Raw genomic sequence first — 288,358 nt, 5'->3', positions numbered from 1 at the left:
TCTGAAGTTTGTGTCTCACACGGGAGGAAGCCACAATGGAGGCTGACGAAAAGCACCGGGAGGGACAATGAGGGGAAAAAGCCATTGATGGCAGAAAAAACCCCTGCTGATGGCAAACAGAAATCCTCTTGGAAAATGGGCTCCTTTTGAAGAATAGAATGTGGGCAATGAGTTCCAACGGCGCCCGGAACAGTGATGGCGGAAACAGTGAGTTCCAAAAAACAGCAACAATAGGCAGAGCAGACCAGAAGGAGCCAAAGGATACAATAAGAGGGAGGAGTAACCGTAAACACAAGAGAGAGAGAGAGCTGAAAGAGGAGCCGAATGGATGCAAGGAGCCGAACGGAGAAGGAAGAGAGAACACAGGGAAGCGGGAGAGGGTAAGCAAAGGAACAAAGGGCGCTCCACAAGAGGAACAGAGCGAAAATAACGGGAAAAGCACAGCATAACAGCAACGGTGGCAGCGAAGCAGAGTAGCTGACCGTAGTGGGGGGCATGGCTGATGTAGGCCTACGTACATCCAGAAGCGGGAAAAAAGACTAGACTGCTTGGATGTACGTAGAAGTGGACGTGAAAGGAGCTTCAGGGGGCACAGAAACAGACCCAGGGCCACATGCACCAAGATCGGATATGGCGCATGACAGTTTTGCAATGGGACTGGCATTTGCAATTAGTGATGCAATACTTAGGTTACACAGAGGGACGCTCAAAGGATGTTCATCCCTACATGTTTGGTCATGGTGGCCTATGGTTGCTGTGCATTCCACTTCCATAGTAGTAAGTTGTGTAGTCATGTCAGACTACATTCTGCTGACTGTGCCTGATGTTGGGTGCATATATCTCAATTCTAGAGCACCCATGTTCTGAGCGCATACACAAAATGCTCTTATTTTGTGAATGATACCTTTTTCAGGAATGTAAAAGATTGACATTCAATATTGTGTTAAGGTGGCCCCAAAATCCCAGATAGGCTCAGAGGAATCAGAGTCAATTCAAACCAGACTCAGTGACGAAGTAGACCAAGTGCACAGCAAAACCCACTTTATTGACATGGAATAAATGGGGGCAGCATTCAAGCACTGAAATCTTGTTGCTCTTGACATACTTATCAAAACAAATGGCTTAGTACCACAAACGCGTCATCAATGATGTCATAGCCTAATATCCATTTACAAAACCGATGGGAAAAGGGGATAGGTTATTGGGTGTGGCTACATGAAGATTCCATAAGTGTTAACAATTTTCATTGGGTTACACGTATCTGATAGCTCCACCCGGAAGTACCGCTACATTGATAAAGGTTAAACTACATCATCTTCATGGCAAGGAGTCAGTTGGCATACTACTTGATGGGTGGCATGTCTCTAAGGATTTTGATAGGTTGGCACATTGCTAACCAACCTTGGACACTTGACAGGTCGTCAGGATATGCGCCAGATATAGGGTAGGGGGAGAGAGGCCCATGGATCATTTTTCCCTCAATTAAAAGTTACCATCCCTCATTTTCAGGCCATGAGACTGGGCAATCCCTTTGTATTTGGCCCTGTGTGGCACCTCATGTCTATGTGCACGTTTAGGGAGTATGGCAGGTGTCCTATCTGTGTTTGCTTCTAATGAATGGCCAGTGCTCTCCAGTTGGGGATCACGTGCAGTGGGACCACGTTTGGAATATATTTACCTTCTATTTATTAAGATTTCAGCTAATATTAATGTGTGTGTTGTGTTTTCTATTGCTACTGGCGTCATACTTGAGTTGTTCTTCATGGAGTCTTTTGGTTTACTGTTTTGCTGAAGCTGGCTAACAAAGGGTGGTTTTGCTCTTTCAACACTTTAATTAATCTGCTTGCGTCTTGGGAATTGCAATCTTGTGCCTTTGTTCACCCAGTCTGATAATCCCTAATTTCAGTTTAACCTTTTTACTAGTTGCCAGCCACTATCTGAGCTCTGCACGGATATGTGTTTCTGTGGATTCAGCCTTTTGAGTTTTCCCAAAGCTTTTAGGAGTTTGCTCACTCAGAGACGTGCTGTGGCTTCCATTTTAATAAGATGGCTACCCAACTACACTCTTGCTTCTGTGATAACAAACTATATTTGCTTGTCGTTCACCTTATACACTGGTCATGTTAGTGTTCTTCATGTCTGGGGATGCTATGTTCATTTTCTTCATGTCTAAATGAATATATTACCCATTGTACATGTTCTTCATGTGGAGTGCATATTTGCTTCATGTCTCATGCATGTTTTTCTCTTGTTACAACGTTGGTTTGAATGCTCAGCTCACATTGTTCCCAAGACCTGCCGTACCTGTAGCGGATAAAGGCAGAATGGCTGTCTCAGTGAGTAACGACTCTCACCTTTGCAGGATTGATGTGGGGGAGGGGTAGAAGCCATGGATGACATATTCATCTGCCTCCTAAAACTTGCATTCTGGGTTTGTGATGAGAATGAATGCTTTGTTGATGTCAAGGGAGGATATAATTTCTGGTTTAGAAGGCAGATTCTGTTCCCCTGTTTTGCTGATTGATGGGAATGCCGGAAAAAGCAACATTCAATGTAATTCAGTAGTTGCTTTGTGGCTACTTTTCCAATGATATTACCGATCAAAGGAGTATTAGTGATAATACTGTAATTAGGAGGAATGTTTGGGCCATCAGTGACTGTCTTGAGTAAGGGAAAGATGTATGTTTTCTTTAGTAAGTGGGGAAACACCCCTCTAACAACTAAACTGTGGCTAAGGGCTCTTAGAGCAGGGGGTAACTTATTGTTACTGTCTTTAATATTTCTTTCTAGGTAGGGGAGAACCTGCTCAGAGGAGGCCCTAAATAAAAGTACATTTCATGAAATAATAGAACAGTGGATCTGAGGATCTTGAGAAGCAATATATGGGTTGATTTATGGCTTTGATCTTCTCCATGAAAAAGGAGGAATGATAAAAGGAAGAGCCTTACAGACTATGGAGGAGAAGTGGCATTTAGAAGAAGATCACAATTTAAATTAGGGCTAAACTGAAGATTTGCTGACTCAGCAATGCATTCATGAAGGAGTGACTTTGTCTTGTCTAGAATACCTGCATGATAATCCCTATGGAATTGGAAGCAAGCACTTTTATCTGGTAGGTTGCTGGTCATATGCGATTTCCCTTTCAGTGTTCTATTTTTCCTTTTGATGAACACAATTTCATCAATTAAACAGAGATCAGTTTTACCAGGAGGCTTGACTTATTTTTTATGCTAGGCGCAAGGGACTCAACGGTTCTGGACAGACCAGCTAATGGCAGAGAGATGCTAAAGTTCTTAAAGAAAGCAAGATAACAAGGGAGGTACTGGGAGACTCTCTGCCAGACATGAGTCCTGGTTACAAGAGCCTTACCCAGAGTCTTTAGCTCACTATCTTTCACAGAGAAGAAATATCCCAAACATATCAGCCTTTGTCCTGCCCTGGGGCAGTCCAGCACCGAAATGCTAGGCAATTCTCCTCTGAACAAGAGTACCAACAGCAACCCCAGACACGTGTTTCGGTCTGGTTGATCCTCATCAGTAGGGTGTAGCTGTGCCTCTCTAAGAATAGTGAGCAAGGGGTCCACGTCTGGATTCCCCTAGTAACTTAGGGTGAGACCCAAAGTTACTTGAAATATGCCGATATCAAGGGGGGTCCTGGGAGAAAGCAATACAGGAACCCTTGTCCTAGGCCTGACAAATAGACACCCCAATTCAAGAGGAGGGACATGGAGAAATGAAGGGAATTGTGCCAGTCATGACAGCAGGAGGTGTTGGTCAGACCAGAGGAGGGTGTTTTTCAAATAGAATGGTGAGGAGAGCAGAGGGTGTGGTCCCCAAGGTGGGTAATGTGTGATGAGCACATCTAGGTGAGTTGTTGTAGCCATGAAGTGGCCTACCCACCTGGGACTCTCTTTGACTACCTCCTTTGCAAGCAGCGTGCTCAGAGAACTTGAATATCCTCTGATGTTTTGCTTTCTTTATCATGCCAACTGCTCCCAGATTAATTTACCTAGATTATTTTGAATCGATGGAAGTTGTAACTTTCAGATCTTCAACGGATGGAATTTTCAAAAATGGTTGCTGTAAGGTTTTATAGTGCATATTTGAGAATTACTGTAATAGTCTATGGTCAAATATTTATGCTATAGCAATGGTATTTGGGTCACACACAATGGGGTTATTTGTTTTTGTTGCATGCAGTATTTCATGTTACCAACTGTATGGTGGTAATCCCATATCGGGGCACTAATTCTCAAATTACAATTTGAAATAACAGTAATTATCACATGAAGTATTATGTGTTGTATTAATGCCAAGCTCAAACTGATGTCCTAAGTGAACCTGCCTGCTTGCGACCATAAGAAGTGACTCCACCCTCTACAAATGGGGCTTGTAGGTGCCCAAGAAAGAACAGTTCTCTTGAATAAATAAGGTATCTTCCCTTAGCAAGTCCCTGACTCTCAACTGGGGATGGGGCTCACATGCACATCCCCTAAAAGAATTCACACTAGGATGCTCACAAGAGACATGGCATTTGAATGGCCTCCTATCTGCCCAGCCAGATCTACATTGTGGAACAACAGAAGATACAAATCAACTTCCTTTACATTGAATAATGCACCAGTTGCCCACAATGCAAACTCAGCAAGCAGTATGAAAGCTGTGCATAGGTGACCAATGATGGGGCATTTTTTCTCCTTCCGTTTCACAACTGCAATTTCCAGCACCTATGGGGCACCTCAACCTATATGGTACTTCTAGGGTGAATGTGTATGGGGCTACACTGGAGCCCTGAAAGGAACTAAACATTCTGCAATTAGTACCACTAGATGCATTGTGAGGCTGCAAGGAACATCCACCTCCTGATAGTACAATTGAGGTGGTGCTAAATGGGATATGGACCCCTCATTCTCTCGAGACATACAACTGGGCGGGTGTTTTAGGAGCTGTGGAACCCTCCCACTCTAAGAATATCTTAAATGCTTTAAACAGTTTAGAGAGTACCTCAGCTGTAACAGACCATCCCCCTATTGCACTTTATATTGCCATGTACCTCTCAGTCCTCCTGCCAATCAGTAGCCTTGTCATCACTCACATTAATCTTGCACCCCAATCCTACCAGGGACTCTACCTGGAATTACCCTCAGGTAGCCTCCATCGTTTGTGACTTGCATTAGGCAACTGTAAGCCAAACGATTTAGCACAGGTCTTTAATTGTATGTTTGCGTGGTCGATCCCTAGCAAGGGGAAGGGAGCCCAAAGAGCTTTCACAAATTAAATGTGCCTAGTCTTGGGGAATATATTCAGTTCCTCCCTTACTTGAAACCTAACCTGCTCTTGTTCAGATTCCAGTCACGTTCTACCACTTTGTCCTAACTGTCAGTCCCAACTGTGAAATGATGTCCTTGTAACCACATTATTGGTTATGTAATCCTGTCAATCAAAGTTGCAATGTAGTGTGCCCTCCCATTTACACTTCACTGTCCCCTAGAGTGAGAAATCTGTCACCATAGCCCAGACAGGCAGCCCAATGAACCACGGTTGATGTATCCTCAGCTTCGGGACATTAACCCATGTCACCCAGCCTACCGCTCACACTGGAACAATAGAAAGGATGCACACAGTACAGCATGAGACTGGAACTGAAATGACCGGGGTTAAGGTACATACATTGACTAGTTACAATTTACAGACCAATCCTTACAGGCTGTACCAGTGATATCTTTCTTTATGAATTATGACTTGTGAGGCAGCCTTTGGCAGAGACCAAACATGTGTTGCTATGCTGAGCCATATTCTGGCCAGTTTTAAGAATCTGGAACAATTTGGAAGGGAATAATTGTTTATACCATGGTGTGAGAATGGCATTTCTTTATTTCACGACATATCCGGGTTGCAAAACAAACGACAAGCAAATAACATTATTCTGATATCAGATATTTACAAATATTATTAGGGCACCTCACTCCGCCAAAAAACGAAACATAATAATTGGTTACTTGTTCACTTGTTTGAAGCCCGTTTGAATGATTGGAATACATCAGTGTCCTTTGCATTTGACATGTTTCTGGGGAAAAAATCTTATAATGTGAACTCCACTTTAAGGATTTTAGTGCAAGATGATTGGCCTCCACAAAGAAGATATGTTCATAAAAAATGTTTATTTCATGTCTTTCTTATGATATGAATAATTTTCAATTTTTGAAGCAATTATTTTAATAAACGTGTATCTGCTGTTGGTGTGCCATATGTGTGTTTCTTGTATGGTAACGTGCCTACCAGGTAAGCGAAGTGAACAGAGATGTGTTTGCAAGCTATGCTATGTGTCTATATGGGAATCTTGTGCGAAAGGAATTATGTGTTCAAATGTTCAGCCGAGAGTACCACCACTGATGGCTGAATGCCAGATTACCTGTGAATGGCTGAGGTGTTCAGATGTAATTTCCAAAATAAATCTTTAAATAAACTGAGTTTCATGGTATAAATATGTTAGTGTCACAAATTCATTGTCCCTTTGTTAGACTAACACATATTTTGGTTAGAGAAATGTCAGTTAGACATACGGGAAGTTCCAGGTTTGCATAAAGATGTGCTATAAACTGACATGTAATTCCATGTATATTTTGTCTATCATAACACATCTAGTGCATACATGTCAATTGCCAGTACATGTAATCCATCCAGACCTATCCAAGATGCAATGCTCTGCAGAGAAAGTGTTGGATTCACAGACAAGCCGTTTTGAGAAAGACTTGAGTAAAATGCCCCTCCTTAAGTCCCCTTTATGAACTTTATTAACACAGCTTTTAGTGACCCCCACCCTTACCCCTAGAGAGGTTTTTCTTAGTGGTTGTTAACCAACCTCCATGCTTCTGTGTTCCATTAGTCAATGTAGTAATGTCAGGTCTAATATATTTAGACTACCAAGCATTTTCCATGGAGATCTCTAAACAACGTGGCATTACAAAAATATGCAACAACATGAGTAGATATATATTTGTCACTTTTATTTAAACAATAAAGCCACCCTGTTTTTGATTTACAAAATATAGGCAATTTTATATTCACCTTCCCTTAACATTGAACCTATACCGATTTCTCAGGCTTAAATGTCACAGTTATTGTTTCTGTTGCATTTAAGCATTTAGGTACTACATTGGCTCAACTAGTTCTCTCTTAAGAGATAGCACAGTTGTTCAGAGCTTGCATATGTTAAGAAATTATCCAATTAATAATGAGCATTCATTATGGAAACTCTAAAGGTTACAAAGTATGGTAAGCATTTATTCATGAAGGCTACCCAAAGTAAAAGGCGTGTTTGCCAAAAAATAAATGTGTATATATCAGTGTAGCATTATCAGATTTGTACTTTATGCTACCCTACATTTTTGTAGCCTGGTCCATCTGTCTGCAGCATCTAGCATCAGAACCTCCATAACAAGTGTGCAGCCTCATTGCTTCATAGCTACATCTCTCTAAACCCTGATTATGGGGTTCCTTATATACTGTCTGATTAGCTGGCCTTAAACTCACATTAATGAAATGCTTGATGACTCAAAATGTGACAAATAATTGGATGACATATTATAATATTAAGAATATTAGACATAATGAATTTATTGAAGATGCATCATATTGGTACATCAATGAATTATTAATATGAATTGACCTGTACCGACATCTCTATCACAAATGCTACATAATATGTTTATTATAATTTGTATTGATACATGAATGATTGAATGATCATATACGTTAAAATGGATAAGATAATTGAAGCACACATTTGTTATCTAACTGATCACCAATGAGTGAATGTAAACATTTATGTATAATACGAATCTGACAGCTAGCAGATTTTTCAATTAATCACATAATGATGAATTATTAGTGATAACAAAGGTAACATATATCATGAGTAGACTTATTATGGGATATACACTAAGTGATCAGTATTGCTTTGCTAAATACTCAATCCGTTCCAAGATGGCACTCTTAAGTTTCCATGGGTTAACATTATGACAGGAGAGTAGTCCTACTACTCTGTTTACTATTACATTTGCCATGTTTCTGAAAAGGGAGATATATACACACTTGAAATGGTGCTGCTCAGTTTAGAATACTGGAAGCTGATGGTGCATCAAGATAATCTCGTTCCGTGGGCATTGAAGAAGGTAACCATTTTGTAAATAAGTTGATAATTACTAATTTGATAGTTACTAAATTTATAATGCGTATGTGTTTTTGCTTAAAACCATTATGGTATTGTAGGGAGTCGTAGGGACACTCTTGGATTTCATGTGAAGGGTTATCGCATGTTGGAAGGTGACAACAGTGAAGAATAACCACAATTTCTCTGAGTAGTGGATGAGGTATGATAATATTTGACATATATTACTAAGCTCTTACAAGCATTTGTTGGTATATGTTTTGATATAGTAGCTGACATTATCAAGACATCAGCTTAAAGGTGTTTCTTTGTAATTTTTGCAAACAGGTCAGTGTAATATGAGTTGTGATTTAGCTTTTTGATATTTGGGAAGTTATAAAGTGGACAGGCCCCGCCCAAGAATACAAATATTCAAAAAGAGTTTCACATTAGGAGAAATAGATTGTTGAAAAGGTCTATTTACATCATAGCTTCACATTGTGGGAATAATATAGTTAAAAGAAATCATGCTAATTGTGATTAATCTACGATTGTACATTTTGTAAACATAACAAATCATGTTAAATATATTTCGAATTATGTGAAATATATGTATCTATATATGATTGTTGGCTTAGCAACATTTGTTATGTAAGCTTTACAAATATTGATAGACTTTTTGCAAGTGTTTTGTTAATCTAAAGGAATATTATTTTAATGTCCGATATTCATGTAATCATAAAGGAAGAGTATTTGTACTCAATAGGAGTGCAATAAGAGTGTAGTAGGCTCACAACACATTTTTTGCTGTGATTATGTTATGCATTTTGATTATGGTTTTCTGCTAGGTTGTCGTATGTGGTGGAACCTTGAGTGCCTCTCTACGTTTATTGTTCTCAAACCCACAAAAGACAAGGAGTCAAGAGGCAATCTGGTGATATACAAGGCGCTTCTGTCCAGAACTTGTTATGTTACTTTGCATTCATATAGCGCCTTATGTACCATTGGTATGGTCTGAAGACGCTGGTAGGTTGAACGCCCTTGGGAACCGGAGTTCAAGTCAGTAGAGACAGTAGAGAGAGTCAAAGGTGCGTGTGAGCACCGGATATGTGTGCAGCTGGTGTGGCATTCGTGTAATAGATGCTTCTTGGCAGTGGGTGTGGTGGTTGAGAGATCAGGAGTATGTGTTAGTTCTGGCAGGATTTATCCAGACCGAATGTGGCTGTGTTAGGCCTGAGGAGAAATCCTGGCTGGGGGGGTGTAACCAGCAGTGTTTACATAGAGTGATGGGGAGTATGCGGCAGATGTTGGTATGAGAACAGTTATACCGAATGGTGTCATAGTATCTCTGTGTTCTAGTTGAATGGTGGTGTAAAGAAGAGTGTAAGCGTGGTGATGTGATATGATGGGTTTCATGCTCTTTCAAACGTTCCATGCACTCCAAACCATTCCATGTATGTCACGCAATTCTATGCGCTCCAATCCGTTCCATGCACTCCAGTCCGCTGTATACACTCCAGTCCGCCCCACGCACTCCGGTCCATTTCATGCATTCGAATCTGTTCTATTTACTCCGATCAGTTCCATGTATTCTAAGTTGTTTTATTCACTTTATCCACACATTTCACCCATACCACCCACGTACTTCGTCCATTCCATCCACATATTTCACACGTTCCATTCACATACGTCGCCCGTTCCATCTACATACGTCGCCCGTTCCATCCACATACGTCGCCCGTTCCATTCTCTACTCCTAGCTGCATCGGATCATAAAACGCACACATTTGTCAAAAAGGAAAGCAGTAGAAGAAAGTAAATTATAGGTGGCAGTCACTGCACAAAAGGCACCAAAGAGATTGCCGATCTTCCGTCCTTTCAACTTCATTCTGACCTCTCTCTAAATCAAGTTTGATTTCATCATCTTCACACTCAACTCCATTGTTGTCCACAACAAAACGAATCAATGCGTGCAATTTTCTAATTAGAAAAACTAAGAGGCACACCAAACACATACAAAGGAGGTACAGACAACTGCAATAGATGGCTCACATTTTGCAAAAAGGAAAGCAGATGGAAACAAAATGTTGGTATTTTATGGAAAGTGACTTCTTCAGAAACACACAAGATTTGACAAGACTGTGAGAACGACCAACAAGTTGCACCCCTACCTCTCCCCCAACTCAAACGCTTTCCCAAATAATTGACAACCAAACAAATCAGAAGCCATCTTGTTTTTTGTACTTGTCTAACCACGCAGTGTTGCTTCCCATTCATGGCAATATTTTAGGCCAAGACCCTATAACCCTTGGTCCTGGTGTAGGACAAGTGGTCTCAAACATAGAGATCATAATGCAGTATTGGTGTAATTCTTACTATTAGCAAACAAAACTTCAGCGTAGCATTTTTAGACCCATCGCAGGCACAAGACTCTCACGAGGCTGTGAACACAAAGACTCTCACGAGGCTGTGCCCTGAACACCCCAACTCAAAATACTATCCCCAAGCAATCAATCGACAATCAAAGAATGCAAGCATTATTTTTTGCTTACATAAAGAGAAAAGTGGTACGGTGTTTGTACTTATCCATCCAAACAAGAAGCATCACCATCCCTCCCCAGAAATATTTCAGGCCAAGAGCATGCAACCCAGGGGTCCAGGTGCACGAGAAGTATTTCAAGCAAAGATGATCATATTGCAGCAGTGATGCAATTCTTAATCTTGCCGAACATAAATTCAGGAATCCGTCTGCAGGTCCATCTCAGGTACCAGATACTCACGAGGCTGCAAACAAAAAAACCAACAAGCTGTGCCCCCACTTGACCCCCAACTCAAGTACTCTCACAAGGAATCAACAGCCAAAGAACTGTCCTTCACTTTTTTATATAACATTAAGGGCCTCATTACACGGTAGGCGGTAAACCATGGCGCTATTAGCGCCATGGTTCATGCCGGTAATTTACCGGTACCGCCTTGGAGGAAAGGGGAATTACCACCCTATTCCAAGGTTGGGAAGGCGGTAATTCCTCCTTCCTCCATTGCCTTTCCCCATTCCCATTTTTGCCCCATAGGGCATAATGGGAATGGGGAAGGCGCTAATTACGGTACCGCAAATTGTGGTACCGTAATTAGCTCCCTGGTCCCTTTGCGGGTTGGATTTTTAACGCCTGCAAAAAGCGGGCGTTAAATTCCCCAACCCGCAAAGGGACCTCGTAGTAAGGCGGTAAGGATTTACTGGTACTGGTAAAATACCGGTACCGGTAAACCCTTACCGCCTACCGTGTAATGAGGCCCTAAGAATTGTATTTTTTGTAAACTAGGATAACCAGCCAGCTAGTACTTATCTGACGACATAGCATTGCATCTTCCCTTTCCCTTTGCAGACATTTTTTTTACAAACCCTTTGGTACTTTTATTATCTATTCAGCAAGTTATGCAAACAAAAATGTGGGTCTCAAACAAGGAGGGTAACGCAACATGGGTGCAAGTCTTACTGTTGAGCAAAGCAATTTTCAGCATCTAGTTATAACTCCCATAGCTGACAACTGAAAATGTAGTCCTTTAAAGGCTCCTCCTTTTGGTAGATCTAGAAAGCATGCACAGTTCCACTTGTAAACAATACTTCCAGGTGTTCATTATATTCTGCAGTGCATTCTGCTGAGTCTCCTGGTTTTAAGCCAGTTGCCTCAATCCCTGTTTGTGTTGTCACAATATTGTATCTAACACAGTGATCACTCTGTCTCTAAATCATTTCCTGCCAATTGGGTGGAGCTGAAATATGTAAACATAGTTTTTTTCTTAATGGATTCAACTTTTCTTGATTTCTAATTCATATTACGTGTTTGCTGCATTTCTAGTTCATTTTTTTTTTTTAAATACTAAAACACCTCAGAAGCCATTTCCAAATAGTTGATATTATTCTGTCTTGACCAAGGGTGCCTTTGCACAGTTTCATAAAATAATTCACTCTTTACAAAACAAAATAATACATTTGCTCTTCATTGAATTGCTAATGGCTTAATGAACACTGAAGATGCTATGCACTTGACTTCTTATGCATGTGTTTAGGAAACAAAATATATCAGTTCTAAGTCTTCTTAAAAAATACATTGAAATACTAAGTACAATATAATATATAGCACATACCCCTTTTAGAGGTGCTGTTTTGGTATTTAGGTAACGTATATTCCATACATGTGCTTGTAGAAGGCACAACTCATTTAAACTTCAAATTTCACAATTTGAAGCAGTTAGTGGCGACTTGAATTCATGGCTATACATGGCTACTTTTCAAAATATTTTCCTGACACAAACATTAGTTACAAATACATTTTAGCTTAGAAATAATGTTTCTGTGCTGTGTCTCGATTGTTGCTCTTATTACAAGCAAATGGTACAGTTCTTGAAAACGTTCTACGGCCAAGGATGCACCATGCAGTTCTAGACAGTTCATGTGTACTCATGCTCACCCGCACCAGGTGTCTCAGGCAGTACACAAGGACAATATTCACTGACACTGTCAAATGTTGCTTGGGTATTTTGTCTTTCAATCTGGGGTGACCATTCAAAAAGCAGCTTTCAGCAGAAGGGCCTGCTGGAGCCTCATGCTCCTTTTTTCTGTTGAAGGTTTAAGAATCACACTGAGGCCTTCACAGAAATCTGTTGTCTAGATGATGTGGATGATTGTCAATTGATCACTTAAACACACTGGACATTGTTCCTAATGATGTAATGTTTCCATGTAACTTCAAATATAGTTTCAAGCACATTCTGCTTTGATGAAAAGTGGCTACGAGTTAAATTCCGTTTGGTTGGAAAAGTTTTGACTGAATGGATGTGGCTTGTCATGACCCAATATCTCTACAGAGGGGCGGTGGAATGACTGACTTCCAGCCATGCAGATATCTTCCTTTGCTCTGCTAGCAAACTGTTTTCTTTTGTGCAGCACTTCCGTCATTCAGTGAACGATCCGTGGTCAATGGCACACACTTCTGAAGTGTGGTCTGGAGGGGATATTTTGTCCCAGTGATTACAACAGGAGCAGATACATTGAAGTATCTTAAGATGCTGCCCATCTATCAACAGAATTGCTTCTTTGCTTTTAGCTTACACTATTTGCGAATTGCAGCAGCAAAGATTTCATTTTCTTCTACAACATTCATTCCTAATAGGGTATTTCAATATCTAGCAGTATCGAAACTGGTAACATTGGATGCGCTCTCATGAGCACTGCCCAGGCAGCTGTGATCATCTGAGAGCCATCTGAGATTACAACCATCATTAGTCCTTGCAGGAGACGCCGAATTAACCTTCCGGAGCACCGACTGTGTTGTGGTATTTGTAAAAGCTGTAGAAGATCTTCAGCTGTCAAGATCTTGTAATATTCCTTCAAGGCAGTATGACATAGATACAACCTAGCTTGTGAGCATATTACAGATGGGACTAGGTGATATAATGTGATGTCTGAGATATCCAAAATCCCAACAGACCCAGCCATTATGATGTAAGTGTTCTGGAAGGTAAGCAGGATATGTGGATCAGCCTTGGAAGTGATTGGAACCTTTCACCACAACAACTGCTGCAACTACATTATAGGGACACAATTAAGCATGGCCATATTGGATGTGGCGTGTGACCCCCAGTCCTCCGCCTGCACACCCACGCTCACACGCATGCATGCAGGGACACACACAGGACGCGTGTTGGTGGTACAGGGTCCCGGATGCAACTGCCGTCCGGGACCTCCTTTATTAACAACGCAAATGCGCGGCCCGGAACGAGGCTTGTGCATGCACACAATGCGTATGTACTAAGCAACATCCCTCCTTTTCCCCAAACGATGAACAAGCCCAACATTAACATGTAATACACACAACCTGGGAACACCGTAACAGTTCTCAACCTCCTAAGAGACCAGGTCCATGATGAAGTCCTGGAACCTCTGCGGGTGCTGTTGACCCTCACGGCTCGGGTACCTTCGGGACTCCTCTCGAGGTGGTCTTGGTGTCCCTGGGACGTCTGGAGGGTCTTTGTCCCTTGGTGGCGGTCCTGACCCCGGTCCCGGAGATGATGCCTCCGGCAGCACGGGAGGTGGTGAGGCCTCGAACCGCTTGAAGAACGAGACGTGATGGTTCCTCTTGCATTGGCCGCCCTGACCATGGGCTCCTTGATGTGGGTCACCCCTAGCAGCTGGGCCTCGTACAGGAGTGCCAGCTTCCCCTCTGGCCTTCTGTTCCGGACCAGCACAGTGTCCCCTACCACGATCGTCTTCTCCGGCAGGTTCCTGCGGGCACTTTCCCGCACGTTCTTGATCGCATGCTCTGCGCGTACACGGTTATTGTCAATCACCCCCAGGCAGCGCCCCTCCACTTCTGGCATCAATCCTCTGGGGCACCTCTTGAATAGGGCCTCGGCTGGCGCGGCCCCGGTGGACTGATAGGGGGTCGTGCGGTACTCTCGCAGGAATTCTGAGAGGTTTTGGCATAATTCCCCTCCCCATCCAATGAGATTCGGAAGACCTTATTGAGGGCCCGCATGAAGCGCTCAGACTCACCATTTGCCCAGGGCTACAGCGGGGTGACCTTCCGGTGTGTGATCCCTCTTTACTCACAGTATCTGGCGAATTGCTGCCCCTGGAATGGCGGACAATTGTCCAAACAAAGTTCAGTGAGGAACCCGTGGGTTGCAAACATCTTCTAGTGCCAGGATGGTGTGGTCACTGGCCGTTGACTCTACCAGCTCCACCTCAGGATACCGTGACCATTGGTCGACAACTGCGAGAAAGTACAGTCCTCTGCCTGTGGATCCGAAGTCGGCGTGCACCGCCCCCCATGGCTGTTCAGTTCTTTCCATCGCTCTGATTGGTGGTCCCCTTTCCACCGGACTGGCCGCTTGGCACGGTACGGATGAGTGCACAAACTCGTCCACCCTTTTCTCCAGGTCCGGGAACCAAACCTTCAGTCTTAGGGGTGCCTTCATTTTTGCGGTTCCCTGGTGTGCTTAGTGGGCCATCTGTAGCACTTTCTTCACCAAAGCTTGCGGGATGACGATCTGGCACCCTCTCAACAGAAGGCCATCCTCCGCAACCGAGAGCTTCCACAGTGCTTGGAGGTCTCTTTGGGCCCCTGTCTCTCTCCTGGCGTTGTTGATGAGCACCTCTCTCCACTCCCCTCTGTCCATGGCCTCCTTAATGATTAAGAACATCTCATCTTCATTCGAGGTGTCTGCAATCTCCTGGTGCACCAGGGCCACCAGCAGGGCCGCCTCCACAACGTTGTGCACCATCTCGATGCAGTCCACCACCTCGGCCGTGTCTTGGGGGCACCCGGCCCCTGGATGTCTGGACAGGTAGTCCGCGGGGTTATGGGTACCCGGGCGATACTGCAGCTTGACCCCATATTCTATCAGCAACAGCATCCACCTTTCGATGCATGGAGGTGGCTTAGAGGAGCGCCCGCCATGATCGGAATCAGCGGTTTGTGGTCAGTTATCACTACAACCGGTTAACCCTATTATGTAGATCCTGAAGTACTTGCAGCCCCACAGTATAGCTAGGGCCTCCCGCTCGATCTGGGAGTACCGTTTTTCTGTTTCTGTGAGTGCTTTGCTGGCATATGCGATTGGACGCATGAGCCCCTGAGAGTCTGCTTGTATGAGCACCGCACCCAACCCCACCGGGCTGGCATCCACAACTATCTCTGACTCCCTATCCGGGCTAAAGTACGCCATGGTTTCCTGGTCTGATAGAGCATTCTTGATCTCAGCAAACGCCTTTTGTTCCATAGACGTCCATGTCCATGCAACATCGTTCCTCGTCTGGGCCCATAAAGGCTCTGACAGTGACGCCAGGTCACGGATGAACCGTCCACAATAGTTCACCATGCCGAGGAAGCTTCTTATCTCTGCCGGTGACTCTGGCGGGGCCGCCCCATGAATGTCTCTCACCTAATCTGGGTCGGGCGATATGCCCCGGCATGGAATACAAACCCGAAAAACTCTATCCGGTCCTTGAGGAACTCACATTTCTTTTGGTACAAACTTTTAAGTCTCTCCAAGGCACGTTCCAGTCTCTTCAGGTGTTCAGACTCTGACTGTGCGAAGACCAGGATGTCATCCGACATGTTTATGACTCCTTTGAGTCCCGCCAGGGCCCCCCGGATGACGTTCTGGAAGACTTCTGCCACTGACGAGACACCAAAACTGACAGGGTAATTCATAGAATTTCGCAGAAAAGTGTCGCAAGCGGCTGGCGCAGAGTGTCCGCGTGCGATTGTCTGCGCCAGGCACGTGCGCTAAAACCGATTTCCGCGCACAGCGTATTCATGGATTTTAGGCTCCCAAACCAGCCGTGGCGCAGAGTATCGCAGCGACCCTGCAGCAGCGCCAGTAACGCCCCCAAGAACGCCCTCGCGCAAGGAAAAGCCATCAAAATCGCTAAATCATCGCAAAGGGCTGCGCTAACCCTGGACCAGTTTACAGGGCTGCCAAACAAGGAACGCAAAGCGGGTAACGTGCATATCAGGGGTACGCGTGAAGTTATACACGCGATTAGCCAGGCTGCCAGGGTACGTGTATTTCAGGGGTGCGCGGGAAGTTCAACACGCGATAGTCCAGGGAACGTGTATTACAGGGGTACGCGGGAAGTTCAACACGCGATTGTCCAGGGAACGTGTATTACAGGGGTACGCGGGAAGTTCAACACGCGATTGTCCAGGGAACGTGTATTACAGGGGTACGCGGGAAGTCTTACATGCGATTAGCCAGGGCACGTGTAATACAGGGGTACGTGGGAATTATCACACGCGATTTGGCTGGGTACGTGTATTACAGGGGTACACGGGAAGTTCTACACGCGAATCGGCTGGGTACATGTATTACAGGGGTGCGCGGGAATGATCACACGCGATTTGGCTTGGTACGTGTATTACAGGGGTGCGTGGTAATGATCAGACGCGATTTGGCTTGGTACGTGTATTACAGGGGTGCGTGGGAAGTTCTACATGCGATTGGCCAGGGTACGTGTATTACAGGGGTACGTGGGAATTATCACACGCGATTTGGCTGGGTACGTGTATTACAGGGGTACACGGGAAGTTCTACACGCGATTCAGCTGGGTACGTGTATTACAGGGGTGCGCGGGAATTCTCACATGCGATTTGGCCAGGTACGTGTATTACAGGGGTGTGCGGGAATTATCACACGCAATTAGGCTGGGTGGGTCCTCACAGGTGTTCCCTGTACACCCTCCACGGCCCCAGCAGGCAGCCCGCAAAACAGGGGACTACCCTGCACACCTGCTCATGTCCCCCTGCACCCCCAGCCCCCAGCAGTGCAGGGGCACCCTCCACCAGGCCCCCACTCATGTCTCCCACCACCCCCACCCCCCTGCCACCATGGGCAGCCCCCACCAGGCCCCCACTCATGTCTCCCACCACCCCCACCCCCCAGCAGTGCAGGGTCAACCTCCACCAGGCCCCCACTCATGTCCCCCTGCACCCCCACCCCCCAGCAGTGCAGGGTCACCCTCCACCAGGCCCCCACTCATGTCTCCCACCACCCCCACCCCCCAGCAGTGCAGGGGCACCCTCCACCAGGCCCCCACTCATGTCTCCCACCACCCCCACCCCCCAGCAGTGCAGGGTCACCCTCCACCAGGCCCCCACTCATGTCCCCCTGCACCCCCACCCCCCAGCAGTGCAGGGTCACCCTCCACCAGGCCCCCACTCATGTCTCCCACCACCCCCACCCCCCAGCAGTGCAGGGTCACCCTCCACCAGGCCCCCACTCATGTCCCCCTGCACCCCCACCCCCCAGCAGTGCAGGGTCACCCACCACCAGGCCCCCACTCATGTCTCCCACCACCCCCACCCCCCAGCAGTGCAGGGTCACCCTCCACCAGGCCCCCACTCATGTCTCCCACCACCCCCACCCCCCAGCAGTGCAGGGTCACTCTCCACCAGGCCCCCACTCATGTCCCCCTGCACCCCCACCCCCCAGCAGTGCAGGGTCACCCTCCACCAGGCCCCCACTCATGTCTCCCACCACCCCCACCCCCCAGCAGTGCAGGGTCACCCTCCACCAGGCCCCCACTCATGTCTCCCACCACCCCCACCCCCCAGCAGTACAGGGTCACCCTCCACCAGGCCCCCACTCATGTCTCCCACCACCCCCACCCCCCTGCCACCATGGGCAGCCCCCACCAGGCCCCCACTCATGTCTCCCACCACCCCCACCCCCAGCAGTGCAGGGTCACCCTCCACCAGGCCCCCACTCATGTCTCCCACCACCCCCACCCCCCAGCAGTGCAGGGTCAACCTCCACCAGGCCCCCACTCATGTCCCCCTGCACCCCCACCCCCCAGCAGTGCAGGGTCACCCTCCACCAGGCCCCCACTCATGTCTCCCACCACCCCCACCCCCCAGCAGTGCAGGGTCACCCTCCACCAGGCCCCCACTCATGTCCCCCTGCACCCCCACCCCCCAGCAGTGCAGGGTCACCCTCCACCAGGCCCCCACTCATGTCTCCCACCACCCCCACCCCCCTGCCACCATGTGCAGCCCCCACCAGGTCCTCACAATCCCCAATCATGTGCGTAATGGTCAGCCTCCACAGCCAAAAAGCCCTACCAAGTAACCCATTCACCCACATGGAAATGAAAACACATGTTACACCCCCAATGTTCATGAAGCAAATGAACCCATGTCCGTCACACACAGATTTTCAAATTGAATGGGAAAACACACAACATGACATGCATGAAACCAATGAGATGAAACCACACAGTGAACAATGGAAAAAAAATGTATTGGACAAAAATACGAATGGTAAAGAAAGAAAAATAACTACAATGTAAATGTGAAAAAATAAGCTGCATGTCCGCATAAAAACACAAAAGTAGAAAATCAAATCCATAAAATTTTGTCCAAAGTGAAATGTAAAAACTCTCCATGCAACAAAGAACTATGTACAAAAATAACAAGGGTCCATCATCACAACTGAACTAAGGAAACCTCCTAAAAAACCTACCTAAATATCAACTATATACAAAAAGTGGAGCAGTGTCCGTCGACTCCAAATCATAAGAAAAAACAAAGGAAACCTAAAACTAAAGAACTATATACAAAGGCGGCGGGCAAGTCCAGCGGCTCACTCCGTGGTGTTCCGGGCCAGGGCATCATCGAACTCCTGTTCGATGTCCCGGAGGCGGTCCAGTTCCATGGCCCCGAGGGTCCACAGGGACGACGCCGTGTCCTCCTCCAACCCCCTGCGGATTGCCTCGAGGCACTCGGCCCGCCTCAGGGCCCTCCGCATGGAGTTCTCCGCCCTGACCATTGTGAGCCGCGCCTCTTCCGCCCGCCGCCGCTCCGCACCTATGGCGTGGCCCAACCGCTGCCACACGGAAGACACTCTCTGTCCTGGGTCCTCCTGCCCTCCGGCCGATGCCTGCCCCTCCGATGTCGAAGGCCCCGAGCCTTCATGGCTCCCACCATGTTGCTGCTCTGCCTCTGCCCGTGCACTGCCTCCTGCTGCCTGCACATCCTCCGCCGGCTGGGGTGCAGTTGTTGATGTGGCCACCCCTGCTGGACGTCCGACTCCCGACTGTGGCAGGGATGCCTCCTCCACCAGCCTGGCCGCACTGTCAGAGGCAGCTCCACAGGGCACCCAGGTGACTGATGGGTGGGAAGATGGCACAGAGGACGACTGGCGCGTAGGGGGTCCAGTTGAGGAGGGGGTCGGAACAAGCCCCATCAGACGGAGGAATCCGGTCTGGGTGACCTGTCCCAGCAGGCTGACGTGGTCAACGAGCCATTCGAGATGACGTGCAGTCTCTCCATGAAAAGACTGCAGGTCACCTCGCATGGCCCGTTGACGCAACGCCACACCAGCCAGGACAGGCTCAACCCGGACCTGGATAGCCACGTCCGCAGGCAGAGGAAGGCCAGTTGACGTCAGCTCATCCCCTGCCTGGAAACGGGTCTGGACGTAGGCATCCCTGCTGGTGCAAGATGATGCAGGGACAGGATCGGGGACAGGATTGCACACAGGCACCTCCGCGGCGGCCTGTGCTGCCTCCTGTCCCTGGACTGCACCACTAGCACCAGTGGGATCCCACCTCCAGACCCTGTCTCTGGTGCTTGCACGGCCTCCTCCTCCACCAGACCCCCCACCAACCTGGATGACTCCGTGCCATCTTCCCCTGTTGGGCCCTGTGGGGTCCCAGCTGCCCCTTCTGCTGCCGAGGAGTCCAACTCCAACCTCCGCCTCTTGGACCTCCCCCCGGCAGCTGCGGCCTGGGACGCGGCACCGGACTCCTCACTCCCCGACGAGATGACAATACGGGAGGGGAGCCGGGCCTTGCGTCTCCGGCTGGCGGTCGGATCCCCGCCGCTGTGCTCCACAGCACCTTCTCCGCCCTCTTCATCAGTTGACGCTGCAGACAGGGAGAAACAAAACACAGGCATCAGGACACTGTACAATGGACACATACACACATGACAGTTGCACATGAGTGGCATTGGCAAACCTCAGACATGTCATCACAATCCCCAACACACATGTCATTGCAACTCGCACACATGAGCCATACCACAGCCATATCGCAACTGCCACCACCATCCACACACATACAACAGCATGAGCAGCCAAAGGTGACCCAGACATCACATGCAACACAGGAAGTGCACCACACATGTACACACACCACCACACTTGCATGCATGTGTACACCTCTGCCAAGTGTCGCACTGTTCAGACGGGCATCCATGTCACATCTGCCAATCAGGCTTACACATACCGCAGTCACATGCATCCATGTTGCATCACTGTTGCACCCTTGTCAAATACACACACATGCACATGTACCCAGTGCTCATACATGCAGCCCAATACAACATACATGCGTGACATCACGGACATGTCTACTTACATACACATACATACAAACATGTGTGCACGCACAACTGCATTTGCCATGCAAGCCTACACACACAAGCACCATCCATGTCTCACACATTACAGCCCTCGCATGTGTCAGCCCCACGGCCATGTACAACCCCACCCATACTCGACCCCATACAAACAGATGTGCAACCTGCACAATACCGAATAATCACCACACGCACTGCTCACAATCAGGATGCATGTACACTCACCGCTCGACTCCAGACGGGTCTGCTTCTCCAGGACCTGGACGTGGAGCGCTGGGGATATGCGTTCCAGGACCCCCATCTGTTCTTCCGACAAGTGGCCCCGGCGCCCCTTGGCATCCGCTGCCTTCAAGAGGCGCCGGGCCTTGTTCAGGGTCCTGGACCTGAAGTCCTCCCAGCGCTTCCTGACATGTTGTAAGTCCCGGACTGCCACCCCCTCCGCGTTGATGGCAGTCACGATGTCAGTCCAGATCCGAGTCCGTCCTTCCTTGTCGGCGCGGGAACCTCCGAAGAGGGCATCATACTGCCCCAGGACTTGCTCCACCAGGACACCAACTTCGGTGGCACTGAAGCTGGTGCCCCTCTGCCTCTCTGGCCGGGGGTTGTCAGTGGTCACAGATGGTGTTTGCCCCGACATGACAACCCCAGAGGCAGGAGTGGGTGGGCAACTGGGTCCTGGGGCTGGGCTGTGGAGCGATGGAATTCCAGTCGGGAGTCTTCGGTACCAGCAGGGGTGGTCACAGCAACAGCACCCCTGGCTGATGTGCAGGCAGCAAATGGCAGTGCACGTGGGCAGCAGGCAGTCAGGCAGCAGCAGATGGTAGGTGGGAGCGTGCTCGGGGCTCTGGGGGGCAGTAGTTCGGCCTTCTGGGCAGGAGCGTGGTCTTCCGTGTGCTTACGCGTGGCCAGCTTGGTACGGAGTGATTTGGCACGTGAAAATCCTGCACGTCAGCGTGAAAATCGAGGAAAGGCCCTTAGCGCGTAAGCGCGTCAGCACGCATACGCGATTCTATTGGACCAAAGGCCCTCAGCGCGTAAGCGCGTCTGTGACGTGACCCGCACGGGTGTTTCCCACACAGCACGTGATGACAGAGCACACGTGGAAAGACTGCACGTCAGAGTCTCATCGCGTGTGATTGGTGGAAATGGCCCTACACGCAGAAGTGACAAAGCGTGTAATTGGTGGAAATGGCCCTACACGCAGAAGTGACAAAGCGTGTAATTGGAGGAAATGTCCCTACACGCAGAAGTGACAAAGCGTGTAATTGGTGGAAATGGCCCTAGCGCGTACACGCCGCGTAAGTGACGCTGGACGTGTGGGCCTGTATAAAAGGTACGCGTAGAACACCACTTCCTTGTACGTGCTTTTCGTGGAGAGCGAGTGGGTGAATTCTGTACTTCTTGTCGTTTCACACGCGATTTACTTCACGGCGTTTCAAGTTCGTATTCCCTGTTACCTCTGACAGCTTTTTCTCTTCTTTCGCTTTTACTGGTTTACCTGGGCCTGTTCCCTCAAACAGTGTTCCCTTCTACTGTTGTCCTGTCTCCTCAGACAGCGTACAAATCTTCTTTTGGCGGGGGTGTTGCCAACCAAACGTGCTCCTTTTACACGCTCGTTTACCAGGCAGACAGTGAGTCACGCACGTATCTAACATCTGTGCTTGCCCCGTGTGTAGCCTACCCCTTCAGAGGTCATTCTAGGCTGCGTGTGACACGCATACATTCATTCTTGTGTTTCTGGGTGCCACAGCGTAGTGCAGGTTTTTCTTTCTGCACACGTGGTCTAGGAGGGGTTTGCGTGCACGTCATCTCCCTTTTTTGGGCCTCCTGTGCGTTGCGTGACCCGTCATCTTTCCCCAGGGGTTACATTCAGCCTTGCTAGAGCACTAGGGTACAATTACCATCTGGTACCCAACCCCTTTGACCCCCAATTGCCCAGGACAATAGTCTACATCCACTCCCATACGCACATTAACATCAGTGCCATGGCTGGGAGGCGAGGATTCCGTAAGGGTGGCAAAGGTGGAAGAGCCACAAGTGGTGGCCGTGGTGGATCCGGTAGGGGACGTGGTCGTAACTTGCAGGGTGAGCCTGTCCCCCCATGTGTGGAGGACCAGTCACGGGCACCCATAATCCCCCCCCTCCCCCCCTCCCATTGAGGCTGATGTGGCTGACACCATCCATGCTCAGCCCTTGTTGGACCAGCCCATTGTGGCACCAGACCTGGCTGACTCCATGGCTGACTTCCAGGTCAGCAGGGCTACGACACGTGCGCTGGTGCACGTTGATGCCATCATGCCACGTGGATCTGGGGCAGCAAGGTCATCTGCTGCACCAAGGAGGCAGGGCGGAGAGGCTGCAGGGGCAGCTGCGGCTCCATCCACCCCAGCCCTCACACACCCAGCCAGGACAGTGTCGGTCCTAGTCCATGCTGCTGACATTCCCCCTGACACCATCACACTAGAGCCAATGCCTGCACCAACTCCCATGCTGAGTGTGCAATCCCACACTCCTGATACAGAGTCCACCAGGGCTCCTGCCCCTAGTGTCCAGAGCGGCGCAGGACACTCAGGATCACCACCACCTTCCAAGCGGAAGAGGAAGAGTGCTCGTCCGGCACAGGCTGATGCCCCAGACACGGCTACACAGTCCGGCCCGTCCAGGAAGCCCAGCTTCACGGATGACGAACTGAATGCACTTGTCGAGTATGTGTCCGGACATGACAACGAGATGGTCATTGTTGCAGGATCCAAGACCACACCTGCACAACGCCAGGCACACTGGCAGACCGTTGCGGACATCGTAAGTGCCCTTGGAATTGTGAGGCGCACAGCCAATGATTGCTATAAGCGCTGGAATGACCTAAAGCGCAGGGCAAAGAGTAAGCTGGCCTCAAGTCATGCCGCAACTCTAGTGACTGGAGGTGGGTCTCCAGTAGTAGACATGGAACTCACTCCACATGAGTCAGTCACTGGGACCTACGTCACGGAGGAACAGATCCAAGGCGTGGGAGATCTGGCTGATTACGAGGCATTGTCCGGTGAGTGCACATGCATGTGTGTGTCATCCATGTGCATGGTGTGTGTGTGAGGGCTTCTGTTTTTGTGCCAGGTGAGAGTGTGTGCGCCTGAGTCGTATGGGTCAGCCATGTGCTTCATGCAATACTTCCTGCGCAGCTGCATTTGGCCATAGCAGCATCCCTTCTGCCAACAGTAGACATCTAGCCCAACTGCACGCCAGTTGCCCTTGAAGTGTCACCTTGCCACAACATATTTGCTTATTTTTCACTGTTCATTCAGTCAGTTTGTTTGCATTCCACCACTTTCACTAGGCATGTCGCTGTCCACTAGTCACATGTCTGACATGGGTATGGTAAAGTGGAGTGACTTTGTTACCTGGATATCATTTGTACACACATGTCCCTGTGCAATTGGACCATTTCAGACTGGCAGCTCCAGGTGAAAAATCTGACCTGTTAGAATTAGAAAAGCAATTACATGCGGGAACTGGACTGAATGAATAGGTGCTGCCCTCCTCTCCATCTTCACTCAATAGCAATGGTACATGCCATCTGTGTGATGGCATGTGTGTTTCACCTGGACAATCACAGGCCAATGTGTGATGCCACTGCCAGGCAGCATGCAGAAAATGTGTTCATCTTCCATCTTGGTGTCATCAGTGTGTGCCATTTGCCTGCACTTCATACGCAGTGAGGGTGCATGCATGGGAGGGTTTTAGTCATGTGGGACATGTGTCAATCAAGTACTGTTTCTCTTGCTTCTCAGCCCTCATTGTGTGCCATGGTGCTAATGCCTGTTTCCATTTCTTTGTTTTCATGTCTTTGCAGGGGAAGACGCACCTGATACTGCTGGGGTTGTGGAGATGGTGCAGACCCAGGAGGGGTCCGAGGGCCGACCAACCACCAGTGAGGGACGTGGTGTGGTGGTGGGGGAGAACCCACAAGTGCTGCAGGTCGTGCTCTCAAGGGGTGTCTCTGGCTGCACCTCCCCCGAGCTGTACTCAGGTGTTGATTCGGATGAGACCTACGTGCCGTCGCAGGTGAGTGTTCCAGGGAGGGATTCTGTTCTGTCTCACCCACCTGCACCAGGGTCAGAACCCTCCATGGGGATGTCAGTGTTGGCAGCTACGCCTTCGGTGGTTACGGATGCAGGGTCACACTCCGCGACATCTGATCCTGTTCCTGGGCCAGCAGATCAGAGGGGGAATGCAGTCCTGCAGCCTCAGGCAGTGCCGGCACAGCAAGGCGCAGTTCGCCTTGCCCCAGACAGGTGTGGTGCCCGCCGACGTGGTGGCCGTACGCCACCCGGCAATACCGCATGGGAGCAATCCATTTACGGTATGGCAACCCAACAGGCTGCATCATCCGAGATGATGGCTCAGGCCATGGATAGGGTGGCCACTTCCATTGTCCCCCCAGAAAGGCTGATGGAGCGACTAGAGCAGGCAACCGACTCCATCTGCCAGTCACACAGGGAGGACATGTTGGGGTCCAACAGGGACAGGCGGGCGGCACTGGCAACTCTGCAGGAGGCCATCTCCATTGAGTCCCAGGGCCACAGGGAAGCCCTGAGGCAGGAGCTCCTTCACCTCAGGACGACTCTTGTTGAGCTTGAGGCTTCAACACACCAAAGGACAGAACAGCAGCTGGAGCGTCTAACCCGTACGCTCTCAGTTGAGATGCAGGCAACGAGGGTGGAGGTCCGGGCATCCCGTGAGTTGTTGCATGGGGACCTCCGCACACTCATCCTCCAGAACCAGACCTACCACACCCGCATGCTTGCAGCCATGGAGGAGCAGACTAGGGCCTTGCGTGGGCTGCCTCCCATAGTGCAACCACCTCCGGATGCAGCTGCACAGGGTGATAATAGCGACAGCAGTGATACTCCCACAATAGGGTAGCCGTGTGGGCCATGAGCCCATAGAGGTGTTTTATCTTCCCAGGATCCACGCAGGTGGGTTCTGGTGTGCATCCTGTCCTCGGACCTCCTGGGTGGCCTCCCCAACCCCCCGGGCCCATCAATGGCCATTTTTGATTGTTTCTTATTTTTATTTTTATTTTGATTTCTTTTATTCCCAATTTTTTGGGGACGATCTGTTGGCTTCCGTGGTTCCTGTGGGCATACGCTGCATTGTGGCTGGGCACATGCAGGCTTGTAATGTATTTGGTTCAGATGCTTGGGTTTGAGTCACACACACCCCTCCTGCTTCCCGTTTCCATGGGCTTGCAAAGGGTGTGCCCAAGTGACAGTGAATTACACAGTGACGTTGGACTCCCATGAGCTGTGTGGCCAGTCTGTAGTCAATACTGTGTATACATTCCTAGTGCATATTGCTGTTGTGTTGTACACTGCATGTTGCATTGATGTGTAACTCTTCTTCTGTGTCTACCTCCCAATTTGCAGGTCCCTTCCTCATGTCCACACAAGGACCTCTAGTCTGGAGATGGGGTCCATGTTGGCAGCAGTGCACCTACAACTCTACATGGTGACAACACTGCACAGTTGGTAGTGGTGGGAGTGCAGGCATTTCCAGGTGGTGAGACTACTAATATGTAACATTTGTGATGTCATGTTAATGGTAGTACGTGCTCAAGTATGTTGTTGGTCCGGCATTGCTGTGAGCATTTCAGGTGTTGCAGGTTTCTAATAGGGACACTGTACATAGTGAGACTGATGTCATGTTGTGGGGATTACTTTGTTTACCTGCAATTAGCATGACATGGCACGGTGTGTCGTGTGGCGGTGCTGGGGTTGGGTTGGCTGACATGGCACTGTCCTCTTGTTGCATTTTGCAAGTGGGTATTCATTTTAGCTGCTTCAATGTGTAACTTCACAAAACTGCATTGGTGGTGTCTGTGTGGGTAGGGATGCACACATTGTGACACTTCCAGGTGAACAATCTCAGGCTGACATGGTATTCCCGATTCATTCTCCAGACATTCAGGATCAGTGTCAGGTTGAGTCATCATTGATTGTCAGATGGAATGTGCCAGGGCAGTGTGCACTCCACAGGGGTGTGATTTCTATGTGAAGTAATTAGCCACTAGCTGTGTACGGGCTGCCTCCCCCCGTGCCCTTTCCCCTCCCATGCGCAGCGGCTGTGCATGTGGTTGGGGATGTGGGGCCACCACCATGTCCACGGCCAGGCCCCGGCGTGTTGCAACGTTGTGCAGGACACATGCTGCCACTATGATCCTGCACACTACTGGGGGAGCGTATAACAGCTGCCCGCCAGAACGGTCAAGGGAGCGAAAGCGTGACTTTAGCACTCCGAATGTGCGCTCCACTATGCCCCTGGTTGTAATGTGGGCTGTGTTATATCTTACCTGGGGTGGCGTGGTGGGGTTCCGAATTGGCGTCATCATGTGTGGGCTGAGAGGGTAGGCACTGTCCCCTGTGGAGGTGGTGATTGGTATCATTGGTGGGGTTGTGACCTTGCTCAGTATCCAACATGCATGCATGTGCAGTGGCATACATACTCACCAAGCAGCCATGTATCGCCATGCCGCCCAGCTTCTAGGTCCCGGCTTAGGGTGGACATTCGATAAATGAAGCTGTCGTGGGTGGAGCCGGGATAGTTGGCATATACTGAGGTGATGATTCCCTTGGCATTACATGCTACCTGCACGTTGATGGAATGCCAGTGCTTGCGGTTCCTATAGATGTGCTCAGATGCCCTGGGGGGACGTAGAGCCACATGGGTGCAGTCGATGGCACCTAGCACTTTGGGGAATCGTGCCACAGCGTAAAAATCCAGGGCGGCAGCATGCCTTTCTGCAGGTGTTCTGGGCAGGTATATGTGCCTGCGGACTGATGGGCGTGCAGTGATGATGTTCAAGACCTGGTGTAGGCAGCGTGACTGGGTGGCCTGTGACACCCCACCCACTATGGCACTTGTCCGCTGAAATGATCCAGTGGCTAAGAAGTGCAGTACATTGAGGACCTTCTCCAGGGGGCTGAGTGCTTGGGAGCACAGGGTGGGTGATGTGAGGTCATCCTCCCACTCACTCACCAGGTCCAGTATTATGTGTGGTGGAAACCTGTACCTCCCATACACCTGGTCATCAGGCATCCCGAAAAGGCTGGTTCTGGGTGTGAATATTCTGGCCCTGACTATCCTCCTCCTCCTCCTTTGGTAGCCCACTGCCACTGCTGCTAGGAACGGTATGTTCATCCTGGCGTCTGAGCTTGTTATTGTTAAAGTCCGCAAATGTATGCTTTGCGCGTGTTCTAGGCGAGCGTGTGACCCGCGCACCCCTGGAATCCAGTTCCCAGTCCAATAGCGTGTGGAAATTCACACGCACCACGGGATACAGCGTGTGACCCGCGCACCCCTGGAATCCAGTTCCCAGTCCAATAGCGTGTGGAAATTCACACGCACCACGGGATACAGGTTCGCTGACGTACTTGCGTGTGTAAGTGCCCGCGCACCCATTAAATACACGTACATAGGCCAATCGCGTGTACGCGCACTTTTGTCCAATTACACGCGATGACACTCTGACGTGCAGTATTTCCACGTGTGCCCCGTCATCACGTGCTGAGTGGGGAACACCCGTGCGGGTCACGTCACAGACGCGCTTACGCGCTGAGGGACTCTGGTCCAATAGAATCGCGTATGCGTGCTGACGCGCTTACGCGCTAAGGGCCTTTCCTCGGATTTCACGCTGACGTGCAGGATTTTCACATGCCAAATCACTCCGTATCAAGCTGGCCACGCAAAAACACACGGAAGACCACGCTCCTGCCCAGAAGGCCGAGTTACTGCCCCCCAGTGCCCCGAGCAGCCTCCCACGTGCCATCTGCTGCTGCCTGCCTGCCTGCCTGCTGCCACCGTGCCCTGCCATTTGGTGCCTGCACATCAGCCATCTGCAGGGGTCCAGTTGCTGTGTCCACCCCTGCTGGAACTGAAGACTCCCGACTGGGATTACATCGCTCCACAGCCCAGCCCCAGGACCCAGTTGCCCACCCACACCTGCCTCTGGGGTTGCCATGTCGGGCACTTCCACATCTGGCACCAGTGGCAACCCCAGGCCAGAGGGGCAGAGGGGCACCAGCTTCACTGTCACCGAAGTTGGTGTCCTGGTGGAGCATGTCCTGGGGCAGTATGATGCCCTCTTTGGATCGTCCCGCGCCAGCAAGGAAGGACGGCAGAGGATCTGGGCCGACTGTGTGGTTGCCATCAACGCGGAGGGGGTGGCAACCCGCGACGTCCTGAAGATCAAGAAGCGCTGCGAGGACTTGAGGTCCAGGACCCTTGTGAAGGCCCGGCGCCTCGTGGAGGGGGGCCGGGGCCGCATGAGTTCCATCCAGATGAGGGTCCTGGAACGCGTACGCCCAGCGCTCCACGCCCAGATCCTTGAGAGGGAGGCCCGTCTGGAGTTGAGCGGTAAGTGTCCAAGCATTACTGTGTGAGACAGGGCATGTTGCGGTGTGCTGGTTCTATGATACTTGCCTGTATGTGTGCCATAGGCCATGTATGCATGTATGTGTGCAGGGACATCATGGTAATGCATGTGCGACCAGTGATGTGTGATCCACATGGTTGTTGCATGTGTTGAAATGCCGCATGGGGAGCCCTATGCAGATTTTGAACATGAGAGCATGCCAGTCTCTGTACCTGGACATGGGTGGGGGTGAGGGATGGGTGCTGATGCCAGGTACATATATGGTAGCCATGTCTGTGTGCCTGACCTGCGTGTCTGTGACTTGTGCATGCCATGGATGCATGACACATGTGTGTGACAATGCACAGATTCAGTGAAGCAGCCAAATTACCCTTGTATCCGCTGTGTTTGGTGTGTTTGGGGCCAGATGGATGTGACTGAGGTGAAGTGTGTGCATGTGATAGGCATGAGCCATGATGCATGTGAGTTACATATCATTGAATGTTTCAAGAGTCCATTGGACATGCATGGAAATGTCCATGGCATGCACCATGCCTGTTACTGTGTGTGTTTTGCCTGGACTGACCCATGTGTTGTGGAGGGACATGATGGAAGTGTACTTTGACAGTGGTGCTCATCTGCTATTGCTTCCTGTCTAGGGGACCATTGTACAGTGCCCTGATGCTTGTGTTCTTTGTCTCCCTCTACGCAGCGGCTAGTGAAGAAGAGGGCGGAGACGGCGCTGTGGAGCAAGGCGGCGGGGATGCCCCCACGGCTGCAGCGGAAGGGGTGGGTGAGCCCCCACAGGGGCCTGCTACGGTGGGAGACGGTGAGGAGCCATCCAGGTTGGTGGTTTGCACAGAGGAGGAGGAGGCCGCCACTGGGGCACACATGGGGCCTGGTGGGGGCATCCCTGCTGGTGCAAGTGGTGCAGTCCAGGGCCAGGGGCAGGAGGCAGCACAGGTCACCGTGGAGGGGCCTGTGCATGTCGCTGTCCCTGACCCTGTGAGTGCACCACCATGCACCAGCAGGGATGCCCCGTCCCAGGCCTGTCCGCAGGTAGAGGGGATGTCCATGTCACCTGACTCCCCTCCACCTGCGGACGTGGGAACCCCTGGCCGTGCGGAGAAGGTCCTGATTGGGGTCGCGATGCGCACGGCTGTGATTCGTGATGCCGTGCGTGCTTCCCGGGAGGAGCACGCACATCATCACGAAGTGCACCGTGCCGACGTGGCCCAATTGGGATCGGCCATGTTCGGGGGTTTCCTGCATGTGTTGGCCAATGTGGCGGCCCTCTCCTCCTCTGTGCAGGCTATCCACCAGTCGTTCCCCTTGCCGTCTTCCAGCCCAGATGCCACCAGGGCCCCCTGTGGACCTGCCCCGACCAATGCAGCCAGCTCGGTGGAGATCCCATCCCTGCCACAGTTGGGAGTCGGAGGTCCAGCAGGGGTGGACAACACAGCAACTGGACCCCAGCAGATGGAAGATGTGACAGCATCATCAGGCAGGGCACGTGCACGACGGCGTCGGTGGTTTCCATCAGCCTGGATGCCGTCGTGCTGGCAGAGGCAGTGGCGTCGGAGGCAGCAGCGGGCTCGACGTGGGAGGCATCATGGCTCGGGGCCATCAAGATCAGAGGGGCAGGCATCGGCCGGAGGGCAGGGCAACCCTGGGATGGTGGTGTCTTCCGTGTGGGAGCAGTTGGTCCAGCGGATAGGTGCGGAGCGGCAGCGGGCGGAAGAGGAGCGGCTCGCCATGGTCAGGGCGGAGTTCTCCATGCGTCGGGCGTTGAGGCGGGCTGAGTGCCTCGAGGAAGCTCGCAGGGAGTTTGAGTTGAACATGGGGTTATCCCTGCGAGACCTCGGGGCCAGGACAGAGTCCCGCCTCCAGGACATCGACATGGAGTTCGATGATGCCCTGGCCAGCAACATCAACAAGTGAGCCGCAGGACTTGCCCGCTGCCTTTGTATATAGTTATATAGTTAGTTAGTGTTAGGTTTCCTTTATTTGTTTTTATTATTTTGGACCGCTCGGACAATGGCCACTTTTTTGTATATATTTTTTTCATTAGGTAGTAGTAGGTTTCCTTTATGGTGTTGGGCTCATGGACCCTGGTACATTCCTGTATTTAGTTTGTTTTTTGAAGGAAAATTTTCTTTTTTTCATTATTGTGTTCACCATGTGGAAATGGTTTTTCATTCTTTTGCTTCTACTTGATATTGCTTTGGTCAACATTTGTTTTTTTATTCCTTTTTCGTTTTTTGATTTTTACTTTTGTTCTCCAACATGGACCATTTATTTTGTTATCCACATAGTTGTATGTTTGATTTGTTTACTCATTTTTAATCTTTAATACATTTTTTATTTTTACTTCCACTTGTCTTATTTTGTCTTTGGTTTCATACATGTCATGATATGGGTTTTGACATTCACTTGCAGCCATTGTGTATGTGTGTGTGACGGACATGTGTTCATTTACATACTTGCCATTGGGGTTGTGTCATGTAATTGCATTCACTATGTGGGTGGATGCAATCCTTGCCTGGGTGTTTGTGCTGGGTATGCTGCCCATTACTGCCATGATTGTGTATCGTCAGGACCTGGGGGCAGGGGGACATGGGTGGGGGCCTGGTGGAGGGTGACCCTGCACTGCTGGGGTGTGGGGGTGGTGGGAGACATGAGTGGGGGCCTGGTGGAGGGTGACCCTGCACTGCTGGGGGATGGGGGTGGTGGGAGACATGAGTGGGGGCCTGGTGGAGGGTGCCCCTGGTGGCTGGGGTGTGGGGGTGGTGGGAGACATGAGTGGGGACCTGGTGGAGGGTGCCCCTGGTGGCTGGGGGGTGGGGGTGGTGGGAGACATGAGTGGGGGCCTGGTGGAGGGTGACCCTGCACTGCTTGGGGGTGGGGGTGCAGGGGGACATGAGTGGGGGCCTGGTGGAGGGTGACCCTGCACTGCTGGGGGGTGGGGGTGGTGGGAGACATGAGTGGGGGCCTGGTGGAGGGTGCACCTGGTGGCTGGGGTGTGGGGGTGGTGGGAGACATGAGTGGGGGCCTGGTGGAGGGTGCTCCTGATGGCTGGGGGGTGGGGGTGGTGGGAGACATGAGTGGGGGCCTGGTGGAGGGTGACCCTGCACTGCTGGGGGGTGGGGGTGCAGGGGGACATGAGTGGGGGCCTGGTGGAGGGTGACCCTGCACTGCTGGGGGGTGGGGGTGGTGGGAGACATGAGTGGGGGCCTGGTGGAGGGTGCCCCTGCACTGCTGGGGGGTGGGGGTGGTGGGAGACATGAGTGGGGGCCTGGTGGAGGGTGACCCTGCACTGCTGGGGGGTGGGGGTGGTGGGAGACATGAGTGGGGGCCTGGTGGAGGGTGCCCCTGCACTGCTGGGGTGTGGGGGTGGTGGGAGACATGAGTGGGGGCCTGGTGGAGGGTGCCCCTGGTGGCTGGGGTGTGGGGGTGGTGGGAGACATGAGTGGGGGCCTGGTGGAGGGTGCCCCTGGTGGCTGGGGGGTGGGCGTGGTGGGTGACATGAGTGGGGGCCTGGTGGAGGGTGCCCCTGGTGGCTGGGGGGTGGGGGGAGTGGGTGACATGAGTGGGGGCCTGGTGGAGGGTGCCCCTGCACTGCTGGGGTGTGGGGGTGGTGGGAGACATGAGTTGGACATGTGTGGGGGCCTGCTGGCAGGTGCCCCACAGTGCTGGGGGGTGGGGGTGGTGGGTGACATGAGTGGGGGCCTGGTGGAGGCTGCCCCTGCACTGCTGGGGTGTGGGGGTGGTGGGAGACATGAGTTGGACATGAGTGGGGGCCTGCTGGCAGGTGCCCCACAGTGCTGGGGGGTGGGGGTGGTGGGTGACATGAGTGGGGGCCTGGTGGAGGCTGCCCCTGCACTGCTGGGGTGTGGGGGTGGTGGGAGACATGAGTTGGACATGGGTGGGGGCCTGCTGGCAGGTGCCCCACAGTGCTGGGGGGTGGGGGTGCAAGGGGACATGAGTTGGTGTTCATTAGTTCAAGGAGACATGTGCCTTTGCTGGGGGGCATGCCCATGTTGGGTGGGCTGCCTGCGGGACATGACCAGGGATGCAGGGTAGTCCCCTGTGGTGTGGGCTGCCTGCAGGGGCCGTGGAGGGTGTACAGGGTACACCTGGGAGGACCCACACTGTCAAATCACATGTGGAACTTCCCGCGCACCCCTGAAATACACGCGCCCAGGCTATTCGCGTGTGGAACTTCCCGCGCACCCCTGAAATACACGCACCCAGGCTATTCGCGTGTGGAACTCCCCGCGCACCCCTGAAATACACGCGCCCAGGCTATTCGCGTGTGGAACTTCCCGCGCACCCCTGAAATACACGCGCCCAGGCTATTCGCGTGTGGAACTTCCCGCGCACCCCTGAAATACACGCACCCAGGCTATTCGCGTGTGGAACTCCCCGCGCACCCCTGAAATACACGCGCACCCAGGCTATTCGCGTGTGGAACTTCCCGCGCACCCCTGAAATACACGCGCCCAGGCTATTCGCGTGTGGAACTTCCCGCGCACCCCTGAAATACACGCACCCAGGCTATTTGCGTGTGGAACTCCCCACGCACCCCTGAAATACACGCGCACCCAGGCTATTCGCGTGTGGAACTTCCCGCGCACCCCTGTAATACACGCGCCCAGGCTATTCGCGTGTGGAACTTCCCGCGCACCCCTCAAATACACGCGCCCAGGCTATTCGCGTGTGGAACTTCCCGCGCACCCCTCAAATACACGCGCCCAGGCTATTCGCGTGTGGAACTTCCCGCGCACCCCTGGAATACACGTAGCCCGCTCCCCCAGGCCCGATCGCGTGAGGAACTTCACGCGAACCCCTGTAATACACGTAGCCCGCTCCCCCAGGCCCGATCGCGTGTGAAACTTCACGCGAACCCCTGAAATACACGTAGCACGCTCCCCCAGGCCCGATCGCGTGAGGGACTTCACGCGAACCCCTGTAATACACGTAGCCCGCTCCCCCAGACCCGATCGCGTGTGAAACTTCACGCGAACCCCTGAAATACACGTAGCACGCTCCCCCAGGCCCGATCGCGTGAGAAACTTCACGCGAACCCCTGAAATACACGTAGCCCGCTCCCCCAGGCCCGATTGCGTGAATAACTTCACGCGAACCCCTGTGATGCACGTACCCTGCTGAAATCGCGTGTTAGACTTCCCGCGCACCCCGGTATACACGCACACGTATTTTTTGTCAGCGGGTGTCCGTGTTTGTGGGTACCCCTTTGCACGTCATTTTTCCTGGAGGGCCACAGTATGGGACATTCATCATGGCAGTATATAGGTGCTATTTGTTGGCGCACCTTTTGGCGCACATTTCTTACAGCCGCAGAGACGCTACCGCCTGCTTTCTTGTGGCGGTCGTGTTTGTGCCTGTGCGCTGGTTTGAGCGTGCGCTTTTTTGCCCTATTCTATTCCATGAATACGTGTTGTAGGCGAGCGTGTGGCCGTTCCGCGCACTTGTGCCCTGTACTTCCCCCGTGACGCCCATGTTTTGGCAAGTTGTTCCCCATTCCGAGTGTTACGCCCGTGTTCCGCCTACTTTTGTTGCGTGCGCCGCGCTATGTGCGAATTTCGCTCTGGCCTGTGCGATTTTCGCTGTGACCTGGCGCACGCTGTTAGATGGCCTGTGCGCCAACGTGCGCCGCGCACTTTTTTATCGCACATGCGCTGGTTTTCTCGCGCACGGCCTTCCATGAATCGACGTGCGCTGCTTTTCGTGCGATTTTCGCAATTGCACTGCGATTTTCGCTATTCCACTGCGATTCGCACGTTTTTGCCCACTTGCGCCGCGCTAATTATTCCATGAATCGGCCTGTGAGTCTTTTAAACTGATAGAGCCCTTGATGGGTCGTAAAGGTGGTAATGTACCACGACTCCAGGTGGAGTTCCAGCTGGTGGTTCCCTGACCTCAGATCAAGCTTGGAGAAGACTTTTGCCCCTTGCAACTCGCCCACTATATCATCCAGCGTGGGCGACAGGTGACACTCCCTCTTAATGGCGGCATTTGGCAGTCACATGTCCACGCAGATGTCGACGGCCCCTGGGTGCTTCGGCTTTGGTGCCACCACTATGGGTGAGACCCACGGGGTTGGGCCCTCCACCCTCTCGATAATATCCAAATCGATGAGCAATTGAAGCTCTTTCTCCACCTGCGCCCTTAGATGGAACAGGATTTTTCGATGCTTGAGGGCCATCGGCCTTACTGACCCGTCAATGTGGAGTCTGATGGGGTCACCCTTCAGCTTTCCTACCCCTTGAAAGATGCTTTCGAACCGTTGCAGCAGGCGATCAATGTCTGTGTGGTACACTCCCAGAGTGAAATGCACGATGTCGAGGGCTTCAGAAGTGGCATAACTCAATAGGGAGTGCAGGCTCACACTCATCACAAAGAACCTCGCCTTGATCTTGTTCAGCTCGTGTGACACCGGGGCTACAAAGACTCCCTGAATCGGCAGCGGTGTGTCCCCTCCGAAGGCTTTGGACTCCTCCAACTTGGGAGGACCCGGGAGAGCCTCATAGTGTTCAGCAGCCAGCACACAGACCGATGCCCTGTATCTATCAAGACTGGGGTGGGTACATCACCAATGTTCACCGTGCACGTCGGCTGCCTGCTCTGCCTTGACCCAGTAGCTATGCTCGAGATGAAAAAGATTTCCTCTTCTTCTTCCTCCTCGGCGATGTCCAGATCTTGCACGCCCTGCTCAATTGACAACACACCCCTCACTCAACAGACATTGCCCCCAACTGATCTCGCTGGCCCCCTCAACACAGCCACTGGGGTTGAGGCCCTGCACACTCTCGCATCATGTCCCGGTGTGCCACACCGTCAACAGACTCTCGTCTTTGCAGGGCACTCCCCTGCGTGTGGCAAGTCATATCCACAGTACGGACACGACTGGGTATTTCCGGGTGCAGAGGGACTGTCTACTCTCCTGGAGGTCCAGAGCGCCCTACCTTGGGCAGAGCACCCGATGGCAAAGGTGTCCTCACACTTCCCTGGGTGCATTGCTGCGTCCATTGTCGCACCTCTGGACTCCGCCAGTTCATATGCTCTCCCAGTGTCAAGAATTTGCAGCAGCGTCAGGCCTGGCTCCCTAAGCACCTGCCTCCTCAGCTTTCCAGAGCTGCACCCCTGAATCAGCTGGTTCCTCACCATCTCCTCCTCATTCACCCACCTGCAGGTGCTTGCAAGGTATCTCAGCTGTGCACAGAACTGGTCCAAAGACTCCTCCCCTTGCTGCTTCTCCGCACACATTACAAAACTGTTGATGTCGACATTCGCAATGGGGAGGAAGTGGTCTTGGAGGGCCTGTTTCAACACATCATAGGTGAGCACCTGAAGATTCAGCGAGTCATAAATCCTGTGGACCTCCGTGCCAGCTGAATATACCAGCGTGGCCACCTTTGCATCATCATCTGTCTCTCCTGAGGCCCTGAAGAACATTTCTAACTTTTTCACCCACAATAGCCACTTCAGCCCCAGCTTGGATGGTGGGCCTGTGGTGTCGAATTCAGGCATGGGTGCCAAGGTACTGTGCAACCTGCATGGAATTGGTGCTGGGGCTCCCTCTTCTGCCTCCTCCTCACCCATGGTGGTAACTGGGTTGAGGGTATCGCAGATGGGTCAGCCCTGGATTCCCTGCACTGACCTTCAGGAATCTAGGATGTTGTCCAGGCACCAAAGTCTTTGGATGGAAGCGTGGTGGGCCTGCAGCAGGTGTAGGAGGCATCTTCAGCCTTTATCTTCTTTTCTTTTTTGATGAGCCACGGCCCTTTATCACAAAAGGGCCATGGAGTGTCCAAAAATTGTCTGAGGATGATCCGGATAACAGCTGGCGCATGAGCACCCGTGTGGGCCGCAATCGCGGTGAACCGCGTGTATCCCAAGATGGCCGCTGGCCACGTGCATAGGTTCGCGACCACGTGGGGAAAGAAAGCACTTTCTCTGACTCGGCAGCAGCCGGAGCAATGTCGCCTTCCCCACCGTCGCAGTTCCTCGTCGCCAGTGTTGGAGGTGGCGTGTGACCCCCAGGCCCACCGCATGCACACCCACACTCACACGCATGCATGCAGGAACACACACGGGACGCGTGTTGCTGGTACGGGGACCCGGCTGCAACTGCCGTCCGGGACCTCCTTTATTAACAACGCGCATGTGCGGTCTGGAAGGAGGCCCGCGCATGCGCACAATGCGTATATACTACGCAACAGGCCAGATATAAGGACTTGATGTGGGATGGAACCAGGCTGATTACTGCTAATGATAGCTGCGTCCACTCTGTCACAGGACTGACATATGATGTGAACTTTGTTCTGCCAACACGGACAGAAAAGCGTAATGGCTACTGGCCCATGGAACTGAAAGTCCAAATACATCTCAGATATTAGGTACCATTTGACTGGTTGCCCCTAGTGTCATATCGTTATGATAATTTGTTCAAATTATTGCAACAAATACAGAAGGTAAAAAATGTAAAAATTTGAGAATGGAAGTACTGTCTTCAAAATAGTTCAACAAACTGTTGCTTCTTGCCCCACAAAGTTTATAAAATGTCATGTTGCTCAGATGTATAGACTATCTGATTCAGAAATGCGGGCTGAAATCATCACAGTTATACTTAGCTCCAAACCTGCCTTCTTCTTATGCTGTCTTTGTTAGAGCCTCAGTAGTTCTTTACAACTACATCCCAAAAATATGCTTACACTGTTGTTGTATTTCATAGAAATAACATTCATAGAAGAGAATGAGGGCAATGAAGAAACAAATGATGAAATTATGAAAATCATTTGCATCATGTGTCTTTGAAGCATAACTTGTGTAAATGGATAACTTAAAGTTTAAATTAAGTTTTCAACTAGCTTCATCTAGGGACATAAAATATAGGCTCAGTCGGTAGCCCAGAATATCGAGGGGCAGGACAATATTTGAAAGCAATGGATTGCGAATAAAGAGAAATAAAATACCCTAAAAATGTGCTTGCAAACAGAAAAAGAGGAAAACTGACAGTATTGTATGTTCTCCCATGAGCACTGGCCATGCAACTGTAATGAGCATAGCAGCACCACATTCAAGATTAGTGATATGATGTGGCCAAGCCAATTGAAGCCATGATTGGCTGGCAGACATTTTGGAAGAGCAGAAGGGTGTGTGGCAGTGATGTTAGTCTCTGCTAGGGACAGTGGCATGCCCAGTGATGTATGATTTGTCATAAATTAGGGCACGTCATGCTGAACTGCAAAACGGAATACAGGTCACATGGGTGCTGGTCACAATGTTGTGACGGTATCAGGTAATATTATCCCCACCAAAAATATTTCCGTATATATGGTCGTCGAGAAGGGCCATAGGCAATATTTTTTATGGGGATAATATTTGGATTTTTTGGGAGCAGGGGTTGCGGGGGTGTCCCTGCTCCCTTTAAAATAATATGCGGGTGGCGGGGTGTCCCCCGCAGGTTCCATGCCTTAATATCGCTGCAAAAATATGGCAATATTTTTGTATGGCGATATTTTTGCTGAGATATTAACAGATGGAACCATTGTGACTTGTTACGTATGATACAATGATCCACTGTGGGTGGAGATTGTGTCACTTGGGTAGGAAGAGTGGAATTGTAGAGGCATAGCATGTGTTGTTAAGCCATACTCCAAAGTCACATACTGTTCAGTTAGGGGGTGTATTGTTCAAAGGTCACAGAGTAAATGCATTTTAATGCATTATGACGAATTACTGTAATTGTGTAAAGCTCTATAAAAAAACCCAGTAAAATCTGTGCTTAAGGTCACACTTTTGGTATGGGAGGCATAGACAGGGTAGGGCCTCAGCGTGCAAGTCCCCCCCCCCAAATCTGTAAATGCCCACTATGCAGTGCTGTGTGGGTATTTACAGATGTAAATGTCACTGCATTGGCTTCAGGCCCCACTTTTTAGGAAATCCTGGCTACACCTCTGGATTTGAATTGTGATGAACTGACTTCTGCCCTGCAGGAGTACAAAGAGTGCTTAGAGGCTAAAACACCCCATCAGCCCTCACACTTTTACAAACCAAGAGCCAGCACAATCATAGAGGTAAAGTAGGCACAGTTAAGAGATATACCTCCTTCACCTTTCGTAGTAATGTGGGCTGAGGGAAGGCTTCACTTGTAAGAGGGGTGTGAATGTGATTCAGGATCAACCCAAACAGCGAAGTATAACAGTCAAAATTAAAGGAATGTCCAATCAAGGTTCTATACAAAATATATACTTAAATTAAACACACCATGTACAACATTAACTAACTAGAAAACACTGTAAAAACACACCCCTGTAGAAAGAACACACAATATACAAAAATAGAAAAGATGTTGCACTCTGGATAATGAGACAGGGGGAGAAAAGGCAATACAACACTACAATGTTCAAAGGATATGTTCTTGAAGTTGCAAAAGGGATTAAAATTAACTATCCAGTCTCTATGACCCAAAGAATGGTAAGGGGGCAGAAATCAGTCAAGAATGCCTTTGCAAAGGTCTTAATGGTTAGATGGCATCGAGCTAGTCTTCTCTGTGCCAATTGCGTGTTCTTTGCAGTTAAAAAATGTGGCAGGTGTGGTGGTCTAGTGGCAAGCTGGCATCCAGTCTGGTTGAAATGGAAGGTGGCTGTGGTCTATAATCACCTACTCATGCTGTGAGGATCAGGCGGTCACCAGATCAGTCAACAGTCGTAGTTTGACGGCAGTGAGCTGGTACCAGGATGGGCAGGCAAGTCGATACTATGTGGAGGCTCAAGGTCGCTGTTCAGGAGACACAAGGGTTTGTTTGATAGACTTACAGGGCACGTTGATGTCAAGGCTGGTGATTCAGACTGAGTCCCTAGCAATGCAAGACAGCAGTATTTTGTTGGTTTGACCAGAGGCAACACTATTGTTCAGATGTCGTGGTGCAGCTGCAAACAGAGTTGAAAGGGAGGCAGCAGTTCCAAGAAAAATGAATGCCAAGGGCAGTGATTAAGTTTCCTGCTAGTTGCCTGGGTGTCGAATGCACTCGAGTCATGGTTCGCAGTGGGGTCAATGTTGAGAACAGGAATCTCAGCTGCTCTGTCTTTGAGGTAATGTGAGTCCCATTCCAGGGTATCAAGGGCCAAGGTTAGTCCTTTTCTCTGGCTTCCAAACATGGGGGAGGCTGGCACACACCTTCAGGAGTCCTGCAACTTGGTGAGGTCCTAGGCAACAGGGTGGCTGGCAGAGATGTGTTCCTGGTCCAGCAGCAAGGATCGCCCACAATGGTCACTAGGGATGGTTAGGGGACAGAGCTCACCTCTGCCTTGGAACACTTGCTTTCTCCTCACAACTGTAGGGCTCTAGAGGGGACTGCTCTCCCAGGGGGCCCATTGAAATATTCTTTCAAGCTTGGAGTCCAAAGGATGATTCAAAGAAGTGGTGTGAGACCCCTTCTTTTAAAGGCAAACATCCACATGTGATTGGACTAAAGACAGCCTGCTTTAGAAGTCCAATCCCTGCTCTTGAAATGAGTAGACATTGCCCTTCTGACATCAGACCCTAAGTGTTTTGAGCTACAGGAAGTGGAGGGGACAAGAAAGTGATAGAGAGGTAGAGTGAAACAAGATGGCAGAAGTTTCCAAAATGTGTACAGATCTCCTGCTGCCTACACTAATCCCAGCCCCTTCCCCTCTCAATAGATGTAAAGGACCTTTAGAAAGGCAGAACCCAGGTGTGAGGCGAAGCCCTTGGTGAATGAGATTCCTGTTCCAAGGCCTGCTCCCTGTGGAGCGTCTGTATCTGGGGAAAGGGTGTTACCTGTCCATACAATGTAACAAAAAGAGGCAATCCCCAAAGGTCATAGGCCTGCCGGTGGGTGAGGGGAGCCTTGTCTAGAATTAATACACATAACCCTTCCACAGCTGAACTGGACCCACAGGGCTAACACATGTGCGATATAAATTGGATATGGCTATAATGATCATAAGTAGTGCCATGCATCATGTTTTAACCCAGGCATAGCTTTATTCCTAGAGTTTACTGTGCCACCATGATTTTCAATACCACAACAGAGGAAAGAGAAGAAAAAAAAGCAGAAAATATACTCAACACAAATTCAGGAACTAAGCAATTAAATCATCTAAAATGATTAAAGGCCTTCTTAGACCCAATTATCGCTAAAACACTGTCAGTCAAACACCGCATTGAAGGATTGCCATGGATACAATGAGCCTTCTCCGATGCCCTTAGTACTATAACTAATTGAGGAGTTTTGGAAATTATCCCTGGAACCCCCTGAACTAATTTGCCCCAAATTTCTCAACCTCAGCATGCGCTGCCTTCATCACCTCCTCCAATCTTTCAAAAAATTAGAATCAGGAATTTCAACAATGCCAATGTGAGAGAGAGATGGGGCGTTCTCATAAACTTGTGCCATTAGTCTTCAGTTATAATGCCTGTGTGGGTCCGAGCAAGAGGATGCTCCTGTTCAGCACTCTATGACAATACATCACTAGATGTTTCAGTGACTCTATTTCCTCCCCACACAGCCTGCAGACTCGCAGCTCCATCGGAATCCCCCACTTGGACCCCATTACTTCCATTGTTGGCATGCAGTTAAATCTAAACTTTAGATACCATTCTCTGAGCTTGGCTGAAAGAAATATTTTAACATACAATCTGACTTCCTTCATAGGTAGATACATTACTTCCTGCCCACTGAACCTTATTAATCAACCTACATCTTGCAGATCTGCTATGTTGTCCCATCTTTTGATCCTTCGTTTTAGTAGAACATCCAAACCCGGACCCCACAAGTCCAACTCTTCTATACATTTCTCACACTTTTTTTAAATTTGGAGAAGAAGAGATTCCTTCCCTTAACCGTGTGGAATTTAGGAAGTAGTCTACCTGCGGGTATTCTGCTCTTGCCATATTAGAAAAAACAAGGTGAAACTCTGCTTCATCGGTTGTGCCCAGCACAAGACCAGCCCCAGCTCCAGTCTGATCAGGCTCAGTGGTACCAAAGTTGGCAGCACCAACATTATCTTCATGATCCTCCCTTCCAAGGTATTGAAGCACTTTTTGCACCTGCTGTTTGTTAACTCGCAGCCACACAGAACCACTGCTGATATCTTGGCCCGATAAAATTCTATTAGGGGCAGGAGATGAAATTCACATAGAGTGCCTAGCTAAGAACAAAAAAGCCCCCAGGTTCTCTTCCTTCTTACGTTCCTCAATGATTCTTTTCCTTTTAAAACACATTAAAAAAAACAGATATTGTAAGCATTCAACCTTCTTAATCAATGAATCCTTGAGCATCCAGGTATAACTGGTCTGTTTCCTCCTCTTACTGTATGTCATAATGAAGTATTTGGCTGGATTCACTGTTGGATGATTCCTTTGCAGGTAGTTCCCCAGCCCAGCCCAGCAGCGCTGTGGACCTGCAGGAGTGTAATCCATCAGTACTACATCATCTGTGTAAGAAATGCATTCGACCTGTAAATTTCCCCACCCAGGAGCAAAGCCCCCCCAGGTCTTAGCTTTCTCCCACAGGTCGGTCACATACAGATTGAAAAGAGTAGGTGCAACCACACAACCTTGATGGGCACCCCTTAAAACCATAATATCTCTAGAGAGTTCTCCCTTGCGATTAACCCTGATTTTTGTCTTACTGTGAGAGTATAGCTTCTGGATCATAGCTAGCAGACCCGGGTCAATATCCCAATCAGAAAACTTCTTCCATAAACAAAGAAGATCAGCATTGTCAAAGGCTGCCGACAGGTCGATGGAAGCTATGTACAAATTTGTGTGCAAGATTCCTCCGACCTCTGAGAGATAGGCATGTAAAATCAGTCCACTCTGTAGGGTGCCCACTCCCCTCCTAAAACTTGTCTGTAATGGGTGGAGGCGATGAGTCGCCTCTGCTCAGGTTCTCAACTCTCTAAGAACCGTTGTTAAGAAAACCTTGGAAGTGGTGTTAATGAAATAGGTTGATAACTCCCGAGAGAGCCCCTGTTGCTCTTTTAAAGATGGGGATTAAGATAGACTGGTGCCATGGTCTATTTATGATCATTATAGTTTTAGTACAGGGGCGCATATAATAAATGCAGCTCCTCTGCTGCAGAGACTTGGCTGTCACTCCATGTGCCAAATGAACACCTGTGAACCTCCTCTGTGCCACTGCTAGAGAGGCACTGCAATCAGTATACTGATGCAGCAGGACACAGATGCACATTATGCTTTTGGCATAGAGCTTATTAAATGGGAATCTGATAAACAGATGACCCTTTCAGAGATGGAATTACCTGCATAATTGTATTATTTACAAAATATCCAGGGTGTTTACACCCTTGCCAGATGGCAATTCATTACAGGAATACTATGCCCGCTTCTGTAACTGTTTCTCTACAGCTGTACAGAAATAAATCCTGACTCTGTTACTGTTGTTGTGGTAATTGGATTGGATTTATTAGGTGGGTATCCATAGCAGGGACATATTGTCTTTGATGGGCATTTGGATTAACCCACAAAATGATGAATTCTTCACAGGCACTCTGGTACCCAGTCTGTGACAGTTCCCAGAACTAACTTTATTCATGACAAAGTAGAGATCTTGAGGATTGTTCTCATGCCAACTTGCCAAGTTAGAGTGCTTTCGAAGATGGGCTTGATCAGGTACCTTGCATTGTCTGCTTCTTCTTTCACTGCCTCTGTTATGCTGGTAATGGTGATCTTGAGGTTCTTCTGATGTGCCACCCTAAACTGTAACAACAAGAACTGATGATGTGTACTCTTGACCTTAGGCCACATGTGTCTTGTTTTCTTATTGTGGAGGGAAGGGACAGTCTAGTGACATACATCAGCAAATTGCCTCATTCTCTTTTTGAGTTGTTGCAATATTGTATCTAATATTATGATCACGGTTTTATAGCTCTTAATAATCTACTGCTAATTGTGTAGGGTTAATCTATAAATATGGGTTTGGTCTTACTTGGCTCACATTGTTTTGCATTCTAATTCATATTATGTGTTTGGCTCATGCACATTTCATTTCTGAAGATCCTTTCAGCTTAGAAGATGTGCTTCACCTGCTTCCACATTTCCTTGACAACAGCACATCTGTATTATTATATCTTTACATGGGCACCATTGCAATGGTTTCCTACACAAAATCTCTCTTATCTAAAAGTGATTAAAAAACAGTTGCAGTAGAACACTGAAGGCACTAGGTGCTATACCATTGATGTTTAATTAGCCCAACTTTGTGTGTGTTTTAGGCATGTGTTTTTTAAATTAAATCTATTAGCTATAAAACGTCTTCATAGCAACATTGAATTTAACAGTACTATATAAGACACAACACAGAAAATGACTGTATAAAATATCCACTTGACAATTAAAAAATGGCAGACAAATGTGTTGAGGGAGTCAAATAAACGATGATAGACTGAATGGGAGGTTTGTGTAATGCTTCATGCCTAGAGGATAATTCTGATTCCTCCTGATGCATGCACAATGTGGCTTCTAAAGTTGAAGACAGAAAATAAGAAATGGCTACATCGAATCCTATCTCTCTCACTCTCACCCGCTCCATCCTTCACCCTCTAATCTTCACTCTCTATACCTCCTCATTTGGATAACTAGGTTAGTCCCTTGGGTTCTCTTATAACCATCAAACATCAAAATGTTCCTCTCCTTCCCTTCTACCACTCCTGATTCCTCTGCATGCAACTCTGAAGTGTCTCAGTAATTTGCAAATGACTGGTTGGATGTCCCTTTATTGTCATATGCTTAATTCATTGGAGGCTGAAGCAGTGTACCTTGAGTAAAAATCTCCAGTATATCATCAGTAATAACCTCCAGTAACAATCTCTACATCATTCAGCACTTCATTATTGCTACCACAGCTGTAGCCAGTATTAACTGGCTCCATATCAGGAAAATGTGAATGCTCCGCATTTGCCAGTCCGCCAAAATACTAACTATAGTGCCTTGACTACAGTACTAGTTTCCTCTATAGTTCCACTCTTTACCCCCTCTTCCCACCCATCAGACAAAATAAACAACTTAATACATGCCCACTACCTATACTCTCCCCTGACCTTCTGCAACTACCCAACACTGGATCCATGCTGTTTGGCCCTCTATGAAAAATAAGTCACTTTTGAAATGTCTACAGCTTGTCTTCAAATCCATGTATGGGTTCCACCCAAGCCCCACCTGGCAGAAACAATCTCCCACTATTCTCATTATAGCAGATTTCACTCTTGGTATTGACATTTCCCATCCACCCCGTGTTTCCTCTCACTTCTACTCCTTCACACTCCTTGCCCCTCTCCATTAGAACGCACTACCTCCCCAGATCATAAACACCACTGCTACCATCCACTACTTTAAATCTACCCTTAATCTCAAGAGAGCACCTTCAATATTACAACCTATCACTACCCTCCTCTGACTACTCTGCCAAGGTGCCTTGAAACATTGTACATGTCTATATCCAGTCTCTCCTTGGATTACTTTCTGTCTTGTCCCATATCAGATTTATGTATCACGTATTCCTCATTAACCGGCCAATTGCTCAATTATTTTCCCCTGTTGTAAAACACCTGCTTTGCGATTGCCCTGAATGCTGTTCTTACAGATGTAAGTGTTTTTGGCTGAAACACCTATTCTCCATCGATAAACAAAATATTTACAATAAATGAATCCATATCAAGCATCTTCAGTTCATTAAAGCCACTAGCTACTCGTGAATTTAAAGCAAACCTCTCACCTCTCTACAGTATCAAAACAATTTATATTTGAAAAGAAAGATTTAGGATAAGATGTACTATATGTGACTATAAGATTTCATAGGAGGGATAGGCATGAACATTGTGAAAGTATCCATAAATTGGAAGTGCTATATATAAGTCATAGGGTACATGACCTAATCCCTAGCCCAACAACCCCAATGTGAACCAGGGATAGTTAGGCAATCCCTGTGCCTGGGCACTACACATGTCTTATCACCTGCATCTTAAGGGGGGCTGGTTTAGGTTACTGTGATGAAATGACTACTGCTTTGCAGGAGTATAAGGGTGAGTAGTGGCTAGACCGCATAATCAGCCCGCACAGTACTACACATCTCGAGTGATCCAAATAATAACGGTGAAACCGGCACAGTCGATAGTGAAAGGAAGCGCCCCCAATTTCAGCACGATCCTCCCCGCAATGAGAGACAATAAGGGACTCTCCCGTAGTGGGAATAAGACCAAGACAGAGTGCGGGTGAGCGTAAGTGGGAGTTTATCCAAAGAATAGGGCATGCAAAGAACTCTGCAACCTCCGAGAGCGCTCTGTCTGACAATAGCAAAGACAGGCGTATTTCTAATACAAAAAACGTCATCAGAACCTACACACTATAGGGGGCACAAGTTAATTGGGATTGGGTGGCGTCGACTAACTATAGGTGTTGCTGCAGCGTGGTTGGTCTTGGCGTGAGGACGTCACTGGTCAGCCTCGTGGGTTGGGTTGGGCCTGGCAGGCCAGCTTGAGGTCATCCGAGCGGTGTTGGTATGCTGGGGCAGCCTGTGACAAAGATGAATACCTTTCCTGACTCGTTTGCCCTAGGCCATGCACACTGCAGTTATTCAAGAAACGACATTTAAGTTCATCAATAAATCGCTCAGCAGTTTGTCTTATAAAATAAACGCAACACATGAGGAATGCACCTCGTGAGAGGTCCGGTGGTTGTCGGTTGGGGTGAGATTTACCTGTGTCCTATTGACCGGTATTTTAGGTCGAGGGGCTGGGCTCTGGGGCCCGAGCCGAATGATACATGTCTGTCTGCCGCGTTAGAAGTTATTATATAAATGGGTCTCTGTGTCTTGTCCCAGTGATGGGGGTCGTCTTTGCACGGGGTCATGATTCTTGGGGTGGTCTAGGGGGGGGTTGTGGAATTTACGAGAGGGTGCTGGTAGATCAGTGGATTTAAACGTGGGTTTATTACCGTGCTGTAAATAACACAGGTGGCGGGCTGTGGCCTTGGGTGCGGTACCGGGGCCTCTGACTCTCTGAAGCGGCTCCAGCTTGGTTGGGGGAGGTGAGGGAGCGCGGCACAGGCCTTAGCTTCTTTATCTGGCAGGCTTGGTAGGGTGGGAGGGAGAATGGCCTTGCATATATTCACAAAGGTTTTTTCCTCGTGCGTTGCTAACTTTTGAATGCAGAACTTTTATAATGTTCCGCCTCATTTTGATGTTATTTAAACACACATATATATTTCAATTTCGTTACACATTTCTTTAATACAGTCGGTCCGAGTACCTTTTCGTTACCTAACATTATATTTACTACATGGTGTGATTATTTTATGTACATTAGACGTTACACGAGGTAGTTCTAGGTTATGGCCTACAGAAATTGATGCTCGCTGCTTTAGGTGATTAGGAAAACATATATGAGTTCAGGTTTCTACATAAAATTGTAAGAACACTTATACAGATAAAGGCTATACATTTGGTCGACATCTTTCTCTGTGGTTATAGCAGCACTAGTCCAGACCTGGGGTGGTATCATGTAACGTTACATCTTTATGGTTTATTCACAGTTTACAGGATCTGTTTAAACAGAGGTAGTTCGTTGATACCAATACTTGAATTATTTTCTACTTTCTTCAGATAGTGATGCTTCAGCTTTTTTTCCCGTCACCCCGGCCTCGCGGACCAGGTCATGCGGGGTGCAATATTACATTGTGAACGATAAAATGTTACAGTGTTAGCATCTCGGGTTAGCTCATACCTGACTTTCTCATGGGAACGCGCTCGCAGCGGATCTACCAGGGCTACTGCGGCGGCGGAGATGCATGAAAGGCCCTCCAAAGGTGGGGGCCTCGTTACAGTGTGCTGAACTCACGCCATGTTTGCTAAACAAGATGGCTTCTAGGCCTAACTGAATTTTGGTATATGCAGGGAACGGATATGTGTGGGCAATGTCGTCGGCGGGTGACCCCTCCTCCACCTGGGCCCGGGTGGCATGAGGGGACGGCCACCGAGTCATGGTCCTCACCTGGGGAGAAGGCTGCAGGTGAGGAGGGCCTCGCGGCCAGTCCTCCCCTACATTTCCCCCCTTTCGTTACTAAAGTAACGAATTCTTTAGCTCTTCTAATCTTCTACATTCTTGCTCCTCTATCACTGCGTCATCCCATGCGGGTGTTCCTTTTCTAGGCATCCAGGCTCTGCATACCCCCCTCAAGCTCTCACCTCTCCTAGCATACTCATCTGGTGTACATGTTAAATATATACAGTCACCAGTTTCTTCCAAGTCTACCCAGACCTCCTCATACCATTCCAGTTCCACGTCTCGGGGTTCTTTGATAGTGGTGTGCCATAGTTTATCTACTATGTACTTATCACGGCACATAGACACTAACTGGTATCTGGGAGTGTTATCTGTTCCTGTCTGTACATGTACTTCTTGTGTCGCCTTAATCGTACCACCAGAGTTGCCCATTGTCACCATCATCATTGCACCGTTAGGGACTGCGTTAGCACAACATCGGAGGCCCACCTGGCACAGGCAGAACACCACGAGGAGGACCACCACAACTGGTATCAAGAACTTCATCGCCATTCCAAGCCATGAGGGAACCCAGGAGAAGATATTGTCGAACCATGAGCTATCTTTAGCCCCACCTTCCAGCTTCATCTTCTCTCCCAGGTTATGTACTGCTTCAATGACGTGGGACAGGGACCCATTTTCTGCGTCTTCAGAAGGTACGAACGTGCAGCACGCACTTCCTATTTTTCGGCAAACACCTCCATCGATCGCTGTTAGCAGGTCCAGAACATACCTGTTCTGCATGGTCATTAGTCGCAGAGCTCGTAGTTCCACCTTTATTATGTTGAACCCTTCTTCAGTGTCATTGGCCAGCTGAATCAGTTCCCACCGTGTGATCTGGAGCCATTTTGCATTTGCTCTTGCTTGGACACTTGAAACTAGTGAAGCAAAAAATGTTTCCACGGAGCTGAACAGGCGATACCTGTCTGGGATCTGTGCCAATAAATCGGATGATGCTTGTGATATGTAGTTTGATGCTCGCTTGTTCCGTGATAGCTCCTCTTCTTTCCCTCCGGAGGACAGGACATAGAGGTGCGCTTCTGCAGTGGGAGACGTCGCATCCTTGTTCACGTTTCCTTGCGTCCTTTTATTTTCGTCGACGTGACTTTCTGGAATCAGCATTAGGGCCGAATGCAAAGTGGCCATTGAGCAGCTGCCACTCCATGCCTGGGGAAGGTGCAAGTAAGCCTGATTCCCGCATACCCAGTATGTGTCCATTAGTGCTGCTGTTCCTTTTTTCATGTCTGGGATGGTGAGAGTTTTGTTACAGTTTTTATTCGTTCCCACTGCCACTTTTCCTTCTCCCTTGAAACATAGTTCGTTTTGTATTTCACTTTGTAGCTTGAAGGGTTTCTCCATCGCTGTTACCCATGTTAGTTTAGAGATGTGTTCTTTCCATATTGGTAAGCACGTTTTTTCCATCCACCGCAGCTTGTCTGGTTGGACACCTCTCAGTGCTTCCGCTTTGCACAGTACTTCTTCATCTTTCCATTTGTTTTCGGAAAACAGCGTCCCTTGTATTGCAAAGAAAGGTTCTTTAAAACAGACCACTCCAGACGCTTTTGAATAGCACGTTTTGTTGTCCTGTATCATTTTGAAAGAGACATCGTGTGCTTGGAAGGTGTTCTTTATTCTACACAGTGTGAGATGAAGGAGACATTGGGCATCCACAATGGGCAATTCTCTTGGCAACAACACTTTGGGTGTACCTGATGCATGGGGGATGAGCGAACAGACATAGCAGCTTTCATTGGTTGTCTGTTTAGCTGTTGTACTCATATCTGCATACCATTTATTTGCTTGGTGGGGGTGTTGTGGGTCTTCCATCTTGTCTAATCCTAACCCATAATACTCATCATACCCCCTCCTGCTTGTCTCTCTTCTTCGCCTACTTCTCTCCCCCCTCCTATACCTTTTAGTTTCGATAGGTGAAATAATAGGCCCCCCTCTCTCATTCCCACCCCCCTTTTCCAATTCCTCATATAGGAGCTTGTGTTCTGTCATCGTAATTACTTTTCCATTTTCCTCAATAAACAACAAATCGCTGTTTTGTATCGGGGCGGGAAGGGTAGTGGGGCTGTTATATATTTCAGGTAGGGGCATTGTGTCATTTTCCATATCTTTATATCTTGATTGTGACGGGGCAGCAGTGGGTGGTGCAGTGTAGTAACCCCATACAAGGCGTGATCCATCCCAGACCAAAAAATCACCTTCTTTAATATTCATACTTGTAATTGAATTCGTGCCAGGGGCAAGGGTGGTGTTACTCCCCCCTCCCCCCTCGTTCATCTCGGTAGAGATGAACGCTATGACCCAATATGTCACTAGGCAAAATATTGAGATGAAGAACACAATAACACACATTGATAAACCACATTCGTATGAATATGTCAATCTATCTACTAACATTTCTCTAAATCTAACAAATCTATTAGTTGCAGGCTGCCCATTTGATGCCATAGTAAATCCTGTTTGAAACATAAAAGTGCATTAAGTACAAGCATGTAAACATTTATAACGTTGTGACATTTTTTCGACAAAGTATGGGAGTGGGTGAGGGAGGGGGTGTGTCCACAGACAAGGTAACTTTACAATCATTACTATCCGTACATTATTTCATATATAAAGAAGAAAGTCGAGAGAAAAAAAAACTTCTCCAAAACCAAAAAAAACCCACAAAAACCTTCAAAAGTTGTAAAAAATTATATATATATATACACATATTTATTTCAGTACACTTGTCGTGCGCCAGTCGCGTTCAAGGTTCATCACTTAATGCACACAAAATTCCCATCATTCATTCTGCACAACTTCATTGTCCGCAGTTGCCTGTGCCTCGTCCTGTACCTCACCTTCCACGGCGCTATAGGCTCTGCGTACGTCTGTCAAATGTACCCAGTATCGTAGGCCCTTCACCTTTACTGCTGTGGGTGTGCAAAACACTACCTCATAAGGGCCATGGAAACGTGGTGCATTCCACCTTCGCACAAAACTTCTGACATATATGAGGTCACCAGGCATTAGTTGTAATGGTTTTTCAGGCAGTGTCTCTGTTTCTGTTGTGTTCCCCTCCTCTCTTGTAGAGGGGGGGGCTAGTTGCTTCGCAATTACGCGCGCTGCCCGTGTCAGTTTTTTCAAGTACTCTGTGAACTCCTCTCCCAATATCGCTGCACTTCTGTGTGCATCAGAACGTTCACGGAGAGGCGAATGCGCTGTGTGCATTCTCCTTCCCGTGACGATCTCATGCGGGGACAAATGGTGGTCTTTACTTGGCTGATTTCGTAACTCAAACAGGGCCAAAGGCAGGCAGTACATCCAGGTCTTTTTAAGGGAAAAACACAATTTTGACAATCTGCTTTTTAACAGACCGTTCATCTTTTCCACTACGCCGTTACTTTGAGGATGATAAATCGAACATAATTTGTGCTTTATTCCCAGTAGCGTAGTCACTTCCTTGAATAGTTCATTAACAAAATGCGTGCCGTTGTCTGAGCGAATAACTTCGCAAATCCCCCAGCGCGGGAACACTTCCCGCACTAGGAACTTCGCGGCGCCCTTCGCATCAGGGCGCGCACAGGGGCCTGCCTCCACCCACCTTGAAAATGGACATACAACCACAATCATGTAGCGAGCCCCGTTACATCTTTCTCCCATGTCTACATAATCAATGTGGAGCTCTCTGAATGGGCCATTTGGTTTTGGTATCGTTCCTCTCAGTGTGCGCAATGTCATACCTGAGTTGTAAATCTGACATGTCGTGCATTCTAAAGCCAGCCTTGTGATGTGTTCATGGAGGCAAGGTGCAAACCAATCTTCTTGTATGTCCGCCATTATGTGTTGCTTTGCGTTATGTGCGGGAAAGTGTAGTTGTTGAAATGCTATTTCTAACAATGTAACTGGCATTACCGCTTTTCCTGAACTTTTTTGTCGCCACAATAAATCAGTCGGTGATTTGCTGCATCCCCTCTTAGTCCACAGCAATTTTTCTTCTGCACTAGCTCCCTCTTGCAGCTCTATTATTTCCTGTGTGGGCATCATGTTGTATCCTCTAGGGTGCCACTATAGTAAGCCAGTGGTTTGTGCCCTAACGATGTCTTTTGTGTCAGTACTGCTGTCATCAGTGTTCCTTTGCAGTGTGAAAACAAGAAGAATTCGCGCCCATAATCTGGATTTGCCAGTACTGGAGCGCTTGATATCAGCTCTTTTAGTGAGTTAAATGCTGTGTTCATCTCTTCTGTCCATTCTATGTGTTTGTTTTCCTGCTGTGCCTCTTTTAGTGCCTGTAACAAGGGCCTTGTGTATGCTGCATAATCCAATATCCATGCTCGGCAATAGTTGCACATACCCAGAAATTTCTGCATCTCTTTTACTGTTTTGGGCTCCCCATCTGCTCTAATCGCCTGTGCCCTGTCTGGTATGATCCGCTTGCCATCCTTTGATATCAGCTGTCCCAAGTATAGGACCTCTGTCAGACAGTATTGTAACTTCCCCTTGTCCACCTTGTACCCTTTATTGGCCAATAATGTCAGGAGTGTTATTGAGTCCCTTCTACACTCTTCCTCAGTTTGTGCACAGATCAATAAATCATCAACGTACTGAATCACTGTGCTTTCTACAGACAAATTCCCCAGATCTTCATGTAGTACCCTGTTGAATATGCTTGGGCTCTCGCAATATCCTTGTGGTAGTCTGCAGTGTTCGAACCTCCTCCCCCCTAGTGTAAACGCTGTTAAGTACCTGCTCTCTTCTGCTAAGGGAATCGAGAAAAATGCATTTTTTAAGTCAATAACTGTGAAGTGGGATGCCGTTTTCGGAATGTTGCACAGTATTGTCGCCGGGTTCGGGACTAAAGGGAACTCCTTCTCAATCACATCATTGAGTGGGCGTAAATCTTGTATCATCCTCCATGAACCTCCCTTCGCCTTTTTAATAGGGTAAATGCATGTGTTGCATGGGGAGTTTGAGGGCACTATTATTCCTTGTGCTAGCAGTGCATCCAGTGTCTCTCTGATCCCTTCTTCTGCTTCGCGTGACAATGGATATTGTTTTACCCGGGGTAGAATTGCTCCCGGTTTCAGTTTTATTACCACAGGCTGAACCCCATGTAATAACCCCACATCATGGGGGCCATTTGTCCATATGTTAGTGGGTACTAACCTCATGTCGTCATCAAAAAATGCATGTGGCGCTCCTACTACTGCCATTAATTCAACTTGAGTTTTTCTGGCTGTAACTACAATGTCACACGGCATTGCTAGTTCCATCACTATTTCGCCATCTGTCTCAGTGTCAGAAAATAGCTCCTCGTCCGAGAGCTCCCTCAGTGGGATATTTGCATTTGTACACAGTACTGTCCGCCACTCACATCCTTCCATGTCAACGCCAATCACACATATTCTGTTTGCTGACACGTGTACTGCGTGTAAATCCAACGATAGCACTGACCCGGGAGCAGTGTTGGGGCTTGTTATGGGGCGGAAGAGGAATTCGGCTGGAATCCTCCAATCCATCCTTGTTAGTTCTGGTACTATGAGAGCCAATGTTCTCATGCCCTCAACAAACATCTCCTCGTTTCTTGGTAACCCTCTGATCTCTTGCATGATTGTGTGGCCGTGTATTACTGCTAATATGCGGAGGGGGCATATGCCTGGCGTCGAACATACGATACCGCTCCCTGTGAATGATATTGTCATATTTAGTTTGCTTAAGAGATCTCTCCCCAGCAAATTAATGGGAGAGTGTTCATAGTACAGTAAGGGTGCTTTCACTGTTTTACCCCCCACTGTCACATCCAATGCCTCTGTGTAAGGAACTTCAATTACAGCCCCAGAGAACCCCTGCGTCTCTAACGTTCTATTAGATAACGGGAACCGGCCCTCTCTAATGCATGATTTCTCCGCTCCCGAATCCACCATGAATATGAACTGCTTGTCTCCTATCTGCGCTCCTATCAATGGTTCCTCTGATGCATTGTGGGTCGTAGATAGTACTGGACACGCAAGTGCTCTCTGTGGGCTGTCCTATGCGGGGTGTCTCATTGCCCCCCCTTGATCAAAAATGTTCCCCGAAACTACTGACACCCCGCTGTAAGGTGCGGGAGCAGGCGCTCCGTTAGCTACTGTGGCGAAAGTGTTACCTGGCGTGTATTGCATATTGTCATTATTCTGTGGGTGGTTTTGTGTTCTGTACTGATGTCCGTGTAGTTGTGCATTACTTCTTTGTCCTACATTTTCTGGTTGTTGGTATTGTCCCATGGGGAGGCCGTAGGGGCTTCCTGGGTGGGGGTGACCGTACTGTTCTGTCTCCTGGAACCCGTTGTTTTGTCTGCTCCTGCACTCTCTTGAGTAGTGCCCCCATCTCCCACAATTCCAGCAGCTCCCCTGTGGACCTCTGGGACCCTGCCACCCATTTCCTCCCATTCCTCCATACCCTTGTCCTCCTCTTCGGCCCCTGTACCCACCTCTTCCCCCTCTTGGGGCCCACTCTTGCCACGTTGGACCTCCGTTCTGCTCCTGCTCAGTCCACTGTCGTTGTCCTTGTCCTGCCCAATTTGCTGCTATTCTTCCTTGTATTGCTATTTGCCCCTCCTCTCCTTCGTCTCCCTCCCTCATGAGTGGGAGCCCTGCTACCGCTGCTGCAACCTTCACCAGTTTTGATTGTACCAACTTCGCCTCGTCTGCCAACCTTTTCTGTGCTACTTCCCTCTCTCTCTCTTTGATCCTTTTGCAATGGTGCACTATTATACTTTGGATCTCTGGCCACCCCTTTGCCTCAACGCCCGCTATTTTATCGAGTGCCTTCTGCACCTCTTTTGGGAGCCCTCTCTTAATGATAAAATAAAATAGAGATGTGGATTGGTGCCAGGGCGTGCCCGTTTCCGCTCTCCACATCTCCTGCACCCGGAGAATGTAATCCATAGCATCCTCCCCGTCATTCATTGTACATTGCATTACTGACTGTAAATCAGGGGTATCTGGGAATGTCTCCCGCAGTGCGTCCCACACCCTTGCTCGTACTGTATTAAAGGAAGCCCCATCATGGCGATCACAGTCCAACGTCACTGCCGGGAAACCAGCCTTAGCCCATACTCTGTCCGCTTGATCTCCTACTGCGGTTACTAGTAGGCTTTTCACATCGCCTACTGCCAACGGTATGCCGGCGGTATGTTTCTCAAATGCATATATCCACTTGCTCGCCCCTCCTGACAGCTGGGGCAATAATTTCATTAAATTAGCCTTATCCATCTGAGCCCATGGTATATAGTTTGGTCTCCCCCCCCCTCTGTGTATCAATGGAAGTTGTAACTTCCCTTTTGCGGTTGCACCCTCCCTTTCCTTAGTCGCTGCTGACTCCAATGACGCCATCTTCCCCACCCTATTTCTTAGTCGTCCCATCCATTCGTCGTCTATAGTCCCTAGCGAACATGCACCGTCCACCTCCTCGCTTTCCCCTCCTACTGCCATACTCAACCTATCACTCTCATCCAACCCTCCTCTGACATCACATAACAAGTCCTCTCTGATCCCTCTCTCTCGTGATACATCACCAATGCTCCCTTCTACTGCTCCTATCTCTATTATTCGTGTCGGCTCTTCCTCAATTCTGAACAGTATTTCCCCCTTTTTCCATCCTTCCTCAATGTGTCTACTTTCGCTCGACGCTCTAGACGTGCGTCCTGATTGTATAGGGGCGCACGCCGTGCGCTCACATATGTCTTTTATTCTTGAGAGTTCATCCCTTGCCACAGTAAGCCTTGACTCTAAGTCACTTGTTAGCTTCTCTATATCCACCCTCTGTGTGCTTCCCTGGGCGCGCTCTCTGGTGCTTTCGTATGGCGGGGGGGCTGTTGGTCTTTGTGGTGTACCAGTCGTGGGGGGAGGCACATAAGTAGGGTCGCTATACCCTGCTGCGGGGGCTGGTTTAGGTAATATCGGGTACAAACTAATCACCTCCGCAGGTTGTTCTGTACGTGGCTGTTCCTTTTCCTCTCTTGGAATCATCAGTGGATTATCTGTGGTGGAAGGTAGATCAATATTTGGTGCCGGAGCTTTGGGTGGGGGTACTTCCTCAAACAATCTCCAGAGGTCTAATATCTCCTTCCTATTTTGCCATTGTTTCCCCTTATACTTGAGGCTAATGCATGCTCGTACCATATCAAGAACGCTTTTGTCAAAAGACCCTCCCTCGGGCCAAATCTGGGGCAGACCCTCCCCTTTCAATTCTGTTACCCATTGATCGTGATATTTATTTATTCGTTCAGCGTATCCCGGTAAGCTCTTACAAATGTGTGACAAGGGAGTTTCGGCCCCCATCCTCTAAATCACTAACACAGCCGTGTCCACCTTCTTTACTTTTAGTTAGGTGTAGATATGCGTATGTATACCTTTATGGCACAGACAAGAGCGGACGTCTCAAAAATTATCACCCAATTTTATTCACTGCGCAAATCCTTTCTCACTCACCATAGCTCATCTCCTTCCCATTCCCATACACTCTCATGTGATTCCGCGTGCAACTGATCAAGTACTAGTTATGGTCAACACTCTCTGGCGCCACCTCGCGGTCAACCGGTCGTCTCCAACACTCACACGGTGCGCGCACCCTTCACAATGCTTTTCCACTCACACCTTGTCTTTTTTCCTCCCTTTCCTCCCTGGCCAGCTGTCCCTGTTTTTCTGCTAAGGTTACTATGTTCACGTCTGTACGTGCCACTACCTAATCCCCACTCCTAAAAATGTGCTCCCTATTTTATAGTTCTTCTACAAGTATATTTACCTTATACCCTTTTCGCTTTCTCCCCCTGCCCCGTGGAATGGAAAAAAAGAAATAGAGAGAGTAGCAATCACTAAAAAATATTCCCGGTGTCTCCTTTTGCCAGACACCAATAACTTATTTCTTACTTCTTCATATATTCCCAGTACTAGTTTAGATAGCACTATGCGGCGCCGCCTTCCACCCCCTTTCGGAGCTAGGTTTCCGTCACTTCTACCACTTCACTTATTTCTTACTCCTAATGGCCATATGCAAAGAAAAGATAAAGAAAGTTTCAAGACCCGTCTTTAGTAGACCCCCGTTATTCTTCTCCTCTACCTGTCCCCGTTCTTCTGTTCACAATTTCCCCTCCCTTCCCCTTTACGATCGCTCGCACTCAGTACTCACGTGCCCGTCTTGAACCGATAGTCTCCGAAACTGGGTCCGTCCAGGCAGTGTCACCGGTAACTCAACGGTCAGCCCCTGGCTCCGGCGAGCGGCACTCAAAGGGGATTTTTTTCCAATCGGGATCCCGTACCCTTTCTCATTGAGTGCGCACTTCTTATTGTGCCGGTCGCCGTTGGCGGGCAGCCTCCCGGAGCCGGCTCACCGTGCGTATCCCTTCTCGACCGGAGATTCTCGTGCCACAAGGGGGTCGTTAAAAAGGAGTTAGGAAAAATAATTTGGAGATATCACGCTATCGGGGTCACCACTGAAAGGAAGCGCCCCCAATTTCAGCACGATCCTCCCCGCAATGAGAGACAATAAGGGACTCTCCCGTAGTGGGAATAAGACCAAGACAGAGTGCGGGTGAGCGTAAGTGGGAGTTTATCCAAAGAATAGGGCATGCAAAGAACTCTGCAACCTCCGAGAGCGCTCTGTCTGACAATAGCAAAGACAGGCGTATTTCTAATACAAAAAACGTCATCAGAACCTACACACTATAGGGGGCACAAGTTAATTGGGATTGGGTGGCGTCGACTAACTATAGGTGTTGCTGCAGCGTGGTTGGTCTTGGCGTGAGGACGTCACTGGTCAGCCTCGTGGGTTGGGTTGGGCCTGGCAGGCCAGCTTGAGGTCATCCGAGCGGTGTTGGTATGCTGGGGCAGCCTGTGACAAAGATGAATACCTTTCCTGACTCGTTTGCCCTAGGCCATGCACACTGCAGTTATTCAAGAAACGACATTTAAGTTCATCAATAAATCGCTCAGCAGTTTGTCTTATAAAATAAACGCAACACATGAGGAATGCACCTCGTGAGAGGTCCGGTGGTTGTCGGTTGGGGTGAGATTTACCTGTGTCCTATTGACCGGTATTTTAGGTCGAGGGGCTGGGCTCTGGGGCCTGAGCCGAATGATACATGTCTGTCTGCCGCGTTAGAAGTTATTATATAAATGGGTCTCTGTGTCTTGTCCCAGTGATGGGGGTCGTCTTTGCACGGGGTCATGATTCTTGGGGTGGTCTAGGGGGGGGTTGTGGAATTTACGAGAGGGTGCTGGTAGATCAGTGGATTTAAACGTGGGTTTATTACCGTGCTGTAAATAACACAGGTGGCGGGCTGTGGCCTTGGGTGCGGTACCGGGGCCTCTGACTCTCTGAAGCGGCTCCAGCTTGGTTGGGGGAGGTGAGGGAGCGCGGCACAGGCCTTAGCTTCTTTATCTGGCAGGCTTGGTAGGGTGGGAGGGAGAATGGCCTTGCATATATTCACAAAGGTTTTTTCCTCGTGCGTTGCTAACTTTTGAATGCAGAACTTTTATAATGTTCCGCCTCATTTTGATGTTATTTAAACACACATATATATTTCAATTTCGTTACACATTTCTTTAATACAGTCGGTCCGAGTACCTTTTCGTTACCTAACATTATATTTACTACATGGTGTGATTATTTTATGTACATTAGACGTTACACGAGGTAGTTCTAGGTTATGGCCTACAGAAATTGATGCTCGCTGCTTTAGGTGATTAGGAAAACATATATGAGTTCAGGTTTCTACATAAAATTGTAAGAACACTTATACAGATAAAGGCTATACATTTGGTCGACATCTTTCTCTGTGGTTATAGCAGCACTAGTCCAGACCTGGGGTGGTATCATGTAACGTTACATCTTTATGGTTTATTCACAGTTTACAGGATCTGTTTAAACAGAGGTAGTTCGTTGATACCAATACTTGAATTATTTTCTACTTTCTTCAGATAGTGATGCTTCAGCTTTTTTTCCCGTCACCCCGGCCTCGCGGACCAGGTCATGCGGGGTGCAATATTACATTGTGAACGATAAAATGTTACAGTGTTAGCATCTCGGGTTAGCTCATACCCGACTTTCTCATGGGAACGCGCTCGCAGCGGATCTACCAGGGCTACTGCGGCGGCGGAGATGCATGAAAGGCCCTCCAAAGGTGGGGGCCTCGTTACAGTGTGCTGAACTCACGCCATGTTTGCTAAACAAGATGGCTTCTAGGCCTAACTGAATTTTGGTATATGCAGGGAACGGATATGTGTGGGCAATGTCGTCAGCGGGTGACCCCTCCTCCACCTGGGCCCGGGTGGCATGAGGGGACGGCCACCGAGTCATGGTCCTCACCTGGGGAGAAGGCTGCAGGTGAGGAGGGCCTCGCGGCCAGTCCTCCCCTACAATAGATAAGCCTCCTTCACCTTTTGTGGTAATAAGGGCTGAGGGCAGGATGTACTCTTACAAAGAGTGTGAATGTATTGACAGTAGCAACCCAATCAGCAATATTCCAACAGTCCAAAATAAAGGAATGTCCAATAACGGTTCTATACTATATATACTTTAAATAAATATACCAATGTGCAATATATCTATACTTGAAAATCATGAACGAAAACCCACCCATGTGGAAAGAACGCATACCATGCAGAATGTAGATTTAACAAGCACTCTGGGCAATGAAGCAGGGATGCAACGCAGGAAATTGCAACATGGACACTTCAAAGGATATATCTAGTTAGAAAAAGGTGCAAATAGGTGGCTTAACCGTCTTTAGGATCGGAATAGCGGACATTGAGGCTGGGCCTCACATAATTACCTGAATCTGTTCTTGTGCAGTTAGATGGTGTCAAACCAGGCTTTGGGATGCTGGCTTTTGTTGATTGAACTAAATTTGGAAGAAGCGAGTCGTGCTGGGGAGTCGGTGCCCAGTTGATTCAGAGCACAGCTCCGCGCCATTTGAAGGCGGCGTTCGAGTGATACAGTTAAGTGAGCCCACGATGGTCAGTCTGCATGTCAAGCCAGTTTGATATGATGGTTACTGCTGGGTCGAGTCGACGAGAGACACAATACTTCCTTCAGATTCGAGTTGAGGTCCATAGTGGTTTGATGCTGTGACTTTGGTGGTTTAAACCTTTTGTTTTCAAAGAGACAGTGGTTCAAAGTCATTCACAGTTGTAAGCTGGTGTTTGAGATGAGCACATGTGGGATGTACTGACCCACTAGGCTCTGCCCTGCAAAATCACTGTGTGCTGGTGGCCCCAGAACCAGCAAAATGGCCGCAAAAAGCCCTATGCGCGCTAAACCTCTGAAAACTGCACAGTGAAACCGGAAAATATGGCTGCCAATCTACTTTGCCTTTGTCATCTGTGGAACAGGAGACCACACTGCTGAAACCTGGCATTGGGCTGTCCACAGATTGAAAATGGAAACTACATGAAAGGCAGTGCTTTATTGCAAGGAAACCCAGAAGTGCTCTGAAATACCTTTTTGCTTGGTTGCTGAAATTACAAAATAATGGTTCCAAACATCAGGAAATATCCAACATCCTTGCTGGGTGTTACCCGTCACCTTATTTAAGGAATCCACATGAGCACGCAATGTTAGGAAATGCAGAATCCATCATAAGAATATCCACATTAAAAAGTGTGCTTGTCTGTGAAAATCTGTCAAATATGGGCGCAGTACCACCGGCCGCCTGTATGACAGCTATCATTTAATTGTATTAGAAGCTTAAACTTGTGCAGTTAAAATCAAATGGTTGGAATTAAGTGACTCGCTATCAAAAGTAATATAGGTTGCAACTATTTCATCTCTATGTTTAAAAAGACTGGAATTAGAGTTCTATTTGCCTGTTTTGAAAATGTAAGTTTATTTTCATCAAAGAAAAGCTTAACATGGTGGATTTTTAAAGTCAGCCTGATGCAAGCCAAAGAACTACAAAGCAAATTCCACAGCTGGCCCCAACAAAAGGCACCTCCCTTCTGCTCTCTGGCCCAGGAACCCACATTCAGGTGTTAATGAAGAGGGGAGGGGATTTGGGCTGCTGCTCCGGGGAGAGACAAAGGACTTCCTTGATTGAAAAGATATGCAGATGCAAGTGCCAGAGGAAAGAGGCGGGGATTGATCTTGAGCCACCAGAAACTTTGGGGGCAGGAACAGACAGTTTTGTTTGTTCTCAAAGCACAGAAAAGTATATTTTCGAAAAGGACTGACAAAGGACTGTGCGAATTCGTAAACATTGTAAAATTACAGTATTGTTAATGTGAAATATTTGGTCACGTTTTAAAAGTACTCAGACCTCTGTGCTATGTTAGGGACATGACTGCAGAAATTGTGGTTTTGTAGCAATTGTATTGATGCAAGAAATTTGAAACTTCATATGATTATGCCCAGATATCATGTGCACATATGCGTAAAATTGTGGACAAGTCTGACATTGGGTACCAGACCAAAAGTGCAGAAAATTGCCAAATCTAGACCCAAGCTCTCACCGCCACAGGGTTTGGATGAATACTTGCTCCACAAAATATGTGATATAAATACGCTATTGCTATCATGTTTGTAAAGTTGTAAATATGTTTTATATGAAAAGTGGATTTCATGTGCAAAAACAGAGGGGAGGTTTTCCCTGGATCATAAAACACATCGGGCCTCATTACGACCCAGGCGCTAATGGGTTAACGGCGCCATAAAAGGCTGCGGCGCCGTTAACTTATTAGCGCCTAATTATGACGTCCCTTTGCGGGACCTGACCTTAACGGCTGGTTTTACCCGCCGTTAAAGTAGGGACCCGCAAAGGGAACTTGGTGCTAAGTACAGAGCCGCAATTTGCGTCACCGTACTTAGCGCCTTCCCCATTCCCATTGAGCCCTATGGGGCAAAAATGGGAATGGGGAAGGGCCATGGCGGCATGGGGAATTACCGCCCACCAACCGCGGAATGGGGTGTTAATTCTCCATTCTGCCATGGTGGACACCGGCATGGACCATGGTGCTAATAGCACCATGTTCCTCTGCCTGGGTCGTAATGAGGCCCATCGTCATGATGACACTCTCTTTTCTTCTCAAATCAAGTCAAGGGAGAGGAAAGACCCTAACCAATAGAATACCTAGGGGTGTGCCTAGTATAATTCAGCATACCCATCCCTTTAGGAAATGAATAAATAGAGACAGCTTAGCACCTAGAAACACACACATTAACCCACCAACCGATTGTTGCTGGCAGAGCACTTTGAAAGAGAAATCCATATTCCAGGCTCCAGACTCCAGAACTTTAGGCCCATTTCCAAAGCTGAACCATTCTCAGCTTTGCCTTTAAAAATCCAGAAACCAGATTTGACTCCAGCACCTCTAAGGGGAACAAAAGAACAGCCTGGCTGTGCTGTGCTGCTTTCTCGCTAAGAATTCTTGCCAAAGATCCAACCCAGTAGAACCGTGCTGTGACCAGATAGCTGCGAACCAGAACCCGTTAAATCCAGTCCAGTCCCACTGTGCGGTGTCCAAAGTGCCTTGCTGATTGTAGAACCAGAGCGCCTTGAGCCCAGTCTGGTGTGCTAGCAGAATTCCTGTCCAGAAAGTATCCCTGACCAGATCCCTGACGGGTCCATTCCAAAAATTGGTAGTGAGTATCCATAGCATAGGATTGTCACTAGCAGATGTATTGTCCATAAGTCATCCTATCCAAACCCATTCTATTACATCCAGAACTGTATTGCTAAAATTCTCTTGTCTTGCCTGAACTCTTTCTCTTACCCTATAGTCCTCTGTAATAGTAGTGTTAAAATCATCTTTGCGCTGATATTGTTACGCTCACCTGGTATCCACAGGGACGCCACCCAGCCGGGTTACTCGCTGGTATGCTTCTCAGCTTTGCCCTGATGTGGTCTGCGGGGAAGGTTCTGCCTTGTGGTAGAATGTGGTAGAATTAGACATGCTCTCCATCCTGCCTTCTTTGCAGGGGCGCACTGTCTTTCATGGGCGAGTGCGGTCCAGTTACTTCACTGACGCCGGCCCGTTTGATATTGTTCAGGTAGGTCTTATTGCTGTTCTTTAGTTTTGTTGCTATCCTGCATGCCTTTCTTTGTTTAAAATGTCTCTTTTTTCTCCCTTAGGTATGCGGAGCTTCAGCGCGGCGAACTGGCTTGGTTGAGCCCCGCTGGTAAATGATGGCGCATTAAGAGCGCTATGATGCGGTAAGTAAGCGCTATGCGCTGCGCTGCAAAGTCTTGACTTTGCTAACCTGTGTTTTCCTTCCTTGTAGGTCGCAGTGTTCTTCAGCGCGAGTGGAATGTCCGGAGTGGTGCCAGCCGAGAGGCCAGCCAGGTAAGCCTTTTGAGCAGTTCGTAATTTGCAAATGTCTCTACTGCTTTCTTTAATGTTGCCTCTATCTTCCTCTTTCAGGTCGTTCTGTGCGGGAGACATGCAGATTCGAGGAAGCTGTTCCCAGTATCTGCGAGTGTTTAAAGATGAAGACTGCAGGTAAGATGCTGCTGCTAATGATGTTCCTTGTGTCTCCTTGCAGGTTCTGCTTCTCCGAGGTTCGAGGGAATAGCTGGACACAGTGAGCGTCACGTTGCAAGCTGCAAGGTAACGCAAAGCGTGTTGTCTTGCTCGGGTGTGGTTTAAATAGCCCCAATAAAATAGTCCAGGTAAAGTAGTCCGTAGGCTACCACACCCAAAACACTAGACCACATAGCTTGGTTCTTAGGAACCAAGCTTTGTGGATGCCTCCATGTTGGCTGACAATACAATAAAGTAGTTCCCAAGCACATTGTTTTTCATGGTGTATGAGCCTGGTGCCATAGGCCCCAGGACTGGCCCCATGAGGACTTTTGAAGAGGATGCCAGGCTCTAGAGGCCCGAGTCCTGACTCCACCTGGCCAATGGGTTTGCCAGAGGGGTTTTTGGGCAAGGGTCGTGACAGATATATTTTCGGAAGAAAGGTGAGCGTCTCGGCAGGCCAAACCAACCAGTGATTTCCTGGGCTGGTGGCTGCGTTGTCGTGTAGTTTGCATCTTCATAATCTCCCCTAGTGTAAAGAAACCTTGTTTATTAATTTTAAAAAGCGCATTCTTGTTTTGCTATTTTGACTCTTTCTAAAAAAACGACCTCCACAAAAACCTTCATAACTTCTTCACCGTGTATGCTAGAAATGTAAGTGTCTAATTGAAGCTAACATCCTCAGCTTTCCAACGAACCCAAAACCGCATCCCAACTCCTTATAGTTATTTTGCAATCATGCTTACCACACGCAGAAACATTTGCCGCAAATTTTTCATTTGGCTCAAATCTATCACGTCTGAAATAGCTGTTCATTGCATCCGACATCAGAATTAAGTTTTCAAACTGCTATTTACTCAATAATCATTGCTAGTGTTTGTCTGGTATCATACAAAGCGGCTCCCACTAGTATTGAAACCATTCTAGTGAATTAAATCCATTTTCAGTGTTTTTACCATTCCATTCAAAGCCAAATTCATAACCACTTTTGACAAGTTTGCAATAATTCCTGTTTTTCTTTGTGTTTGCTGGGGGGAAATTGGGATTGATCCTATTTTGTTGAATTCTGTATTCCTGAAACCTGTTTTCTCCCCTTCCATCTCTTTATATTGCATATTGGGGGGATTGAGTAGTGTGCAGGGGGAAAGAGTGATCACATTGCCTTTTGATTGAACCCACACAAAAGTATTATTCTTTGCCGCATTATTTTTCCTATAATTACTCTGTGTGCTTAAAGAGATTTAGCGTGACATCACACCATTGGTGATCATTGTATAACCATTAAAGTAGTGTGTTATACATATTGTGAAATACATAAACTAAATATTTTTAACTTTGCAAAACAGCCTGCTTCCTGGTTCAGTGTGACCGGGGGGGAAGGGTTCAAAGAGATGGGCGTGATATAAGGGTACATCATTCAGAAATAAAAGAACTTATAGACATAAAAAATAATTAAGGGTTTCAGCTGTGCATCACACGCTAGGTATTGACTTAGGTGGAGTGCCGGGTTGAAATCACTTACACACATGACATGCTGTGTTGACACAATGCTGCAATGAGTTGGCTGGATGGGTGCAAAACAATGGTTCAAACAAGTTTGAAGAGGTGCCAAAGGCAGTACCGCTGGTGGTGATGGTTGAAAGGCATTTGAATGCAGTCAACTCATTTGGGTTAACGGTTCAAAGCTGTAGAATGCAGGCTTTCAGCTGTTTGGTTTATTCTGGTGATGAGAGTCGCAATCCTTGGGCACTGGACATGATTGGTCCTTTTCTTCTTCACATCTGGGGGAGGCTGGATGGCGACTTCTGGAGTCCTTCACCTCCACACAGGAGCCTAGGTATCGGTGAGTGCAGGCCTTGACCCAAAAGCAGGTCACCACCAATTTTACCTGGGTATAGTTACGGGTCAGAATTTGTCTCTGCTTTGTAACACCTATCTTCCCATCTGGCAGAGGGCTTTAGGAAGGACAGCTCTCCTAACAGGGTCTGAACAAATGCTTCAGTCCTTAAAAGTTCTATATTAATCAAGAAAGCATTGGGTGACCCCTTTCTTACAAAGGCAAAAGGCCACAAAAGATTGGATAACATCAAGCCTACTTTAAAGGGTTCAATCCCAGTTAAGGTAATAAGTGACATTTGCCTTATTGCATCATACCCAATGTGCTTTGCTCTGCAGGACGTATGGGAGACAGGAAGGAAAGGGAAGTCCACAGAAAACTAGGCTAGAGGAACCCAGGGTTGCTCTATCTTGGCTTGAAAAGGCACAGGCCTCATGGCTACAGATCCACACACTCCACAAAATCAAACCCTTAATTCCCCCCAAATGAATTCCATACAGGGGTCCAAGCCCTCATTATCTCACACATCGATGGGCAAATGCCCACCTTTCTGGGCTTATAGCTGCACCCCCGGCCCTACTCAAAGCAGCACACCACACTGCAGCTCGCTTCATTACAGGTGCCCCAAAATTCAACCGAACCTCCCAACACTGCACAAGCATCACTGGCTCCCCCATAAAAACTGCATGTATCACCAACAAAGTAGTCTCAAACGGAACAGCAACTTAATGGCAGCTAAACTGCACAACTCTAGAGGCTCTTGCATCTCATGTAGTGAAACTATCAAAAGGTTGTAGTCAAAGCTAGCCTGCACAGAAAGGGCTCGCAAGCAGTCCTTCTCCTGCCACGTCCCAACCATCTGCAACTCAATCCTGGTAAAGTCTCCAAATGCCCCTAACATCATCCAGTTCCAAAAAACGTGTCTCTTTCAACAATACATGCCAGAGGAATCAAATTCCATCTCTCCCACCACCAACAGTACTGTGTAACTGTGTAATATGCCACGCCCAATTCTGGCACAATCATGTTTTGAAATGCTCCACTGCTTTTGAGCTAAGTTCACGATATAAGCAATAAAATAAATAACATAAAATAAACCCTTCTTCTAGACCTTCTGCTATATGTAGGTTTCCGAACTCCATCTCCTTAGTAAGGCTGCAGCTTCAAATGCCTTTTGATCTGCAACAACCTAGTGTGAGGCTGGCCATTTTGTTGTAAGTGTGCTACTTTGAAACATGTTTACCAGGTGTCATCCTGCTGGAAGTTGACTGGTCTGTAGTTGTGTTCCACAAACTCCCAAGGGATCAAAGGCACAGCCTTACTGCAAATTGTTCTGCTGGTTGAGCAGAGACTGGAAGTCTAGCTAGAATCCACATAGCCTGTCTTGGGCTCACAGTGTTGACATGCATCTGATGCAAATCATATGTGGCTTTAAATATTGTGTAAACAATCAGTCACCATACCAAAACTCAGGCATAGCTTATTATTAGCAATTACACTGCCACCAAACCAACATTTTATCATAAGTATTATGGTTTTGGATCAGGGCACTTCTGACCTTGGAACCTGCTCTGTGCCACGGAAGAGCAGGAGGTGCAGATCAAAGAGACCGATGCAGCAGGGCACAGTTGTACAATAATCTTTTGGCATGGGGCTTTCAGAAAGGGGTATCAGTTTAGCAAATCACCCTTTCTGAGATGGATTACTTGGATATTTTTATTATTAAGAAAAAAACAATAAAAAGGCAAAGGCTTTTGCACCCTTTCCAGATGGCAATCCTTCAAAAGATCTACCCATTTCCGAGGTATTGCCTGTAAACCAACTAGCCAATGTTGCTTCCTTAGAGCGCCATTTGCCACCCACTCAGTCCTCCAGGACACAACCTCAAGCTTGCGCGTCTACCTTTTGACCCATAATGCTGTTGTGTCATGAAATGATTAGTATAACATGACTTTCCTTGATGTCCTTGTCATTTGATATTTGAATCTCTCTTAAGAACTTTGTGTTCTAAAGAATGTGTCACTGTTTTATTTAGTTTTTCCCTAAGAGGGTCATTACAACTTTGTCAGTTATACTAAAACATGCATTATGTGTAAATATAGGAAATTACTCCGAAACTAGTTTACCATTACCGCCACTTGGTACCACACGATTGAATGTGGGGTAAAGGTTGTGTTAGCCCCCATTTTGGGAGTACACAGGACTCTATTGGGATTTTGTCAAATTTAACATGTTGGTTGATTTCACCATGATACATCCAATGATTTTTGGTATGGAAGTGGAAGATTCACCTCCAGCAACTTGCTGGAAATCAATTCTACACTTAGAGGCCAACCCTTTAATTCGGCGGTACAGTAAATGTGGTTATAATTTCATTACCACCAAAAAAAAGGCAGCAACTGAAGTACTGCACTTTTTTACTTCATCACCAAACTGACGCCTCATTACGAGTCAGGCGTTAAGGGGTTTACGGCGCCGTAAACGGCACCGACCCTTAACGCCTGATTACAAGGTCCCTTAGCGCCATGGTGAGTTTAACGCCTGCTTTTTGCAGGCGTTAAAATCCATGGCGCTAAGGGACCTTGGAGATAATTACGGCACCGTAATTTATGGTGGCGTAATTATCTCCTTCCCCACTCCCATTATGCCCTATGGGGCAAATATGGGAATGGGGAAGGGTAAATCCGCCAACCACCATGGCATAAACGTAGTTTACGCCATGGCGGTAAAGGTACGACCCAGGCGGTAACTTACCGCCTGGGTCGCATGTATCTTTTATCTTACTACCAAATTCTTTGTTGTTCATTAATGGAACTCTTAATTTCCGCTCTTGTGTTTAGGGAATTTCCTCCATATAAAATGGTAAATGGATTACATATGGAGGCTTTCCGCAAGCAGTAATACTGGATGCTCCCAATAGATTCCTACACACGACTAAATGGGGAATAACATAATGGACCCCAGGATGCTTTTTCTGACTTCTGGATAAAACTTTACTAATAAATACAATTCCAAGCATACTCTTCCATATATTTTCACCACCCCACCAACTGTCCCATGAAATTAGATATGAAGATAACTCCTTGACATTCACTTATCATCCCCTTTATCATTGCCATTATTGACAGTGCTGAATGTCAGATGAAGTTCCAGCAAGTCACTATTTTGAAGGAAAGCGTAACTATCAGAATTTAAGTGCTACATTAACTCACTTTCCACCGGTATTGAAACATTTGCTCAACACTTGCATTAACAGACAATAAATGATGTGCTATTCCATTATTATAGTAACATAACATACATGCTAAATAGGTATTGTTAGAAAGAATTCTCATAAATGTGCTAATTCCCTTCACCTTAGAGACCCCCAGCAACTTTGCTGGATTTTGAGGACTTGATATTTTTACCTGGTGAGGGTGTGACCCTGGGTGTGACCCTTTTTCCCACTCTCTCATGTATTTTGAATGTGTTTTACTCTTGTGTTTTCTTTGGTTATGGAGTTTTAGGCAACTCCATAGGCATCCTCTTTTCATATGTGTCACACAGCACCCTCAGTGCAGTGGCACAGGGAAATCTTTTCAGGCTTTCCCAAGATTTAAATACCTTCTATGGGATAAACTACTGTTTCCCAGAGTAAGTAAAGTGAAATTGACTTTACTAGTCTTTTCAAATTCCTAGACCCAGCACACCCTATCTTACTATAGAGTGCTGGAGTGGTATTTAGAAACTCATGTAGCAGTCAAATGCTACCCTTTCCTCTCGAAATAGCTGGTGGCAGTGGTTTTACAAGGAACTATAATGATTTTTCCCGACCGTGAACACTGGTAGCGTTAAATTGCAGGAGCCATGCTTTTAAAGATGGCATCTGAGCCCCCTTTGTTTAAACACGTCCCGGTCTTCTTTTTTCGGCATTTTCTTTTGGAAAGGTCCCTCTAGAGTTTGTTGCTGCGCGCCAAACCAGGTTTGGTCCCTTTGTTCCTTCGCCTTTGGCGGGCTTCAGGACTGAAGACATCCTCTGGTGCCCGGGTGTCTGGGTGGACAGAAAGTGAGGGAGGTGCCCGAAACTCCCTGTACTCAGTCTCCTAGGAGACCCAAATGCACTGCTGGGTGAGTTACAGCTAGGCTGGAATGAATGGGAGAGAACTGAATAAAAGACGACTCTCTTGGCTTGGAAGGCAGAGTCGACCACTGGAACGAAAGAACCGAAGACCAGCTTGAAGGGGACGACTACTGCAACTCCTGGACCATTGATTTGCCCGGTGAAACCCTGCTGCAGTTCCGAATTGCTAAGTTCATCTCGACAGAGAAGCCCTGCAAGGACAACTTCTCCCCTTTGAGTTGGTGGGACCAATCACCTCGACACTAAGCCACCTGGATACCATTCTCAAGCTGGTTGTATTTTCCTCAGAGTGCTGCAGGAACCTGAATAACCAGGGAGAGGGACACCAGTTTCCGTGCTTGACTACAGCTACCGGAATTGAAGATTTGCCAGTTGCCAGCTTTTGACCATCCCAGTGCAGTGTAGGAGTCCCCCGACGTCTTCCCTCTTGTACCCATGACTGAGGTTCAGGAACAGCGAGATCTGCAGGAGCAGAAGTCTTCAGCTGCATCTTTTTCTTCATTGAAAAGGTACTGTGAAACAAGACTGAGAGTACTTACCTCTCGCGGTGAAAGTGCTTGAAAGTTTCCCAACTTGCAGGCCTAATCATCTTGTGACCCAACATATGATACTTTCTTTTACAAACTCCTTCTGAGAACTGGCAAAGACCTTTCCGTTTAACTACCAGAACAGCTTTATCCTATACAAGACTTTAACCCATTGACTTTAGCCTAACCTATTACATTGAATTAACTCCTCTGGTGAACTCAAAGTATTTGCACTGTGTAAGAATAACTGTAATATTTTTTTATTAACCTATGACATTTTGCCCCTCCTTCACAGTAGTTTAAATGCCTCAGAAACATACAGTGTAAAGTACAAAAGTATATTTGTGTGTAATAAAGATTGCCTCCTTCTAGTGAATGTTTTATAACTGACTGTGAAATAAATTAATAAGTGTTTGTCACCAGGATCGGTGATATCCTCGCCAGAGAACGTAGAATCTGATTCACCACCCTCCCCTAACTCCTCCCCTTCGTCTCTTCTTTCTGTACCCTTCTTTCCTTTACTTCTTGGTCGCTCCTTTTTTTTATGTAGGTAGGGGCGCCCACGGAAGGAAGCCACCGTGTCACCCAAAAAGGGTTTCCGGTGCCACCTCCCGGGAATGCCGGGAAGGGGAAAAAGCCAAAAGGCACAAAAAACCCCTAAGCGACCTGTGTGACTCTCCTAAGGAATGAGCTGGTATGCTGGGAGAATGTAGTCGGCTGAAGCTGAACTCCGTGGTAGAAAGGATGAGGCTCCGGAGGAAAATAGACAGTAAGTAGTACGGAATCTCACAAGGAGAACCAAGTCCATAGGTGAAGCACAAATGAATAGGCAGTCCTTAAACAGGCCGGGAACTGGTACACGGGAGATCACAGAGGAAGGTATCAGAATCAGAAGAATCAGCAATCCAAGAAAACAGGCCTAGGTCTGGTACACAAGGAGGCAGGCAGAAGGAGAAAAAAAAACAGGAAGGGGAAAATAAAGGAGGAAGGACGGAAGCAGAGAAGGGACGGGAGAAGGAGGGTGGCGAGGAGAGAGGAAGGGAAAATAGTAGAAGGAAAAAAGGGGCAGCAGGCAAGACAAGGGGAAGAGGACAAGGACCCGATAGAGATCGGGTACTACAGCAGCGAGTGCGAGTGAGGGAAGAGCAGGCAAAAAGGCGGACAGCACTAACAGAGGAAACCGGAAGCGTTGCAACGCGTACACAACCCAGAAGGAGCTGTATTTATACTCCGGGCCGCGTAAGCGCGCATACGCACGGGCGGAGCTGCAGGTGGGTGTGACAGACTATCAGCGTGCACGGCAGGATAATGTCCGCGCCGCCAGCGGTTCCACAGGCGCCAAGTGCCGCGCAGCATGACAGTATGCCCCCTCCCAAGGGACCCTCCCCCTGGTTTGCCTGGATGGTAAAAGTGGAACTTGCGCAACAGTGTAGGGGCAGAAATATGGGAGATAGGTTCCTAGGAATTCTCAGAGGAGGGGAAGCCCTTCCATCGTACAAGGTATTCTAGTTTGCCTCTACGATACCTGGAGTCGCATATTTGAGCTACCTCGTATTCTTCCGGAGTGGAATCCTGAGGAATAGTAACTCTCTCAGCTTGACGCCTCCAGGTATCAACATGAAAGGGCTTAAGCTGAGACACATGGAAGACAGGATGAACTCTGTTCAGGCTGGCAGGGAGTTTAAGACGGAAAGCCACAGAGTTGATCCTTTGTACAATCTTATAAGGCCCTAAAAACTTCGGGGATAGCTTGGATGGATGGGCCCAACGAGGTAAGTATCTCGTAGAAAGCATTACTCTGGAACCAACCTCCCAACCTGGTACGGGTTGACGATGTCTGTTGGCTTGGGACCTATAGCGTTCCTGCGCTGCCTGAAGGCTTTCCCTAGCCTTCTTGTGTATCTCTCTAAGGCGGGTGAGTGAGGAATCTACAGATGGTACATTAGTAGAAAGACAGGAGACAGGAAGAATAGACCGGGGATGGTAGCCATAATTACAGAAAAATGGACTAACCCCTAGAGCTGAGTGCACGGAATTGTTGTAGGAGAATTCGGCCAGAGCCAATAACGAGTGCCAGTTGTCTTGTTGGGAATTAGTAAAACACCTTAAGTATTGTTCTAGAGTTCCATTTAGCCGTTCAGTTTGTCCATTAGACTGGGGGTGAAACCCCGACGTGAGAGCTCTTTCAATCCCCAGCCGCTCACAGAGAGCCTTCCAAAAGTGAGAGGTGTACTAACTTCCCCTGTCAGAGATGATCTTAGAGGGCATACCGTGCAGTCTAAAGTTATCTTGGAGAAATACTTCGGCCATGTTGGCTGCAGTGGGAACTCCGGGCAAAGGGGAAAAGTGAGCCATTTTAGTAAATGAATCAACCACCACCATTATACATGTGCACCCCTGTGAGATGGGGAGATCCACAATGAAATCAGTAGAGATTGAGCTCCAGGGGCCGTCAGGCACAGCACATGGTTCGAGTAATCCAATAGGTCGTTGACGAGGGGATTTACTTCGGAGGCAGATGATACAGGATTGAACATAACAATCCACGTCCTCCCTCATTCTAGGCCAGTAGAAGTGACGACAAAGGAATTCCAGGGTGCCTGTACCGCCCCGATGACCAGCAAGTTTTGTGTCGTGACACCAGTTCAAGGCCATCTTGCGAAAGGCAGGCGTGGGTAGTTAGAGTCTACCCTTGACCAGATAAAGACCATCTCTAATTTCGTACGCCAAGCCTTTGGGATGTCTCTCTACTTCAAAGCGCCCTCCCGATTCATCTTTTACCTGACTGAGGAACGTCGAAACCATTCCGATACTTCTGGATCGGGGAAACATGTGTTCACGAGGAGACTCGGAATCAGGTAGGTAATCACAACGCCGTGAAAGGGAGTCAGCCAACACAATTATCTTTCCTGGGATATAAGTGATGTGAAAATCGAATTGGGCGAAGAAGTGAGCCCATCGGGCCTGTCGGGTGTTGTAGCACTCAAATTGCCTCAGGACTTGCAGGTTCTTGTGATCAGTCCGGATTGTAAATGGATACCTGCCTCCCTGAAGGAGATGCCGCCATTCCACACAAGCCGATTTCATTGCTAGTAATTCTCGTTCAATGACAGAGTAGTTTCTTTGACTGGCGTTAAGTGTCTTCGAGAAGTAGGCGACAGGATGCTCTACTCCCCGAACCTCTTGGAGAAGGACAGCTCCTATGGCAGCAGCAGAGGCGTCGGTCTCCAGGATGAAGGGCAGCTCCTGGTCAGGCTGTAGTAGTATGGGTGCAGCACAAAAGGCGTTCTTAAGATCCCCAAAGCTATCCTCGGCCTCAGCCGACCATCTGAACGGCTCAGAAGATTTCTTGAGGAGAGTAGTGATGGGCAGGATCTTCTGGGAGAAATTGGGAATGAACCTACGATAGAAGTTCGCCAGACCCAGGAATCTTTGAATTTCTTTCACTGAAGAGGGTGAAGGCCATTCTAGGATGGATGACACCTTATGGGGGTCCATTGAGATACCCTGACTGGACAAGATATAACCCAGATAAGGTATGGATGAAGCGGAGAACACACATTTAGCAAGTTTGACTGATAAGTGATTGTTCTTAAGCCTATGGAAAACTTCCTTGACATGTTCCTCGTGTTCTTTGGCATTGTTGGAAAATACTAGAATATCGTCAAGATACACTAGAGTTGTTTGGCACAACAAATCAGAGAACAGTCTGTCCATAAACCGTTGAAAAACAGAAAGGGCATTAACCAACCCAAATGGCATGACCTGATACTCAAAGAGCCTGAACGGAGTCTGGAAGGCAGTCTTCCATTCATCTCCTTTCTGTACTCGGAGAAGGTGGTAGGCGTTCCTTAAATCAAGCTTGGTAAACATTGTTGCACCGTGGACGGCTTGTAAGATCTCAGTTATCAAAGGCATCGGATAACGATCCTTTACAGTGACTTTATTTAAGCCTCGATAATCAATGCAAGGTCTTAGGTCCTTCGAATCTTTTTTGGAAACGAAAAACAAGGAAGCTCCAGCAGGAGACTTTGAAGGTCGGATCTGCCCATTAGCCATGTTACCGTCCAGATAACCTCTGAGAAATTGCTTTTCCTCCAGTGACAGAGGAAACATTCTGCCGAATGGTACTATAGCTCCCGGAGTTAGTTCGATGCAACAGTCCTCAGGCCGGTGTGGAGGTAGTTCAATAGGTATCTTTTCTGTCACAACCTCTGAGAACTCCCTTAGGTAATGGGGCAAGCAATGGACAGACTTGGTCTCACAACTATTAGATGTCTTGAAAGTTTCGAATCTTGGCTCGGGTAAACACTCAGCTCTACAGAATGAAGATTGAAAATTCAATAGATTTTTAGACCAGTCAATGCTGGGGTTGTGCTTGCGTAGCCAGCAGATTCCCAGAATGATGGGGAAGTGCGCAGCTCTGATGATGTCAAATATAATTCTTTTTGTGTGCTGTTGTATTGACAAGGTGAGTTCCTCGGTGGTGTGGGTGATCATGCCTGAGCTCAAGGGCTCACCATCCACTCCTTCAACCTTCTGGTCTTCCTGTTTGGCAATTCTTTTAAGACCTTTTGTTTGGCCCAGTGAGTGTCGATGAAGTTGCCGGCAGCACCACAATCCAGTAGAGCTAATGTGGTCACTTCTGTAGATTCTAGTTTGAGGGTAACAGTGAGCACCATAAGACGAGAGTCTTCAGGGATTTCGGGAGATGACACAGATAGAGAAGCGTAAGGACTTGGACCAGCCCCTCGGTAGTGAGTCCCAACACTTACCGAGGGCGAGCGTTTCCCGGCCTTCTGGGTGGAACCTCCGGACAGTCTCGTAACATATGAGTAGAAGCTCTGCAATACATGCACAGGCAGCCGTCCCTGCGCCGTTTGCGTTCCTCAGGGGTGAGCGGAGCACGCGCTGTCCCAATTTGCATGGGCTCCTCTTTGGAGGAGCGTGAGAAGGGTACAGAAGGAGACGGGTGTGTTTCCAGGAGAGGGGGAGCATTTGTCTTGATCTTTCTTCTTTCCATCCGTCGTTCGGTCAGGCGGAAATCTATCCTGAGGGTAGCCGTAAGAAGTTCCGCAAAGGATACAGGTCTTTCTATCCTGGCTAGTTCATCCTTTAAGTCTTCTCTCAGACCCCGCCGAAAGATTGCATATTGAGCCTGCTCCTACCACCCAGCTTCAGCTGCCACCTGTTTGAATGTTGTAATGTAGGTTAGCAGATCCGAATTCCCTTGACGGATGTCCAGCAGATCTTCTGAAGCCAAGTAGGTGCTTTTGGTACGTAGAAAGGTTTGTTGCATCAAACCCTTGAAAGCATCATAATCCTGTAAGACTGGATCCGGCAGGTTCACCAACGGAGTGGCCCATGCCAGGGCATTACCTGACATGTGTGTTATCATAAACCCCACCTTGGCATGGTCCGAGGAAAAGGTCTGAGGGCGGAATGAGAAGTGTAAATGGCACGCATCCAAAAACTCTTTTACTTCTTTTGGAGTGCCATCAAACTTGCCCGACACAAGGGGGAGCGGTGGAAGATCGGTGGAAGGTCATTCTCTCTCCGTTATCCGTTGTTGTAGGGTGGCATTGGCAGCCTTGAGATTCTGCATTTCCACATTTAAGCTCTGGACTGCTGCTACAAGTTCCTGTGCTTGCTGTGGCGTAGCCATTTCAACTTCAATATGGCGTTGCAAACTGTCACCAGGATCGGTGATATCCTCGCCAGAGAACATAGAAGCCGATTCACCACCCTCCCCTGACTCCTCACCTTCGTCTCTTCTTTCTGTACCCTTCTCTCCTTTACTTCTTGGTCGCTCCTTTTTTTTATGTAGGTAGGGGCGCCCACGGAAGGAAGCCACCGTGTCACCCAAAAAGGGTTTCCGGTGCCTCCTCCCGGGAACGCCGGGAAGGGGAAAAAGCCAAAAGGCACAAAAAACCCCTACGCGACCTGCGTGACTCTCCTAAGGAATGAGCTGGTTTGCTGGGAGAATGCAATCGGCTGAAGCTGAACTCCGTGGTAGAAAGGATGAGGCTCCGGAGGAAAGTAGACAGTAAGTAGTACAGAATCTCACAAGGAGAACCAAGTCCATAGGTGAAGCACAAATGAATAGGCAGTCCTTAAACAGGCCGGGAACTGGTACACGGGAGATCACAGAGGAAGGTATCCGAATCAGAAGAATCAGCAATCCAAGAAAACAGGCCTAGGTCTGGTACACAAGGAGGCAGGCAGAAGGAGAAAAAAAAACAGGAAGGGGAAAATAAAGGAGGAAGGAAGCAGAGAAGGGACGGGAGAAGGAGGGTGGCGAGGAGAGAGGAAGGGAAAATAGTAGAAGGAAAAAAGGGGCAGCAGGCAAGACAAGGGGAAGAGGACAAGGCCCCGATAGATATCGGGTACTACAGCAGCGAATGCGAGCGAGGGAAGAGCAGGCAAAAAGGCAGACAGCACTAACGGAGGAAACCGGAAGCGTTGCACCGCGTACACAACCCGGAAGGAGCTGTATTTATACTCCGGGCCGCGTAAGCGCGCATACGCACGGGCGGAGCTGCAGGTGGGCGTGACAGACTACCAGCGTGCACGGCAGGATAATGTCCGCGCCGCCAGCGGTTCCACAGGAGCCAAGTACCGCGCAGCATGACAGTGTTTTACCAAGAAACCTTGAGTGTAAGAGTTTATTTGAATACTTGTGATTGTAGACCTCTGTGTAACATCATTACAGCTCACATTCCCCTCTTGAGATAAGCATGGCTGCTCAGCAACGCTACCAAAACTGTGTAGTACAGACTTATACCAAAGGTTGGTTTGCTTACACCTGTAGTCCTAGTTGTGTGTAGTGGTCCCAAAGAGTACTGCATACAAACTCTGCCTAACAGGTATCTCAATGTAGACACGTCCCAACATGTAGGACAGGATTATCCTACCCAAACCAACACAACACGTACCAGACAAGAGAAATGGAAAATGCACTCTAGAATGTATGTAAGTAAACTAGCACATACACTGATTCACACAATCTGACGAAGCCCGCCAGGGTGAAACGCGTAGTTGCCACTTTGTCCGTCCATCCTTGTCCACCCATGTTCAATAAAGGACTTTGAATGGAGTTTCCAGGAGTGGGTGTTCATTATCAAACTAACGTAAGGAGTGTTGCTGTCCTTCGACTGTCTGCAGTCATGCTTTTTATATATATATATATATATATGCACATTTTGAATGACAACATCATCTGTAAAGGATATGTTTAATTTCAATGCATAAGGGCCTTATTAAGAATATGTTAAATGACCACCCTGCACATGGGTGGAAGCCATTCAGGTTGCTCCAAACATGGGCTGCACTAACGCTCCAAGAACATTTCACAGCAAGTTGTGCACTGCTTTTAACTGCCCTCATCTCTGACTATGCAGTTCACCCACTCACTAAGCATTCATCCATGTTGTGTCTGCCTAGCCACTACCACAGAGACAGCCATGTAAATGAAAGAGGGCCTCTGTAAGAAGGCCCACCGTCCGTTTCCATGGAGGCCATCTTTAGCCCCAATGTCCATTTCCATGGTGGCCATCTTTAGCAAGTTTTTTTGTCTCAAGCCGCAGCTCATTATGTCAGACAGAAAAATCGCTGTCAGCAGTCCAGCTAGCAAACGTGGGATCCTAATGACAATAATCACCAATTCCACAGGCTGCACTAGGTGGCAACCTTCATGGACTCTCATTACAATCCTTCAGAGTACTCGGACCCCTAACCATTTCCACCTAGTACAACTCATGTAACGGGTGAGTACTGCCTCATTAATAAGTATAAATGTTACTGTATGGGCTAATTAAGAGATATGACCCTGATATATGGTTGTGTTCTGCCTATTTTCTGTCTAAGGGAAATCCTTCTTTGAGAAATATGGCCCATGGGGACGTATTAAAATGTGCCATAAATCAATTGCCACATTTTGAAAGGCAAACACTTAATGACGATATTCGTGTGTTGCCCTCTTACATCTTATGCTCATTGAAGTGTACATCAACATGTCTTTGTCACGGGCACATTCTGAAAAATGTGCTTCGAAGGAAACGTTGGCTGACTGTCAACTGTTCACTTTTGGTAAATCTTTGATGGAAAAACAATAACTTCACTAATGACCCTGTACACACTAAAGTCTAATTTATGAACAGACAACATCTAGCCACTTTTAGCTACTGAGTAATCAAAAAGGACGCAATGCCCCGCGTCATGTGTCCTATTTTTATCCATGTCTAACTTTGACTGTTCTCTCCCACGCTAAATATAGCTTCATTTCTAAACCCCTAGGGTGACTTTCCTTTATTAGTGCCAAAACACTAAAATTAGGTTGACTTTAAACTAACAACACCCAAAACCTGCTCTAAATGGTTTAATTGGTTACCTAGCTACTGACGTAAGGAGCAAGTTGTGTCACTGTTATGTACAGGGCACAAGACCAAAAACATTAGTTCCTTCTAATGCTTAGTCAGTATTTCATGCATCACGTGGTTGGAACAGAAGCAATGCCCCCTGAATCACTTTTGTAAATGCTAAACCTTAAACTCAGCCAAATTACCACCAAATCTGTTTACTGTAACTGCCATTCAGTCCCGTAAATTACCACAGTATTACGAGAGTTGGCATGGTGGTGTTAGTCCCCAATTTTTAAGTCTATAGGATTTTAAGGGGATTTAACAGGAGCAGTAAATCTGCATGGTAAATCCGATGACTTTTGGTGGTAACGTGAAAGATATAACTCCAGTCAAAACGCATAATACGGTGGTACAGTAATGTAGCGGTAAAGTGGCAATAACAGAATTACCATCACTTTAGTGCAGTTTTCTCAGCACTGCTTACTCCGAATGAGGCCCTATAAGTAGCGTTGTACAATGTGGCGTTAAATACCCGTTCCAAGGGCTGGAACGGGTGGTAATGGCCAGGCAGTTCAAGTTAAAGGCCAGAGCTACGCAAGGGCATTTAACAAGTGCCCCAGGCCGTTATCACCCGTTCCAGCCATTGGAATGGGTGCTTAATGCCATTAGCACCCGTCCCATGTGCAGGGATGTGGCTAATAGAAATGATTATCGTTCCATGAATGAATCGCCTCACAGCGTCCCGTTCACAGAACAAAAAGACAGGGCTGCTATGGAAAGGAAGGGAAGGCGGGGCTCCGTATGGAGCCCCTCTTCCCTTTCCAAGGCAACCTCATGCACTAGGAAAGGAAGAAGGAAGCAGAGGCGGCTGTGGGTAAGTAGGGAGTGGGGATTATTTCAAAAGGAATCCGAGGGTTGGGGGAAGATGGCTGATGGGGGAGGCAGTCATCAGGTGGCTTGGAATGTGGGCTAACATCCGGAGATTCAGCCTGCGTTTCAAGCCTCCTGTTTGGCTGCCTCCACCCACCAAGGGTGCTAATGCTGTAAATGTTACATTGCAATTACTACAGGACAGCGGTGCAACAACCATTTTGGCAAATCTTGACTTGACCTGGCTCCTCTAGACGGCCGTCGGCAGGTAGGACAGGACACAAATGATAAATGGTGTGCTGGGTTGCATTGTAACAAAGGCCTGGTAATTACGAATGTAATGCAGTTCATTGTTGGCAACTGTGTTTATATGAATACATTTTTAGGCAATTGGAATTGTGAAATGGTGATCAGATTTTGACACATGAAAGTCAGGGGAGTGCTTGGAAGGGTAGGATACAGCTCCTTCTCACAGCACTCGTTAAGTGTCTGGCTTCAGATTTGAAAGGGTGAGTTAACTGCTTTTAACATTGAAGCTTCACCAGAATGTGTAAAGAAGCTAGATGTCTTCACACAAGTAGGTTGTTCCCTCCCCCACAGTCTCTAAAGTTAGCCACTCTCCCAACAAGATTTAAAGGGATAGCACCATCCAAAATGTTAGTCTAGTTGCACCACTTCTACAGGACACTTGTTGGCATGTGGGCTGTCAATCAAAGCATAGAAAATCATCACCAGGGGTCAAGACTGGCATAGATGAGACAAAGATGCAGAGTTATTGAAAGCTGTGTATGACACAGATTTGAGGAGGTCAGTGGATTGCTTGCATGAAGAAGTTGCTCATTCGGTCTTAAGTGCTCAGCGACATTGTTCCAAAGGATGATATGATATGATATGATATGGTATTTGTAACGCGCCTATACACAAGTGTTTCAAGGCCTGTGTGTGGCCTGTACTCAGAGAAGTTAGCGGGCCTCATTCCAAGTTTGGCGGTATGGGAAAAAAGTGGCAGTAATCCATCACTGCTACTTTTCCTGCACTGCCAAACTACAAGTTTGCCAGTAGGGATGGAGGATTTACCTCCAGCTGGCAGCAGAATATAATGTCAATTGCGTAAGTCAACTCATGGTAGGATCTGGTCGGCTCCATCCGATCAGTTGTCTGCAGAAATGGGAAAGCGATTCGTAGCATTAAGCATATGGAAGGTTTCGATTTTTACAATGCTTCCAGGTTGTTGTCTTTCAGTAATGGGGAGGGACGTTAAACTAGTGAGTGTGTACATGTAGAAGGAATGTAGTTGGTTAATAAGTGCCAAGGACGAGTATGCTCGTCCTTTTTGCATAGACTTACATAATAGCCTGGCACTTAAGGGGTTAAACTGGCACCACGAATCAAACATATATTGAGCTGTACCTGCAAAGGAGGCTTTCCTTCATCCATGACTACCCATGTGTTCTAAACAATTATTGCCCATGAGTTGATTCTCAACTCGTCTGCCACAGGAACCCAATCTGAGGAGCAGCTGAATTTGTTTGGAACTGCAGCTGCAGTGATTCAATGCTCTTAGGAAGTAGATTCCTGTAAACATTGAATAAGAGATGAGTCTTGGAAGATTCGTGTGGGAGTTACAGATGACCTTTTGGGTGATGGACTGGAATGTACTAATCCATACCTGCTAGCTCCAGTTTGATAAAGAGTATTTGAATCTCGCCAGTACAGACCCTGACATTCTCACAAGAGGACACTAGGCCAGGATATGTTGACACATCGTTCCATAGCCTCCTGTTAGTCAAGCATGATTAGAGCAAACTGAGTCTTGGAGAGGAACGACATGTTGCACACACACATGCTCAATTCTTCTCCAAGAGTTACAACATCAGCTCACGGTCCACCAAAACCAAAAAATCTAAGTTACATCAGTATCAGTTAGTTAGTTTGTATTCTCAAGTCAGTTCTTTGGATGTATGTATACAACTGATATAAACCAAAAAGGGCAGCTGTCATGATTCCAACATTACAAAGTGGTCCAGATCAGTCAGAAACAATGCAGACCGGCATATTATTGAGTTCTATAAACTTCCTTCATAATTTTATTGCAATGTATAACCTCTAAAGGATTTGTGAGTAAAAAGGAACGAAATGTAGCAGGATGTACTCATCCACTGAATGATGCCAATGAGACAATGCAGGTGTTACCGGATGTATGGTTCTGAAGAGATGAGTGCACATATCAGAAAGTCGAGGGATAACAAATTATATAACTAAAGCTATGTTTTTAAGATCATTAACAACATGTACCATTTCTGTATTTCATTTACAGATAGATGATTATATGTTGCCAGAGACTGCTCCAGAAAGATAACATACAATAAATAGGATTGCAGTGCAGACCAGAGAGGAGAAGATGCATGCACAGGCGACCGCTGCAGCTGTGGTATCCCTAGACGCCGAAAAAGCATTTGACCGTATTGAATGGCCCTTTCTTTTTAATTGCTTGGAGAAAATGAGACTTGGTGAAGGCTTTTTGAAATGGGTGTGTCTTCTATATAAGGATCCATAGGCTAGTGTAATCACCAACGGTCTAATATCAGAATTATTCAACCTTGCCAGGGGTACCAGACAGGGTTGCCCTCTTTCGCCTTTATTGTTCATTTTTTCAATGGAACCGCTGGCAGTATTACTTCGATCTGATGCCAATCTCCTCCCAATAATAGAAGATGACCATGAAAATAAAATCTGGTTATACGCAGATGACCTTCTGGTGGCTATACAGGATCCAGCACTCGGCATACCTTATTTGATGCAAGACATTCAACGATTTTCTTCTGTGTCTGGATATAAGGTAAACTGGGGTAAGTCGGAAATTCTCCCAATCAACAACTTGTGCATGCAATTCACATGTAGTCAGTTCCAGTTTACTTGGTGTCAAAACAGATTGAAATATTTGGGGATTTGGATTGGGCCAGAGGTGGTGAAGTTCCCAAAAATGAACTTTGATGTGATCATGCCAAAACTACAGTCGGACATGGATAGATGGGGGGTCCTGAAACTGCCAACATGGGGGAAAATCAATTGTATTAAAATGAATCTCGCACCTCGTGTAAATTACCTTCTTTCGATGCTTCCAATCAAAGTGCCAAACCACTACTTCAAAGAGATCAATAGAATGATGCAGAAATTGATATGGGACGGGAAACCCCCAAGACTTGCCCCATGGAAAATGCAGCTACCTCAGAAGTATGGTGTAATGAATCTACCTCACTTTTCAGAATATCATTTGGCCTTCACGGTTAGGCGTCTGTGTAAATGTATCTACACTGATGGGGAGCCAACGGTTTACATACTGAGAGAAAGTAATGCATCGTCTCATTTGGCCCCCATCTACAGTGTCAAAACAGTCCAAAAGGCGAAATCCCCTGACTGCTTTTTTGAAGGAGTGCTGGCGTGACCTGTCTAACTGTATTGGAACCAATCCCTTCTTATTTCTGGAGGCTTCGATCTGGCTCAATCCAGCTTTGAAGCTACATGGAAAAGTGCTATTCTGGCCAGCATGGTTCCTAGCAGGGATCCAATATATTGCAGAACTAATTGAAGATGAGGAATGGATTCCGTTTGCACAACTTTGCCACACTTTTGATCTAACGGAATGCACCTACGCAGAGTATAGAAAGCTGAAGAGCATCATCTCCGTAAACATGGATCCCGCACAATTGGCGGTCCAGGGCAAAGCTTGGGCAGCTTTAGAGACATGCAAACATGCTGCTCCTCCAGCCACAACTATGTACAAGGTCCTGAGAACATGTCATAAGGGGAACTTAGAGACGGCAAATGCCTGGACAGAGGAGCTGGGTGAAGTGATTGACCAAAAATGCTAGCTGCGTTGCTGTGGTAATATGAGTCTTGTGAGCATGGACTGGGGCTTAAGAGCGTTGCAAACCAAGCTTCTATTTAGGGCATTTTGGACGCCAGTGCGTCTGTTTAAGCGACACTTATTGGAAAATGATCTGTGCTGGAAATGCAAACAAGCAATAGGTAGGTCATTATGAAGCTCCCTAGTTTTCCCCAGCCGTCACAGTGAGTCTGAACGGAAATCTGTGGGGGAATGATGCATGCAGTATAATCATTACAGCAGATATTGGACTTGGAAATACTGTATGAAGCTCATCTTTGAGATGCAAACACAGACCTTCAAGTAAAGCCACACCTGGGTTCCGAATAGTTTGAACGCAGCAAAAACTCTGCTTTCCCCGCTCACGCGTGATGATGTAAAAACAAGGACATCGCATAAATAGAGTCTCTGAGGAGCTGATTAAATAGTTTCTGTCCCGTCCCTGTCAATAATCTCTTCTGGGAATTCTGCGAAAACTGTGCACAAACAAGACGGCTAGAGGGACCACTACCGGCAGGGCTTCACAGTGCTCGACCAAATCAACAACTCAGGACTGATGGCAGGACACGTTGGTTAAAAAGAAAGGTTTTCAGCTTTTTGCAGAAAAAGAGAAGGCTGTCAGTCAGCAGAAATAAGGGGTGCGAAGTGGTGTCTAAGTGGTCTGGCGTGGTCGGAGTCTGTTCTTCTTGGCCACTGTTTGAAGGAGGAGCTGCAACTACTACAAAACACCATCCGCGGCGCGGAGCGAAGTGGTGTCTAAGTGGTCAGGCGTGGTCCGGCGGAGGGCCACGGTTGGGTCGGCTCCACTCATCCATAAACACAAATTCAACTCACGCGTTAAGATCTCTTAAAAGCTTTCTTTGAACCCAGCCCAAACAAACTCCATAACCCTAAACCCATCTTTGTGAAAATCATTAACATTTGCAGTTCAATTATTCAAAACACACGCATTTAAGTTCCTAGCGCACGATAATCAGCTTACTCCAAGCATGGATGAAGAAGACGGGCGTCGCCTCCGTAGCTCAAGGAAAGGAGCAGGAGGGCCCCGAACCGGTGTGGCAATTGAGAGTAATGAAACAAATAGACCAACAAAGAAGAATGACGCTCCCTCCGAAGTCATCAATTCACCTCTAACACCCCTCATTCAAATGAGTTGTGAACATATCAGCCCGTGTATACTCCCACCACAATTATAGAAATAACTTCAAACGAGGAAACAACAGCTATCATCAGAAGTCATAAACAGTTGGATAATGAAAAGAGCGAGTATGGCAAGACCTCAACCTCCCCACAACTCGGCACTCTCAAGCTAGCCACACCGTCAACCCCCGGAGGGGGGTCGGAGTGCAGGCATGATGAGAGCCTAGAGCAAAGTGAGGAAATAGAGATATGCCCACGAAATGAAGACGCCGAAGAAACGTTGCAATCGAGCCCTACCAAGGTTCGACTGCCTACAGTTATCACTGAATTGCCGTCGGATGAGGAAGATCGTGCGCACACTAAGGAGACGTGACTCGCAACCGAAGTAGAGAGCTCCGAATCGTGCAAATGGAAAGGAAAAAATGTGAAAAACAGATTAGGGAGCAATCACCAACGAGGGTCCATCAATGAGTAAAAGTCTTAGTACACGCCTCAAACAGTGATGAAGATCTCCAAGAAAGTGCAAATTGTATGGAATACGCTCCACCAGAGAAGAACTGCGTAGAAAGCGCACTAACATCAGCGCGAAACATGAAAAAAAGGAGCAGAGAATGTTGTGAAAATGAGCTCGCAAAAATTCACCAATCAGAAGAATAACAAATCAAATATGCATGCAAGAGCCAAAGTGAGTCGATCAACCAAAAATGCATCACACACTGTGAAAGAGCGCATGACCAAAAGCACAAACATCGCGAAATCAAAAAAAACCAACACCATGCGTATGTTGACTGACTTCTTCGAACTCCAGCTACTAAAGAAATCGCAAAACTTCACGGAAATCTCTGATGCAGACATGTTAGCAGCCATAAGCGAAAACATACCACATGCAAAACAACGAAGAATGGACCTCACACCTGAAGCAGGTCCGTCACAAGCAGACAAATCCGCAGCTCAAAGGCTCACATCAACAGACTCTAGTCTTAAGGAAGGCGAAAAAACAAATGAGAGCGATGAGAACGCCATAAAACAAATGTCAAAAGCTAACCTCTCCAAGAATCTAGGCGAAGACATACCCAATGAAAAAAACGCACCCAACCAAGACAACGTGGAAGGTGAGCCCTCAACACCGATTAACATGGACCAGGAGAGCACGACGAGCGATGAACAACCGATTCAAGGCAACAAAGAACTCAAAGAGCCCCAAAAGGCCATTGCGGTTACGACCAAAACACAAGAACGAGAAAGCCTGCTCTACGTCAGAAGCATCTAAATCACCAGCTGCATCCAGTCAGAATCTCAGCCCATGTTCAACAAGTCATCATGCGGCAGTTGCAAGAGAACCACATAAATGCCCAAACATAGTGGAACTCGATATTCAAGTGAACAAAACAAAAGACAGATCCCAACGGGTTCTTCTGACAGAAAAAATACTACAAACAGAATCAAGAGGCTCAAACCAACCACGAACACCCAGGAGAAGTCATGGTGAGTTTCAATACCAATTAGGCAGAACTTCATGCCCACAAACGCCAAATGCAGCACAAGAGGCATCCTCGAAAAAAACGGACTTACAAGGAATCATGTCCGTCATAACCATTGCACTCAATCCTTTTTGCAAACTATACGAGACCATGAATGATGCAGTAAAAGATCAACAAGTCATCCTAGCAATGCTTCTGCCAAAAATAGTATACTTGGAAGGTTACATTACAGCAAAAGAAAATCCTATAAATAACAAAGGTACGACTGAGCCATGCATCGATGAGACGATCAACAACATCACAGAAACGACAAATGTGACAACACTGTCCAATCGACAGAGCAAGTCAATCAACACAAGTCAAGTTGGAACACAAACAGAGACCATCATTGACTTAACAGTCAACATAAAAGCAACTGACAGAGAAAAAATCCAGCAAAAGACAACAAGCAATAACGAGATAACAAACAGTAAAAACAATGTGACCATGGGACAACAAACACCACCGGTAATGTTGGTACTAAATCAAGCAAACGCCAAAGACAAAGGTGACATCAGAGTTGCAACCTCCTCATATGGCATTTTCGAGGGACCTGGCCGGAAAGACAAACCGAATAACGATTCAGAGACAGCCGCAACACGCACTAAAAAGAATGTCTCAAAAAATACCTCCAGTAAACAAAACATAGAAAAAGAATCGAACACAAGTCTTGAAATAAGAGCACCAGCTGCAGTATCAAAATGGAATGCGAATAGCTCAACGGCCACCACAATGAGGGAAAACGAAAATTCAGAAAACGCAAAAAATTGCAAAAAAAAAACTGACTAGAGAACGGAACTCCAAGGAAAAACTGGACTTTACGGATCCCTTAACGAACCTGAGCACATATTCGGATGAAGTCATTGATTCACCGACAGCATTAGTTGCAGTCAACCAAAAGGCGGAAAAAACGCTATCACCAAAACAAAAGACTGCAGTAACTACAGAAGAAAAACATGCGGAAATGCTGCAAGAATGTGACTTCGAAACCTTGGAACAAAAACGAAATTGTCTAACAAAGTGTGCAGCATACCGTGAGAACAAAAAAGAGCACAAGCAAATCCATATTGCGGATAGATGCACGGAGACCATCCAAAGTAAGAACATCAATAAAACAAAAAATAGCAGAAACAAACCAGAAGAACACCTTACAAAAAAGAGCACAACAACGGACAGAGAGTCAACAACCACTCAATGAACACAAAACAAAACACAAGAACCTCAAGGAGAAAAAAGACCAACGCTCAAGGCGTACAAAGATACACCCAAGAAACGAGAATACGAAATAAGAAAAACCAACAACAATACTAAACATGATTACTGCTCAGGACAGAAACAACAGAACGATCCACACAAATAAGCATCTCACGCTCCAAACACAAGAAACATAGGAATTGAAGAAAACGACGGGAGATACCCCACAAAAAATGTCTCAAAATATGCAATCAGAATGACCCAACGAAGTTGCATCAAAGAGGAGACCCTTTTAAATCGAAGAACGGTCTTGAAAATCCTGCGTCAAATTAAAGATTTGCAGAGACTTCACACAGATGACTTGAAAATCGTTGAACCATGGCATACGCAACATGGGGCAGTCACAATACTGCATCTAACGCCCTCAACGATATCCAAAAAAATTCTAAAATATAGAAGAGACATCTATAATTCTGGTTACTACGTGGAAGACCTCACAGTACCTAGTAACGAAGAACGCATCGAATCAGCTAAAACTAGAGAGACCGACGCCACAGAAAACAAACGCTTAACCACGAAGTACAAGACGCATGACGAAAAAGATACAGAGGATTATCCTCAGAGAGGCCACAAAGTAACAAAGGGACTTGAAATATCAAAGAAATATCAGAGATCATATTACAATAAGAGCAAAAATGAGCATTACAAAACCAAGAATGACTCAGTATATAACAAAACAACTGAGAGAGAAAAGATGGTAAATCCACAACGGACACCAAGCATCAGGGGCGTTGCTAGGGGGGGGCTAAGGGGGCTATAGCCCCTGATCTTTTGGTTGTAGCCCCGGATCGAATCTCAGGAGCTACAGCCAAAAGAGTAGCTAGCCCCCAGTCCCAACATTTCTGACATCAGTTTAGCCCCGGGTCTTTGCCAGACCTAGCAACTCCCCTGCCAAGCATTGATGGTACCACAAAAATAAACTGCACGCAAAGAGTCGGCTCAACACCGACGGCTCAATTCAAGCAAAGCCCAAATACAAGCAGTAAAACAGGAATTTGGGCTTGGTTGCCAAAAGCACTAAATCTGCATCGCAAACAATAGCCACTCAAGCTGGCGGAAGCAGTCATATGTAATGAGCCCACAGAAGTCATCAATGACATCAAGTTATGTTCATGGAATACGCGAGGCCATATACATCTGACTGCTCCAGGAGGCCCCAATCTTGGAGAATTTCACATAATCTGTCTACAGGAAACTTGGCTTCAGCAAACCCCCACACTAGAAGGATATCAGATCATCCTATCCCCTGCCGCAAGAGGAACCAAAGGACGTCCAACTTCAGGTCTCCTGATAGCCTGCCGAAACGGTTCTGGAGCCTCCATCGTACAAACGATAATTGCAAATCAATCAATTTTGGCAGTAGTGATTGCCTGGCAAGGCGACGAAAATCATAAGATAGATTCACCAAAAATTGTTATAATAAATCTTTACTGGAACCCAGTTGCAATCATCGCAAAAAAATTCATAGACCTTTGTGAAAGGACAATTGACGCAGTAAGAACTGAGCATGACATAGAGAACATATTGATATGTGGAGACCTAAATGTCACTCAAACAACTAGTACGAATGCAAAGGAACTACAAAAGGCGTCCGCATACCGTGGCACAATTTGGCGAAAGTTCACAGACTCGCGTGAGCTATACAACCTGGACGAAGTGTTCGTGGAAACAGACAGAATAGCAACATGGGAGCGTGCATCCTCGGCCTCCACGATCGATTACATCTATGTATCCAAATCCATGTTGCATTGCCTACAACTATTTAAAGTGCGGCACACTCCAACAAGCGACCATAACCTGCTTGAAACCGCATGGAACTTCAAAACCAACAAAAACTGTCAAATGAACATACAAATTGAGGCAAACACGAAAGTCACCAGAATCAAACTAAGTACTGCTGAAATTCGCAAAATCACAGCAAAATACAAGGCTATCACCACCTCAGCGACATGCCCCAGCATCGACTACCAACCCCTACTGTTGCCGTACATACAGACATCAAAATGAAAAGGAAACGCAACAAACAGAAATACTAAACATACATATAATAAAGTTCTAATTAATAAAAGGCGCGAGTATAGAAGAGCTCCTCGAACAGCCTACAAGCAAATTGCCACAGATGGTACATTAGAGATTCAAAGTATCAAAACAAAATACAAAGCCTGGGTAAAATCATATAGACATAAACTGTACCAAGAGGACGCCGAACAAATAACAAAAGCACTTATTAACAACAACAGTAGGAATTTTTGGTCCTTAATACATAACGTTGAACAATCGCAGGACAACCAAATCTTAAACAACATCAGTCAACATACTTGGGAAAGCCACTTCAGCAAAGTCTTTAAATCTGATCTAAATGTAAATCCACAGGCGCAACAACTAAAAGCTGTAGAATGGTCGAACCTAGATAAAAAAGAGGACATTATCGACATCATCAAAAAACTGAAAAACTCGCGTGCACCAGGCCCAGATGGCATCAGTAATGCAGAACTAAAAAGTCATCCAGAAGAATGGGCTACCTTACTAAGCGTCATCTTCAAACCATGCACTGAAATGAGATCAGTACCACAATCATGGACCAAAGCAATCGTGGTACCGATTTATAAAAAAGGCAGCCTCACGGACCCAACGAACTTTCGACCGATTGCCCTACTAGATGTCATGGGGAAAGTATACGCCTCATTACTCTTGACGAGATTTCAAAGATGGGCGGCCTCTGCAGAATGTAATGATAAAATGCAAACAGGGTTCAAGAAACACACAGGTACAACATGCAATATACTAGTGTGTAGTATATTAAAAGCAAAAACCCTAGAAAAGAATCACCGTCTGTTCACAGCTTATATTGACCTCACTCAGGCCTTTGACAGAGTTGAAAGATCCCTCTTGTGGGACAAACTTGAAGCATGGAAATGTCCCCACTCTCTGTTAGAGCCAATTCAAGCATTACATCATGATACATCCATAAGAGTCAGACTCAGCCGTGAAGGAGACCTATCAGCCGAAATAAACACCACACGAGGAGTCAAACAGGGTTGTCCACTGGCATCAGCACTCTTTATCACCTATATCGGCGACATTCAAAATATGGGAAGTCAAACACGAGTCTTCCCACCAACACTGGGAACAACGCAAATCGGACACCTGCTTTATGCTGATGACCTAACAATTTTTGACCAGACCCAAATTGGGCCACAGCGCAAACTTGACGCCCTTCTAATCTATGCCAACAGCAATCATTTGGAAATCAATATCAACAAAACAAAAATCATGATTTTCCAATATCACCGAAAAAAGGAAAACTTTCAGTGGCATTTGGGCAAGACCAAAATTGAGGTGGTCTCAAATTTTAAATATCTAGGAGTAAACATGGATAGTTCCCTCCATGAAACCACAATGCAGCAGGAACTACATACAAAAATGAGTAAACTAGCAGCTCAAGCAAAAATAATTGACAGCAAATTCGGAAAATTCTCCCTGAAACCAATAATAAACTTTTACAAGATGAAGGTCGTACCCACCGTCACTTATGGCATAGAAGCCATGCCGATGATTCCACAAAAAGTTTGGCGCAAATTAGAAGCATATTTCTGGCGCAAAGTCCTCAAACTACCAAATTCGACTCCCGGCGTAGCAATACGACACGAATTAAGCTTACAATCTCTAGAATGTACCGCAACTTGCAATGCCATCATGTTATACCGCAAATGCAGAATGGACAGTCAAAACAAAATCTTCAGTATCATCAAACAAGAAATGAACAACAATACATGTGATATGGTAAACAACTGCCAAAAGCAAAATCAAAAAGTACTAGATGCAATCGTCTCAGATGAAGACGAACTTATTACAAATCCATGTAAAGTGCTAAAGAAAATAAAAGATATGGACTGGGCCAAAACGATTGACGATACCGCGACATTAAAACTCATCGCTCATTTACCAAGTTTTACCGTAAAAAGAAATGAACTGCAAAATTACTAAAGCAATTTCCAAACAGGCAAGCACAGAACCTAATTCTACGAGCTAGGCTCAACCTGTTCAAAACAAATGAAATACGACATGTTCAAGGACAAGCACAGTCAAACACCTGCAGATTCTGTTTCAACGACATACAACCTCCAAAGGAGACAATAAGACATCTACTCATGGCATGTACAGCGACTGCAGCACTTACACAGTGCTATCTGCCAACAATACCTGGTTTCAGCACACTGCCAGAAGAGCAATTGTGGTGGTGCAGACTCATTGGGGGAGATAAAACAACGTGGCAAATAGCAACTGCAAAAATGCTAGAATACATTGACACGAATCTACTAAATGTTAACAGCGAGCCGTAAAGAATAAGCCTCTGTCTTCTTCCTTCAAAACAGAAAACACAAAGATGAGTTCATTGAAGTTTACTATAAAGCTTCAGTATTGTAAAATCACATTTTGATCAAACAATAATAAAAAAATAAAAAAAAATAAAAATAGGTACCTTAAGTCATCAGATCTGGTTCTGTCCCAAGACTAAGGTATTCTGGGAGGGAGTTTGTGAGAGATTAGATTTGGTGTTGAGCTACACCATTCCAATGGTTGTGTCTCTCTTAGTACTGGGTGATGTGTCATTGTTAGAGGATGTTGACTTTAGAAAGAAAATGTGATTCCTTAGGGCCTGTATGATTGCGAAAAAGATGATTCTTATGGCTTGGAAGTCCAGCACTTTTTGCATTGATGAGTGGGTGCATGAGTTGCTTACAATCTCCACCTATGGAAAGGCAATTTGCAAATTGAAAGGAGAGACTGAAAAGTTTATGGACATATGGGGGATCTTTCTCAATGTGTATGGTTAAAGTCTCATGGTGACTCAGTATGCTGGTGTGTTTTGTCCAAATTCACTATTACCCTGAAATGTATTCTGATTTGCTCTTATGCTAGCCAGGATCATGCCATGTTACGTGGGGATGTGTTTATTGATTATTTATAAATTGTACTACCAAATGATGCAGTTAGATATTCTTCTGTTTCTTTCTCTTCTCCTTTTCTGGTCTCTTTTCAATTTTCTCTCTTCTACTTTTTCTCCTTATTTATGTTGTGTTATGCATTATGAGATGTTTTTTCTTCTTTTTCTTCTCTTTTGGACTCAATCTTGTGACCAGGTTTGTAGTTTTATGAAGCTTGTTTATTTCTAATTGTATTGCTATCTTTATTGGTGAAAATAAAAATTATAAAACTGGAGAAAAAAAAACAAACATATGCAGTAAACAAGCCACTAATCGAACATCTAGCAATGAATGTTCAATAATCAGCATTTCTTAAGTACATGTAAGTCCTTCATATGGCATATGTACATTTTCAGACCAGATTTCAACATGTTATGTTATGTTATTTGGCATTTCTATAGCGCTCTATATATCATTGGTATGACCTCAAAGCGCTGGTAGGTTGAACGCCCTCAGGGATCGTAGTCCAGGTCAGTTGAAGGAGTAGAGTGTCGAAAGGTGCTTGGGTGCACCAGTCTGTGCAGCTGATGTAGATGCTTGATGGTAGCTGCATTCTAGCGGTAGGTGTGGTGGTAGTGGTATCGGTTCAATGTGTGCAGTCTGGCCGGTGGACAGCAAGACGCGGTTCTGGCTGCGTTAGGCCTGTGGGACGCTTATGTGTGCAGCTAGGCCGGTTTTCCGTGGGATATAGATGTGTTTTATTAGAATGCTGAGGTGTTTATGGGATAGTGTTTGTATATGGGCAGCTAGGCTGAATTGATCGAGGGGTGTAGCTGCACTCCAATTGTGTGATGATGTAGAGTAGAGAGTAAGCATAGTGATATAATATATTATGGTTCATCCACACAGTGTCACACAACGTGCGCTTCAAGCGCACAATGACAAAATAGGGAAAAAGGGAGTAAGCAAAGACAATCTCACAGGCCATGAAAAGCAAGAATGTGAAGACTAGCCACGGTACTCGACTTAGCGATACTCAGACAGTGCAAGTGCAAAGACACAGACAGGAAGGAACGCGGTACAAGGGATCAGATGGGCAGGGTCACATAGCGTCATTGCGGGGACCATGGGTTTGGGGGCATACAGCAACAGCATCTAGGGCCAGAGGTTGCTGGGGGCATGGAGAGACATCACAGGACCAGAGGGTGGGGATACACCGTGACATCAGGGAACCAGAGGTCTGGGCATAGTGCAACAGCAAGGGATACAAGAGTGGTGGGGCACAGTAACCTCATCTAGGGTGGGGTGCAGTGACAAGACAGGAACCAGAGGGTCTGGGCACAGAGTGAGACATGGGGACCTGAGGGGTCGTGGGTAGACAGCAAGAACAAGGGAAAGGAGGTGCAGGGGCAAATAGGGACATCACAAGGGACAACACGGGGGCTGGAGGGTAGTGTCACACAGAGGCATTATGGCGAGGGACTAGTGGGGGCTGGGCATACAGCGACAGCACGGGTGACCAGAGGGGTACATAGTGACAACACAGGGAGCCAGACGGTAGGTGGGTACACAGTAGTAAACCGTGGGGCAAAAGAGGCTGGGGGCATGCAGAGTATACAGTGACATCACAGGACTAAAGGGTCTGGGCGTAAAGCGACAGCACGGGGGACCAAGGGGGTATGCAGCGTCATCACAGAGAATCAGAAGGCAGGGCTGCATAGCGACAACACAGGGACCAAAGGGGCTGGGGGGCACAGCAGCATCATGGGAGCCAGTGGGGGCTTGGGTGCACAACAGTGATAACACAGAGGCATACAGGGACATTGCGGGTACTAGAGGAGCTGGGCATACAGCGACAGCACGGGGGACCAGAGGACAGGGGAAGAGGGGACAACACAGGGGACTAAAGGAGCACATAGCGACAAGACAGGGACTAGTAGGGGTGGGCCCACAGTGACAGCACAGGGAACTAGAGGGGTACAGAGCGATAACAGAGGGTGACAGAGGGCAGGGGTACACAGTGACAACAAAGGGACCAGAGAGACTGGGGGGTGCACAGGGCACACAGTAGCATCACAGGGACTACCGGGCTGGGCATAGAGTGATAGCACGGGGGACCAGAGGTGTACACAGCGATATCATGGAGAGTCTGAGTTTGTTTATAGCCAAATTAACGGCCGTATTCATTGATGACAATATTGGGAGTTCCATTGTGCATTTATTCATCGTGTAGTTAGGGTTACAATCGCTTCGGAAGGTCGTGGTTGGTATTATGGAAAGAGCCACGTTTTTAGAACTTTGCGGAATGTCCTATATACTTGGGTGTGTCGAATATGTGGGGGAAGTGAGCTCCATAGAGTCGGCGCCAAGGCTGAGAAGGCGGATCCTCTGATCCTGACAGTTAGTGGTTGGAATCACTAAAAGGTGGGCAGTGCTTGATCTTACGGTGCGGGATAGGAGGGATGGTTTCAACTTTTCTTGCAGGTATAATGGGCCGGTCTTGTGCACTGCACGGAGGGTGATGCAGAGGGTCTTGAAAGTGGCCATTCATCCGACTGGGAGCCAGTGGAGGGTTCGGAGAGCTGTAGAGATGTGGTCTCTCGGACCCAGGGCGAGGAGCAGTTTAGCAGCAGCGTTTTGCACTCTTTGGAGTTTGTTAAAATGGTATGTCGGGGCTCCTAGGTATAGGGAGTTGGCATAGTACAGTCACAACATTACAAAAAACATAACTGCAGCAAGTCTGTTCAGGAAGGAGAGGTAGGGAAAGATGCAGATGAGGAGTCTGAGATTGTAGTGACAACATTTAGACACATTGTTGATCTGACGGGAGAGGGTTATGCCAGAGTCTATAGTGCAGCCTAGGTTTTTTACTCTGTTGGGGGGAGCTGGCCCAGGGACGGGGCGAAGGGAGTGGATGAGGTAGAAGGGCAGGGTTGCCGCTCACCATGATTTCGGTTTTAGTGGGGTTTTTAGAGGAGGTGGTTTATTGTCATCCATCGGTCAATATCTTGGATACAGCCTTCAAGGTCAGGTGCCTGAATGGTGGATTTCTAGGATGATTTGGCTGTTGTCAGCATAGTTGTAGCACAAGATGTTGTGCAAGCGGATGATTCCGGGAAGGGTGGACATATAGAGGTTGAATAGGCGAGCAGATAGGCATGCGCCTAGCGGTACTCCAGTATTACCCGAGCAAGCAGCTGAGACAAATGGGGAGAGGAGGGTTATTTGTTTCCTGTTGCTGAGGAAAGAGGCAATCCACTTGAGAGCAGTGCCATGGATTCCAAGGGGGTGGAGGCGGTCAAGAAGGACTGAGTGGTTAACTGTGTCAAAGGCTGCAGAGAGATTGAGGAAATTTAGTGCAGCGCATCCTTCAGAGTCTGCAGTGACCTTAAGATAATCCCAGATTGAGATCAGACTAATTTTGGTTCCATGTTGTGGTTTGAAGCCTGATTGTGCGGGGTCGAGGAGGTTGTTAGATTCAACAAAGGTGTTTAGCTGGGAGTATGCTGTTCGGTCGATGGGTTTTGTAAGGAATCCGGTGTTCGAGATGGGTCTGTAGTTTTTGGGGTCAAGGGGGTTGAGGGATGACTTTTAAGAAGAGGCTTGACATGCGCAATTTTGAAGGCATCGGGAAGATGCCAGAGCTGAGGGAGTCATTAAGTATGGTTCTTGCATGTTCTCCCGTGCAGGTAGACGAGAATATTTATTTTAGGACAGAAGCGGGGCAGGGGTTGAGGGAGGAGCAAGACTGTTTGCTGGAAAATTGTAGGTCAAGAAACTCTTCTCTGAAGATGGGTTTGAAGGAGTCAAAGGTGGGGGCATTGGGGATCGGGCGGTGGGGAGAGGGGGGTTGTTGGATTGGTTGGTTGTGGCAGGGGGGAGAGGAGGGACAGTTTGTTGTTAAGGGCGGGTGTCCTATCAAGAGCGGTGGTGTAGAAGTGTAGGGATAGGGAGTCACAGAGTGATTGAGACGGGGTGGATTGGGTAGAGATGCAAGTGGGTTTGACGAATTCAGATATGATTCTGTGGAGTTCTTTGCTGCGGTTTTCCCAGTTGAGAATTTGTTTGTTGTAATAGGCTTTTTTGGCTTTCCGGATTTTAGCTTTGTAGTTACGATGGTGCAAGGCGAACATGGATCTGCTGAGATCGGTTTTTGATGCTCGCCATTTGTATTCAAGAGAGTTGTTTTGTTTTTTGGTGTTCCTTAGATGGGGTGGGAACCATTTGGGAAATGGTCCATTGCATGAGGAAGCGGGGTGCAAGGGCAAGGGCAATGAGACCAATATCCTAAGTTTCGTGCCTTCACAATGGTAGCCCTGGGGCATTTTTGGGAATGTTTCATGCAGAAGCAAACGCCCACCCTATATCATAAGAAACGTTTTAAACATTTGGGTGGGTAAGTGGTTGTCACATCATAATAAGTAAATCTACATGAGGTAAATACCCAAAATGTTATATTATGGAGGTTCAATGTGATAATTTCGCTTTTTGTAGGTCGCCCAACAAAAAGACCAATTATTTTGGCCGATTTTGGGTGGCCTACAAAAAGCGAAAACCCACATTGCCTAGCCCCCTAACTGCTCCCTCCCCCACCCTCACCTGATGGGATTTGTTCAAACACCCTCCCTCGGCACCCTCCACTAAAATAAACACACACACACACACACACACACAAACACACACACACACACAAACACACAAATGACACGCAACACACGCACAACACACACTTATCCATTCTCCGTCGTGGTTGCTTCTGGGTCCTGGCGTGCCTGTCAGCCCCAGTGCGCACTTGTGTGCGTCACACCAGGTGGCAGTCCAATTTAGAAAGACTGCTCTGTGCGATCACAGAGCGGTCTTTCTAATCGTTTTTTTTTCTTCCTTTTTTAAAAAAAGGTCTATTGACCTAATACCATTTTGGATTGTTAAAATAGGCAGCATTCAAAAATCCCCCCAGCTTTTACGGTTACCTCATACGCATAATGAGGACCATAATGTATGCATGGATTTTGTCGTAGTGAGGCAGAGTGAGCTAAGGTGCAGTCTGGGTCTGGCAGTCCAGCAGTAGGTAAGGCAAGGCATTTGGATTTTCCGTGATTACATAAATGCAGCTGCAGGAGCCATATCCTTGGTTCAGTGCTGCTGGTCTATTGACATTTGATTAGGTGAGTGTATACATGGTATACGGTTTGAGAAGTCATAGTCCCGCCCTATTGTCGAAGTCTCAAGTGAACACTAAAATGGGGAAAATAAAAACAAAACTGCATTTTGTTATCCCTTTACAACCGGTGCACCTGTCATATGATCATGCACAGAAAAGAATAACAGAGGTACTCATGGGTATTGAAGGGAATTGCTGTACCCATGGTGGGTAAATTACATCAGAAGCGTTTCATACAAAGTTAAATTATTTCTCAGAGCAGACTGTAGTGCAGGAGATTAATGAAATTGGATGCTCTCAGTAGAACTCTGACGATAGTGGTGCCTCATGCTCATCAGAGCATGTTGATGCAGAGGATTTAAACTTGTGTAGAAACGCGGATATGATTTTGAATGTTTCAATCCGTGCCCCTCCTCACGTGAACTTGGGAAATGGGTAAGCCTGTCCTTGGGGCCATGTTTGCCGAACAGCCCAGTGTGGGATGGCCGTGAGGAAGTCTCATTGCACAGACCCTCAACAAAGAAGCCTACAATCTTTTCACCGACTTTATTTGGAAAAACATCAGTTGTTCCTAGTATCTCTCCCACAGCATAATCTTCACCCACTAGGAGCGGCAGAATGGACAGGACTGTAGCCAATCCGGCACCTCCCATGGTGAGCAGATTATAGATGCTTTCGAATTTCCTGTGCTTTCAGGGATTTTTAATTCCATGGATAAAGGTAATGACTCTGTCCAGCATGAACTAAGGGAAATACGGATGGTGCTGCATGAACTTTGTGCCAAAATTTATTTTATTGAGGGGTATGTGATAGCAAGTGGTCAATTGCTTACAAAATATTCAGATACATTACACTCTGGCGTGTAGGCCCCACACGGAGGTACCTTAACAGACACAAGAATAACTATGAAATCTATAAGCTGCCAGACTGTAGTATCTGCCCGTGAATTGGAGTATGCTACAGCGATCCAAGATCTTAATGAGGTTGATCTACAGACTGAGATTGTATATTTAAATATTGCTGCTGACACTATAGTCCCTGTTTCTGTGTTTCTGTTATGGACATGGCCGAGGAAGCTTGTCCTAAGGATTTGGTTATGAGTGCGGGTGAAGCACTACTCGAGAATCCCCTCCAGCAACAGAAAGGAAGGACAAAAAAATCGAAAAATATTAAAAATATTTTTTTAAAAAGGCGTCACAGAAGTTCCTCCGCTCACTTAAATGTGTGGAGGGACCATTGATGGAACCCCCTGTAGACCTAATCTTGGGTTCAAAAGTCTTTACGGTAAGGGTAGGGGAAGATGCGGGCCCTAGTAATGTATCCCTAACGCCAATATGTCAGCATCAGGATCCCCAAATAGGAAAGTCTATTAAGCCACAAACTATCACTAATAAACAACCTAATGGTCTTATTACTAGTTTTTTTAAACCCATACCAGAGATTGACATGCTTAGCCAAATGGTCCCGATGTCTATTCTGGGCCAAGATACAGCTGAGGAAGAGCACTTAGATTATTTAAGCAAGCACCTGGAGGCTTATTCTAATGTAATCGAAGTAGGATAGGATTCAGTTGTAAAAGTGCCTTAGGCTCGGTTAGTAGGTCCTTTGCTGCTTAAGTCTAATGTTACATCCCTTTTACCGTCTACTCTACAAACAAGTATGCCCAAAAATGTCTTCCCAATATTTAGGTCAGTGAAAGATCATAGGAAGAAAACTTTAAATCAGTTAACTCCAGTAGTTAAAGTAGGGGGTGAAAACTCAGCCAACCAAGATCATAAAAAATTGAATACTTTTAAAGTTTGTGGGGCCTAAGGCTAATGGTATTGAACCAATGGTTGAGAATCAAAGGGGGGATGATTTGATCTATGTCAGACTTGAACGTTTGTTCACAGTAAATGGTCTCTTTCCCCTGAATAGATGCTATGTGTTAGCCTTGTTTGGTGAATTACCGAGCCTAAAATATTTAACAACCAAGGATTTGTCCCAAGTTAAGTTTATTGAGGGGCGTGGCTTGAGCAGCTATGGAGTAGGACGTGCTTCCTGTGTAGCTCCGGAGGATCCGACTGATGATCCGAAAAAACTACCTTTGAAAATGCGCCACGGGTTCAAGAATTGATCACACACGCACGGGAATGTATGCTCTACTCATTGTGTAAAGATTGAGAGAATCGTAAGCAGGGAGTCTGGAGGAATTGCTCGACGCACGACAGCGGCAGTTCGGTCCATTGTCACACAAGATGGCCGACAACAAAGGAAACGACACTGGGATACCTGAAGAGGACGAATAGAGGCGGCGGCCACCGGGAAAGAACAGCAATGGCGAGGTGAAGACGGAACAAAACCCCTGGTGGCTGTGGGCCTTGGGTCGTGGAAGCTTGGGGGCTGGCCCGGACGGCAGGGGCCCGAGGGCAACAGAGGTGTGAAAATGCAGGCCACACCACGACAAGCACGAGCAGCACTCGCTCGGCATTGATCAGCAACTAGCAGCGGTGAGAAGATGTCGCGACTGCCTTGAGATCACCATGACGGTAGGTGAAGAGCGGAAATTGCAGTTGAGAAGACACTCGGACGCTAGGGAGACCCAACGGAGACCGAAATATGGCAGCGCGAGGGGTCGTGGGCAAAAATAAGAACAAACAACCCACAATGGATATTTTTGCGAAAACACAGCAGTCTCCTGCGGGCAGCGCAACAAAAGACCCGGTGGCACAGGCTGAGGGCGCCACAGCGGCTGATAATCAACAGATTTTAGAAGCCATCACAGCGTTGAAGGAATCTTGGGGGGTTGCAATGATGGACCTACGCACTTCCCTGGAAGCTAAAATCGAAGCAGTGGGCATCGAAGTCTCCCTGCTGAGACAACATGTCAGGGGACTGGCGGAACGCACAAGCTGCCTGGAGGGTGCAGTGAAATCTAACACAGACACCAGCACCAACAATGCAAAGGAGATCCATGTCCTTAAACAACAAGTGGCCAACTTGGAGTCTCGAGCAGAAGAAGCAGAGGGGAGAGCGAGGAGAAACAATATTCGCGTGGTGGGCTTGCCGGAAGGCGAAGAAGGCCAGGACCCGACTGATTACACTGAGAACTTACTCCTACAAACAATTGGGGCAGGTACACTCTCGCAGGGTTTTGCGGTGGAGCGCGCACATAGGGCCCTTATGAGGAAGCCGAGACCAGGGGCCCCTCCACAAGCGATAATTGCTAAAATACTGAACTATAAAGACCCCGAGAAAATATTGGAATATTTTCGGAAAGGCGGAACAATTGAGAGGGCCTCGAGTACTATCACGGCATACCCGGACTATACTATGCTGGTCCAAAGGCAGCGGTACAGTTGTGTAACTATTAAAAGGAAGCTACGGGCTGCGGGGATAAAATATATGTTGCTGTACCCTGCGAAACTGAAGATCGTACATAAGGGCAAATAGCATTTTTTTAACACTCCGGAAGAAGCAACAATATGGCAGGATCTGCAGCGCTGCCCGGTGTGGGATGTTTTTACCCATGCATCCAATCCCTACTATAAAACTGTGCAGTACTGGCATGGAAAACATCATGATGGCCAGAACTCCCCAGAGACTGCACAGGGAAAACATGAAGAATAGGCTGCCACCCATTTTTGCCTATGTTGTGAGCACAGGAGGGCACTGCCTAAAACCACCATTGGGCTACACACACAGTAGCCTGAAACCATTGGGAATGGCAATGCTGATTGCCAAAAAGCAATTCAGAACTGTGGGGAATTCATTTTCTTAATCCCAAAAATGGTTGCATTACCAGTACTCACCACTATCAGAAAGCCGGCGTTTTAAAACCACCAGACTTTTGTGAAAAACTGAACAAATGAAACAAAACCAGACCAAGGAAAGACTTGCTAAGAGGTGGATACAATGTAAAACTATATTCTGAAATGACTTGAAGGAAGTAATTATTTAATGTATATGTAAAAATTGTAAGTGATTTAAACTGGGAACAAAAAGTGACATTTAGCTGAAACCTGGCTTAATGAAACTGAATTCTGCCTGACAACTACCCCCAACAGGAGTTGAAACTGGATCAACAGCTGTGTTCCCAGGCCTGGCTGCCAGGCCTGGCTGCATCCTGAGGTCACATGGCCCTGTTGATTGAAAGGGGAGTGGCAGCTGGGGACTACAGGGAGTTGAACAAAGGTCTGTCCTGGACTCAGGCAAATGTTATATTGGGGGGGGGGGGCGTAAAGTGGCTTCCTCTTATGGGAAACTGGGAGGGGCAGTGCCTCTGCAAGCCAGCTGAGCTTGGGGGAAGTGGATAAACCAGTTATTCCACCCTGTGATGTGGGAAGCCACACCCCTTTTTGACCAGGGCATAATTTTAAAAAGATAGATAACTCATAGTGCGGACTGGTCAAAATTATATAAATATTACCATTATTCTTGTGATTTTTCAGTGCACATTTTAAGAGGCGTTAGGACCCTGTGGTGTATTCTGGGGGGTTGCTAGCGGAAAATAGGGTCTCACTCCAAATGTATGCATGTTAAAAATCTGACACTTTATCATCTGTAACCCATATCCCTGGTGCACATTTGTGTAAAATCTGGAAAGGTTTAGAGGTCGTCATCTGGATGAAAAGGGGAGAATTCTGTCATCAGTGGACACGACATCGTACAAAGACAGGGATCGGATGGTTTGGTGCTACAGAAAATATGTTAACTGGACCTATAATATTTGAAAAATGGTACATAGATAAATATGTATCTGGGTCAGAAATAGATTTGTGTGCAATCTGACAAGGGGAGGTTCCTCTGACCATAAAACCTACAGCATCACTCTGACTCACATTTCCTTCCCCCAATCAAGGGAGAGAGGAGGAATTGGCCAATGACAAGTAGAGAGGGGCAGGCCTAGCTAGGCCCAGGCACACTCCCATTTTCAAAACACATAAAAAGAGACTGCTGGGACAGGTAGAGACATTCAATTCCATTTGCTGCGGAGCATGCTGACCGACGACTTCACATCCAGAGATCCAGACTTCAAATCCATCAATCTCCAGAACCTGTAGCAGAAATTAACTCCAGAATTTGTAGCAGAGAGGCCTGAATCCACCAGCTGAATCCTCTTCAGCAGGCCTCAAAACTAACCAAACTATTCAACAGCCGGGCGAGCTGTTTGAAATTTTGCGAGAATTTTTGCAAGAGCCTGTAGCAGTACCCAAAAAGCAGTGTTACATCCAGAATCTAGAGAGGCTAGACCAGCAGAGCAGAGCTGACCCAGATCGCTGTGAGCAGAACCGGTGCCTGATTGACCCGCCGAGCAGACAGAACCGCAGCCGGACGTGTTGACCAGATCCGTGACGAGGCCTAGTTCAAATTTATATTGTGAGTACCTAGCAGAACTGACTGTGCAGAACCAATCTCTTAGTTAAAATAATCTAATCCAAACTATTTTAACCTAAGTAGAACTGCCTCCTAGAAATCGTGTCATCTGTCATTTTTAAAGCTGCACAACTGTCACCTGTCAATTCTGCAGCTGCAAGCTGTCACCTGTCATTTTGAGTTTACTTTAAATCCGAAAAACTACCTTTATTTAATCGTCCGTATCTCTGGAACCGTTTGGGCTAGGAACGAGATTTAACTTTCCTCTGAAAGCTTAGAATCTACTCCTTATACTTTTACCGCAATCGCGATTCACGCAATCGTGAAATTTACCGCGATTTGCGATTTTGGCTCAATTTCTCCACTTGTCAAAATAGCAGCTCCATTCTTTCTTTTGTTAAAATCCGTTTGCAACTTGGTAATAACTCATAGAGCATTGCTAAAGTGAGCCTGAACTAATACCAACACGCATCTCCCACTCACCCTGAATCTCTAGAGGGAATTAAAATCAGTGGGCACATTTTCCCATCCATTGCCATCACATTTAAAAAGCATTTTGGGCCTGTGTTTCAAACTCCTACCTGTTTCCTCTAAGCTTGCTAGGGGGGGGAACTGAATTTCGTATTGTATTTGATTGCATTCCTGAGAACTGTGTGCTCCTCTTTCCATTTCCTTCCATTTCTTACATTGCATAGGGGAGGGGGGTGAATTGCCAGAGAAAAAGTGATTATCTTAGCTTTTGCTAAAATCATATCGAGTATTTCTGTACTGCATTTTATTCCTCATTGCTTTTCCCTTGAAATCATAAAAGTATTTTTGCTACTTTATCCATCCTATACTAACTCCTCATTGATTGTAAAGAAGTGTGCTAGTGCCAGATTACCCATTGTTGATCAACATCATATGTCTAAGTGTACTATCAGATATTAATTCATTATAAAGTGTGATATATATATATTGTTTAAATTCTCAAATAAACCTTTTCATTTGCAAAACAAACCTACTTCTTGGCTCAGTGGGGTCAGGGGGATTCTAAGAGGGGGTGTTATACAAGGGTGGTCATCCAGAGTACTGAACTAGATATTCTGGGTTAGAGTTACCACTTGTGCAGATTAATACAGTGTGCCAACTGACCAGATACACATATCCAGTTAGATCACCATGCTTTTTTACAGTGTGAAAGCATCCCTCAAAGGAATGCTCTAAGGAAACGGTCTGTTTTGCAAAATAAAATACAAACTTCTGTAAGTCAGGAAGGAACTCAAATTCCAGAATGACGACCTTGGTAGATATGAAAATAGCCAGAGAGCACTTCTTACATAAGCTATTTGTGAGAGGTGAGTGGACTCATCAGGACCAAACGGTCTGGTTGCAGGCAATCGCGCAACAGGTCACTGAAACAGGGTCAGATATATGGGGAGATCAGGGTCCCCTACATGTGGCCCTGAGTGAACTAACGCCAAAGATGAACATAATAAGATTGCCAGGATAGCGGCATATTTGTATCTATATATGGGAGCCATGCAGGACAAATGTGCTGAAGGCCAAGATCTGGCAAATAGGCAACAGATGGCGTTAGAGAAGGCCCAATCTGATCTGGACTCTTCTGAGCAGAGGCTGCTCAGGAGCCAGGAGTCAGAAAAGGACAGCAGACAGTACATCACTAAAATAAAGGAGGATATGGATGTGCTGCAACAGGAAAAGGCAGAGCAGGATACCAGATTTCTGGGATTGCAGAATGAGTACCAAGAAGGTTTGGACTCCCTACTGCAGAGCCAGGAAAAGCTGGAGCAACAATTAGATTTCAATAGGGCATGTGCCGAGCAGGTAGTCACCCTGCAAAGCCACCTAGATAGGGAGAAGGCAGAGAGCAATAAACTGATTTTGAAAGACCTGGATACCCAGGCAGAGTTTGACCAGGCGCGCCAGAAAGCTGGTGCCTTCCAAAGGCAAAGGGATGACCTGGCGGCACAGATGCAGGCTCTTAGTCAGGAAAGGGATACCTTAGGCCCGGAAGTCTGCCACTTAAAAAGGAAAATGGAAGAAAATCACCTGGCCCTCCAGGGACTGGGTGACCTCCAAAAAGAACACCAGAACTTGTTAGAGCACACCAGGAGGGTGGAGGATGCTCTGGCAAGAAAGGAGCAGGCCAATAGGGACACAGCTCAGCAGGTAACCCTCCTGCAGCAGAGACTGGCCCAGTACTCCAGGACCAATCAGGAGGCACAGAGAGAAAATGAGGCTCTCTGTCAGCACAATGATAGGCTCCAGCAACAGGTAACCATGCAAGAGAGACTGATAGAGTCTAGTAAGGCCTTAATTGAGGAACTGAAAGCGCAGGCTCTTGCATTGCAACAGGAAGCAGGGGCGGATAGAGATGAGGTTCGCTGGGAAAGAGAAACTCCTGTGCATAACCTCAGGAGCCCTAGTACCAGAGGCCTTCATCTCTCCCAATCCCTGGACTCTGCCACCCCCATGTCCCCTCACGCACATGAGCCCAGGGCCACGGGGATGGCAGATTACTATCCAGCTAGAAGTATGGGGCTCATAGGCCAGTACCTCCCAGGAATGGATGGGCGGGCATCAGGGTATGGGCACCCAAGCACAGTGCAATTTAGTGGGGAACCCCAGGAGAGTAGGCAATAAAGGGCATCCTGAAAACCTCTGCACTGTGAGGTCAGTGTGGGGGATACCCAGCAAATCCTGGTAGCAAGGAGGGATCTGAAGACTCCTCTGAGCGTCACAGGACACAGGAGACCAGGTCCCCACATTCTGCCAGCCATTCCCAGGCTCGCAGAATCCGGGAAAACCTGGAAGATCAGACGGGCACCTCTGGGAGCAGCGCTTCTGAGTCGGTGGATGAATGGACCAGGGTTACCCGAACCAAAAAGGCCAATAAGGCAAAAAGGGCCTTGCTTAAGGACCCATTGAAACAAATAAAGGCAATAAGGAGTGTCATCACGCCTTATCATAAGAACGCCAAGTATTCTGTTTGGGAACACTTGGAGCTCCATGAGCAAATGATGGAGACTTTCCATTTGAATGACAGCCAAAGCTGTATTCAATATGTAAAGTGGACCTTCTCACCAGAATACTCCAGTTTCTTTGCGGGGCTGGAGGATCAAAACCATTGAAGGTGGTCCACATACAGGGCGGCCATCTTGAAACATTTTTCTGTGCACAGAAATCCTCAAGAGGCTCGCAAGGCAGCCTACAATTTGCAATGTGGGGAGGATCAGGCCCCACAAGAGTTTGTGCAAGAATTAAAGCGTGCTTTTGCGCAGACCACCAGAAGGGTGCGCACGGATAGCAGAGAATTTATCAATACGTTTTTCCATGCCTTACCCAAATACATAATGACCCAGCTCGTGAGAGATTTTCATGAGAAAAGATCTTTAGACTGGGTCATTGAACAGGCTACCCGGATCTATGAGGTGCAGAAGCCTATCGAAAATAAAAATAATGTGCCAAAAAACCCCAAAACAAACAGCACCCCTGCTGCTGCCAAGGTGGCAGAGGTAAAGGTTGCCCCCGTTTTAGATTTGGAGATGGGGGGGCCTAAAAACCTGCCTGCACCAAATAATTCACAGCCCAGAAGGTCCTCGGGCCAGGCACAGACAGGGAGTCGAGGAGGTAGTCCAACAAATGGGGTCCCCCGCCCCCCTGACTATGTAAGTCCCCGCTACAAGAGAAACCGACCAATCCTGGGTTATGTGTGGACTCCTCCAGCCCAAGGGGGGGATCCAGACAAGCACCTGACCCGGGGAACTTCCCTCCTAACTTCCCCCAGGAGGGCAGAAATTCACCAAATCCTGGGCAGAACTTTTTCCCCAGGTATCCACCCAATTTCCAGCCCCAAAATCATCCATCCTTCTTTCCCCAATTCCCTGAGCCCAGACAACCTAATCCGGGAGAGGGGAGGCCAAGGGTGGAGGGGTACCAAAATCTTTCCAACCAGGGGTACTACCAGAGAAGGGATAGCTACCCTTCCCGGGATCAGCCCAGGGGAGAAAATAGAGCCCCATATCAGCCTGAGCGGGTTTCACAACTTGAGCGCCAGGTCCAAAATATGGCACGGGATCTGGGTCACATACTGAGGGCTCAACAGAACCCTCAGATGAGCATGCCATCGCAGAGTGCCCCAAACTCTGGACCTGGTGCTCCAGAACAAGGACGGGGGCAGCACCCCGATAACCCACCGGCTCCCAGGGAGGAGGCACAAGGGGAAGGGGGGTGTAAAGCCTTGGAGGAAGCTTCCTTCCCAACTTGTAAACAGCCCCTGGAAACCAGGAACCGGAAACAAAATCTCCTACCCCTGAAAGTCTGCCACCCAAGGAGCAGAGAGGAGGTAGGAGAAACAAAGGACCCAAACAGACCCACTTTGTGGAGGAGGTACAGGTCTTCCAATTTGAGGGAGAGGGATCTTCAGAAGATCCTGGGAAAAGGATCTTCTCCTTCAGAGATGGGGGAACTCCTCCCAAGGAAAAATGGGTCCCAAGGGATGCCAATTCAGACTGGGGAGATGTGGAGACTGAGCTACCGCCCCCATCATCTCATCTCAGAACCGACAATACCAAAATCCCGTGGGTCAAACGTATCCTAAGGACTGCCTCCAAAAAGGGGGGGTGGCCCAGAACCCAAAACCATTTCCAGTTGCCAACTTTTTCTTTCAGATTCCCCAGGCTCTCCACAGAATTCTGCCCAAATCTCTTCGCTAGCAATGTCCAAAACCAGAAAGTTAGCCCACCAGTTTTCCAAAAATGTGCATTATCTGTGCCCCCTTGAGGAGAAGTAGGGAAGATACTATGCCCCGTTACAAGTAAAGGGGCAGGGTACAATTTTGGCACTGGTGGACACTGGATCCCAAGCTACCCTTCTGTCCAAAAGGGCCTTTGAGGAACTAAATGCAGGAAGGGGGGAGAATTACCGAATTCCTCTCACCTCTCTTCCTGGACAACTGCAGAACTTTGACGGGAAGGAAATTCCCGTTGAGGGGACTGCAGATTTGGACATTAAAATTGGGCGACACAAGGTGAAACACCCGGTCATAGTAGTGACTCCAGAGGGCACCCCTTGTTTACTAGGGAATGACCTCCTGAGAAGGTTGTCACCCCTAATAGATTGTGTGAAACAAGGTCCTCTGGACCCAGACTAGCCGACCAATAAAATTAAAACAGAGTGTCAACCATGTTAGTTTAAATGGCACCTGCCACATGGTCGAAAAAAAATCTGACCAAGTAAAATTTCACTTCCAGAACAACCAGATTCCAGACGTGACAGTAATAGCAGTAGGACAACAGACTGGTGATGGGGGGTCCTCTCTATTTCTGAAAATCAACCTTCCTTCCAGTTTAAGGTGGTATTCCACACTGGAAGAAAACACTCTGAAATTCTTCACCAATCCACAATCAGACATTCCCACTCCTATAGTTGAGAAAGATGTGAAATTAGCTCAGAGCCTGGCTGATATTCAGCAAATTGGAGAGCAGTTGTTCATCCCTGTTCAGTTAAATGATGGGAAGGACTCTGTTCTCGCTCGAGTGTGTGTGAACAACGGTAAGAGCTTCATCAGCAAAGCCATGTTCCGCCAACTCCCAAAAGATCCAGCCATTCCCACATTCAAACTGATAGACAAATGGGAAATGGACCTGGAAGCACCTAATTCCAAACATCTCCTGCCAAGCAGGTGTATGCTCAAAATCTCCATTGGCAACAAGAGCATAGTCCATAATTGTTGGGTCGTGCGAGACGTCACTGCCGCCTTTTACTTAGGCAGTGACATTCTCAATCGCTTTGCCATTAGTTTGGACCTAATAAACTTCAAAGCTTGGTCCCGATTAGCGGATAATCCCATGGGCTTTGATGATCCGGAAAAAGCATTTAGGTCAGCTCAATTGCTATCTTATGCAGTTGAAATTCAGCTCAAAGAGAAAGTCAACATCCCAGAAGGACCCGACAATTCTCCCTGGAAGTGAAAGTTAAAAGAGGACAAAAATTGAAAAACCCTGATGCTTATATCCATCTAAATGCTTCTCTCCAACAGCAAGGGTTAGGGGTAAACCCAACACCATTAGTCAACATAGAACATGACACCATTCCAATAGAGGTGGATAACAGCGACTTAAAGAGTATTACTCTAGCCGCAGGCACCATTATTGGAATGGCGATTGATGACTGACATTTCTCCATTGATTTAGGAAATGAACTGTTAGGACCAATCCCCAAGGACTGTTTTGACAGTGACAGTGAGGACAATACAACACCAGACAGGATTTTCACCCGGCATGGGGGGAAATTCCTGGTGTACACTTCTTGCCCTTATGGTGAGGAAGATGTGACTTGTGACTTCAGGAGGGATGAGGTGATTTTCCAGGTCCATGAGGGCTGCCTTTCCCACCTGAAGCCTCCAGTCCAAATCAGCACTCTGACCAGGGACTTCTCCACCCAGCTGGAGGAGGCCGCTGAGATAGCCAAACCAGAAGTCTTTCCAGGCTTCAGGCAGATGGTGGAAGAGAGAGTCAACCTAGCTGATGCCTGTGTGACTCTGGAACAGAAGCAAAAGTTGAAACAAGTTTTCTTGGATTTCCAAGATCTCTTTGCGGTAGACTCATATGACTGTGGTTGCACCGACATCCACACCACAACAATTCCCACAGACCCTGTAATGACTCCAGTGTTTGTGAAGCAATATCGCTTGCCTCTCGCATCCATGGAGTCCCTTACTGAAATAATTAAGAACCTTGAGTCCCGGGGAATAATCTGTCCAGTCCACAGCACTTTCAATAATCTGGTGCTGGGAATATTGAAGCCAAACGGCCAGTGGAGACTCTGCGCCGACCTTAGGGAGCTCAACAAACGGGTCCATACTTCCCGATGGCCTCTGCCCTACATTGGCCAAGGGCTGGCCCAGATTCAGGGGTCACAGGTATTCACAGCAATAGACCTGACCAATGGATACTGGACCGTGCCTGTCAGTAGGGAGGACCAATACAAACTGGCTTTTACCTTTGGGGGCCAGCAGTACACATGGACCCGGACTCCCTTCGGATACCTCAACTCCGGCAATGAATTCAACATTTTCCTACATAAGGCCATGCCCGACCTGGGTGCGAGGGGTAACCTGGCTTATGTAGATGATGTCCTCATCAAAAGTTCATCTGTGGAGGAACACATAGCAGAGATCCGTTATGTTCTGACACAGTTGAGGGCCGCCGGAGCAAAACTTTCCTTTCAGAAAGCACAGTGGTGTACAACCCGTCTTAATTTCTTGGGGCATGATATTACTCCTCAGGGTCTCTGTCCCCAAGAAAAGAAAGTGGAAGCACTCCAGAAACTGAAAGACCCCACAACTCTGCGGGAACTAAGGAGCCTCCTTGGACTGACTAATTACAGCAGAAAGTTCATTGAAGGCTACGCAGAGATCACTAGACCCCTGATTCATCTCTTGAAGGGGGGGTCAAGTGGGAATGGGGTCGAGAACAATCTGAGGCGGTAAGACAACTCAAAAGAAGCCTCTCACAAGCGCCTTGCCTAGCTTACCCTGTCAGAAACAAGGAGTTCTTCCTGGAGACGGGGTTCTCTAATACGTGCTTGACGGCAGTATTATACCAAAAGCATGACAAGGTCAATAAAGTAATCTCCTATGCGAGCAAAACTTTATCCTCTGTGGAGGAAAAATTCAACGATTGTGAGAAGGCACTCCTGGCAACGGTGTGGGCATTGAAGAATTACCGCCCGTTTATCCACGGGGAACACATCATAGTGGAGACTCCACACCAGCCTCTGCAATATCTCCAAAGTGACAGAATCCGGCCCGGAAATGTGAGTAATTCCCGAATTACTTACTGGATTCTGTCAATGCAAGGCTTTCCTGTAGAGGTCAGATATGGCCAAAACAAGAAGAGTCCCCTCGAGCAAGGTCTGGCTGACTTGCATGATTGTGCCAGAGAAAACTGTCTCGAGGACGAAAGTCTAAAAATCAAGGACAACATGGAGGCATACCTTAATTCCCCACACAAAGTCTTTGAAGAAGACAAGTGTGAGGGAATGCCCACTGTCTATGTGGATGGATGCTCTTACCATGTTGACAACAACGGGGAGAAAGAACTGGTGGCCGGCGTAGGGAATGCGTGGGTGAGGGAGTTTCCAGAACCCTCCGCTGGATACAAAATTGGTCCCCGAAGTAGTCAGGTGGCAGAATTGATGGCTGTGCATCAGGCCATCCTCACTGATGTCCAACATCAACTCCACAAACTGGTCATAATCACAGATTCGGATTATGTACAGAACGGGTTCGTGGAGCACCTGGTTAATTGGAAAACCAGAGGCATGTTATGTGCTAATAACAAACCCCTGAAACATGGGAAGTTAATCCAAAACATAGATGATCTGGTCACATCGAATGAGATAACCACCTACTGGAAAAAGATCAAGGGTCATTCCAAAGTAGAGGGACCAGACAAAACTGGAAATGACTTAGCTGATCAGATGGCCAAAACCGGGGCCATCCAAGGGGATCTAATAGAAATAGAGTCCCTGTTGGGGGAAATCCAGGTCACTGCTATCACTAGGTCCCAGACAAATGCTCACAATGGTCTTTCAACTGCACAATGGAGTAAGGAGACTCCTGATGCTGATTTGATTACAGCTCAGAAGGGGGATCCAATAATTGGTAGGTTTTACCAACACATTGAGGACCCTCAGAACTTTCCCTTGACGGATACCAATTACATTGGGAAGGAGGACCTTAGAGTGTTGATGAAATGTCCAAAGATGTTCCGAATCCAAGACGGTTTGTTGGTAAGGAAATCCCAAGCTGGCCATGATCAGTGGGTGGTTCCTACCTCATTCCCAAGCCTGATGTTAAGTCACGCCCATGATGCGGCCACCGCCGGTCATAGGGGGTTTCACACAACACTGGGAATCTTAAGAGAGGTTGCATACTGGCCACACATGGGGCAGGACCTCGACCAATACTTGAAGGGGTGTCTTGTGTGTGCACAATTTCAGCCATCATCCCTCACACACCGTGCGCCTCTCCAAAAGAGGGGGATGACACTGCCATGGCCAGATATGCAAATCGACTTTGTAGGCCCTGTGATTCGCTCGTCTAGAGGAAACAAGTACATGTTGACCGTTACATGCTTGTTTACCAAGTGGGTGGAATGTCTCCCGGCCCCAAATTGCAAGGCAGAAACAGCAGCTGCCCTGATGATTAACCACATCTTTTCCCGTTTTGGTCTACCTCAAAGGATTGAGTCAGACAGAGGTAGCCACTTCACCAGTGAAGTAATGACAAAGATGTGGGAGATACTTGGGGTTAAAAGGAAGCTACATATTGCTTACAGGCCAGCTTCTTCTGAAGCAGTGGAGAGATACAACTGAACCATTGTGAGCATATTAAAAAAGTTTGTGGCAGATTCTGGGCCAAATTGGGATATCCGATTACCTCTGGTCCTAATGGCCATCAGATCTACCCCTTCATCTGCAACCAAAATGTCACCATTTGAGTTGATGACTGGACGCAAGATGGTGCTTCCCCAGCATTTGCTCTACAGAACCCAAGAGCAAACGTTGATAAATGCCTCCACAACTCATGAGTATGTGGAGAATTTAAGGAAACACCTTCAGCATGCTTTTGCCTATGCTCAGCGGAATCTAGAAAGATCAGCCGAGAGCATGAAGACCCACTATGATTTAAAAACTACCCGAAAGGAATATAAAGGTGGGTGATCGGGTCTATCTATACAATTTCCAAAGGAACCAGGCCAAACAGCGAAAATTCTTGCCTACATGGAAGGGACCGTTTGAAATTATAGACAAGATCTCCCCTGTTGCCTATAAGATCTGCATCCCCAAAGGCAGTCTGGCGGAAGGGGAAGACAAGTGGGTACATATAAATCAGCTAAAGTGTTGCCATCCCAGGCACACTCTGCAACAACTGGAGGAATCCACTGGAATCCCAGAGGGGGCCGCTCCAGAGTAATTCACTTCCAACCCTAAAATATTCCACATATAGCATATAAAATTCTGTGATCCTTGATATATATATGTTCTTGTCTCCTAATTTAAAAAAGAAAATGTATATGTTCATATCTTCTGATTCATAAAATGTATATGTTCGCCACACCATTATTAGTGGTGAAGAAATGTCTACGAATAGGTATTGCCGCTTTGCTTTATCATCCTAGGAGAGATGAAACCATGGAGACTGACCAAGGAGGACGACCGGGGACCGGGAGCAGAGACCCGAGGGGCCCGTGGTACTGCCCAATCCTCCCATCAGGACCAGCAAGGAGAACTGATTGATCGACTGGAGGGAGGAAAAGATGCTGAACTGTGCCATCCATGGAATTGGAAGAAGAGGAGGCGAACATCCCACATCTTGCGAGTTCCATCAGCGAAAGGACAGAATGGCTATCGCAAGAGGGGGGGCTTGTGGGATGTTTTTACCCATGCATCCAAGCCCTACCATAAAACTGTGCAGTACTGGCATGGAAAACATCATGATGGCCAGAACTCCCCAGAGAGTGCACAGGGAAAACATGAAGAATAGGCTGCAACCCATTTTTGCCTATGTTGTGAGCACAGGAGGGCACTGCCTAAAACCACCATTGTGCTACACACACAGTAGCCTGAAACCATTGGGAATGGCAATGCTGATTGCCAAAAAGCAATTCAGAACTGTGGGGAATTCATTTTCTTAATCCCAAAAATGGTTGCATTACCAGTACTCACCACTATCAGAAAGCCGGCGTTTTAAAACCACCAGACTTTTGTGTAAAACTGAACAAATGAAACAAAACCAGACCAAGGAAAGACTTGCTAAAAGGTGGATACAATGTAAAACTATATTCTGAAATGACTTGAAGGAAGTAATTATTTAATGTATATGTAAACATTGTAAGTGATTTAAACTGGGAACAAAAAGTGACATTTAGCTGAAACCTGGCTTAATGAAACTGAATTCTGCCTGACAACTACCCCCGACAGGAGTTGAAACTGGATCAACAGCTGTGTTCCCAGGCCTGGCTGCCAGGCCTGGCTGCATCCTGAGGTCACATGGCCCTGTTGATTGAAAGGGGAGTGGCAGCTGGGGACTACAGGGAGTTGAACAAAGGCCTGTCCTGGACTCAGGCAAATGTTATATTGTGGGGGGGCATAAAGCGGCTTCCTCTTAGGGGAAACTGGGAGGGGCAGTGCCTCTGCAAGCCAGCTGAGCTTGGGGGAAGTGGATAAACCAGTTATTCTACCCTGTGATGTGGGAAGCCACACCCCTTTTTGACCAGGGCATAATTTTAAAAAGATAGATAACTCATAGTGCGGACTGGTCAAAATTATATAAATAATACCATTATTCTTGTGATTTTTCGGTGCACATTTTAAGAGGCGTTAGGACCCTGTGGCGTATTCTGGGGGGTTGGTAGCGGAAAATAGGGTCTCACTCCAAATGTATGCATGTTAAAAATCTGACACTTTATCATCTGTAACCCATATCCCTGGTGCACGTTTGTGTAAAATCTGGAAAGGTTTAGAGGTCGTCATCTGGAAGAAAAGGGGAGAATTCTGTCATCAGTGGACACAACATCGTACAAAGACAGGGATCGGATGGTTTGGTGCTACAGAAAATATGTTAACTGGACCTATAATATTAGAAAAATGGTACATAGATAAATAGGTATTTGGGTCAGAAATAGATTTGTGTGCAATCTGACAAGGGGAGGTTCCTCTGACCATAAAACCTACAGCATCACTCTGACTCACATTTCCTTCCCCCAATCAAGGGAGAGAGGAGGAATTGGCCAATGACAAGTAGAGAGGGGCAGGCTTAGCTAGGCCCAGGCACACACCCATTTTCAAAACACATAAAAAGAGACTGCTGGGACAGGTAGAGACATTCAATTCCATTTGCTGCGGAGCATGCTGACCGACGACTTCACATCCAGAGATCCAGACTTCAAATCCATCAATCTCCAGAACCTGTAGCAGAAATGAACTCCAGAATTTGTAGCAGAGAGGCCTGAATCCACCAGCTGAATCCTCTTCAGCAGGCCTCAAAAGTAACCAAACTATTCAACAGCCGGGCGAGCTGTTTGAAGTTTTGCCGAGAATTTTTGCAAGAGCCTGTAGCAGTACCCAGAAAGCAGTGTTACGTCCAGAATCCAGAGAGGCTAGCCCAGCAGAGCAGAGCTGACCCAGATCGCTGTGAGCAGAACCGGTGCCTGATTGACCCGCCGAGCAGACAGAATCGCAGCCGGACGTGTTGACCAGATCCGTGACAAGGCCTAGTTCAAACTTATATTGTGAGTACCTAGCAGAACTGTGCAGAACCAATCTCTTAGTTAAAATAATCTAATCCAAACTATTTTAACCTAAGTAGAACTGCCTCCTAGAAATCGTGTCATCTGTCATTTTTAAAGCTGCACAACTGTCACCTGTCAATTCTGCAGCTGCAAGCTGTCACCTGTCATTTTGAGTTTACTTTAAATCCGAAAAACTACCTTTATTTAATCGTCCGTATCTCTGGAATCGTTTGGGCTAGGAACAAGATTTAACTTTATACTTTTACCGCTATCGCGATTCACGCAATCGCGAAATTTACCGCGATTTGCGATTTTGGCTCAATTTCTCCACTTGTCATAATAGCAGCTCCATTCTTTCTTTTGTTAAAATCCGTTTGTAACTTGGTAATAACTCATAGAGCATTGCTAAAGTGAGCCTGAACTAATACCAACAGGCATCTCCCACTCACCCTGAATCTCTAGAGGAAATTAAAATCAGTGGGCACATTTTCCCATCCATTGCCATCACATTTAAAAAGCAGTTTGGGCCTGTGTTTCAAACTCCTACCTGTTTCCTCTAAGCTTGCTGGGGGGGAACTGAATTTCATATTGTATTTGATTGCATTCCTGAGAACTGTGTGCTCCTCTTTCCATCTCCTTCCATTTCTTACATTGCATAGGGGAGGGGGGTGATTTGCCAGAGAAAAAGTGATTATCTTATCTTTTGCTAAATATCAAGTATTTCTGTACTGCATTTTATTCCTCATTGCTTTTCCCTTGAAATCATAAAAGTATTTTTGCTACTTTATCCATCCTATACTAACTCCTCATTGATTGTAAAGAAGTGTGCTAGTGCCAGATTACCCATTGTTGATCAACATCATATGTCTAAGTGTACTATCAGATATTAATTTATTATAAAGTGTGATATATATATATATTGTTTAAATTCTCAAATAAACCTTTTAATTTGCAAAACAAACCTACTTCTTGGCTCAGTGGGGGTCAGGGGGATTCTAAGAGGGGGTGTTATACAAGGGTGGTCATCCAGAGTACTGAACTAGACATAGAAATACATTAATAAGGGTTTTCCTCAGCATCCCAGACTAGGCATTGACTTGGCTGTAGTGTTGATTGAATATCACTTACACCCCCATAGAAACATCACCAATAATCATAGGCGACTCCAGAGGATCATTGAGTTTGGCAGTGGAAGGGATGTGGAAATGGCAATCGTGTCCTTGGATGCGATCAAGGCCTTTGACTCCGTCAGGTGGCCGTGGCTGCTGGCGGCCCTGAAACACTATGGGTTAGGGCCTGGCTATGTGAGGTGGGCGACGATATTGTACAGTGAACCGCTGGCTAGAGTTAAGACAGGATCTGTGATTTCAGAGAGGTGGCAGCTTAGCAGGGGTACTAGACAGGGATGCCCGTGGTCTCCTATGCTCTGCATAATGGCCCTGGAACCTCTTGCGATCTATCTGCAGCAACAATATGACACTATAGGCATTGAGGTGAAAGGGGAGCGGCACCTGATTTCCCTATACGCAGATGACATGCTGCTGTAACTACGATTCCCAGAAGAAAATCTCCAGTACATCCTAGAAGTGATGGAGAGATATGCTGTGTTGTCTGGCATAGCAGTGAATCCCCAGAAGTCCAGCATGTTCCCATTGGGGGGGTACAAAGGGATTCCATCAGAGCGATTACCTGTGTTGCAAGTGCCATGGGCGGTTCGCACGTTTCGGTACTTGGGGATTAATATATACCACACTGTTGAAGAGGAGCACAAGTGTAACACAGAAGTAGCCATTAGAAACATCGAGAAGTGCATGCGCTTTTGGGTGAAGCTGCCTCTGGCGATGATGGGACGGGGAGCGATGCTAAAGATGGTGGTCCTGCCGAGGCTCCTACATTACTTCGGGAACATACCGTACCTGATTCCTAGGGGGTTCTTCACTAAACTAAATAGCATGTGTAGGGACTTTCTGTCGCACGGCACGCGAAACAGAGTGGCGTTGTGGAAGCTTCAGAACTTCCATGACAAAGGGGGAATGAAGCTGCCCAACTACGAGGCGTACTATGTGGCGAGCCAGTTGCAGTATGTTGCCAAATGGCTATCTGATGAAGAGACCTCCGAACACAGGTTGCTTGGGCGGGATTGTGCACCTTTTTATTTGAAAGAAGTCATGTGGGCACCCAGAGCGGAAATGGGGGGGCGCCCTAAAATGATGCTTCTAGGGTGGAAGGTGTGGCGCAGGGCATGCCAAATGATGGGGGACCCATCCCCATGCTTTCCGCAGATGCCATTGGTAGTACTGACAGGGGCGGACGCTCAGCTGCGACTGATACTCCGGACCCACTGGGAACCGGCTGGGGTGACAACGATGGGGGACATCTGGCAGGAGGGCTCTAGTGTTACTTTTGAGGGGCTACGGGAAGTAGCTGGGTTGCATGAAGGCCAGTACATTACGTACCACAGAATGGTACAGAGGATTAAGAGAATATGGCCTGAAACTGTGCTGGGGGAAGAATTGGACGCCACTATAGACGTGATATGTGATATAGCTGAGGGGGGTCATGAGATTTCCAGACTGTATGAGATGGTGATGTCAAAAGTGGGGAAGGAGGTCACGCAGTTGAGGTTGGACTGGGAAACAGAGGTTGGGGCCCAAATGGGAGATGGGATGTGGAAAAGGGTGCAGGGGTATCATAAGAAGGTGTCTAGAAACGCGAGGCTCAAACAGATACAGTTGTACATAACACACAGGGCTTACATGACGCCTTGGAGGATATCGAGGTTTGAGAATGCAGGTCGGCAAGCATGCCCCAAATGTGACGAAGAGAACGCGGGCATGGTGCATATGTTCTGGTCATGCCCGATCACAGAGAGGTTCTGCAGGGGTGTAAAGGAGAAACTAGAAGGAAGAGGGGTGAAGGTGGTAGTGGATACGGTGTGGGCCTGTCTGCTGGGGGGGTTCCCAAGACCACAGAAACTCAGGCACGTAAGCAAACTAAGGGACCTGGCTTATGTGCTAGCAAAAAGGAGGATTGCCATGGGATGGAAGTCATGCCATGTGCCGAGAATAGAGGTGTGGTGAAAGGACTTGCAAAAATGGGCAGAAGCCGAAACCACGGCATGACAAGAAGCGTGTTGCAATGGGGTGGAGGAGGAGAATGAGTCCCTGATGTCCTGGAAATTACTGATAGCTGGACTGTTTGGGTCATTGGACCAGACTGAGCCTGTGGAGGAGGTGACCGAACCACAGGGTGTGGAAACTAAAGGTTCAATGCAATAGCCTCGCAAGGGGGGTGGGGTAAAGGGAGTAGTGGTTAGGAAGTTAAAAAAAGTGTATTGAAACTGTTGGAACATGCACTATTTGTTTGGTTTATTGTTTGTTTGTGAAATTTAATAAAAACTTTAAAAAAACATTTTTTAAAAAAGTTACATTTATTGAGTCTAAAAGAGTTGATTTGGTGAGACTTGGTTTCCATTCGGAATTGGTTAAGGACATGCTCTTACGGGAATGTATAACACTGAAGAAACTTGGGTATTTGACTACAGATTCTGTAGCCCTAGTAACCCTACCAGATCCCTGTCACTACCTAAATTGACAGTGGGTCTTAATCAATCATTTGTGCATGAGCCTTTAGTGGTTAAAGTATGCTCTGAAACATTTATTGGGCAGTCAGGTCAACGGAGGGGCAGGAAAAAATTAAGGTTTCTTATGATTGGGCCCATATTCTAAGTCCATTGCATGTTTGCATATAAGAGGATAAACTAGTCAAAGAGCTAAATGAAATCAACACACATAGGTGGTTATATGGAATACACATGGCATTAAACATCATATGTAAAATGACCCCTTGTAGAATATTGCAGATTTCATTAGTCTCCAAGAGATGCTACTTATGGATAGTCCCGTTATTGACGCGTTCGAAATCTGCTTTAAGCAAAAAGGCCCAAGGGGATGACACCATGAAGGGCTAGTGTGCGCTCGCCGACATACCACTGGCATTAATATGATTAGTTTGAATCTGGGGAGACATGATATTTTGGGTGTTAGTCTTGATTGGGTTGAAGAAGAATCAGCGCTTCATCGGACATGTGTTGTTTTGTTGTCTATTTCAATCCAGCAATAATTTCTGTGCAGCTATTTATGCACCATATTTCAGAGTATCTAGAGAAGTTTGTAGTTGATTCAAGAACTAGTGTTTTAATATTGGGGGATTTTAATAGCAAATGTTTGGATCAGCACTATTATTAAACTAATGGAAGGAAGGCCTCAAAATCTCAAAAGAAAGAGGGCTAGTTATTAGGTCCATATATGAAATGTGGGATATGGCACTATTAAAAGGTAACCAAAAGGGTGATATTCCACCACAATACACCTGGGCTAATTCGGTGGTGGAATCAACGTTGGATTACATGTTTATCTCAAATGATCTGGTAGCTAGATGTGAAAACTTGCTGATTGCCTCTGGATAAGGTAGTGACCATTTCCAAGTCATTTGAACTTGCAGTTAATGATTATGCCAATTTTAAGAGAAACCCACTGTGTTAGTCTATAAATAAGGGGTAGCGACCATGCAGTTCTTTGGCAACAAGGCAAGGATTATGCCAGAGGTGTGTTATGACCCTGTTTCTCATTAATATGTGTATCACAGATATTGGTGAATCCTTGAGGGAGGTCAGAGCAAATCCCCCAAGACTGGGTGCACATAACGTCGATTACCTTCTGTTGCTGATGACCTGGTGCTTATTAACCATGCTCCAATTGGGCTGCATCACTGATTGGAGGCGGTCAGCAGGTACTTTACAGACTTGAATTTGGATCTCAACATCTCCAAATACAAGGTTATGATGCTAAATTTGGAGGAAAGGGACAGTAAGGCCACAGTATAATTGGAACGTTGACGGTCAACCCCTTGGTGTGGTAAACATTTTTTTAAAATACTTGTGGGTTCATATGTGTGATAAGACCTTGCAGGCCTCTCAAACGGCCTTGTTGAAAGGCTTAACGGGAAGTAAGGCAGTTCAGATGAGAGCTCTAGACAGGCGATGCAGTAGATTGTCACTGAAACCAGCATTAATAATGTATAACCAAAAAATTGTGCCGAGAATAACATACGGGACGAGATCATGGAGGATGGTTGGGATTGGTTAAAACTAGAGGCACGCATTTGGAAGAAGGTGCTGGATGTACCTGTTGGGAACCCTTATGCTGCTATTCGCCATGAACTCGGTTTGGTGTCTCTTCATTCTCGTATTGAATGGAGATGATTGCTACTGTCAAAATGTATCATGTTACCACTGGAGAATACTTTTTTGAGGTTCTTCTTAAGTTATGAACAACCCATGCAAGTAAAATCATGAATGCATGGATTGCCACTACTCAGCTCATATTGGTCAAGTTAGATTCTTGTGGCGATGAGTTAATGCATCACCCATTAGGGTTAAAAAAGGCCAAGGAACAAGATTAGATAGTAAACATCGAAAGGTTGGTTGGCTATAACATAACTTTCAATTTGATGTTAAGGCACATAATACATTACAGCCATGCCTAGACAAACATCCCTCAAGGCAGTGCCGGAGGGTTATGCTAAAAATAAAGCTGACCTTGTTCCCTACTTTAGACATATTGGGAGCCAAAACTAAAATTACAAGAAATGAGAGATTGTGTCGGTATTGTACTACGGATATAGAGATGCAAAAACGTTTAATGATATCATGCTCTGCTTTGATGGAATTTGCTTTCTAATTGTCAAGGGCTGGAGGTCCGAAATCCTGATTGAATGGGAATGTTTGTGGCACTGTCTATTGATTAATCCAATGGATACACTTTTGTTAGCAGCTTAGAGGTTTTGATCTCATTGGATTACATGTTTTTCTCTTTCTTAAATATTCTATAGATTGCAAATAGTTTTTAAATGTTTGTATGCATCTTGTTGACTGAATCCATGCACTTTATATAGTGACTATTTTAGAATAGTCGTATTGTATTTTAATGTATTGAAATGTAGTGTCTTAAAGTGTCCTAAAGTTAAAGCTTAATTCTCTGAACATTTTACAAATGAAGTATATACATGAATTGTGGACTGGAATGCAACTATGAATGAATTTATTGATTTGGTTTAGGACTGTGTAATAATTGTGTTTTAAATTGTTTCTTAATGCTAATGTTGTGAAAGGTTTTTTCGAAAAAAAACTAGCACACAATAAATAATTAAATAACAATATTGAGAGCCTAATTGTGTCACTATTACTTCGTCACGAATACGCCACCTTGTCTAAAATGAAATTTCCGTTCCAAGTGACAAGAAACTGATTAGTAGTTGAGGGAGTTTTGTTTTTCGAGTTCCATAAATGAGAAGCTGTAGCACAGAAAGACATTTGAAAAGAAAGTTAAGATCTATGACTATATAAGCCAGAGCTTAGCTTTGTACTATGGTCCACACAAGGCGATATCAAAAACGCAATCAGTCATTCATTCAGTAATTCCTGGGCAAAATAAAATCATTTTGTAAGATGGAAAACATACGAGGTAAGTCCTTGCTTATGGAAAGGAAACACAGCAAAGCTTCTGAGGACGACCAGCATATTTGATTACCACATTTCGGAGTACAACAGAGGTGGACAAAAATGTATCCTGGAGCATGCACCAACTAACAGAAACATTTAATTTGACAGGAACCAAAAGCCTGTGAGAAACTGGGGGGGGGGACAGCAACGTCAGAAACCTTTGCAGTCTGTTCCGTTAAGTGCAAAAACAACCTGTCTCTTCCCGGCAATTTACATTTCAATATAAAATGAGCTCCATATCGTTCGGTGTTCCCAATTATCTCAGGACATCCAAAACCTCTTGATAACCCCAAGGACTGTCCATTGTATACAGAGGACTCAATTGTTCTTACCTATGGAATGTGGTCTCTTTCACAACATTCACTGAACAAAATCGACTACATCTTTGTTTGTGTTATTCGACCTATGTGGCATATTATTCATTTCCGAATGAAGCATTCGAAATAATGCCAGTACGTTTGACACTCTGGAACCGATTCATGGAATTTTTTGCACGGTTTAAAGTGACCTTGCACTGCTGGAAAGTGACTGCAAAAATGACTATGCACTGATTTGCATGGATACTGCACTGCAAAAATACATTTGGCATTGTTCCATGAATCAAGGTTTGTGTCTCCAGTGCAAAGTCACTTTTCAGAAGTGCAAAGATACTTCGAACCGTGCGAAAAATTCCATGAATCGGGTACTATACGTACACGTACAGCTGATCAATCAAATGACGCATATTTCCAAATAATTAATTTAATTTCCCTTTTAAAAGAGAGGTACTTCAGACGGACGGAATGGCTGTTGCAAAACTGTTTTTGCAAATGTTCACAAACGAAAGGACCTAAAACTACTTTCTTGGTAAAGGGATGCAAAAATGAACTTGTTGACTCCTGAGTAACGTGATTTAACCGAGAGGCGTGCATTTTCGTTGTGCAAATAAACACATTTTTCTATGAAAGTAAATGAACATGCCGCTTGACTAACTTCTGCCATAAAACATGTGAATGAGTTCACAAATAGCCAGTGTGTTATTACTTTAAAAACATAATTTAGTATCTTTAGTTGTCTTTCACATTTTTTTCAACATTTTTAAAATCAACGTTTCTCCCAAAAACTGTATAACGACCACAGTTAAACAAAATAATACAATACTAATTAAAGGAACCACTTTGCAGCTAACCCGATGCTAGAATGTGCATATTATCTTTAATTGTCAGTGTTTTAGGACTGGCGAGTAAGTATAGGTTGTGAAGCATCTCACATGAAAAAGTAATCGTTGCTATGGCATATTGACATTGGGCAGCTGTAGGAAATTACTGTACAATGAGACTGAATCTGTGTGCTGAAGATGGCACTCTTTAATGTGACATTAGCAAAGTAGCCGCGGAAGGATCTATGCTTCAACCTATGGGAAAAGTCGTTAGCAAAATGCGCTCTGTCACAAGTGAATATACTCCCAAGGGGGGCGATGTTATGCTAGGCCTGGAGAAAATAATTGTCCTTTCGCATCGAAAATAATTGTCCTTTCGCATCGCACTTGAAGGAATATAGTACTGAAACTTGACACATACATGTACTTACTACCAAAAATCACTATGCTCGGGAATTCCAAATACATGTATAAATGGCCACCTAGACATTTGCTATAAAATATTTCAGTCAAATTTACCACAGAAATGAAGAAATGAGAATTTGCTCATTTGTTTGTTCAATTATGCCTTTGTATGTGAAATATTTCACACAAGACACGGTACCTGGACACGGTACCTGGAACATCAGTACAAATGGTAGCATGAATTTAGTAACTAGCAGTCCAAGTGGAAATTTGTTGAGTTTGAAACTATTAGCACAGTGCATTGGAACAAAAATGATCTAGGAATTCCAAGGTGACCAAATGGGCTCCAGGGTGGGAGCAAGGAAGGTAAGATGGATGAAGTAGGGGTATAGAGACTCTGTAGGAGGTTGATCTTCAGTTCAGATTGCAAATTGTAGCTGGAAATGGAGGCACACAAGTCAAAGGGAAGGGCTTTATAGTAAAGTGCCACCAGGGCTGTGAATGATACGAATTAAAATAGAAAATGTGATGGATTGTGTATTGTGATGGTTGGGACAGCAATGGGGGTCTATGTCGTAGAGGATAACCGTTTGGGAGATAACCCCATTTGCAGAATTGAGGAGCGGATTATAGGGTTAGAAAGGGGGTCTTTTTGGTATTGTGAGCCTGTCTACTTGCACAGGTTGGTGAATCTGATTAAATATTGTGTGTGACAAAGTCCCATATCTGGCAATGAAGAATAAGAATGGGCAAGACATTGATGCTGCGGGCCACTACGCACTCCAGTAAGTCACTGCTTGTATACATGATAGATCTTTCAGCCTCTCCTGTCCACCTCAAGACATCTTTGCTTGGCCCTTCAGTGCATGGGAATAACCCTTCACAGATCAAGTATGATGTTTCATATGTCGGTTATGGAGGGTTACCCCTTAAATACAGGGCCCGGGGGAGTACATGAGAGAAAAATGCTATGGACGTCAAAGAAAATTCATGTGCCAGTATTTGCATGCAGTACAGCCCATGTAACTTTCTAAAAAGATATGATGATTTTGCCTGAGTGGGCTACGGACCCAGTTCTGCATGTGATCCAAGAGCACATGACTTTGATGCAGTGGCATGGTTCAAACAATGCAAGAAATCAACAATTGCCACTCACACACCCACTCACAAGCCCTGGCCATCAGAGCAACTGACGTCTATATAGATCAGAGACAGACGTGTTTACCAAACTAGGAAGGAACCACACAACATGGAACAGTTCAGTTTGTTAGCAACCACAGTCGCAAGCCATCTGAATTCAAGCGGGCACCAATGGTTAATGTAACCTTGGTGAGCGCCCACTCAAATGCTGCAACCATCTGACAATCTTTAATCAATTGAGCAGGCTATAAGTTGTTAGGTGGGTGTCTAAAGGGGAACAAGACGAAAGTGGTTGTAGGTGTCAAGAGCTACAAGTGAAAGGTGAAGGGCAGTTCATGGCAGAACAGTGAGGAGGAAAGTTGTTGAGCCGAGCAGAACAGAGTACAGACTATCAGAGAGCAGAGGTGGAACACATATGAAGAGGAGCACGCCACAGAAAAAAGGGTGGAGGAGAGGTGAAAGAAGTAAGGAGGAAATGTCAGGAGGAAGGGAAATCAATAGAGGGAAGACAAGGCATAGAGGTGAAAGAGAGGGAGGAGCAGACGAGGAGACCGTGGAAAAGAACCAAAGATAAAAAAGCTAAGGAGGCAAAAAAGAAAATTCAGGATCAGCCAGGTGGGGTCAAATGGGACACTACAGATCATTACAAGAAGGTAGGAGAAGACATGAGAAATTGAGAGAGGAATGGAGAAGAATAAGAATTGAGCACTGCAGATCATTGATGAGGGGGATACATAGGAGGAGGTGAAACTAAGAGAGAAGGAGAGAGAGAGTGATCTGGAGGTTGGGTGATCAAAGAGAGAGAGAAAAGGGGTGAGAAGTCGGGTTAAGACCCATTACTCCAGGGAGACACCTAGCTAGGGGCGGTATCCAGGTAGGGGGTTAAGACTAACAATTGCGTAGCTCAAATTGTGTCTGGCCCACATCTAGATGACACAGGAAACCAGGGGTGGTGGTGTATGCTCAAGCATGAAATACAAGCATGCGACTTTAACTGCCTAAAAAGGAGTGTGGCGAACCAAAATTCCGAAAGGCTTTGAATTACTTTTTGTTTCCTGCCAGTAATTCACTATCTAAGGGAGAGAGGGAATGACTGAGGATCAGAAGCTTAATTTGTTTTGTTCTGTTGAATTCTTACTAGGTGCCGTCAGTTAATTCTAGCCCTTGAGCTTTTCGGTTGTTATAATAAAAACACTTGAATGTGATAATTTGGCTTTGAGTAGTTTGTTGATCCAACGTCACTGATATATGATGGCAGAAGTAGGTTCAATTGAACCTGACCAAAGATTCCCACTTTTCCCTCCACCACCTCATTAAAGATGGATAGCGTCTCAAGCAGTGATATTCTACCACATAGAGCTCCCTCTGGGGCTGTCATGTTAAATTTGTAACGTGCAGAGTACATAGTAATCCAAACCAGAGGTAGGGCTCTGGTTTCAACTGACTTCAAATTTCAACTCCTGGGTGGGACATGTGGAAGGATTGGTCAAGGTCTGGATTAGCATCAAACCATGGGGTCAATTTAGGAGCCACGGTGATGGAGAAGGACTACTGAGGAATGTTGACATTTCTGCTTATAAATCACTCATCAAACTCCTTCTGCATGATATCTGCAAGGACATCTAAGCACATAAAATGCAAGACTCTAAAACTGAACCAAAGCAATGAGAATGTTTTTGGCTATATCCACCTGTCCACCACACCACGCCAAAGAGACAATCTTTTCCTATCCCCAGACTTTGCAGTTAGACAACAAAATGACGCCTCCCTCTAGAATGCCTTTGACCAAATGGATTCAGTGGAGAAAGTTTCAAGTAAAGAGGGGCGATTCTTTGTGGAAAGAAGTGGTCTGTTGGTTGTACACAGGGGAGAATTACAGAAAATGGGTGATGGCAGCACCCAAGGCCAGCTGTGAGCTCCTACCCTATTACAGAAGGTAGACTAAGACTTCACCCACTCCCACTTAACAGCTGGGCAGCAAGGAATTCCCAAGATGCAGGAGCACACCCTGTGCAGGTTTTTCTAGTCTGAAATATTTCACCACTTCATAAACTACTGAAAGACTTGCATTACATGTCAGAAACATCTAGGGTTTATGACGAGGAGGCCTTATCTAACTCCTTCAAATTGTTGAAATCTTTTTTCTCTTGGTTGGGTATGGACATTGTCGGGGTAATTATGCCGGGGTCGGCAGAGCCGTCTGCGGACCTCTGGGCTGGGAGGCCCCAACTCCTCCCGTGTTTCCCAAAAGGAGTATGAGACACACACAAGGAGCAAGGTGGTTGTGCTGTTTATTATAACAACGGCAGGGATGGGTCTCGGATCGTACGCGTACGTCCAGACTCTCACTCTTAGTGGGGCTCACAGGCCCTTTTTACAGCAGTATGACGTGCTATTTGCATCACCTGGGAAAGTTAGCAAAAAACCTATTCCCACTCCGGATTGGTTCCCCGAGTAGTAGGGTAGTATAGGGTACATATGGAGAAGGATGTTAGTGGTTAAGGATGAGTCAGGTGGTTTACCTGGACTGTCCCTACTATTAGATGCTTGAAAACTGCAACAAGGGGACCCCTGGTGATTGGCTAATACTACTGACGTCAGTGATGAGCCCCCCTGTGTTCTGATTGGTCCTCCCGCGAGCCCCCAAGCCTGGGAGCATCGTCGTTCCCAGCTCGCGGTGTACCTGTCATTAGCAACAATGTGCAACTATGTGTTTGTGCAGGCAACATACAGGTTTGCTCATAGGCTTGTGAGCGGGTCATTCCCATCGCGTAGGTGTCCATCTTGCCGCCTCGTTGTTGCAACCTGTGTCCCAGACTTGGGACCCAGGCGACTTTCTGTCTCGTGGGTCTGGCACCTTGTCAGATCGGCTTGGTCACGTGTGGAGGGACCGTAGCTGGAGCAGAATTCTGCACATTAGATTTGTATTTCGTTTCTGTGGGCTTGGCTTTTTTACAGGTGTAACCTTGGCGCAGGGCTGGTAGCATGCGAGTTGCAACATCGTGACCTTGGCTTTGAGCTCTCACTGGGGCTCGTTCTTCATGATCAGCACTTGTACTCTTGCTCTGAGAGGATTTTCATGGCGAGGCTCTTGCTTGCGGCCTACTTGGGCCTAGTTCATGGGTGGCGGTACATAATCCATTGTATGTAGATCGTGGGTTGACAGGGCGTCACAAGCAGTGTTAGGTATGCATGATGGTGTCGTCACAGGGCGAGTGGTGGGAGAAGCGTCAGCAAGCGTATACACAAGGTCTTTAGGCTTCTTGAGTTTCTGCATTACTATTGAAAAAGCCTATGTGAAAAATAACAACGATGCACGTCAGTGGGTGTGTCAGTCACCTACGTCATAGCACTGAATATGTTCTTCATGTAGGTTGGTGGGTGAGTGACCAGTGTGCATGGTGGCAGGTGTGTTCTTGGCAGTTGGCTAGGTCGTTATGGCATCTCTAACGATGTGGGTACTTGTGGCTGTTGTCTTAGTCGAGTTCATCCATGCCGCAGGTGTCGGCTTGAGTCGGACAGGCTGGTGGGCATACCCTTATGTTCCTGAAGCAGGGTATTTTGTCATCTGGTAGATAGACAAACTCGTCCCGTGGAGGGTGCCTGAGCCGTGATCCTCTAAGCCATGGTCTTGATGAGATTGGGGGGAGCTTGGTTTCCCATTCTCCCACTTCAGTCCCCCCTCTGGTTGACTTGGTGACCACAAACATATCCTTTTCTTTATCTCATCTCACTCTCCATACTTTAGTTATTCCAGCCAAGTGTCCATAGTGGTTGACATGATCTTTGAACGACCAGTACATATAAACACAGCTGCCGCCTGGTTTGCAGTATACCCATCTTCCGACATAGCTCCTCGGGTTTCTTGGGTTCTCCACTTTCACAGATGGCGGATCCAAGTGGTTGTTAAGGATCTGTTTACGCAGTCTCTCTCTTTCCTTCATTATCACGTCGGATTTGCTGGTCATCATCAGTTGGCATCAAAGGGTGCATGCCGACCATTTCTATCATTTCGTCTGTAGTGCATGCTTTTCTGGCCTTCCAGAACCTTATTACAATCAATACAGCTGCAGCTAATATTATGCATCCAACTATAATCTTCAGTCCATCTGACAGCCATGATGGCATCCACAACCATATTAATGAAAACCAACTGGTATCCTTCTTTACTCCTTTGCTTTCTTCCATCATTTTGGAGTGCATCTGGGCCAGTTGTGATACTGCTTCAGTAAGTGTCCCATTATCTGCGTCGTTAGCAGGGATAAATGTGCAGCATGATTGTCCAATTTTCGCACAATCTCCTCCTTCCATGGCCGTGAGGAGATCCAGCACATATCTGTTTTGTACTGCTACCATTCTCACCGCTCGTAGCTCTTCTTTTATAGCGTTGAATCCATTTACTGTCAAATTAATTGTCATCATCAGTTCCCACCGGGTGATCTGAAGCCATTTTGCGTTCGCATATGCTTGTAGTCCTGGGTGTATTATTGATGAGAAGAACATTGCAGCCCTGCTAAATAATCTGTGTTCTGGTGGGATGGAGGTGAGTGCTGTTTCCGTTCTTCCCCACAGGTAGTTTCCTGTCAGGGGTTCTCCTTGTCTTTTCATTCTTGGTAGAATGTTATTGTTGTTGTTTTTGTCTCCTTCTTGTGATTGTATAGACCTTTTCCTCCTCTTGTTCCCTTTGTCCATCTTGGGGAAATTGGCCATGTTAACATGTTTTTGAGGCACAACCAGGGATGGTACGTTGATGTGTACCATGGTACATATTTCATTCCATAATGGAGGCAAGGTGTGGTATGCCTTATCACCGCAGGCCCAATTGTGGCCCATTATAACTGCCATTCCAGCACCCCCCTCTGGTAGTTCCACTACACTTCCACAGTTGGTATTGTATCCCACATCCACATCTCCTTTGTGTTGGTAGCATAGTTTGGGAGCAGTCAGTGGTAGTATGCTTAATGGGTCTTCGTCCTTCTCCATCTGCGTCAGCATGGGTACATATTTACCCCACGTCGTACAACATCTGTCGTTGTGCTCCTGTACAGTGGAAATATATTCTCTTGTTATCATGTTGCTCCCAACCACTCCTATTTCCCATTCATTGTTCATATATATTTTTCCAGTTATTGTTATCAGTGGTCTTTCCCAGCCTTCTTGTACACCAGGAACTTCAGTGGCGTACCAATCACACGGCAGGTATTCTAGCATTACTTTCTTCGTTTCTCCTTTTTCGGGGCCATCCGTCATGTATCTGAATGCTTCGGCATGTAAGCTGCTTTTATGGTAGTTCAAATATGTCTTGAGGAAATTATTTTCGTATGGGTATGTGTCCCTTGTTTTCCACTGAATTCTCACCACCGTCCCTTGGAATCATCCCCTCGTTTGGAATAGTGCCAGATATATTATACATTGCACTGTTTTTTCCTGTATTTCAGTGGCAACAAATGTTCTTGATGCACTCATGGCGTATGGGATCAATGAGCACACATAGCAGTTGTCCTCAGTTGTCTGCTTACCGTTTTGGGTCATGTGCTGGTACCACATGTTGTTTGAGACGTGTGCTGAATCTGTTATGTAATTATCGATACCTTTATTGTCAGTATATGTGCTGCGTTTAACTCTACCTCCCTTACCTTAAGGGTTGCTAGTACCACCTGATATCATACCTGTTGCAGCCGTGGCAGGGGTAGGTTAGTTTTGGATGCAGCCATAAAATTGGGAGCATAGTTTTTCTGCCATACAGCCAATAGACCAGTGATGACCAACACTCCTATCAATGTTATTACAAGGGCTAATCTCACTGGCATTTTTGCTCTTACCTTGCTGCAGTCCTGCAGCTTATTCTTGCGACGTTAAAGGTGCTCACCTGAAAATCCTGAATGTGCTCGTTATTATTGTTAGTATTTGTTAGTTAAGCTCTCCCTATCAAGTAATCGTTCAATGCCCAGGCGAAGAGCTGTTCCCACGCTAATCTTAGTGACCTATCTCTTAGAGCCGGCAAGTGCTTGTGAAGATGGGGAAATGATTGTTCTATGGCCAAAACAAATGCGGTGTAATATACGCGTACCCGCCTCCTTTTCAGGTACTTTGGCCTCCTTATATGATATACAAATTGGTGTGATAGGGCCTCAGGGGTGTTATCATCTGCGGGCAGCATCTACTCCTGGACAGAGCACACAAGTGTTTTATATATGTGTGTGTAACTTCCAAGTTTTTTGTGCAATGTTCTTCAATCGGTGGTGGCCGGGGCGGGGCTGGGACTTAGGGGACTGGGCTGGGTTGGGCAGAAGTGTGTTTACTTTGTTATCTCATGACCATGGGGTGGGCTATGGGCAAGTATCCAAAGTCTATGGCAGTGTTTGTGACTGAGGAGTGGTCAGGGGCAGTGACACAATTGTCCTTGGCGGCGGTTGCTGTATCCTTGTCTGTAGCCGACGCTGTTGATGTTGCTGGTCTTGTAATGGCCCTGTCGTTAACGGTAGGGCGGGTCTGATGTTTGTAGGGCTTCACGTCATGTAGGTGATTCCAGGCGCGCTTATCGTGTAGCTTTACTGCTCTGGGAGCCACTGCCTCCACCAAGTGGGGCCCGGTAAAGCGTGGGCTGTTCCACTTTCTATTGAAGTTGCGGAGGAGCACGTGATCTCCCTCCGCAATAGTGCATAGTCCTTCCTTTTCTTGTTCCTCATTGGTGTCTTCTTGTTGAGAGCTCTTCGACCCGCCCTGCGTGCGCTCGAGCTGTTGAGATACAAAGGTGACACTAGTAATCAAGGAAGACACATATTGATACATTTCGTCACCAAAAACATTTGCAGTGTTATCATGGTCAGTAAAGGCTCTTGATGTTGGCATTAAAGGAAGGCGCATTTGACGTCTTGTCACCACCTCGTGGGGAGTGAGGTGGTGATCAGATCCTGGCCTATTCCTCAGCTCAAATAGAGCCAGCGGAAGGCAGTGCAACCAGCTCTTTTTAGTTGTCTGCTGAATTTTTGCAATTTCCTCTTTTAATAGGCCATTCAGGCGTTCACAGATACCGTTGGCCTGCGGATGGTATGCAAGTTTAATACCCATCAAAGATGTGATGTGCTCAAACATTTCATTTGCAATGTGTGAGCCGTTGTCCAGCCGCAGCACTTCACAAACACCCCACCTGGGGAAGACCTCTCTCACTAGAAATTTAGCTGCTCTGAACGCATCCACGTGTGAGCAGGGTCCGGCCTCGATCCACCTGGAAAATGGACATACCACTACAATCATGTACCTATGTCCTTGACATACATTGATCATATCAACGTAGTCAATATGAAGGTATAGGAAGGGTCCTTTTGGCCGAGGTATAGTACCTTTTATCACTTGCAGCGTGTGACCGGCCGTAAACTGTTGGCATGTGAGGCATTTGCTGATGAAATTAGTAACATGAGAATTTAACTCAGGGCAGAACCAATTCTCCCTAATGTGTGCTGCAATCACTTCCTTTACTGTATGTGCTGGATGATGAAGCTGGGCCAAGGCAGTGTTCAACAGTGCCAATGGCATGACCACCTGTCCATTATTATTTTGACGCCACAGTGCGTCTGTTGGAGACATCGTACATCCTCTCTTTCCCAAAGTTCCTTTTCTGCCATTGGTGCAGCTGCCTGCAACTCCATTATCTGTGTTGCAGGGAGATGAGTGTACCCATCCTTCATCAACATCTGTCTTGCCATTGACCTCCCCCTCCCTCTTTCTGATTCTGAGGGGTTCCACATTTCACCAAAATATGCAGCATGCGTGGCATGTGTGTCTGCTGTTTCATTACCTATCGAGATATAGTCATCTCCATTAGTGTGTGCTTGACACTTAACTAAAGCTATCTCTTGGGGGTTGTTAATTACTTCATTCAATTCTGATAGTAAGAGGGCATGTTGTACTGGGGTGCCATCAGCTCTTCTAAACCCCCTTCTTTGCCATTTTATTAACCCGGAGTGCACTGTTGATGTTACATATGCACTGTCAGAGTATATAGTAACTCTTTTGGCAAAACTTTCCTTTAGTGCCAAAATCAGTGCAACCAATTCCGCTGCCTGAGCTGAATAATGCTGCGGTAATTGCACGCATTGTACTGGGACATACATCAAGTCTTCCGTCATTTTAACTACTGCTGCCCCTGTTCTACTTATCCCATCGCTCTGATCAATGGTTGATGACCCATCAATGTACATTATCTCATCCCCCTTAAGGGCATCCTCCTCCACCTTCCTTGTGCTGGAGTACATTTCAATAGTCTGTGTGCAATTGTGGGCATAATCACCTTCCTCAACAACTTCTGCTATGAATCTGGCTGGGTTTACGTTACTGCATCTGACAATTGTCAATTCGGGTCTGGATAAAATTATTTCATAACCTGACGCCCTCTGTGTGGTCAGTGTGCACTTAGGTTTGTTTAAAATTGTAAACAGTAAATGTTCCACAAATAATGTGGTGGGGCAACCCATTGTTATCAATGATGATTTTTCCACTGCAAATGCAGCTCCGGTGAGGCCCTGTTCACAAGGGAAATCTCCTAACATGACAGGGTCCAAGTGACCGCTGTATAAAGCTATTGGCTTGTGTCCCATGCTAGTTTTCTGAGTCAATACTGCTTTCATTATGTGTCGCAATGTGAAAAAATGAGAAATTGATGTTCGTAATTTGGAGTGGCTAGTACGGGAGCTGTGGATATGGCGTGTTTCAATTCATCAAACACCTCTTTCATTTCCCTTGTCCACCCAAACCTCTTGTCCCCCTTTTGTGCCTCCTTTAGTGCTTCGAGCAGGGGTCCTATGTATGAGCTGTAGTCGAAAACCCATGCTCTACAGTAGTTGCATAGGCCCAGGAACTGCTGCAGCTCCCTCACAGTTTGTGGTTGTGGTGTGTTGGTTATGGCTTGTGCTCTTTGTGGTGCAATGTTTCTTCCGTGCTGGGATATTAGTTGGCCAATGTATAGTACCTGTTCCTGACAGTACTGTACCTTTTCCTTGTCTACCTTGTACCCCTTTTCTGCCAACACTGTCAGCATTTTTACTGAGTCTTCCCTGCACCTCTCCTCAGTTGTGCTGGAAATTATTATGTCATCAACATATTGCAGCACCGTGCTCTCCATTTCAATGTTTCCCAAATCCATCTGTATTACTCTGTTGAAAACTGAGGGTGACTTGCAGTACCCTTGTGGTAACCTGGTGTGTTTCCATTTTGTATTCCTGTATGTGAAGCTTGACAAATCTTGTGAATCTGGGTGCAGAGGTATTGAGAAAAAGGCATTTTTTAGGTCAATCACAGTGAACCGTGATGCCTCTGCTGGTATTCCACATAGTATCATGGCTGGGTTTGCTGCTATGGGGTATTCTGCCTCTACAATGTAATTCAAGGGCCTGAGATCCTGGATGAAACGCCAAGACCCTGCTTTAGCTTTGCGCACTGGCTACACAGCCGTGTTACATGTTGATTCTGATGGTACCAAAATGCCATTATTTATCAGGGCTGGTATGGTTTTGTATATGCCCTCATCTGCCTCTTTTGATAGTGGGTACTGCTTCACTCTAAGTAGTATTGCGCCCTTTTTCAACTTTATTTTTACTCCTCCAATGCTCTTTATGCAGCCCACGTCATAGGGACTGGTGGTCCACAGTGATGCTGGAACTTTAGCCATGTCTTCCTCATAAAATGGTACTGGGGTAGATGCAGGTGCCTCGAGTGCCATTGCCATTTTCAGTGCTACTTGCTTGTATGTCACTCTCAACCATATGTCAACACTCATCATAAACACCATCTCTCCTTCGCCCTTTCTTTCTGTGAAGAGCTCTTCGTCAGACACTTGCGTGAGCCCGCATCCCTCAGCCAGTGCTATTACTGCTCTCCATGCGCTCCATTCCTTGTCCTGGGCATGTACTGCAATGTAATCTGCAGTTGCTATAATGCTCTCGATGCTCACCGAAATCACCTTCCCCTCTAGTTCACTAGCTGGTGTCTCAGGCCTGAACAAATATGCTGCTGGCCTCCTCCAAATCTTGCCTTCTATTCCTGGCATCCATGCAAATGCCATGTCTGTTCCATATTGGAACATTTCACCATCCACAGGCTCAGCTCGATCTACTGTTTGGCCACAGTAAGCTTGCAGTATTTGTCGTGCAGTAAGCATGTTTATTCCTGGTGTGGAGCAAATTATGCCGTTCTCCGTGAAGGAGATCGTCATATTTAATCTGCTCATTATGTCCCTTCCAAGTATGTTCACTGGCGACTCCTTTGAATACAGGAGTGGCACAGACATGTCATAATCTCCTATAGATAATGAGATGTTATCAGTAAAAGGAACCAACCCTCTAGCCCCAGAGAATCCTTGAGTGTGCATGACCTCACCTGACATTTTAAATTTACCCTCCCTTATGCAAGACCTAGTTGCCCCAATGTCAACAAGGAAGGACATTTTTTTGTCACCTATCGCTACCTGAATGTGTGGTTCCTCCGCACTATTAGGTGTTATCGACAGGATGGAACACATCAAGGACGTCTGTGGGCTGTCCTATTGTGGGTACAGTGACTGACCGCTTCTTGTGTAAGGGTTGTGTCCCAAGACAGTCACCCTCCCTAACTGTGTTTGTTGCAGCGGTGTATCAATGGGTGTCAATTTATGGTCCTGTATTTGAGTGAGCTGTTGTACTGGTTGCACTTGGTGTTGTTGTGTTACTGCCACCTGTTGCTGCGGTGGTGTTTATGTCTGTACCTGTTTTTGTGGTGCAGCGTAGTGGTGCACCTGTTGCTGTGGCTGTTGTGGTGATACTTGCTGTTGTATGTTGCTCTGTTGCGTTCCCTGCTGTTGCTGGTAAACCTGTTGCTCCCCCATAGGCCCTTGTGGTCCCTGTTCCCCCCAGGCTGGTGGGGTGGGCCTCATTCTACATGTGCGTGACATGTGTCCTACCATTCAACAAACCCAACATACAGGTGGTTCCCTGGCCTGCCATGGGAAATTCCCCGAATTGTCTTGGTACCCTTGCTGCCCATTGGGGTAGTAAATTCGAAATCCTCCCCCTTGCTGTTGTGCATGTTGGCCATACCCTCTCCCTCTCATCATCGCGCCCCTCCCCCGGGGGTTGTTATAATATCCATTTCCCGGTGACATGTACCCTCCCCCTGTGGGAGCTGTGTATGGTGGGGGGGTGGCATCTGTTGTGTTTAAGTTGTGATGGTTGTGGTAATGGTACTATTTGTTGTTGTGTGGAATCTTGTGCAGCCACTACTTGCGTGGGGGTTGGTGCCATTATTGCTGGTGTAGATATTAGTGCTCCTTCCATGGTATAGTTTGTTAGTTTTTTCTGCACTAATTTTGCCTCTTCTCCTTTCCTATCTTCTTCCTTTTGTTTCATCTTTTCTTACCACATCCTACAGTGGTGTATTATTGTTAGTTGTATTTCCGGCCAGGCCTTAGCTTCCATTCCCACTATCTTCTTCAGTTGTCTTTGTACTGTCTCTGGGAGCCCTTGTACTAGTATGTGGTAAAAAAATGGCTGGTGTTTTGTCCCATTGCTCCCTAGTTTCCAAGCGCCACTTCTCCTGCATCTCCTGGATATAATCAACAGGATCTTCATTCTCACGCATCTTGCATGACGTAATTGCTCCTATGTCTGATGTGTCTGGGTACTGGACCCTCAGAGCCTGCCACAATGCATGCCTGCAATTGGCAAAAGGCGCCCGTCATGTGACGTGTTTGTTATTGTTACTCCGGGAAAGCCTGCCCTCTTCCAAATGTCATCTGCCGCGTCCCCCAATATTGATATTAATAGTCCCTTCACGTCTCCCACTGCTAGTTTCTGTCCCGCGGTGTGTTTTTCCATCTCGTATATCCATTTCCCTGCTCCTCCGCTTAGTGATGGGAGCCTGCATTTTATGTTCTCCTTATCAGCATGTTTCCAGGGGACATATTGTGGTCTGGTCCCTCCCCTCTCCAATAGTGGCATTAAATTATACCCCATTTGTTCCCCCCAGGGTCGCGGGGTGGAATCCGTGTACTCCTCCTCTTCCTCCGTGTCAAATAAATCTGCTGCCATATCTATATTACCACTGCTTTTCGTATCTTCTCCTCCGTTTCTCCTCCCTCTCCTGTTATTCTCTTTGTTCACTGCAGGTGTGAGTGGCCGTTCTTCCTGCCTGCGTCCTGGGAGATCTCTGAGCCTGCCGATGTATGGTGTGTGTTTAGGTGTGGGTGTGGGTGGGGTGTTGGGCGTGATAATGTGGATGTTACTGCGTGTGTTGTTCCTCCTGCCACTTCTCTTACCTGTTCATCACTTTTCTTCTCTTCTTCCATCTTCCTGCATGCCCATGATGATTCCCCGTTAGTGCGTGTGATGTACAATTTATCTAAGCTCTCCCTACCGCCACTTCTTCCTTCTCTTCCCACACCCTCTTCTTCTTCGCTACAGAATTCGTCCAGGAGCGACAACCCCCAATCTGTCCTTTTCCCCCTTACTGTCACCGTTTTAAAGTCTATTAAATCCGTTCCTTTCTGTTCGCCTCTACTAGTTGATCCCCCTTGCTTTGATGTTGTAGCCACTTCCGCATCCCGAAGCGTGTATGTTCTTACCCCATGCTCTAATTTCCTTTCTCTGCTCTCCTCTTCCTTCTTTGCCACTATTTCTCCACCTATTTCCTCTCTCTTCTTTTTCAATTCACCTGACTACTTACCTTCGCTAATATCCTTTCTTCCTCTCTCCTCCTCTCCCATTTCTCCTTTACCCTTTCTAATATGCTTTCTATTACTTTACCTTCTTCATATTTCCTGGTGCTTTTGGAGAGTATTTTCTTCTTCATAGTTCCATTTCCTTTTCCATCTCTTCCTCCCTCCTCTTCATGTCGCGCTGTGCTGCTCGGGATACCCTTTCCGCTATTGCCTTCATCCTCTCCGTTTCCCTCTTCCTCTCTTCTGTTCGCTCCTTCATCCTTTCTAGCTCATCCCTACTTTCCTTCCTCTCCTTCCTCCTTCCCGTGCCTCTTGCTCGAACTGCTTAATCAGTGCACTCCGCTCATCCCTCAATTCAGCCAATCGTTCCTCCAACATCTCCTCCTCTTCCTGTGACAGCTCTCCTTCCCTTGTGTTACTCTCCTCACCCCCTATTCCAATACTACCTTTGCCGTCCTTATTCATTCTCCTCACCACATCTTTTTCTTCTTCTGTTAATGTCCCTCGCAGCTTTAAGAGCACCTGCGTTGCTATCCATTCGTCTTGTCCTATGTTCGAAATGTGCTCCTCGCTGTTCTTCCCTCCCTTTGTGCGCACCTGCGTGCAACTCGAACCCTCCGTGCTTGTCACCTCCTCCCCCCTCTGTTAGCTACCTGTAGCGGTATATGGTGGAGGGTTGTATGCAGGGTTTGAGTACCCCTCAGCTGCTGTCAGTTGTTGCCTTGCTGCTTCTCTTAACTCTGTCACTGGATATAACCCACCTTCCTCCTTCTTTACTACCTTCGCTAGGGGCATGTCTTCTGTCCCTTCCTTCTTTATTTCTACTTCATGTGCATTACCAGACCTTTCATCCCCCTTCCTGTCTCTTTCCACGCACTGTGTTACTGGTCACCGTTTCCCCGTTCCCTTCTTCCTCCTTAATCTCCTTCCCCTCCTTTGTTTCTTCGCTCCCCTTCTCTTCTGCCGTCCCTTCCACAGTGAACATTCCGGTTGGTCCTGGACGGGATCCCTGGAGCATCCTCCACAACTTAAATACCTCCACGTGATGTGCCAACTTCTTCCTTTTGTACGTGTTGTGTATGTGTGTCAGCAGTGAGTGTTGGACGTACGGTTCAAAAATGCAGTTAGGCGGCCATGGTGTCGTCATTTTGTTGTCTGTTCCTTGTGTCCATTTTATGCCATAACGACCTAGCCAACTGCCAAGAACACACGTGCCACCATGCACACTGGTCACTCACACACCAACCTACACGAAGAACATATTCAGTGCTATGACGTAGGTGACAGACACACCCACTGATGTGCATCGTTGTTATTTTTCACATAGGCTTTTTTAATAGTAATGCAGAAACGCAAGACGCCTGAAGACCTTGTGTATACGCTTGCTGACGCTTCTCCCACCACTTGCCCTGTGACGACACCATCATGTATACCTAACACTGCTTGAGACGCCCTATCAACCCACGATCTCCATACAATGGATTATGTACCGCCACACATGAACTAGGCCCGAGTAGGCCGCAAGCAAGAGCCTCGCCATGAAAATCCTCTCAGAGCTAGAGTACAAGTGCTGATCATGCAGAACGAGCCCGAGCAAAAGCTAACAACCAAGGCCACGATGGGCGAGTGGTGGGAGAAGCGTCAGCAAGCGTATACATGAGGTCTTCAGGCATCTTGCGTTTCTGCATTACTATTAAAAAAGCCTATGTGAAAAATAACAACAATGCACGTCATGGTGCATGGTGGCACATGTGTTCTTGGCAGTTGGCTAGGTCGTTAAGGCATCTCTAACGATGTGGATACTTGTGGCTGTTGTCTTAGTCAAGCTCAACCATGCCGCACGTTTCAGCTTGAGTCGGACAGGCTGGTGGGCATACCCTTATGTTCCTGAACCAGGGTATTTTGTCATCTGGTAGATAGACGAACTCGTCCCGTGGGGGGTGCCTGGGCCGTGATCCTCTATGAAATGCTTGTGGGTAGTTTTTAATGGCTCTGGCGGTTCTCCAAGTTGAGGCAGTTTAATTTTCCTGGCGGCGCAACACATTCCTTTCGTTTCTCCATTACATTTCTGACCCTTGCAATATGGACACACTTCAGTCATGGTGCCGATGAGAACATGCCGGCTCAATCTATAATCATCCGCTGGGTTGTACCGAATACAAGGCGATTTTAATCGCGTGATGGTTGAGCACAGAGTCGTAGTTTGATGCTGATCTGCTGTTTCTCGTTGACGTCTTTCGGCCACTCTCAGCCTGCCGCGTTCATTCTGGTGAGAACGAAGCAGATCTGAAGCTGCAGAACGCGATCGCCGTGCTCGCAACCGAGCATCCTGAAATCTGGCTGCACGTCGCTCTGCTGCTTCCTCGGCACGTATTTGAGCCATTCTAAATCAGAAACATTGAAATGGAATCGTAAAACATTTAGAATAGCGTGTGTTGCTTTTACGTCCAACAGATGGCACTGTTTTTCAGTAAAATATTTAGTATAGCTTGTGTTGCTTTTACGTCCAACAGATGGCGCTGTGTTTCAGAAAAAGCATGTTTTTACCTGTCACAGGTGTGAGTGACATCTATGTTTAGTAGGTATATAAAAACACACGCCTATTTGAATGCAAAGTTGTGTCAAAATGTCAAAGCAATTGGTGAAGAACTTCCGGAGATTTAAGATTTTGAACAAACATTTGCATTTTTATTTATATAAATTAAAGAGGGAAGCAGTACAAATGGGTGCTTGTCTATAATGCCACCTATTACCCTGAGGCTCTTCCTCTAAAAACACTACTCACCAAATCTTTAAACACTATGTTACATTTTCCCTAGACTGGGTTTCCCCAAGAGCGGTCCCAGTGCTATAAGCAAAGATTTTCGGAAACTCCACGTACATTGCATCCATACAGTTTCCATTGCTAACAGTGTTATCATTAATATAGTGTGTTAGCAGGAGTGTTCTTGCAATGTCAAAGTATGAACATTACACTGTCAAGTGTTTCAGAGTTTCAGGCTCTTTCTGACAAAATCGACAAATTACATCATCAGCGATTTCTGCTCTGTTCTTCCAATTCCTCATCCTTTGTTTGGTTGAAAATAGATTCAATCTGAATCGCATGTACATTTTCCTCAGCTGAGGACAAGGGAATAGAATAATATAAGGAAGGGGAGGCTTCTGATTATGCCTAAAAGTTGCATATTCAGAGTAGGATTTGGGCGTACCAATCAAACCAGGAGTACTCGCCCAATCCCACTGATAGTTTTTTTTTTTTCCCTATTTGAGGCCACAAGTTGAAATGAACTGGATGAAGGGCCAGAATCTGTAGAATCTCACACATTTGTTTGTGGATCATAATAACAGAGGCTGGATTTCCATTTACAATCATAGAAGCTTAGTCCTCATACAAAGAATTACACGGCGGTTGAAGCATTTCTGCAAAATTCCCCACTCTTCTCCACATCAGCTTGGAAGCCAAAGAGTTCAGTCCAGTTCATGTAGGATAATTGAATTATGCAAGTGCAAAACTTTCTTCCAAATCATGCTTTGTATCCTAGTCAGAACTCCACCAATAGGTAAAAGACACAAGTCCCATCCATATAAGATAATTGCTTCTACCTTTAACAGATAGAAATCAGTTAAAGCAATTAAAGAAAAACAACATAATTTTTGCAGGATAACCTTCATCTGTGCAATAAGTGGGACACTTTAAGATTGTTGCCATTTAAAAATTGCATTAGTGTTAGTAACATTATATCCCAAATATACCACATTCAGTGTGCGATGAATGGGATAGTTATTTATGTTCCATTTGAAAGTGATAATCTTTTTCTTATTTGTAAGGACCATTATATGTGATTTCGATGGGTTTGGTGAGAGATTGTGCTGGTCACAATATGAAGCAAAGTGATGTAATTTCTTTTGAAGACCGAAGGTGGTGCAGTCTAACAAGAAGACATTGTCAGCAAATGCTAACCAGTTCAATCATAAACCACCCAATTTCACGGGAAAAAAAAAACCTCTATATCTGCTAGATATAAATTAAATAGTATCGCTGCCAGATTACAGCCATTTCACACCAATTTCATTCCTAATCAGGTCAGATAATAGGCCCGTCTGATCAATCCTCACCCTATAGTTGGTACCGTCCTGTAGCAAAGCAATCATGGCAATAATATGCAGGGGATCTTGTAATTTATCAACTTTTCCCACAGAATACTTCTGATGATGCTGTCAAATGCAGAGGATAAGTCAAGTAGGGCCACAAAAATGGGGTCATTGCCCACCTGATGTGAGGAAGCCAAGATGTGTGATAATATCATAGCATTGAGTTGTGTACCCTGAACCCTGTTTGAAATCTGGGCAGAGTGTGATGAATGTTTATAAATTGGGTTAGCTCTTTTAAGATTAGTGCAGCCAATATCTTTGATGCAGTGTCGATTAATCTGATGGGCCGGAAATTTTTGGGATTATATATTGGTCCTTTTTTATGAATAGGAATCATGATGGATGTCTTCCAGGAGTCAGGAATTTTTTTGGTCACAAATATTCGATCATAACGGCGTTTCAATACAGTAGTCCAAAAGTGAGGATCACCTTTTATTACACAAGGTGGGAGGACATCAGGCCCGGCTGCTTTCGAATACTTTTTTAATAACATCAATGATATCCTCTGCTGTCCATGGATTAACATGAGGCAACTTCTGTCTAGAACCTTGTGTTTTCGTTAGTAAGTTAAATCTTCCCGGAAGACAATATTTGTGAGAGAAATACTCGACCCAGCTACCACCATTAATTGCTGATTGCATGGTGGTCATAGATTTTACAGTGGGGTTCCTTAATAGGGACAATATTTCTGGAGTTTTCCTCTTGCATAAATGTGTAATCATAGCTTCATTCTTTTTCAAATACAGATCAAGATTAATTTGTTTTATGTCATATTTGTATCACATGAGGGCAGACTTTTTCCTTTTTATACAGATAGTTGAGAACAGCAATTGTTGGATTGTATGGGTTACATTCAGTATTCGGATGAGCAGGGTTTATTGAGCCAGCTAATTGGAGTAGATGATTACAAATCATCTTATCATTCCTGCTCTCCAAAATGCTGCATTCATCCAATGACATCGCTTTGTCATTGGTGATGATAATATCGCGATTTACGCGAAATGTTAATTTCCTGCACACAGATGGCAACCAGCGAATACACAGTAGTTGCCCGTCGATCACTGGGAGCGATAAAGATGGATTTGAATTGGAACCGGAATGTCAATGATGCAGATCAAAATATTGTGATTGCTTGTTTTAAAGTTGTTGAAGGTACACATGGTAGATTTACCGGCTAGATTACTTGAAAAAGCTAGGTAATCTATGCAAGAGGAAAACATTCCTCGTGACCATGTCGTCTGCATCCCTTTACAATTTAGTGGTATCACATATATCCCATGATTCCAAAAAATGCTCCCAGCGTATACCTCTCTCATGAGAAGCAGTTGAATAAAGACAACCTTGTGTGGAATTTTGACTGGTATTAGGTGTGCACAATGTGGAGTTAAAATAGCCTCCTATGATGAATTCAGTTGTCGGATTTTTCATGAATGCAGCAAGAAGGATAGAATTCAGATCACAAATCAACGGGTCCAGTTCAATACCTCTTGGATTCCGATATAATGATACAATCAATAGACTACATGCAATTGGAGAACACATGCAGACCTCGAGGGCTAATAATTCAGAAGATGCATGAACTAGTTGTGACTTTAACTATTTTTAACCATGATTGCTAAACCACCACTAGGACGTCCCGCGGATCCTCTTTTTGCCTTTTCATTATAGATCGTATAACCATTGATCTGGAAATCCCTAATGAACATTGTTGCTTGTATTAAAATCAGGTCGGGATATGGATACGCAGAGCATGTGGTAAACCAAGCATGCAAGTTTTTAAAGCCACAGCAATTCCACTTACATACAGATATAGAGCTATTTTATGAATTTTCCGCCTGAGGAGTAACAATAGCCATAGATCTTAGCAGAGGTTCGAGCAAGATAAGACTATTTAATATCTGCGAGACCGAGTCACTCTGCTCCCTTATTTTTTCATTGAGCAATGATATCTGTAGATCCATTCCATTGGAGGATAGTGTCAAAGGCATGGCCAATGGTTGAAAGTCCAAAAAGGCAGTCCCATCGTCCATTGATTCAAAGGCCGTCAGATTGTAGCCCAACATCTCAAATTCAAATTGGCAGTCCCATATTAGTTTTGCTATGATTTGAGTTTGAAATTTACATAGCATACGATGATTGGGAGCATATGGCAACCTAATACAATTCAGATCTGCTGAAGTTAAATTGCATAGTGCAGGAATTTGATAGAAAATCTTCATCAGTGCTGAACGATTTAGATTCGATTTGTCCATTTTGGCCAGGTTTACTTCCCAACCCATTCCCAGTGTCATCTCTGGTGAGATCTCTTGGGGTATCGGGGGATCTGAGACAGGACCTGAATTCTGTCCTGGACAGATAGCCAGCAATACTTGATCGGTGAACGAGGGAACAACACACTTATTACTTTGGGAAACAGCAGCACCATGGGTGGCCACAGAATTCTCAACCATGGCTGCGCATGTAGCAGCATTTACTGTAGTTATCAGTTCCTTGTTGACACTGCTACAACTTGCCTCACCAACCAATTTACTGGAAATGGCTGTGTGAGTTGACACTCCAGAAGGTTGGTAGATGCTTGTTCCTTCGTGTGGCAGTGTGGTGTTTTTTTTACCTATTTTATCAAAAAATTGGGACAACAAGGATTGAATTAGTAGAGGGTTGGTACTTTTATTAATTGTTAGAACCATTTCATCCGCAGGGATTTGTGGGTTTGATTTATCCTGAGAGGAGTGTGGTTGTTGTAGTGATTAATTCTTTTTCCAAGGTCTAATTATTAAGCTCTAAATGCAATTGGCTTTCTACATTTAGTTGGTTTAAATCAATTACAGCATCCTCAGTTAAATTGAGGCCTAATTTCTTAAGTGCAGTGTTATGATTTTTCATTTTTACATTAGGTACATTTTAGATGTAGTCCTCTGGGCAGGCTGGACTTTGTCATTCCTGTTGCCCAAGTTGGCTTGCCGCTGTCTTTTTGTGCCCTGAGAAATAATTTTCGTGACATTAATTGTTTGTTTTCTTGAGGCTCTGGACAAATAGGAAGAGCATCTACAGCGTGGGGAACACTAACTACCCCATCATTAAGATCAATGAAGTCGGTCAAGGCCGAAGGACTGTCGGGAGTGTCAGAAGGCAGTCCTTTTTATTATTGATACTACACAACCTTGCCTCACCAAAGAGCTCTTGGTGAACAAGATTTGCTTTGATTAGCAACTCTTCACTGATCAGTATACGGTCATGTTGTAGTTTTGCAACCTCCATATAGTTTGGTTGTGAATCAATCTCAGCGTTACATGAGTTATGTTGCTGGACTATGTGGGCAAAGGACGATATGGGTGGTTCTTTGTCCACAATGGGGAAAGAGGTTTGTGTGGATTGAGAATAGTGCAAAATGGGAACACTATCTTGTTTACGTTGCATGTCATTAGCCACGGTATTAGCATACATTTCCCAATTTATCCTGTGCGAAGATAAAGCCTTCAATCTTACTAAGTTTGATTAACATGTCAGACATTGATAATCCTAGAGCGTTGATAGCCCTATGCGAATATTCGTGTCCTCTAAGAGGTTCAGTATTCTGGTTAAGACGGGAAAGTTCTGTAGTTCTTGTTCATTTAGGTCAATTAATGTATCCTCTAAGGGATATAATGGAAAGGATGAGTTAGGTAGCCACCTCTCTTCAATAGGTATGATAGGGAGGCTGTGAGCATGAGAGGGAACAGGAGAGTGAGAGTAAATCACTCTGGTCCCGTGTCCGAGGTGGGAGAACTTGCTTTAAGCAGTGTGTTCCTTGGCAAGTTTACCAATTCCTCAAATTCATTTCCTGTAATTTTTTTTTGTTTTTGTGGAGGATCTATTGTATGAAAGTGGACCTGTTCACAAAATTGCAAAAAATTTGAGACAGGAGTTGATGGCACAATTGACAACCTAGATCGTTTGTGTAGCTCTTCCAAGACTGCAGGTGCTACTAGAGATGTATCAATTAGTGAAGGTGGAATAACCTCACCAATATTTCCCAACAAAGTTATCATTAATTGGCACATCGCGTTGCAGCTGTCCAGGCTTAATCTGGACAGAGGCAGGATTGCCATGCAAATTATTAGTGCTACCTAAACCAGGTAGCTTGCCTATATACATGACATGAGGGGGAGAGTAAGCTGTGATATTCGTTACTTTCACTTTGGCGGGAGGAATGTTATATCCCCTCGACACATTCCTACTTAGTGGTGCCTCCATCCCTTCTAACGGGGCATTCCCATCGCTAACAGCCCCCTCACAAATTTCATGAGCAACAGAACTAGATTGAAGAAGGGACGCGTTCTGTAAACGCTTCCCACTACGCAGGTTTTTAACCATTCCGACAAGCAAGCGCACCAAGTAGCAAGTCCTTTAAACTTGGATGCGCTTCAGATGTCAGGAGGGCAAAAAATCTGCTGCGAGTGCCATGAATACAAGTTAGATCAATAACATTTCAAAATCTGCAAGTTCAGCTACAATATATCTCACGCTGAGTACGGCGGGTGAGAAGTCATGCCGTCTTATGTGGCAGTACTTGACAGAGCTTATCAGTCCAAATGTATAGTAAAAATGTCCAGTTATATTTATGCACCCGCCTCACCCGACTACCCAAACAGCCAGGCCACTTGACCCACTTGGTGCACACGCAAGTGCGCTAGTGGAGGCCCTAAAGTAGGGCTGCCGGGCTCGGAGGGGGCGGGGCAAGAGATTGCAAGGAAACAAGGGAACTGGAGAAAAAAGAAAAGCAAAAGAATGTGAGGCTACATATTGATTGATATTTTATTTCTATCGCGCTCGTACACAAGTGTTTCAGAGCGCGACAAGGCAAGGGAGGGGAACAGGGGAGAACAAAACAGCGATCTTACTAGGCCGAGTGACATTGAGAACGCGCAAGTGCATGGAAGAGAGGGAGGGGAAAGGTGCATGGAAGGAGCGAGAAGTGGAAAGTGCGAAGCAGAGGAGAAACAGATAAATAACAATAAATAAATAATAAAGGCAACAAACAGTGCCAGCAATTTGCAAGTGCTAGGTTTAAGGCAGCAGACAGGGTAGGTCTGGTAAGTGCAGGAAGAAAAGGGGGGGGGTGTATGGGTACAGATACAGACCCCAGTGCAAGGGGTGGCCTGGAGGTAGTGTGAGAGGGTGGCAGGGTGAGCAGGTACCTGGACCCGAAGGACAGAGCGTGGCCGGGTGCACAGTGCCAAGAGAGAACAGATCAGCAGGGGAGAGGGGGAGCAAAGGCAGAAGAAAAGAGGAAGGTCTTGAGGTGCTTCCGGAACCGGAGATGGTTCTCCTCAAGTTTTAGAGTGGCAGCGAAGCTGTTCCAGAGGGAGGACCCGGCCGGAGACAAAGATCTACCCTAGCTCGTTTCTTTGAAAAACGACTGACCCTGAGGGAGTTGGAGGTAGAGGAGCGAAGAGCTCAAGAGGGGAGGTATTTGTGGAGGGATAGCTGAAGGTATTTTAGACCCAGGCCCCAGAAAGCCTTGTGGAAAATGCAGAGGGTTTTGAATTTAATCCTTGCATCCACTGGGAGCCAGTGGAGAGATTTCAGAGCTGGAGAGATACGATCCCAGGCTTTGAGGCCAAGGACAAGTCTCACAGTCCTCTTCTGGATTAGTTGCAGAGGGCGGAGAGTAGAGGCAGGTAGATTAAGAAAGAGGCTGTTGCAATAGTCCAAGCTAGAGAGAACCAGAGCTTGGGATACCATGAGCTTCTGGGGGAAGGAGAGGAAAGGCAGAGTATCTCTGAGGAGGTGCAGTCGGAAATGTGACTTTTTTTGAGACCTTTTGAGATGTGGGCGGAGAAGGAAAGGGTGGAGTCAAAGATGACCCTGAGGTTCTTAGCCTCACAGGTGGGGGTAGGAGGAGGGCCAAAGGAGGCCCTACACAGATAGGAGGAGGGCCAAGGGAGGCCCTACATACACAGCACAACGCGAAGTCCAAAGTCCACTATATCACGCTCGAATTGCACAAAGAACACAAACAAGTATAATTACTTGTAGTTTTTCAACAGAAACTTGTCCGCGTTTCAGCTTGCAGAGTGGGGCACCGGGCTTTCTCTTGCCGACGGCACACACACAGAGTTCAGGAAAGCAGACTTCCCAGCCAAACAGCCAGGCCACTTGATCCACTTGGTGCGCAAGATGTAATACTCTGCGGTTTCCCACTGGATGTCGGACCATATGCATAGCATGTGAATCTAAGCAGATACAATCATCAGAAATGCTATTACGGTAAGTAATACATGTCATGCTAAACTAGGACAGTTATAGCATTTTTTTGCTTTTGAATATACATTTTATTTTAAAGACGTTCCCTGTTTTGGTATATATTTTAATCCTTGTGTTTTTCTTGTCAACATTCTAGCTGTTCCCAGTAACCTACTATCCTTATTGCCCTGAGATATCACTTGAACATCAATGCCCTCATCCTCCAACCTCTAGGGAAGTCATTGTTGCTTTACCAGCCACCAGAATTTTTCTTATTTATTGGCTTATTCCCAGAGGTTCACTTATAGCATTGGAAACAAGCTAGGCATAGTCCCAATGCCCTTTTGTGCAGTTGTTTCTTGCCCATCACATGGGTTTCTCAGCTTCTCCTAATTGTTGGTTTTCTGCCCTGACCCTTCCACCCACCTCCTGCTGTAGTCTACTCTGCTTTCTACAGATGACATGCTAGTCAAATAATTACTGGGCCTCAGATGACACTCTGTTCGGTTAACTTATCAAAGATGATTTTCTTCAGTGTCCGAGGTTGGAGCTCCTCTTTGCTCTGTGACGTGCCTTTCACACTCCCTTGACAAACCTTTTGATGCAGTCATCAATTTATTTTAAACTTTTTTCCCCCCACGGAGTCCAATGACTGTTTCGAATTAAGAGGTGGCTATGAGACGTTAAGGGATTTCTCCTTTGTCACATGCTGTGATATGAGCATTTTTGATGTATGATTGTTTATTTATATAGCGCCTGTACACAATGTGTTTCAAAGCGCTTCACAGCAAGGGAGGCAACAAGAGAAAAATACAATGACATTCTTACAGGCCATGAACAACAAGAAAGTGAAATTAACTATGGTACTCGGTCTGGTGACTTTTCAGATAGAGCAAGTACAAAGACACAGATGGGAAGGAATGGTAAATAGATAGGCGACTACCGTACTAGTCCCGATGACATTTCTGGTAGAGCCGGAATTTCACAAGAGGAGAGGGAGAAGGGATGAGAAGGAGGGAGAGGAACAAAACCAGCGACGATCGTTCTAGGCCTGACAATATTTCAGATGGTGCTTGAACATTTTCTCCTAAATTTCGAGTGAACCTTGACTGTAATAGTAGTTGGTCTAGTTCACCATGTCTTTCCTAACTAATGCCTAGGTTTTACTGGGCTCTGACCTGGGGTATCGTAATGGCTAACTATGCTAAGGCATTACTAAGTGTGTCATGGGCGGGGTGTAGAGCAATTACTCTAAACCAGAAAGTCCCTGCCACTCTACCTACTTTCCCATAACTTAGACTGCCATAGACTTAGCCCATGCATACTTAGAAAGATATGTTCTACCAGCTCCATTTTATCCATGACAGTATTTGAAATGTTGCCTTGCACTGCATCCTAACACATTAGTCAATGTTAACAAGTGTCACACCTGGAGGGAACTGTGGATTCTAGCCTGCGCCGCATCTAGATAGATTTGCAATAGTCAGCACCTGCCTACTTAGACGGAATTAGGAAGACTAACATACACCACACTTGATTGAACTCTGATAGAAAAGTGCTTGTTGGCATGCACCGCATCCATCTAGAACTCTTAGCTTCGGCCTGCCTCGCATCTAGATTGGATTATGAATGTTAGCACATGCCACACATAGATGGAACTTGAATGTTAGCATGTATCCAAACATAGACTTGAGAACATTAGCCTGCGCCGCATCCAGATAGGATTGTGATTGTTAGCATGTGCCATACTTCGATGAAACTGTATCTTAGCATGTACCGCACTTAGATGGAATTCTTAGCTTTAGCCTGTGTCACATCTAGACAGGATTGTGAATGGTAACATTCGCCATACTTAGATGAAACTGTAAATGTTAGCATGTACCACACTTAGATGGAATTCTTAATTTTAGCTTGCGTCACATCTAGACAGGATTGTGAATGTTAGCATGGACCACACATGGATGGAATTCTTAACCTTAGCCTGCGTCACATCTAGACAGTATTGTGAATGTTAGCATGCGTCATACTTGGATGAAACTGTGAATGTTGGCATGTGCCACACTTAGATGGAATTCTTAACTTTAGCTTGCGTCACATCTAGACAGGATTGTGAATGTTAGCATGTGCCACACTTGGATGAAATCATGATCACTAGCTTGCCTCCCATCTAGACAGAATATTGAAAATTAGCAAGTGCTGCACCCAGATGAAATAGTGAATGGTAACAAGCATCACACCTAGACATAATTTAAAAGACAGCAATGCCAACTAACCAATCCACTAACAATTTCATCCCTCTGCATACACCTCTCAAACTCTAAACAAACACAACCACAAGCCTAAACCACAGCAATCCGCACAAACTTCACTACAATGCAACAACAAAACAAACAACACATAGACTTGCACAACAGAACACGACTACCAACCGCAAAACACCCCAAGCCCAGCCAACGGACCCACCGGGCTGAGGCTGCCAACAGCACATCACTGCTCTCTTGCTCTTTTCCAGCTTACTCCCACTAACTCATCCCCCCTCCCTTTTTCAGAGCCGCCAGAGCGCCAGGGGACCACTCCGGTGGTGATAGTGCGCGGTACAAATAACCTTTAACATTAACATTAACAAGGAAAATATGTTGGACCAGTGGTTTACCATTATGTGCTTTTATTGGATGAGACCAAGTCATTAGTTAATGTAGACACCGTTTGCTCCTCTATTTATTGGTCCCAAATGCACAGGTTAATAGAATGCTTTAACCAAACCTTGGAGAATCACCTGAAGAACTGGTTGGTGAAGACAGGACACATTGGGATGATCTGATTCCATGGGCCCTCTTCGCTGTTAGAAAGACCCTGCAAGCATCCACTGCCTTCTACTCTTTTGAGTTTGTCCAGGCAAGGGAATCATGAGATTTCTGGGATTTGTTTAAGGAAGTTTGGGAAAACTAAGAGGATACATCACTGAACTCTACACTGTTTGTGGAGGGCACAAGAGAAAGGATGACATGAATTCAAGACATGGTGAACCAGTACATGCATGTAGTCCAAAAAAAAAAAAATGCCTATATGATTGACAAGCTCATGGGGATTCATGCTAAACTTATGGTTTCGTGGTATTTGACTTACTAAGTTAGTGAAGTTCTCAGTGAGTGACCTCAACTACTGGATACAGCAGGTCTATGAACAGTTGCTATCCAATAGCTACCACATAAATTGGCTGAATTCTTGGAAAGACCCAGATAATCCAGTATATTTTGTCACAACTAGATTTGAGGTACCAGAAGAACTACCCAACAACTTGGCCCAAGCAATAATTCCAGGTAGTAGCACATTCTAGATTACTTTCAGAATGTAGACTCAGCTAAGCCAGGAAGACTGAAGACTCCTGCCATCACATATATACGCTGCCAGAGAGCTCTATCCTACCAAACATATCGCTTACCCGAAGTTGGATGGCAATTGACCAAGCAGCAGTAAAAAAGATGTTACACATAAAGATGATCAAACCTTCCTGTAGTCATTGTGTGCCCCATATTGTTCAAATGGGAAAACGGCTTGGTAGTTGGTGTTTCTGCATTGAAGTTTGGAAGATGAAAGAGATTCTGTGCACCCATGCCTACCGCGTCCTGAAAATCAACAAAATGATCGAATGAATTGACCTATCAATCCACCCCATTGAACTGGATCTTACAAAAGGGTTTTGGTAAATACAGATGGTACAAGAAGACACACACACACTGCCTTTTCTACCCCCACAGGACCTCGGCCCGTTTGAAATACTCCCATTTGGCTTGCATTGAGGACAGACTTTATTCCAAAGACTGTTGTATTAGGTGTTAGTGCTGAACAGAAAACATTTCCGACGTGACCCAAACATTACTGTGAGCCACCTTGAAATCTAACAAAATAAAGTGTCATCTGGCCCTGTCCTCTGTCAAATACCTGCACCTCCAAAATGGGAACTGCTTTGTCAAACCGTAGGAAAGCAAAGTCTATGCCATCTATTTATTCCCCCAACAACTAAAGGTGGGCTGCACATAAGGGGTGAGGCATGGGATGAAGTCCCATCTTTTGGGCTAAGGGATGGGACTGGGTATTCTATGCAAGCTGGGGACCACCACCTGCTCTGTGAAGTGAGCCCAGGAGGCAGTGCATGGGGTGTCCCCCATGCTCCTTTGTCCTTCTGAAGGCTAGCGTCACCCAGTCAATGGCCCGGAAGAACCCTTTATTGATCAATAAAGATGGCACTGATGGGGGTCATGAAGGGTTCAGTGTTTCCTTTCAAAGCAGTGACCTCCGCGGAGTTCATGAAAGAAAAAGATGCGTCAATGGAAATTCAATTACATCACACTTACCCTGCGTGCCACACACTGGATGCCACTGCAACCCTGGATGATCTTTGGTGCCTACTCTGTCCATTACAATGTTGTGATACCAAACTCACTCACATGGCTTGGACAGATGCTTGCTCCATCTGCCAATTAACACAACATCAGGAGGCAACACATCAGTAGGGTTGAGCTTTAAGATTGTAAGAAACAACAATCCTAGATGCAAACCTTCTTAATCCATCCTCTGGGGTTATGGAACATCACCCATCCTCACATTCTATATACAGAGACATCTTTATATGAGATCAAAAGATGCATGTGCCCTGGCCCCCCAAATTGGGGGGAAGCAACATGACTGACTGATTCAAAGAAGTCAGTAACTATGTTTTACCAACCATAAATAACACGTCAGGATATTTCATGGTGTGCAACTGAGGTTCTAAACCTATTGCCTCAGTGTTGTTGACAAGTGAATTCCTCTCTCATACATTAATACTGTAATGCTATCTGTGTTCACTGTAGTACACACAAATTTGTCTGTTCACTAGAGCAGAACTCCTGCATAAAACTGCCATTGGGCTCCAGCGTTGCCTGTTGGCCCTATCTTGTTACTCTGAGGAGAATGATTTTGAAATTAATAAGGTCAAAACTAAGATCATGATAGTGGGAAGCAGGCGTTAAACCTGAAATTCCTCATGGGAGCTGGATGGGTATAAAATAGATGTGGTAGAGTCATACATATAGCTAGGTACGCTAATAACTCCTATGCTCTCTACTAAATTCCTTAAACCACACATCAATCATAAAGCATTAAGTTTGCGTTGGTAAAATCATGTATACAAATTATGGAGGATTCTCAGTAGAAGGGTTGTTAAATGCATATAAAATCAACAAAGTGCTCAGAGGACAAGGTTGCAGTGTTGAGTGACGCAGGTATGCAGGAGACACTGCCCGGCGACACGTAGCATGTAACGCAACTTCCACGCTCCTGAGCATTTAAGTATCGAGGATCGGACCCTCTGCGGCAAAGCCCTCGCAGGACAAGGCCACGGTGTTGTGCAACGCAGGTATGCAGGAGATGCTGCCCGACGACACGTAGCAGGCAACGCAACTTCTACACTCCTCAGCCTTTAAGAACCGAGGATCGGACCCTCTGAGGCAAAGCACCCGCAGGACAATGCTGCAGTGTTGTGTGATTCAGGATCCAAGGAGACGCTGCCCGACAACACGAAGCACACCAACAAAACTTCCATGCTCCAAATACTTTAAGAACCAAGGATCGGACCCCCGGCGGTAAAGCCCTCATAGGACCAGGTTGCAGTTTTGTGCGATGCAGGTACGCAGGAGATGCTGCCCGATGACACATAGCACGCAATGCAACTTTCACGCTCCCAAGCCTTTAAGAACCAAGGATCGGACCCTCTGCAGCAAAGCCCTCACAGGAAAAGGCCACAGTGGTGTGTGATGCAGGTACGCAGGAGATACTACCCGATGACACGTAGCACCCAATGCAACTTCCACACTCCCAAGCTTTTAAGAACCGAGGATCACACCCTCTGTGGCAAAGCCCTCATAGGACAAGGTTGCAGCGTTGTGCGACACAGATACGCAGGAGATGCTGCCCGATGACACATAGCACGCAATGCAACCTCCACGCTCCCAAGCTTTTAAGAACCGAGGATCGGACCCTCTGCAGCAAAGCCCTCGCAGGAGAAGACCACAGTGTTGTGCGACGCAGGTACGCAGGAGATGCTGCCCGATGACACGTAGCATGCAACGCAACTTCCATGCTCCCAAGCCTTTAAGTTTGAGAACCGAGGATCTGTCCCTCTGCTGCAAATACCTCCCAGGACAAGGCTGCAGTGTTGTGCGACACAGGTACGCAGGAGACGGTGCCTGATAACTTGTAGCACGCTGTGACTGCATAAGCTGTCGAACCCTTTCGTCTTCCCGTCCCTCCACACTCTCCTCACCTGAGTCTTCAGAGTGGCCTGTGTTCCGTAGATTCCGCCGGCTCAGATAGTCCCGTTTTTTTTTAGGTAGCACTTGCCTGTCTCGGTGAGAAGCCACAGTGACTGCTGATAATACAACCATCCTGGGGCCCCTTTTCCGGGATCAGGCCGGACAAAGGGAAAAAAAACCCACACGTGGGAAAAAACCCTTAGGATCCTTCTGGTAACGAGGTAGGTGGAGATCCAAGATTGAAATCTGTAGGACTGGAAGCAGATGCGAGGTCTGCAGGGTAGAACACGGGAGGGAAGCCCAAAGCGACACCAATGAGAGGTGAAGGGAGCCTAAACAACTACCGGCCCAAGGACCTTAAAGGCATGGGGAGAAACTAAAGAAGAGAAAAACCAGCAACAGACGGAAAAAAGAGAAAACTGGAGCGCCGCGGGTAAAAAGCGGCAAAGAGGAGAGAAGAAAAAACGCCCGCCGCCGGAGCGGCGAGACGAGAAGGAAAGTGCCGAGGGTTCGGCAAAGAAGAGGCTGTGAAAAGAGAGGCCGCTGCTGAAAACAAAAACGGCCAACAGGTACGTACAAGAAACTTTATCCCCAGGGCCGGGGACAAGCAGACAGAGAAGACCCGCCGCACGCCGAGGCGAGCAGAGGGCAAGACGCTGGGGGAGCGCAAGAACCAGAGCCGCTGGAGCGAGGGCCAGCAATAGGTTGAAACGCAGCGACTGTGCTGTGATTGGCCACGAATCAATACTAGACACAAAGAAGGGACTATACCGCTCTACCTGCCGGTTAGCCTCCAACGTGGAAGGAGCCGCCACCCGCGGTAGCGATTGCGGATGACACACGCAACGCAACTTCCATGCTCCCCAACCTTTAAGAACTGAAGATCGGACACTCCGCGGCAAAGCCCTCGCCAGACAAGGGCGCTGTTTTGTGCGATGCAGGTACGCAGAAGACGCTGCCCGACGACATGTAGCACACAATACAACTTCCATGCTCCCGAGCCTTCAAGAACCAAGGATCCGACCCTCTGCGGGATAGCCCTTGCAGGACAAGGCCGCGGCATTGTGCGACTCAGGTGTTTGGCGGCCATGGGCTAGCGGCACAGACTGCTAGCTTGGACATATTCACCGTCCATCTGCGCCTATACGATAAGATGGCTCAGGGAGGGACAGTGGCTTTGCTGCACTCCACTCAACTCCCCAACCTTGTGCGTCCTTCCCCTTCTACCTGTTCCACGTGCGCTTCCCCAAGCGTCTTGCCTGTCCCCACTCACACTCCCCATGCAATTTAGGCCCTGCTTACCCTCAGAAAAGTCACTTTACACTGCCAACAAACACACTGATTCATAGAACAGTGCAGTTTCTTTCTGCCGTGCAAATTCACTTTGCAATGCAAAAATACACTTTGCAATTTTGCACTTTTCATGAAACAGGGTGTTTATTGGCAGTGCAAAGTTCATTTTTCACCAGTGAAAATTCACTTTGCACCATGCAAAAAATTCCATAAATCAGGCCTCAAGTTCAGATCAATTAATATTCTGGACATTGTATAGTGCCCTTGATAACTAGAAAATGCAACTACAATCATTCCCCTTTTAAATAACATGCTTCTATACAGTTTTGTTTCTTAGTGTTGCCCTGTGAGGTTAGTATGTGATTTGTGAACAAAAACGGGTATTATTTTAGTTCCTGAAAGTCAAACATTCACAATGAAATGCAACTTGAACTTCTATACAAAACTGGGAAACCAGGTGGTCAAGTGCACAAATTGCAGATTGGGCTCTCATCCCATCTTCACCTCTTTATCATTGCCGTTGATCCTGGGCAAATCATTTAATGTTGTAGTAGCAAACCAGTCAAAAATAACTGTCTCTAAACATTTCAGAATTGTCAGCCTCTGAGAGCGATTTAGTTCTTAGGGTGTGCTCTTCAAAAATACTCACTCATGGTTTAGCCAGCAAAAATGGTTGCTTCATGTAAAACAATAGTAAACATTGATGGTTCTATGTCGTTTTACTGACAGGAATTACTTCAAAGTAATTTACTTAGACGTCATTCCTTCGGTGGGGAGGGGCAGTGGGGGGGTTTTGTGTCTCAAGCCCCTCCTTTCCCTATATACTACTACCCTGCCCCTCTATATAATTTGCAGCATTTTTTTAAGGAATTACTTCTCAGTAAATTAATTCGAAGTAATTCGTGTCAGTAAAACCATGGGATACCACATTGATACATTGAGCACATTAAAGCCATTTGTTTCTTTGCCAACCAATCACAATACCACTCTCTTCTAACCTCAGTCTATGTCAGGATATGCGCACCTTCGGGTAGCTTCTAAATTATATCTATTATCTATGCAATGGTTTGTGTACATTTCTCAATGATTCCAATTTGTCTGCCTGCTTTAGCTGTAAACTGCTAATCTGGGTCTTATGTCCATGCCTGGGCATGTGTACCTTCTTTGCATACGGCTTCAGATCTGTGTTCTACATCTCTTCTGCACCTTTCTCGTCGTTGCTACAGTTAAAATGTGTCTATACCCTCACTGTGGACTTCGAAAGTTACACTTAAAATGCCATTTATGTATTGTTCAGATTCCAGCAAATCTGAAGAGGTATTTTGATTTCATTGGCGAAGCATATCAAGCAAAGGTTGCGATGGCGACGAGGGGGTGCAATTAGCGATTCTGGACCCCTTCAATTCTTTGGTTTGGGGGGCCGCAAAGGAGTCTGTGCCAGGTACCAAAATTCCTTAAGATGGCCCTGCCTATATCTCAACATCACTCTTCCAGTTTAAAAGGGAGCTCAGATCCCACCTCTTACATTCCGATGTTCAATCCCACAGGTGCACAGCATACTGGACTGACAGAGACTGGCACTTCTGTACTGCCCACTCTCCTTGCCTTTTACAAAGTATAAATTATTCCTTCTCTCTTTATTAATGTTCCTTTCCTCACTCTGCATTCATCCTGTACAGTTCTAGTAGGGATTACACTCTGTAAATGCAAAACACAATAACAAATAACCTAGTTTCTCTACCTCTTCTGCTGTAATGTTCTCCTTCAAATAAAACATCTACCCACCATTATTTTTTTTCTTGTCTGCAAGACCCTTTGAGAACAGGGGAAACGCTTGAATGCGTAAATCCTAAAATTGCCTCGTATTACATTGGCTTAGTAATAGCAATAATATCCATATTTGATATTGAGGTCTGGATATTATTTCGTAGAATAGGAGTATCATCAGATAAGGCTCTTCATGGAGTGCTCTTTTTCTTAATTAGTGGTAGAGAGTTATAGAGTTTTATTAAACACGCGTTGGCTATTGGCCTTTTCTGCATAAGCATTACAAATGTCAGTATATAAAATCATACGAATAATTCTTACACCATTTCGCTCATTTTTACACCAAGGGACAGTGCAATGGTACTGCAGCAACAGGAGAACTAAAATGAAAATATGATGTACATAAAATATGCACGTTTGAATGGAAAATATAATATTAAAATAGTGAGAAGACACAGACAAAAGGGGCATCACACAGGTTGACTAAAGACTGCCCTATCACGAAATAAATCAGGGCAGCTATGAGGAGTCAGCACAATGTTGACAATTGTTAACACAATGTTTATGTTGAATTCTGAAGCAATAATTTCCAGATTATTACAGATGCTCAGAAAATAGGAAGATTGCTTACTGTCTCTGATGGTGGAGGGGCACCATTCATCATTCTGTAACCAATGAAGGGTTTTCAGATCAGAGGTTCTTATATAAACATGTCCCACTCTCTTACGTAACCATGCTAAGACTTTGTTGTGAAGTGCTTCTCTTGGTTCTCTGCTGGTTGGTTTCTTCACATTGGTGATAATGATATTTCTTTTGTCCATAATCAAATCTCTGATTTTTCTGTTGGCAATCAGTGACATTTGTGTTTTCCTTAAACGGGGGTCTTTTGATGTGTGCGATGTTTGCCTTGGGCTAGCCACACTAACTTGACTTTTCACAGAGCCATCAGAATGACTTAATGGATTTGGAAATGGAGCTTGTGAGGGAGATGGATCTGGAGGTGCACGCTCACTCGGCTCATCCTCCGCCCTTTTTCTTCCATCCTCGTTTTTACTTCTAACTTCAGTTAAAGTAGTTTGACACTATTTGTCCACGTATTTTTATTTGGTCCCTGATTATGATATGATATGGCATTTATTACACTCCTATACACAAGTATTTCAAGGCACAACGAGGCAAGGGAGGGGGAACAGAGGGAAGACAGACAGTGATATCACTAGGCCAGGTGACATTGAGATCGTGCAAGTGCAGGGGAAGGGTAAAAGTGCAGAGGGGAGGGGGAAGTGCAGTACATGGGATCAACAATAAAATAGATTAATAAAAGCATTAAGTAAAGTGCGGCCAGCCTGTGGCAAGTGCAAGGGTAAGTGCAGACATCAGGTGTCAAGTGCATGGAGAGGACTTTAGGGATACAGAAAACAGTCCCCAAGTGCAAGGCATGCCAGGGAGGCAGTGCAGGTGTGCAACAGGCGAGGGAAGGGACCTGGGCTCGAGATCAGAGGGTAGCCAGGTGACCAGTGCAGTTTCAGCCAGGAATTCAGCAGGGGAGAGGAGGAGAGAAAGCAGAAGCAAAGAGGAGGGTTTTGAGGTTCTTCCGCAACCAGAGATGGTTCTCCTCAAGTTCCAGGGAGGCAGGGAGGCTGTTCCAAAGGGAGGTCCCAGCCGAAGAAAGAGATCTACCATCAACTTGTTGCTTGGAGAAGTGACTGACCCTGAGGAGTTGGAGGTGGATGAGTAAAGAGCTTGAGAAGGAAGATATTTAAGAAGAGAGATTTGAAGGTATTGATGCCCCAGGCCACAGAAGGCCTTGTGGACTGTGGGATGTTTCAACCCACTGGTCCAGGCCCTGCAACATTATTGTGCATTGCTGGCAGCAGAAACCTCAGAAATGGCCCCTAGAAAGCATGCTGCTCGCTAAAAAATCACCAGAAAGTGCACAGGAAAAATCTGAAAAATAGGCCACCATCCACTTTTGCCTATGTCAGTGGGAACACAGGAGACCACTGCCAAAACCCATCATGTGGCTGCCCACAGAGCAAGGCTGATTGCAAAAGAAACACAGAGCTGTGTGAAAATCCGTTTGTCTTGGTTGTCAAATTTGCAACAATTATGGCTCACAAACCACATAAAAGATCCAACCTCCTTGTTGGGTGTCCCACGTTATTCTACTGCAAGAATCCACACAATTACAATGTCAGCAAGAATCATATGCTATCAAAACAAAATCCACTTTGAAAGATACTTGATGGAAAGAAATCTGTCAAAAATGGGTGTAGTACCGTTACTCACCTCTGTCAGAAGCCGGCGATTTAAAACTTGTCATGTGTAAAGTTGTACATTGACTCAAACTATGCCAAAGAAAGACTTGCTATCAGAAGCCTAAGAGATGGATACAATTCAAAACCATATTCTAAAAAGACTGGAAGTAAAGATATGTTTGCTTATTTGAAATTTATAAATGTAATGTTTTCACAAGGAACTATGTTACAATTGACCATAAGGTAACCTGATTTAGCTAAAACTTCCAAAAGGCTTTTTTTCCCTGAGAATCTCACACCTTGTATATTCCCACCAAAAGGAGAGGATTTAGCATTGGCATGTTAATCAGAAGGGGAGGAGATGTCCTCTGCTGCCCTAAGCCAGAAACAATGGGTTCCTTGAACTGAATAGGAATGCTAATTTGGGTGTGACTGGCAAGAGCTGCTCTGGCAGGAAGGCAAGCCATGTGACCCTCTGACTCAGTCCAGCTTTGGAGGTGGGCCAGACTGGAAATGTGGATTGAAGATTGAAGTAAATGTATGATTTAAAAAAATGCTTATAGTAAAGTGTACTGAACTGACAAAAATATGAAACTTATAGGTTGTTAAAATGAAAAATGTGCTCACAGTTTAAGACTAATTTGGAATCTGTGCGATGTTGTGAGACTGAACCCCGGAAATTATTCATATTGTAGCCATTGTGTTTATGTTAGGAACATGAAAAATTACAGGAATATGCCCAGATGGGATGTGTATGCATGTATAAAAATTGGTGCAGAACTAACATTGAGAAACCCACCAAAAGTGCGAAAAAGTTGTCATTTATGAACTAAAGCTCGCAGGAAGATGAGAGTTCATGAGCACTATACCTTAAGTAATCTGTCATGTAATTATGTATTATCAACAAGTTGTGCATATGGGAAATATGCTTTGTGGGAAAAATAGATTTTCTAAGTAAAAGCAAACGGGAAGTTCTTCCCTATGTTGTAAATGGCAGCATCACTCTGACACATGATGACACACTGTTCCTTTCTCAAATCAGGGGACAGGAAATTCTCTGCCCTATCAGATCCTTAGAGGGTTGGGCATAGATAATCAGCCTCCCCACCCACTTTGGAAATGGATAAATAGGGACTGCTGAGGACAGACAACACACACACTTTCCACTCAGCAACTGATTTCTTGGCGAAGCACCCTGCGGGAAGATCCAGGCTCCAGACATAGATCCAGAAACCAGACTCTAGAACTTTGAAGCAGAAGGGCCTAATCCCAAAAGCTGAACTCTTCTCAGCTGGCCTTAAGAATCTTAAGCAACCTGATTTGAACCCCTAAACTTCCAAGGGGCAGCACAAAATCCAACAGCATGGCTGAGCTGTTTTGCTGTTCTAGCTAAGAACCCCATGCTAGAACCAAGATCCAGACCCGCAGAGCAGAGCTGTAACCCAGAACCCGTCAGATCCAGTCCAAGAGGCCGTACAGACGAGAGGGCCTTGCTGAGAGCAGAAACCAGTGCCTGAGACCTGTCCGGTGGCGAGAGAAACCCAGCCAAACCCTTGACCAGATCTTTGATGGGTCCTTTCCATTCCAAGCCACAGGAGTGAGTATTTAATCTAGAACTGTCCATAGTCATCTCTTAGTTTAAAGTAATCCTATTTAATCTATGTCAACCTATCCAGAACTGCATTATAGTAAAAATAGCTATTCTTCCTTTCAACTTCTGAATTTCGTTTTCCATCTGCTACTCATTCTAATATCATTGCTAGTGTTGACCTGAACCAATCCAAAGCAACTCTCACTAGTTCGGAATCCATTTAGGGAATTAAAATCATTTTCCCATTCAATTCAAACCACATTTAAAAGCACTTTGACCTGTTTAAAATCAGCCCTGTTTCTCTCTGCTTGCTGGGGGGAAGTGGGATTGAAACCGAAATTGTGGATTGTTATTCCTGATACCTGTGTGCCCTCATTCCATCTCTTCATATTGCATATTGAGGGGAGTGAGTAACAACAGGGGGAAAGAGTGATCATATTGTCTTTTGTGATTGAAGTCATATCAAGTTTATTTCTGTGTTGCATTCTTTCCTATCATTACATTTCCTTGAACCCACCCAAAGTTATTCTCTGCTACACTATTCTTCCTATTCCTACTTCTAATTGATTAAAGAGATTGTTGATATTGTAATATTACCCAGTGCTAATCACTGTTCATATTCATAAGTGTGATATTCAGATATTATTCATATTCATAAAAGTGTCATCTATATATTGTTCAATTCTTCAAATAAATCTTTTAATTTGCAAAACAAACCTATTTCTTGGTTTAGTGAGACCGGGGGAATTCAAAGAGAGGGGCATTATATAAGGGTACGTCATCCAGAATTAAACAAACTTTTGACATAAAAATATATAAATAAGGGTTTTCATTAGGCATCCCATTCTAGGCATTGACTTAGTTGGAGTGCCGGATTGAAATCACTTACAGATTGGGGGCTCGTAGCGGGACTTCTGGATTAAACCTACCACTTGTGCAGCTTAATACAGTGTGCTAACTGACATGATACATAAATCATGTAGGGCTACCACGCTGTGTTACGCTGTAAAAGCACCCCTCAAAAGGGAACGCTCTAAGGAAACGGTCTGTTTTGCAAAATAAAATAAAAAACTTCTGTAAGTCAGGCAGGAAATCAATATTTCCAAAATGGCGACATTGGTAGACATCAAGATAGCTAGAGAACACCTTTTACATAAGTTATTTGTGAGAGGTGAGTGGATTGAGCAGGACCAGAATGTGTGGTTGCAGGCAATCACACAACAGATCACTGCAACAGGGTTAGATATCTGAAGAGATCAGGGTCCCTTACATGTGGCCGTGAGTGAACTATATATGGCCCCTAATGCCAAGTATGAGCAAAATAAGATTGTCAAGATAGTGGCTTATTTATATTTATCTATGGGAGCCATACAGGACAAATATGCTGAAGGCCAAGATTTGGCAAGTAGGCAACTGATGGCGTTAGCATAGGCCCAATCTGATCTAGACTCTTCTGAGCAGAGGCTGCAGAGGAGTCAGGCGTCAGAAAATGAAAGCAGGCAGCATATAGTTAAAATAAAAGAAGATATGGGTATCCTACAGCAGGAAAGGGCAGACCAGGAAACCAGAATTCTGGCCTTGCAGAAGGAGTACCAAGAAGGTTTGGACTCCCTACTGCAGAGCCAGAAAAAGCTGAAGCAACAACTGGACTTCAACAGGGTATGCGCAGAGCAGGTAGTCACCCTGCAAGGCCACCTAGATAGAGAGCAGGCAGAGAGCAATAGATTGATTTTGAAAGACCTGGACACCCAAGCAGAGTTTGATGAAGAGCGCCAGAAAGCTGGTGCCCTTCAAAGACAGAGGGACGACCTGGCGGCACAGAGGCAGGCTCTTGCTCAGGAAAGGGACACCTTAGGCCAGGAATTCTGTCACTTAAAAGGGAAACTGGAAAAAAATCACCTGGCCCTCCAGGGACTGGGTGACCTCCAAAAAGAGCATGATAGATTGTAAGAGCACCCCTGGAGGGTGGAAGATGCTCTGGCAAGAAAGGAGCAAGCCAGTAGGGACGGGGCTCAGGAGGTAACCCTCCTGCAGCAAAGACTGGCCCAGTTCTCAAAAGCAACCCAGGAAGCACAGAGAGAAAATGAGTCTCTCTGTGAGAATAATGACAAGCTCCACAGGGAGGTAGCCATGCAAGAGAGACTGATAGAGACTAGTAAGGCCTTGACTGAGGAACGGAAAGCACAGGTTCTTGCATGGCAACAAGGAGCAGGGGCTGATAGAGATGAGGTTCGCTGGGAAAGGGAAACACCTGAGCATAATCTCAGGAACCCTAGCACCAGAGGCCTTCATCTCTCCCAGTCCCTGGACTCTGCCACCCCCATGTCCCCTGGTGCACATGAGCCCAGGGCCACGGGTATGGAAGATTACTATCCAGTCAGAAGTATCGGACTCATAGACCAGCACCTCCCAGGAATGGATGGGCGGGCATCTGGGTATGGGTACCCAGGTACAGTGAAATTTAGTGGGGAACTCCAGGAGAGTAGGCCCACTAACGGCAACCTGAAAACCTCTGCCCAGCTAGGACATTGTGGGGGGGGGGTACCCATCAAATCCTGAGAGCAAGGAGGAATCAGAAGACTCCTCTAAGTGCCCCAGGAGACAGGAGACTAGGTCCCCACATCCTGCTAGCCATTCACAGGCTCACAGAATCCGGGAGAACCTAGAAGATCAGACGGGCACCTCTGGGAGCAGTGCCTCTGAGTCAGAGGATGAATGGACCAGGGTTACCCCAATGAAGAAGGCCAATAAGGCAAAAAGGGCCTTGCTTAAGGACCCCTTAAAACAGATCAAGGCAATAAGGAGCGTCATCCCGCCTTATCATAAGAACGCTAAGTATTCTGTTTGGGAGCACTTAGAGCTCTTTGAGCAGATGATGGAAACTTTCCATTTGCAAGACAGTAGTAGCTGCATTCAGTACGTGAAATGGACATTCTCCCCAGAATACTCCAGCTTCTTTGCAGGGCTGGAGAACCAAAATTATTCAAGATGGTCAACATATAGGGCGGCCATCCTAAAGCATTTTTCTGTTCACAGAAATCCCCAAGAGGCTCGCAAGGCATCCTACAATTTACAATGTGGGGAGGATCAGGCCCCACAAGAATTTGTGCAGGAGTTAAAGCATGCCTTTGCGCAGACTACCCGAAGGGTGCGCACGGACAGCAGAGAATTTGTTAATACTTTTTTCCACGCTCTACCAAAGTACATCATGACCCAGCTAGTGACAGATTTTCATGAGAAGAGATCTCTAGACTGGGTCATTGAACAGGCCACACGGATCTATGAGGTGCAAAGGCCAATAGACAACAAGAATACTCAAAGAAGCCCCAAAACAACCAACCCCCCTGCTGCTGCTAAGGTGGCAGAGGTAAAGGTTGCCCCCATTTTAGATTTGGAGATGGGGGGGGCCTAAAAACTTGCCTGCACAACAGAATAATCCCAAGCTCAGAAGGCCCTCGGGCCAGTCACAGACAGGGTGCCAAGGAGGTAGTCCCACAAATGGGATCCCTCACTCCCCTGACTATGTCCCCGCTATAAGGGGAACAGACCCATCCTGGGTTATGTGTGGACTCCTCCAGCCCAAGGGGGGGGGTCCCACCAGACATCTAACCCAGGGAACTTCTCTCCTAACTTCCCCCAGGAGGGCAGAAACTCCCCAAATCCTGGACAGAACTTCTTCCCCAGGTATCCACAAAACTTTCAACCCCAAAATCAACCATCCTTCTTTCCCCAATTCCCTGAGTCCAGACCACCTAATCCGGGAGAGGGAAGGCCAAGGGTGGAGGGGTACCAAAATTTTCCCAACCCGGGGTATTACCAGAGATGGGATAGATACCTCTCCCGGGATCAGCCCAGGGGAGAAAACAGAACCCCGTATCAGCCTGAGCGGGTTTCACAGCTAGAGCGCCAGGTCCAAAATATGGCACAGGATCTGGGTCGCATGCTGAGGGCTCAGCAGAACCCTCAGATGGGCATGTTGGCACAGAATTCTTCCAACTCTGGACCTGGTGCTCCAGAACAATGACAGGGGCAGCACCCGACAACCCACCGGTTCCCAAGGAGGAGGCACAAGGGGAAGGGGGGTGTGAAACCTTGGAGGAAGCTTACTTCCCCACTTGTAAAAAGCCCCTGGAAACCCAGGAACCGGAAACAAAATCTCCTGCCCCTGAAAGCCTGCCACCCAAGGAGCAGAGGGGGGTAGGAGAAACAAAGGATCCAAACAGACCCATTTTGTGGAGGAGGTACAGATCTTCCAATTTGAAGATGAGGGGTCCTCAGAGGATCCTGGGAAAAGGATCTTCTCCTTCAGAGATGGGGGAACTCCTCCTAAAGAGAAGTGGATCCCAAAGGATTCAAATCCAGACTGGGCAGATGTGGGGACGGAGCCAGTGCCACCCATCATCCAATCCCAGAACCAACAACATCTAAATCCCCTGGTTCAAACCCATCCTGGTGACTGCCTCCAAAAAGGTGGGGGCGGCCCAGAACCAGAACCAGGGGAACTCAAAACCTCTCCCATTTCTAGTTGCCACCTTTTTCTTTCAGATTCCCAAGACTCCCCACAGAATTCTGCCCAAATCTCTTCTCTCTCAATGTCCAAAACTAAAAAACAAACCCACCAGTTGTCCATATATGTGCATTATCTGTGCCCCCTTGCCGGAGAAGGAGGGAAGATACTATGCCCTGGTACAAATACAGGGGCAGGGTACAATTTTGGAACTGGTGGACACTGGATCCCAAGCTACCCTTCTGTTCAAAAAGGCCTTTGATAAACTGAATTGAGGAAGGGGGAGAATTATCAAATTCCTCTCACCTCTCTTCCTGGACAACTTAAGAACTTTGACGGGAAGGAAATTCCCGTCGAGGGGACTGCGTATTTGGACATTAAAATTGGGCGACTCAAGGTTTAGTACCGGGTCATAGTTGTGACTCCAGGGGGCACCCCTTGTTTACTAGGCAATGAACTCCTGAGAAGGTTGTCACCCCTAATAGACTGTGTAAACAAGGTCCTCTGGACCCAGACTAGCCGACCAGTAAAATGAAAACAGGGTGTCAACCATGTTAGTTTAAACGGCACATGCCACATGGTTGAACAAAAATCGAACCAGGTAGAATTTCACTTCCAGAACAATCAAATTCCAGACGTGACAGTAATAGCGGTAGGACGACAGACTGGTGATGGGGGGTCCTCTCTATTTCTGAAAATCAACCTTCCTTCCAGTCTAAGGTGGCATTCCACACTGTAAGGAAACACTCTGAAATTCTTTACCAATCCACAATCAGACATTCCCACTCCTATAGTCCCGAAAGATGAGAAATCAGCTCAGAGCCTGGCTGATATTCAGCAAATTGGAGAGCAGTTGTTCATCCCTGTTCAGTTAAATGAAGGGAAGGACTCTGTTCTCGCACGAGTGTGTGTGAACAATGGTAAGAGCTTCATCAGCGAAGCCATGTTCTGCCAACTCCCAAAAGATCCATCCATTCCCACATTCAAACTGATACACAAATGGGAACCGGATCTGGAAACACCCAACTCCAAACATCTCCTGCCAAGCAGGTGTATGCTCAAAATCTCCATAGGCAACAAGAGCATAGTCCATAATTGTTGGGTCGTGCGAGACGTCACTGCCGCCTTTTACTTAGTCAGTGATATTCTCAATCGCTTTGCCATTAGTTTGGACCTAATAAACTTCAAAGCTTGGTCCCGATTAGTGAATAATCCCATGGGCTTTGATGATCCAGAGCAAGCATTTAGGTCAGCTCAATCGCTACCTTATGCAGTTGAAATTCAGATTGGAGAGGAAGTGTAGGGGAGGACTGGCCGCGAGGCCCTCCTCACCTGCAGCCTTCTCCCCAGGTGAGGACCATGACTCGGTGGCTGTCCCCTCATGCCGCCCGGGCCCAGGTGGAGGAGGGGTCACCCGCCGACGACATTGCCCACACATATCCGTTCCCTGCATATACCAAAATTCAGTTAGGCCTAGAAGCCATCTTGTTTAGCAAACATGGCGTGAGCTCAGCACACTGTAACGAGGCCCCCACCTTTGGAGGGCCTTTCATGCATCTCCGCCGCCGCAGTAGCCCTGGTAGATCCGCTGCGAGCGCGTTCCCATGAGAAAGCCGGGTATGAGCTAACCCGAGATGTTAACACTGTAACATTTCATCGTTCACCATGTAATATTGCACCCCGCACGACCTGGTCCGCGAGGCCAGGGTGATGAAAAAACAAGCTGAAGCATTGTTAGCTGAAGAAAGTAGAAAATAATTCAAGTATTGGTATTAATGAACTACCTCTGTTTAAACAGATCCTGCAAACTGTGAATGAACTATAAAGATGCAACGTTACATGATACCACCCCAGGTCTGGACTAGTGCTGCTATAACCACAGAGAAAGATGTCGACCAAATGTATAGCCTTTATCTGTATAAGTGTTCTTACAATTTTATGTAGAAACCTGAACTCATATATGTTTTCTTAATCACCTAAAGCAGCGAGCATCAATTTCTGTAGGCCATAACCTAGAACTACCTCGTGTAACGTTTAATGTACATAAAATAATTACACCATGTAGTAAATATAATGTTAGGTAACGAAAAGGTACTCGGACCGACTGTATTAAAGAAATGTGTAACGAAATTGAAATATATATATATGTGTGTTTAAATAACATCAAAATAAGGCGGAACATTATAAAAGTTCTGCATTCAAAAGTTAGCAACGCACGAGGAAAAAACCTTTGTGAATATATGCAAGGCCATTCTCCCTCCCACCCTACCAAGCCTGCCAGATAAGGAAGCTAAGGCCTGTGCCGCGCTCCCTCACCTCCCCCAACCAAGCTGGAGCCGCTTCAGAGAGTCAGAGGCCCCGGTACCGCACCCAAGGCCACAGCCCGCCACCTGTGTTATTTACAGCACGGTAATAAACCCACGTTTGAATCCACTGATCTACCAGCACCCTCTCGTAAATTCCACAACCCTCCCCCTAGACCACCCCAAGAATCATGACCCCGTGCAAAGACAACCCCCATCACTGGGACAAGACACAGAGACCCATTTATATAATAACTCCTAACGCGGCAGACAGACATGTATCATTCGGCTCAGGCCCCAGAGCCCAGCCCCTCGACCTAAAATACCGGTCAATAGGACACAGGTAAATCTCACCCCAACCGACAACCACCGGACCTCTCACGAGGTGCATTCCTCATGTGTTGCGTTTATTTTATAAGACAAACTGCTGAGCGATTTATTGATGAACTTAGATGTCGTTTCTTGAATAACTGCAGTGTGCATGGCCTAGGGCAAACGAGTCAGGAAAGGTATTCATCTTTGTCACAGGCTGCCCCAGCATACCAACACCGCTCGGATGACCTCAAGCTGGCCTGCCAGGCCCAACCCAACCCACGAGGCTGACCAGTGACGTCTTCACGCCAAGACCAACCACGCTGCAGCAACACCTATAGTTAGTCGACTCCACCCAATCCCAATTAACTTGTGCCCCCTATAGTATGTAGGGTCTGATGACGTTTTTTGTATTAGAAATACGCCTGTCTTTGCTATTGTCAGACAGAGCGCTCTCGGAGGTTGCAGAGTTCTTTGCATGCCCTAATCTTTGGATAAACTCCTACTTACGCTCACCCGCACTCTGTCTTGGTCTTATTCCCACTACGGGAGAGTCCCTTATTGTCTCTCATTGCGGGGAGGATCGTGCTGAAATTGGGGGCGCTTCCTTTCAGTGGTGACCCCGATAGCGTGATATCTCCAAATTATTTTTCCTAACTCCCTTTTAAACGACCCCCTTGTAGCACGAGAATCTCCGGTCGAGAAGGGATACGCACGGTGAGCCGGCTCCGGGAGGCTGCCCGCCAACGGCGACTGGCACAATAAGAAGTGCGCACTCAATGAGAAAGGGTACGGGATCCCGATTGAAAAAAAATCCCCTTTGAGTGCCGCTCGCCGGAGCCAGGGGCTGACCGTTGAGTTACCGGTGACACCGCCTGGACGGACCCAGTTTCGGAGACTATCGGTTCAAGACGGGCACGTGAGTACTGAGTGCGAGCGATCGTAAAGGGGAAGGGAGGGGAAATTGTGAACAGAGGAACGGGGACAGGTAGAGGAGAAGAATAACGGGGGTCTACTAAAGACGGGTCTTGAAACTTTCTTTATCTTTTCTTTGCATATGGCCATTAGGAGTAAGAAATAAGTGAAGTGGTAGAAGTGACGGAAACCTAGCTCCGAAAGGGGGTGGAAGGCGGCGCCGCATAGTGCTATCTAAACTAGTACTGGGAATATATGAAGAAGTAAGAAATAAGTTATTGGTGTCTGGCAAAGGGAGACACCGGGAATATTTTTTAGTGATTGCTACTCTCTCTATTTCTTTTTTCCATTCCACGGGGCAGGGGGAGAAAGCGAAAAGGGTATAAGGTGAATATACTTGTAGAAGAACTATAAAATAGGGAGCACATTTGTAGGAGTGGGGATTAAGTAGTGGCACGTACAGACGTGAACATAGCAACCTTAGCAGAAAAACAGGGACAGCTGGCCAGGGAGGAAAGGGAGAAAAAAAAAAAGAGAAAGACGAGGTGTGAGTGGAAAAGCATTGTGAAGGGTGCGCGCACCGTGTGAGTGTCGGAGACGAACGGTTGACCGCGAGGTGGCGCCAGAGAGTGTTGACCATAACTAGTAATTGATCAGTTGCAAGTGAAATCACATGAGAGTGTATGGGAATGGGAAGGAGATGAGCTATGGTGAGTGAGAAAGGATTTGCGCAGTGAATAAAACTGGGTGATAATTTTTGAGAGGTCCGCCCTTGTCTGTGCCATACAGGTATAGATATACATATCTACACCTAACTAAAAGTAAAAAAGGCGGACACGACTGTGTAAGAGATTTAGAATATGGGGGCCGAAACTCCCCTGTCACATATTTGTAAAAGCTTACCGGGATACGCTGAACGAATAAATAAATATCACGATCAATGGGTGACAGAATTGAAAGGGGAGGGTCTGCCCCAGATTTGGCCCGAGGGAGGGTCTTTTGACAAAAGCGTTCTTGATATGGTACGAGCATGTATCAGCCTCAAGTATAAGGGGAAGCAGTGGCAAAATAGGAAGGAGATATTAGACCTCTGGAGATTGTTTGAGGAAGTACCACCACCCAAAGCTCCGGCACCAAATAGTGATCTCCCTCCCACCACAGATAATCCACTGATGATTCCAAGAGAGGAAAAGGAACAGCTAAGTACGGAACAACCTACAGAGGTGATTAGTTTGTACCCGATATTACCTAAACCAGCCCCCGCAGCAGGATATAGCGACCCCACTTATGTGCCTCCCCCCACAACTGGTACACTACAAAGACCAACAGCCCCCCCGCCATACGAAAACACCCGAGAGCGCGCCCAGGGAAGCACACAGAGGGTGGATATAGAGAAGCTAACAAGTGACTTAGAGTCAAGGCTTACTGTGGCAAGGGATGAACTCTCAAGAATAAAAGACATATGTGAGCGTACGGCGTGCACCCCTATACAATCGGGACGCACGTCTAGAGCGTCGAGCGAAAGTAGGCACATCGAGGAAGGATGGAAAAAGGGAGAAATACTGTTCAGAATTGAGGAAGAGCCGACACGAATAATAGAGATAGGAGCAGTAGAAGGGAGCATTGGTGATGTATCACGAGAGAGAGGGATCAGAGAGGACTTGTTATGTGATGTCAGAGGAGGATTGGATGAGAGTGATAGGTTGAGTATGGCAGTAGGGGGGGAAAGCGAGGAGGTGGACGGTGCATGTTCGCTAGGGACTATAGACGACGAATGGATGGGACGACTAAGAAATAGGGTGGGAAAGATGGCGTCGTTGGAGTCCGCAGCGACTAAGGAAAGGGAGGGTGCAACCTCAAAAGGGAAGCTACAACTTCCATTGATACACAGGGGGGGGGGGAGACCAAACTATATACCATGGGCTCAGATGGATAAGGCTAATTTAATGAAATTATTGCCCCAGCTGTCAGGAGGGGCGAGCAAGTGGATATATGCATTTGAGAAACATACCGCCGGCATACCGTTGGCAGTAGGCGATGTGAAAAGCCTACTAGTAACAGCAGTAGGAGATCAAGCGGACAGGGTATGGGCTAAGGCTGGTTTCCCGGCAGTGACGTTGGACTGTGATCGCCATGATGGGGCTTCCTTTAATACAGTACGAGCAAGGGTGTGGGACGCACTGAGGGAGACATTCCCAGATACCCCTGACTTACAGTCAGTGATGCAATGTACAATGAATGACGGGGAAGATGCTATGGATTACATTCTCCGGGTGCAAGAGATGTGGAGAGCGGAAACGGGCACGCCCTGGCACCAATCCACATCTCTATTCTATTTCATCATTAAGAGAGGGCTCCCAAAAGAGGTGCAGAAGGCACTCGATAAAATAGCGGGCGTTGAGGCAAAGGGGTGGCCAGAGATCCAAAGTATAATAGTGCACCATTGCAAAAGGATCAAAGAAAGAGAGAAGGAAGTAGCACAGAGAAGGTTGGCAGACGAGGCAAAGTTGGTACAATCAAAACTGGTGAAGGTTGCAGCAGCGGTCGCAGGGCTCCCACTCATGAGGGAGGGAGAAGAAGGAGAGGAGGGGCAAATAGCAATACAAGGAAGAATAGCAGCAAATTGGGCAGGACAAGGACAACGACAGTGGACTGAGCAGGAGCAGAACGGAGGTCCAACGTGGCAAGAGTGGGCCCCAAGAGGGGGAAGAGGTGGGTACAGGGGCCGAAGAGGAGGACAAGGGTATGGAGGAATGGGAGGAAATGGGTGGCAGGGTCCCAGAGGTCCACAGGGGAGCTGCTGGAATTGTGGGAGATGGGGGCACTACTCAAGAGAGTGCAGGAGCAGACAAAACAACGGGTTCCAGGAGATAGAACAGTACGGTCACCCCCACCCAGGAAGCCCCTATGGCCTCCCCATGGGACAATACCAACAACCGGAAAATGTAGGACAAAGAAGTAACACACAACTACACGGACATCAGTACAGAACACAAAATCATCCACAGAACAATGACAATGTGCAATACACGCCAGGTAACACTTTCGCCACAGTAGCTAACGGAGCTCCTGCTCCCGCACCTTACAGCGGGGTGTCAGTAGTTTCGGGGAACATTTTTGATCAAGGGGGGGCAATGAGACACCCCGCATAGGACAGCCCACAGAGAGCACTTGCGTGTCCAGTACTATCTACGACCCACAATGCATCAGAGGAACCATTGATAGGGGCGCAGATAGGAGACAAGCAGTTCATATTCATGGTGGATTCGGGAGCGGAGAAATCATGCATTAGAGAGGGCCGGTTCCCGCTATCTAATAGAACGTTAGAGACGCAGGGGTTCTCTGGGGCTGTAATTGAAGTTCCTTACACAGAGGCATTGGATGTGACAGTGGGGGGTAAAACAGTGAAAGCACCCTTACTGTACTATGAACACTCTCCCATTAATTTGCTGGGGAGAGATCTCTTAAGCAAACTAAATATGACAATATCATTCACAGGGAGCGGTATCGTATGTTCGACGCCAGGAATATGCCCCCTCCGCATATTAGCAGTAATACACGGCCACACAATCATGCAAGAGATCAGAGGGTTACCAAGAAACGAGGAGATGTTTGTCGAGGGCATGAGAACATTGGCTCTCATAGTACCAGAACTAAAAAGGATGGATTGGAGGATTCCAGCCGAGTTCCTCTTCCGCCCCATAGCAAGCCCCGACACTGCTCCCGGGTCAGTGCTATCGTTGGATTTACACGCAGTACACGTGTCAGCAAACAGGATATGTGTGATTGGCGTTGACATGGAAGGATGTGAGTGGCGGACAGTACTGTGTGTAAATGCAAATATCCCACTGAGGGAGCTCTCGGACGAGGAGCTATTTTCTGACACTGAGACAGATGGCGAAATAGTGATGGAACTGGCAATGCCGTGTGACATTGTAGTTACAGCCAGAAAAACTAAAGTTGAATTGATGGCAGTAGTAGAAGCACCACATGCCTTTTTTGATGACGACATGAGGTTAGTACCCACTAACATATGGACAAATGGCCCCCATGATGTGGGGTTATTACATGAGGTTCAGCCTGTGGTAATAAAACTGAAGCCGGGAGCAATTCTACCCCGGGTAAAACAATATCCATTGTCACGCGAAGCAGAAGAAGGGATCAGAGAGACACTAGATGCACTGCTAGCACAAGGAATAATAGTGCCCTCAAACTCCCCATGCAACACATGCATTTACCCGATTAAAAAGGCGAAGGGAGGTTCATGGAGGATGATACAAGATTTACGCCCACTCAATGATGTGATTCAGAAGGAGTTCCCTTTAGTCCCTAACCCGGCAACAATACTGTGCAACATTCCGAAAACGGCATCACACTTCACAGTCACTGACTTAAAAAATGCATTCTTCTCGATTCCCTTAGCAGAGGAGAGCAGGTACTTAACAGCGTTTACACTAGGGGGGAGGAGGTTCGAACACTGCAGACTACCACAAGGATATTGCGAGAGCCCAAGCATATTCAACAGGGTACTACACGAAGATCTGGGGAATTTGTCTGTAGAAAGCACAGTGATTCAATATGTTGATGATTTATTGATTTGTGCACAAACTGAGGAAGAGTGCAGAAAGGACTCAATAACACTCCTGACATTATTGGCCAATAAAGGGTACAAGGTGGACAAGGGGAAGTTACAATACTGTCTAACAGAGGTTCTATACTTGGGACAGTTGATATCAAAGGATGGCAAGCGGATCATACCAGACCGGGCACAGGCGATTAGAGCAGTGGGGGTACCCAAAACAGTAAAAGAGATGCAGAAATTTCTGGGTATGTGCAACTATTGCCGAGCATGGATATTGGATTACGCAGCATACATAAGGCCCTTGTTACAGGCTCTAAAAGAGGCACAGCAGGACAACAAACACATAGAATGGACAGGAGAGATGAACACAGCATTTAACTCACTAAAGGAACTGATATCAAGTGCTCCAGTACTGGCAAACCCAGATTATGGGCACGAATTCTTCCTATTTTCACACTGCAAAGGAACACTGATGACAGCAGTACTGACACAAAAGACATTGTTAGGGCACAAACCACTGGCTTACTATAGTGGCACCCTAGACGCAGTTATGCAAGGTCATTTCGCGTGCGAGCAATCCCTAGCTGCAGCCGCGTTCGCAATTGAGAAAAGTGCCACAATAGTGATGGGCTGTCCTGTGACACTGTTTGTGGAACACTCACTATTTGCAATATTAGAGCGATCAAAGAGCACATTGACGACACAACGAGCCACAGCATATGAAATAATACTGTCCAGCGCAAACATCCATATAGTAAGATGTAAAACAGTGAACCCGGCCACATTCATCACAGAGGCGTGCACCGTAGAGGACATGCAGAACCACAATTGCGCTACATACACAGGTGACGAAGGTCAGGATCAAGTAATTTCTGAGAATGCCCTGAACGAGGGAGAGGTGTATTTCGTGGACGGGTCAGCATCAATAGACATGGAGACAGGAGAGAAACATGTGGGTATGGCAGTTGTACGATTAGAAGAAGATGAATACGAGACACTAGTGCAACACCGCCTCCCATCACACTATTCAGCCCAAGCAGCAGAACTAATAGCGCTAATAGAAGCCTTGCATGCCGCCAAGGGGTGCGCAGTGACAATATATACCGACTCAGCATACATGACAACAACAGTACACGGCGGGTTGGCACGGTGGGGGCGGAGAGGGTTTCGACGAGCAGATGGAACACCAGTTCAACATGCAGAATTATTAAAGGAACTGATTGAGGCCCTGCAAGAGCCCACGGCAGTGGCCATCGTAAAATGCCAAGCCCACACCACAAATACAGATTTTATATCTTTGGGGAACGCGGCAGCAGACGCCGCTGCCAAAGAAGCTTCGTATTTACAGAAAGATGCAGTAGGAGAGTACATGTTGCACCACACAGCAAGACAAGAGGTCCCCACAGGATACAACATGATGCCCACGCAGGAAATAATAGAGCTGCAAGAGGGAGCTAGTGCAGAAGAAAAATTGCTGTGGACTAAGAGGGGATGCAGCAAATCGCCAACTGATTTATTGTGGCGACAAAAAAGCTCAGGAAAAGCGGTAATGCCAGTTAAACTGTTAGAAATAGCATTTCAACAACTACACTTTCCTGCACATAATGCAAAGCAACACATAATGGCAGACATACAAGAAGATTGGTTTGCACCTTGCCTCCATGAACACATCACAAGGCTGGCTTTAGAATGCACGACATGTCAGATTTACAACTCAGGTATGACATTGCGCACACTGAGAGGAACGATACCAAAACCAAATGGTCCATTCAGGGAGCTCCACATTGATTATGTAGACATGGGAGAAAGATGTAACGGGGCTCGCTACATGATTGTGGTTGTATGTCCATTTTCGAGGTGGGTGGAGGCAGGCCCCTGTGCGCGCCCAGACGCGAAGGGCGCCGCGAAGTTCCTAGTGCGGGAAGTGTTCCCGCGCTGGGGGATTTGCGACGTTATTCGCTCAGACAACGGCACACATTTTGTTAATGAACTATTCAAGGAAGTGACTACGCTATTGGGAATAAAGCACAAATTATGTTCGATTTATCATCCTCAAAGTAATGGCGTAGTGGAAAAGATGAACGGTCTGTTAAAAAGCAGATTGTCAAAACTGTGTTTTTCCCTTAAAAAGACCTGGATGTACTGCCTGCCTTTGGCCCTGTTCGAGTTACGAAACCAGCCCAGTAAAGACCACCATTTGTCCCCGCATGAGATCGTCACGGGAAGGAGAATGCACACAGCGCATTCGCCTCTCCGTGAACGTTCTGATGCACACAGAAGTGCAGCGTTATTGGGGGAGGAGTTCACAGAGTATTTGAAAAAACTGACACGGGCAGCGCGCGTAATTGCAAAGCAACTAGCCCCCCCCTCTACAAGAGAGGGGGGGAACACAACAGAAACAGAGAGACTGCCTGAAAACCCATTACAACTAATGCCTGGTGACCACATATATGTCAGAAGTTTTGTGCGAAGGTGGAATGCGCCACGTTTCCATGGCCCTTACGAAGTAGTGTTTTGTACACCCACAGCAGTAAAGGTGAAGGGCCTACGATATTGGGTACATTTGACAGACGTACGCAGAGCCTATAGCGCCGTGGAAGGTGAGGTACAGGACGAGGCACAGGCAACTGCGGACAATGAAGTGGTGCAGAATGAATGATGGAAATTTTGTGTGCATTAAGTGATGAACATTGACCGCGACTGGCGCACAACAAGTGTACTGAAATGAATATGTGTATATATATATATATGTAATTTTTTACAACTTTTTAAAGGTTTTTTGTAGGGGTTTTTTTGTTTTAGAAAAGTTTTTCTCTCAACTTTCCTCTTCATATGAGAAATAATGTACGGATAATAATGATTGCAAAGCTACCTTGTCTGTGGACACACCCCCTCCCTCACCCACTCCCATAATTTGTCGGACAAAAAAAAAAAAAAAAAAAAAATGTCACAACGTTATAAATGTTTACATGCTTGTACTTAATGCACTTTTATGTTTCAAACAGGATTTACTATGGCATCGAATGGGCAGCCTGCAACTAATAGATTTGTTAGGTTTAGAGAAATGTTAGTAGATAGATTGACATATTCATACGAATGTGGTTTATCAATGTGTGTTATTGTGTTCTTCATCTCAATGTTTTGCCTAGTAACATATTGGGTCATAGCGTTCATCTCTACCGAGATGAACGAGGGGGGAGGGGGGAGCAACACCACCCTTGCCCCTGGCACAAATTCAATTACAAGTATGAATATCAAAGAAGGTGATTTTTTGGTCTGGGATGGATCACGTCTTGTTTGGGGTTACTACACTACACCATCCACTGCTGCCCCGTTACAATCAAGAGATAAAGATATGAAAAATGACACAATGGTCCTACCTGAAATATATAACAGCCCCACTACCCTTCCCGCCCCGATACAGAACAGCGACTTGTTGTTTATTGAGGAAAATGGAAAAGTAATTACGATGACAGAACACAAATTCATATATGAGGAATTGGAAAAGGGGGGAGGGAATGAGAAAGGGGGGCCTATTCTTTCACCTATCGAAACTAAAAGGTATAGGAGGGGGGAGGGAAGTAGGCGAAGAAGAGAGACAAGCAGGAAGGGGTATGATGAGTATTATGGGTTAGGATTAGATAAGATGGAAGACCCACGACACCCCCACCAAGCAAATAAATGGTATGCAGATATGAGTACAACAGCTAAACAGACAACCAATGAAAGCTGCTATGTCTGTTCGCTTATCCCCCATGCATCAGGTACGCCCAAAGTGTTGCTGCCAAGAGAATTGCCCATTGTGGATGCCCAATGTCTCCTTCATCTCACACTGTGTAGAATAAAGAACACCTTTCAAGCACACGATATCTCTTTCAAAATGATACAGGACAGCAAAACGTGCTATTCAAAAGCGTCTGGAGTGGTCTGTCTTAAAGAACCTTTCTTTGCAATACAAGGGACGCTGTTTTTCGAAAACAAATGGAAAGATGAAGAAGTACTGTGCAAAGCGGAAGCACTGAGAGGTGTCCAACCAGACAAGCTGCGGTGGATGGAAAAAACGTGCTTACCAATATGGAAAGAACACATCTCTAAACTAACATGGGTAACAGCGATGGAGAAACCCTTCAAGCTACAAAGTGAGATACAAAACGAACTATGTTTCAAGGGAGAAGGAAAAGTGGCAATGGGAGCGAACAAAAACTGTAACAAAACTCTCACCATCCCAGACATGAAAAAAGGAACAGCAGCACTAATGGACACATACTGGGTATGCGGGAATCAGGCTTACTTGCACCTTCCCCAGGCATGGAGTGGCAGCTGCTCAATGGCCACTTTGCATTCGGCCTTAATGGTGATTCCAGAAAGTCACGTCGACGAAAATAAGCGGACGCAAGGAAATGTGAACAAGGATGCCACATCTCCCACTGCAGAAGCGCACCTCTATGTCCTGTCTTCTGGAGGGAAAGAAAAGGAGCTATTACGGAACAAGCGAACATCAAACTACATATCACAAGCATCATCCGATTTATTGGCACAGATCCCAGACAGGTATCGCCTGTTTAGCTCCGTGGAAACATTTTTTGCCTCACTAGTTTCAAGTGTCCAAGCAAGAGCAAATGCAAAATGGCTCCAGATCACACGGTGGGAACTGATTCAGCTGGCCAATGACACTGAAGAGGGGTTCAACATAATAAAGGTGGAACTACGAGCTCTGCGACTAATGACCATGCAGAACAGGTATGTTCTGGACCTGCTAACAGCGATCGATGGAGGTGTTTGCCGAAAAATAGGAAGTGCGTGCTGCACGTTCGTACCTTCTGAAGATGCAGAAAATGGGTCCCTGTCCCACGTCATTGAAGCGGTACATAACCTGGGAGAGAAGATGAAGATGGAAGGTGGGGCCAAAGATAGCTCATGGTTCGACAATATCTTCTCCTGGGTTCCCTCATGGCTTGGACTGGCGATGAAGTTCTTGATACCAGTTGTGGTGGTCCTCCTCGTGGTGTTCTGCCTATGCCAGGTGGGCCTCCGATGTTGTGCTAATGCAGTCCCTAACGGTGCGATGATGATGGTGACAATGGGCAACTCTGGTGGTACCATTAAGGCGACACAAGAGGCACATGTACAGACAGGAACAGATAACACTCCCAGATACCAGTTAGTGCCTATGTGCCGTGATAAGTACATAGTAGATAAACTATGGCACACCACTATCAAAGAGCCCCGAGATGTGGAACTGGAATGGTATGAGGAGGTCTGGGTAGACTTGGAAGGGACTGGTGACTGTATATATTTAACCTGTACCCCAGATGAGTATGCTAGAAGAGGTGAGAGCTTGAGGGGGGTATGCAGAGCTTGGATGCCTAGAAAAGGAACACCTGCATGGGATGACGCAGTGATAGAGGAGCAAGAATGTAGAAGATTAGAAGAGCTAAAGAATTCGTTACTTTAGTAACGAAAGGGGGGAAATGTAGGGGAGGACTGGCCGCGAGGCCCTCCTCACCTGCAGCCTTCTCCCCAGGTGAGGACCATGACTCGGTGGCTGTCCCCTCATGCCGCCCGGGCCCAGGTGGAGGAGGGGTCACCCGCCGACGACATTGCCCACACATATCCGTTCCCTGCATATACCAAAATTCAGTTAGGCCTAGAAGCCATCTTGTTTAGCAAACATGGCGTGAGCTCAGCACACTGTAACGAGGCCCCCACCTTTGGAGGGCCTTTCATGCATCTCCGCCGCCGCAGTAGCCCTGGTAGATCCGCTGCGAGCGCGTTCCCATGAGAAAGCCGGGTATGAGCTAACCCGAGATGTTAACACTGTAACATTTCATCGTTCACCATGTAATATTGCACCCCGCACGACCTGGTCCGCGAGGCCAGGGTGATGAAAAAACAAGCTGAAGCATTGTTAGCTGAAGAAAGTAGAAAATAATTCAAGTATTGGTATTAATGAACTACCTCTGTTTAAACAGATCCTGCAAACTGTGAATGAACTATAAAGATGCAACGTTACATGATACCACCCCAGGTCTGGACTAGTGCTGCTATAACCACAGAGAAAGATGTCGACCAAATGTATAGCCTTTATCTGTATAAGTGTTCTTACAATTTTATGTAGAAACCTGAACTCATATATGTTTTCTTAATCACCTAAAGCAGCGAGCATCAATTTCTGTAGGCCATAACCTAGAACTACCTCGTGTAACGTTTAATGTACATAAAATAATTACACCATGTAGTAAATATAATGTTAGGTAACGAAAAGGTACTCGGACCGACTGTATTAAAGAAATGTGTAACGAAATTGAAATATATATATATGTGTGTTTAAATAACATCAAAATAAGGCGGAACATTATAAAAGTTCTGCATTCAAAAGTTAGCAACGCACGAGGAAAAAACCTTTGTGAATATATGCAAGGCCATTCTCCCTCCCACCCTACCAAGCCTGCCAGATAAGGAAGCTAAGGCCTGTGCCGCGCTCCCTCACCTCCCCCAACCAAGCTGGAGCCGCTTCAGAGAGTCAGAGGCCCCGGTACCGCACCCAAGGCCACAGCCCGCCACCTGTGTTATTTACAGCACGGTAATAAACCCACGTTTGAATCCACTGATCTACCAGCACCCTCTCGTAAATTCCACAACCCTCCCCCTAGACCACCCCAAGAATCATGACCCCGTGCAAAGACAACCCCCATCACTGGGACAAGACACAGAGACCCATTTATATAATAACTCCTAACGCGGCAGACAGACATGTATCATTCGGCTCAGGCCCCAGAGCCCAGCCCCTCGACCTAAAATACCGGTCAATAGGACACAGGTAAATCTCACCCCAACCGACAACCACCGGACCTCTCACGAGGTGCATTCCTCATGTGTTGCGTTTATTTTATAAGACAAACTGCTGAGCGATTTATTGATGAACTTAGATGTCGTTTCTTGAATAACTGCAGTGTGCATGGCCTAGGGCAAACGAGTCAGGAAAGGTATTCATCTTTGTCACAGGCTGCCCCAGCATACCAACACCGCTCGGATGACCTCAAGCTGGCCTGCCAGGCCCAACCCAACCCACGAGGCTGACCAGTGACGTCTTCACGCCAAGACCAACCACGCTGCAGCAACACCTATAGTTAGTCGACGCCACCCAATCCCAATTAACCTGTGCCCCCTATAGTATGTAGGGTCTGATGACGTTTTTTGTATTAGAAATACGCCTGTCTTTGCTATTGTCAGACAGAGCGCTCTCGGAGGTTGCAGAGTTCTTTGCATGCCCTAATCTTTGGATAAACTCCTACTTACGCTCACCCGCACTCTGTCTTGGTCTTATTCCCACTACGGGAGAGTCCCTTATTGTCTCTCATTGCGGGGAGGATCGTGCTGAAATTGGGGGCGCTTCCTTTCAGAAGTCACCATCCCAGAAAGGACCCGACAATTCTCCCTGGAAGTGAAAGTTAAAAGAGGACAGAAATTGAAAAACCCTGATGCTTATATTCATCTAAATGCATCTCTCCAACAGCAAGGGTTGGGGGTAAACCCAACACCACTAGTCAATATAGAACATGACACCATTCCAATAGAGGTGGATAACAGTGACTTAAAGAGTATCACTCTAGCCGCAGGCACCATAATTGGAATGGCGGTTGATGACCGACATATTTTCATTGATTTAGGCAATGAACTGGTAGGACCAATCCCCAAGGACTATTTTGACAGTGACAGTTATGATAACACAACACCAGACAGGATCTTCACCCGGCATGGGGGGAACTTCCTGGTGTACACTTCCTGCCCTTATGGTAAAATAGATGTGACTTGTGACTTCAGGAGGGATGAGGTGATTTTCCAGGTCCATGAGGGCTGCCTTTCCCACCTGAAGCCACCAGTCCAAATCAGCACTCTGACCAGGGACTTCTCAACCCAGCTGGAGGGGGCCGCTGAGATAGCAAAACCAGAAGTCTTTCCAGGCTGGATCCCTTTGCGGTGGTCTCATATGACTGTGGTCGCACCGACATCCACACAACAACAATTCCCACAGACCCTGGCATGACTCCAGTGTTTGTGAAGCAATATCGCTTGCCTCTTGCATCCATGGAGTCCCTTACTGAAATAATTAAGAACCTTGAGTCTCGTGGGATAATCCGTCCAGTACACAGCACCTTCAATAATCCGGTGCTGGTGATATTGAAGCCAAACAGCCAGTGGAGACTCTGTGCCGACCTTAGGGAGCTCAACAAACGGGTCCATACTTCCCGATGGCCTCTTCCCTACATTGACCAAGGGCTGGCCCAGATCCAGGGGTCAAAGGTATTCACTGCAATAGACCTGACCAATTGATACTGGACTGTACCTGTCAGTAGGGAGGACCAATACAAGCTGGCTTTTACCTTTGGGGGCCAGCAGTACACATGGACCCGGACTCCTTTCGGATACATCAACTCCGGCAATTAATTCAACATCTTCCTACGCTCAACTGTGGAGGAACACATAGCGGGGATCCGTTATGTGCTGACACAGTTGAGGGCCGCCGGAGCAAAACTTTCCTTTCAAAAGGCACAGTGGTGTAGAACCCGTGTAAATTTCTTGGGGCATGAGATTACTCCTCAGGGTCTCTGTCCCCAGGAAAAGAAAGTGGAAGCACTCCAGAAATTGAAAGACCCCACAACTCTGCGGGAACTAAGGAGCCTCCTTGGACTGACTAATTATAGTAGAAAGTTAATTTAGGGCTACGCAGAGATCACCAGACCCCTGATTCCTCTTTTGAAGGGGGGAGTCAAGTGGGAATGGGGTCCAGAACAAGCCGAGGCAGTAAGACAACTCAAAAGAAGCCTCTCACAAGTGCCTTGCCTAGCTTACCCTGTCAGAAACAAGGAGTTCTTCTTGGAGACAGGGTTCTCAAATACATGCTTGACTGCAGTATTATACCAAAAGCATGACAAGGTCAATAAAGTAATCTCCTATGCGAGTAAAACTTTATCCTCTGTGGAGGAAAAATTCAACGATTGTGAGAAGGCACTCCTGGCAACGGTGTGGGCATTGAAGAATTACCGCCCGTTTATCCAGGGGGAACACTTGATAGTGGAGACTCCACACCAGCCTCTGTAATATCTCCAAAGTGTCCGGGCCGAAAATTTGAGTAATTCCCGAATTACTTCCTGGATTCTGTCAATGCAAGGCTTTCCTGTGGAGGTCAGATATGGCCAAAACAAGAATAGTCCCCTCGCGCAAGGTCTGGCTGACTTGCATGATTGTGCCAGAGAAAACTGTCTCGAGGACGAGAGTCTAAAAATCAAGGACAACATGGAGGCATACCTCAATTCCCCACACAACGTCTTTGAATAAGATAAGTGTGAGGGAATGCCCACTGTCTATGTGGATGCATGTTCTTACCATGTTGACAACAATGGGGAAAAAGAACTTGTGGCCGACGTAGGGAAGGCATGGGTGAATGAGTCCCCAGAACCCTCCGCTGGGTACAAGATTGGTCCTGAAGTAGTCAAGTGGCAGAGTTGATGGCTGTGCATCAAGCCATCCTCACTGCTGTCCAACATCACCTCCACGAACTGGTCATAATCACTGATTCGGATTATGTACGGAACGGGTTCATGGAGCACCTGGTTAATTGCAAAACCAGAGGCATGTTAGGTGCTAATAACAAACCCTTGAAACATGGGAAGTTAATTCAAAATATTGATGATCTGGGCACCTCGAATGGGATTACAATCTACTGGAAAAAGATCAAGGGTCATTCCAAACTAGAGGAACCAGACAAAACTGGAAATGACTTAGCTGATCAGCTGGCCAAAACCGGGGCCATCCTAGGGGATCTAATAGAGATCGAGTCCCTGTTGGGGGAAATCCAGTTCACTGCTATCACTAGGTCCCAGACCAATGCTCACAATGAACTCTCAACTGCACAATGGAGTAAGGAGACCCCAGATGCTGATTTGATTACGGCTCAAACAGGGGATCCAATAATTGGTAAGTTTTATCAACACATTGAGAACCCAGAGAACTTTTCCCTGATGGATACCGATTACATAGAGAAAGAGGACCTCAGAGTGTTGATGAAATGTCCAACAATTTTCTGAATCCAAAATGGTTTGTTGGTGAGGAAATCCCTAGCTGGCCATGATCAGTGGGTGGTTCCTACCTCATTCCAAAGCCTGATGTTAAGTCACACCCATGATGTGGCCACAGCCGGTCATAGGGTGTTTCATACAACACTTGAAATCTTAAGAGAGGTTGCATACTGGCCACACATGGGGCAGGACCTCGACCAATACTTGAAGGGGTGTCTTGTGTGTGCACAATTTCAGCCAACATCCCTCACACACGGTGCACCTCCCCAAAAGAGGGGGATGACACTGCCATGGTCAGATTTGCAAGTTGACCGTGACATGCTTGTTTACTAAATGGGTGGAATGTCTCCCAGCCCCAAACTGCAAGGCAGAAACAGCAGCTGCCCTGATGATCAACCACATCTTTTTGTGTTTTGGACTACCCCAAAGGATTGAGTCAGATAGATGTAGACATTTCACCAGAGAAGTAATGACAAAGATGTGGGAGATACTTGGGGTCAAAAGGAAGCTACATATTGCTTACTGGCTAGCCTCTAGCGGTACAGTGGAGAGATATAATAGAACAATTGTGACTATGTTAAAAAGGTTTGTGGCAGATTCTGGGCAAAGTTAGGATATTCGATTACCTCTTGTCCTCATGGCCATCAGATCTACCCCTTCATCTGCAACTAAAATGTCACTGTTTGAGCTGATGACTGGACGCAGTATGGTGCTTCCCCAGCATCTGCTCCACAGGATCCAAGAGCAGACATTGATCAATGCCTCCACAACTCATGAGTATGTTGAAAATCTAAGAAAACACCTTCAACATGTGTTTGCCTATGCTCAGCAAAATCTAGAAAGATCAGCAGACAGCATGAAGATCCACTATGACTTAAAGACTACCAGAAAGGAATACAATGTAGGAGACCGGGTCTACTTATACAATTTTCAAAGTAACCAGGCCAAACAGCGAAAACGTCTGCCTACCTAGAGGGGTCCTTTTGAAATTTTAGACAAAATCTCACCAGTCGCCTACAAGATCTGCATCCCCAAAGGCAGTTTGGCAGAGGGGGAAGATAAGTGGGTCCATATTAATCAGCTAAAGTGTTGCCATCCTACGCACACTCTGCAGCAACTGGAGGAGACTTCTGGAACCCCAGAGGGGGCCACTCCAGCTCCATAAATTCCTACTCTAAAATATTCCCCATATAGCCTATAAAATATAATAATAAAAATGTGGCCTGATTTAACAAATATGTGTCCGCCCCACTACATTAATAGTGGTGGGGAAATGTCTACAAATATGTTTTTGCTTTGTCATCATAGGAGAGAGAGAGAGAGAGATAAACCATGGAGACAGAAAGCAAGGAGGACTACCCGGGAGCAAAGATCTGAGGGGCCCAGAGTATCACTTAATACTCCCATCAGGACTGGCGAGGAGAACCAATCGATCCACCCCTGATGGAGGAAAAGATGATGAACTTTGCCATTGGTGGAATCAGAAGAGATGAGACTGACATCCCAGTCTTGCGAATTCCCATTGATGGACGATCAACGCCAATCACAAGAGGGGGGGCTTGTGGGATGTTTCAACGCACAGGCCCTGCAACATTACTGTGCATTGCTGGCAGCAGAAACCTCAGAAATGACCACTGGAAAGCATGCTGCTCGCTAAAAAATCACCAGAAAGTGCACAGTAAAAATCTGAAACATAGGCCGCCATCCACTTTTGCCTATGTCAGTGGGAACAGAGGAGACCACTGCCAAAACCCATCATTTGGCTTCCCACAGAACAAGGCTGATTGCAAAAGAAACAGAGCTGTGTGAAAATCCGTTTGTCTTGGTTGTCAAATTTGCAACAATTATGTCTCACAAACCACCTAAAAGATCCAAGCTCCTTGTTGGGTGTTCCACGTTATTCTACTGCAAGAATCCAAACAATTAACAATGTCAGCAAGAATCATATGTTATCAGAACAAAATCCACTTTTAAAGATACTTGATGGAAACAAATCTGTCAAAAATGGGTGTAGTACCGCTACTCACCTCTGTCAGAAGCCGGCGATTTAAAACTTGTTATGTGTAAAGTTGTACATTGACTCAAACTATGCCAAAGAAAGACTTGCTATCAGAAGCCTAAGAGGTGGATACAATTCACAACTATATTCTAAAAAAGACTGGAAGTAAAGATATGTTGGCTTATTTTAAATTTATAAATGTAATGTTTTCACAAGGAACTATGTTACAATTGACCATAAGGTAGCCTGATTTAGCTAAAACTTCCAAAAGGCTTTCTTTCCCTGAGAATCTCACACCTTGTCCATTCCCACCAAAAGAAGAGGAGTTCGCATTGGCATGTTAATCAGAAGAGGAGGAGATTTCCTTTGCTGCCCTAAGCCAGAAACAATGGGTTCCTTGAACTGAATAGGAATGCTTATTCAGGTGTTACTGGCAACAGCTGCTCTGACAGGAAAGCAAGCCATGTGACCCTCTGACTCAGCCCAGCTTTGGAGGCGGGCCAGACTGGAAATGTGGATTGAAGATTGATGTAAATGTATGTTTTAGAAAAATGCTTATAGTAAAGTGTATTGAACTGACAAAAATATGAAACTTATATGAAACTCATAGGTTGTTAAAACGAAAAATTCGCTCACAGTTTAAGACTAATTAGGAATCTGTGCGATGTTCTCAGACTGAACCCCGGAAATTATTCATATTGTAGCCATTGTGTTTATGTTAGGAACATGAAAAATTACAGGACTATGCCCAGATGGGATGTGTATGCATGTATAAAAATTGGTGCAGAACTAACATTGAGAAACCAACCAAAAGTGCGAAAAAGTTGTAATGTATGAACTAAACCTTGCAGGAAGACGAGAGTTGCACAGCACTATACCTTAAGCAATATGTCATGTAATTATGTATTATCAACAAGTTGTGCATATGGGAAATATGCTTTGTGGGAAAAATAGATTTTCTAAGTAAAAGCAAAGGGGAGGTTCTTCCCTACGTTGTAAATGGCAGCATCACTCTGACACATGATGACACACTGTTCCTTTCTCAAATCAGGGGACAGGAAATTCTCTGACCTATCAGATCCTCAGAGGGTTGGGCATAGATAATCAGCCTCCCCACCCGCTTTGGAAATGGATAAATAAGGACTTCTGAGGACAGACAACACACACACTTTCCACTTATCAACTGATTTCTTGGGGAAGCACCCTGCAGGAAGATCCAGGCTCCAGACATAGATCCAGAAACCAGACTCTAGAACTTTGAAGCAGAAGGGCCCAATCCCAAAAGTTGAACTCTTCTCAGCTGGCCTTCAGAATCTTAAGCAACCTGATTTTAACCCCTAAACCTCCAAGGGGCACCACAAAATCCAACAGCCTGGCTGAGCTGTTTTTCTGTTCTAGCTAAGGACCCTGTGCTAGAACCAAGATCCAGACCCGCAGAGCAGAGCTGTAACCCAGAACCCGTCAGACCCAGTCCAAGAGGCCATGCAGACCAGAGGGTCTTGCTGAGAGACTGTCCGGTGGTGAGAGAATCCCAGCCAAACCCTTGACCAGATCCTTGACGGGTCCATTCCATTCCAAAACCATAGGAGTGAGTATTTAGTCTAGAACTGTCCATCGTCATCTCTTAGTTTAAAGTAATCCTATTCAATCTATTTCAACCTATCAAGAACTGCATTATAGAATCGTGTGTCCATCCTGAATTCTTCTCATTATATTGTCTGTGATAATTGTAGCGATAATCATCTGTGCGCTGATATTTTCTGAAGAAAGTCAAGGGTCCTGGCGCACGGCAATCAGAGCAGAAGGCGCCCTGGTATGGTGGTTGTCCCATTGGGTATCTTGTACTTTCATTGCCCCTTTGTATAAGTCCATCTTGGTTCTAAATTTTTAAAGGGCATCTTTCATTTTTGAAATCTTGACTCTGTTTCTGAAAAATCTACCTTCACAAAAACCTCTGCAACTTTTGGACCATACGTCCTAGAAACAAAATTTAAATGTCATTTTGAAGCTAACACCCTCAGCTTTCAAACGAATCCAAATATACATTCCTTATAGTTTTTCCGTAATCGCGTTTCCCCGACGCGGAAAAGTTGCTGCAATTTGGCTCAATTTCAATCTATGTAAAAATAGCTATTTCTTGCTTTCAACTTCTGAATTTCGTTTTCCATCTGCTAAGCATTCTACAATCATTTCTAGTGTTGACCTGAACCAATCCAAAGCAACTCTCACTAGTTCTGAATCCATTTAGGGAATTAATCATTTTCTCATTCAATTCAAACCACATTTAAAAGCACTCTGACCTGTTTAAAATCAGCCCTGTTTCTCTCTGCTTGCTGGGGGGATGTGGGATTGAAACTGAAATTTTGGATTGTTATTCCTAATACCTGTGTGCCCTCATTCCATCTCTTCATATTGCATATTGAGGGGAGTGAGTAACAACAGGGGGAAAGAGTGATCATATTGTCTTTTGTGATTGAAGTCATATCAAGTTTATTTCTGTGTTGCATTCTTTCCTATCATTGCATTTCCTTGAACCCACCCATAGTTATTCTCTGCTACACTATTCTTCCTATTCCTACTCCTAATTGATTAAAGAGATTGTTGATATTGTAATATTACCCATTGCTAATGACTGTTCATATTCATAAGTGTGATATTCAGATATTATTCATATTCATAAAAGTGTAATCTATATATTGTTCAATTCTTCAAATAAATCTTTTAATTTGCAAAACAAACCTATTTCTTGGTTCAGTGAGACCGGGGGAATTCAAAGAGAGGGGGTTATATAAGGGAATATTATCCAGAATGAAACACACTTTTGACATAGAAATATATAAATAAGGGTTTCCATTAGGCATCCCATACTAGGCATTGACTTAGTTGGAGTGCCGGATTGAAATCACTTACAGGACAATGCAGAGGGTTTTGAACTAATCCTCGCAGCCACTGGGAGCCAGTCTCTGGAGCCACTGGGAGCCAGATTAGCCATCTCAAACCATTGACAGAACTCAATTAGGTTTGCAGACCAGTTGCAATTTTTTATAATGATCTCTTTTAAAGATTGCCACCCTGTGGGATCTGCAGGGGTCTTTAATCTCGATGCCTGTCATCCCCAAACTTGATGTAGGTAGTTGGAAGTGAGACAGATGTGTCTGTGATGGTATTCTTCCATCTCCATCCCCTATCAACTTTCGTAATATCAAGATGTTCTCAGTTGCTGGTACCACTTGTTTTGGGACTTTGGGACTCTTCCGACCATTGACCTTTTGCAGAGTGCTTTCTTGATAATTTTTTTCTATTGCAGCTATGACATCCGGAATACCAGCTACACTTCCAGCTGCTGTGGCTTCCTTTTGTTCCATAGGACACACGGTTTTTCCACCATAACCGTCAGGTTTCATGTCTGCTTTGATAGAAAGCTTAATAACTCCCTTTTCAGCGGAAGATGGCAGGGGGAGTGCAGGGGCTACTCAAAGTATGGTGCTGGGTCTGGTTGGGTTTCAGGTGCAGGGTTGGGTGTGAGGTCATGGAAGTAAAAACCGGTTCCAGTCTCTAGTGCCATACTGCAGATTCTGGTGCTTGTTTCTTCTATGGGGTGACCTACATCCTCCCTATCACCTATTTTCAGATTGATCAATCTTTGTCTTCTTCTTGCGCTCCACACCAGAACGTCTGAGAGCCAACTCACTCATGGTGGAGGAGAAATACGTGAGGGTCAGGGTGAGGTACTATGCTCTGATTGGAGATTTCTTCCTGTATGGAAAACCTATTGGTGATTTCGATATGTCAATAAGTGCATAATCTTAGGCTGAAACAGAGACCTAGCTTCTGTATGCACTCTCAGGGAATCCTGGGCATTGATCATCTTGTCCATATCACCCCACGATTTCATATGAAGTTTTACGCATGCGGAACTGACCCTGGGTTGATGGGACCTTGTGAAAGGCATTCTCTTAAGTGGAATACAATGATATAATTATACAATGGTACAAAAATATCATGAATCATTGCACATAATTACAAAGATTTGCAGCAGAACATGTTTTTGACACAGATAATCCAGTGGGTAAAATGCAAAACTAAAAGAAATAAAATGGCAGAAGAGTAAGTGAAAGTTGAAGCACAGAGAAAGGGCATTTTAATTCCACTTCATGACCCAAATTCTGAGCAACAGGGCCATGAAGTAATCTGCATGTCATCTGCCTAGAGGTGTTGCATACCTTCAATGCTCTGTGCTCTGCGCTCCATTTCCTTCTCCTTCTCTGTCACTACTTCTAGCTCCTTTGCGGCCCACTCCCACACTCTTCCACTGGGCCAGTGGCTATGGAGACGTCGGTACCCCAGACACCTGATGCAAATGAGGAACGGGAAAAAGAACCGAGGGGTCTCACAATGGACCGACGTGTGCGCTGTGCCTACGAGCAGCATGGGAACGCCTAACAGGTGAACATAGTCAGGGAGAGGAGTAGGAGGGGCTACCCATCCAGCAAGTCTAACAAGCCGCACCTTGAATGAACCCTAATGCACACACTTCTGTCGTCTGCCATCTGGTAATTGTGTTATTCTCTTAAGATATCTCATTAGCTGTTCTAGATCTTTTCTGTTTCCTGCCTGGTGTTTGATCACCTACTGTTGCATATTTCTTTAACCCTGGATCTCTAACTACTTCATTCTTCACAAATGTACCATAGAATGTTTCAATACTTAAAGATAAAAGCAGTTCATCTTTGTTGAGGGGAACATCTGCTTCCTTTCTATCCTTCATGGGATTTGCTTTGAGATGGTAGCCTTTGCTTTTATTAATAACACTAGCAATACCACCCTGTGTTGCAAGGTCTGTAGCTGACATGCACGTGGGGGTCTGCTATAGCCTTGTGTAGGTTTTATTGTGTCTTAACTTCCTATTATTGAAAAATCGCAAAATCTACAACCTCCCGAAAATCACCTAGACTGATAGCACGGGGCCAGACCCCACTTCACCCCAGTGCAGGGTGACTGGGTGGGGTTGGTCAAATTTCACTATCGCCAGTACACCCCAGACTGGTATGCCGGCCTTGTGTCCTAACTAACTAGTTTTGGAAACGTTGTAAGATCGGAATCTCCCGAAATCTCCTATACTGATAGCACAGGGGCAGACACTGCCCTGTGCAGGAAGAATGGGTGGTGTTGGTCAGATTTCACAATCGCCAGTACACCCCAGACTTGTATGCCAACCTTGGGCCAAAACTTCAGCCCACCAACTGTTATGGGGCTGGAGTCAGCCCCGAACATACAAACACACTTTCACAAATATATATATATATATATATATATATATGTATATATATATATTCCCAAAAAATTACCCTCCCACACATGAAATTTACATTTACCAGCAGCCTCATTTAGTTGAGTGAGAGAATATGGGAAAGAGTGCCCTGTCGTATTCTCTCATTTTCCACAGTGGGTTTAAACACACATAGGAATCCAGGTGGACCCTGGGTTCCATTGCCTGTTTAATGCCCCTGGGAAAGCCCATATGTGAATTTTAAAGGTCTGTAATATGTTGCCACCATTTCAGTATATACATGTGTACTCCAACTGTTTTAGCTTAATTAAATGCACAGATGGGAATCCTTGCCTCTAGGCCAGCATTAGAATATTGATGCGGGGAGGGAAGGGGTGAACATTGCGCAGAGAAATAGTAGAATGCAGAGTGGAATTCGTCCTGAAATACTTATGTTCTATGACTACTTCTGAGTCCTGTTTTGCTTGTGAATGGACTGAGTGTTTTGTAAGTGCCAATTCAGCTAGGTGTTGGATGGTGAGGAAGGACTCGATGTGTGTTCCCCTTTGCACCCTGAAACTGTAACCAAACAACTAAGAAGAATAAGACTTAAGTGAAACACCAGCATGGTCATTCCTATCTGCATTAAGCAAATTGGCGATGAGGTGCCAAGGAAGAAAGAAGCAGCCAGGTACACACACAAAGTGTGAGGTGGCAAAAGGACCACTTCAGTGAGGGCCAATTATGGTAAGCTTGTGCTCCTGTGGTAATGAGTCTGTACAAGTTGACACTGTGCATAGGAGAGCATGAGTTAGGTCCAGAGTGAATCAACCATCTGAGATGTGGAGCCAGGGGAAGGATAGATCATTTGGACAGCACTGTGCTGAAACATGGAGCGCTACAGCATCAATCGCTGGTAAGCTGTGCTGTGGAAGAAGCACACATTCTACGGGCAGGATTTGAACATGCGAGTAAGACATGCTGCACTGTACTGGTGAGCACGGTCTATTTCACTGTATGTGACACTGGGAGCCCCCATTGCTCAGGGTGACTAAGCCAGAGGTCTGGAATGGTCTCAGAAATATGCAACTGAACGGTTCATTGAATGCACATGCTGGACATCCACAGAGGGCGTGCAGTGGCAGGGAACAGTACTCCATCAATGGGTCTGCAGAACCGCAAGCCTCATCCATTTGGATCACTTGGGGAATTCCTGAGGGCAGATCAGACTGATTGGGAGCCTACATTGTAGCAAGTGCATGTGGACACAAGGAAGGCGTTACCCTCCTGACCTGGGTGTAATAATATTGCTGCCACAGAAGGAAAGCAGTTGGTAGCATTTCGAGATACAGCCGTATCAGCCCAAACGCCAAAGTAGGGAGTTGGTGAACATAATGTTCATACTGTGCAGAGTGTAGAGGGCTGAGCCAGAAGTACTTATTGGAATGAGTGCTGCCTTCATGAAAACAAGGGAGACTGTGGCTTTCTTTTCTGTCCGACCGAGCAATGGCATTGCCAACGGGAACCCACAAGTCTACCTTACAGACAAGTGCAACAATGCAGCGTTGGTGCACTTGGGTAGTAAATGAGACTGTCGAGACACCCAATAAACAAAAGAGTGCCTATTGCATGGCCAAGAGTTCTCCTTCAGATGCGTCTGAAAAGAATATTTCAAAAAGATCCCAGCAAGATAGTCACACTGTCTGTGAGGGTGTCTGCATGTGTTCAGAATAGTTTGAGAAATATATCTCTGAGAAGAAAACAATGCAGTCATGGAATATGATAGCATGCTCCTGTCCCTTGCTGGTGACAGTAGTAGTTTTTCAGAAATGAAGCCGTTAACAAACAGTAGACGTGCTAGACCAAGGAGTTATGAGACTGCAATTCATTTAATTGACAAAGTGCATCACTGTATGTACCAACATAGTCAGAAACATAAGTTGGGCATATCCAGAAGTATGTGTAGATATGAACTGTTGCTCATTTTATTGGGCAATTCATGAGCATCAATATATTACCCGTGTAGATAGTGAATTTATATTCCTAGGATCAATACAGTTCCAGAACTAGAGGTGGCCGTCAAATTAAGTTTGAATCCAAAAGTGTAAATTACATGCTGTAAATTGTGAGGGGTCAAAAATGTGAGGTGGACACATTTTACACGGTTTTTCAAACAAGGCCATTTTATCAAACAAAATTCATCAATAATCCAACCCCTATCTTGCCCTACCCTAACACCGTTTGCCTGATTAAACCAACTAAGGTAAAACACTCTAACATATCATTTTTAACCCTCACACTTATACAACAACATAAACAAAGGTATATGGCAACTTGTACGTTAAGCACTTGTATGTGTAACACCTTAGAATGTAATGTTCTTAACCTGGGTGAATTCCCCTTGCCCAGGTTTTCAAGTCAAATTCCGGCTCAATACAAGGAATTAAGGAAAATCCATGGTTGAAATACAGTTCCAAAACAAGTCCTGGCAAAGGTTCTTTAGACCGAAATGAAACGTCCATCATTTCACTGTTCAACCCAGAGAAGATCCTTTTCCTCCAGGAGATAGAGTTCAAGAACTCTACACTGTTCATCTTATGATGCCATGTAACAGTATAACTTCTTGACTCACAAAGTATGAAAGTGCCTCTCCCTGAGCACCGTGAAGCACTTCACCTTTCTTAGGAAAATGTCACAGTGCTCCTCTCCTTGGCACCATGAAATGCTTCAGCTTCATCACAAAACAATCACAGTCCTTCTTCCTTGGCACCATGAATTACAAGAATTGTGTCACAGCACTTTTCTCTTAACATCATGAAACAAGTTATCTTCTCACAGTGCTCTTCCCCTGGCACCATGAAACATTTCTGCTTCAACTTCTACCCGGGTGATTCACTCCCAGTCTTCTTCCACTTCAGTCTGGTCCACTCTCCTGCCAGACCCAACTACTCCAAGTGTGTCCCACATACTCTTCTGTGTTTAAACTCAACCACTGCTTCCACTGTAAACAGCACCTGACATTTCTGTACAACGTTATAATGAAGACAGGAATTTCACCAATGCCCTTTCAGCTCTGCTGGACAAGCGATGTATTTGCCCCCTTCAAGTATCTTTCAATTCCACTTCTATTACTTTTGACGATTTAAGTTCTTGACCAATTGATGCGTCTCCCACACCCTAGGGCCTCATTACACGGAAGGCGGTAATGGTTAACGGCCACCGTTAATGGTAACGGTGACCGTTAACCATTACCGCCTTACTACGAGGTCCCTTAGCGGGTTGGTGCTTTAACGCCTGCTTTTTGCAGGCGTTAAAAACCAACCCGCTAAGGGACCTCGGAGCTAATTACGGCACCGCAAAATTGCGGTGCCGTAATTAGCGCCTTCCCCATTCCCATAGAGCCCTATGGGGCAGAAATGGGAATGGGGAAGGGCAATGGCGGAAGGGGGATTTACCGCCCCTCCAACCTTGGAATGGGGCGGTAAATCCCCTTTCCGCCAAGGCGGTGCCGGTATTTTACCGGCATGAGCCATGGCGCTAATAGCGCCATGGCTCACCGCCTTCCGTGTAACGAGGCCCATAGTCTCTTATATACAAACTTCACTTTTAACAATGTGATAACAGCCCCTTTCTCTTTTGTGGTAATGGTTATTCCCCAAAGTAACAGTTATTTCAGTCTCGTTTGGCTGAGGGCAAAACGTGTTCACCTCTTGGCTTCTTTTCTTGTTTCGGTCTTTCTTGCTCACTTTATAGAGGTTTAAGATATGGATAACAAGATACAAAGTTGTCAGGTCTTTACCGATGCTTGGTATTCGATTTCCAGTCACTTTTATATGCACGCGACCACAAGCTGTTTGAAAACTTATTGGGTTTCAACTTTTCTTCTACTGTGTATTTGTTCATACATGAGTGCTTCATTTGTTGCACTTTGCATTCTGACACGCTCTAGTCAGCTTTGTTCAGTTTCACTCCTTCAAGTGAAAAGCAACTGGTTACAGTTGCCCGCCTGAACTGCCTGAAGGCTTGAGAATGCGCAGCAATGCTCACTGTCTCCTCTGCCTCCATTACAGGGTACATGGCTTCTACTACAGGCGATTTCTTGACCGGAGCATGCCAGCCTCCATGCATGGTCTACTACATGCTTCTCTCTGTGAAAAACTCTCTGTGAAAACTCTGCAATTAGGTACCCCTGCGGGAACGTTTTCAGACTTCATGCGCTCCGCTGCGCAACCTCTTCAATTCAGACTTTGGGGAAAAAGGACCAACTCAAGTTTGGAAACTGGAATAAGTGGATAGTAAATCCCAGCGTCCCTTCTTTCCTAGCACTTCTGTGGATTTCACCAGCAACGTGTCTTCCTTTGCGACCTCTTTCTGCCCCAGCACGTACTTCTGCTGCTACCACTACTACTACTTCTTCCACCATGACTGCTCCTCCTGTCCAGCACCTTAGGGAGCTTGTTAAGCCTCCCAGCCTCCCTCAAGAGTGGGTTTTAAGCCTAATTGACTGGCCGTCAGTATACTGCTCTTCAGCCCTCTTCTTCGTCCCAGCACCCCTGGGATTATGGGACTTGGAGTCCCAAGCAACAAAATTCGAATATGGTACTTCTTTCGCTTGTCACTATGCCATTAATAAGGTGGGATTACGGGGAAAGTTATATAAGGGAATATTCCAGTCTGCCCGACTTGGTTCCCCTCCCATGTGATCGTCTGGCAGAACAAACCCCCAGGATTGCGATCAGTAAGCGTCTGCTTTTCCATGGGCACATGGAAAGGGTGCCAAGTCAGGTTTGTAGGGCGAACCCTAGTGGGTTTAACACAAAATGCAGCTGGCTTTGCAGAGTTCAGTGCAAGAGTGGGAGTAACATGCTAGAGTTTGTACTCAGGTAATGGGTGACTAAATGTCACAGTGACTTACAGCGGTACACACAGGAGTGCACTCTTCATTTCAGGTACCTAGGTCACAGTTACTGAATGTGCAATGAAATGACTGAGTGACACATTGCCTCATCACAGCAGTGTTTGGCAGCCTTTTTTGGGCAGCAGAACATGATTGGGCCAGCTGGCCACGTTTAATTGCTTTTGTTGTTTTCAATTTTCCTAAGCTTCCATCATAAAACATTCAGTCACTGTACTCTGCTTGCAGGGCCTGGCCGGGCCTGGGAGTTCACAACAAGGACAGGCAATGAAAACCAACATTCTCTTGTTACTATACAGTGTTTGATACATTCTGTATAGTAACACAGAATGTATAGTTTTCATTGGCGGTTCACATCCTGCTCTTTGAGCCAGTGAAATGACATGGTGACGTGGGGTCACGTGGGTCTGTTCAGCGCCACCTTCACTTCACTTGTTGTTAAGGCGTGGCGTGGCTGCAGTCAACAACTCGTGAGAGCAGCAGAGCCGGCCTCAGCCTCCTTGCCTGCACATGTGTCCCGTGATGGTGACACACATTGCGGCCTAGCTGAAGTTGTGCGGCCTAACTTGCATTGTGTTTACTGTTTAGGCAGGCAGCACAGTAAGTACTTTCTTTTCTGTCCATAGTGAGTCGAGTCTGTGTTAGAGACTCGGACTTGAACGCATCCGCGTGTGTGGAAAAATAAAAATTATGCATAATTTATATTTTGTAAAATCAAGTCGGCCGCGGCTGCCAGGCCTAATTACATTATTATTGCGGCCGCCGCCGTGGATAGCATGGCCCGTCGCCAGTGCGGCGCCGCAACAATAATGTAACTTCTTCCCCAAGTTCCTATCCTCTGACTCAGGCAGGCTGGCTGTCCCCTACAACCCTCCACACCCCCACCTTTGACCGCGGCCAGGTCGTGGTGAGATCCAAGTTGCTGTTGCCAAAATCTTCATGCCTACATTATTATTGCGGCGGCCGCCGTGCATATGGGGGGCTGCCGCAATAATAATGTACAGTAGGCAGAGGCTAGCAGAGACGGATCAAGTCAGAGCCTCAGCTTGCTCTTCCCTGCCTGGCTCCTGGGGTGCCTGCCGTGCCCCGTGCCCCCTGCCCCTCCCCCCCTTGACCGCAGTCACACCTCACACAGGACGTTGTCTGGACCGCCCGGACGGTTCAATTTGCCTTTGCACGTCTGTGCGAGCTCAGCCCTGTTACCCCCTCTCCCCCTTGACCGCAGTCACACACACCTCACGGGATGGTGTCTCACTCTCTGGACCGCCCGGATGGCCCGATTTGCATTTGCGAGTGCATGCCCAGCTAGCTGCATGATACGAGCCCTTGCTACAGCAGCAAGGCTTGAGTTGCTCCAGTCTCTTCCCCAAGTTCCCCTGGCTCAGGCTGGCTGCCCCCCTACATTCCCCCCCACCTTTGACCGCGGCCAGGTCGCGACACGGTGAGATCCAAGTTGCTGTTGCAAAATGGCAAAATCATGCCTACATTATTATTGCAGCGGGCGGCCGCCGTGGATATGGTGGTCCGGCCCCTGCAATAATAATGTACAGTTGACCGATGCCTCTAACTTTGCCCTTGGTCCTATGATCCTTTCATAGTGAGATCCGGCCACTGACCCCCTTCATCTGGTAGCCCTCGATGACTACTTGTCTACTCGCTTAACATGACTGACACTGAACACAATCACGAAATAGCAGAAAAGGAGCTACTCACAATGAAGGTAGCCTTTGAGGGGAGGAGGCATTACTTCCGGTGGGCCCATCACATGGCGGTTGTGTTTACCGATTATTGAGGTCTGTGTAGTTGCTGAGATCAGCTCACACCCTAAGCATTAATTGTGTAGTTCATTACAGGCCAGGCTCTGCCATAAAGAAGGTTTATATTTTTTCCTGCTATCGAGTGTCAAGTGCTAGGGAACCTCGGAATCAAAAGGACTGGTGCCATACTGCTGATGAGTGCCCCCAAGTTCTCGTTCCACAAGAATTGTAAATTCGATTGTGAATGCTATTAGAATTATATTAATCATCAAATACATCAAACAGGTAACATCCTCATAGGGTGAAATGTGTTTGTGGTTACTGTACACACTTGTATTACTTTATTTCTTTAGCATCTAATACTACACGTTATTTTTCTGTGTGAAAGATTTGGTATTGGTGACACTCGTCAAACCATTCGGGCTTACAGGGAACATAGGGAGGTGGAAAAGAAGCTAATAGACACTACAAGGAACTTTTGACAGCTGTGAACACTATTGCTATCTTCACTGCTGAGTATGAACGAGGGTTTTCACAAATGAATCTTGTCTGCACATCAACAAGAGCATCCCTGCATACTGACACTATTTCATCCTTATTATTTATTAATCTCGTTGGCCCACCATTGAAGAAGTTCAACCCTATCCCCTTTGTCAATTCATGGATTGCAAATGGACAAAGAGCTGCTGATGACCCTAGGAGTAAGGAACGAAAAGAGGACATGGCCAGGCCAGATTTAGACATTGTATGGGCTTTTATGAGCGAATAGAGACGACTATGCACACTATTGCACTTGTAATTATTTAATATATTATTTATTTGTACTTTATTTAGTAACTGCTATTTGCATTTGTTTGTTTTGTTCATATATTGCAATTTGCACTTTACTATAGCAGTTTAGCCATGGTGATCCCAACCAGCTTTTGGCAAAGTTGTAATAGAATCTGGAGTTACCATGATATTTTGTGAAATCTTATACAGAATATTTTGCCATGTTAGGCTAAATACTGTGGCTGGCAGAATGTTAATTGCTTCAAACAAACAGAACATTTAAATAGCATCTGACAGTCTATTTAATTGATATAGATTCAATGCCTTCACTACCTCCTTTTCTAAGTTTAAAATGAATGCCATACATGGCACCTTGTACTTTCTTGTTTGGTTCTGTTCTATACTAATGTGTTTATTTATTATTAGTGTGTTTATTATTTAATCAGTGTATGAGGTTAAATAAAAAAGTGTTTTGAGGATGTCTCACATTTGTAATTACTGCAACATCTGTTAACATTCTTTCAATCAAACCTAATGTTTTAAATACAGTCTATTATTGTTCCTATTGTACGTCAAAACAGAAAGATACTCTCACTGTGAATCTCACAAGAGGCCCCAGATCCACTCAGAGCCATTTGGGAAACAGGGCGGTGGGAGGGGGTGGGTGTGGGGGGGGGGAGTCATTCTACAAAATTGACAAATAAGATAACATGCACAGGTTTGCAACACTTTTATCAAATGCATTATCACTTCGAGGACAGCAAGTATGGTCCAGACATTTAAGAAGTGTGGTCTGGAACTTAGAAGTGTGTTCAAATGCACTCTTTTTCCTCTGGGGTTGCCGGAATGCTGGAACCACTACACCTACCATAACAAGTGTTTTCCAACTTTAAAGCATTATACTTTCTCAACCCATGTGTTCCCTTCCCCATCCATCCCACTACCAGCCTGTGCCAGCAGTTGCTGCAGCACCAAACATGTGGCATGGAGCAGCAGCAGTGTGATGGGCTGGTGGTGGGCCGATCTAGGTCTAGCACTGAACTGGCGCAGGCAGCGCGCGCACTGTGGGTGGCGCCATGCGCGCCGCACTGCGGGCGGCGCCGCGCCTGGCATCATGGGGCCAATATTTTTTGGGCACTGCCACTTATTTTATTACAAATTAAGCACTGACAGGGAGGAATAGTGGCTTAACCGCTTACTCAGACGCACACTGCTTTGAAACCCGCCATGATCCCAATCATAAAGTTGAAACAGACAAAGCGCAATAGGTATACCTCCTTTGTCTTTTGTGGTAATGTAGGCAGAAGACAGGATACACTTTTTTGGACGGGTGTGAACTGAACATAGTAGCAGCCCAAGCAACTTAAAGTGCAACGGTTACAAAATAAACAATGACCAGTCAAGATTGTATACAAATATTTTAATCAAACAATACAATGCAAGCAACTCATAAAACACTAGTAAAACTAAACCCTGGCAGATAACACAGAGAATGCATACTCGTGTGAAAGGGGCCTCTGGGTAGATGATATGGGGTGATCAGGAAATAGATTAGCAACAATGTCACTGCTTAAGGATGTCTTTGAAGAACAAGGTAGAGAAGATGACTGGTTTGAAACTCACCATGGTTCCAAAAAGGTGTCCAGGGCCAGTACCTTTAAATCTTATCTTTGGTGATTGATGCCATAGTTGATGTAGTTCACAAGCAGTTTGATTGATGAATGAGGGCCCAGAGCTGTTCCATGACTTTTCTTTTGTTAGGAGGCCCAATCCAGAGAATCCAGTACAAGGTAAGTATTTCTGTTCTGCACTCCCACTCCAGGGAGCTTAGCTGTTACCTAGAGGGAATATTTCAGCCCAATGTACAGGAGCCTGGTTACAGGGCAACGAGCATAGAGGCAGGCCTTCATTCAAGTCCAATGTTCCCTGGGGATGGATAGATTGGCAGCAATGTCACTGTTTAAGGATATGCCTTTGAGGAAATGTTTTAAAGGTCACCATGGTCCCAAAAGGTGATCCAGGGAAGCAGCAATTCTACACAGAATTTTTAAGTCTTGTCTTTGGTACTCTGAATAGTCAAGAACATTTTAATGGTTCATTTTGCGGTGGTGATTTCGTTTTGGGTTGGTGAGCTGAGCCACTGGATCCAACCCACAGTGTGGTTCACAAGCAGGAATCGCATGGGGCAAGAATAAGCTTGGGACAGACACAGGAGTTGATGTAGCTCTCAACCAGTTTGATGCATGATTAAGGGCCCAGAGCTGTTCCATGATTTCTGTTTTGCTGGGAGGCCGAAACCAGGGATGCCAGGACAAGGTAAGCCCTTTGGTTCTGCACTTTCACTCCAGGAACTTGGCTGGTACCCCCATTGAACAGGAGCTGGGTTGCAGGGCAGCCAACAGAGAGGCATGCCGTGGTTGACACACACTGCTCCTTCTGGTATTAGCATAATTGACCTAAAACATTTGACCTAAAACATTTGATCAAATTTATTTGACCTTTTTTCGGTCAAATGTAATTAAATATATATATATATATATATATATATATATATATATATATATATATATATATATATATATATATATATATGGGGATGTGTATAGATTAGGTTGAGGGGAAGTTGGGGGCTGCGAGGGGTCTCCGTCCGACTTTTACATTGAAAAAAGGTCAAATAAATTCAATCAAATGTGATTAGGTCAAATGTTTTAGGTCAAATAGACCTGAACCATCCCCTCGGGTGGTTAGGGGACAGAGATCTCCTCTGCATTGAATACCTTCTAGATTCAACTTCCTGCAGGGGCCTTTGGTATAGACTGTACCGCCAACAGAGTGGGTCCAGTTATCACTTCTTGCAAATGCAGAGATTTATCAAAGAATTACGAGGTGCATCTCAACTTTTAAAGGTAAAATGTAACAGGGGATTGGTGCAATGCAAGCCTGCTGTAAGGGGTCTAGATCTGGTTGTTTAAATACTCTTTGCCATAGGACATCACACCAAGAGTGCCTTGCCTGCAGTAAATGGAGAGGACAGGAAAAGGAAGAGCACTCCAACAGAGACCAAGATCCCAATCATAAAGTTGAAACAGACACAGCCCACCTCTGCTATCTGGGTATTCCAACTCTGCCACTTTTACATGCCTGTTGACTTTAAAGGGATACCAGTGCTCAGCACCATGGTGTGAGATTGGCTTTATGCCAGTGCTGCCTTTGAGGCACAGGTTCCCAGGAGACATCCTGGGTGAAGTGTCTTTGCCCTGAGGGACGGTGCTGCTCTTCCTACATGTGAATCAAAGAGGGAGAATTCCGGCCGTTGTTCTACAAAGCAGCTTAATGGACACTCCAGTAAAACACCAATATATATCAGTACTGTCTATAGAGGGACCTGCTCACAATAGTGTGATATCATGTTGCTTAGGCTGTGTAATTGTGCATGCTTAGCTGTAGCCATGCCACAACTAGTCATGGCTTATATTTGAAAATGTATGTGCCGCCAACACAGACTACCACATATAAGTAATATCATTTAGATCAGAAATACAGAAGATTAAAACAGCAAATTTGCTTGCTGTAATTTTGTGTCTCGGCAGCTGTCATGGATGCACAAGTGACCTGTGAACCTGCCCTGTGCCACAATAGAGATGGGGATGAGGGTGCCTGTAGGCTATCGCAGCAAAAGCACATGTGTGCACTATAGTTTTGGCATGAGCATATTTATGAAAGGAGGACTAATTAGCAGAACTTCCTTTCAGCAACAGAATTACCCACATAATAAAAATATAAAAACAAAAAACAGGGCTTTCACTCTCTTGCAGATGGCAATCACATACATTATTTTCAACCACAGCGATACATCAGTGTCACCTGCATATTTTGGTGTATCTTCCTTTTTGGATGAGCGGGTGTGGCTCGAGCATTATTGTAGTGGAGCTTGGGCAGCGCAATAGATACAGTTTCTGAGGTATTAGTGGTCTATTGCATGCTGATTGTACATTTCAAAATGTGATACAGCTCAATTAATCTTAATAATAATAAGCTGTTATTTGATACCAGTGCTTTATATGGAACATTTGTATATTCTGGTATTATTATCCAACTGAAATTGGTAGTCATTGTAGTGGTTTCGCAAGGCCAAGGGAAAGCCACCCAGCGGTAGACTTTGTTTACTACAGCTGGCTGGCTTTTCCTTCATTAGTGCCGCAAAAGCAAAAGCCAGCACAGGAGGGCCTCCATTTCACAAAATGGCGGCGCCCCTGTGCTTGCTTTTTCGAATTTTGAGCTTGAATAGCTCAAAATTTTACATAGGAAGTTTTAAAACGGAGGATGCTAGTATATTTTTTTTTATGTGGCCTATCTATTTTTTAAATAAAAATCTTTACTAGACCATCCCTTTAATTTTATGCAGCAAGAAAACGTTAAGGATTGTTTTCAAAATTTAGTAATTATTCTAATGAAGTTGTTCAACAGGAAAACATACTAGAGCATAATGATTTGAAACGAGAGGACAATTTTATGTTGCATATATTTTATCAGCATATTTACAAGGGCAATAACATGTTCTATTTTCAATATGTCCTACACATGTAGTTCTATACAAGTCAAAAATATAGATCATTCACAATGGCTAATATTCTAAATTGAGACGTGTCCTTCACAAAACCTAACATTCAGTAGCATTCTTAGACATTTCATTGCAGTCTACAAATAATATTTTAAAAACCCTTTATAAATTATACACAAACAGCATATAAACTATACTCTTATATTTTCCATAATGAAAAATGTTATAAAACTATTGCACAAGTTCAGCTGCATTCCTAGAATGCATAAGTTAATGAAATAGTGTGTACATAGTTTCAAGCATGTAGCATTCAGTCTCATGCTTGTGAGGGGGATTCAGGTGCACAATTGCAAGACGTTGTTTTTATGTATATCTCGCCATGCTTTTTGGAGGAGCAGGGTCACGTGGGTCACGTGCGGTATTGGAACAATGCATCCAAACCCACAAATTGGACAGTGGAAACAACGCATCCAGATCCAGAAACCGGAGAGTCATGATGGTTCTGACAACAACGGAAACCGTCATGATTGTGCGATTGCCCTAGGGCAAGCTGCTCCACCTCATACCTGGCAGTCTCCCTAAGCCGTTTGAAGGGCCATGCTTAGCTTCATAAATTGTTTTCCTAGGGGTTCAGGGTAATTGGGTGGAACTGCAGATGCCGAGAGTGGGCAAGCAACAGAAGAAAAATGCCATTTGCCTTTTTTATCTGTGCCACTGGCTTTACCACTTACACACACACACACACACGTGCATGCAGAATAGTCCTTCCAAATCTACATGTAGAAGAATCAGAGGAGAATCTGCTGTGGTAATTGTCAGAAATGAAATATTCTCAACATTGGGCCTCATTACAAGTCTGGCGGTCTGGAAATAAGGGTGCTGGTAGTAACGTATGGCACCCTTTCTGGACTGCCATACTACGAGCATGCCTGCAGGGGTCGGTTCTCCGGGCAGATCCGACTGCCGGTAGCACCGGCCCCTGCAGTCATGGTTCATTAGCAACGGGGCTGGTGCTTCTGTGTCCCCATTTCCGTGGAGTCCTATGAGACTCCATGGGACTGGGGATTTACAGTTCCCGCTGCCTGACATCCCGGGCTGCCGGGACTTGTAATAACCCAGTGGCACTGGGATATCGGGCAGCGGAAACAGTGTTACGAGATACGCCCTCCTCGTAATGAGGCCCATTATCTTCAAAGTATCTATACACACGCCTGTAATTCTATTGTTTTGATGTAAATTAATCAGGTGGGTCCATGGCTGATTTTATACATCTGTTCCTTGAGCGTAGTAACATTGTCAAAAGGCACCATTTCCGGTTGCCTTCAAATGTCAGCCACACATAACGATGGGTTTAACAATTACACAGGTGAACTTCAGTGACGACGCCTGGTGTAAATCGCAGCTGAAAACCCCAACGGAAATCCACAGCAAAATTTACAATGGAATAAACTTAAAAAACAAGCTAATGGGCTACAAAGAGTAGGAAAAGAAAGCGCATGGGTGAGGAATTTTAGGTGAGCTGTTGTCCAAACTGTCTTCTCGTCTTCTAAAGGCCCCATATAGTTCAGCACCCCAAGTTTACAGCACATCAGTCTCGGGGAAAAAAATGAGCTACAGGCAAAGGTCATTATGGCAGAGTTAAAAAATAAATACTACATTGAATGTATTCACATATGTACAGTAGTAGCAGGTATAAACTTGATATGTTGCTTTATGAACGATTGAGCGCTGCTGGCCATCGCGGCACACGCCCACGCGCAGTTGCTGACACCAGCGCAAGAGCTGAACGTAAGCTTCCGTTCCCTTCACGTCTTCCTTGCTTTCTTGTCAATGGATTCCGCGCGGGAGGTGGTTAAGTGCAATTTGTCCTGGGTTGCCACACACGTGGCATGTGCGAGGTTGTCATCAAGCACATCTGTTTGGGGAACTTTGCTCTTGTCTTGTGTTATCTACGAAGGAAAAAAAGATAAATGAAACTGCAACATCTGTATAGGTCGAAAAAGGATACAGAGGATGAGATTGGGTTTGCAGTTCATAGCTTTATCAGTAAGCGGCTGATATGATGGTCATCACACAGGTAGAGGGGTTGGCAAAGGGGGTGGAGATGGGCACATAATGAGGCAAGATACAGACACCAAAAAACAATCGTCCTTTGGCTGCACTGTGTGGGTGCTGGGTGCTAAAGCAGCAGTGCACAAGAATAAAATAATTTAAGCCAACATTGTAGTCTCAAACGAAAGAATCTAAAACAGGACTCAGGGAACTTTTCAGTAATATCACTATGCGACCCCCGCGACCAGTATTTTATTGCAATACGAAATGTCTCCATTTCTCAACCGACGTGGAACGCGAGAAATTCATCATTTCTAGATGGGATTTAGCCCGGTATTATTCATAACTTTCGGCTATTATGCACTTATGACCAGCGGCAAAGGATACAGAGACATGCCCTGATTTGAAAAAGGCATTTATAATGCCGAAACACGTGTTATCAGAAAGGGCCACTAACAAAACCAATTAGTTTAACAATAAACAGCCCTCTGGAACTTTATCTTATACTATGGCGCAGTAATAAGGTGTGTTCAAAACATATTCTTCGACTCAAACGAAAGGATATCTTATCTCAGTAACAAGGCACCAGGACCAAATACAGCACGCATTGGGGACAAAACATCACAGCAAACATAAGCAATACAACATGCAATCTTAGGCTCATTTAACCACCGGGATTCTGAACCCTTCTACTTTCCTTTGCGCTGAAAACCCAATAGCGCCCAACCCTTTCCTCCCCTGGCCTGTAAAAGCCCCAATGGGAAAATAGGCTAGCTCAGTCGCCATGCAGCAGATGTGCAACACTTTGGGTTTACTTCCATAGACGATGCCCTTTGGGTCTCAACTACCAGCAGCAGCTATTGACGAGGTCATTCAAGGCACTTGTCCCCATCTATTTGTTGTATTATTACATTAATATATTGCTGACTCATATAGTGCTGCAAGCCACTTAACAATTAGTTTCAGAGGGCTAAGAGAGGGAAAAAAAGAATATGGGGTGTGTACACGTTTGCAGCTAAGTGAAAGGCAGCATTTCAAATACTACAAAGAGGTTTTTTTTCTGGATGAGAATAACATTAGTTAATATCAGTGACACATGCAGGGGAGAGTGGACTGTGTAGGAGGTTCAATGAACCCAAAGGAGATGTGAATGGGAAAATCACAAGGCTAATGTTTGGAGAATGAGCATGGTCTTCTACTCTTAAGAAACTTGCAAATGGTCCTATTCTAATCCGATGCCAAACCTTGGACTGATCCCAGAGTCTTACTGCCTGCCACAGCATCTTTGGAAAAAGGGGAAATGGTGCATCTTCCCTTTGGATGCTGCCTTCCTAGAAGTGATATATTGTTGAGTCAGTTTACGCAGGTAGGCCGGCTTCCAGACTGTATGCTTTGTGAGGCAAGCAGGAATCATGGATGTTATCCTCTGATGAATAGGCGGTAGGCCTGAGTGAATAATCATCACACTTCCACTGTATTCAGGCAAATCGCATTAGGCCGAACTGTTAAGAGATTTGGGTGACACATTCGGGTCAAACTCATCATTATTCCATGCTGATGAAATGTTGCTGTAAACATTAGGTTGAAGAGGGCAGGCCTTTCCTTGCCAGCAAAGTTCCAAAGCCAAGTATCACAGATCAGGTTCTGGCCTGGCTGACCTCTTTCCTCTCAGATCGACCCTCCCAGGCACAACTTGGGTCCTTCCTTTCATCTATCTTCCTCTTTACCTGTGGTGTTCCCCAGGGGTCTAACCTCTCGCCCTGGCTTTTCAACCAATACCTGGCAACTCTCACCCACTGCATTGCCATTTTCTGCTCAAATTTCCAGTGCTACGCTGACGACACAACTCATTTTCAGGCTGCCCTCTGCCACCTCCTCTCCCTCTCTCATCTCTGATTGCCTAACTGCCATTCAAGATTGGTGTGCCGCCAATGATCTTTGTCTGAATGCCAGCAAGATGGAGATCCTCCTCATCGGCACACCTTCACCATCCTTTCCCCTCACTCTCTGGCCGGCCTCCCTTGGCCCTCCTCCTACCCCCACCTGCGAGGCTAAGAACCTCAGGATCATCTTTGACTCCTCCCTTTCCTTCTCCGCCCACATCTCTGAGGTCTCTAAAAAGTCAAATTTCTGACTGCACCTCCTCAGAGGTACTCTGCCTTTCCTCTCCTTCCCCCAGAGGCTCATGGTATCCCAAGCTCTGGTTCTCTCTAGTATGGACTATTCTAACAGCCTCTTTCTAAATCTACCTGCCTCTACTCTCCGCCCTCTGCAACTAATCCAGAACAGGACTGCGAGACTCGTCCTTGGCCTCAAGCCCTGGGATTGTATCTCTCCAGCTCTGAAATCTCTCCACTGGCTCCCAGTGGATACAAGGATTAAATTCAAATCCCTCTACATTGTCCACAAGGCTTTCTGGGGGCTGGGTCCAAAATACCTTCAGCTATCCCTCCGCAAATACCTCCCCTCTCGAGCTTTTCGCTCCTCTACCTCCAACTCCCTCAGGGTCAGTCGTTTTTCTAAGAAACGAGCTGGGGGTAGATCTCTGTCTTCGGCTGGCGCCTCCCTCTGGATCAGCCTCCCTGCCACTCTAAAAATTGAGGAGAACCATCTCCGGTTCCGGAAGCACCTCAAGACCTTCCTCTTTTCTCTGCCTTCGCTCCCCCTCTCCCCTGCTGATCTGTTCTCTCTTGGCACCATGCACCTGGCCACCCTCTGTCCTTTGGGCCCAGGTACCTGCTCCTCCTGCCACCCTCCCGCACTGCCTCCGGGCCACCCCTTGCACTGTGGTCTGTATCTGTACCCATACAGCACCCCCTTTTTCTTCCTGCACTTATCAGACCTACCCTGTCTGCTGCCTTAAACCTAGCACTTGCAAATTGCTGGCTGCATTACCACTGTTTGTTGCCTTTATTATTTATTTATTGTTATTTATCTGTTTCTCCTCTGCTTCGCACTTTCCATCTCTCCCCCTTCCATGCACTTTTCCCCTGCCCCCTCTCCCATGCACTTGCGCGTTCTCAATGTCACTGGGCCTAGTAAGATCGCTGTTTTGTTCTCCCCTGTTCCCCCCTCCTGCCTTGTCGCGCTCTGAAACACTTGTGTACGAGCGCGATAGAAATAAAATATCAATCAATCAAGTATATAGTTGATGGAATAGGTAAGGAACTTTCCTGCCAGGGATACTCAAAGAAAACAAAGTGTCTAAGAAACGTATGGATTACTCCTGGCTGTTTCTTGAACTAGAAATCAACATTAAATCGATTTGCTGCTAACAAAATATTATAATGTAAGCAAAGTTATGCAAAATAAATGTGCAGAGGATGTATTGTAATAAAATGTGCATTACTTTGTGAAATATGCTGCTCGACTTATTTACAAAGGAGGCTGTGCAGCATCACAACGATGGCGTGCCGGCAAGCTCCCCTGCATGGATTAGTGTTGGTAGCAAGAGCGGGTCTATCTGCCCCCGCATGGACGCTGGCAGCGTATTTCATCATGGCAGACTCTTAAAGGGGCTGTTCGTTTGAAACGTCTACAGAAAATAGTCAAATGCATTTCCATCCATGTTTGAGGGACAGTAATGGAAGTAGAACAGCACTGGTTCATGCCGCTCCTGTGCACACAGATAAAATGCATGAACGCATCAGTAACGGCCCTGTCATGCATTGCACTTGCCTATCACTTACTCCCTAGAGGCACAAGGGAATGTCTTTGTTTTCTGGACATTTTAAGATGCGTCGCGTTACTGAATTCAGATCTGCATTAAAATGAGAAGAAACGTCCCCTTATTTGTGAAACTGTGCAAAGGGCATGAAAAAGGAAATCTGAGTGTGTGCATGTATGATGCACATATTCAAAGGAACGTTCTGAATAGGGGCGTCTTTTTTGGGGCGTAGGTGAGGTTTAGAGAGTAAGGACACGATTTACAAAAGGGGTTTTGAATAGGAACCGCGCATTTAAAAGGGCTTTGCAAATCAGGCCCTGGGCTGCTTACTGCAGATATATGTCATGTTTTTTCCACCCGTCCAGCACTCCTAACATTGCAATCCTATCTGACGAAATGGTATTATTCCCCTAAATAATATCAGTATACAGCATGCATGCTGACTCTGCCTCAGCGCTTGGGGCCTTTGGGGGTTCATTGACCTGCAGTCACAAAAAGTCACCCCAGATTGTCTAGGGCTTGTACAGTGCATAGCTGACTGTTTAGGTAACTGTTTTCCGATTATACTTTTTTGCACTACAAAGTTTGCAGTTCCCATACCTAGTACTGTACTAAAAGCTATTCATGCAGTTAAAAAAAAATAATAATAATTATTGACTTAGCAAAGTCACAGTGCCTCCGTCATCAATGCAATTACATTTTCACATGACACTTTTAACACACAGAACAGTTTGCAATTGCCCATCAAGCACCACTCTGCAAAGATTTACATTTTGAATACTTGTGAGGTCATGCTAAGGTTACGGGGTGAATGTCTGGAAATACTGTGAATGTTGGGAGGATAGTCTTCTATGCCCCTTGAACAAAATTATGGAGCATTCAACTAACAACCCCACGAGCGAAACGAATGACCCCGTATAGTGATCATGTATGATGCTCAAAACATTTATTTTCTAGCAAGTCAGCATATTTGCTAATGTGGAGGTTGTTGTTTTGGGGCGAATATACGATTATTTTTGTCGTTTCTCAAGGCTATTATATTCACTTAAACAATAAAGAACTGGACAGTGTCCCTAATTTTTCGATTCATTTGCAGGCATCAGAGACTCATACTAAGCGATGGTCCGAACACGCAGTAATGCACAGATCATTATCATAGCTCATTTTACATAGCATGCGCTAGTACTATAAACAGAAGGCTGCATTAACTAGTGGTAGCTGTCAATCAGAATTGTGACTGTTCAAACCTGAGATGCACAGAATTAACTATTTGGCACATCTTTGCACAGTGGTATGCCAAGCTTGCCCATGGTTGATCTACCATAGCTAGATTTATGGCAACTGTCCCTCAGAATTGTGACTGTTCAAACCAGAGATGCACAGAAGGAAATATTTGGCTCATGTTTGCACGGTGGTATGCCAAGCTTGCCCATGGTTGATCTACCATAGCTAGATTTATGGCAACTGTCACTCAGAATTGTGACTATTCAAACCGGAGACGTGCAAAATGAACTATTTGGCACATCTTTGCACAGTGGTATGCCAAGCTTGCCCATGGTTGATTTACCATAGCTGGATTTATGGCAACTGTCACTCAGAATTGTGACTGTTGAAACCAGAGATGCACAGAAGGGAATATTTGGCTCATGTTTGCACGGTGGTATGCCAAGCTTGCCCAGGGTTGATTTACCACAGCTGGATTTATTTCGGAGTGTCAGATGTGCAATATTTAAGGCAATGCACCTGTTCATCATTCTATGAGCTAAAGACATATCTATATAGGCCGTTGCACATTATTCCTTTCTCCAGGTCAAGCAGCATTTCTTCTTAGAAGATCAAGCGAACCCATTCACACTGTATGACTCACAGCAGAGTCACTCGCCAAGCTAGGAGGACGCCTTCCCCAGCGGAATAGAATCTATGCCTTCAAGCATAGATTGCATTCCTCACAAGTGAAACAGTTCGTCTTTAAATACCTCTCTCATGAAGACTTGGAACAGTACTTAGCTTCTGAACTTGTACAGATGCCTCATGGTTCTCATTCATTCTGGCTCACTTTCCCTTAAGGCAAAATGCCATTTGAAAAAGGGTTTATTTTTTTATTGTGGTGGTTTAAATGCTTGTACAGAACAAACATTAACACACAAATTGCTTGCGGGGACTGTGATTAATGCAAGGACCCTTGTAAACGGTTGTCGGGAAAGAACATGGGAAGGTCATTTTCAAAGATCTTTGGACTGCGCTGAAAAGTGGATAATTTCATTCAGGCTTCAAAGTCGAAGTGACCCTGCTGTAAACATGTGAGCAAATCTGCAGAAAGTTGTATCCCCCTGTGGATGAAACAGGGGCCTGATTTACAAAAGTTTTTCAATGGGAAAGTCCCATTGAAAAACTCGTAAATCAGACCCAGGATCTTTTTCAGAGGTCATAGGTTTTGCCTATTCTGGGTGAATACAGTTATAAGCAACATACAGCACCCGAACGAAATGCTCTGAAGAATCCAAACAACCCCAGGAATAATCTGTTTGCCCCAAAGGTGATAGCAGAAAAACTCTAGCCATCATGGCATCCCTACCAATACACCTCTTTAGCAATCTGGCAGCGTGGCTTTCCGTAGGTTTAGAAATTTGGCAGTTTGGAAGGGACAAAACAAAGCGTTTCATCCAATGAACTCAAGAGACCAAGGCACCATTATTACAGCAGCAGTGCCTCAGACACAGGCATCATTATTACAGCAGCAGTGCCTCAGACCAAGGCATCATTATTGCAGCCGCAGTGCCTCAGACTAAGGCATCATTATTACAGCAGCGGTGCCTCAGACCAAGGCATCATTATTACAGCAGCAGTGCCTCAGACCAAGACATCATTATTACAGCAGCAGTGCCTCAGACCAAGGAATCATTATTACAGCAGCAGTGCCTCAGACCAAGGCATCATTATTGCAGCCGCAGTGCCTTAGACTAAGGCATCATTATTACAGCCTCAGTGCCTCACACTAAGGCATCATTATTACAGCAACAGTGCCTCAGACCAAGCCATCATTATTACAGCAGCAGTGCATCAGACCAAGGCATCATTATTACAGCAGCAGTTCCTCAGACCAAGGCATCATTATTACAGCAGCAGTGCCTCAGACCAAAGCATCATTATTACAGCCGCAGTGCCTCACACTAAGGCATCATTATTACAGCAGCAGTGCCTCAGACCAAGGCATCATTATTACAGCAGCAGTGCCTCAGACCAAGGCATCGTTATTTCAGAAGCAGTCCCTCAGACCAAGGCATCATTATTGCAGCCGCAGTGCCTCACACTAAGGCATCATTATTACAACAGCAGTGTCTCAGACCAAGCCATCATTATTACAGCAGCAGTGCCTCAGACCAAGGCATCGTTATTTCAGAAGCAGTCCCTCAGACCAAGGCATCATTATTGCAGCCGCAGTGCCTTAGACTAAGGCATCATTATTACAGCCGCAGTGCCTCACACTAAGGCATCATTATTACAGCAGCAGTGCCTCACACTAAGGCATCATTATTACAGCAGCAGTGCCTCAGACCAAGGCATCATTATTACAGCAGCAGTGCCTCAGACCAAGGCATCATTATTACATCAGCAGTGCCTCAGACCAAGGCATCATTATTACAACAGCAGTGCCTCAGACCAAGCCATCATTATTACAGCAGCAGTGCCTCAGACCAAGGCATCGTTATTTCAGAAGCAGTCCCTCAGACCAAGGCATCATTATTGCAGCCGCAGTGCCTTAGACTAAGGCATCATTATTACAGCCGCAGTGCCTCACACTAAGGCATCATTATTACAGCAGCAGTGCCTCAGACCAAGGCATCATTATTACTGCAGCAGTGCCTCAGACTAAGGCATCTTTATTACAGCAGCAGTGCCTCAGGCCAAGGCATCATTATTGCAGCCGCAGTGCCTTAGACTAAGGCATCTTTATTACAGCAGCAGTGCCTCAGACCAAGGCATCATTATTACAGCAGCAGTGCCTGAAGACGGCAGTGGGTCTGTGGCAAGTGAAGCAGGTGCGCTTGGAAAAAGACCTTCTTGACCACCGAGTCTACCCCATCCTGCTTCTAAAATTTAGAATGTAACCCATATTTCTGGCATTAAGGAAGTTTATTGTTAAACGTATTGTAGACCTTCATTTTATAAGAGGGAATTTACCTTTAGTCTTTCACTGGCAGGTCCCTGCAAGACCAGGTACGACCCTGCTGCTCTCTCTGAAGAGAGAGAATCCAGTGATGTTCATGTGTGTTCTTTGCTAGCATGTACAGAGGCTTAAAATGTAAAAGCAGGGGCCAACAATACTACTACATAGAAATGCCAATGAGGCTTTACGATTGAAGTGCTAAACAATGCCTTTTTCTGCATGCAAAAGAGAGGTAGATTTCACATGCTTTTCCCCTGGAATGTGTGTATTTGATGTGCACAGCATCCCCCACAAGGAGCTAGAAAAATATGTCACTTCCAAAAGTTAGTGTGGCTCAACTTGGACCACTCATCCTTGTAAAATCCTGCTAAAAGACATAAAGATGCCTTGGCGAATCCAACGGTTCAACAGCATTGACACTGGATGAAATTATTAAGAACAGAAATGGAGGAAAGCAAATATCCCGATTGGCTCAGAAATCAGATAAGACATTAGGGAGTAATTAAGGATGTTTTTTTTCAGCAGAAAATTATTCTTTGTCACCACCATGTCCGTCACGCATGCCAGCATCTTCCTAGGCGACTTCAACCTCCCAGGCAACAAGGCCACCAAACCGATGAAGGAATCTCTCCTCTGTCTTCTCAACACCCTCAGCCTCACACAGCACACGTAAGACCCAAAACACGAGAAAGGTAACATCATCAACCTACTTATCAGTGCATTGCCTTCCCTCAAAATCCTGAATTCCACCCCAGTCAAGCACTCCCAGCAGAAACCCATCAGACAAACCTTCAGGTCCTTCAAGAACTTCCCAGTGTAAGACCTGACGGAAGACCTCACCATCGTCCACCTTACATGGACCGAACAATCCCAAACTAACTACGACTCTCTACTGGAGTCACTCAACACCACCTTTTCAGCTTGCATCACCGACACATGCCTCTGAAACAACGCACCCACAAACTAAAACCATCAGCACCCTAGTACACACAAGAATTCAACCTCAGCAAGAGAGTCATCAGGAACCAAAAGAAAACCTGGTGCTGCTCTGGGACAGCATCCGACCTAGTGCTCCTCAAGGAACTTTGAGCAAGCATCTGACAAGTCAACAACACAGCCAAGGCATCCTACTAAATGAACACCATAGCAGAAGCCGACAACAAAAACAAAGCCCTCTTCAAATTGGTCTAGCACTGCATCAACCCACTACCCAACCGTCATGCCACACACCATCGAAAAATCCACCGCCATCAACACCTTCTTCATTGACAAAATCAGCAAGATTCGCCAGCACATAGACACCAACTCTGCATCCACAGAGCCAGCTTGCGTCCTCCTCGCGAAATCTCTGCACCCTGGTCAACATTCAAGACACTCTCGACAGAGGGCCTGGTAGAAACCCTGGCAGCCCTCAAACCCACATCGTATACAGATGACATACTCTCAGGATCCATCCTCAAGACCCTCCTGCAGAAGCTCTCCTTCCCTACCCGAAGATCATCAACAGCTCCCTAGCTGAAGGCACCCTCCCATCAACCCTAAAAAGAGGACAAATCCTCCCTCTGCTAAAGAAACCCACTCTGGAGCCTGGCAACTTAGGTAACTATCGCCCCAACCCCCAGGTAACATCATCGAGAAAGTGGTAGCCGCACAACTGCAGCAACACATCAACGCCAACAATCTGCTCCAAACCTACCAATCCGGGTACAGACCAAGATGCAGCACAGAGACAGCAACCAAACAGGTGGTCTAGGATTCTTTCAACATCCTTGAGGACAGCCACCCCTGCCTCCTGGTCCTACTCGACCTCTCAGATGCTTTGGTGATTACGGGCACCCTACATCAGCACAAGGGGATCAGCAACCTTGTGCTGCGCTGGTTCAAGTCCTACCTAGCCAACCACCAGCAGTTTGTTCAGATGGACTCCTCTACATCGCCAATGCTACCCGTCACATGTGGAGTCCTGCAGGTTTCCATCCTATCCCTGGTGATCTTCAATCTATACATGGAGCTGCTGGGAGCCCTTCTAGCCACACACAACATTCACATCCACCAATACGCCGATGACACACAGCAATACCTCAAGACTGACGCCATCAAGGACATCCATAGGCTCAAAAACTGCCTCTCGCTGATCCAGTCTTGGATGTCCAGGTCCTACTTGAAGCTCAACCCCTCCAAAACCGAATTCCAACTCCTCACCAACAACACTGAACACCCAAACGTAGAGACCTGGCTATCAACTATGAACTCTGAGAGATTCACACGTGAGCTCATCTCCTGTGCCAAGTCCCTCGGGTTTCACATCGAAAAGCACCTTTCCTTCACGGCACACAGAGCTATGAAAGGTCAGACAGCTTGGTATCGGCTCTCCCTCCTGAAAAAAAGTCAAGCCCTTCCTCCCTCCAGATAGCATTCGATCCACCGTTCAAGCACCGGTCCTATCCCAACTGGATGGGGGCAAAGCACTCCTCGAAGTCCTCCCATCGTCCTCCATTGTGCCCCTGAGAAGTGTCCTACACGCACCCACATGCCTTATTAAGGGTTACACAAATACGATCACATCACCCCAGCCCTCATCGGCCTTCATTGGCTCCCACTGCACGCACAAATCACCTTCAAGTCTTGCTGTATCATCTATAAGGCAGTTGCCCTGAAGCCACCCAGCTACCTTGCTGAGAAACTCAGCATTGCTGGCGGACAGTGCACCACCAGAAGCCAGGACACGTGCAGAGTTGAAATCCGCTACTGCAAAAAGGAAAGGACCAGAAAACAAGCCATCTCTGCCTATGGCCCAAGACTAGGGAACTTCCTACCGGTCAGCATCAGACTCGCCCCCATGCTGCTACAATTAAGAAAAGAATTTAAGATCCAACTCTGCCTCAACACCTAGGCCATCACATTGCTTCTCGCGCCACCTGACTCACTAGACGCGGCCCGCCTCTCAAATCCATGCCACCGGGTACTGCTGTACAACTCCTCTGTACCGCCTCTGTATCCCACCCCCCGCTGTATATCTTTTCTGCTGTTACCTCTGAAAAGCGCTCTGTTATGTATCTGTATTGTCATATACCTCTGTAAAGCTCTCTGTTGCTTCTCGAAGCCAGGTCTGTGCTCAATAAATACCATAATATTAATAATTATTAGTATTATTTAGAAAGATTATTTAAGGTTCCTTACCTAACAAAAGGCAGAAGATTTGTTAACAGAAACGTTGAAGTAACAGTAGCCATTAGGGCCATATTCATGATCACCACCTTCACAACACTGGTGCCCATGCGTTCAAAGGATTTAATACAACAACAAATACAGGACAACATTTAAGTGCAGCATATAAAGGGACCTTCTGACTGAAATATACAAGTAGAGGAGCCCATCTAAGTGTTCACAATAGCTTCAATTTAAAGCAAAATCATTCTCTGTCAACTTCTCAACATACACAAAAATCTTCTAGAGCCCTGCATACATTTTTCTAAATCTAAGAACTACTTCAAGACGGGAGATGCGGTTAAGATTACTCTCAAGGACACAGTGGCAAAAAGCAAGGCACCTTCACCCACATTGGATACAAGTCAACAGCTTCCAGTCTGCTTAGAGAATCTGAACTTTCCATTGGATAAGACCTGGATGCACATACCCTAGCACCCTGGATGCCATGTAACAATTTTCAGCAAAACAGAGGGAAGCCAAATGTGACCTCCTATTGTTTCTGATAGAAAAGACCTCTATTTTGGGAAGCAAAACTGGAGGGTCCTTAAGTACTAACTAAAACGTCTAAAAACGAGTATGGTTCGTTTAATTGGGTTTCAGAAGAACTATCAATATCTTTTGGCTATTGTGCACTGTGGGCCTTTATCTTGGTATATACTCAATTAAAATCCTAAAGGGAGGGACCAGCATGGTCCTTTAAGGAGGATTCTGCTCACCATCAAAAATGAGCTCCTCTCCACTGAGGATGCCAAGGGCTGCACTTTAAATTGCACTCTGGGACGTGCAGATCTATACGCGAGGGACCCAAGGGGCAAAGCAGTGAAGCCTTGAGTCATGTGGAATGGACATATGCCTGCTCATTCGCACACCAGAGTCCTCTGGCGCCAAGGAGGCAATTGCCACTCAGATGAATGTTCGCAGAGTTCGCGATCACACAGGCCATGGATTGGTCTGTCAATTCTTGTTCACATAATTACATGGGGATGTCTTGTCTTCATACTCCTTTGACTTAGAAGATTGATTTGTCGGGTGAGGCGCAGCACCGACAGCAACATTCCAACCCATATTGCAGGCGATGGGGGGGGTTTGAAGGCATATTATACAGACTATTTAAACAAGAGTCAATATATTTGCAACAAAGTAAAGCCAGCCATCTCTATTTAATTTCACAGCACCTACGTTCCCAATGTCTATTTGTGGCTGAATTTGAAAGATAAGCAGAACAAATGTGGGGAGAGCTTTACCTTCCAGAATTTCAGCCGCAGAGAGTCAGCGGGAAGGTAGGTGTAAAATAACACTGGTATGCCCGTCTTTGGTCTGTTCCAAATACATTGATTCTGCTTTAAATCCGATGTATAATTTGCCTTTAAACCACCTCCATTGTTTTTGCTGCAATACAGGTTGAAGACGTTCTGCTGGGGATGCAGCTCGCAAAGCATACATGTGCGTCAGTTCAACCTTCATGACATAGTGTATAATTCCCAGTATTTGCATTGCAGGCTTGTATGTTAAACTAGTAGGGGAAATGGATTGCACCCCATGTAAGTCTGTAATTACCTAAACACTGCCCAAAGTCCATGAGCAACCACTTGATTGAAAGGGGCCCTCTTGAAATTGCAACTTGTAAATTGAAAGCCTGAACACTGCACCGAGCAGGTAGAAAGCCTTCTTCACACATTGCTTACCTTTTGTGACTTAACATGCTGAGCGTTACACGAGGTGGCAGCTTGTGAACATATATCATCTTAAATTGTGTGCTGCAATCCGAACAGGGCGCATTGCACCTCAGGATTTAAATTCCAGCCACTTACACCGTCCCTGTCCAGCTGATCTTCCGGCTCCCAGTCAGGGAGACAGGGAAAAGGGGGTCTAAAATGAACTCGAGACGTCCGTCTTCGCTCTATTGCACATTTATGGGGCCTGATTTACAACGCGTTTTTTCAGTGGGTTCAGGCCCAATCTTGCTTTTAAATTTTAAATATTCGGGATAATGTGCGTTCTGACCATCCCCATTTTTTCTGCAAAACGGGTTGGTTCATGCAACATTTATAATATCTTGCTCAATACAAAGCAAATGCATTACAGATTTTTGGGTTAAGCAAGAAATAAGCGATAAATAACTAAATATCCACGAATATCACACCCTGAGCCCTCGGATTTGCATATCAAGAGCTCTGCCAAGAGTGGATCGAAAGTCACGCATATGGCCAGAACTCATGGGGCTTGAGAAATCCTAATGTCTTGGTGTGGCGGGGAAAAGAGAACGCCAACCACAAGGAACACTCGTCCCGACCCCGACAAACCTACTGTGGTACGGACACAAGTAAAGATGGGGAACCCACCTCCTTCAAAGAGAAGGATAGATGGACATGGTGGCCCACACATGGAGGTCCACTAATGCAACGACAACACACCAGACCAAACGGCATTTGGGGAATATCTTTTAAAAAAGCCAACCAGTGGTGGAGAGAAGGCCTCCCAAGACCCTAGGAATGACCTCATCCGAGTTGAGCTGCAGATATTTGGGAATGGCCACTGGGATGAATACACTGCGACCTTCTGGAGTGAGCATGGCGTGCCCTGAGCAGAGAAAGCTCAAACACCCCAATCACTCAGGCGAGGGAAGGTGTGTGCAATCCCTTTTCCAACAGGTTGCTTGCACCGCTGCTCAGAAACTCGGTAAAGACTTGTGGCGCAACCTTAGTCTTAAAAGGACAGTGCATCTAACCAATAAAAGCTTTTTGCAGCCGGTTTGCTGTTTCCACGTGAAGTTAAGAGCATGCACTTATTTTATCACCATTTAAAGTGCAACCCAACCTGCACGGATGCCAAGGTATGCCCCAGGGTCACAAACTAAATCATGAAACGTGTTTGTTGAATTGGAGCACTGGCGTGTGGGGCTTTGGCTTAAGGTGCGATTACAGGAACCAGGACCTCGTGTGGAGAGAGGGGTGAGCAAGGGACCTGGACGGCAGTGCACGCACATTGCAGTTTCCCACCTTACCGTTATACAAGCTTTGCATTTGCAAAGTCTCTGGAGTGCCTTTTGCACACTTTTTAATTTGCCACAATGGCCCGCTAACGGTGGACTGCACTGCACGGTTGCAATGTTACATGCCTGGGTGTGTATGCATTTTGGGAAATGTGAACTCTGCCTGCTCTAGTTGGCCCTCTCATAGCCTTCCATCTGTGCGGTTTGTGGCAGTGCCCTTCTAGTCCTGTAATGCTGGCCCAGCTTGAACTCTTCATTAAAACACACTACCATCCATGAACATTTAGAAGGCAGGAAAACGAGTAATTTTCTTAGATGAAATAGGATAATCAATCGAAAAGAGAGAAAGTCCATCCAAACGGAAATGTCCCAATCTGACAGCTGTGCACGTATGCAAACGGTCTGGGAGACCCCCTACCGAGAACGAACACGGCCAAAAAACTTTCTCTATGGGGAGGTGCCCACAGGGAGGGCCTGCAACCACATTTGAGCTCACCCCACGTTTCACAGAGGAGAAATATTAATTTGCATTGCAGTTTGGTCCCACCCACCTCCGCCGATTGCCACTTTCTACTTCCATGCAAGGCAATGTCCCATTTTGAATACTTATGCGGTGAGGCTAAATTTGAAGGGGTAGCGCTGCAGGCTGGACAGTGTTGCCAAGCCTTTGTGTGCCCTCATGCAAATATCATCCATTCACACACTCCAGCAGGACAAATATGTAGGCACAATCATCGAGTATAACGCTCAAGATGTTGATTGTCTTGGAAATATGTAGTGTTATTTTCGCGATAATATCCATTTAGCTAAGTACCGGTCAGCGTGCCTCAAATTTTCAATATTGGTGCAAGGCCATGGGGGTCACGCCTTGTTATGGTCCAAAAGGTAATAGGAGATTAAATCATAGTTAGAATTAATTTTCCAGGGTTTGTGGCATTTATTTATTCAACATTTCTGTCTGTAGTTACCCATATTTCTGTTTTTGGAATTTGATCTACATTTGGAAAATAAGTTGCAACAGCGCTTTTCTGCATTTATTCAAATGCAAAATGTAGCACTTTGATGCATGTAATGGGCAGTCCGTGCTGCGGAGTTCTTGCGCATCACGCCAAGAGGCATTCTGGATGAAAAACAAACAGCTGATCCTTCTGCTGGCGTGAAAAACATCTCTGCAGCCCTTCAAACAGGTTTAAAGGGAACTAAACCACTTTTTATTTACCCAACTTTGTGTTAGCTCGCACAGCCATTTGCCAGGCAAGCAGACTGACAACCCGAAGAGCAAAGCAAGTCATACGTTTTCTATTTTATACAAATTAATACAGAAAATAACACATTTCCGTCTGTGTTTATGTATAAGAATATCAGTAAAATCGAAAAACTGGGAGCCCTAATTATGCATCGTTTTTCGTGTTTGGGCTGCTACAATATTTCCCTTTTGGTGGCATTATAAACACCTGATTCGATGAACGAATGGGGCGTAATTAGCGATCTCGGATTGATAAAAAAAACTGCCACCATTTGGACGACTGACCTGTAAAAGAAATGATCTGTGTGGCTTGGTCAATATTCCCCTGGCACTGTGATGTGTCATTCTAGCCAAGGCGTGACATTTACCCTAGGAATATTACTGGAGTAATACTGAATAAGAACACTACAAAACAAATAAGAGCCCCAAAACATAATCTTTTAACCTACAAGAATGTATTAACCAATATCGATTTCCAGAATATGTTGAAAAAATGGATGGAGTTAACCCTAGGCAGAGTACACTCATTGCTCTATCAAGTCAAGCACCCTTTTTTCTTGGAAACTAAACTCATTCACACTGAATGCTTCACAACATAGTCACTCGTAATGTTAAGAGAACATTTTCCCTTGCAGAATAGAATGCCTGCCTCCAGGGTACATTGCATTACTCACAAGTGAACAAGTTCATCTTTAAATACTGCCGTCATTGAATTATTTCTGAAACTGCACTTAGCTTTTGACTCATTACAGAAGTAACTTTACAAAATGGCTCCCATTCATTCTGGCTCATTTCAGGGAAAAGGAAAAAAGAGAAGCAAGTAATTAAGCAATGATACCCGATCCCGTGGGCTGGATCGGGTGGTAACAGCACGGGGCCCAAGCTAAAGGACTGCGCACAGCATGGGCCTTAACTATGGGCCCTGGTGCCGTTATCACCAGATCCAGCCTGCAGATAGGTATCATTGCTATTAGCACCCCTGTTTTGCAATCCACAAACAGTGCTGACAGCAATGTATTTTGTATGAATGGATGGGACGCCTCGTGGTGTCTCGTTCATTCATACAAAATACTTAAGCAAGATGGCCACCACAGAGCTGGAAGACGGGGCTCCAAGCGGAGCCTCCTTCCATTTTCATAGCAGCCAGGGAGGCTGGAGCGGCAGCGGAGGTTAAGCCACTGGCAAAAACAATAAGGTGAGTGGGGTATAGGGGTGGGGAGAGGCGGTAACGGTGACCGAGAGAAGTAGAGATTGTGGGGAAGATGGCAGGGCAGAGGAGAAGCCATCAGGTTGCTTGGAACACGGGCTTGTAGTGGTAGATTTAGCCTGTGATCCAAGTAACCTGATTGGCTGGCTCCCCCATCCCGGCTGCTAATTCGAAATGATGTCATTTTTGGTTTAGGCATATTTAGTGGCGCTAGCACCACCTAATGCCAAAACATTTGTACTGTAAAAGAGAAAGGGGAGTTTGGGAGCAGTCTCGCGTTGGCATGGCAACTGGCCGACGCTGAAGGATGAAATGGCTGAAGCACTAGCTGGATCTTCACTTTTTTCCAGGAGAGCTGTGGTTCCTTCATTTTATACTGTGCTTTAATGAGTTCCTATCTGTTCTATTGTAATTGTACATCTGTGTACCCGGGGCCAGCGATGGCTCTCGACACCCCTACTCGCTATTAGGGACAAAAACCCCAGTGCACTACCCTAGCACTGAGGATCACTCAAAGATTGCCTCCATGCCACAAATGTGCAACTATCCCTTTAGGAAAACCTCTCCCGAGCACAGCCTGCAGTGTCACATTGCGAGTAGGCCCAGTGAATGTGTGTCGTAAAATGGTGCGTATTTGTACATTTGCTGAAAGCTCACCAGATTCGAACTTTGGGAGCCTAAAGAACGTTTTAAGTATGAATATTTATGCAGTCAGCTGCACAAGAGACTAGCCCCTTATATTCTGATATATGTATGAACATGGAAAGAGCGAGGGTGGTGCAGCGCAGTGGGAGGGGTTTCATTCTTCATAGAGAGAAATACAGGCACCTATGTATAGGCAACTATATCCAGTAGATCCACTGTGCCCGTCTTGCCATGTGTGCAATGTTTTGCCCTTCCACTGCCAGCTATCTCACAGCTTTCTGAGCCCAGAGCCCCATCCCTTTAGCTGCAAGCGCCAGGCAGATGTCGTCGCTCTCACCAGCAGCAGCAGGACAACACTCCCAGCCATTGAGCTAAGTGAACGCAGACCAGTGTCGAGCGACATCACAAAACTATAATAAACATTCGGGAAAGATGAGGTGCAAGTCATGTTTTATACAAGATGAGATGTACTTTATTTCTGGTCGAGTTACTGCCATTGATGGCAGTACGGTGTGGATATTGCTGGGCCACCTTCCCAGTGTTAGGAAAAGTATTTATTGACTTGAATACACACAGCCGGTTTATAAAATAGCAACGTAGCTACTTTGTTATGCTTTTTCCCTTGCAACTCTTAGTTTTGTCATGCCATGTGCATTCTGCAAACAGAAATAGAAATCTTTAGCACATGGGTCTGCAACCTGATATATTAGACTACAACTCCCATCAGCCTTAGCCAGTATAGTTAACAGTCAGAACTCAGGATGGTTGTAGTCCAAAACATCTGGAGAGACACAGGTTGCTCTACCACCAAACTACCGCAACTCTCTTTATCCCCACCTAGGCTGCCCCCACTCCATCACCACTCGAAAAGCATTGTGGTGATGAAGCCTGTTATTACACGCCTCTCCCCCTCGCGTGAGCTCAGGCCCCGCTGATCTCCCTGTACTTCAAATGGTCACTGCCTGTGCAGAAGGCAAGATATTGCGGATGTGAAAGGACACGGACTAGCCCTATAAAAAATAAAAACATCGAGAAGAAACATACACATGGCCGTACTTGAAATGGAAGGGTGTATGTCCCTTATGTATGTTATGCTTCCGTTCCAAATATCTTTCCAAAGGGCACAGTTGTTCTTACATAAAATGTAATGTTCTTACCTTCACGCTTATGAAAAGCAACAGGGAGTTCTCTGCCAGGCAGCAGGGTTCCGGAATGGATAGTTTCCACGGGCTCATCATCCGTTGCCACTATTCTATATTTTCGGACAAGCTGCAAAACAAGGTTTTTATATGAAAGAAATGCAAATAAAAACATTATGTATGCACATTTCCCACTTCAGCCACTGTTGACAACATTTGATGTGTGGTATGCATCACTCCATTGCACTCCACACTAGTACTATTAAAGTATAATATGTTTTCCTGCGGCTGAATGCATTGCCCGCCTCCTATCATAAAACAATAAAGCACAATACAAAACTAACACCTGTGGTGCTAAGTGCCACGTTATTGCGACATCTTTTAAGTTATTTTATATGTATTCATATCGTGCGAACGACATGCAGGCATTAATAGCACATTTTGGCTTCAAATCATCAGACTGAGACGAGACATGTAGGGTTATTAAGAATTTTAATCTAAGCAGAATAGGAGGGTTTTAACTACTTCTTGCAGCGTGTTAAACCAGGGACGATTTTCAACCATTCAGACGATAGTTCCATAACTTTTCTCCCTCCACGGATTAGCTCGTAGCTACTGGTGATGAGTGTTTGAATTTTGGTACTTATATGAAAAACATATTATTATTTGTTTTTTACTTATTTATTTTATATACATGAGGCACAATGCTCTTTTGATCACAAAAGAACATACAATAGATAAGAAATTAGATTTGACGAGAAGCAGTGAGCTTCTTACAATGGGGTGAGTTTGAGGGACATTCGGACCAGGTTGGGGGGTGAGTAAATGGAATAGTCACCGGGGACAATACATAAGTGAACATACATAGATTAAGGACAACCAGCATTGGACATTTTTAAGTGCAGGTAGGCGATACGGCCAACTATGCTCGGGACGGGACCATGATGGAAGTGCCATAATGGAGGCAGAGGAAGTGAGAGGCAGGATAGAGGTGAAGGAAAAATGTTAGCTAGCAGGCAGACGAGCGGTAGGTTAAGTGAGTAACTCAGTGGCGAGAAGGTAGACTTTTAGTTTGGTTTTGAACAAATCTGTGTGGACTGTTTCTCAGATGTACAGGGGAAAGAAAATTCCATGCAATTAGAGCAAGAAGAGAGAAAGAGCGGAAGCGAGAGGAAGCGCACGGAGGGCGAGGAGCCACAAGGGTAGTCGAGGAGGCAGATTACAAGAAGGCTTGTAGAGTTGGATAGAGGATACATACAGTGGTGCCTTAATGTGGATAGATTTGTGAACCAGGAAAAGAAATTAAAATCTGGCCCTGTTTTGCATCATCAGCCATCCAGCCTGGTGATGGTATGAGGAAGTATGTGTAAAGTGAGGGAGTTCAAAGAGAGTCCTGGTAGTGAAGTTAATGATCTTGTTGAGAGGACGGAAAGCATAGTTGTGGACACCAAAGAGGATGCTGGCATAGTAGTCAAGTTCAGAAAAGACAAGAGTGGTTAAGAGATGCTTGGCGGTGTTGAAGGAAAGGAGGTGCCTGATTTGCCTAATATTTAGAAGGTTGAGGCGAGCTGCTGTTCCAGTTTTGGAGATGAAAGTAAAGAAGGTGTGAGAAGGGTCACAGATGACGGCGAGGTTTCTAGAAGAGTAGGGGAGAGTGTCAGGTGGGAACTGCAGAGGAAGAGGTGAGAGAAAGCTTTTGGCAAGGCAGAAGAGTACCTCTGTTTTGGTAGAGTTTTATATCAGAGTGCAAAGCCATCAATATTTAATGGCAGAGAGACAGTTGAACATTTTGATAGATATCAGAGGAGAGTTCAGGAAAAGAGAAGATTTGGGTGCTGTCTTCACTCTGTGAAGAGTTGGTACACAAACCCAAAGGAGGAGATTAGATGACTGCAATTAGATCACTGCAAGGTTCCAACAGGTTATTAGGTCTGGCTCGCTTAGGGAGCCCTGGATGTGGCGATGCACTATAGTAAGCACTTTAAATTGACTCGCTCTTGAATAGGAAGGCAATGACGGTGACAGAAAATAGGCGTGATGCGAGTGCCAAAAGATGGCAGAGTGACATTTGTACTCACATGGCACAAGTATAGAAAGTTTCCAAAATTCAATGTACCCAAACAAATACTCCAGCAATAATGCTGAGGTGCTTTTCTCTGAGGAACAGGTGTATGTGTTTAAACATGTGAATGTAGTAGCTGGTGCTGCTAATTAAAGCATTCACTCAGTAGAGATTTAAAGATGATAATCAAAGATCATGCCCTGAGGTTTGTACGTGAAAGAAAATGGGGCATGTATCTTTACACCTTCTCTTAGGTAGCATACGTTTGTCTTTCAGTGGTGAAAGAGAAGAGTAAAGTGTGGGAAAAGGGCAGTTTGGTGACAATTTAAGCTTTATAAGAGGCAGATTACGTGCACCAATGGTTTTACGGAATATTTCTTTAGAGCACAAGTGCACACATATGACATTCAACCCTTAAACTCCTGATCTAATGCCAGCCTGTCCTGGCAGAGGAGAAAACTACTGGGACCCTTATAAAGGATGTGAGGGGTCAACAATGAGAGGCAGACACAAAGTTGAAGTATTCTCAATATTTGCCATGTTTTATTAAAATAAAAATGGTTTGGAAAAAGGTTTGCCTTGCCCGAAAACAAAACCAAAATAAAATTGGACTTTGGGCTGCAGTAATGAAGGGTACCGGTCCGGGACCGGCACCGTTCATTACGGGATGCCTGATTACGAGGTCCCCTAGCAGGACCCGGAACAGACGTCTGGTAAAACCAGACGTCCTTTCCGGGTCCGGCAAGGGGACCAAGGAGCTAATAACGGGCCTGTTATTAACGGGGCTGTTATTAGCTCCATCCCCATTCCCATTTAGCCCTATGGGGGCTCAAATGGGAATGGGGAATGGTTTTGTGCATGAGGAATTACCGGGTCCTCCAAGGTCGGAATGACCCAGTAATTCCTCCCTCACAGAACCCGCTACTGGAACCCGGTATGGAGGCAGCCATGCCCTTATTTAGGGCATGGCTGCCTCCATACTCGTAATGAGGCCCTTTGAGTTCAAATGCATTTATCCCTCACACTAACATACAAAAGAAAAAAAGTATAATACAGTTTCTGTCATGACTTCAATCAAGTTAGGCAAAACATTGTTTTCTAGGTTTGGTTTACCTGCCCCCGAACTCTTTCAGGAAAGGAAATTTGAAAATGTTCTGTTTCACCAAAGTTCTTAAAGATGATGAAAATGTCTTTCCCCTGGCTATTGTCCTTAAGGTGCCAAAGGAAAATGTTCCTTTTGCAATAAGGATTGAATTATATTAAAAAACAGTCTTTTGTAGTAATAAGGGTGGTCAAAGCAAACATTTTCCTTTTCACCAAGGACTTGCTATAACAAAGCTCTTTCCCAACAAACTTAGGATTTCCTGTTTTATTCCCTTGCCAGAAACTCCTTCAACTGAAATGTTCAATTTCAACGAAGACTCAATAGAACAAAACGTCTTGTCCTCCCTTTGGTTCACATAGATCCCCTGGTCTACTCTCCTGCCAGGTATCTTTTCCCAAAGAAGGTTCAACAATAAAGTTTGGATATCCTGGTTTAATCGCCTGCCAGAAATATCCTCCTTTTTATTCCTACAGATCTCTGGTGTACTCTTCTGCCAGGTATCTTTTCTCAAAATGTTCCCAGTACCCAGTATCTGATACTCTTAACAGGTCTCTTCACAACATTCAGATTTCTTTTAAAGATTCTCACAATTGTATTTTTACAGAGACACAACCTTGTTGACATCAGTAATCACTTGTATCACAATATAAGGATTTGCATAAGCTCCCTCTGTCAACCTCTTTAGCAGTGTCACTTGACACTTGGCAATGTATGTTATCTGTAAGCATTCTGTACCTTCTGTAACCGGCAAGTATTTCTGTAACAGCGCCACGATGTCCAAGGGCTGCTGTGCGCTTTATAAATGCTAATAAATAAATACAAATAAATAAATAAATAAATAAATGTTCGAGCTTTCCCCCAACTGACATCTCATGTCAGCAGAAAAGCAACATGCCTGCCCTCTTATTCTCTCTTTAACTCTATTTTGTCGGTATTCAAAACTTCTACTTTCTTGTCCACGCACCAGTCGGAACGCCCCGGGGTCACCACTAGCAACTGGCATAGTCACCAGTTTCTCTGGGCGTCTCCGACTCATGGTTTGCAGAAATGGCAGAGTTCTATTATGGGTACGACATCCGTAACTTGGCCAACTGACTTCCAGGTTCTCTGCTAATTTTTGCGATACGTTGCCGATACGGGTACTGCTTTCCATCGAGGCAGCACTGTTAACAACCTGTCTGTATTTGCCAACGCCTCTGCAGTCCTTCTCTGGAGCCCTATACCCACCATTGGATCGTATGCCACTCTGGTACTTTGGGGTGATTGAAGGCAATCAGAGAGCTCCTCCCATCTGCAGTCTGGTGCACTGCTGCCCATCTGCCTCTCTCTGCAGCTCTGCTTTATGCTGTGCTCACTCTGCAGCCTGGCCTTCCTGTTGCTTAAAGGGACACCACTAGACTGCACATTACTATTGGCCATATTGTTCATCCTCATTAATTCTTCACTCCTCTTCTTCGTCCCAGTACTTAGAGTCTTCTGGGAATTGGATTTCCCTAGCATTTTAAGTTATGTTGTTGCACATTTGTATCTATATAACAGGCATCATTATCAGTAGATGTTAAAGAATTTTTAGGGGGGTTGTATATGAGTGAAGAATACAGACAATTCTGCTTAAAAGGTAAAACAGAAGTGGATTCCGAGACCTCATAGATAAAGGGTTCTGGATAATGGCAGCAGGCCATCAGAAACTTTGGAATTCAAGTTTCCTTTTTACTGGTATGAGAAGAGTACTGTATTTCCCTTGTCAAAGTCACCACCTTCCCCTGACAGCCATCTCCTCCCTTGTGATCCACCCTCAGAATACCACCCCCAGGTTCAGGATCAGGTAGCGGCTACCCTCTGACCCCCAGCCTTCAAATCTCTGAAGAGGCAGTCCATACTCACAGGAGCTCTTGCAATGCAGCCCTTTGCAGTGGCAAGGAGATCAGCTGAGATAGGTGTGACAAATCAGAGGATTTCCTCCCTTCTCGCCTAGGGGGGAGACCTTTCACATGGGGCCAGTGCTGTGCAGCTACAGTACAATAGTACCCCTGGGGGTGGTGCACCGAGGGAGGATGATATGGGGAAGGACTCCCCCTATGGGAATGGGGATGACCAGAAAACTCTGTATTATCCCACTTTACCATATTCAACCCCCTCTCCAACTCTAAATCATCATAATAATAAGAACAATTTAGCATTTATATGGCGCTACAAACCCTCAGGTATCTGAGCTCTGCTTATTATTACCCACGGTGTATGATGATCATTTATCGACCTTGGAAGGATGAAAGGCTGAGTTTGGCCCTTCCGGGATTCGAACCTGCGACAACAGGCTCTGCACAGATATCAAAGTGAGCGCTCTACTCGCTCTGCTATTGTACCGGCTCATTCTACCCCCACCCTGGATAGAGCCGATATATTTTGTTGTCAGGTCAGGTAATCTAACCAACATGACAACACTAAAAACCCAGAAAGTACAAAATATTGCATGTAGATTTAATGCTGGTACTGTGAGGGAGAATATGGCCGTAAGTTTAAAGATCACTGGTAAGAAGCAGAATGAGCGGTCTAGTTTCCAAAGGCCAGTGATTGGCCCAAAGCAATACCTCAATCCCATGTGGGAGTTCGAAGGCAGTTCAAGATCAAGCTCAGACCAAAGCGGAGGAGAGACGCGAGAGGGAGAGAGCTGTCCCCCGAAGAGTAATATCGGGAGCAGTACAGGGAATCAGCTGGCCCGGGCCGTTGAAAAGAGATAACGCAAGTGTGGTCCATCAAGAGACGACTACTCAGGTTGTTGCCAGGGGAATTCGCAAGAAGGAAGGCGCAGCCGGAGAAAGGCATCAGACTGCAGAGGCGCTGCAGACCCTGCTAGATGCCCAAAGGCTAGCGGAACCACCTAAAGGGACACAGCTGCCCGGGAACCGCTGTTACCTCCAAGAGGGTCTGGGCCCCTAAAGCAAATGAGACAGTTGTATACTTGGCATATGGGAAACCAAGGTTGAAAGAGAAGAGAGCCTGTGACCCTGTGAGAGGAAAAAAAGACAGCCCATAGGAGAACCCTTGCTTGGCAGGAGAGTTAACCAAGCTGTATAAAGTAGTGTTAGTCTGGGACCCACACCCACACAAGAGAGTCAAGAACCCTAGGACTGATAAAAGTAATCCGATGATTGGTATCAGAGCATGCCAAGCTGGTAGGATCCAAGAACTGTGAAGCTAAGAAACAGTTCCTCATGAATTATCCAGTGATTTAAGTTCAGAAGAAGTCTAGGGGAAAGGAGCACCATCCTATCTTTGGAGTCTTGTATTTTGGAACATCTTTTGGCATCACTTTTATTACCAGAGAAACTGGAAACTTTTCTGTTGGTTTGAAACACAACAAACACTTTTTACGTTGGGAATCCTTGCACAGTTATCTTAGATTATTAGTGTTAGGGACAGGCGTATGTTTTGGGAAATTACAGAGACAGACTTTTTAGTTTCAGACTTCCTGACAATTACACTAGTTTCTTTGAGCCAGGGAAACCCTTCTTAGTTTTAGGGATAGAGAGGCATTTTTCCAACCCACTTTTTATTAATAAAATTCTATATCCAAAAATATGCCACCATATCGTCCAAGCCATACTTCTGCATCCTTACAGTAGGATGACTGTCTTTTCTATTTAGATAATAGCGACAATGGTGTTTATTTTGTATTTATTTATTGAGCATTTCTTAGGTGCCTATACAACAAAATGGTGTTTCCAGGTACCACAAGACAAGTGGGGAGGGAACAAGTAATATTGGCAAAAAACAGTAAGTATACAATCATGCTCCTATTAGCCCTTGTCACATTCGGACGCGCAAGTGCAGTGAAGAGTAGTGCAGGAGATAGGGGAGTGAAGGGAGGCGGGAGGGAGAAGGTATGGGCAAGTGATGGTCAGAGCCCAGGAGGAAAGTGCGAGCGGTCCCAGGGGGAGGCCGCTGGCTAAGTGCAAGGGCAGGGAAATCCCAAGGGTTGGGTGCACAACCGCAACATTATCAAGGTAACCTCTCTGATAGCAGGAACATCATCATAAAATGTGGAAGCAAACAGTTAAAGTTCCAGGGAAACCTTTGCGCTTCACTGGTGCACTTGAACCAGTTTTTATTATCATTGACGTTTTACGTTTTTTTCTTTTCACAAACTTTGTGTGGTCAGATGTTCTAAAGCCTGTGACTTTCAGAAGGCTAGCCACAGAAAGTCCACTGATCAGTTATGCATCTCCTTCTGTAACCTTTCCTCTCATTAATTCTACTTTAGTCAGGTGGGTTAGGTGGCTTATTTCCCAGGCAGGTGCAAAAATATCCATGTTGAAGCCAAAATGATTTGTGAGGTCCTAACATACACAGCTTTTTAGTCTGAAGTCTGTCTGTACAACATTCTGAGGCCAGACGATTGGTCCAATGAGCAGGAGTTCCGCAGATTGCACTGTAAGTCCTTTGTGCAACCTCCACTGGCAGTCCTGATTCAGCTTTGAACATGCATAATAGGAATACTACAAGCTGTACCATATAATGTCGATTTTTCCAAGAAAATGTCAACGCAGAGTCTATATTCCATTAATGACATGAATGTATCCCACCAACAGTTTCCCATCCTCATGTTATCTACATTTCAACAGCAGAGTCTTTCAACTCTTCTCAGCTGGCTTTCTGAGAACTGTAGAGTGGTTTTTCGGTCTACAAATTGGATGTGGATGGTTTTGGTTTTCCTGGCATCCCTTCCAAGATTACCATCCGAATGGTGCATGGTTGCACAGAGAGTATATTCCAGTTGGGCCTAGGTGAAGGACTATCTGGGACCTGATTGGAAATACTAGTAGTAGTCTTTCTTTTCACTCTTTATTAGACTCCCGACTCTCCTTTGCAATTTGCCGGGAATAATCAATATGCACAAAGAAATTGTGTGTTATTCAAAAGACAATATTGTAGGCGATTTTCAAAGGTTTACATTTAAAATATGTGTGCACACATTGTGATGCTAGGGTGAAATTTACACACGCAAAAAGCAGGGAGTGAACCTCCATTTTCAACTAATCTGCATAGGTAAATAGAGTGTGCCTGGAGCAAAGACCCTGGACAATGTTGGCATGCATATCCAGCTCTCGTCCCACCCCAAACGATTCAGGTTGAGGAAAATATATTAACAACACGAAGAAATGAAGATGCACAAATGTAAGGGACAGAGGGGTGTGCAATATGCGAAGTAGGGGTAGTGTGTGGTGCAAAGGCATTGGGGATCATGCATTTCAAGAAGGCCCAGATGTTGGGTGTGTGTCTGTGTTTGTTAATATAATATAGTTATGAAGCGACAAGAATGACCAATGTAACAGGCAACCCCCAGTCCCAAGACAGCAAACACTGAAGCACTGCTTGAGATTTAGTTTGGCACAGGCTGCGGTAAAAGCAGCAGAGCATCATGGCACCTAATCCTGAAGCGCTTTCTCATCCCCTTTCCCAGCCAAAGCATTAAATAAGGAGGCCTGCTAGATAAAACCCTTAGTTGCATCATGTTGCAGGCCTGCGAAATCAGAAAGGAATGTGATTGGCTGAACAAAAAGTAGGGCTGCGCTCATCCCGATGGACAAACCCATGGGAGTCGGGGCAGAGGTCCTGAGCTGGCAAAACAACCCTTCCCAGATATAGGGCACCAGCACCCCCAGGAGAATGGTCATCCTATTTGAACTGCCAGAAGCCCACAAACGGAACTCCTAAATCCCTTACAACCTGGGTGATTAGTGTGGTCCTGGAGAGGCCCAGGTGAAGCTCTGAGGAGGGGAAGCTGTAAGGGGGAGCCCAGTGCTCTGTGCTGTCTTGTGATTTGTACTATGAGGTGCACGGGGCAATGCCAACAAATCCCGTCTTGCGACAGGGAGGCATGATGGGGGCGCCTGCATGTCTGGGATCAGAGATGCACTTCTTCATTCTAGAAGGCTAATTTGACCTTGAAAGTACCCACTGAGCTCATGTCAATGTCCCGATGTACATTATGTGATTCGGCCCATGGGGAGATTAACATTCTCAAGGGGCTGCCAATCATGTAAATAGACCTTAAGGAAATGGGGAAAATGACTATGTGCTGGAGGGTGGGAACAGATTGGGTATGGGCAATCGGCTGAGGTACTATAGAGGGCTAGTGATGTTGACATAGGGGGTAACCAATGAGGGTGGGGAACAAATATTTTATACTGCTTTCGTCACTAGTGACGACATTGTGCCATAACACTGTCACTGAGTCGTTCCTGCTCACTGTTTCACTCTTTGCAGAGCCATGGTGGTGGAGCAGACTTGGTTGCAGGTCCGGCAGTGGCCTCCTTTGTTACTTCAGAGCATTTGGCTCCTTCAAAATGGCAGATGCCTCGTCCATAGCTGCTGTGTGAGCTTGCTTCAGCCCTTGGGCAGCCTGCTTTTCAACTGATTGGCGGATAGCTGCTTAAAGGATCCAATCAGCGAAGAGCCAGCAGGCGACGCCGGCCCCCGATGAAGGACCTCGAGAAGGATTACACCCTGCCGGTGCCTGTCTGGGTGCTGTTGGTGCAAGGGTGCCAGCCCTTTTGCCCACTTTGTTCCGGGTTCTCCATCGCTTCATCTACCTGATGTTTCCTGCTCTGGTTGCTCACTGTTTCGCTCACTCTTCATACCGTAAGGTAAGGAGGCTTCTCCCTCACTTTCCCTTTATCCTCCTCTAATCCCCTCGCTCCTCCTGCCTTCTTTCCACCCTTAGCCTTCGCCTTCTACATCCCTTCTTGTGCTGCCCCCTCCCTCTGCTCCATTCTTTTTCTCACTTTTTCACTTCACTTCCCCCTGTTCCGCTTCTTCCTTGTCTCTCATAATGGTTCGTGTTTGCCCCCTCCCTGTCAAACCCTCCCCCTTCTCACCTCACCTCTGTCGGGTGCAGCTTAGTCCTCGTTAGGTCCTGCGCTCCCGTCTCCCCTTGACTCATGGCCCGGCCTCCTGTCCTGCCTTCCACGCTCCACTTGACCCTGCGTTAGAAGCTCTCCCCTGTTACCCTACCCTCTCACATCTTGCTACGCCCTCTCCTTACCTCCTCATTAATTGCCCTTGCCTGGTTTCTGTCTGCGGTTACCCTTAGTATTGGAGACCCATGTCTCTCCATTGCCTGCACCCCTTAGCCTTTTTCTACCTCTTCTCACTATATTTCACACTCCGGTGTACCCTAGCAACCCTTGCTGACTGTCTCTCCTAGCTTGCTCCCTTCTCTACCCTCCTTCTGTACTGCCCCTCTGCCATATCCTCCTGTTGACATTTAGCTGTATGAGCTGTGCACGTATTGGACATACATGCATCCGCTGGTCTTGACTGATTTGATGTCTATGCTGTGCACTCTAATTTGACCTACCTGCACTCACTGTACTTGATTCTTGCATGCTTTGCTGTGCATTGAATTTTAACCTACCTGCATCCACCGTTCTTGACTTTTCGCAGTCTGTGCTATTGCTTTTTACATACTCCAGTCCATTTTGCTAATGTGTATGTTGTTTCCTTTGTTTGACTTGAAGTGATATCTGACGTAGCCTTTGGCATCTCGGTGTTAGGCTTTCCATTTTTGCTTTACTTACTTCACCTGCATACCTTATGTAGCCCCTCATTCCATGAGGCGTGTCTTTTCCAGGCTGCAAGCACTCATACCTGATTGTCATAATTGCATGTCTGGTTTTCCTAAATGCAGTTTACCGATCTGTCCCAGCATTGGGTTACTTGTTACCCTCTTCCCCTCCTTCACTTCCCTCCTCCTCCGCTCCTCTTTTTTTCATGTTCAGCACTTGCTCGTTCCAAATCGCCTCATAGCCTAGTCAGAACATTTTAGGTCTCTTCCCTCTACTCCCTTCCTGCAATTCCCCACCTCCCTTGCACGTAGCATCTGATGGCGGCAGCTAACCTTATGGCGACCATGCTAGGCATATCATGGCATTATTGGGGGCAACATATATTGGCTTTGACAATGCATGCTGTACTTGCCACGCCATTGAGATCTCTTGAATGCAGTATTCTGAGGAGTCCGGCCACGGAGAAACGTGCCTCAGATCGATCCATCATGGTTGGAGAGTGTACCCTTTGGCTGACAAATGAGTGTGAAGCGAACACAGCCTTCACGACATGACATGTTTCACCTTTGCTTTGATTAACTAGTTTAAACATAGATGTTTTCCAATGCAAATGTGCAAACATCATAAAGGTGTAAATTGAATGTTGAGTGCATGTCATTTTTGGAAGTGGGCCAAAATTTGACTGGATTTGGAATCTGGCAAAAACATTCTCCATGGACTCTAAATCAGGTCAAACCAAAGGTTCATACTCCTCCTCAACTGCCTTAATTCACTGAACTTCCAGTAATCCGCTGCTCCCAGTGCTCTGACACATTCTAAGATCAAAAGAGCTTGGCTCTGGCTTGTCTTGCAAAGTTGTTTTTTTTAACTTAAGCACAATAAATGGCGCTTTTTTTAACTTAAGCACAATGAAGTGAAATTAAAGTGAGATGGTGGCAAACCTTGCATAATTCGGAGAGGCTATTGTTTCATAAGAGGTGCAAAAGGTGGACGATTACAAATTGTAGGCATGCAAAAAAAAGCCGTGTGATACACAATGACAACAACCTGGTGCATTTTATTCCCTGTGTTCGTTTCAGTGGAGATTTATTTAGGCTCACATAACTTTGCTTGTTGTTAATTGTAGACCTTCATTTTTGATAGGGAAATGAATGCTAGACTCTTACTTTGGGCGGTTCATTGATTATGTGATTTGTTCACATTTCAAGACATCGCTCTGAAACCTAGTGCTATTCTAGTCTGGTGTTTTTACTTTTTTTAACACTATTCCCAAGCCTCCTGCTTGTCGATGTGGACCCCTCCCTGTCCCCCTCACCCATGTAGAATCCCAAAGTGTTTTTACATTTCCATTAATTATATTCTTTTATGTGCCTTGTTAGTATTAGAGTGAAGTTTTACTCTATCGAAAATAAAGTATTACATGACACAGTTTGCTCTCTTGTGATTGGCCACGGGTCAAGGGAGATGGTGTGTCACTTCAGAGTAGTAAATTCATATTTACCCAACACAGCGTTAACTGCAGCTGGAGCTCCGCTAAACGCCGCCCGATACACATCCGTTTCCCAATGCCGAACGGCACATGCGCGAACGGGTTGATGGCGCTATTCTCCTGAAGCCAGCGCTCGGGTACAAACTGACTCCAGTCACTGAAGCACTCTTCATTGGACCCTAAGGCATGGTTGTTTATCGTCAGTACCGTCTGTGAAATTGAAACGCAATCAAGAACAGTTTATGAAAACTAAAAAAAAACACTGCTATACACGGTGAGGTACAGACATGGTTAAACAGTGCTTAACAAACAGGACACAGTGATGAAAGGAGCCGCTTTCATTTCTTAGGTGCCTTCCTTGGAATCAAGCGGGTTTCATTATGCAACTTCTTCCCCACATGACATTGTGCTCCTCAGTATCGCCTCCCTTCTCAAAATCCCTGCTGCACTTGTTCCTCACTCTGTGGCCACTTGGTTACAATGACCAAATTAGTTCAACCAAATAGTTGACCATCTAATGATCGTATGAGAAACAACAGACCTCCTGCAACTGCACCTGGACCATTCAGGAGATTGCAGGTTAATGTTTGTCAGTAAATGTGTTTCGTTTGTAGGGTTAACATTAACCCCACAGACACTGGAAGCAAGAGGGATCAGCGGCACTTTTTAAGTTCAGAAATGTATTCCGTTGAGGGTGGGTGCTAATGACAAACCTCCTTACTGAAAGATACACCATTATTGCTCATGTTGGGCTATCTCAATGAACCTCACGCCCTCCTTCCTGATTGCATCACCATCAATAATGGCATGAGCTCCAGGACAACACGGGACATAGGGGTGTAGCAAGGTTTACGGGTCATGTATGACCTCAGCCTCCTGGTGCACAATTCTATAAACACATGTTTAAGAAAGCACTTATGGTCCGAGCATGTTCAAATGTCAAGTGGTGCCTATTGCAGCAGTAAATACATTTTTGAGGCAATAATGGCTCGCCAGCCTGAGCTTATAGAAGAAAGGCACGGATGACCATGGAGGGTGAGCCCAGGCAAGTCAGGTAGGGGGAGTGGGTGGCAAGGGGCCATGGGAAGGATGTGAAATTCCATGGGTCCAGAGGATGATAGTCTGGTCAAGTGGCTGAAAGTAAATAATGTTGAGCAGGAGAAGTGCTGGCAGATGGCATGGAACCAGGGCTCAAGCCGAGGGTACACGCAGGGGGGTGGAGTCCACCCACTTTATTCAGAGCGGGACTCGGTCCCCCCAGCTAAAATTAGAAACATTGAATGTCCTCCTTGAATTTCTGAATTGAAGCTGACCTCAGGGATCAAACCACAGTCGGAAATTTGTAGGCCGCCACTCCACCACTAAACTATATAACTTGATGAAAAATAACAAACAACTAAAAGTGAAATTTCCTATTTCAGTACTGCAAAGTCCCAGGGAAAACCTTTGAATTGATTCTTGGAGTTTAAAACATGCACACCTTTTAAAGTTTTCAAAAACACTATTAGAAGAAAATATCCTATCTTGGTTTTGTGTGTGTGTTGATTTCATGAAAGGCAAATGCCATTCGTCCTGTTCAATTTGGGTGGTTATGCAAAGCCAATTTAATGAAATGGGCATATTTCACATTGATATGCTAATTTCTGGCGATGTCGCACCCCATTGCGTTTATTGATGAGTCCCCCCGTTTCAATTTTTAGGACTTGACCCCTGCATGGAACCCTTGCTTGAAACAGCTACTAAGAAACAGGTAACTCGTCAACTTATTGGCTGGGGAGTCTCTCAGAGGTGCTTATGGTCTCTACCTATGGTCTCTACTGCCTCAATATTGGCACTGTGGCCTATACCATGGCCCATACCATCTGGGTTTGTACATTCCTTCATCCATTTCAGAGTCGTACGTTCATCTTGAGAACCAGTGTAAATGTACAGAATTTATTGCAGACATTTTTTCTATATGAAATGTGCACAAATACAAACAAAAGAAGCTCCCAGGGTTTTACTTTCAGTCAACCTGTTAAGACTGGAGGAGGTATCTGTAGTTCTGCCCACTATATGGTAGGGTAAAGGCACAGAACAACCCCAGCAAGGCTCTCAAATTGGTAAAACGTGGCAAGCAGCCAGGCTTACGCTTTCAGGAGGTGATGCGGGCTGGTTCTTAAGTACAGTGATTCCCCAAAGCCACCACAAAGGAATGTCCACACACTACGTTAGGTGATAACACAGCTTTTTATATAAAATAGGGTTTGCTACCAATATACATATAAAAAATAACAATTTGTACATGGAATACTTATTCAGAGAATGTTAAATATACAATCTAGGTGGTACTACACACTACCTAAATTCAGTAAGAACTGCACTAACTGCAGACAGTTTTAAATGGCAGGTGAATTCTTAAATAATGTGTAACCAGCATAGAATAGGAAAGAAAGGCAGGTTTGTTATGAACAATGGCAGAATGCTTTCTTTAGACTCGACAAGTAAATCTGAGTGAGGATCCCCACCACCTGGGCAACATGTAATAGAAAGGTTAGGGAGTAACTTATGTTGCCTTTTACAGCCCAGTCCAATATTGTTCAATAACTTTGTGCTTTCTTTTAAAAGGTTCTACCACCCCAAAGTAACTGGGAGGTCACAGGAGAACAGGATACAAGACGCATCTGGGACCCCTGGATGACTCCTGAGGCTAGAAGATGCGGTTCCTCATCACAGTACCTCTGGTGCCTTGGCAGGTGAAGTGGCAGAGTTTCTCAGCTTTACACAACAATTCCCTCTGAGGATGGACCCCCTTTCGAAGAAGGGGCCACTGGGATGCTGAGTCCAAGAATAAAAAGGAACCAAAGTCTTTCGGAATGGCAGCAGCATTTTGGCTCTTCGTGGTGTTCTCCTTTGGTCGACGATTTCTCAGACTGTAGAAGTCCTGTGAAGAAGAAACTTGCTGTGGTCTCCTTAAAGGCTTGGTGGGTGAGATAAGTAAGACCCCTGGGACCCTTCTGGCGGCGCGGGTGCATAGGTCACTTTTGGTGTCGGTTTCGGAATATTGCAGTTCACTGACTTTCGGTTCTTCGTTGCTGAACCTTTGGATGGCTTCTGGTGACCTGGACTCGACCACTGGAGTGGACCGCAGACCCTCACCAAGTCTGGACCCTCAGGACGACTTTGATTGCTTCTGGTGGCAGGAAACCCACCAGCAGACCTCCCACAGCACCAAACGACTCTGGGCTCTCTCCAGAGGGGAAGAAGAGCTCAGTGGTGACAGCAAGGAAGTCCTTTCAAATGTTTATAGACAATTTGTAACTTTCGCAGCTCTGGGTGTCCAGCAGCACTATGCCAGGGTACCCCCTCTTTTGGGTGGTACACAGCACAGGCTTCCACGGGCCCCAAAACAGACCTCCAGACTGGACTTCTCTGGCTCGAGATATCCGGCACTCCTCTTCTGGACTTCGAAGACCCCTTCTTTGGATGGCAGGCACACAAGACTGGCTTCCAGGATACTTCGATGAAGAGTAGCAGCTTTGCATAATGTCCCTCATAGCTCAGGGAAAGGTCTCCTTTGCAGGTCCTCTCTGGATCAGTCCTTGGGAGACACGACAGCTTTTGGATTCTTGAAGAAATGCAGCAGCAGACTTTTCTTCCAGCTGGCCTTCAAGGAGCAGCTTCTTCTTGCTAAGCTTCAACTTCAGCTACTGAACAAATTGGTAAGCGAGAGGTCCCCACATATACACATCTGCCTCTCAATCACTCTACCTGAGCCAGGCTCAGTCAGCCAATCACACAGTAGGGCATTCATGCAGGCACACTGCCATTCAGGCTCAGGCATTCAGGCCATTCACTCCACCCAGACACCGATAACAAAAAGATATGGATTGGGGCAAGTACCCAGCCTTTCAGCACACTACACTGCATTCATGTCAGTTTCAGGCGGGGCTATCTCATTCATTGTGTCACACACACAGAAACCAAACACCGACAGTAGAGAATGGAAGTTCACTTAATACTGCATTCACACAGGCCCCACCCTTAGGGTGTACCCACAACACACAACACCTGGGAATGCTTCAGGTAATCTGACAGGAGGCAGCCCCAGAGCCATATATGGTATTTCCACCCAACAACCATTCAGGAGGAAGGGACAGAGTCCAGGCTTCCCAGGACTTTGGGAAACAAGGTACAAGTCAATAGAAACCAAGAGGCCACAGGGGCCATCTTGCCTCCTATCAGCAATCCATTAATTCCTTTGGCAGGGCCTGGGCATCCCACAGATGGAGGACACTTAGAACTAGTGCCAAGTCAGCATGTAGCTGCCACCAGCCCATACCTTGCTCTGTGGGCAACACACAGGTGTCCTAAACACACATAAGGGGTACAAGGGTGTACCCCCACCCATGGGTGCCATAGGGGTATCCCATGGGTGATGTTCCTTTCACCAAAAGATAAGAATGAAGAGCTACACTGCCAGAGGTCCAGGTGGGACTTCAGTGGCAGAAAACATGGTATGGTATTGTTTATTTAATATAGCACCTATAAACCAGCAAGTGTTTCAAAGCGCTCAAGGAGGGTGGGAAACAAGGGGTAAAACAACAGTCGCTCAGTGCCCTTGAAATTCTGAGACGATAATAGTCTGCACATGCAGAGTGACATACAGAAAACACACATAGAGAAGTGTTAGGACAAGGACAGGAGGCCCTGTGCCTCCATAAGGCATTTCCAGCATCACACAACCCATTAATTGTTGACATACCATTAGCACTGAGCACCAGGGGAGATGCACAGACAAATCAGGTGGCATTGGAAGCAGACGGAATCCCAGAGTAATCATCTGTATTCTCACTGTGTCTTAAGCACTTTTGTTGTAACTAATTTGCATGCAGTGGTATATAGAGGGCTGCTGAACATTGAACATGAGTCGAAAAGTATATGATTATGATTCATGGATTATTTGCACCAAAAAAAAATGGATTTGTGCACCATTCTGCCCGCAAATCCATGTTTAACAAATGGTTATGAGTGGTCATAGTGTCATTATTGGTGGGTAGGAGAACATCAACAGCATTTATATCGCAACAGCATATTCTCTACTATGCATGAACTGAATAACACAATGTACTGCTTAACAAGCGGATAATGGCACAGGGGATGAAACTGCATGGTCACATATATAAATATATGTTTGGTCATATATAAATAAATATATTTTTTTAAACATTTCAGAGGAATTTACAACTTTCACTTTCATGTCGCATTTATAGTTCCATTCGCAGATGCTATAACTTTCCTAACTTGTAGAAATAAAGTTATTCTACTCAGTCCTTTCGGCAGCAGGTACTCTCCAAGTCGTGTATCTTTATCAAGAGTACGAGTTGTAAATGGCACGGAGGGTGTAATCCTGAAAATAATTGAGAACGATTTTCCTGTTTGAAAGATTTTGGCCAATTTCTCATATTTAAACAATGATCTTGGGGGTATATTCTGAATTTCATTTGGTTTATCTTTTTTTTCTTCAAACTTGGGGGGTTTTCTTTGGTTATTTTTGCTGTGTACCCATTACTGCTTCAATGACTGTGTCTACTTGCCCTTGGCGAGAACCACGTTGGATTCTGATATTATAAACAATGATAGATAACAAGAGGAGGTTATATGTTACCTCATTGATTCTTTCAGGCAGGCTTTGAGGTAAGGCATCCTTTTTAGGTCTTCGGCGCTGGGAATTTGATCCGGCGTCAAGAGGCTTTGGATTTCTTCCAGTAGCTTATCCTGCACGTGTGGATTACGAGAGATGTTGAATAGAGCCCAGAGTAAGCTGTTGGCAGTCTGGAAAAATAACCAATGTTCACTAAATAAGAGTGTTCACAAGTCCTCAACATCCAAACTGAAGGTTTGCTCTCATTATAGAACCACAATTAGAAAACCCAATTCAGGTACTACTCTGCCAGCCTCAAAATGAATCAACAATGATCAGACATCTTTTATTGGGATGAAAACTCAATCACAGCCAGGAAAAGAGTACCTGAAGACATGTAGGAGAAATTCCTCTTGCACACAAACAAGACGTTGAATCGAACCCGTTTTCGGCTGTGCATCTCAATGAGGACGTTGAAGCCGATTCATGGAATATTTTGCACGGTTCAAAGTGACTTTGCACTGCGGACACAAACCCTGATTCATGGAACTGTGCAAAGTGTATTTTTGCAGTGCAAAGTTAGTACAAATGACCTTGCACTGCATAAATACACCCTGATTCATGGAACTGTGCAAAGTGTGTGTCGGCAGTGCAAAGTCACTTTTCAGCAGTGCAAGGTCACTTTGAACCATGCAAGAAATTCCATGAATCAGGCCCTTTGTTCTTTTTTTACAGTATTTGGTGAAACGTTGAAAATAATATTGTCATACAGAACATTGGGTAATACATCAACGATTTTAAATGAGAAAATAATTGGATTGTTGACTATGAAACAAGAAATGCCTCCATGCTGCAGCTCCACCCCTACTCTGCTCAAATCAGTCCTGTCATCAAAACAGCTGATAGCATAGCCTGGTAGTACATAGCACTTGCCACTGTTTTACCAATACCTCTAGATTTCATCATTAAACAGTTCGCACAAAATAATCATAACATGGAGGTAAGAGTACTGAATACATTAGTATCAGTAGCCATTTGTGCAAATAGACTAGCCACATTTCTGGTGCGTTTTTTACACCCATCGATTACTAGAATTTGCGGACAAATTATTGGGTCAGACCAATGAGTTAAAATGTATATTTTCCAGCTCTTGGAATATGCTCGATGGGCCAGAGTATGGAGATCGGCCATGGGGTCCATTCACAGGCAGGAAGTAGGAAGTGCCAGAGAGAAAGTGTGAGTGGTCTAGCACTTACTCACAGAGTAACTGCAAAACAGGATAAAGAGAGGATGCTAGCACAGGAAGGGGGTCCAGGCTGGTTTGCTGCAGTCTGATAAACTAAGGATATCATGGGGAGTCAAACATAAACATCTTTTAGGGCTCGGAGAAGGGCACATGCGCTTAATGGGATAGAGAGATTGTTTTGGGCAAAGTGATACACATGTGTCTGTAGTAGCACGGGGGGGTTGAGGGGGATTCACACAGGAATTGGTCGTAGATCCCTGTCCTCTTCAGTAGTGCCTCGTTGAGGGGATTTCAAAGAATGAGAGTTTGCCGGGGCATACAGAGACCAGCAGAACTGATCAAGAACCAAACCTTCCAGAAGAACTCCAAAAGAGGCAGACTGTAATATGCGGAATGAAGATAGTTCCCTTTTGTGGGTTTCTAGCACACTAAGAGTATGTGTGCTGAGGCAAAGGTCAGCCTCCCGAGTTATCCTCATATCGCAACCCAGTCACACAGCTTATATGATCGGTACTATTATTGCTCAACTGAGAGGTAGCCATTTCAGAAAGGTGACATGGCTGTGTAAGGTCTGATGACAAATGTATCTGTATCTTTTATGTTACTATGAGCTCACCAAAAGGATAGAATAGCATACTGAACGATCTTCACACGGTATCATGGTGTAGTCACAACTTGTCTAAAATGGTGGCAATAATAAATGGAAAAAATGTAAGCCAGAGTTGAATTCTGAGGGAGATTCTGAGGCCAAACTGCACAGCAAAGCCATGGTCTCTCGTGGAAAGAGGACAAAGAGTTGCAAATAGTTTGCAGACATATTTTCGGTTGGTGGGCAGTGGTCGAGGAATAAGAAATTGCTGACCTTAGCATGGGTGGCACCCTCCAAGAGCTTGGGAGGGATTAACCCCTTCACGTTGATGCAGAAGGCATCCCTCTGCTGGGACGTCCAGCACATGGCTCAGATGGCGTGAGCCTGTCCAATTCCTTACTACGGAGAGTGATGTATTTACTTGCATTTAATCAATCATTAATGTGATGGCAGCAGTAGCAAACGTACAATTGAGGAGGGCAAAAACCTACCCGGGCAATCCCAGGCACTATCAACAAACCCCCCTCTGATGAAGCTAGAGGTTTAACTGCTGGGATCAGCTTTTAGGGGCCTCACGTCATACAAGATTAGCATCTTTGTGAAACTAAATACCCTCTGACGTGGGTTGAAAGGTGCCTCCAAGGGCCCAAAGGAACAGCTATTCAGTCTCCTAGGCTCAGACTAAGGAGTTAGAGGGGTGGGTGTGGGGGGGGGCATGAACAGCACAATGAGTTTAACGGCCGCAGTCACTACAGCTTTCAAAACTGCCACCCAGCCCCCAGCCTCAAATTTTGAGGCTGGTTCTGCCCCTTGACCTTGGATGCTAGGTCTCTTGTTTTTAAGAGAGGCATTGGCATTTAAACACTGAACTGATGTGATTTCTGAAGAAAAAAAACAGTTTTTCTCTGTGTGCTTCCAATTAACAATATGTGTAATCTAAATGTGGTAAAAGGATCTATAAAGCTGTTTATACAGGATGTACCAAATGCAGACCCTCCCAGCTTTTATATTATGTTTCTTCTGTAATCTGAACCTCACGCACTACCCTGTTGTGTGGACAGCAACGTATTGTTGCAGATGGCTCGGCTACAATACATACTCCCTATGAAGACCTAAAGAACTCTGCTCCTCGTGGCGGTAAGGACAAGCTATACAAGAAACACCACAAAAACCTCTTGCTGTGCTATTCCAGACTCCACCCTGTTATGATGTTTTATTGTAGTATTGTACTGTCCTGCTGGCCACCCATGTATGCTGTTAGAATGTTGGTGTCTGAAGTGATTGGCAGAAGAGAGGCAGGAGGAGGAGTAGTGTGATGTTGGATTTTGTGAGGCAGACGGGGAGGTGGGAGGAGTTGTGAGCTTAAATGGAGCTAAATAATAATTAGTGGGTACGGTGCACATCATCCTATAGGATGGGGAAGCGCCTGCGTGGGTCCGCCCACGCCTCCGATAATTAAGAAGAAGAAGAAGAAGGAGACTGTGGGTGAGTGTTCCAAGAGTGTCAGTTGACGTCTGAGCTGTGGTGTGTGAGGATGGCCGGTGGGAGTGCTACTGCTCCTTATCCTGTAATATAACCTAAGAGTAACTGGAACCCTAACCTGTAAATAAGTACAATAAGGACTGCCTGGTTTCATACAAGTGGCTGCACAGCGGGTCTGTGTCCAGCCTCCATCTGCCCACCGGAGATCATAGCACAGCCCAGGAAGCAGCTTTTCCATGTTTAACCTACTTATAGAAAGCCCGGGCACTCCCTCCGGGACAGGCACCTTGACCTCAGTCTGCCTCGTTCGCAAATGCTGCCTATCTATCGAGGAGAAATCATGCTCGCACCATCAGAATTGGGATACCTAGTTCCTCAGATCTCACTTCCATTATGTCAATACTACACTTCTAAGTAGGGAGAAAAAACAAAATGGCCACAAAGGGACCGATGTAGATGCTGGCATAGGGACAGTACATTGCCTACACGTCGTTTTACTCAACATTTACACTTTCCTAACTTTTCTGCTAAAACATGAGATGGTGCATAGCCTGATGACACATTACTCCAGCAATCAGCAAGTCGGTATCCCTGTGCCAGAGCCAACCATTGCATTAGGATCTGGCCTGTATGGTTCGAAAATGATGTTAAGATCGCATGTGCATGCCAAATTGCACTGGGACGGCTCTGCAAAGCTTCAACAAGAGTGTAGTATCCCACAGCATTCTACTGCCACGGTTTTGCTACAATGTGTGCTTTTCAACACAGACCATCACTTACTACCATAAATACCAATATTTAAGAAAGACAATCGGAAACTGAAGTAGGGAGAAATGTATGACAGCCGATTTGCCATTTAATGAAGGACATATTGGTAGAAAAGAAACGGAGTGCAGCAAAACAGCAAGATGGGGAACCAAGAAACCAGGTGCCAGATTATAGAAGCTTTGTGCAAGTGCAAAGGTACACAGTGCTACCACTAGGGCAATGTTAGAAAACCATTGCACCATGACAAGCGCAGTGTGGAAGTACCAAGCACCAGGGCAAAAACTGATCTAGTGCAAAAAAGATACCTTCTCACTGCATTTTTCCAGCAGGGCAAAGTTAGTGCTAAAACAGAATGGTATTAGCAGCACCTGGTGCTTCTACCATGCAAAGCTGAATCTGTCATGGTGCAATGGTTTTCTAATATGTCCCAGTGTTTTTTTTTTTTTAAATGGGGTAAACTTTGCTCTAGAGCTAATACTGTCCAGTTTTGCACATGCACTGGTGCAATGTTTCTGTAATCTGGTCCCTGAATCTCCCTTCAAATAAAGGTTGCCATCTTTTGGACTAGACCCGACTGCAGCACAATTTCTTACTCCCTCAAGTATGAACCAATAATGACAGCACCCCATGCGTCCACTCGGAACCACACATAACGCAAACACTTTCATGAAGTAGATAAAGTGTTAGAACTTTACAATGAGCTTGCAAACATAAAAACATATATGATCATGATTTGATGTTCTTTGCTATTCCTGCCTCTCTCACCGTGTTGTATTTGCCCCCCATACCAACACTGTATTTGCACCCAATACATCATATTAACAACTATTATCTACTAGATGAGACACTGCTCTGGAATCAGAACCAGGTCTAAAGTCATGTCTTCACATTAAGCCTTATTTGCAAGGATTTCTTCTGGAACAAATTAAGGGAGGAGATGCCAGTGAGAAGTTCAGAAATACACCTGCTCCCTTATAGCATATTTACAAACATTTGCATTTGAGCAAATATGCAGACAACAGGGACATATTCAGATGCTCACTTGCACATGGAATTCACCAATATTTGCCAAACAACATTTTGACCATGTATCAACACCTCAAAGGTGCTCCTATATTCTCCAGATCTGCAGAGGATCCATTCTTGGTTTACTCTGGGCCACTCACATAAACAGCATGCATGATGTGGCTATTATTGTACGCCGGGTAAACGGGCTAGTCGCATGGATGTGTTCTTACCGTTTCCACAGCTCCAATCTGCATATCCGTGATGGCGGCATACATCTCCTTCTTAGATAGTTTACTGTCATTGTAGATTGCGCAAAGGAAATCTTCATTGGCTTTAGCAGAAGGTTTCATCAACCTTCGGTCTATGTGATGTTTTGCTGGTAAAAAGAAGATTGCAAAGATCATTCCTAAAGAGCTCAAACAAATTCATCGCCAACATCTCGCGGAAGTGGCAGGGAGATCAGCTGCCACACTTAACAGTTGTTTCATGAGTGGAAACCAATTCATCTTGCACACTGAAACACAGCGTGCACACCATCTGCACCGATTTTCACCACCTCCGGCCAAGTGCCATTTTGGGGTCACTTTCCCTCCCCTTAAAATGTCCACGTATTTGAATGCCTTGAGGGAAAATAAGAGTCCACTGGTGACACCTGAAGTCCCCACCCAGAGTTACAAAGAAACACAAATTAGGTTTGAGGAATGCTCGATCTTTTGGAGTAAAGAAGGACAGTTTATTTGTTTTGTCTCTTATTTTTCCCACAAACGTTGATTTCCTGTACAAGACCCCTGCATGGTCTAGGCCTATACATAATTATTGAGAAATGCCACGTGTGAATTGGGTGACTGCGCACTCTAAAGGTGTATCTTTAACATAGTGGAGAAGTAATGCAGACTCTTCATGGACTGATAAACAAGATAAACTTCAAAACTGTTGCAAAATTATATGGATTTGGGAAACCGTACACAGTATTCCTCTATAGATGGCTTGCCAGTGCTTTGACACACATCACCTCACATGATAACAGCGACCAGGGAATAAATGAATAAAAGAAATAGTTCCACAGTTTCGGGATTGCAGAACAATTCTGTCAATGATTCTCTAGCGGTCTCGCACTGAAACCCACCACACTCTGCGCCCTCACTTCAGTTGAATTCCTTTTTTTCCAAATGTAATTTATTTAATTACCCAGTGAGTCATTGGGTAGTAGCAAGTAGTAACGTATGAATGTGTGTGTTACGACTACTTCACAAAAGTAATTATTTTTGAATCACAAAGGAATATACCACTTGCGGATTCACATATGTTTTGGCATAAGCCGCACACAGTTTCTAAACATGTGCAGGCAGAGTTTACTGATAGACCAGCAAAAGAGGGCTTTCCCAGTGGCATGTAGGAGGAGTTGTGGGTTTGTTATGGGGGCAATCAAAAAGAAGTGTTAAAGGGGACTAAATCCGTCCATGACCCTAAAACTTGACATGTATTCACCAATCTTCAAATGCGTCTTAGAAACCTTTGTGAACACACATAAGGCACTACTCGAAGCTCCAGGTGCAAGCGTTGGATGACACTTCTCTGGATAGTGAAAGGATACGTTGTCGAACAATATTTAAAAGTAAGCGAAAAAAGTTCATAAAAGGTTTTTGGACCATTTTTATTATTTCGCCATCGTATGTGGAGTAAGGTTAACCTGCAAATATTGGGTGAATGAGGGACATGTTTGTCAATCAGCATTTACTTTTACAGATTTTCCAATGGCAGCAAGTTATGCCTCATTTCTTTTTGTAAACAATGTTGAGAAATCATGTATGGCCAGATGGCGTAATATCCCCCTGCGTATGCCAACAATCTGAATTTTAGTGAATCAGCCCTGTGCAGCTCCAGAAATGGCACGTTTATTGTTAGGAAAGATTTCTTAATTGTGGGTAATTTTCCTTCCATGTGGCAACCCCTAAACTTTTTGCTGTTGTTTTCACCATGATCTAGACTTTGCCAGAGAAGTGCAGCCTTCTGCCGCACTCCTCTGGGCTTTCGCTCCATTCTTACGGGGAAACTGACATGCCCTTAAGACAGTCAGTACCGGGAAACGCTGTTTTCCGTAGTTTCTTTATCATGTTGCAGCTTTCGTGCAACATGACACAAGAGGGCACTGTAATCTAAGTTACTGCTCTCTTGGGTCTCTAGTCTTCTACAGGCCCTAGATACTCTTTTTGGATTGTAACTGATCGGTGCAAGTGAATCACAGACAGGAATGGTGGCAGCGATCGTTTGTGTTTTTGAGCTCCTTTTGGCGTTTTAAGCGTGTTTCTCGCGCTTAGCCCAAAATGGTGGCCTGGCTCCCAAAATGGCCAGACCACGAGGCTCCTTTGTCCTGTCCGCTGACCGTCTTGCCCCCTTCACCTTCCCCAGGTCGAGCTGACCCGGGGCCTTCCTTATTTGGGCATGTACTTTCCCGCGAAACACAGATGCTTTTGCGGGCTTCTACAAGCCTTTTTTGTGCCTCCAGGATGTGGGCTGGGATGTCTGGTCCCAATACACATCCTGGGTGCCAGTGAGTCTAGTGTGGTATGAATGCCTGGGACCACCGTGGTCCGTGATAGGTCCACGTATGGTGTGAGTGTTTGATGAGCGGATCTCCCATTGTGTCCCCTCCGTTTTGGCGTGAAGGGAACCGTGGATAAGAGGGGGCTGGAAACGCCACTACCATGTCGATCTCCTGAGTTCTCACGAACAAGGGAATACAGGAGCCAAGTATCCTGTAACCACGAGGCTGAACCAAGGAATCGCTGGTGACCCGCTGAAGGACTGCTCCTCTGCACTGCTGTCGCCCTGTGAAACCCTTTCTACCTCTGATCGAACCAGAAGGCCCGTACTGGTACTTCGACCCTTGGGATAGCGGGGACAGCTATTCTCGGCATCTTCACCATCTCCTGCACGTAAGCCTTTCGGAAGTGTCTCTGGGCCATCCAGCAGACTGACCAGCCTACCCAGGAGTCTTGCTCTGTAACCGCCGCTAGGTTGTGTTGTATTTCGAGTCCTTGTCACTCTCACACATGGCATTCCCAGGTCTGAAGTGAGTAGTGTACATTTGGCTGAGATACACACGGCCGCTCCGTTGCCCTGCTGTGGTAACAAACTGTGCGGGTTCACTTCGTTTGGGACATCTTTAACTCAACTCTGCTGCTGCAGAATCTACACGACGACGAGACGTCCCCTGCTCCCCTGGACCTGCCAGCACTGAAACTGACGTGGAGAAGCCTGGGTCTGCTTGCATCGGGGACCGGTGAGTAGCATAGCTAGGAACTGGTGGCCCTCCTGCAGGAGCCCATAGCTTTTCCCCGCTGTGTCAAACAGCACGCCTTTCCGTACTCGCGCTCTGCTTCTGCCCACAGTGGAGGCTGCACTTGAGTCGCGGAACTCTGTTCTTCTTCATTTGTGCACCAAACTGAACTGCCTGATTCCCTCGAAGAGACTCCCCTTTTTGCCCGTTGGCACCAGCGTGTGCAGGTACTTTTGAGCACAAGGCTCCACTCTTCGTAGGGCTTGGACTTCCTTTTAGTTAGGTGCCTCTGAAGGCGGACTGGGTCTAATCATTATTTCACACTGCCTGTTTTCCTCCCCTTCTAGGTGGACTACACATTTCGTGCATCTAACGCTTTAGACTCGTTTGTATTTGTATATATATTGTATTGGTTTGGTATGTGTTGGTTTACTAGAGTTTTATCGTGATTTCTCGCTACGGTCATTGTTGCAAAGGCCTTGGAATAAATGTGTATACATTTTTAATATAACACCTGTTTGGAGTAATTTGTAAGTGTCCTTGCTTTGTGTGCTCATTGCGGGCTTTCAGTCACCCTCACCCCTCTTGAAACCTAGTCTGGACCGCCGCGATCGCTACCCTAATTGGTCTGGCTTGTCCAGAAGTTACCCTGTTCCAAGTAATTAGGTTGGCCTTCTGAACCTCTGCGCCTCCAGGACAGAGTTCAGAAATCCGTCTTAACATTTATCCCCTTTATACTGAAGACGCAGCAGAAATATTGATTAATGCATGCGTCATCAAGTTAGAATTAGTTCCAGTACCAGTACTGAAACATGAATGAACGTCCAAGAAGTGTATAATAGAGGTGTAACAGGAGCAGCATGAAAAATGTTTTTGTAGATCAAAGATCCTCCACACGCTCTTGCGGACATCCCCTACATGAAAGCAATCGGGATGTACAGCCTTTCTGTCCCACGCTATCCCCAACTGTTGGACCATCCAACATGGCTTCAGGGTTTACTTTTGGATTGCTAGTACTGCCTCACCTGGGAACTTACAGTAATGCAGATCCCTGCGCAGCTGTATCATGGGTGGTGTTCTGATGCCCTGCTCCAGCTAATCCCAATATATCTCAAAGCGTGTAAAATATTAGTTGCCCTCTACCCCTCACCACAAAATAACTCAGCCTGCAGTTGACACGTAACAGACCAACAATAAATACACACATAAACACACTGGCAAAACCAATTACTTGTATACAGCAGGGAGATTATATCTCGAAAATAGGATTTCCAGTCGATGCAAAAATTGGGCCAAAAGGTTTTAAAAATTAAATAAAAATCTAAAAAGATTAAAATCAGGTTCGATTCATTTTCCAATCGAGTTATGCTTGTTTGAGAAAAAATGAGCTTGATGATGAAAAGAAATGCGAGTGTATTAAGATGGCTTGAATCATTCATCAGTATCCTTTCTACGTACTTAACTTTTCTATTAGTCATTAATCCATGTATTTTGAAGGCACAATATGTGGCGGTGCGTTGGTTAGTCAATAACTGACTTTAATATTTTATCATTTTACATTTGAATGAAAGATTCTACCTGTGAAGTATGAAACTCATCGCTGGAATTCCCTGGAACAAGGGGAACACGGTTCCAACGAGTTCTGGATTTCCGTTTCCTGGTTCACTGGTTCCACTCGGACAACTGAGTTTGTGAACCTATTGACTCATGTCAATCAATGTATGTACAGTTAAAGCAGAGTACAGTGCTGCGCTTGAACTCCACCCACACTCCCAGAGATAAGGAGCTGCAAATAGCAGCTGAGGTAACCCTTCCAGCCAAACAAAGCAATTACCAAAAAAAGTGCGTATATATTTCACAAGGCTAGGTAGGGAGGACAGGGTTTAAAGGCAGGAGCAACGGGTTCATGCCTCATCTGAAAGAAAGTGGCCAAAGTTGTGGCTTTGGGCTAATCAGTGTTATATTGTACCTCATAAATCCTTCCAAACATCAGGCGCCCTTTGAATCTCCCTCATGGCGGCAGCAGGTCTGGCTGCCTGCAACCATTCCTTTCTTGCACACAAAACGAGAATTTTATTCTAGATTTACCAGTTGCGAATATGCTGTCCCAGGCCTGCGTGTGATCTTTCCAGGTTTTGGTGTTCAGACTTTTATGAAGTTCCAAGGGCGTCACCATCATTATGCCAAAAGTACTCATCATCTGCAATAGAGAACAAGTCACATTGCTAAATTAGAGGCCCACCATTCTGCGTCATAATGCTGCTGAGATTTCAAAGGTAACTTCACATTTTTAAAAGTCTCTCTTTCACCCTGCTATTTCAGGTGGTGCAGGAACACTTGGACCATTTCAAAGACTATAGGCCCGATTCATGGAATATTTGCCCGGTTCAAAATGAATTTGCACTGCTGAAAAGTGACTTTGCACTGACGACACAAACCCTGATTCATGGAACCGTGCAAAGTGCATTTCTGCAGTGCAAAGTCAGCACATAGTCATTTATGCAGTTCAAAATTACTTTGCACAGCAAAAATACACTGTGGACGGTTCCATGAATCGGGGTTTGTGTAGGCAGTGCAAAGTCACTTTTCAGCAGTGATTGGGTTCACTCTTACAGTTAAGATAGATACCTCATTCACCTTTTGTGGGAACGAAGGTTGAGGGAAGGTCAAGTGGGGTGTGAATGTGATTCAGTAGCAACCCAAACAGCAAAGTATGACAGTCCAAAATGAAGGGAATACCCAATCACGGTTCTATTAAAGTATGCATATTTTAATTAAGCACACCGTCTGCAACAATAAATAGATAGAAAACATTACAAAAACCCATCCCTCAAGAAAGAACATAGAATATGCAAGACAGCAAGATGCAGCACACTGGGTAATGAGGTAGGGGAAGAAAGGCAAGTAATAACCAGAATGTTCTTTAATACAATTTGCTGTTGTGTGCAAAAAAGGGATTTTAGTGCCCTAACCAGCCTCTAGAGTATCCGCTCAGAGCCCCTCGTACTGCTCCATGGCGGCCATCTTGCATAAGTATTTTGTATGGATGAACGGGATGCCACAAGGCAAAATATTGCTGTCAGATGTCACCGGATTGGCAATCTGGGGTGCTAATAGCAATAATACTCCTCCGGCGGGCCGGATCGGGTATTATTCCTATATTAAAGCCTTCAGCTTTAGGCCTTAATCAGTTGGGCTTGAGAACCTTGATAATGGGCAAGGTGTGAGGTAGGCACCTGTGGTGCTAGCAAATATGAATTGTGACCCAGAGCATTAACAGCTGGACCTTGGTTAGCAGTTGCCTGTGGAGTGGGGTGCCACTGTCTACTGGAGAGTTGGGTGTTTGGAGATAACAGTTCTAAATGGGCCTTGAGACTTGCTGACTACCCATCAAAAAGGAAAGATAGGCTGTTGCATGAAGGCATGTTGGTCCATATTTATATGTCAGTGCACATCTTTACTCTGCATGCTCTGTGGTGGTCATTATAAAGCACCAAAATAAACCAAAATAGTGCAGAGGCTAAGGGGAGGGGTCTGGAGAAAGAAAAAGATGGGATGTATGGGGTGACACCACACGTTCTACAAACAAAACAAAAACAGGTAAAAACAGATGAACATGCACCATAAAGAAGTCCACTGATGTGCAGTGACCGGGATGAAAAGCCGTGGAACCGGGTGCACAGTACAGAAAGATCCTGGTCGGGCTATAAAAAGGCAGAGCAGTAGAGGCCAGAAAGCATGTGTATGTTCAAAAGGCTTAAACCTGGATTCATGGAATTATTTGCACGTAAAACGCACATTTGCCCGTCATTCTTCCCGAAAATCCCCATACCTCAAACAGGGATTTTTGGGCAGAATGGCGCGCAAATGTGCGTTTTACGCGCAAATAATTCCATGAATCAGGGAGTTAATCGTTGTTGGATTAACGGCGGGTACACGCTCCACTGTCGTGATATGAAGTAGCATTAGTATTGAGCAGTGGTCTTGGGTATGAATTTCGATAAAGGGGACCACAGCATCTTTCTGACCAGAATGCTTTCAGCGATTATTGTGAGTGGCATGGCATTGAAGTGATTTCTAAGTTATCTTTCACATCAAAAGCAATAGGTTAGTCTGGGCAACACTTGCTCCAGTTTCTGGGAAGCTGATTGAGGTCCACCTTTCACTAACTTTTGAAATCTATGCCTCAGCATCACCTTTTCCATTTTTATAAAGATATGCAGGATGGTCTTAGTCACACCTCAATGACTCTACTGGGTGGTATTGGAGTACAGAGGCAAAGTCACCGAAGTATGAGTGGATAGCCCTTTGGGTGGGGATGAACAGATTTGGTGGACACTCAATGAACCCAATGTGGAAGCAACCATTCTGGACTTGTGTGTACAAAGGTGAACAGGGAAAGGTTGCATCTCCCCCATACCCCGAGCTCTGCACCTTGTTTGCATGCGGCATATTACAAAACTCCAAATTAATAGGCTCTTAACAGCAATCAAACTCTAGTCTGACACAATAAGTGTGAGGTGAAAACAATCTGTGAAAGGTACAGTGAGCTAAAACCTGGTTGCAGGATTTGGGGTTGAATGACTGAGGTAAAAATGTTATAGGGAAAAATGACCAAAGGTTATTTGTTCGAAATAACCTTCGGTCTTTTCTCCCCTGAACATTTCACACTTGGCCAAACCCCCACCCACACGCCCCTACTTTTCTTTCATTCCGACACTCTGTGTCCCTGCAACGCCTGTTCCCTTTCATGATCGGGAACGGGTACTTCAGGGTCCTTTCCTTTTTGTTTTGTTTTCAATACTGCGGGACAGCAGCAGGGGAAAACCCCTGCAACCCCCGTTCACAATATAGTGAGCAAGGGTGCGGGGGACACCCTTGCAGCCCATGCACTGAATAAGTAATCTGGTCAAAAGTTTCAGCCATTTGGAATTTTCGAACGGCCGAAAATTGTCCAAATCACGCATTTGAAAAAAACATTGTGAACAATTTGGCCTAAACAGGTTGCAGACCCTCCTGAGTGGACACCTTCGAGGAGAACAGGTTATTTGGCTGTGTTAATTCTCGGTAGAGGGGCTCCCAGACCTTTTTTTGGAACTTGGGGTTTCACCCTAAATTACCATGCGTAATCCAGACGTGGACCCCTTGCTCACTGTGTTTAGAGAGGCGCACCTTCACCTCACTGATGAAGCCCAACTAGGCTGAAACATATGTCTGGGGTTGCTGTAGGTACTCTTGTTCTGAGAAGAATTGCCTAGCATTTCGGTGCTAAACTGCCTAAGTGGGTGCGACCAGAATGATTGGGTACCTTCCCAAAGAACAGGTTATTTGGCCGTGTTTGTTCTCGGCAGAGGGGCTGCTAGACCTTTTTAATTTCGAGGTCAAATCAGGTTTATAAATTAGGCTTGCAATCAAAGAAGAATTCAACCTCTTCCATCAAGGTATTTCTGGCCCCTTATTTTTGACATCCCGATTAACAGTTGAGAAGATTATTGCAATGTGGTCTATCAATGCTTTGCTTGGAGAGACGCGGCTAAAATGAAGGTTCAAAACCTTGGGGATCAACTTGCGAATGGCATGTGAAAACGTTATCATGCAAGGCAGGAGTTATAGTGAGGAGTGCCTCATACTACGATATATCATCAGCCAGAGTCACACAAAGCATGTCTCATGTGCGGGAGCCAAACGCTCTTGGAAGCGTAACAAACTTCCACATATTGTGGTTGACATGACACGCTGGATCAGTTAGAGGAAAGGCCTTTGGGATGGCAAATTTCTACCACGCGCAAAATGTGCTGGTGGGGACTTGATGCAGAAGTGGCTGCTGCATCCAAGGTTACATCTACAATTCACAAAGAGGTGCACCCTTGCATGTGTTTCCCCAGTGCCTGGTCTCTGTGTGGCATGTCAGGCGCACGGGAAAGCAAAATCATGACAGAGGCCTGCTATTAGTGTACAAAGTTTAAGAAGGATACAACACATGTTTGACCATAAATACAAAAATACAACTGCTTTAAATCATACACAGACACACAAATAGGTTTATATATAATATGATTACATATTTTATATAAAAAACACATAGGCAAAGTCCTGTTACCGGTGAGTTGTTGCTAAAGTGGCGTGTGTGAAGCCCTCCTGGGGGTCTGAGGAGAAGGTTTCTATCCTTACCGTTTTAACGGCCTGAATAAAGTTCATTGCTTCATTCCCAACGTTCTCCTCCAGGAGACCGAATCTTGTGTCCTACAGCACCAAGCAGATACCTGAACAAAAGCATATTGCTAGCATTTTTATATAGCTCGTCCTTTACAGTTTACTGGCAATTCATGTTGAGAAACATGTCGATTTTTCTAGGAAGCATCACTTTCTAGCATTGTTTTGGCATTGTTTTGATTAAGAACTGTCTAAAAAATTAGGAGAGTTAAAAATTAATTCTCTAATTGTAGTTCCATCAGTGTTTAGTAAATATGGAGGAGACTAATTTTGGTCACCATTGGACCCTGACCTTTGATGATGTTTTGTAAATGTTTTGTGTATCCGCCAGAACTTGTTTAATTTATAACTTAATCTGTTCTGAATTCAGTGAATCTGTATGAATTTATTTGAAAAAGAAAACACATTTTTGTTTGCAAAACAGTTGTGGTGCCAAAAATGTCTTTGGTATCGAGTATGCCTTGTTGTACTTATGGTTTACGTATATATTATGTGTTTGATCAAATGTTTTAGATTTTTTAAGATGTATTAATAAAAGTGAAAAGATTTTTTGTGCCTAACTTCTTTGGAGATGTTGTCTAGCCACTGAAATAAGTAAGTAATTAAACGTATCACTGCCTTGTTGAACACTCGCGGATTAAGAGAGGGGCAGTCAATCTCGAGGTGTGTTTGTTTACCATGTTGAGTTACAGTCAGATGTTTTCAAGGATAGACGTTGCATCTAAGGACACACACTTGGTCATTAAAGGGTAAATGTCGAAAACAAAATCCTGGGCTACAACGGAAGCATCGCATCTACGATACTTTCGGTATTACAAACAACAACAATATAAGTAAGCCATTAGTTCTGTTGAACTGAGGCACATGGAGATAATTCATTAGCTCCATATGTTGCCGACAGTTTAGAGAACTGGTTATACTGCAGGGCCACACCCCAGCCAATTAGACACCTTTCCCCAAATGATGGCTTGTGCATGACCTCCCTCCCCCAAACCTATTTCCTTATGCGCCTGCTTCTATGCACTGCCTCTCTTCCCCTTCTCCTCTTCCCTCTTTTCCTTTATCTGTGGGTGCCCCGTGACAACAGAAATAGATGTCCACTGCAAACCTGGGTGGACTTTGGACTAGACATAGAAAAAAGACTGTCTGGTGGGAGGCCAAGCCACGATCTGAAATTTAAAAATGAATATTCTCCGCCCTACAAACATGTTTGCTTCCATTTGTAAAACAGTATTTGTAGTGCAAGAATTGCCTTTTTCTAAGGCACGCTGCTCCAGCGCTAGAAATAGAAAATTGGGGAAATAGCTAGAGAACATTTAATCGTTGGTGTGCCTCTCACCTAAGGTGAAACCAGTGCTTTAAATGGGCCGGTACTTTCCGGTCCCGAGTACCTGCAATTCTTTTATTTGCCAGACATAGGGCTGGCACATCTCATCAGAAAGCCAATGCGTTTAAGTGAGGGAGTACAGGCACTTCTCTACAGTAAATAGGTACCGGCACTTCTGTGTTTCCATTCAAAGCACTGGGTTAAACTATTTCCAGGATGAGTGTGCCAACACACCCTGTATATATTTATTTTTCAGTTTCAATTCCCAGCACAGGTGGGCCGCGTGCTACAAAGTGTAATTGTGTTGTATCTGTCAAAAGACTCGTCCATTAGACATTTTATACCAGGCACATTTGAGGGGTGATGCCTGCTCCCCATCGATTGGCCCTGCTGCTTGAACATTTAAAAGGTGATTCAATGAAAAAATACATTTGTCAAACTTTAAATTTCATAAAACCTGGATGAGTCGAAATTATGTAGTTATGGGCAGCCAAAATGTCTACTTGGTCACGCTGAATATCAATGATAATGCGTAGATGCTGTTTTAATCAAGTTCTCAGTGCTAGATTAGTTTAGTTTAGTTTATGGTTTGCTTGCTACATTATGACTGAGAGGTGAAATCAACTTTATGCATTTTGTTCTCATTCCCATTCTGAATAGGAGACTTTACTGAAAGGTACTACTCGGTGGGTGTCCAATCCCAGGGCCCAGGATTTACTAAGTGACCATCATTGGTCCCAGTCAGCATAGTAGCCGTTCTAGGACACAGAATCTGGGGGATAACTGGTGGCACAGTTAAATGGTGTGCATAAACAGTCATACATGTCCCCGACACCTGCAAGGTTCCTAACAGAAGGCATGCAGGCTGTGAAATCTAGCCACCTCAGGGTCGCTAGAGTGTGTGATAGACCCCAAAGGACGATCGGTGGGAAGCCAGCCTAAAGTACTAGAGGTATAAACAACTGGAAGATGGGGGAAAAAGGGGTCCTTTTCTAAAAATACTTGGAAAGACCACAAATAACAACATAATGCTTGGGGTTTGTGCATCAGCCTAACTTTTTTCCCTCACCCCACCATGTGGATACACTCAGATATTTGAAGTGACCTTTGTTGGAAGTGGACACATTTCAAATAAAAAAACAAATTAAATACATTTCTTCTTCTCATCCTTCAAGCCTATGTCAGTCCCCAAACAATTACAGTGCCGTGCCTTCCTTAAAAGATGGTGGGGTGCACTCACTAAACATTCTCCTGAGAATCAGTGAGCAGTTTCTCGCAAAACAACTTCAGGCAATCTTCTTTCATTAAGACTCAGAGCTAAGGGTGCAGGCGTGTCCTCGGGATCAAACATTGCCTTGTCTGGGTGCATGCCTTTACAATAAAGCCGCAAACGGACGCATAATAGTGAAGCATTTGGAAATGGGAACGAAAACCTACTTTCGAATGACCATTTATTCAGTTCGCAGTATAAATCTTTAATTCTTCCGTTTTCATCGGCGAGTGTATCCATTCTTTCAAGAAAATCTACTAGGACCTAGGGCAAAAAAGAACATCATTTTTGTAAACGGCTGCTTTTTTGATACAAAAGATACAGTATCACTTGCTAAACTTTGAAAAGGAAGTGAATCCATAGTTGGTGAACACAGTGATGCAATTTGCTGTATAGTGAAAACTACTAGACGGGAAGAATAGTGCATTAGCTTTCGAAATCACATGGATCCCCACGTTCAAGATGAGCAAATAAGTCCTTGAGGAAAGATCTGCATATGTACTGTATGGATGAGTGTACTCAGTTTGTTCTTCCAAGAAATGTATCATTACCTGCAACATACAGAAGGATGTCTTGTTAGGGACATGGCGGCAGACGGCCTTTCTTATTTACGCTACGAAAACACAGTTAATCTTCTACATATCATATGAAGAAATGATGCCAAACTGAACTCTCTGTACAGTTCTAAAAGACTGGACATCCAGACAAGAGCCCCTAAACGCGTTGGGACTTTAATGAAAAATGACATAGAGCGAAGGAGTCTATCACATTCTTCTAATGGAGAAAGCTTAATTCTTATGGATGGCTATAGTCATCCCGGCGCATATATTATATTTAAAGTCTTCTTGTCTGCAGGCATCTTCCTTCTTTTATACCCTGGAGGCTCTTTGCTTCTGGCAGGATGCTGGGTCTGACATGTTGTGTGATCAATAGAAAGTAACAACAGGGTTAATTGGGGCTTGTATAAGCCGGGGTAGCAACTGTCATCCCAAACCGTAAGGGTATACTGGTACACAATGGACGGTTGGACGGGGGAACAAAAATCTGTTTGCAGATAAAGGCAAAGAAAACTGTCCTACTACGAGGACAGTTTTTGATTTGATTACCACATGAAGACTCATTGTGTCCTGAAGAAGATGGTCAATAACTACTCATAACCATCGAAACCGGTCACGCCATATGAACTAGTGGGACTGTGCGGTTTTAAGAAAAAAGCAAAACAGTTTGCTGAAAAATTATACTTTTTAGATTTTTTCCCTCTTTAGTTGGACAACCACCCGCATGCAACAAGCTTTGAGGCACTAGGGTGAATAAAGGATTAATCACAGAAATCCCAATGTCTCCAACCTGTACATGTTAGCCAAAACTGTTTGGTTCATCACTACGAGATCTAATCCCCCTCTCGTATCAACCCATCACCTTGCTGGTTGCCCTCCAATCCCCTTTACAGGCTGTTGGTGTCAGCACTGCACGTGGCATACAGATAACCACATGCAGAGAGCCTAATTTAGTTTCCACTCCTCTCCCTCCCAGACAGGCATCACAACACCTCCTGTCCACAGCCAGGCAACCCAAGAAACAACCCCCCTCTCTTCCATTACAGGTAGGGCATTGGGTGTCTGACCAGAGGGCCAGAGCAGTTCATCATCTAGTGCCAAACAATTAGGACCATCCTTTAATTACCACAGCCATTCCTTTTTCTTTGCCTTTATCTGCAAACAGATTTTTGTTCCCCCGTCCATTGTGTACCCATGTGATCAATAGAGCCTAGAGTTCCCAGGCTGTTGGCGCATCACAATCTTTCAAGGGAGACCGATTTTATACCTTCTAGCAAACTAGTATTTGTGCTTCTTCTGGGGTGTGTGATAGGAGGGAGAGGGGCAGGAGAGGCCTGCTACAAGAAAAGCTGGAGTCAGTCCTGAACCTGAGGGTGTGACGATGGATGAGAAGACGGAGTCCATATTTCCCCCTCCTGTACATAGATGTTTCTGCACAGACCTGTACATATTGCTCAGGCCATGCCTCTACCAGGTTCTCCCTTGCAGACACAATGTGCAGGAAGACAAAGAACAGAGTGCAGTGCTGAGTGAGCAATGAGGGTGGGAGAGAGAGAGATGTAAAGTCAAATGTCATACGTGGCAGACACCAACAGCCACAAGGATCAAGGGGGGGAAAAACACCTTTTTACTCTGCGGTGAAACCGCCAACCCCACAAAACCACACACAGTGAGGACAGTCCCGCCAGAGCAGGAAGAGGGAGAGACAATGCCAGCAATGCAAAACAAAGACGCCAACATAGTATGAGCAAGAGCGCAAGAAGCTGCGTTCATACACGCCAGGGAGAAGAATAGTACAGAGCCGCTGAGCGGGGCAGGCAAAACAGCTCAGCCTCCGAAAATCCTCTTGGACAGCCGGGCCCTCATAGGGAGAACAGACCCACCAATGATCCTAGCAAGAGCCACCACAAACCACAAGTCATTACACTGGGAATTCCAACATGTTAAAATTGCGTGAGGAACAGGGGCGGGGCTTACACCCCATTGAAAGATGACACATGCATGTACTGTGATGGAAGGACACGGCCGGATTGGACAGGGATAGCTGGCCAATCAGAACAAGGGGAGGGAGATTCAAGCAGGGGACAGGAAGTAGGAAGTGTGAGTTATTTGGGTGATGTTCGCAGCGGAGATGGAGATGGAGATGGACCAAGAGACCAGCAGAGAGAAGGAGGTAGGAGCAGCTTGTGGAGAAGAATGTGGAACAAGTGAGGATTTGGCTTAGGAGTATTAGTGGCCCTGCAGTGTGAATGTGCATGTTAGAGTAGCGAGTGAGTAGAATAAATTAGCATAGGGGTGAATGTAAAGAGGTTTCAACAGAGTGATTGCGCATGAGGATAGTAGTAGGAGGAGGAGAAGAGTAGTAGTAGTGGGAAGAGGAATAGTTGAGTGGGGTGGGAGGAGATGTAAGATCAAAGGGTGGATGCAAGAGCTAGGAGAAGTGAAACATTAGAGGGAGGGAAGAAGGGTGGGTAGAGTAAGGAGGAAAGAGACTGTAAAAGTAGAAGGGAAGAGGTAACCCTGGGCGTGACTGAATACGCCTGAATCCAGCTGAGGAAGTGCAAAGAACGTCCCCACCACAGAACACAAGAAACTGGCTTAAATAGGGACAGTTAGGAAGTCCCTGAGGGAGTATAAAGAGCCATTGTCTTAGGTGGTTATCAGCAGCCTAAAACAGGAATGGACAGAGGGGTTACTGGTCGGTAGTACTAACCTGGAATTACGGATGCCTGGGTTAGGTAGGATCACAAAGAGAGAGAGAGATGGCCCGAGGGGCCCCCAAAATTAAAATAAAAACATGTCAACCATCCTATGCCTCAGAGTGGTTTTGTGCCATCTGTGGAAGGTGCCCTCTACAATATCTTGGTAGTAGCTCTACGAGCAGCGATCCTCAGTTACTATCAAAAAGGGCAGAGCTGGTGATTAACAAAAGGCACAAGAGGAGGACAGTGAGTGAGCAAGTCAAAAGTTCAGGCTATGGAGAAATGGTGGGATGAGGGAGCAGAAGAGGAGAACTGTGCATTTGATAGTGAAAAAATAAACTCCCAAAGTAACATTGTCTGGAGGAACACAGAACATGAGAAGGAAGTGGATCAAGGAACAGAGCTGGCTGTCACACAGTCCAAGTGCATGTCCAGTGTATCATTGGTGAGAGGAGGGTTCCAGAGAACCACTGTCCACCAGATGGGAAGTGCAGTATCAAAATGCAGACCAGCGGATTTTAGGGCCCCTTCCAAACTTAGAGTGGGGGCCCCTGTACTAACATTGACAGCGTGCCAAAGGCCACCCTACACAAATTAGTACAGGCTAACCACCTACACAATCAGACAGAGCAGCGTGTAAGCCACCACTCTTTCACAATATATCACAACAGCTGTGCAGACTTTGACTTTTTTTAAATAACAAAATAGGGTGCACATCACCTTTGTGTGAATGATGAATACTTTGTATGTGCCAGGTGCCCAAGGTAGGCTAAAATTAGCTGAATAAAATAATTAGATGACAACTTTGTTATGATATGATATTTTATTTGTATCGTGCTCATACACAAGTGTTTCAGAGTGCAACAAGGCAATGGAAGGGAACAGGGGAGAACACATCAACAATCTTGCTAGGCCCAGTGACATTGAGAACATGCAAGAGCATGGGAAAGGGAAAGGGGAGAAAGTGCATGGAAGGGGGAGAGTGGAGAGTGCGGAGCAGAGGAGAACAGATAAATAATTATAAATACAAATAAATAGATAATATAGGCAATAAACAGTGGTAGTGCAACCAGCAAGTAACAAGTGCAGTGTTTACGGCAGCAGACTGGGTAAGTCTGAATAAGTGCAGAAAAGGATGAAAATGGGGAGTGGGTGAGGGGCTGAATGGGTACAGATACAGTCCCCATTTCAAGGGGTGGCAAGGTGGCAGTGCAGGAGGGTGGCAGGGTGAGCAGGTACCTGGGCCCAGGGGACAGAGGGTGGCCAAGTGCGCAGCGCCAAAAGAGAGCAGATCAGCTGGGGAGAGGGGGAGCGAAAGCAGAAGCAGAGAGGAAGGTCTTGAGGTGCTTCCGGAACCAGAACCGGAGATGGTTGTCCTCATGTTTTAGAGTGGCAGGGAGGCTATTCCAGAGGGAGGCCCCAGCCGAAGACAGAGATCTACCCCCAGCTTGTTTCTTTGAAAAACAACTAACTATGAGGGAGTTAGAGGTAGAGGAACGAAGAGCTTGAGAGGGGAGGTATTTACGGAGGGATAGCTGAAGGTACTTTGGACCCAGGCCCCAGAAAGACTTGTGGACAATGCAGAGGGTTTTGAATTTAATCCTTACATCCACTGGGAGCCAATGGAGAGATTTCAAGGCTGGAGAGATACGATCCCAGGGCTTGAGGCCAAGGGCAAGTCTTGCAGTCCTGTTCTGGATTAGTTGCAGAGGGCGGAAAGAAGAGGCAGGTAGATTTAGGAAGAGGCTGTTACAATAGTCCAACCTGGAGAGAACCAGAGCTTGGGCGACAGCGAACTTCTGGGGGAAGGAGAGGAAATGCAGAGTACCTCTGAGGAGGTGCAGTAGGAAGTTTGACTTTTTAGAGACCTCAGAGATGTGGAAGGAGAAGGAAAGTGTGTAGTCAAAGATGACCCCAAGGTTTTTAGCCTCGCAGGTGGGGGTAGGAGAGGGCCAAGACAGGCGAGCCAGAGAGGGAACGGAAAGGATGGTGGCGGTGTGCCGATGAGGAGGATTTCTGTCTTGCTTGGATTCAGACAGAGGTCATTTGCGGTACACCAAACTTGAATGGCAGTTAGACACTCCGAGGGCAGCCTGAAAATGAGTTCAGTGTCATCAGCGCAGCACTGGAAATTGGTGCAAAAAATGGCAATGCAGTGGGCGAGGGATGCCAGGTATTGGTTGAAAAGCCAGGGTAGGATGCTTTGTCACTGGAGTTGTCATCGGTAAGGCCCGGGAAAAGGCCCGGGAAAAGGTTGCCACTACTCCCACCCTTTAGAAAGGCATCACGTTAGCTCACTATAAAGCCACCTCCATGTAATGAGCTAAACCGAAGAAAACATTTTTGCCTGACTAATGCAAGTCAAATATTTTTATCTCTCAAGAGGATGGAATCCCTTTTCGGCAACAGTAAAAGCATTCCATATGGCATTATGCTGCCATGTGCATCCACACACCTTTTATAGCATTGGTCATTAGTCCTATATTTGGTATGCAGTGATTATCACGAATCACAAAATAACTAATACATTAATAACAAATCCAAAATAACATATGACAAAATAACAAATTTGGAAATAAACTAAAAAAGGATTTGGGAGTGGGAATAGTGGTTTTGGGGGTGGGAAAAAGTATTAGGAACACAAGAAAGGGGGACCAACAAAAAGGGAATTTGTTTATTTTGGATTAGTTATTAATGTATTAGTTATTTTGGGATACGTGATAATCACATGTAACCCTATATTTGCTGTGATCTTGGTTACAAAAACTAGAACAACCCTGTGGCCACGTTCAGTTCCTTTCGGCTATCATGTCTATATAGAATCATTGATCATATAGCTGAAATAGCACTCATGGTGGTGGGCTGTCTGACTAAATCCAACTTGCTTTCTCAAATGTTTCCTTCTGGGTCTGCCTAGGATATTCATCCACAGATTTCAGACACTCTTAAGTCTTGTTACATGCCTTATCCAAGTGTGTAACACGGTTTCTTCCCTTCAGTGATCCCCACTGGTAAACTTTTCAGAAGATAGGCACATGTTTCTGTACAAACATTTGCAGCATGCCACATCGACGTACACACTTCAGCCAAGTTACCAGCACCATAGTGGACGCCATCCTTCCCTTCTCAGGTGGTACAGTCATGTCTGACATTGTTTTGGAATGATATCCTCGCTGCCATGTTAAAAAAGACAAACCCCCACTATAGTACTGCAAACATATCTGATTGTGTAAAGTGTTGCTTCATAGAAGTAAATTACTTTGCAGTAATTTACTTCACCAAAATTACCTCACAGCAGTAAAATAGGTAGGTGTATGCTGAGAGATAGGGGCAATAGGGCTAGTAAATATAGGAAAGTGTGTGAGTAGGTCGGCATAGGCCCCCAAATAAAAGAAAAAAAGAAAACTCAACAAGGTAATTTCAGTGAAGTAAATTATCACCAAGTAGTAGTAGTAGTTTATAAAGCGCCTTTATCCCATTAGTATGGCCTCAAAGTGCTTGTGGGGGGCAATGCCCTTGGTGGACCGAAGTCAAGGTATGAGAAAATGTCAGAAAGCTTAGAATGCGTGTGTGCATTTGGCCAGAAGGATGTTGGGTGGGATGGCTGGGCCCCAGTAAACTACCTATGTTGGTCAGGCATGTGGATGGGTGTTGAGAGGTGGTTAGGAGAGTGAGGGAGTGCAGGAGGCTTGTTGTGCATCTAGCTAGACCAAATTCTATGTCGTTGGACTTAGCTGCATTCGAGTGGCAGAGATGTTGTGCGTTGTGTTTTAAACCGGTGTATGGAGGCAAATGCATGCAGGTGGATGGCCTTGCCTGCGGATAGAGTTCACCGAAGTGGTGCATAAATACGTACCCTTGAGCCCCAGTTGGTACTTTGCTTTTGATGTTATCTAGGAATCGTCCAGTCTGCTCCGAAATTATACTTTACCTTGTTCTGGAGAAATCCTGGGGAGGCAAACATTGTCACAGGCTAGGTGTCATGAAGGTAAGCGTGAAGTGGGGAAGGTTCATCAGGTTGTGTGAGGGAAGAGCCAGGTTTTAAGGGACTTCCTGAAGGAGAGGAGGTACTCTATGTGGTGGATGGGTGTTGTGATTTACTTCCATAAAACCACATAGAACTCTTCCGTCAAGGGTACTACTCAAAACACCATTCAATTGTGTTGCATAACTTACACATCACATTAGCAGATGGTACAAATGCTTTGCTTCCAATTTTGACTAGGGCCATTTCTGTATGAAAGACACAAGTCTTGCACTGACAGCTGATCAGCATCAATACCTCATTTATTTTTGTATCCAGTTTCATGACTTCCGTAGGCTTCATCAACTTCTTCTGAAAGGCACTTCTCACCCTCTGCCATTCTTTTCCTTCCCTGCAGATGGTAAAAGGAGATGTATAAAATTGGACTGGTTATCTGTAATCCATGAGCTCCTTATCTCCCATTCATTAAACTCTGAAATTATCTCAAAACCATGTTTGGTCTTTGCAATCTTTGAGCTAATAATCTTGAGAATTCAATGTCAGATTTAACACACATGGCCTCATTACGAGGTTGGAGGTAGTCATGGCGCTGTTAGCGCCATGACTACCTCCAATACCGGTACCGCGTACACCCTCGTTCAATGCGGACTTACTGGTCTATTCCGACCTTTGCGGGACCAGTAAGTCCCCATTGAAAAAGCCATTCCCCATTCCCATTTCAGCCCCCATAGGGCTCAATGGGAAGGTGCTAATAACGGTACCGCAATTTGCGGTACCGTCATTAGCTCTGAAGTCCCTTAATGGGCCCCGTCGATAACGCCTGGTAAAACCAGGCATTAAGGAAGGGACCCGCTAAGGGACCTCGGAATAGGGCGCAAAGGGATTACCGGCACCGATGTCCTTAACGGTGTCCGGTATCCCTTTGCACCCACCACGTAATGAGACCCATAGCTTCTATATATTCTGGAAATGTAAAGTCAGATCAGCACACATATCTGACACGTGTTTTGACCTCTAAGAGGTTTTCATCAGTCATAGGGAACTACGAAATAGGCAATATGGGGCTGCATGGCTTTAAATTATGCGGATCGTTTGGTGGTATTTCCTGGACAACAACAGCACTTACCGGCAGGGCCACTTTAATAATGAGTAATCGTAACAATGCTTCAAGGAAAAACGGTATGCTCATGTGACAGTGCCCCCTCCTCCTTCGCAGCACAGTATTGTATTGTACTGTATGGGATATTTATAAAGCGCACAAAGACCCAAAGGTATCGAAGCACAGAAGGTATCGAGGTGAACTTACTATAGAAAAATAAGTGTTTGTTGTGAGGCGGAACACTCTAAATTATAAACAGGCCCCTGTGCTTTTTGCTGAAAACATTTTACATGGTACTTAGACCCATATACTTTTTGCTGTTTCCTGGACTGGTTTAGAGACTTTTAGCCTAATAAAGCCTAATCTAAGGCCACATCAGGGACAAGACTCTTTGGTGGACAACGAGAGAAACTCGCCTCTCAGGATTAAGAACAAAGACACCCAGTTCCCTGTGTGATTAGCCATGCATAGTTTTTTTTCTATGGGCTCCCCTTGTTTTGTGGCAACCAAGTGTAGTGGAGGGGTTACAAAGACCCCATAATTAAAGCAAGAGTTCTGGTTCAGGGGTAATTCCCACACTCAAGAAATGGAAAAGTAAAAAAATATTACAAAATCACTACTTTATTAAAGACAAATCACAAAACAGGGATAGAACTGGACATCACAGGATTTCCAAGGCTCTCTCATTGGTTACAGGCTTGTCAGTTTATAAAGGGTTTTGATGTCAGAAGTGACATGTTATTTGACAAAATCCTTAAACAGACAGGGGTTGGTTAGCGGGGTAAACTGCATACAGCATCTATATGGGGTTAGTGTTTTGATTGAATACACATTGAGCCTCATTCTGAGTCAGCCGGTCCAGTAAAAATGTGCTGGTATTCATGAATACCGGCACTTTACCGGACCAGCTGGAGGAAAGCCAAGCGCCCTACCTGTAAAAAAAGCTGTCATTACCGATACTGGCGTCGCTAGTGCCGGTAATCATGGCAAAACAACGTCTCTGTCTGGCTCAAATGAATACGCTTTGTCCTCCAGTCTCAGATCACATGTGTATAGACCACAAACTTGATTTTCCTACTAAACATTTACGAGGTTTCTAGCAATTAATCATGCAGGTGTTATACCTTCCCTGTACTCTGGAGGCTTGTCCAAGCAACCTTTCAGTCACTTTCAGTCTGAAGTGTAGCATCTCTGTCCTTCCAGCAACACTTGTTTCTCTCCTAATCTAAGAAGACTGTTTCTTACGTCTATCCTGGTCTGTACTGCCAGGTGCCAATGTTAAACTCTCCCTCCCTTGATGGCCTTTGGAAAAATATGTATACCGGCTGCACAAACAGTATGGTCTGCATCTTTCTGCTAAATCAGTGTATCAGGCCTCTCCCTGTGTCCTCAAGCCTTCTCAGTGCTTTCGATTCACTCCAGTGTGGCCACATCTTCCATTTTGATTTTGATTGCTACTTATGTTAACTGCGTTCTGCATTGTGCAAGCTTCATGTTCATTCTCATGCATCTTGGTTTCAGCATAGCAAAAGTGTATATGTCCTCTATCTAAGTGGGTCAAAAGCATGTTCTTTGTGTCTCACTACAATGTGGCCTATTGTCTGTGTAGCTTTGTGATCGATGATTATATGCTTTATATCTAACACATCTACGTCTTGGTCCTAGCCGTGACATCATTGGCTCCCTATGCGGTCTCAGTCAGTCCACTTGCTCCATCATCTGCAGGTTTATTTCGTCTACAACATCATCAGGGTAGGGTCTGCATGATTGTCTCAGTGAATAGCGTTTCTCACATCAGTGGTAATGGGGTGGAGGGGGCCAGGAACGATGTACACCTTTCATTTCTGTGACGTCGAGACGAGGGAGGAACCAGCAAAACGAGGCCCACATTCTTCTATCTCTCTTCACTTCGGTGGATGTAAATTACTTTAGTCAGGCACAGCCTGCGGAAGGTATCCAGTGATTAAGTCACCTGGGAAAAGGTCGCCAGTGTACCATATGGAAAAAGGTTGCACAGGGTACCATATGAAAATACTGAAGCTCCTGCCACACAGGGTAACTCTCTAATTTCCTTTGAATGGTGGGTGGAGTGCAATCCACCTCACCACCTTAACGGGAGAGCCCCCAGAACATGACTTTTCAAAATGTGTGTCCAAAGAACCCACTAAATGACCTTCACTTTCTGGTTGAGGGCCCATCAGTGTGCACACCAATGGCCTCTTTACTTATATACATTATTTCGTAACATGAACATACTCACAAGCAAGTGGGGTTTGCACACTTGAAAGCATGTTCACAGCCACATTGGGTGCACCTTTAGTATTAAAGAAAAAGCCAATTTCCCCTTTTGAAATAATAAAGTGGGCGCTTATGCATGGCACCGAACATTTTTGGTTTCCTTTGCACATTTGCAACGACTTTATTAATTCGGCCCTAGACTGAAATTCAGATGCGAGTTATAATGTTGGTTGCTAGCCATGCAGTACACGAAGAACCATTTGCAAAAATATTTCTACTCATCTGCAAAAATAAATGTATTTGATGTTAACAAAATGGGCTTTTCCAGATAATACTGTCAGTGGCCTTCTGACTACTTCACAACAGTAAGCATGGACAGCCTGTACGGTCTAACCACAGACAACCAATAATCAAAAACCGGGCAGGAGCAGCTTACGTGCTGGTCTGCCACATTTCTTGAGAGCTCACTCCCCACGTGCAGTGCAGACCAGAATATGCATACAAGGATGTTCAATCAGTAAGCAGGCGGTGCCTATTCTCATAGATGACAAGTGATCCTCTGCCATGTTTGACGCTTACTGTCAGTCCCAGCTTTTTAGGCAACAACACTTTTCTTGATGGGACATGTAGGTCTCTACTTACACTGGCTACAAATAAACGAAAGTTTCCAAAATGCAGGGTGTTTGTGAGGAATTTGACCTTGACCTTATATTAAATATTAAATGAAATTAAATGATGGTAGATCAACCTGAGGAACATGTGTGGGGCTAATCTGCACACATTTTCCTATGCTCACTGCCACGACATATGCATAGACCTCTGCACTATAAGTGGACACAGCCTACAAGCAAAGCACCCCATGTCATATTTAGTTGCAATCTGACAGGTTGCGTACACAATGCATCTCCAGAAGGGGGAGGGCCAAACCTTCCCCCTGCCATGGCCAGCCTAATTAACTAACAAAGGCTGCATGGATCCACCCTGTCCAGACCTGCCGCTTTAATAAGGAACCACAGAGAGCTCCATTAACCAGCGGGACCCTTTGATCCACAACAGACAGGAAGATGGCTGGGACTTAGTATTACATGTTTTCACCCCTTTACCTTTACTGTTGCAAAGCACTCTGGTTATGACCTCACGCATACAGGAGATTGTTGGTGGGGACCCAGGATTGGTTCATTAAGGGAGGCTTAGCCTACATCAATCCCTGTGGTGCAAGTGGCTTTAAAAGAAGGCAGAGACCCTCTTTTGGCAGATCATCTGAAGGCTTCACCAGAAGCAGAAGGAAGAACTCCTCATTGGACCCTGGCTGAAGGTACAGTCTGCCTTACATCTTCCATCAGTGAAGGAAGACCAGGACCTCCAAGAAGGAAGCAATATCCCTCTGCTGAACATCTCCCAGGGAACAGAGGAAGATCCTAAATCCAGAGGACCCTCCAGCAGCTCCAGGACCGGTACCCAGCCAGCACACAGCATGCTCTGCTAGGCTGTGCAGCAAGCTTCCAAGGTGGGAAATGCCAGAGAGTCTCTGAACCAAACCAAGAACAAGGCAGCTGCTTGCAACACTCATCGGCTTCGATCTGTCTGCCTTAAAGGATGACACAAGCCCAGTGAAGAAGCTTTGAGGAGTGCATCGACAAGCATCTACCGGCTTTAGCCTTAAAGGACATTTTTGAGACAGTCGAGCCCCCCGGGCTGCAACCGACTGCAACACTGACTGTTGTTATGCCGCAGTTGCTAAAGCCGTCCGAGATGCCTCGACCAGTGCTTCAGCACCGCGGACCAGCACCGAGACAACGATTCCTGACTCTGAGTCGCTGTGTAGGCCAGCCTGCAGCCGTCCGTCCAGCTTCGCTCGCCAAACTGCCTGCCGCTTGATACCCGCAGCCGAGCTCTGGAACTCTGTCACTGATACCAGTCTTGAACTCTGTCACTGAAGCTGCAAAGCGCCCTGACATTAACTCAACGCTGTTGAGCACCAATAACTCCTACAGCACAAAGTACATTGCGGTTCTATCCCCCTGGTCCTTCTCCAAAGGCCCCTAATTACATTTTACAACCTATTGCTCCCTTTGTGTTGAGACCAAGTATCCTTGTACTATTGCTTAAAATTACTATACCGACTACCCTCCTGTCAGCATCCAGAGTGCACATCCCTTTTCCTTCTTTGAAACTGTCTGTCCTCTGCATTCCTGTACAGGGTGGTTGGTATTTTGTAGTGTGCTAGAACTGTCTGTTGTGATCATTATAAAGTAGATATGTGTATACAACTTTGACTGGACAGTCCCTTTTATCATTGGGTAATTGTATTTTTGCTGTGTTGCAACTAACCAACGATCCACAACCTTTCGTAGATAAGCCGTCTACGTTACCAAAATTTGCTTGCGTTTACAATCTTTTCGGATCTCTTCTGGTGTACTAGAGAGTGTGGGGCTGATTGATGGTTTAGAAACCAATTTTCGTCCCTGGACCACTAGTGCCCCGGAAGGTGATTTGCACAGTGTTGCTGCTAGGAATGATTTCCATGTATGGGAAACGTGCCCTCCAGTTGTGAACCCCCCCAACTTTTTGATTCTGTCTGACCATCCTAGCCTGACATTCACCAATGGAGCCCAGCCTTCTGCTGTACTCCACTGGGCTTTTGCTCATTTTGTTATGGGGAAACGGAGATACCTTTCAGACTGTCAGTACTGGGAGACTTTGTTTACCTTAGTCTTTCACTTTGTTGCCATTGTTGGTTACATTTTTTCAGTGCACAATGTACCTTACAGTACAGTCCTCTGGGGTCTCTTTTTCATTTAATTTTTAAGGCCCTAGACACCCTTGAAGGATGTTTGGTGAATGTACAAGTGGGTTCATGACAGAGCTGGTGACAGCAGTTAATTTTAAAGCATTTTTAACTCTTTTCTATGGTCCAAAACACATTTACCGCATTTGGCCCAGGACAGTGGCTCGTTCCTAAAATGGCCATGCCACGAGGTTCTTTGTTCTGTCCTTTGGCCATGTTGTCCCTTTGCCTTCCCCAGGTTGAGCAGTCCCAAGAAACTCCTTATTTGGTCATGCAGACCCCCGCGCATGCCGAAGCTTTCATGGGCTTCTGCATGCCTTGTGTGTGTGTGCCCAGGATGTGGGTTGGAGCTGTCTAGTTCCAATAAACATCCTGGGTGCCAGGATGTCTGGTGTGCTGGGACGACTGGGACCACTGTGGTCCGTGATTGGTCCATGTCTGGGATGGTTGAATGTGAGAAGATCCCTTGTTGGTTTCTCTTTGTTTTGGCGCGAAGCAGATTCTGGATAAGAGAAGGCACTCTAAACCTATTTCAGGTCGATGTTCTGAGTTCACACCAAACTTAGATAAAGGAGCCAAGTATCCTAAACTGGAGAAGCAGATCCGTGGAACTGCTGGTGACCCCCTGGAAGGTTTGGCACCCTGACCTTGCTGGTGTCCCATTGGAGCCCCTGTTTCTCATCGATCATAGAAGGCCTGCAGGGGCGCTTTGACCCATTGGAGTAGTGGGATTAACTACTCTCTGCACCTCCTGCTTAACCTGCAAGTGAGCCTTTTTCGGAAGTGTTCCTGGACCGCCAAGTGAACTGACCAGCTCGTACGGGACCTTGCCTTGGAACTGCTGCTCTCTCGAGTTTCAACCTGAGACTTGAGGAACTGTAAGCTCCTGTTAGAAGGCACTCTCCCGCCGACTTTCGTACACCTAGCATTCCTACGTCTGGAATTAGAAGAGTCTGCCTGAACCCGAGCATACGCGGTACCCCTGTCGCCCCGCTGTGGTGGGTGACGAGCTTCATGGGTGCATTGCTGCTGTGCCCCTCTGTACCCTAAGACGAGCTGCAGTGGAACTGGCCCGATCCCTTCACCAGAAGCAGACAAAATCGACACTGTCCCGCCACAGACTGAGGTCCCGGAACGTAGCCCCTGAAAGCCAGAGAGATGTGCAACTGCTGGGCTCGAACCGGCAAGAGAACTGGACTTGACTGGAGAAGTTTGGTCTGGAGTGCATTGAAGGTCGGTGAGTACTTGCATCACTCACCGGTGGTCCCTGGCACATAGATAGACTTTTAAGCATGCGTGTCCCCAAAGGGCCACTCTCCTTAGTTAGGGTAGCCTGTGCTACCATCTTATTCCCGATTCCTGGAAATCATTCTGCCCTCTTGTGGAGACCCTCCTTGAATAGTGGAACTTTATTCTTCATCGCCTTATCCACCTTCCTGCAACACTACAGCCCCTTAAAGAGACCCCTTGTGTACTTTAACACACGATCATGTGCTGAAGTGCTGAAAGTACTTTTGAGCACAAGGCTCCACACTTTGTGGGCACTGGACTGCCTATTAGTTAGGGTTGAGACTCTTGAAAAATTGCCTAAAGTACCTTTGCATTGTCTGACCCTCTTCTGTCACAGGTTGTCGGTCTGCTCTTGATTAATATTCCTTTAGGCCAATAGTTACTATATATATGGTTCCTAGTATAGTGTTCAGTTGGTTTTGTTAATATTGCTGTGGTTTCACTCTGTATTTGATTTAAAAGGCCCTTAATAAATGTATATGTATTTTTGATATATAACTTGACTGAGTAATGTGTGGTGTTGTTTACTGTGTGTGCTCATTGTGGACTTTCGATCACCCTCACCCCTCCTGAGACCTAGTCTTGACCGCTGCCAATGCTACCTGATTGGTCTGGCTTGTCCAGAAGGTTAACCTGTTCCAAGAAACTAGGCTGGCCTTCTGAACCTCTGCCCACCAAGTCAGAGTAAACAAATCCATCTTAACAGCTGCTTCCTGAAATTCCAAGACACTGCCTTCAAATGCCCTTTCAGAGTCCCCTTCCTGGCATCTTCAATAGCTCACTCCTCTCCTTCTCATACACTTAGGCTGTCTGTCCCTTCCCTCGCTTCTGCTCTCCTCCCTCCTTGCCGTCTTCAGTGGGAATCCCTTCAAATAACAATAAAATAACTAACACAGGTAAATTAGTTCTACAAGGTAAGAAGTGCCAATGTATGTTGTCATTCTCTCAATCTTGCCTTGGTAAACAGCATAGTGCTAAAAGGCACATGCTAAGTTGAAAGAACTGGGCATGTGTCGTCGGCTATTCAAATGAATGATTTCAAATTTTTAATGGGGATTCTATGTTTAGCAGAGGCAGTTAAAAATAAAACAATAAAAAGGAACACAGTTTTTCAAAAAAGTTGTTGTAAAGAGTGAAAGATGGTTCGTCCTCAAGTGCGGTGTTCAGGGATTCGTACATACACCTTTACAGAGGGCTCACTGCTGTATGGACTGCTTGCAGTCGATATGGTTGGTTGTCGGTTTTGTAAAGTTTCTGTAAGCACGCCATAACCTGCTCGGTTTCAGGCTTTGCCTGGATTCTACTGTGAGGGACCCCCTTGTGTACTGCTGGTTGCCACACCCTGTTCGGGTGAGCAGTTAAGGTGTACTTGCTCAGTGTACTCTTTTGCTAAACAATATGTTTAAGTGATGAATGGAACACATTTGCGTTTTCAGAATTGTCCGTAGCCCGGATAGCTCAGTAAGTAGCAGCTTTTAGAAGGGCCGGGGGTTCGGACCCCTGTGAGGGCGTAACCCCTCTTCTTTGGATGTTTTATATGTCTATTTGATATCATTTATTAAGAAAAGAGTGTGTGGAGGTTGTTGTAAAACAGACCCATGTGGGGGGTTGTACCTTCCTCTCTAGACACTGGTGTTAAACTTCTTCTTTTAGTTAAAATTCTGTCGCACTTTACCTTAGTTAGTTTCAGGACAACTCAGTCCTTCCTTAGGTTTTGCTTTCCCGATATCAATTCTCCACCCAATACCTGTGCTGCTTAAGCTGCGGTATTTTCTCTCAACATGAGGAAGGAAAAGATGATGCGTTGCCTCTATTGAGGTCTGCAGGGCTTGAGGCTCTTTGGTGGGGACGTGTTTTCCCTTTCGATTTGTCCCATTGGACATTCATTATTCTATTGGATTATTGGTGGAGACAGGGTCGGCTCGAGGGTAACTGTTCAGTTTTGTTGCATGGTAAGTTGAGCAACCATTTTCTACTTGGAGGAGGTGTTTAGAAACACTTGATGGTATCAGATAGATGTGTTGCCAAATAATAACTTTATGACGCCTGCCTATTGTTTTCCTCTCAAAGCTTGGCCTGTGGTTCAGCTAACCGTCTAACAGTGTGTTGCAATTCTCCTCTGATCAGGGAGTTCAAGCAGGTTTCTGTACCCTCAAGAGCGTTGTTTAGACTCTTTAGTTATATATATTTTTTGTCTACAGTGCGGCGAATAGAGTGCTGGTTTTCACATCTGGGCTGACCCTACTGATACAGGTTCCTAATTTCGAAAGTTCTAAATCAGTCTATTATCCTGCTGAGATCGATAAGTGAACACCTCACACCACACCCCATTCATAGTAGTGATAAGCACCACTCGTATATTTGAGGGTCGTAGTATTATATAGTGCTGTTTGCTATGGACCATGTGCTTAATTTCCTTCCCCTGATTCCCTTATGACCAGTCATCCTCACACGAATACAGAGACTCGGACCTCAGGGGTTGAGGGGACAGTGATCCCAGGTTTCTTTCACAACCTTTCATTTGCGGGGCATTGATAGTTATCCCAGAGTCCTTTTCCCCCTCGTTCCCTTTCCCACCATCCCTGGGGGAGATTGCATCATGATATACACCTCTGGGAGTGTCTCCCGATGGTTTCGGGTTCCTTTTTTACAGGAGTTCTGGCTCGTGACCAGTGCAGACTCGCGCTGAGCATTTCCCTCCCATCAGTTACTTTCCTCTGCCTAATTCCTGGTATTTCAAGAAGTTAAGCGGAGCCCGTCCACGGTCAGGGGATTGGTTAGAAGTGCAGGAGTGTATTTATTTCTCTTAAGGGTGTAAAGCGGGGCTTTAATGTGGTCCTCAGGGTAGCCTTCTTCTGGGTTGCAAGGTTTTCCCCTGGATAAGTGAGGGAGGGTTCCCCTCCTTTGGGAAGGCCCAATATCCCTTGGGGGCATAGAGGGGTCGGGGTTTTATACTAATCTCCCATCCAAGTTATTACGACCCTCTATCACTATGCGTTCCAGCGTCTCTACATTAACTATCAGAAGGTGTCTGCCAGTGTGATTCCCACAGGGCTGGGCCCACTCCCACACTCTTCCAGTAACCCGGCAGCTGGGCCAGTGGCTATGGAGACGTCGGTACCCCAGCCACCTGATGCAAATGAGGAACGGGAAAAAGAACCGAGGGGTCTCACAATGGACCGACGTGTGCGCTGTGCCTACGAGCAGCATGGGAACGCCTAACAGGTGAACATAGTCAGGGAGAGGAGTAGGAGGGGCTACCCATCCAGCAAGTCTAACAAGCCGCACCTTGAATGAACCCTAATGCACACACTTCTGTGGTCTGCCATATGGTAATTGTGTTATTCTCTTAACATATCTCATTAGCTGTTCTAGATCTTTTCTGTTTCCTGCCTGGTGTTTGATCACCTACTGTTGCATATTTCTTTAACCCTGGATCTCTAACTACTTCATTCTTCACAAATGTACCATAGAATGTTTCAATACTTAAAGATAAAAGCAGTTCATCTTTGTTGAGGGGAACATCTGCTTCCTTTCTATCCTTCATGGGATTTGCTTTGAGATGGTAGCCTTTGCTTTTATTAATAACACTAGCAATACCACCCCGTGTTGCAAGGTCTGTAGCTGACATGCACGTGGGGGTCTGCTATAGTCTTGTGTAGGTTTTATTGTGTCATAACTTCCTATTATTCAAAAATCGCAAAATCTACAACCTCCCGAAAATCACCTAGACTGATAGCACGGGGCCGGACCCCACTTCACCCCAGTGCAGGGCGACTGGGTGGGGTTGGTCAAATTTCACTATCGCCAGTACACCCCAGACTGGTATGCCGGCCTTGTGTCCTAACTAACTAGTTTTGGAAACGTTGTAAGATCGGAATCTCCCGAAATCTCCTATACTGATAGCACAGGGGCAGGCGCTGCCCTGTGCAGGAAGAATTGGTGGTGTTGGTCAGATTTCACAATCACCAGTACACCCCAGACTGGTATGCCAACCTTGGGCCAAAACTTCAGCCCACCAACTGTTATGGGGCTGGAGTCAGCCACGAACATACAAACACACTTTCACAAATATATATATATATATTCCCAAAAAATTACCCTCCCACACATGAAATTTACATTTACCAGCAGCCTCATTTAGTTGAGTGAGAGAATATGGGAAAGAGTGCCCTGTCGTATTCTCTCATTTTCCACAGTGGGTTTAAACACACATAGGAATCCAGGTGGACCCTGGGTTCCATTGCCTGTTTAATGCCCCTGGGAAAGCCCATAAGTGAATTTTAAAGGTCTGTAATATGTTGCCACCATTTCAGTATATACATGTGTACTCCAACTGTTTTAGCTTAATTAAATGCACAGATGGGAATCCTTGCCTCTAGGCCAGCATTAGAATATTGATGCAGGGAGGGAAGGGGTGAACATTGTGCAGAGAAATAGTAGAATGCAGAGAGTGGAATTCGTCCTGAAATACTTATGTTCTATGACTACTTCTGAGTCCTGTTTTGCTTGTCAATGGACTGAGTGTTTTGTAAGTGCCAATTCAGCTAGGTGTTGGATGGTGAGGAAGGACTCGATGTGTGTTCCCCTTTGCACCCTGAAACTGTAACCAAACAACTAAGAAGAATAAGACTTAAGTGAAACACCAGCATGGTCATTCCTATCTGCATTAAGCAAATTGGCGATGAGGTGCCAAGGAAGAAAGAAGCAGCCAGGTACACACACAAAGTGTGAGGTGGCAAAAGGACCACTTCAGTGAGGGCCAATTATGGTAAGCTTGTGCTCCTGTGGTAATGAGTCTGTACAAGTTGACACTGTGCATAGGAGAGCATGAGTTAGGTCCAGAGTGAATCAACCATCTGAGATGTGGAGCCAGGGGAAGGATAGATCATTTGGACAGCACTGTGCTGAAACATGGATCGCTACAGCATCAATCGCTGGTAAGCTGTGCTGTGGAAGAAGCACACATTCTACGGGCAGGAGTTGAACATGCGAGTAAGACATGCTGCACTGTACTGGTGAGCACGGTCTATTTCACTGTATGTGACACTGAGAGCCCCCATTGCTCAGGGTGACTAAGCCAGAGGTCTGGAATGGTCTCAGAAATATGCAACTGAACGGTTCATTGAATGCACATGCTGGACATCCACAGAGGGTGTGCAGTGGCAGGGAACAGTACTCCATCAATGAGTCTGCAGAACCGCAAGCCTCATCCTTTTGGATCACTTGGGGAATTCCTGAGGGCAGATCAGACTGATTGGGAGCCTACATTGTAGCAAGTGCATGTGGACACAAGGAAGGCGTTACCCTCCTGACCTGGGTGTAATAATATTGCTGCCACAGAAGGAAAGCAGTTGGTAGCATTTCGAGATACAGCCGTATCAGCCCAAACGCCAAAGTAGGGAGTTGGTGAACATAATGTTCATACTGTGCAGAGTGTAGAGGGCTGAGCCAGAAGTACTTATTGGAATGAGTGCTGCCTTCATGAAAACAAGGGAGACTGTGGCTTTCTTTTCTGTCCGACCGAGCAATGGCATTGCCAACGGGAACCCACAAGTCTACCTTACAGACAAGTGCAACAATGCAGCGTTGGTGCAGTTGGGCAGTAAATGAGACTGTCGAGACACCCAATAAACAAAAGAGTGCCTCTTGCATGGCCAAGAGTTCTCCTTCAGATGAGTCTGAAAAGAATATTTCAACAAGATCCCAGCAAGATAGTCACACTGTCTGTGAGGGTGTCTGCATGTGTTCAGAATAGTTTGAGAAATATTTCTCTGAGAAGAAAACAATGCAGTCATGGAATATGATAGCATGCTCCTGTCCCTTGCTGGTGACAGTAGTAGTTTTTCAGAAATGAAGCCGTTAACAAACAGTAGACGCGCTAGACCAAGGAGTTATGAGACTGCAATTCATTTAATTGACAAAGTGCATCACTGTATGTACCAACGTAGTCAGAAGCATAAGTTGTGCATATCCAGAAGTATGTGTAGATATGAACTGTTGCTCATTTTATTGGGCAATTCATGAGCATCAATATATTACCCGTGTAGATAGTGAATTTATATTCCTAGGATCAATACAGTTCCAGAACTAGAGGTGGCCGTCAAATTAAGTTTGAATCCAAAAGTGTAAATTACATGCTGTAAATTGTGAGGGGTCAAAAATGTGAGGTGGACAAATTTTACACGGTTTTTCAAACAAGGCCATTTTATCAAACAAAATTCATCAATAATCCAACCCCTATCTTGCCCTACCCTAACACCGTTTGCCTGATTAAACCAACTAAGGTAAAACACTCTAACATATCATTTTTAACCCTCACACTTATACAACAACATAAACAAAGGTATATGGCAACTTGTACGTTAAGCACTTGTATGTGTAACACCTTAGAATGTAATGTTCTTAACCTGGGTGAATTCCCCTTCCCCAGGTTTTCAAGTAAATTCCGGCTCAATACAAGGAATTAAGGAAAATCCATGGTTGAAATACAGTTCCAAAACAAGTCCTGGCAAAGGTTCTTTAGACCGAAATGAAACGTCCATCATTTCACTGTTCAACCCAGAGAAGATCCTTTTCCTCTAGGAGATAGAGTTCAAGAAGTTTTGTAACCACAACTACACTGTTCATCTTATGATGCCATGTAACAGTATAACTTCTTGACTCACAAAGTATCAAAGTGCCTCTCCCTGAGCACCGAGAAGCACTTCACCTTTCTTAGGAAAATGTCACAGTGCTCCTCTCCTTGGCACCATGAAATGCTTCAGCTTCATCACAAAACAATCACAGTCCTTCTTCCTTGGCACCATGAATTACAAGAATTGTGTCACAGCACTTTTCTCTTAACATCATGAAACAAGTTATCTTCTCACAGTGCTCTTCCCCTGGCACCATGAAACATTTCTGCTTCAACTTCTACCCGGGTGATTCACTCCCAGTCTTCTTCCACTTCAGTCTGGTCCACTCTCCTGCCAGACCCAACTACTCCAAGTGTGTCCCACATACTCTTCTGTGTTTAAACTCAACCACTGCTTCCACTGTAAACAGCACCTGACATTTCTGTACAACGTTATAATGAAGACAGGAATTTCACCAATGCCCTTTCAGCTCTGCTGGACAAGCGATGTATTTGCCCCCTTCAAGTATCTTTCAATTCCACTTCTATTAATTTTGACGATTTAAGTTCTTGACCAATTGATGCGTCGCCCACACCAAAGTCTCTTATATACAAGCTTCACTTTTAACAATGTGATAACAGCCCCTTTCTCTTTTGTGGTAATGGTTATTCCCCAAAGTAACAGTTATTTCAGTCTCGTTTGGCTGAGGGCAAAATGTGTTCACCTCTTGGCTTCTTTTCTTGTTTCGGTCTTTCTTGCTCACTTTATAGAGGTTTAAGATATGGATAACAAGATACAAAGTTGTCAGGTCTTTACCGATGCTTGGTATTCGATTTGCAGTCACTTTTATATGCACGCGACCACAAGCTGTTTGAAAACTTATTGGGTTTCAACTTTTCTTCTACTGTGTATTTGTTCATACATGAGTGCTTCATTTGTTGCACTTTGCATTCTGACACGCTCTAGTCAGCTTTGTTCAGTTTCACTCCTTCAAGTGAAAAGCAACTGGTTACAGTTGCCCGCCTGAACTGCCTGAAGGCTTGAGAATGCGCAGCAATGCTCACCGTCTCCTCTGCCTCCATTACAGGGTACATGGCTTCTACTACAGGCGATTTCTTGACCGGAGCATGCCAGCCTCCATGCATGGTCTACTGCATGCTTCTCTCTGTGAAAAACTCTCTGTGAAAACTCTGCAATTAGGTTCCCCTGCAGGAACGTTTTCAGACTTCATGCGCTCCGCTGCGCAACCTCTGCAATTCAGACTTTGGGGAAAAAGGACCAACTCAAGTTTGGAAACTGGAATAAGTGGATAGTAAATCCCAGCGTCCCTTCTTTCCTAGCACTTCTGTGGATTTCACCAGCAACGTGTCTTCCTTTGCGACCTCTTTCTGCCCCAGCACGTACTTCTGCTGCTACCACTACTACTACTTCTTCCACCATGACTGCTCCTCCTGTCCAGCACCTGAGGGAGCTTGTCAAGCCTCCCAGCCTCCCTCAGGAGTGGGTTTTAAGCCTAATTGACTGGCCGTCAGTATACTGCTCTTCAGCCCTCTTCTTCGTCCCAGCACCCCTGGGATTATGGGACTTGGAGTCCCAAGCAACAAAATTCGAATGTGGTACTTCTTTTGCTTGTCACTATGCCATTAATAAGGTGGGATTACGGGGAAAATTATATAAGGGAATATTCCAGTCTGCCCGACTTGGTTCCCCTCCCATGTGATCCTCTGGCAGAACAAACCCCCAGGATTGCGATCAGTAAGCGTCTGCTTTTCCATGGGCACATGGAAAGGGTGCCAAGTCAGGTTTGTAGGGCGAACCCTCGTGGGTTTAACACAAAATGCAGCTGGCTTTGCAGAGTTCAGTGCAAGAGTGGGAGTAACATGCTAGAGTTTGTACTCAGGTAATGGGTGACTAAATGTCACAGTGACTTACAGCGGTACACACAGGAGTGCACTCTTCATTTCAGGTACCTAGGTCACAGTTACTGAATGTGCAATGAAATGACTGAGTGACACATTGCCTCATCACAGCAGTGTTTGGCAGCCTTTTTTGGGCACCAGAACATGATTGGGCCAGCTGGCCACGTTTAATTGCTTTTGTGGTTTTCAATTTTCCTAAGCTTCCATCATAAAACATTCAGTCACTGTACTCTGCTTGCAGGGCCTGGCCGGGCCTGGGAGTTCACAACAAGGACAGGCAATGAAAACCAACATTCTCTTGTTACTATACAGTGTTTGATACATTCTGTATAGTAACACAGAATGTATAGTTTTCATTGGCGGTTCACATCCTGCTCTTTGAGCCAGTGAAATGACATGGTGACGTGGGGTGGTGGGGTGGGGTCACGTGGGTCTGTTCGGCGCCACCTTCACTTCACTTGTTGTTAAGGCGTGGCTGCAGTCAACGACTCGTGAGAGCAGCAGAGCCGGCCTCAGCCTCCTTGCCTGCACATGTGTCCCGTGATGGTGACACACATTGCGGCCTAGCTGAAGTTGTGCGGCCTAACTTGCGTTGTGTTTACTGTTTAGGCAGGCAGCACAGTAAGTACTTTCTTTTCTGTCCATAGTGAGTCGAGTCTGTGTTAGAGACTCGGACTCGAACGCATCCGCGTGTGTGGAAAAATAAAAATTATGCATAATTTATATTTTGTAAAATAAAGTCGGCTGCGGCTGCCAGGCCTAATTACATTATTATTGCGGCTGCCGCCGTGGATATCGTGGCCCGTCGCCAGCGCGGCGCCGCAACAATAATGTAACTTCTTCCCCAAGTTCCTATCCTCTGACTCAGGCAGGCTGGCTGTCCCCTACAACCCTCCACACCCCCACCTTTGACTGCGGCCAGGTCGTGGTGAGATCCAAGTTGCTGTTGCCAAAATCTTCATGCCTACATTATTATTGCGGCGGCATATGGGGGGCTGCCGCAATAATAATGTACAGTAGGCAGAGGCTAGCAGAGACGGATCAAGTCAGAGCCTCAGCCTTGCTCTTCCCCGTCTGGCTCCTGGGGTGCCTGCCGTGCCCCGTGCCCCCTGCCCCTCCCCCCTTGACCGCAGTCACACCTCACACGGGGCGTTGTCTGGACCGCCCGGACGGTTCAATTTGCCTTTGCATGTCTGTGCGAGCTCAGCCCTGTTACCCACTCTCCCCCTTGACCGCAGTCACACACACCTCACGGGATGGTGTCTCACTCTCTGGACCGGCCGGACGGTCCGATTTGCATTTGCGAGTGCATGCCCCAGCTAGCTGCATGATACAAGCCCTTGCTACAGCAGCAAGGCTTGAGTTGCTCCAGTCTCTTCCCCAAGTTCCCCTGGCTCAGGCTGGCTGCCCCCCTACATTCCCCCCCACCTTTGACCGCGGCCAGGTCGCGACACGGTGAGATCCAAGTTGCTGTTGCAAAATGGCAAAATCATGCCTACATTATTATTGCAGCGGGCGGCCGCCGTGGATATGGTGGGCCGCCCCCTGCAATAATAATGTACAGTTGACCGATGCCTCTAAACTTTGCCCTTGGTCCTATGATCCTTTCATAGTGAGATCCGGCCACCGACCCTCTTCATCTGGTAGCCCTCGATGACTACTCGTCTACTCGCTTAACATGACTGACACTGAACACAATCACGAAATAGCAGAAAAGGAGCTACTCACAATGAAGGTAGCCTTTGAGGGGAGGAGGCATTACTTCCGGTGGGCCCATCACATGGCGGTTGTGTTTACCGATCATTGAGGTCTGTGTAGTTGCTGAGATCAGCTCACACCCTAAGCATTAATTGTGTAGTTCATTACAGGCCAGGCTCTGCCAGAAAGAAGGTTTATATTTTTTCCTGCTATCGAGTGTCAAGTGCTAGGGAACCTCGGAATCAAAAGGACTGGTGCCATACTGATGATGAGTGCCCCCAGGTTCTCGTTCCACAAGAATTGTAAATTCGATTGTGAATGCTATTAGAATTATATTAATCATCAAACAGGTACCATCCTCATAGGGTGAAATGTGTTTGTGGTTACTGTACACACTTGTATTACTTTATTTCTTTAGCATCTAGTACTACACGTTATTTTTCTGTGTGAAAGATTTGGTTTTGGTGACACTCGTCAAACCATTCGGGTTTACAGGGAACATAGGGAGGTGGAAAAGAAGCTAATAGACACTACAAGGAACTTTTGACAGCTGTGAACACTATTGCTATCTTCACTGCTGAGTATGAACGAGGGTTTTCACAAATGAATCTTGTCTGCACATCAACAAGAGCATCCCTGCATACTGACACTATTTCATCCTTATTATTTATTAATCTCGTTGGCCCACCATTGAAGAAGTTCAACCCTATCCCCTATGTCAATTCATGGATTGCAAATGGACGAAGAGCTGCTGATGACCCTAGGAGTAAGGAACGAAAAGAGGACATGGCCAGGCCAGATTTAGACATTTTATGGGCTTTTATGAGCGAATAGAGACGACTATGCACACTATTGCACTTGTAATTATTTAATATATTATTTATTTGTACTTTATTTAGTAACTGCTATTTGCATTTGTTTGTTTTGTTCATATATTGCAATTTGCACTTTACTATAGCAGCTTAGCCATGGTGATCCCAACCAGCTTTTGGCAAAGTTGTAATAGAATCTGGAGTTACCATGATATTTTGTGAAATCCTATACAGAATATTTTGCCATGTTAGGCTAAATACTGTGGCTGGCAGAATGTTAATTGCTTCAAACAAACAGAACATTTAAATAGCATCTGACAGTCTATTTAATTGATATAGATTCAATGCCTTCACTACCTCCTTTTCAAAGTTTAAAATGAATGCCATACATGGCACCTTGTACTTTCTAGTGTGTGAGGTTAAATAAAAAAGTGTTTTTGAGGCTGTCTCAGATTTGTAATTACTGCAACATCTGTTAACTTTCATTCAATCAAACCTAATGTTTTAAATACAGTCTATTATTGTTCCTATTATACGTCAAAACAGAAAGATACTCTCACTGTGAATCTCACAAGAGACCCCAGCTCCACTCAGAGCCATTTGGGAAACAGGGCGGTGGGAGGGGGTGGCGTGGGGGGGGGGGGGTCATTCTACAAAATTGACAAATAAGATAACATGCACAGGTTTGCAACAATTTTATCAAATGCATTATCACTTCGAGGACAGCAAGTATGGTCCAGACGTTTAAGAAGTGTGGTCTAGAACTTAGAAGTGTGTTCAAATGCACTCTTTTTCCTCTGGGGTTGCCGGAATGCTGGAACCACTACACCTACCATAACAAGTGTTTTCCAACTTTAAAGCATTATACTTTCTCAACCCATGTGTGCCCTTCCCCATCCATCCCACTACCAGCCTGTGCCAGCAGTTGCTGCAGCACCAAACATGTGGCATGGAGCAGCAGCAGTGTGATGGGCTGGTGGTGGGCCGATCTAGGTCTAGCACTGAACTGGCGCAGGCCGCGTGCGCACTGTGGGTGGCGCCATGCGCGCCGCACTGCGGGCAGCGCCGCGCCCGGCATCATGGGGCCAATATTTTTTGGGCACTGCCACTTATTTTATTACAAATTAAGCACTGACAGGGAGGAATAGTGGCTTAACCGCTTACTCAGACGCACACTGCTTTGAAACCCGCCATGATCCCAATCATAAAGTTGAAACAGACAAAGCGCAATAGGTATACCTCCTTTGTCTTTTGTGGTAATGTGGGCAGAAGACAGGATACACTTTTTTGGACGGGTGTGAAGTGAACATAGTAGCAGCCCAAGCAACTTAAAGTGCAACGGTTACAAAATAAACAATGACCAGTCAAGACTGTATACAAATATTTTAATCAAACAATACAATGCAAGCAACTCATAAAACACTAGTAAAACTAAACACTGGAAGATAACACAGAGAATGCAGACTCGTGTGAAAGGGGCCTCTGGGTAGATGATATGGGGTGATCAGGAAATAGATTAGCAACAATGTCACTGCTTAAGGATGTCTTTGAAGAAAAAGGTAGAGAAGATGACTGGTTTGAAACTCACCATGGTTCCAAAAAGGTGTCCAGGGCCAGCACCTTTAAATCTTATCTTTGGTGATTGATGCCATAGTTGATGTAGTTCACAAGCAGTTTGATGAATGAATGAGGGCCCAGAGCTGTTCCATGACTTTTCTTTTGTTAGGAGGCCCAATCCAGAGAATCCAGTACAAGGTAAGTATTTCTGTTCTGCACTCCCACTCCAGGGAGCTTAGCTGTTACCTAGAAGGAATATTTCAGCCCAATGTACAGGAGCCTGGTTACAGGGCAACGAGCATAGAGGCAGGCCTTCATTCAAGTCCAATGTTCCCTGGGGATGGATAGATTGGCACCAATGTCACTGTTTAAGGATATGCCTTTGAGGAAATGTTTTAAAGGTCACCATGGTCCCAAAAGGTGATCCAGGGAAGCAGCACTTCTACACGGTATTTTTAAGTCTTGTCTTTGGTACTCTGAATAGTCAAGAACATTTTAATGGTTCATTTTGCGGTGGGGATTTGGTTTTGGGTTGGTGAGCTGAGCCACTGGATCCAACCCACAGTGTGGTTCACAAGCAGGAATCGCATGGGGCAAGAATAAGCTTGGGACAGACACAGGAGTTGATGTAGCTCTCAACCAGTTTGATGCATGATTAAGGGCCCAGAGCTGTTCCATGATTTCTGTTTTGCTGGGAGGCTGAAACCAGGGATGCCAGGACAAGGTAAGCCCTTTGGTTCTGCACTTTCACTCCAGGAACTTGGCTGGTACCCCCAATGAACAGGAGCTGGGTTGCAGGGCAGCCAACAGAGAGGCATGCCGTGGTTGACACACACTGCTCCTTCTGGTATTAGAATAATTGACCTAAAACATTTGATCAAATTTATTTGACCTTTTTTCGGTCAAATGTAATTAAATATATATATATATATATATATATAGGGATGTGTATAGATTAGGTTGAGGGGAAGTCGGGGGCTGCGAGGGGTCTCCGTCCGACTTTTACATTGAAAAAAGGTCAAATAAACTCAATCAAATGTGATTAGGTCAAATGTTTTAGGTCAAATAGACCTGAACCATCCCCTCGGGTGGTTAGGGGACAGAGATCTCCTCTGCATTGAATACCTTCTGGATTCAACTTCCTGCAGAGGCCTTCGGCACAGAGTGGCCTATCTACAAATTCAGGATTACCTTGAAACTAACCTATTACTAGGTACTCGCCAATCTGGCTTTCGTCCCCAACATGGGACGGAAACAGCCCTTGTTGATCTCAAGAGCCAGATAGACGAAATTAAAGATAAAGGGAGGGCTGCCATCCTGCTTCTCCTCGACCTCTCCGCTGCCTTTGACCTGGTTGACCACAAAATTCTGTGCAACCACTTATCATCGGCAGCACACTTCTCCCACTCAGCGGTCACATGGATCCAATCCTTCCTGGACAATAGGACCATGCGAGTCCTCTCACCCATAGCAGCAGCCGACCCTATTCCCATTACCTGCGGTGTCCCGCAAGGATCGTGTGTTTCACCCACTTTGTATAATATATTTACAAAGCCCCTATTCGATAAACTGGACCATCTGGGTGTCACCTACACCAACTACGCAGATGACACCCAGATACTCCTCACTTTATCAGGCAACTACAACGCGGACGCCAACAGGATCAGCGAAGTCTTCTCCATCGTTCAGGCATGGATGGCCACACATGGCCTCTGCCTGAACGATGACAAGACTGAACTGCTCCTTGTCGGCTCACCCAACACTATCCGGAATCTCAGCCCGAGCTACTCTAGCTTCATCATCAACGGCAACACTATTCCCACTGCCAAAAGTGTAAAAACTCTTGGTTTCTATCTCGACACTAACACCAACCTCGCCAAACAAATTAATATGACTGCCTCAGCCACTGCTTACACTGGGAAACTAATTAGAGCCTGCAGACCTCTGATATCCCCCAACAATTGCCTTACTCTAGCCAGAGCACTTATACAATCCAAACTGGATTATTGCAACAGCCTGTATGTAGGTGCCAATAAAACGGTTGTCAACAAACTGCAAGTCCTACAAAACAACGCACTCCGTGCCGCCCTTAATATTCCCAGAAGAGAACATATCTCAGCCACAAGAATCACATGCAAATGGCTTTCCATCCAACAAAAAATAGACCTAAAAACTATCTGCCTCACCTACAAAGCTCTTAACCACCTGGCCCCACCTTATCTAACCGATAAATTCATCTTAAGACAGAATATTAGAACCACCAGATCCTCTAATACACTACAACTGACAGTGCCCAAATACTCCCTCAAAAGAACCGGTGGCTCCAGTTTCCCAGTTCTAGCCTCACAATTATGGAACACTATTCCATTGGACATCAAATCTACCCCTACATTTCAACCTTTCAGAACTAAGATCATCACCTGGTTACTTAACAATTAACCAGCACTGTATGTATGCATGCCACTAATTCTACTATAACTGCTCTCATAACTGATTTTGTAACTATACTTATGCTGCACAATTGTACAAATGTTCCTACCTATGCCTGTAACCTGATGCTTAAGCGCCCATATACCTCTGGGTCAGGAGCGCTATACAAATAAATAAACAAACAAACAAACAAACAAACTGTACCTCCAACAGAGTGGGTCCAGTTATCACTTCTTGCAAATGCAGAGATTTATCAAAGAATTACGAGGTGCATCTCAACTTTTAAAGGTAAAATGTAACAGGGGATTGGTGCAATGCAAGCCTGCTGTAAGGGGTCTAGATCTGGTTGTTTAAATACTCTTTGCCATAGGACATCACACCAAGAGTGCCTTGCCTGCAGTAAATGGAGAGGACAGGAAAAGGAAGAGCACTCCAACAGAGACCAAGATCCCAATCATAAAGTTGAAACAGACACAGCCCACCTCTGCT

The 288,358-nt window shown here is 46.0% G+C and overlaps 1 pseudogene; it reads right to left on the bottom strand.

Annotated features, from left to right (window-relative positions):
* Nucleotides 1-91,628: 91,628 nt before the first annotated feature.
* On the bottom strand, nt 91,629-267,709 carry LOC138579914 (1,25-dihydroxyvitamin D(3) 24-hydroxylase, mitochondrial-like; annotated as a pseudogene).
* Between the last annotated feature and the right edge of the window lie 20,649 nt (nt 267,710-288,358).

The sequence above is a fragment of the Ambystoma mexicanum genome, chromosome 3p, assembly GCF_040938575.1.
Source record: "Ambystoma mexicanum isolate Mex_15411 chromosome 3p, UKY_AmexF1_1, whole genome shotgun sequence".
NCBI lineage: Eukaryota > Metazoa > Chordata > Amphibia > Caudata > Ambystomatidae > Ambystoma > Ambystoma mexicanum.
This window is presented reverse-complemented; position numbering and strand designations above follow the sequence as displayed.